Genomic DNA, 288,358 nt, shown 5'->3' on the forward strand with positions numbered 1-288,358 from the left:
AATGATAAAAACACAGAATAACACTTGACAATCTTCACTTATGTCATCCAAATAGTGTCTTACCAACATTTCAAATCCTTAGGCTACTCCAACGACCAACTACCAAATGTTGAGGAAACCCTACATCTACCAAATGATCAAAACGCTTCAAGATCCTGCACTGACAACCTCATTGTAAACTTATCTACTATCTGTTTGTCTTCTGTTTAATTTATAGCTGCTCCTCAGCGTGGTCCTGTGTGCCGCCGTGTCCCATCCCATGACTAATGCCGGCGGCAAACTCACTCGATGACAAATCACGCCAGAAGCCCAGCAGGCGACCTGGCGCCACTCTTCGCTCCCAATAAAACCATTAGTGAAAAATCACACGTGTCCGACTTTTCCGGAAATCAGGATAATAGTTGGGCCGCCTTGTTTTTGTGCGGTTTGGTCCGGAGGTGATTTTAAGCATTGGTTTTCATAATTGGTGTTCTTTTTGAGTGATCTCGAAACCCAGTCTACTCTAGAAAGGTCTTTTAGGAGTAGCTCAAAGTTGAGGAGGCAAATAGATGTAAACGCCCACTTCCTTTGATGTGTGATGTTCATTCTGCTCAAACTCAGTAGATAGGTTTCATCACTCTATTTTCGCAGAAGGTATAAGAGATTATTGAAACCTTTTCCTTTTTTCTCACCTCATGCCATTGACGTTGTCCCTAAACCTCTTGTCTGTTTTTTCTGGATTCTGTAATACATTAAACACTTAAATATTGTTAAAATTGTTCTTAAATATGGTAATTTGAGTGTATTGCACTATGTTTGGGAAGTAAGCTATGATATTTGCACAAGAAGAAAGATATTTTGTAACGTTTGATAAATTTGTTCCTCAAAGTTAGAACTTGAAACAAAAATACTTGTATATATCATATATGTAACCTGAAAGGTACAGTACCCTGATTCAAAACGTTTTAAATGGCCTATTTCATAGCTAAAGATATAATATCTAGCCCTAACCCATAGCCTTGAGGGCTACACATTACAATTTGGCCAAAATGTTTGTTTAACACTTTCGTGTAAGTGTTAAAGTGACAACTCTTCACAGCCGCAAGAATGAGGAGGATTCGTTTGACTGGATTTTAGCTCGAAAATGAACCTAGGTTCAAAATCTTGTTCTCTAGACGAAAAATTGGACTATTGACAGTTCAAAAGGAACAAACCTTTGTATTTGTAAAAAAACGTGATCCACAGGCTAAATTACAAGTGTAAAAAATCAGAGAACATATTTTTCCTCAAGCAAATTCGCAGAGGCAAAATTAAACTTCGAATCCATTTCCTGAAGCCGAAGCTGAAGGTCAACGAGGTCAGCAGAGACACAAATTGAATGTATCAGATCATCAAGGCTCATTGTCTGCTGAAATATCACCACCGAGGACTCTATTGTTCCGCTAAGAACTCAATCTCAGACCGGATCTCGTTGGAATTTTGGCCAATGCTATGCTTATTTGTTTGTCTGCATGCTGAGTTGTCGAGAGCCTCTGCATGTGCAACGCTAAAGAAAATTAGACACATGTGAAACAGTTGATCAGCTTGCTGTTTCAAATATCTCGATGAAAGGTTTGACGAAATATTCGGATCGTCTGCTTCCATCCAATTATCTATCACCTTTAATTCCAGATTTATTAATCGTGTCAGCAAACAGCTCTGGAGAAAAATCTAGAAGAAAATAGCTGCACACAATATACTTGTTATACGTTGTAGCTGAATAATATCTAAAATTTGTGTCGAAATAAAGCTAGTTAGGATGCACTCCTTGCGTTCTTGCTGAAAAGTAACAAAAGAGGTTGAATTAATAATGATTAATTTATGTAACTTTAGCAATTTCAATGTAAAATAAGTCTATTGTTGAAATTCCTACTGAACCGTAATTTTTACAGCATTGGAACGTGTACCATTTTATTGAGAGTCATTTTGAATTTTATTCAAATTGTTTTAGCCGTTATACTAAAAATACGAATTTACATTATTCTATGGGATTTTATGGGAAAATCATAGTTAAAATTGATATTCTAAAAGAAAGAGAAAATACTTGGAGATACCATAGATTAGGGCTCACACCCCACATTTAATCAAAATCGGACACCGGCTGTAGCTCTGTCCACATCAACACTAAAGTCAACTTCGAAAATCATATTTTCGGGTTCATGGGGACCCAAAATCGATATTTCCACCCAAAACTTAAACTTGACAATTTTGACAAAAACAATACTTTCTCCACATACAGGTAAAACTGTTTATAGGAGGATAAAGAAAGAGTTTCAGATTTTTCAAGAGAATCATAAGTATCGAGGCAGTTGGTGGCCGAGTGTTAGATAGTATTTCTCTTAAGATTTGGTCGTTGTAGTGAAAATTCAGGTCATGTACACTAATGTTTGTTATTGGTTGTTTTATAGTTTGTTTCATGTTTAGTTTATTATTAAGATTAATGCAAGAGTTGTTTTGAAAAGTAGGAAATTAATTGTTTGCAATTGTTCATGAAAAATGCTTGCACAATATTTATTTAAAACCAGACGGTTTCTGGTTCGATCTCAATTAAAATCGATTCTGGGTCCATTCGTCATTCTTGAATTATCAATCAATTATGTTATTTTACAAAAGATCAACGCTGCATATTCACAACACCTTGGCTTCGAAGTTTCCCTTTCAAAATACTTTAAAACATCAACGCGTCACACAAAATAATTAGTTCATCTGCAGTGCCAAACGTTTCACCACGTATCCAAATTCCAAATACATTCCAAACTCGTAGTCGTAACTACGTAATCAAGAGGACATTTTAATCAGCACCATGATTAGCTCAAATTCAAATTCAAATTCAAATTCAAATTGTTTATTTGGCCATTAAACATTACATGCTCCACTCAGTGGTGCATTTTCATTGTGCTGTTGAAATTCGATTAAACCTTCTCGATGCAAAGCGTGAGCAATGAATTAAGGAGGGAAATTTATGTCGCCTTAATGGAGATCAATTAGGAATTCTTGGCTTGCACAGACCAATTATTCTATTTGCGTAGAACATGCACGGTGCAATGCGTTGCAACGGGACCAATTTACTAATTATATCTGCAATTTGCTGGTCAACAAAGATGAGATGGAAATGTCTTAATTGTTCAATAGAATCTCAATGTGGTTGAATAGTATGTAGTGGACTTTCGGTTGCAAAGATTTTGTTTTGTCGTGTTTTATGTTGGTCACAAATTGCGCTGGTATCTACAAAATTTGTATCTCAATTCATGGTAAATTTTACGATTTGTGAGTAACTTTTAGTCATAAGCTCTTCGTTCAGCTTTGTTATATTCAGTTGGGATTGTGTTAAATTTGGGGAATTATGAAAAAAAAACCATTAAAATTTTATATATATATATTTGTTTGATTTTATTGGATTACAATAAAACAGGCTGATGTAAACCCCTTACCTTGTTAGCCGTAAAAGCTTTACTTTGAAATTTTCTAAACCTACACTTGAAAAGCGTTTATAATTTTGTATTTATCATGTGATTCTAGTACTTACACTTTTTATCGAATTTCCCCATAGGGAAGTATATTATATTACCGTAAGTAGTACAGTTAATACCTCCCGAGAAAGACTGAACTTTTCATTCTTATGACCCCAGAGGCCAAAAAACACAAACTAATTGTTAAATTGTGTATGCATAACCGTTATTATCAATGCACGAGTAATTGATGAAAAAATTAAGTATTCCCATTTTAATGAAATTCAGTATGAATGAGTAAGCAGGCCGGGAATATGTGAAAGAGTTCGCAATGGAATACTAAACCGTTGTACAATTATTAATCGTTACGGAAATATTATATTTCACTACTAGTTGACTCGCATGTAAAAGACTATCTCGTCCCGAAATGGGACTTTCGTGATGAGATTACTTTTCATTACGATGAAAAAGACTACTTCATCAAACTTAAAAAAGTTAAAAAAACTTCAATTGTAACTTTATTAATGTCAAGAAAAGTATTGTTTGTGTAACGAAAGTAATGTCAGGAAAAGTCAGCTGATCACTATTTGTTGTGGTGTATGGAAATTGACAATTTTCTAAGATCTTAGCTGTATGGAAATGGGCTATTTTCGAATACAGAGTGATTAAAGGTACTTTGAAATATCACATGTTATGGAAAATGTATACATTTTAATTAGAGTTTTCAAATTTATTTATTTCATTCTATACTAAATATTAACACTACATAAAACACTCCTTCCCTGAAGCAGCTGAACGAAGTACTCAACAAACCTTCAATTTTTTTAATAATGAATAAATCCAAATGGTTTTAAGAAAATATTTTTGTAGGCTATAAATACAATTTGACAAATGGAAATTCTTTTACTCTGCAGGTTTGCTGTGGTGGGAGTATTACTTATTCATGACAGGGTTTCTAATCGTATTCTAATAAATTAATATTGCTAAATGCTAAATACACATCGACATCAGACATTATTGTTTCTCATTAAAAAAAGATTTCGGGTATCTTTTTGGAGTAGTGATAATATCTAAATTCATTTCAAAATGTTTTCAAAGACACAAAAAAAAATAGTTAAGCTGTAGAGCTCATCTGAAATTACTCAAGTCGTGAATAAAAAAAATTGAGAAAAGGATTAAAAAAATATATTTGATTTACTTAATAATTAATTCAAAATCTAATTAAAATTATATTTTAACATGGATATTATACAAAGTATATTATTTGTTACAAACTTAAAAAGTATGTTGCATATCGATAACATAAATGCATACCCAATATCTTTATACAAATTAAAATGAAACACCTTACTTTTTTTGTTTCGAAATCACTCAGTCAACAAAACATTGATCCAATTAAGTGCCAGCTTCCAATCATATCGGATCTGGAAAAATAATTGTCGAAATATAAAACAACGATATTTGACCAAATGGAGTGAAAAAATTCAACTGAAATCAAAGAGAGGATTATCCTGGATTTATATTTCATTTTCTGTTTCTAAACCACTGTGCCTGTAGCTGTGTGGTATGGTTAATCTTTCCTTATTTTAAAATTCTAACCAAAATGTTATAGTTATGTTATTTAATGAATCACACAATTTAAGAGAAGTTTAAATGATATTTTGTCGCTCGTAATATGGTAATAAAGTATCCAAATTTTTAGGATACTATATAGTAAAGAACAGGAAAGACTTTTAAATAACAAACCGTGAACCCAATAAAAAAATAAGCCTTTAAAAAAACACACAACCAAATAGAAACATACAATGAAATTCGTATTTGGCTAATCCATAAGAATTACAAATCTCTAGGAAATATTAATGCATAGGTATTAGGAGTGTGTGTTATGATACAATTTAAGGCAATAATCTTTTTACTTGCTTAAGGTGATGAGGTTTTTTAAATAATTATTATTAATGTTTTTTTTTTATATATTCGCCATGCTGTAAAGAAAATGATAGAGTGCATTAAACACTCAAAAACTGAAATCACACAAGTAAAATAATCGTAAAATGCACAAAATGATGTGAGTAGACAATCCAAAAGTGCAATGTTAGCGACACAATTGTCTCATAATAATTCTAAGCAATAAGTAAAAAAAATTACATAGAGGAATCGCGAAAAACAAACCTTATTTTATTTTTAATCCAAATTTTTAAAAAGTTGTTTGACTATTATAGTGGGCTTATTAATCGTTGATGTAAAAATCTCTTAAAAACGAAAACAGAAAAATAATAAATGAAAACTAGTTTTTTTAAGCTGAAATATTTAATATACAAGTGTGTGTTCAAACTTAATTATGAAAGGTAACAAATGGTAGGTAATGGCTAGTCAGCAATTCCATCTCCATGTTAAAGTTGTCGCCTGTTTTTAAGTCTTGGACGTATTTAAAGTGCGATATAGGATCTATTTCTACTATCTCAGTAACTTAAATAAGGTGTAATCGAGTTTTAGAAACTATCGCATTCTGTTTCTGGCTCACAGAACAAAGTAATTTTTTTATAAAGAATTGGTAAAAGCTATTCGACATAGATAATATAAAATATATATAAGGTTACATTACCTTGATCGCCAAGTGATCCATGTAAGTCCGAAAAATAGGATTACGCGCGTTTCGACGTCAAATCGTACAAAAACTTTCTAAACCATATGGTCACGAATAATCCTATTTTTTGGACTTACATGGATCACTTGGCGATCAAGGTAATGTAACCTTATATATATTTTATCATCAGTGATTCATAAAAACAACATACAACATGAAAATAGATAATATGTACACTATAGAACCCAAAAGTCAATGGCAATACTTTAACAATCATTTTTAGTATCAATCATATGGAAAAGAAGAGTTGATTCTTTGAAACAGGGAACAATTAATTATTCTTCTCTTCTAATAGATTTTTGTACGTTTACCAACACACGTCTGAACCACCGATTCATTATGGATGATTTGACGGGATTAGAACCGTAGTTCATAATGTAGTTGTTTTTCTAAACCACGTTAGCTAATCAATAAAAGGTTACAGTACCTGCAGACTGCCTTGTGGGTTTTGTTAATCCAAAACCTTGTATTTAATGTTCGTTTTGTGTATGTGTTCTATTTTAAACTTTGACGTGACCATGTGTGTCGAAAAATCAAGATTTTAACCTTCAAGTTCTGGATCTGATGATGGCAATATATTTGCCGAAACGTACGTAATCCTACTGGATTAACAAAACCCACAAGGCAGTCTGCAGGTACTGTAACCTTTTATTGATTAGAACCGTAGAACCTCATGGATAAAAGCTCTAACCGCGCTCTTATACACAGATTTAGCAGTAAGACGACTCAGTCCGCCTTAGTGAAATAATCAAAAATGTAACCGCTTAAGCACTGATTACACCCGATGTTTTCGATGTCAGTACTGCCAACGGCACACTCAATTATCTGACAGGCTGCCAACTTCTCATTACCACGGTTAAATTATCCCTACTTTGATAACTAGTTCTGGTCTAATTGGGCCTAATCGGATATTACGCTACTAAATTACTCGGACGGTTTATTCTGCTTGATTGAAGACTCTGAGAATAAGCTTTGCTGCAATAGTGAGACTTTTAGTCCTGCCTGTACAATTGTTGGGATTTTAGTTGCTAAAATAATACAAATATCCAATATAATAATTTAGAATTCAGCTGGGTACATGTTTATTGCACTACAGTTAACAGTTTTAACCCTAGTCATTACAGTACAACTTTTCTTGTTAAAACCCATCCATCCTGTATTTATAAAAATTAAAAAAAAACTGCGTATAAGGTTGACTTTGTATCAGTACTTTGACTGCAAAATATATTCATTTTATGTCTGATTTTTTTATCAGGGGCCACCAACTGATCCGAGAGCAATTTCTGAAAATGCGATGTTTGTTTCAAAACCAGCCAGCACGGACGTATTACAGCCCTAATCCTACTTAACACTAACAGATCCGGAAGATCTAAATGCCGTTGACATTGCAAAATCTCTGAAGCTTATTCGATGTATATTTAAAGTTGGTGATGTTTGAGAGCGCTGTTGTGGACTTCTTGAGATAGATCTTGAGATCTAAGTCTTACTCTTTGGTGATAGTGCCAGATGACATGCAATAGTCTAGAAATGGATTATTAAATTTAGCTAAATTAGTTTTGTAATTGTATTAAGTATCAACTAGTAATTACAACGACCAAAACTGTGATTATACTTAAACAGTACTTACTAAAGCCATCAGCTGATCCATAAAGATAAAAAATCAACAATGGATTATATTAATCTACGGCAGCTGTTTCGTCATCTCTCAAAACGCATTGATTTATCCCAATCATTAACTGTCCAAACAAAATTCATTTCTCAATTGACAAAACGACCATCGCGTCCCGTGGCGCGTGCGCCGTGCCCGCCAGTTATGACGTCATGTTCCCGCCAAGACGTCAGGTTCCCGCGGCGCCGGCGCGGCGTCAGCCCAAACAGCTGATTGATCTTCATTGATCAGACATCAGCAGAACGGTCTTCAGCCCACGCGCCTTTGTCAGACGATAGCTCTCATTCATCTAGACTACGCAGCGTCATTCATGCGGCCAAATTAAATCATAAAACCACAATGACTTATCATAAAGCCATAATGACTGTGTCATAAGTCAGTGGAGATAGTGATGAATTGATTGGGCCTCGGATCGTATTTTTAAGCAGCCATTGTACTTGGAGGATATTTTGATAGGTAATTGGATGATGTTGGGGTACAAAATAAAAGTTCGACAGCAAGATTCTCAAGATATAATTACCTAAGTTTTTCTTTTTGAATGAACCTATCGAAGGTTTAATGATCAAGAAGTGATGGCGACCCCAGAAGTTTGACAGTAAGATTCTCAAACTACTGTATAGTTAAATTTTTCATTCTGATAAACCTTGAAGGTTGAGTGATCAATACGTGATGACGAATTCCAGAAGTTCAACGAACCATATTCTCATATTCATATTCTCAAGCTATAATTGAACTTTTCATTCTGAGGAACCTATCGAAGGTTGAATGACCAAGACGTGATGGCGAATTCAAGAAATTTTAGAGCAAGATTCTCAAGTTACAAGTCTTTTTATTCGGATGAACCTATCAAATGTTGAATGATCAAGAAATCATGGCGAATCCCAGAAGTTCAACAGCAAGATTCTCAAGCTATCATTAAGTCGTTTTATTCGGATAAACCTATAGAAGGTTGCATGATCAACTTATTCGTTGCAAATAATGTTCTAAAGTTGGTAAAGGATATAATGATACCGAAACGATTAAAAAATTTAATACGTACTTAATTCCCAAAGAACTCTTCCCAACTGTTTCTTGTTTAAAAGAAAACTAAATCTTAAGATGAAGAATCCCATTTAATGAACTACAAGTTAGTTTGTTTACAAAAACAATATAATAATAATTAACAACCATATGACTTTATAGTCATATGTCACCAACTAAATAATACATTTGTTTCTTCTAAGCTTGAAGAGAACTTTGATTTCTTTAGAGATGGACACAGACTTGTTGAAAGGCATCCTACAAGAATTGTACATAGCGTCTACCTATTAGGTCAAGTAGGTACCTATTAGGATTGTTCAATGACTTGGCTAAGCAAACAATACTGAGTTCGTACTCTTTCAAGTAAACTAATTCATATAATGTACTGTCTAGAATTTACGTTTATTTACAAACTACAACAAAAACTACTTCAAAAAGTTAAAAGTCAAAACTGCAACCAGCAACACCCGAAACCACGTTTGAAGCATTAAAAAATCTGCCCCACTGAAAAGTTAAACGTAGAAGAAGTGATAATCAGGATTATAGCCTCCCCCCAGGGTCGGTTACAAGATAAGCCCCAGTAATCCGCTCGACGCGTGCCTATTGTGCCCGGGTCGAGGGTTGAGGGTTCGAACCCTTCACTGGTATCACCGATCAGCTGATCAGTGATTGGCGATCAGTGACTCACTGCCAATTAAAGCTGCTTTGTTACATGTTGATCCGCGTCTCGCCTGGTGACGCTGAAAATTGGATACTACCAGTTAAAGGCGTTGACGCGTTGTGGATAGTGACAGTTTAGATTAGGGGTTGTGGACACAGTGGATGTTTAGGTTAGGGGTTGTGGACACAGTGGAAGTTTAGGTTAGGTGCGCTTTGATGCTTTTGGATGGTGGCAGTTTAGATCAGGGGTTGTGGACACAGTGGAAGTTTAGGTTAGGTGCGCTTTGATGCTTTTGGATGGTGGCAGTTGAGGTTAGGGGTTGTGGTCACAGTGGAAGTTTAGGTTAGATGCGCTTTGATGCATTTGGAGGGTGGCAGTTAAGGTTATGGGTTGTGGACACAGTGGAAGTTTAGGTTAGGTGCGCTTTGATGCTTTTGGATGGTGGCAGGTAATGTTAGGGTTTGTGGACACAGTGGAAGTTTAGGTTAGATGCGCTTTGATGCATTTGGAGGGTGGCAGTTAAGGTTATGGGTTGTGGACACAGTGGAAGTTTAGGTTAGGTGCGCTTTGATGCTTTTGGATGGTGGCAGGTAATGTTAGGGTTTGTGGACACAGTGGAAGTTTAGGTTAGATGCGCTTTGATGCTTTTGGAGGGTGGCAGTTAAGGTTATGGGTTGTGGACACAGTGGAAGTTTAGGTTAGGTGCGCTTTGATGCTTTTGGATGGTGGCAGTTAAGGTTAGGGGTTGTGGACATAGTAGAAGTTTAGGTTAGGTGCGCTTTGATGCTTTATGGATGGTTGCAGTTAAGGTTAGGGGTTGTGGACATAGTAGAAGTTTAGGTTAGGTGCCCTTTGATGCTTTATGGATGGTTGCAGTTAAGGTTAGGGGTTGTGGACATAGTAGAAGTTTAGGTTAGGTGCCCTTTGATGCTTTATGGATGGTTGCAGTTAAGGTTAGGGGTTGTGTACACAGTGGAAGTTTAGGTTAGGTGCACTTTGATGCTTTTGGATGGTAGCAGTTTAGATCAGGGGTTGTGGACACAGTGGAAGTTTAGGTTAGGTGCGCTTTGATGCTTTTGGGTGGTGGTAGTTTAGATCAGGGGTTGTGGACACAGTGGAAGTTTAGGTTAGGTGCACTTTGATGCTTTTGGATGGTGGCAGTTTAGATCAGGGGTTGTGGACACAGTGGAAGTTTAGGTTAGGTGCGCTTTGATGCTTTTGGATGGTGGCAGTTTAGATCAGGGGTTGTGGACACAGTGGAAGTTTAGGTTAGGTGCGCTTTGATGCTTTTGGGTGGTGGTAGTTTAGATTAGGGGCTGTGGACACAGTGGAAGTTTAGGTTAGGTGCGCTTTGCTGCTTTTGGATGGTGGCAGTTAAGGTTAGGGGCTGTGGACACAGTGGAAGTTTAGGTTAGGTGCGCTTTGATGCTTTTGGATGGTGGCAGTTAAGGTTAGGGGCTGTGGACACAGTGGAAGTTTAGGTTAGGTGCACTTTGATGCTTTTGGGTGGTGGCAGTTAAGGTTAGGGGCTGTGGACACAGTGGAAGTTTAGGTTAGGTGCACTTTGATGCTTTTGGATGGTGGCAGTTAAGGTTAGGGGCTGTGGACACAGTGGAAGTTTAGGTTAGGTGCACTTTAATGCTTTTGGATGGTGGCAGTTAAGGTTAGGGGCTGTGGACACAGTGGAAGTTTAGGTTAGGTGCACTTTGATGCTTTTGGATGGTGGCAGTTAAGGTTAGGGGCTGTGGACACAGTGGAAGTTTAGGTTAGGTGCGCTTTGATGCTTTTGGATGGTGGCAGTTAAGGTTAGGGGCTGTGGACACAGTGGAAGTTTAGGTTAGGTGCACTTTGATGCTTTTGGATGGTGGCAGTTAAGGTTAGGGGCTGTGGACACAGTGGAAGTTTAGGTTAGGTGCACTTTGATGCTTTTGGATGGTGGCAGTTAAGGTTAGGGGCTGTGGACACAGTGGAAGTTTAGGTTAGGTGCACTTTGATGCTTTTGGATGGTGGCAGTTAAGGTTAGGGGCTGTGGACACAGTGGAAGTTTAGGTTAGGTGCACTTTGATGCTTTTGGATGGTGGCAGTTAAGGTTAGGGGCTGTGGACACAGTGGAGGTTTAGGTTAGGTGCGCTTGGATGTTTTTGGATGGTGGCAATTATGGTTAGGGGTTGTGGACATTGGTGGAAGTTTAGGTTAGAACCACCTTAATGCTTTTTGGATGGTGGCAGTTAAATGGGCATATTGTGGACATAGTGGAAGCAAAAACATACTCCCTTGAGGAAGTTTAGGTTAGGGACGCCTTGATGCTTTTTGGATGGTGGCAGACAAGATTAGGGGTTGTGGACACATTGGAAGTTTAGGTTAGGTGCGCTTTGATGCTTTTGGATGGTGGCAGTTCAGGTAAGAGGTTGTTGACATAGTGGAGGTTGGTTATGTGTACTTGGATGCTTTTGGATGGTGGCAGTTCAAGTTAGGGGGGTTGTAGACACAGTGGAAGTTTAGGTTAGCTGCGCTTGGATGCTTTGGGATGGTGGCAGTTCAGGTTAGGGGGGTTGTAGACACAGTGGAAGTTTAGGTTAGGGACGCCTTGATGCTTTTGGAAGGAGGAAATTAAGGTTAGGGGTTATGGACATAGTGGAAGTTTGGGTTAGGGACGCCTTGATGCTTTTGGGAGGAGGCATTTAAGGTTAGGGGTTATGGACATAGTGGAAGTTTAGGTTAGGGACCCCTTATGCTTTTTGGAAGGAGGCAGCCAAGGTTAAGGGTTATGGACATAGTGGAAGTCTAGGTTAGGGACGCTTTACCGTTTTTTGGATGGTGGCAGTTAAATGGGCATATTGTGGACATAGTGGAAGCATAGACATGCCCCCTTGTGGAAGTTTGGTTAGGGATGCCTAGATGCTTTTTGGATGGTGGCAGTTAAGGTTAGGGGTTGTGGACACAGTGTAAGTTTAGGTTGTGTATTATGGTGAAGGTTAAGGTTAAGGATGCTTTATGAGATATTAACACAATGTGGATACTATCAGTTTAGTTTAGATACGAATGTAGTAACAGTTTTACATTAGGAACCCGACATCACACCCAATATTATATTGTTATGATAGCTCCTGTTTTTGAATGACATCGATGCATTGTAAATAGCAGTAGATGATGTAGATTTAAAATCGCATCGATTCTTCGATAATGCCACCGGTTTGATTATGGGTGTATGTGCTGGCGAGCAAGTCAAGACGAAATCGAACAGAACCTAATATTTTAACTTAAAGCTAAAGTTTATCATCCCAAATCAGGATATAGTTTTTGAGACACCATTTACATATTCTTATCCTACATATGATGGGGTATAACCCCAACTCAACACATTCTTTGGCCTCAGCCTACAGCTATTTCGCCAATCTCAACCTTTGTCTTTCTCTCCTTTCCAAATACACTCCATCTCTGGCAGTCATTGTATCTACTACTTTTCTTGTTTTCTACTTCTTGGTTCTAGCTCTCTTTTGTCACAACCACTGCCTCCACGACTCCAACACCATTTGAGAGGGCATATCAGGGTCTGCGTTGTTAACAAGCGTAGCTGAATAAACTGTGTAAATTTCAAAAGTGAAATTTGTTTACAAGAAATAAAAATTATTTATTGACATTATTATTTAATAAAATCCGCGTTTTAAAAATTTCCACTCAATTAACCCGTAGCAACACCATGGCGATAATTAAAGCCGCCTTCTTACAACAATCCACCTTGTTCCAATTAGCAACAATGGAGCTTACAATGGCGGTCTAGTGTGGCGGGAAACCGTCTCCTAGCAACGCGGGAACGCCTCCCATTGGTTGACACGATACAGCTACACTTTATAGAGCCGTCCGCAAACGATCGTATTGTCTATGAAAACACTCCTCGTTATATCTCTTAATCAAGGTTATTTATCCTGCGACTGCCACGTACGTTAGTCTTGACATGGCTGTTGTGAGAAAATTATGTTGTTGCGGACACATAATGCTGTGGCGGAATCATTTTGCGATGCAAACGTAATGTATGTAACGTGTATGTGGTTGACACTAATAGAAGTGTACAATTATACGTTATGAAGAAATAAGATAGGTATGAGGAAATTGTTGGATGATTGGCGTTTTTCTTCAACTGTTTTAACAGCTTTTACAGCACAGCGTTGAAGAAAGGTTCGAGCCAAAGTCAACAATTCTACGTCGCAGCTAGAATTAAACAAATAATAAGTTTGTAAAAAAATGGATATGTGAAATGTGAGACAAGAAGTTTCTCTTGCTCATATAACTATCTTACCTTCCAAGGAAGAGTAGTGAAAACACTTACAGTGGTCCTTCCACTATCTTTGGACAAAAATACCTCCGCATTGCATATATAAGATGTTTAACAATATGTGTATTAATTACCAAGCAATATGGTATGGACAGTTTGAAAATACACTTAACTAATATATTTTGCATACGATTTATTGATGAATCGTTCATTGTCTTGTACTTTACCCCTATTTACAAAAGCACAACTCCCATCAGACCACTTTTGCTCATTTCAAAATATATGTTTTACCTAAAGAGATGGGTACTTTTATAGTACCCCTTGACCATTTGGGTGGTGAACACAAAAAAATCAGGTCTGGCCTAAAAACATATTTATTATATGTCCTCTCTATTCTGTTGACCCCTATTTGCTCCTGCGACCTAATAGTGGGAAATCGTAAATTAAAATGAGTGGAAAGTATAATTGGTTAAAAATATGATTTGGGAAGTCCAGAGAATCATAAATAGGATTTTCTTTAAAATACGCACTCATTAAGCAGGATGCGTAAAATGGGCCATCCTTAATTATCTGGTAAGCAAGTATTTCAAATAATTTTTTTAGTTGTTTTTTTACACCATTGGGAAATTTTACGTTATTTGCAAGGGAACAGTCTAAACCCTTCTTTTATCAATATCGAACCTCCATCTTTTATTAGCCCAATGGCAAAGGGCCTATAATCGTCTTCGCTTGGAATCGAACCAGCGACCTTCTGATTTTAAGACGAACAAACTAAACTCATAATACAAACAACCTCATAGACTAACTTAAAATGGAAAGTATAGTTCAGTCAATGGTTATAGCAATAACCCAATTTCAAAGATTCGCCGCCAAGACATCGCCTAAGTTGTAGGGTGGTTCTAATCGTAAAGGACACCAATCTAGAAGATGAGTCCTTGATAGCACCGGCTACCTGCAGAGTCTCCCAATTTGTAGACGGCGACTGTAAAGAAACCGGTAATTTGGAGGCGGAGTCAAGGAGTTTAGGGCTTTTAGAGAAGTAAATTACTTAAGGAGCCAAGCACCGGGGAATAACAGACTCTTACTGAGAATTGCTTTTAAACAGCAATATCGTTGATATGGCTTTGTTATTGAGATAAAAGTGGCAACGTCGCAGCACCGGCTTACCGTAACGGCTGCACTTCATATAATGGAGCGTCTGCGCAGTGTTTTATAAGTTTGCCTATGTTATCACAATGGCAATAGGCCGGTGCGACGTTGCCACACTTCAACATCGCGGCCTTGCAGAGAAGGTTTTGTAGCTTTATGTAACTTCGTTTAAACTCGATCTTGTTTTCATAGAATGTATGGTCATGGATAATCATGAATATTGAATAGTGTAACTAATATTTTGTTAAATTTGAATCATTTTTATTTGTGTTTTGTGTGAGTCTGAGTACGCTATTGTTTACTAAATGTTCCTCCTTATTTTAGGGTTTCTTTTATTCCTTCGGATATAATATCATAGAACAAGCAGTTATATATATTGTTTTATTATGTCGAAAATGGTTTTAAAACTGGTTAAACAACAAGAAACAAATAGTAAACATCAAAACGTCTACAAACCCGAACAGTTAGGAGCTTATAAATGTTCTTCAGATGATTTATTAGCACTATACAATTAATTAGTAGTACGCCTACGCGCAATAAGTAACCAAAACGAAGTCTTAAACAATTTTAGCTTTGATATTCACCGGAACTGCACCCCCACACCCTTACCACAAACCAATACAGGAATAAACAGTGATTGTAAGGGTGAACTCACCAGAATAATGACAACCGTTGTGTATTGACAGAATATAGACAGCAAACTAATACAACTAGAAACTATTATCAGACTCACTTGCATGATATGGCATAATGGAACAATTTCTCAGATACATGATTATGAGGAAAAGGCCTAAGCAGCGCAATTCCAGTGAGTTTTGTAGAGGTAGACTTTGGCGCAATCCTGGTTACCCGAGTGTCTTTCTACATATTTTTGAAAAATCCTTGCCGTTTCCAGAATATGAAAGTGAAAGTCAAATATCATTTTTTCAAGCCACCACACTATTGCCACCAATCTTAGGCTAAATAAGATTATTCGTCTACCAAAGAATCCTTCTGCTCAAGATCATCGTTTTTAAAACATGTAAAAATGCATCAGCAGAAGATGTCTATGGTAGAAGTATGTTCAAAGCCTGATGGCATTGATTTAGCATCGAAACTAGTTACTAAGTACAATTTAAAAGATTGCCATAGGCAGCTATCGTGATAACACAATTTCCATTGATTATTGGTCCTAATATTGATGTTACAAATTCCACTATCAAGAACTTTTGCCAAGCAAAAGATCCTCACATTTCAACTTTCCAAATACCATAAATTACGTTTCGCAAAGTAAATTGACCTAAACAATCAAGTGCCTCTCTCACCTGAGTGGGCAATTTGGGGCCCAGCGGGGCTCTATTGTGGCCGGAACCGACTGCCCACAGTGGAACGAATTTCCTAAATAAAGTTTGGATTTGAGGGCCGCCCGGCGGCCGAGGCCCGAAGACCATTACTTATCTTGTGTTACCACTCCTAATTGCTTCTTTTGCGAACCCCCGCCGCACGGTAATCAGTCTTGTTATAAATCTAGGTAATTATATATCGATAAATCCCCTTAATTATATAACGATCCATTAGTCGATAATCGATTCGAGCGCTTCTGAGTCAACGGATTAGTTAATTATTTCGGCGTTTTCACTTTCCTGAGAAGAAGTCAAAGTTCAAGGAGTTCCATTATTAGATGTAACAAGATAATAATTTCACTATGGTATTTTTGGATGTGGTTTTAGTGTGTTTCAATTATTAGGGAGTAGGCAAAGTTAGTTATTCGTAATGGGTTAAAGAATAATAGTTGTATCTTGTAATGTTTTGATATGTTTTTTTATATAAGGAAGAAGCCTAAACGCATAGACTGACGCAAACACCTTAGATACCTCAAACAAAAACAACAAAGCTCAATCTAATACACTTTTTCCTACAGTTACCAGAGAAAGTGGGCTTTCTTGTACTGATTGCATCGGGAGTTATTATACATCGATGATTGCATCACGCAAAGTTTCTAATTGCTGCATTTAGGCTACTGTACTTACTTTTGCCGCACTCGTTTTATTTTGCCTTTCAAATAGCTTATGCCGCACTCCAGTAATTCAACCAAAGAACACAAAAAAGTGTTTTTATTAGGCACGTAATACGTGTACGCTTTAAAATAAGTTCGCAAACACAATGAGTTGGTGCAGTGTTTCCCATTTCGTTCAAGAAAGGATTTAACCTAACCTAAAACGTGTTGTTTAATTATTTACGTGTTGTTTTAAAAAGTTGAAAGTCTAATTATTTCTTTGCTTTATAGTAACTGTAGGATAAATATCATGTGTAACACCGGTGCAAAGTAACTTTACTGCACTCGAGAAATCTTCCACTCTCGCCTGAGGCTCGTGCGTAGCTCATGTGTAGCAAAGTGCCACTTCGCACACTAGTTGCCCAAATAACTATTTAACCAATCAAGAAAAAAAGAACCTCTTGTACACTACAGTATCTATTGTATCACATAAAGTGTCACAGCAGGAAAAAAACTAAGGGAAATACAATTTTAGACAGTAGCTAATTTTGTGAGTGACTAATTTAACTATTTAGAATGAAGTATTGTATATAAAATATTTTATTTGGCATCCAAAATTCAATGGTCAAGAATCGAAATCGATCCTTAATATTAATCGCTGGCCTTACGAATATTAGAACAAAAACTTTATAAATCATAAACATAAACAAATTACGTCACTGGCCCGAATTCTATACAACTAACGTACGGTTTGTTATTGTAAAACGTTTTGGTTATGGCCAGTGACATCATTTGTTGTTTGATTCATTGTTTATGTTCTAAATCCTTGGCTGACCTCATTAACTAAGTATTCACGTAATTTTATAATCTTCCCTTATTCGTTGCCGTAGTACAATTCAATAATTCAATCGCTTAAATTCCTATTGACATTCAATCATTCACGGATACGCCGCATGAGCGGGGATGCCCAGCAGTTTTTGTCGCCCGAAGGACGGACCTTCAGCGACAAAGCCTTGAGGACCCGACTCTATTATAAACTCAGAATGGGAGACAAATTTTCCAGACGATAAATTAGTGAAGGTAGTAGAGGAATGTTCTCACGACGATACAGGTGCAAGATGAGACGACAATTGGCTGGAGAAGTCTGGAAACTGGACGTGGCTGGAGTCGACGGTCCTGGAGTCTTCAATGAAATTTTATCGGATTGTTATTGGAGTTTTTGTTGACAAAGGGTGTAAATTATGTGGAGTTGTGTTAACACCTTGATGACTAGACTCGCGATGAGAAGAAAAAACGAATGTGGTCTCTGTATTCTGCAACATGTTTCTCACTTTAGTGCTGTGAATGTGAATCAAATGGCTTTTGAGTTTGCAATCAGATAAGAAGGATTGCTCCAATTCTTGTACACCAAATCTTGGGATAGTTCATGTTTTTCATCTCGTATCTTTTACTTCAATTTTATTTTCTCCCTCTATACATGGTATATGGAGAGAGTATTGTTTTCGTCAACATTTTTGAGTTCCAGTTTTGGGTGGATACATACGTTTTTGGAAGGCAGAAGACCACTCGGCAGGCCAAGACTGCGATGGAGGAGTCAGGTGCTGAAGGATGTGGCTGTTTTGGGCTCTCCTCCTGAGGCAACGGAGAATAGAGAAAAGTGGAGAAGCATCGTATTTCGTTGGCGAGGCCAAAAACCTTCTGAGGTTTCGATGGCCAATGAGGTAAGGTAAGGTATACGTTTTGGGTAACCCTGAACACAAAGAGTGGTTTTCGAGGTTATGTATGTGTGTGTGGATGTGTGCAGAGCTACAGACTACACCTGTGGCCCGATTTTTATAACATTTGGTTTGTAAGTACTTAATAGTAACTCAAGGCTTTTTTCATTTTTGAAAGTTTATTTTAATGGCAATTTTTCCATAAAACCCATCAAATAATGAAAATAATGAATTTTCACAAAGTTAGCTCGAAGGGGTTTTGATTAAAATTTAGTATGGTGGTCCTTTTAACTCTTTACAAAATGACATAACCCCCCCCCCCTCCCAACGCTGTAAGGATTACGGCCCACAAGTTATCTAAAACTCTAACTCTATTGAATTTTTTGTGATTTTCCCTTAAAATATTTTAGTTACCTCTGCCACTTACTCTTTAGAGGGGGTTTGACAAGATAATGGGAGAAAGGATGTGTTAGTTAGCTAATACATTTTTTAGGATCATACTATGTGTGAGATTATCCTATGCTAATTTCTTTCATGTACATAGAATATAACAGAGACCCAACTCCAAACTAAAACCAACCTAAACAAGACATGAACTATGAAAAATAACCCTGCATCGCCCACCTACCGAGTGGCGTCGGAAATCGTTTGGATTGGTTACTTACTCCACGGGATAGTTTAATAGTCTGTCAAAACACACAGTCAATCCTATTGTTCCGTGTTCGGTCGGTAAATAAATGGCTCCTATTTGTCAATTAATTAGCCGAGATATTTGATCGAGAACCCTGAAGCTTTTTCCCAAACAATCGTTTTGAATTAAAACGCGATAATTTCAACCGGTTTGTCGTATTAATTGTTAAGTTACTCGCCGTGTTTCATGCTAATGAGCGAGCAATTATAATGATTTGGTGAAGATGTTTCGTTCTTTTCTTTGTATTGAATATGAATTAATTTCGCGCTCGCACGAAATGCATATTTCCAACGCCTTCATGTTATGATGTAGAACTATAAACCAAACAGCTACTGGTATACAAGTTGGTTTGGAATATTAAGTCGGTAGCCAGATTCATTCATGTAAAAATATTTGGTAAAAGTTTTAACCTATATCACCTAATAATAACCTAATGTATCGTGAACTGTAATCTAAAATAGTATAATAATAGAGTCCTCTTTCTCAATGGTTACTCCATGGCGCTTAAAAATTTTCCCTTCACTTTGTTAATATACTGTACAGCAAAGCTACACTGGGCAATCAAACAACAGGAGACTTCAAAGGGTATGGATTGACTATACAGTGTGTAAATTAAGTATTGAAACAAATCTGTATTTTTAAAACCAAAATAGATAGAAATATTCTGTTTGTGTAAATAATTGTTAACAAAGGTTCCGAAATTTTTCACATCAAAAATATTTTTTCACCCCCCTAACAGGGTAGGTGGTAGGGGGTGACTTATTTTTTTCAAATAGCAACCCCTATTGAGTGACCCCTCATTTTGAAGGGTTTGTCAAAAGAAACACAATGACGCAACTCCGAGGTGAATATCTCACTCCTAGCTAAAATGGCGGCTATTCCAAAATGGGTGCTTTTTTACAAAAATTAAATTTTTTACCACCCGCCATTTAGGCTCGGGGTGAAATATCTACCTCGGGTTTGCGTCATTCTTTTTCTTTTAACCAACCCTTCAAAATCAGGGGTCACTCAATAGGGGTTGTTCTTGAAAAAAATAAGTCACCCCCACCCCCTACCCTGTTAAAGGGGTTGAAAAAATATTGTTAATTAAAAAAATTAAGGAACCTATGTCAACAATCAATTCCACAAACAGAATATTTCTATCTATTTCGGTTTTAAAAATACAGATTTCTTTCCATTATTTGTGAAAATGGTGCTTTTCACGTACAGTAAATCAAATTTTGGAATATCCGCCATTTGGGCTAGGAGAGAGATATTCACCTCGGATTTGCATCATTGTGTTTCTTTTGACAAACCCTTCAAAATGAGGGGTCACTCAATAGGGGTTGCTATTTGAAAAAAAAATAAGTCACCCCCTACCACCTACCCTGTTAGGGGGGTGAAAAAATACTTTTGATGTGAAAAATTTCGGAACCTTTGTTAACAATTATTTACACAAACAGAATATTTCAATCTATTTTGGTTTTAAAAATACAGATTTGTTTCAATACTTAATTTACACACTGTATAAGGCATTATAAGTATATAAGGATTTCAAGGCGCAAGACTTATGTATTGGATTTTTGGGTACAAATCCCACCTATCACAAATTATTTTGACTTACTGTACGTGATAATGTTGACACTATTTGGAAAGAAACGTTTTTATCGCTAGGGAGTAATTTAGATCTAGAATATTTAGGGGATAGTGCAACAATAACTAACATTATAGAACTGACAACAAAGAAAATATAACCATAACTTAGTTGAACGCACTTCATAATATTCCTACTATTGAAGTTTTGTTTCCTTTTTTATAGTTTTAAACAAATAAAAGGTTACAGCAACTTACCATTTGCGTTTTTCGTTGTTAAAAAGTCGGTGTGAAAAGTAACAGTGTTTTAGATCAGTACATTCTGTGAGTGGTTAGATAGAACTATGGTTTATGAAACCTGCATGTAGTGGTCCTTGGTTGCTGTTTTGGAAAACTACAGTAGAACCTTGATAACAAGACTCTCAAGGGGATTATTAAATGAGACTTGTTATCAAGGTTCCTTATTGAGGTTTGCAATTACATGTGATTTGGGGTAAATAAACTCAAGGGGATTTGAAAATGACACTGGTTATCAAGGGTCTTCTTATCGAGGTTCCACTGTATGTTTCGGTTCTTTTGAAACATCATCAGGCCTACGTGTCGGGTAATCACTTCATTAAAAAATTGTTAAATGACGACCTTCAAATGAAGTGATCACCTGACGCCTTAAGACCTGATGATGGTACAGAAGAACCGAAACTAGTTGCCAAAACAAAACTATTTTGTATAATACAGTAATCCTGGGGCTAAACAAAACAACTCTTTCAAACTTCATCCATAGCCAACGATACATTGTAATAGTTTACAAAGTACAATCAATATCAGTTTATAAAAAACATTAAAAAGAACAACATACATGAATCTCACCTCAGACTATGATAACCTGTTTAAAATTCAGGTTTCAAAATTGTCAAATTAATATCTCAACTACCGTAACCGCCTTGTAAGAGATCGACCCGACAACAGAACAGAAACCTGGACAATAAAAACACAAATATCCTTGTAAAGAAGATACGTATCGCGGCTTCTAAATCCGCCAACACGATACACAATTCATAACAATGGCTCTAAATCGGAATAACAAAATCGCAAATCGGCGAGCTAGCGACCCTAGCGCCATGTTGGATTATCTTAGGTTGATATCGCAGTTCGGGTCCTCCGAGATATAATGTACGTCTCAATCGTGGCTACACACACAAACACAAATACACACACACACACATCATACTGCAACAATACATGTGGGGACTGAAGTCGTTCTTGTGCCAGGTTGAGGTTACTGCAACTGGAGTCGATCACAGCTGACAGCCTTCATTAAATTAACTGTCAATTTATTTTAAAAAGTCGAACGTGTCAACAAATGTTATGTAACTGGTCATGTATTGTACTTACTTACTGCTGTTCTTCTCCTCCACAGTCATCAAGATTGGGAGAGGCGTCATCTTTTTCTTTATCTTCTTAGTGTCTAGTGATTATTGTATTGTTGTTATATCTAGGGTATGCAATCTATGGCCCAAAATGTCCAATGTATCGAATGTGTGCCGTGCCTTTAACTCCTTCAAATACAAGTTAGGTAATATTGTTGTTTAGTGTTCTTAATTTTCTTTAAATAGATTATACTTTAATATTCCAAATATACATGTGAAAAAATACAAACATTTTGGTACATGTCTTAGGGATTAAAACGCTAAAATCTTGAAGCAATCATAGATGATCCAATAGTTTTCAACCCACTCGGTAATTTATCACACTGAATTTAAATCTCAGCCCCTAGTTAAGTTATTTTCAAGAATTACCCTAAATTTTCCAAAATTTTAACATATATGTGGACTTATTCATTCAAAATAATTTTCAACTAAGCCCTGAGTAACTTTCACGGGTCTTTTTAGCGTCAACCTTTTAGTTAACACTCACGGTGAACACAAAATCAAATCTCTACACTTTTCGAGGCGTTCCACAAGGCACTCGCTTGGGGCCAATTCTTTTTCTCACCACCTCTACAAGTACGGCTGTACAACACAGCCTAAGATGATACCCATTTGATTCCCTTTGGTTGATTGAGAGGTTCAGCATCTCGGTCCAGTCATGTAAGTTTCCTGCTGAGAGCGAAGGCCAATAAACCACTGCTCCTCCGAGTCGTACCTTACCATTGTCCTCAGCGCCCATTAATATTGGCTAAACGGGTCTGGCCCATGATAACATAATTATCATAATATGTCGGCGCCCGTCAGATTCGAACCCGACCCTGTCGACCAGTTTTGGTTCTGATATTTCATTTCCAAATATTTAACACTGATGTACGAGTGCGAGAGGTATTTTTGAAGAAGGATAAGGGTGTTTGATTACCGGTTTTACGTAAATTTTAAATCCGTTATATTGTCCTTCTCCTTTTAACTCTCAACAAAATGTTATAATAATATTGTAAAAAGGTTAAAATACCTGTTACTGACTCATGATTCCTCTGCTCCTATACTGGACTGGACTACACGCGTTTCAATGCATTATTATTGCAATTGAGTTTTACAGTTTTAAAAATATTACAGTTCATATTAGTTTTTCTGTTATATTTAACCACACATTGTGCAATGTGTATCTCCTTCACCGACACTTCTTACCGATGTTGCGCTAATGTTCCGAGCGCAACCAGTTCCTCGCAGGTTATCAGGATTTCTCCGCTCCGCTCGCCGTTCGCTGCTATGTTAATTCAAATTAGCGAAAGGCCATTAATCAGCCGCTGATGAAGGCCTTACTTCTGACAAATGAGTAACGCCGTGGAGTCAGCGATAAATAAAGGAAATCAGGGGCCGAGCCGCTTCCTGCTATCAGTACTGGTTGAGGAGGCATTGCTAAGTCCCTCTTCGTCATTTCAAAGATGGTTTTAGCAGTTTTTTTAGTATTGTTAAAAGTTTGAGTTGTATTGGTTATACTAGGCCCGAATGTTCACCTAACCTAACTTAACATATACTGACATAACGCTTCCTGCTATCAATACTGGTTGAGGAGGCATTGCTGAGTCCCTCTTCGTCATTTCAAAGTTGATTTCAGCAGTGTTTTATTATTGTTAAACCTGTAAGTTGTAATGGTTGGTCTAGGCCCAAATGTTTTACCTAACCTAACCTAACATATACTGACTTAACGCTTCCTGCTATCAATACTGGTTGAGGAGGCATTGCTGAGTCCCTCTTCATTATTACAAAGTGTTCAGCAGTTTTTGAATATTGTTAAACGTGTAAGTTGTAATGGTTTGACTAGGCCCGAATGTTCACCTAACCTAACCTAACCTGACTGTTCTTCATATGTAGGCTCGAGTTTCTCGAAGCTTGCTTTGAAACTTATTAGTGTGTTAGATCATTGTGTCAACACTGATTGAGTGAAATGTTTTTATCTTCTTGGCAATAGTATCCATCTGAAACTCTAAAACAATTAATTATCTTTTGAGCACTCTGATCTTCTTTGTTCTTATCTATGTTGGCAGGTTTGAAACACCAAAGAAGTAAGAAAATTTCGTCAATTTAAGTAAATTAAATGTTAAGTAAAAAATCCGGCTCGAAGGACCAAAAATTTGTGGGTAACAGTAACAAAAGATGTAATGGATTGATAAAATAGTAAAACTGATTTTAATTAAGGAAACATGTACACATTCTCGAATACTGTTAAATACGCGTAAGTCGTGATGGTTAGGAAAAACCAGAATGGTTCACCAAACCTGACACCACCTCGTACCAACACGTACTGACATAACCTTACCTATCACCTTGACTATTCTAACCGAATCTCACTTAACTCAACCCAATCTAACTTAAATAAATAAAAAATACATCAGCTGTGAACCGAATGGATTAGTGTAACAGCGAATGAAACGTTAGGCAATAGAAACCACCTGAAGTCATAGGAAGATTAAATGAATCCTCACTCTATTACAACTCAACCCGACCTACTAAAGGGTCAAATTTATCAACCAGAAGATTTATAAGGTTTATCAGATGGTAACTTGGCACAGATTCTTCATACTCTTTTTTGCCTATCTCATTTGAAGGTCTTTGGTAAGGTAGATAATATGAGCTATATGTGGACTGGTTTTAGGGCTTCCAGTAAATACGATTTCTTCCTTCGTATCATTTTAGGATTAATTAAAACTAAAAACACGAGGACACCCTTCAAAAATTGCTTCACTACTTTACCAATTATACGGAACATTGTTTAAATTAGCTGACAAATTGATTTGTAACAATCACCTTCCTCAAATAAGTAAATCGATTTAATGAAACCAGTTTGATAAAACTCTAATAGCCTCATCAGCTCGCAATGGTAATCAAATTAGTACATGTAAAATCTACAACAAACCCGTCGCTACAAAACTACTTCCTTTTTTCTGTAGTAAGCTCAGTATAATCTCCTCTAATCTTATTTAACTAGTGAGGGAGTGAGAGAGGTGTCATTAAAACTACATCATTCAAGAGACTCGACGGGGGGTATTAGTGGCGCTGCTGGTCAGCCGGTTGCAAGATACTTCTTTGTTCCGGTTCAAATCCCGCCAATCACCAATTAAGATAAAGTGTAGATTAAGGTTCAGGTGTAAGATAACCCCTTTCAATCTGGCATATCAATCTCTCCCTTATCCTTAATTTTAAAATTGCCAAATATCTCATGGTTTTTTTTTACAATACTCGGTATAATTTAAAATTTTACTTATTTTACCTAGTTTTTATGTGTTTTAACAGATAATAATGCATTATAATAGAATAAAAATAAAAAGAATAAAAAAATACCTTTATCGATCAAGCGTTTCTCAGTACAACTGATTGTCAGAACAGCTATCGTCATATTAACCGAAACAAAAAATAAGATAAGTTATATTATGGTTAGGTTAATTAACTATCGTCTTAATTAAGTAACAATAACAAAACAGAAACAAGAAAATCTAAACAACAACTTATCATAACAGTACAATTCCTTAATTTTGGCTCTAAAAGATGGCAAGGTATATTTTTTAGGCCAGGGGGAGCTCGTTGTACAGCTTTGGGCCGAAGTACGAGAAGCTATGTTATGGACAATAAATGATTTGATTTGAGCTTCTCCTTCCAAACTCAAGCCTCACTCTTGGAAAGTGAAGCTGGAGACCTCCATGGCGGGTACTGCGCTGAGAAACCTCCTCCCGGAAAGAGAGCCTCTCAAGAAGGTGCTCTGGCTCCTGTAGGACAAGAGCCTTGTGCACCATGCAGCACGCCATGATCCAGCAAACTGTGTCTACTGTTGACATCCCCGCTACAGCTCTAAATGGAGAGACATGTTCAAATCTTTTGAGCCCAAAAATGAAATGAATTGCCGAATTGCTGACTATTTCATAATCAGGTTTTTACAATTTTTTGTTTAATGTTTTGGTTAAATCACACACAACCTTTGGCCTAACCAATATTTTCGTACAAATCTTTTTCCTTAGTTTACTATTTTTACTAACTCAACTCATGTTAATAGTTAATAAATAATGCAAAGTAGGCCAACACGTCACACATTCAGACCGTTATACAAATACGCATCGAATACGTCTCTAAGTGTGGAGGTAGCCGCCATTGCCCATTGGATACGAGTCCGGCTTTTATACAAAGTAATAAAATAAAGAAATTACCTTGATTCTGTTTATTCACAGGCAATATTTAAACCGAGTGTCAGCTAGGTTAGGTTAGTGAGCGAGTGGCGCGACGGGTGGTGTGGAGGCGAACTACACCAAACACTAATATCCCAGTCTCCCGCCGGGCGCGCTGACAGCTTCGGTCAGATATTAATCCAGCTGTGTATGTATTAATGCAACTCACCCGCCGACGCGCCACGTATATCAATTAGGAGGGAAACTGGCAAATCATCTCGGGTCACGTCATATTTGGCGATTATTTATGTCTATGTGTAATCGGCTGTTTTGTTGCCGGTCGTGGTGTTTCTGTTCCGTGTGTGTAGATGTCAATACTTTGTAGGTTAAATTGGATGAATAGAAAATAATATTTTCATCGATTAACTAATTATTGTTCACGTTGGTGACACTGAGCTCTAGTGTTGATGCAATTTATTTTATATTATCTTATGGTTATAATTATGATTGAGCATTACTTTTTTGGCACCGGATGGAAACTAACATTCAAACCGTCTCCAGCTCATCTAAAGAATAACAAATCTACTAGTATGTAGCAAAGGGAGTATGTTTAATCTATGATTCTACCTTCACATCAATTCCATCATAAAGTTTACTGACCAAAAATACTGGATGAAGTTGTCAGTTAATTTCAAAGTCGTTTCATGTTTCGTTAAATGTTTGTTTTTGAGAAAATAAATTCATTATTCCTTATTTATGTGTGTACCCAAAACGCAGACTTTTCCCCCACCTCCTCCTCAAACCCTAACTCCAACACCAATTCTAAATTGACCACAGCTTTGATATCCTTAAGGACCTCATCTTCCATTTCCACCTCGTGTTCCTTCACCACCACCTTGGAGCTGGTCTAGTGGCAGAGCGCGGGTCCTTGGTCCCCGAGGTTCGGGTCAAATCCCGCCAATCACCAATGGATAGTGATAATGCCTCGATGCGCTTTGACCAAGCCTGAAGTAATGTAGAAAATAATTCTTTGCAAGAACCTAAAAGGAGTAATAAAACATATACAATTAATACCCACACTCTTACAATAAACTGCTCATCCACATCCACAGCAGCTAAAAAACTCTACCACCATAACCTCGGAATCAAGCTTGTCACTCATCTCGACCTTAACTCTCGGCCACAACTTCGACATCCAACTCTGCTTATACTTTGAATTCCACTTTTACATCCACAACGAACATAACATCCATCTCCACCTCTACTGTCTCAATATCCTCACCATTATAGAACTCCAGCTTCGCACCGTAATCCACGTCCACAGATCTTAAAAAACTGATCTTCCATAACGACCTCAACGTCTTCTACAACTTTGATATCTAACTTAACCTCTACCACTTGGGGAGCGAGCTGGTCAAGTGGTTAGAGCGGGACTACGGTTCCCGAGATCCTGGACACAAATCCCACTAAATCCCCAATGTATCTGAGTGATAATTCCGCAACCCCTAGGTCTAGCCTGAAATGTGGAAAAACAATCCCGGCCTCGTATTTGATATTAGTTTCAACCTCTACTTCAAATATGTCAAGCCTATGATGCTGTCAATACAACTCGAGAATCCAAATACTTCTGCGACCTCAGAAACTTCGTATCCAGCCAGCAAGGTAGCTAGCCACCCTGAACACGTCTTCTGGCTCTTCGCCAACGGGCGCGTGTACTCATTATAATCAATCCACACCAGAACACGGCCCCAACAACAAGCGTTGATTATCACAACTCCTTGATCACTTCATTCTCCACCACTTATTCTCAGTCAAATTAAGCTGGACACGAAACTAATTTCAATAGAAAAATGTGTTTCTAATTTATACAGGAGATCTTGTATTATTTGGCTTTCCATCACTCTTTTCCGATTAGTTTCCTATGTTACGCTTTATTGTCAAAACTAGTCTGAGGGGCCTAGATTCAAAAGAACAAGAGGGAATTTCTACCATTCTGTGGTACTTTTCAGAATCCTTTGAAGAACAGAGCATTTGTCTGTTTAGATTATTTGATAGCTTGATTCTCCCTGGGCAATCTGTATTACAAGTAAATTATATACATTTCTTATTTTCGTTAGCATATTTTCAACAATCACAAAATGTACATCTGTTATGATGGTTTAGTTCACTTATTTTCATTGGTTCGTATTTTAAGGGTCACCACCATTCAAATACTAAAGTAGACATCTTGGCAATATTGATCAAGTTGTAAGTAAACATAAATGAAAATCTATATAAATAAAATTAGAGTTTTGTCTGTACATTGCTTAGAATAATGAACTTTTTGGTTATTTTTACATTTCATAGGTCAGAGAAACCGAATCAAACCTTATCTCAATTTCTGTCTGTCTGTCTGTCTGTCTGTCTGTCTGTCTATCTGTCATTCTCTTGGTAACGCTAAAATACGCACTTTATTACAACTACTCCTCAATAACTATAGCACTGTCCCGCCTGAAACTTATTTTCCAAATACTATACATATATGAGATGGTTTTAGACGTATTTCATCGAATATGAGACAGTTAGATATTTAACAGTAAACCCTTGAAAATCAAGTTTTTGTCGATTTTTGACGTGGAATTTCTGGAAGCCCATGTTAACCTTATGAGAAATGAAATTATTGAATCTTAACAGCTGTTTCAATTAAACAAGTTGGTTCTGTTCTGTGATGTTCAATAGCATTAAAGTTACAAGGATTACCAACAGGGTGCAGCACTAGCACTATTATTTCTTTTACATTTATGACAACAGCTAATTTGCAACCTGGAGGCGAGTGAGCGTAGCGAACGAGCTAACCTGAAGGCAAGTGAGCGTAGCGAACGAGCTAACCTGAAGGAAAGTGAGCGCAGCGAACGAGCTCCAACATACAGGTGAGTGAGCGTAGCGAACGAACTTCAACCAGGACGTGATTGAGCCATGCAAACGAGATCAGATAGTAAAAATAAAAGTAAGCCTACCGTTATAGGATCGACCGGCAGACACAGAGGTAATTTAACCTTTTATTGATTGTCATACCGATCCGGAACAACAAAAAACAACATAAAATGAAGCTATGTATAATAGTTTGGCCAGCATATCTTAAAATATGCAAACCAACTGCTGTTCTTTATATAAGAAGGTTTCAACTGAATATTATAAGATCCCCGTGCGTAGAACGGGTACACAGCTAGTAATAGTTAAAAGGAGGGTATTTCTCGACGATATAGTATTATGTTTTCAGAAAAATTTACTGTTCATAAAATGAAATTAATCGATAAATAATATGATAACAATAATCCCATCGTCCTTGACAATCACCATAATCGTCCTCGACATTTACATCAAGTACGACACTCAACGTCAAACTAGAAATTTACATCGACTTTAAAATCCACAACTAAAAAAAATTGAGCTCTACATAAAAAATCTACACTAACTTAGACATCCACATCGACCACAATATCCTCTTTAAGCTCACTATCCAAACCAAACTGGGCATCCACGTCAAACTAGACACGCGAATCAACACGAAATTCACATTTACCTCGACATCCTCATCGTCACTCAACCTCCACATACTCCCGCAACTCCATTTTTACCTCTAAATCTACATAAACATCCCCATAATCCTTCGCCTAAAACATATCCTCCACCTCTTCACCCTCACCTCCACATAGGCCTCTAAATCTACATCAACATCATCATCGTTGTCCATCTTAAAAGAATTCTCCGACTTCACCCTCACCTTCATATCGATCTCTAACTCTGCATCATCTTCCTCACCATCCTTCGCTTTAAACTCAACCTCCACCTTCATTTAACCTCCATTTTGACCTCTAACTCTACATAAAATTCCTTATCATCTTTCACCTTAAGTTTAACCTCCACCTACATAATGACCTCTAACTCTACCTCGACATCCTCATCGGCCTCTATCTTAAACACAAACTCCACCTTCACCCTCCCCCTCCCCTACATATTGACTGAATATGTAGAAATGAGTACACCATGTGTTTCGTGTTTTTGTAAACGCGTGTCGGTTCTATTTTATCGTGTGTTATATATGTTTAATTTATTGAAATCTGTTAACGAACTTCGAATTAAGTGAATACCTGACAACGCCCTGATGATGGTTCAGAAGGACCGAAACGAGTTGCCTAAACAGCAACAAATGATTACTATGCAGGTAATTTAAACCAATATAAGGACATATTGACCTCTAAATCCACATCCTCAACCCATCTCTTAACTACTCGACTACATGGGTTGTTCAAAATTTGCAAACGTCGACGAGCTTTTAGTGAATACTAATTCAAATAGATTCATAACAATACTTTTAACATGTGGCTATGATTTTATTTTTATGGTACCATGCTCAGATGTGATTATTAAACGAAGAAGAAGATTTTGTACTTTATTGCTCAGGTAACACAGGTTATCAGTAAATACAAACGCTTAAACCACAAGCCTCAAAAACCGTCGGTCAGATTGGCAACTTAATACACACAAACACTTACTCTTGAAAATAATAAAAAGGCTATAGGTAACAAAAATCAAACAATACTATAATTCTTGAGAGATGTAACAAAGAATGACTGGTTACCTCAAATACAGCTCAATTTATTGAATCAAGAAAACAAAATAACAATTTTAGGAAAGAAATTTAACAGAAACGTTATAGGCACTTCAACACAAGAAAATTGTCCAATTCAAAAAATTAATTTCTTCTAGTAGTGCCCATCTGTATTGCCAGGCATCCCCTCTAGCACCCCAACATCCGTCCAAAGGAAATTTACTGTTTGCTCCTACACTAAAATACGTTTTAACCACGTTTGTAAGTTAAATTACCTGTTTGAGCATCTTTGAGACGGTTTTGTTCGGATACTATTTAATATCCGAAAACGGTTTCTCATTGCCAAAAACATGATTTTCAACATCTCTGCAGCACTTCCTGTTTTTCTGCAGAATGTAGGATATTAACGGAACTGACATACCTTCCGTCGTCGTATTTTCACCCCCAATGGGGCGAGGGTGGTTTTATTTCCTACCGAGTAAATGTCGGGAAATTCGTTTGTTATTTATGTTTGTTTTCCATGTTGGTTCGCATACGTGCTTCATCAATGGATGTATCCAAGCATGAAGAAAGGGTTTAAGTAAAAGAATGGTGGTTTACCTTTACCAATGAATACAAACTTTATTCCTTTGTTTCTAAACACTTTTAGCGAATTTCTCATATAGGGAACTAGCTGGCCCGACAGACGTCGTCCTGTCCTAATGTGGTTTTATGTCAAAAGCTCGTTCATTTTCAAGATGAGCTCGTTCGCATGGCTCAATCACGTCCTGGTTGCAGTTCGTTCGCTCACTCACCTTTAGGTTGCAAATTAGCTGTTGTCATAAATTAAAAAAATAATAATAGTGCTGCACCCTATTGGTAAACCTATTAACTTTTTAATGCTATTGAACCACAGGCTCGAATTGTTTAGTTGAACCAGCTGTTAAGATTCTTTAATTCCATTTAAATATGAGTACTCATAAGGTTAACATGGGAAACTCCAGAGCCACTGGGGCGGAGCCCTTATGACGGATCTATACCAAACTTCACACAAACCATCCTTGAATAATGCTTAATAATGCCTGAAAGTTTCATTAAAATCTGTCAAGTGGTTTCGGAGTCCATAAAGGACAAACAAACAAACAAACAAACAAACATACTAACAAACAAACATACATTGGATTTTATATATATAAATAAGCTATTACTGTCGTACTCATGGTAAGACCTGGACCGATTTACTTTTCCGTTTTGAGGTCCCTAGATGCCAAAAACACCATCCGTTCAAATTTATATTGTACAGTACATTATCTTATATGTGTCCGTTAGCACGATAACTCAAGCAAAAATCATCCTATTTTGATTAAATTTTGTATAAACGTGTAAACCTACATTTATTCAAATGAGTTCGCGATCTGTAAGATCAGACTATTAAAACAGGGGTTTATAGGGGTTTATGGGGCAATAATGGGGTTTCCCCATTTTTGACGGTCATAAGGAGTCCCATTATGAAAATTCCAAACCATTCTAAATTTTAAATTCCCATGTTATTCTTATAGAGAATAAGTAAACTGTTGTAGTTTGCTAATTTTTTGGACATATTTTGATCAAATTATTAAAAAATACATTTATTTCATACTTAACAATTAACATTTTACAAAAAAAAAACACTTCTTTACCCACCCTGTTGCAACAAACCTAAGTACTCGTTAAACGAATGATATTTAAATAGGGAATAAATGGGATATTTTAAAGGAGAAAATTCAGTTTAAATCCAATCAGGCAAATGGAAACTCGCTTAGTCTGCAGGTTTGCTGCGGCATGGGTATTTATGAGTTGCAATCGTTTGCTGTCATTTTAGTGAATTTATTAAAGAGGTAATAAACCAAACTCACAAGTACCACCGTAAGTTGAAGAAGTTATCTCTAAAGATATATTCAACACTGAAGAAATAGAGAGAAGCAGATTCTTGCTGACTGATTTGAAAATTCTTATTAAAATTTTACTGTCAAACTTATCTTGTATTGAATCTTCTCATGACTGAGATGTTGTGTACATTAGAATTTGTTGAAGCAACTCTATTAGTCTGCCAAATGTAATGTTAATCAATGACCGAATTGGATAAGTTTACTATAGTTTAATTGTTCAGTAAAGTATTGTGTTTGCAAGTTCTGTTTCTTGAAAGTTATTACGAATTTCACACAAATAACAAAGTTTTTATAATATCAGTTGTTCCGTTAATTCAATTGTTTTAATTATTTTTTTTTTTTTATCGTCCTTAAAGTCACATCTAAGTTCACGTTTAGGAAAAATAATATACATCTGGAACAAGCTTCAATAATAACCTCTGTTTTTTTATTCGTACTAGTGTCTTTTTATATTATTTTATTGTTGTTTTTATTACATTAATTAGTTTGCACTTACTGTCAATTGTTTTAAAACTAGCCCATCACTATTCGAGTTTTTTTTTATTATAGGTAAGTAACGTTTAAAGGGCTCTCAGCTTTATAAGGCAACTTTATACGATTTTTTGAGAAACATACCTTAGAAAAACGCCCTTTTTTTTATAATGTTTACCGTAGGATGTCTCAAAAGTACGACAAATTTTTGAAAACTATTAATAGGTCAGATTATGACCATAATCAATGGTAAAATCGAGAATTGTTTATGTAAGCCATCTTTAGTTTTAATATCTATGACCTATCAAATACAATTCGTATTGTTAATTCTGACTGTATAAACGATTTGATTTGATTTTCCCAAATCGTCTCGTTAGCGATAAATCCACCATTTTGTTTTTCGTAAACAATTAAAGATATATTTATGCAACTTGGTAAGACGATTTTAAAGCGTCATTAACTGTTTTGAGAACAAAAATATGTTGATTAAAAATACTTTTTGTAAAATAATTTGGGATATTTTAATAAATGGCTGATTTATTGAAAAGACATCACGGGTAATTTTATTTAGCATTTACAATTCCCTATCAATATACTCCGATTTTTAAAATCGGATAGTAAACAGTTTTTTGATACATTTTAAATATTTTCATAAGTTTAGACAGATATTTCATCCCATACTATAAACATTATATGGAAACGCTTGTTTCCTTTCCTGTCGCACCAGATCTAAGTACCTACATGTTAAAACTAATGTTATTTAAATAAGGAATAATTTAACAATTTAATTTTTTGACATGTGCACGAACATATTATAGTGAAAATACAATCAGAGAAATCGAAATTCACGTAATCTGCAGGTTTCTGCAGCGGGGGTATTATATTTCACTTTGAGCTTAAAAATCCAAACTATTCAGTATTTTAGAATATTATTCAACGACTGATTGTACAAAAAATACAGAGTGCTTAGCCCAGTACAGAACGTTGTGTTAAACTACTTCGTTCACAATAAAACAAAATTCGTATTAAATTATTTCCATAAAAACAACTTTCATGTCTAAGAATTTTTAAGAACGAAATCAATGATAAAACACATGCCAGGTGAATATTTAGGCTACTCTTAAATCGTTTTTATAATATTTAATAATATTTAATATAAGATATAAAAAATGTATTATACATTTATATCTAAACAAAAGTTATTGATATTTTCCCTTTTTTGAATACTGAAAGCAACGAACGGAAAACAACCGACTAAAACAAAAAATAAATATTGGGTATATGTTTATTCAATAAAATTGAGCATATTGAATATGTTTTTTCCAAAAATTTCAATTACATTATACAGGAAAGCATAGACTAAAGTTAAGTATTAAAATATTATTGAATTACAGTATATTATATTAACTTTTGGACAGAACAACTACAATTAAATATTATAAAAAAAAAACTACTGAAAAACGTTTGTACAGTAGTAGTTTTTTCATAGGCAGTAATAGTAAAGCAGTTTGACAATATGTTTATAATCATTGACTATCGATAGCAGCACTGAACAAGAAACACGCTAGAGACACCTTGCGGAATACGTGGGAAGTTACTGTGAGTAGTTTCATATATAATCGCTAGAATGCGCTTGTGTCGCAATTCATACAAAGATGTATACAATATGTACTTGACTTTGAATATTGTAACTAGTGGAATTAGGATTAGGGACATTTAATGTATTCCAAACTTGTCATTCGTAAATTCAGTATTACCAACTTATTTATCGTAAATAAGAACGATTAATTAATATTTCCCAAAGAAAATCCCTCGAGATTTGTGAAATCAGTTAATAAAAATAAATTCAAGAAATCATAATATAGTTTTGATGTATTAAACAAAAATCCGCTAAATAATATAACCTATAGTAATGAGAACATACAAGAATATTGCCTCAATTACATATTTAGCCTAGTTTTATTAAGAATATTTTGTTTTGGAAACAAACAAATTAATATTTTAATAAACATTCTGTATTCACTGATAACATCTCAAGAGAAACAAACAAAAATTACAACAATGCATGTTTACTTTTGAAAATAGAATATATTCTACTCTTTCAATGTTAGACGAATAATATAATCAGTAAAGACGTAAAAATAATTACAGACAACAATAAAAATATCAGCTGATTGGCGTATATTCCATACTGTGTGTTTTATATGAAGGCTAATGTTTAATAATCAGCTGTTGTTTTATTTATACCATTGGTGCAAATTGAATGTAGACCTCCCAATTTTAAATACTAATAACCATCGTCTTGATGTGTATTTTATGTATTTTTGGTTTCTCTGATATCGACTGAAATTCCTCCTCCATTTTAGATTATTTCAATCATTTTGGAAGTTCGGCTTATGGTTTGATTAAGGTAACTAAGTAGGTCAAGAATTATATTACAAATAATAATTCAAGTTTTTATAAATAGATTTAGCTAGAATATAACAATAAATAAACAGAAATCCTATCCTATAATCTAAAACAAGCGCGTGTACGGACAAACTTTTATTATCGTCCAAGGATTTACAATTCTGTTGTCTATTATGAGGAATATGGCTTGGAGAAATCGATTGGAGTTAGTCACAAAGCTAGGAAAAATCCAGATTCCGCCCTACAGCCCTCTAAAGTACCCATGTTATCGTCAATACCTTTTTGTAGCTGCAGTAAATAAAACAGCTGATACAGGTAGTTTTTATAAAATTCTATGTACTTATAAAGGCGTATTATAATGATTTCTTTGTATCATCTAAAATTTGTTTACATTGATTAATGTACATAATAAATATATTTAATTTAGCTAAACAACTCATCTAATAAATTAAATGTTAATTCAATCCGAGCATAGCTCGGTCTCCTGGTGCTACGAGTATAGAACGTACCATATACAAAAAAGAATGATTTAATCCTTTTTGTCTATGAACGGACCACTGTTACTGTTTATTTGACAAATGCTTACTTTAAACTGTCCAGCTAATTTAAAATTCTGTAAAATCTTTAGAATTCATTTAATTTACAGCTACAGTACACCTCAAGCCATAAAAATAATCAAATGCAGTACATTAATATTTAAAACAATACAAAACAACATAAACATTGTTGCATTAGTAAAGAATGTTTTTGGAACAGGAAATCAATTCCTGTAATAAAAGTCCTCAGGGTTAGCCCCTCAGGCCATCAAAACCCCAAATGAAAAAAAAACAATCGAAATATCTCATGACAAAAATATTGTTGATGTAAAATCGGAGTTTGACAATATCAGCTTGAACAATTTTTATTACAACTTATTTAGGGTACTTTTAACTCAAGTAAAATGGTAAATCCTCCATTCTGGAAAAACTTTGGTTCAAAGGTTATTGCACCTTTTGTGATTTTACTCATTAAATATCATAGTTACTACAACCACTTACTCATTAAGGGTCATCGACAAGTTAATAGGAGAAAGTATGTTTCAATTTGCTGATACTGAAACGGTATTATATTTTTTGTCAATGGTCTGTATTTGGCATATAGGTTAATTTCTAATATTTTATATTGTAACTAATATTTGTAATATTATTAATTTTAATCGGCATCAGAGCCATGCAGTGAGTAAAGTGTAAGTCTTTTAAGTAACAGACTATAGGTAACTAAGTAGTTAGACTATAGGTAGTAGCATTGACTATATTACACTACTGTTATACTATAGTGTTATATAGTCAATGGTAGTAGTAGTAACATAAGAAATTGATTTTTCTAATAATGTAATCAGCTGATAAGTGTATGTAGTTGGAAACGGAAGACCCAGAGTGCAGCACAGAACAGAGTGGCCACTAGCGAGGTCTGGTGGCTAAGCCAAGAACTATCTGCACGCAGTTTCTGTTTTAGTTACTAGAATGTGCGATGTGTCCTTCCGCCAAACCTACATCCAAGTTAATTTCCACATACCCAATAGGATTTCCCCTCAAATTCGTACTAAAAATACCAGATTTATTGCTTATTAAAATTACACTATGTTTAAAGAATGATTAGGTTTTCCAATACTAGAAAGGTAGTGAAACGTGTTTTCAGTGAAATTTTAGTAGTTTAGTGTTAAATAAATAGTTTTTCAAAATATTATCAAAATGTATCCTTATAAGGAAACTACAACGGGCTACCTCCCCTCTATAAGAATAACATGGGGATTTAACTTTTTCCTCCATGAGTGGCGCGATCTTGTAGTCTTGTTAGTGACTAAGGCCGACATATTCCTTAGACACAGCTGTTAATTAATAGCCCATACAGCTAATGGCAACTAAGGAACCTACAGTTTATATAGGAATCCGAACCGCATATATAACTAAAGCGAGTGTAGAATCTCAAAATAGAAATGATAGTTGGTAACGAGACGATCAATGAGTTAACTATGAATAACTTCAAATTGACTATGACCAACTTCTGACTTGGCGGACGCATTCAAACTTTAAACTTCGTACGATTTTTTGCGAGTTTTGTCAATAGGGAAGTAGCTATTACGAGAGGTTGCACGGTAGACCTAGGTCCCGGACCAATTTACTTTTCATTTTGTTGTCGTCAGAGGCAAAAAACACCATATATGGAAAAAGTTAAATATATGTATAATATAAATATTAATTAAGAAAACTGTAGTGATTAGGGCTACTATTTTGATATACAAATGCATTATTAAAAACTAAGTACCCTTTTTTCAAATTCATTTTATTTAACAACGACTAGTTTCGACGATTATGTCATAGTCATGTTGTTTTTATATCTAACAAATACAATAAATATTTTATCTAAATAATAAATACAATCATATGATTTCATAGGTTTTGATGACTTTAGATTTCTTCTGTTTTAAATGGTTTTTATACCATTTAATAGTTTTCTCTCTTAATTTAACTGCAGGATTTTTTCAAATATTGGATTGGATTTGTTGATGTTCATTGTGTTAAGTAAATTTTTTGGGTGTTGTTTATAGTTTTTGTAAATGTAAAAATCTTCAACATGTAATTTTGATTTGTCTTTTTCATATTTTGATTTTTAAATTTTCGTGAATGCTTTTGTATTCATGGTCTGTTTGTATTAAATGTTCTGCAAAATTAGATTTCATTGTTGTGCGGTTCCTTGATCTTAATGCTTGAATGTGTTCTTTGAACCATTCTTCAAAAGTTAGACTTGTTTGCCCAATGTAGGATTTATCACAATTAGAACATTTGATTTCATAAATACCTGATTTTCTTATATTTTCTTGATTTTGGATATTATATTAAATATTATATGTGTTATATATGTGTGTGTCCGTAAACACGATAACTTGATTAATTTCTGTCAGGTTTGAATTTCAAATTTGGTTTGAAGGTGTAAGGCTAGATAAACTTGAATGAGTTTGCTTCGCAAACCACTATTTTCGGACCATGAGAACGATGTTTTAAGGGTGGGCTTATGGTGTTAAAAATTTGAATTTAATTTTCTCATTTTAACACAAAATCTCCATATTTTTCTCTAAACCATCTGAAAGAGCTTATAAACAAATACTTTAGTATATCAAAGTGTTTTTGTACAGTTATAGGTTACGGAAAAAATAAACTAAAAATGCCCATTCTAAGCTAATTGTCGACTTATTGTATGATCTTGTAGTTTAAAAAAATATTTGTTTATCAAACTTGGGAATTTTATTTGATTTAATCCTATGCTATTAATTGTTTACCAAAACAACACACTTTACTAGTTGCACTTGGCACTAGTAGCACTCTGCACTAGCAGCAGCAGCAAGGACAGGTTCAGTAAAGATTTAAAGATTATAATAAGCCAATTGTCGACCTCCAGAAGAGGTGCGACTTTCGGCTTTTCAAAGAATCTAATTAACTAACAATTTTGTAAAATTAAGCGAGATCATACGTTTTCATCGGACCTTATATGTACGAGCTACCCAAAAATCACTGCGAGTACCAAACAGTAAAGTGGCTCATTTATAGTACTACAAAAGTTCGATACCGGAATATTGTGAATTGGTTTAAAATAAATTACTTTTTCATTAGTACGGACAAGGTCAAGTTGGTTTATTGCACCTAATACAATTTTAATTATTAATAATACTTACTAAACTGCGGTGGATTGGGAATTCACATTTAGCGAATCCTAGCGGTGAATAGACGAACTGTTACGACAGTCGATCTATGGGAACGGGTTTTAATTGGTCAATAGACAATAATGTTAACAATTTACAACATAGTTATAGGAACCTGGTTTTGTGGGCTTAAGATTTGGCTTCTTCCATTACGGAAAATAAAATACAACTTTTGTAGTTTGCTTGTTTGGTTACCTATATGTTTTGATAATTTTTTTTATTTGTTTATTTCATAATACACCATAATAATTTATATTATAATACTTTAAAACTTAAAACGGAGCAACAAACCTAAATACTCATTTTTTTAATGCTAAGGAGATTATTGTAAGATCATGTAGTTTATGAATATGTTTTTATCAAACTTGGCAATTTTATTTATTTTATCCTAAGTCATTAATAGTTTACAAAAACACCACACTTTACTAGCATCCCTGTAGCAGAAAATCTAGGTACTGTACTCAGTTGTTTATAAGCCAATTTTCGACCTCCAGAAGAGGTGCGACTCGCTGCTTTTCAAAGAATCTATACAGGGTGATAGTTACGGTTATAGTAGTATGTTTTCTGTGTTGGTAGTCAGTGTGACAAAAATTTTTTTATGTAGTACAAAGTAAATGCAGTGTGATTATGCATATAAAATGTCCCAAGACTAAAAATTAGCTTCCCAAAAAATTATTTTATGTTTTTCAAAAATAGCCATGCTTTTAAACTTAATACATTTCTCAATTACCTGTATATGGATTTGAGTAGATAATGTCATTTTCGTGTTCTACATTAAATTTTGAATAAGAATAACAGAAAATGACGGAGGATCAGTTGTAAAAACACCATTGTAAATAGATTTAAGATAAAAATTAAGAGGTTTGATACAAATTAAAAAAAAAAAAACAATGGTCTATTGCATTTTTCACACCCTGTATACAAGAAAGTCCCATAAAAATAAAGTATGTTAATCGGGAATGTGAGCTGCCAAATTTCAGCCCAATCCGTCCAGTAGTTAATGCGTGATTGAACTTCAAACAAACAAACAAATATACAAATTTTCAAATTTATAATATTAGGTCAATGATATTTGTAAGATGTTCACTAATCTGCGGTGGATTGAGATTTCCACTTGAGTGAATAGACAACACAAATAGACTTGTCAGTGAATAGACAAGTTGGGACAAACTGTTACGAACGATGGTCCATAGGAATGTGGTCTTGTAAGGTAATATGTATTTCCCATTACAGGAAAAATCTGTTGGAGTAATTCAAGTAGTCTACAGTATTTTAGTGAATATCTAGCTTACTTAACGGAAATTCTCTTAGCTTACAGGTGGGGATGGAAGAATCTCGAAATGTCAGGAAATTTTTAATCTCGTTCTACGAGACGAGATTTTTTTGACCGACATCTTTTCAAGACGAGAATTTAATATATATATATATATATATAAACACGCCTGCAGAAAGGCAATGCAATACAGTAGCGTGTTGTAGTTGCGTTTCCTTTGCGAAGGCGTTCTCATTTAATTAGTTCTTTAAATGTAAATAATACTTAAATTGTTTTATCATTTGAGAAGTTTTGTTAAGTGTAAACAGTGTGAGGCATGTTTTAATCATGTAAACATAGCCAGAAAAAGTAAGTATTCTACACAAATTAAGTTTGCATATTGCCTTTATTGTATGATTTATTATATTTTAGGATTAACTCTATCCTAACTGATATCACCATGTTTCTCGAGCGTAAGTGTAATTTTTAATACAATCTCGGCCATCCCTATCTGCAGTGGGGTGTAATTATGATGATAATATTCTGTGATTAGTTACCCAGATTGACCGGTTTATTAAAACACTATAAACTATATTAAATTGGATTACAATCTAACATAAAAAGAGAGAGTGCTTGTATTTGTGTACTTCTCAATAACGTCAGAAGCATTGTTCATACAAGTACCTGGGGACCGAGCTTTGCTCGGGGAAAATCATTCCCCCACTCTGCGATGCCAGCCTTTACTACTTCCTTTACCATTTCCTACGTCATGGACCTGTTTCCTTCCCTTCTCATAGCATTTAAGTATTACAGATACATCAGTTTAAATACAATTTGATATGAAGGTAGATTATACATGCTACTTAGTTACACATAAGCCTATTCATGTTCTTATATTTCCCCTGAGCACGACTGATCCCCCCATGGCCGTCCAAACTTTTAATGTTTACATTTTGGAAGAATGTAAATAGGCGAGTCAAATTTTTAACTAAAGTCAGCTGAAAATACATAATTTTAACAGTTCAGAAGCTAAGAACCTAGGTTCTGCTTCCAAGTTTCTAAAGTTTTATGATTATGAGAATAGTTTTAGCGAATTTCCCTATTGTAGCTATCACCGTAGGTGGCATAGTAAGACCTAGGCCCGGGACCGATTTAATATTTCGTTTTGATGTCCCAAGAGGCCAAAAACACCGTTAGTTCAAATGTTTATATATTTATTGGAATTTTTATTATATATATGTACGTCCGTGAACGCGATAGCTTGAGTAATTTTTGTCCGATTTTGATGAAATTTGGTTTAAAGGTGTAAGGGGGATAAACTTGAATGAGTTTGCGAACCAGCATGATCGGACCATGGGAACGGGGTTTTACGGATGCTTTTATGGGATAAAAATTGGTTTTTCTCATTTTTGACCCTCAAAACACAAAATTTCCCAATTTCTCCATAGACCTTTTTAAAGAGCTTAAAAAATAAATAATTTAATATACCAAAGTGTTTTGGTACGGTTATTGGTAATAGAGAAAATTCAAAAGATGTAAAATTAATATTTCCATGTTATACTTATGGAGAATATTTTAAAATAATGTATTTTGCTTGTTTACTGATATATTTGGATCAAACTTGGCCAATTTATTTATTTTATACTAAGCTATTAATACTTTACTAAAAAACTAGCTTTATTAGTTTCCTTGTTGCAGCAAACCTAAATACTGGATAAACCTAATATTATTTAAATAGTTTTGATTGAAAATCAATTCATACCAATGGAAATTCGCTTAGTCGGTAGGTTTGCTGCAGCGGGGGTATTATTAATATATAGATTCATGGAAATAGAATGGTCATTGCAAAGTACAAATAACTATTTGAATTAATTATTTTTATATGGTAGCGTTTCTGTTTATAAATTTGAACTGATTGCCGATTATCACATGTATGGATTAGGATTTGAAAAAAATATTGTTGTTACCACAATATTTTCTGTCTAAATATAGCTACTATATACGGAGTGAATAAAAAGTCAAGACCCCCCCTCTAATGTTTTTCCAAGTAAAAATACAGAGATATCCTTTTGGTGGTCGTGCAATCTTAGCAGGAAGTTTCATTTTATGCTGATTTTGAAATGTTTGAGTGTCCCCCAAAGGGTGGGATTTGGGGGGACACTCAGATATTTTAAATGTAAACCCTCTACAAGTGACACCTCAGTTTGAAGTGGCTAACAATACATTTATACGGTGTCTACTTCAGTTTACAAAGTATTCAATGGTGTAATATCTACCTATAGGATTTCTACTTGTCCCAATTAAGCGGGAAAATTTTGGGAGATCAGACGCTCGGTGTTTATTTACATTTCGGTTTTATCTAAGGGATAACCACGATAGTAAACAAACAGCCGTAAACTACAGAGTCCTCTAAGTGTTGACATTGACTACAAAGTACCTACAAAGGCACCGGTCGTCGCCATGTTTGTAAACTTTGGCCTGAAGGGGCGCGGGCCCTTGGCGGGGCGATTATGGGGCGCAAAGATGTTGGCCCGTCAAAGGGTGTGACATTGATGACTAAAACAAAGATTAATAAAACGTTAAGTCTCGTACATTGTTGAATGTTTGCTTACAGAACTTCTTCCAAGGTTAACTAATTAGTAATTGCCCAATAGGAAAGTAGATATTGCCAGGATCGATTTTGTTTTTCATTTCGCTATCTCCAGAGACATTGATGAAACACTATATTCGGTCAAATGTTTATATATGAACCTGTAAGATCGGGTGATAGGAAAGTTGTGTAATGGGGTTTCAAAAATTGGGGATTTGTTTAATTTCTTCACTTAAAACATTAAAATGTCCAATTTTTTTTATTGAAACCAAGGTATAGAGCTCAAAATTTTTTTCCGATGTGTTGTTGTAGGATTAAATGTTACAGAGAAAATTGGGAAAATATACAATAAAAATTTCCATGGTATTATTAAAGAAACAAATGCAAATTTTGTAATTTGCTTGTTTATGGCTATATTATGACCAAATTAGGCTAATTTATTATTTCATTCTATACTGTTAAAAATATATTTTAAAACCCCGTTTCCTTCTCCTTAGCAGAAAACTTAAGCACTCAACAAATCTAATGTGGTTTAATAGAAAATAAAAATATGACTTGATTATGGAAGTATTTTAGTAAAAATTCAATCAGAAAAATAAAAATTCGAGTCTGGAGGTTTGCAGGGTGTATTTTTTGCCAGGCTAGGTTAATTCAAGTGCCTTTAAAGCCTTAGTCTAAAATACAGCAGGAACCAAAAACCAATAAAAACATGCACTTTATTCATAGCCTCATAGTGAACCCGGAAAATTTCTTATTACTATGTTATCATAAGCTTTGCGAGCTGGTTAGTGATTAGAACGCGAGAATTCGGTCCCCGAGGCCCCGGGTTCAAATTCCGCCAAATCAACAGTGGATTTTATGTAAGTGATAATGCCGCAGCCCCTAGATCTAACCTGAAGTAATGTGAAAAATAATTCAAGGCTCACAGACAAGTAAGTAAGTGCCCATCGTCCTAGGACAAAAACATTCCGAAACCTAGCCTAATTTATCTTTTTAAGCTATTTATGTAAGCTATTTATTTTTTCGAGCTTAACCTATTTAAGCTAGTATCTTTAATCTGTGCACCGTACTTAATCAAATACTTTGAGGTATAAAATATTCTTTAACTTCTTCCCACGGTGTCAGAAACACCCCCTCAGCTGTTCTATGGAGGGTTGTCTACTCGAGGGTGTTTACAATTCTGTCTGGAGTCCGAGGCAGAGATAACTAATTGCTAACTAATAGAGAAGACCCACTTTAGTTTTTACTTTGTCGTTTAACTTCCCTTATTAGTTGTTGGCACGAAACAACAGAAATTGTATTGATCATAAAAACCAATGACGGTACTACTGGACTCAAAGTAAACATGTTTTTAGCGAATTTCCCTATAGGAAAGTAGATATTACCGTAGGTCTCATGGTAAAACCTAGGCCCGGGACCGATTTACTTTTTCATTTTGATGTCCCCAGAGGCAAAAAAACTCCATTCGTTCAAATTTTTATACATGTTAAATTTACCGGATAAATTGAGTCATTTTTGTCCGATTTTGATAAAATTTTGTTTGAAGGTGTAAGGCGGGATAAACGTGAATGAATTCCCGAACCAGCATGATCGGACCATGGGAACGAGGTTTAACGGGAGGTTTTATGGGGTAAAAATGGGGATTTCTCATTTTTTACCCTTAAAACACATAATTAATCAAGTTTTCTCCAGACCTTTTTAAAGAGCTTAAAAAAACAAATAATTTAGTATATCAAAGTGTTTTGTTATTCTTATGGAGAATCTTGTATAATGTTGTAGTTGGCTTGTTTATGGATATATTTTGATCAAACTTGGCGGATTTATTGATTTCATACTAAGCTATTGATATTTTAATAAAAAAAAAAACACACTTCATTAGTTTCCCTGTAGCAGCTAACCTAGGTACTCGTTAAACATAAATGTTAATTTAATAGATTAATTGAAAATCAATCCAGGCAAATGGAAGTTCGCTTAGTCAGCAGGTTTGCTGCATTTGCTGTATTTATTGTCTGTGATACTGTCAGAAAACTTCCAATTCAGCTGTTACCACTATTAGTTGAACGAAGGTCTTTGAGATTGGACCTTAGACACATTTTGTAATTGAAGCACCCAATAATGTCATTAACCCAACTTTCCAGGGTTATTTCGACAAACAGTGAGCATGTTAGCAAACAAATTTCAATTTGATAATGCCATAGATAAATCATACTCGCCTAGTCTATGATAATGCCTACACAGTTTAATACTAATATAAAACTTTTCAATTTTTAACGTCAGCCATCATAGTTACGAGATAACAATGTAAACAATGTTTTGTAATGTAATGCTCATCAGCTGATAAATAAGAATGACAAATCCACTAGAGTAATCCAAAATAAATACTATGTCGCCTTGTAGTGTTCAAGGTCATGTGACAGTTAATAAAACAGTCGATGATTAAACTCCATTACCCCCCTCCATTTATCCCCCCCCCACCAGAGCACCTGCTTACGTCGGGGTCTGGTCAATTTCAAAGCCTCTACAGCTCTCTCACGCCTCTATGGCGCCCCAACAATTTTGTACCAACCAACAAACGTACATTCATGTTTTTTATCAGGAATTCCTTTTGTGACCCAAAAGGTATGCTGAAAAACACAGAATTGTGTGAAAATATTGCGTTGTGTTTTCTTGTGTAGTACTAGAATCATCACGTTTCGTGAGTTATATGTTCTCTTCTTCATGTGGAGAGGATCGTACAGGCAAAGATTATTGAAAATGGTTTTGCTAGAAAATACTGAGAGCTGGATGTAAACAAGGTTTCAAATTCTTTAAGAAGTCAAAAACATCATTCAAAAAATGGGGGCAATATTAAGCTCTTTTTTATTGCATGAATGCATAATAATATAACTACTGCTATAATTATAGGATGCGGTTAATAGCTGGGGTCCAGTATTCGCATTGTCATAAGAAGTTGTGGTTTTATTCCTGAGGAACTTAGTAACTTTTTTATGGTTCAAATCTGGAAAAAAGAAAACACATACTGAGAACTTGATTTTAGTCAAAACAAGACAAATATTTAAAAACTACAATTTTGTAAAAACAAAATAAAGGGATAAAAATGTCCAAAACAATACCTTTAATCACATAAACTTATCAAAACCAAACATTAACTTTAAACATTACGTACCAAAACTATTTGGTATCAGGCATTAGATCTACTAAGTACGGTAGTCAACTAACTATTACCATACATCCATGTTGTTGTGAAAAATTTATGAAATTTAGTCGACTAGTTTTGACCATACTACCTAATTAACAAACGTAATATCTGTATGTAGTGCTCACCTATATGTAATACGGTTGCTAGTACAAAACTGAGAAAAGTCTGTAAATTTTTTATGGTTCGAATCTATAAAAGTTCAGTATATCTAAAGTTTGTTTTCACTTGAAGACAGGATGAGATTTCACATCCCGAAACGTCGTAATGATCATATTTTTCTGTAAGGGTGATTTTCGCAACTCTTTTCAATAACATAAACATATACATTCACCAACAATGAAATGACAATTGCATTATCACTATGCCCTTAGCAATCTTTTAGTGCCTCTAAACATATGTATGTTCAATGGTATCGCAGACAAAAATAATTAAATATAGACCGTCAGCTGTACTGCGGTTATCATAGGTTCTGGCGCCCACCGCTGGGAGCGCCATGTAGTTACGGCATACGCACTACATATCTACATGGCGCTCCCAGTGGTGTGCGCCAGAACCTATGGTAACCATGGTAACCACAGCACGGCTGACAGTCTATATTTAATTATTTTTGTCTATGATCGTATCAGGGGCACTCCCATGTTAACAATGGTCTTAATACCAAATTACATAATTTAACAGTCAAGTACATTTTTACTTATTTTTATCTGAATGTGAATGCAAATTGCGAACAGAGTGGGTAATTTGTGAAGCATTGTTGCAGACTAAGATCAGCTGTTTATTTAGCAAAAAGAAAATTATTAAATTCAAAGTACAGCTGAGTCCAGTTTCGAACCATCAAATAGGCTCCAATTTTCATCAGATCATGCGATAAGAACCGGCCTTAAAGTTCTTAAAACCTCCTATCTTTTCAGCTACGATAAAGTTTACTTGATTTACCAACCTAACTAGAATCCAAATTGAAAACTCACACGCAACAAATTTACCCATAAACCCTGGGTCCAAAGGTTATCCAAACGTTGGCACGTGCATAGCTAGAGTTTGGTAATGGATCTATTTCAGCCCACACCTACACCTGCTGATAACTAGTATCTAAATGACCACAGCACAATGTGGTATAAATACAACATCCGCCTTCCCATGATAACCTCAGGGTAACCTGCCGTTGCCTAAGTTACACGTCCACACCGGGAATTATTTTAGAAATTTTAACCCAGGTTAGAGACGTTTTAGGTAATTTTAGTGACGAGGTGAAGAAATTGTCATAAAGGGTGTCTTTTAATCGTCCAAGTTACACAGCTGAAATAGAAATTATTTAATTTTATCCTATTTTAGGAGTTTAAATTAATTAACGACTAGAAAAGATTACCTTGGATAGTATTATTAAATTTGTTGGATACTTGAGTAGACATCCAAGAGCTATATGGATCAGCTGTAGATTATTTTAGCGAGTTTCCTTATAGAGAATAGCAATTAGAGGCACGGGACCGATTTACTTTTGATTTGATGTCCCCAGAGGCTAAAACCATCATTATAATGATGAACATCATTATATAGTTCAGATTGTTATATATGGATATTACAGTATATGTGTGGGTTGTCAGTGAACACGATAACTCGAGCAATTTTTTGTCTAATTCTGATAAAAATTGGCATGAATGTGTAGAGTTATAAAATAATAATGTAATTTTACAATTAAGACTTGGCCAATGCCAAATGTTTGTTAGTAAATGACTTCGACTTTACCCTCTACAACACGCCAAATCCCTGACTAGTTCTGAACGGTTCTAGTCTGCAGAATCTAAAGTCAATGATTTGGACAAGTGATAAAGAAGAAGATTATACAAACTCAAGATAGTAGTTTGCTAAATCTTAAGTCTCATTTATCATCAATTGTCCTTTTAGGCATTTAAGCGAAGATTCGTAATGTCAGACTTTCTTGTCTAGTTTACAGTTTCAAAAGTCAACGATTTGAAGAGAAAAGCAGGATTAACCAGTAAAGATAGGACAACACTAAAATCTCAAAATGTTTGATTTCTCATTTTTTACTCTCTAAAGCCGTGGAGGGTCAACTCCCGACTCCAGGACCTAGACTTATCTCCTGCTGATGACCAACACGCAACAGACGCGTGCCATTTTCGCGGGAGTCCACGCGCGAGACACATTTTTGGCGCCAGACATCCCTGCTGGGACACGACGCGCCGGGCATCTGGACCTTGCTGCATAAGTCTCGCCAAGAGTAGCTTTTAACATGACTAACTTGTCTAGACCAGGACAAATGGGGGTGGAGAAAAACGGGATCTTGGAAAGACTTGGAAGATTGATAAGGCTGTTTTTTAAGCCTACTGAAGTGACAGAATGTGAACGTCATAGCCACAATAGACGAAGATACTTTAATACTTTCTTATTAAATGGTGACCATACAATGTAGGTATTTTAAGCCAAGTATGAATGGAGATGAGTGTAGGATGAGTCGATCTAATAATCTTGTTAGTGACTAAGTCCGACATTCCTTAGACACAGCTGTTAATTAATTAATAGCCCATACCGCTAACTAAGGGACCTACAGTTTATAGTGGAATCCGAACCACATTTTTGCCTTGGTATATACGAATTGGTCTAATTTTCAGGATTGTACTGTGGATAGTCGTAGTACTCACTCGTGCGGACGTTAATCCTCACCAGGGAGTATCGCAGCAACAGTGCATCTCTATAAATAACCACAATTAATATTTATGTGAAGATGCAAATATATTACCACAAACCTCGTTTCAGGAATTTGGAATATGATTGCTCAGACAGAAAGAAAAAAGTCCACGATGTTCAAAAATATTATAAATAACGCAGTATATGAGTTGCACTCTGGTTTTGTATGACGCTAGAATTGCTATACTAGACTAAACAGCGTGTCCCGTAAGCAAATAGTCAAAATTGGTTTTATGGGTGAGTATAAAAAAAATCAAGAATAACATTTTTTAATGCCTTTCTAGCAAGATATCCCTCGTATTGAGTTTTAGTATTTTAAAATAAAATCTTTAGGCTGATGCATCACAGGTTTAGTGTTAGAATAAGACCACTTAATTTGGTGTAACCAGCCTTATTTTGCCCAGTTTCTAAAATTCGTGATTCTTCAACTATTTGTCTTTCAGATTTTCGTATTATATTGTACCATGCAACCATCCAGGAGTTTGCCTGTCAACTTGCAGGACACCATGTATAACGTGTGTGGATGTATTTGTTGTCCAAGTTCACAGCTTCTAGTGGCTTCTAGTACGGACGGAGAGACCAGGTAAGACACCTAAAGATGTGACGGCGCAGATAGGCAATCGAGCTACACGCACAAACCTGCAGGACTACACTGACTGCGCAGTCAAATATCATCTATCTTAAATCGGTTATTATTTTTTATTATTACACTCTTCCACCATTAATCCATGATTTTGTTACAGATAAAATAAACCCCCTTAGTAGATCTCCCATCCTTATGGAACAGCTGAAGCCAATTTTATTGTTAGTTCTGTCCGGTGTACTGTAGAGTCATGTTTTGTTTACAATTTGATTATATTATTTTAGGGTTAGTTTCTCATGATTTGTGCCTCACTGTTTGGTTGTATAGCTAGTGGACAAGTTATTTTTTATGATTAGGTTTTAGATTACTGAAATAGCAAGAAACGAATTGAAAAAAATACGACTCTACAGTACACCGGGCAGAACTAACAGTAAAATTGGCTTCAGCTGATCCATAAGGATGGGAAATATTTTTATCTATGGTTATACATATGTCTCCAATTGTATTGTTTTATTAGGTTAAAAAGTTATTTTTATTGCACAGTATTTGTTTTTGTTAACACTTAAAAATTAAGTCAAGTTTTTTATGTTGTAGAAAGCTATATATGGATCAACGTAGTACATAGTTGTTTTTATGATTTAAAAAACATCTTTGAAATTAAGATACAACTCATTTGAAAACATATTTTTGTTCTAAATTCCGATAAAACGTGGGAACAAATTAATCGCAAGAACCGTGGTAAAATACATATAGTTAAAACTACAACAAACCATTCAGATGTTTTGCAATTTTAATCCTTTGATTTTAATTCGGGGAACCAAAATTAAAATAAAATATGATGAAAAGTCAAATATTGAGATGATTTGTAATGTCAAACAATTTACCGCCAAACAAATGGTAGTGAGTTGGAATTCAGGAGGAAACAACTTTTGTAGCTTTCTTTTTCGTAAATCGGAGGCATAATAAAATTGTATTTGGCAGGAATTAGTTTTTTCTATCATTTAAATTCATTGTATCCATCGCGAACTTCAGCAAAAACTTTGGAAATCATTGAAATAAATGAAAATAAAAGAATGCATAGAGACTAAGTCTTACCACGAAGAATGGAGAAATATTTATTCCTCTGTGGGGAAATTGACATATATTTTCTGTTAATTATTTAAACCAGTTAAAAAGGTTCTAACTTCTAACCCCCTCTTTGGTGGAGTATTACAGCTGATTTGTTTGTTTAATCTCCTCGTCTCTCAACGAGCGATGTGAATAAAGGCGGGACCAAGTAAACAGCTGTGTTATAATGTGTAAACTGTTTAAATATTTAGGGTGAAGTGCCGAACCTTTTTCAGCTGGAGGTGATGGGGATGAGTGATGTTATTTTATTTTTATGATAAGAAAAGGTTTGTTTGTAAACTACATCTAACATCCAATCTGATATCCTACTAAAATTATAAGTGTTTTTTCTTATATATATTCTTTTTAATATATACAAGCTTGGATGTATGGATGTGGATGGGTGGATGGATAGATTGATGTATGTATGTATGGATGGATGGATTGATTGATGACTGGATGTTTGTGCCAAGTAAACGTAAAAAATACTAAACTGACAGGGTTGAAATTTGGTATGATGATAGCTCATATTCCCAATTAACATATGGACATACTCTTACCTCAAAAATCATTTCGGGCTCCACCCCAGTGGCTCTGGAGTTTCTCATGTTAAACTTATGAGTATATATATGTATATATAAATAGGATAGCATGTTTCTTTAAAACCTTTTTTCTCAGCTCGTGTACATCGCAGGGAAAATCTACGCATACGGTTAGAAAGATATTTTCCTGTAAATGTGCAGCATCCCTTTACAAATTAAAATAGGCTCGAAAATAAGCACAAAAAATGAATTTGAAATTTAATAAGGTGCAATTGAAAGCACAGTCTATTGAAGGGTTTATACAGACGAAATCTGTGGTGTGATTATTTTGTTTAGGGTTTGTGAAGGATAAATTGTATCTATCGCTTGCCGATCTCATACATAGATGAACGTAAAGCAAAGATAAGGGAAGCCTTTGCAAAAATATCTTATGAAATTTGCCCCAATGTGTATCTAGAGCTGGAAAACTGATTTGACTTTCTTCGAGCCAATAACGAGGAGCATGTAGAAGTTGGGTGGAGAATCCATGGAAAGAAAAACTTAGGAAGTTAAGGAAACGATTGTATACAAATTTAACTTTTTATCTTAAACAATAAAGTGTTTACGCCAGTTTACTTTTGATCCATTCTTTTTGGTACACCTATGTATAGATTTCTTTACAGCTGATCATGACAGCTAATATATTCCGCAGATTAGTCAGACTGTTCTGGGCTCCTGGACGCCGGTAGGTCCAGACCACCCTGGGGTGATGTTGTCCAGACACTGTCCTGGGAACTGTCCTGTCCAGCGACCAACCCTTCCCTGTCTACGTCAATGTAGACGTCGAGACCGTCAGAGGGTGCCAGGGGTCATTGATTAAAGAATTGTTTTGTTGTTTTAAATGTGCAATAGTGTTGTATACTTCGTTCCCAACATTGAGGTGGTTTAAGGGGAAGTTACCCCACCACTTTTTTAGATTTAATGTACGTTAGTTAAGCAGCTGTTAAACTCTAGTGTACCTGTTGCTCGAATTCGAGCAATTGCCAAGTATTCAGGCGTTATTTAAAAACGAATAATAGTCATAACTTCTGATTACTTTAAAAGAGTTGACTCAAAGATTATGGAAATACTCATGATGTTCGATATAATCAATATTTCTTGTAAATATCTTATCATTTTTCAAAACCTGATCTTTTTTTTAGTGTTTTCTACAAATGTTATAGCCGCATCAAGTTGTCCATAATAACGATTATAAATGTTAAAAAAAAACATTATTTCTATTTATTATACTTGGTGATGTTCTATGGCTTTCCTATGTTTCCATAGTTTTCAAATCAGCTCTTTTAATGAGTGCTCAAGAAATGCAGCAGAGTGTTCATTCAGTTTTCTTTTTAATATACCAAATTGTCCAGGCTTTCTTGCTTTTTTCCACTGTAATATTTACGCCAACCCAAATTGAAATTGTAAATATTTCCTTTCAACCAAGTCAGTAGATGTTTGTAGCACACGTTTCCTTAAAATTGCAACTAAAATATCAACAGCAAATAAATTATCCAGCTGATCATAATGTAAACAAATATATGTTGTTCATAAGGATAACATGGGGACTTTAAAAGCACTGGGAAAGAGCCAAAGGTACTTTTTCAAACATGTAACGTCAGTTTGCAAATCTACACACCTAGACGAACATTTTGGTATATACTACGTGAGGTTAAATCTTAAAACAAAAAAAACCCTATTGTTTACAAAGTTTCATGTAACGTATAATATAGATTTTAAATGTAAGGGTCAAGTGGAGGGGATAGATTTCTTCCCCTAAAACCACATAAATATTGTGAACGAAGTATAGTACAATATGTCAGAGAATATTCAGCTTTGTCAAGTAGGCCCTACCAAGAGGACAAATTTAACATAAAATAGAAGAAACTTTTTTAACCATGCTACTTTTTTCGAACAGTTTCTAGTATACAAAACCTATGGTGCTATACATTTTTAATATAATTTTCATCTAGTAATAAAAAGGCTGCCAGTTCAATTCCGAGAAGAGCGAAATTTTGTCAATGTACAACAACTTGATCATCGGGGGTTTTAAATTATTCTTGACAAACGACAACTTGACCTTAGTCTTTAACAAAGCGGTCTTTTAATTCAATTGACAGTTTTCGTTCACTCATATTCCCCTTAAATTTAATATTTCACTAGGTTTAATATATTATTACTAATTCGGTACAATCATAACAACGCTTCATCTCATAAGCAAATAACGACATAAAATGTAATTAAATAAATATTAGTTAAAATTTATAATGAGGGCGTTTTTTTATAGTTTAACTTAAAACCATCAAGAGCTGTATGAAGGTTGTGTAGTTGACTTTTGTAGTGTATGATTCAACTTGGTTAGTTTTTTAAGTTTATTAATTAGGTGTTGAGTAATTTATTTGTTAGAGTTAGATTAATTAATTTCTTTTGCATCTTTTTCAATAACCGAGAATACGTTATTGGTAAATTTTAAAACTGAAAATTCTCTATTTTAATCACATACAACATTAGTAAAAGCAATTTAGTCAAAAGCCATTTACTACTAATCATTATAAGCTTAATGACCCGCCGTATATCTTGTAATTGATTATGCTAACTATTATTGTATAAATGGTGTTACCGTGAATAAATAAATAAATGACATTGTATGTTATTTTGACGTAACCAAAGCATGTAAATATGTCTCTACTCTTTATTTGATAAATGACTTTTTAAATTACTATTGACTTACTGAACTTCTAACAATATATTTCAATTTAAATTCCAAAACCATGTTTCAATTTGACACATTACCCGGTCCATATACATGGTCCAAGATATCGGAACAGACGTGTGTGTTTATCATCCGGATCAGGTTTTAAAAGCTGTGGGTGGGGAGGCTTCAATAATACGATGGATAGCTTACTAAATGGCGCTTAATAGCTTAGGAGGAGGGGATACCAAGAGGGGGGAGGGGGAGGTCCAGAGCTCCGGCGCCGGGACTCGGGATTCGGACAGTGGTTCTGGAAACATCCCGAGGGACGTTGAGGATAAAGTTGTGCAAAATAGACTAGTGCTTCGTACGTAGTGAATTTTTAGACGAATTTCATTTTTTTTACCAACATTTTGATTATTTAATAGTACTGGTTTTGAGAAAACGTGGTAAAAATTTGTAACACCTTCGTGATTATTCCTTCAAAAATCTCAATGTTACGTCAGTAATTTTTAAAGGTGATCTTGACAAAATGTTGTCTAGTTACCCGAACTATTTTTACAACCATCAAAATTCCTGCGAATACTCAAACAACTACTCCGTATCCAGTACGGTCAGTGGAACTCCGTTTTCGGTGAAGGACATTTTGAATTTAGAAGAAAACAACCAATTCACTTACGACAATTCGATTTCGTTCGATGAACAGAATTACCCAATTTACGAACAACCTAGTTCGTCGTTGCCGAATTTGAACGATTTTTTCACACACCAGTACGGGGAGTACAGTGAGTACGAGAGAATCAACCAATGGGAGGAGAGCGCGAGGGTGTCGTCGTCCAATCAGAACGCAGAGCCGGGAGTGACGTCACAGCACGTTCAACAATTGAGTCATCTCTCCCCGCCTTTCCAGGAAGTTTCCGTTTCTTCTTCTGATGACAGTAAGTGATTTATAAACAAGTTTTAGGCATAATTTAAATTGTCAACATGGTATTTGTGTATTTATTGGTCTATTACACAGTAATATTTATTAACACTATTCGTGCGGTCGACATGTTTGAACATAAAAGTTGCATTTATTTCAATGTTAAGCAATTGCGGGAATTCCCGTCATCAGCACCCAACGTGTTAATATTGGTCCACGTTTTCTAAAATCATAAGCTGGGTTAGGTAGATTTAATTTTAATGTTTGTAAAATCGATATGATTTTAGATTGGATTCTTTCTATTGAAATTAATCGCTTTGAATAAATATTCAGTAGGTGTAAGTGTTCATTATGGTTTGTTTATTTGGTCAGAATTTGTAATTGCATCAGGATGCATCCGATTTATATCATGACCATACGAGATGGTGAAGTATATACATTTCATGTAATATGTCCCCGTATAGAAACAATACATGAAGAAGCAGTTTATTAACGTGATGGTATGAGATAAACCTATACTTATACAAGAACCTATAATATACAAGTTGGGGCAGAGGTACAAAATGAACAAAAAATATGTAAGCTAAAGCTAAAAGGTAATTTTAAATAGCATTATTACATTAGTAAATACTTTTGACAATGAATAAACTACAAAAATCAACCTCAAGAAATTAATAAAATAAATAACTAAGCTTCGTTTTTATTAAAATGATGTCAAACAAGAGCCTTATTAACCTGTACCTAAATACAAAAATACATAAATGTACATAAAAATACATTTGATCAACTAAAAAAGAGCGTATTAAAAAAAACTATTATTGCATTCACGATTTATATGTTACGAGAATATAGTTTTTATTTAAATAGTAATATTTGAATGGATATATAATGGATATTATTGCATCAATATTAAAAGAAATTTGTTACCTTATATTTGGAACGGTTTTAATTTTGTTTTGATTTTTGTTTTTATTTAATCAAAATGTACATGAAGATTGCAGAAAAAACTAATTATAGGACTGTACAGTAAACTTGTTTTAAAATATTTATACTTTAAAGTAGACTCAAATATATATTTTAAAATATAGTATCACAAGGCTTCTTTGGGGAACACCTTTGCCCTGCCTCTTGGAACAAGAAACTGCCCCCTGAAAATATAAAATAAGTTAATAAACTATTTTAATAATCAGTATATTATATATATTTTTAGTTTCATAACTGTACATGAAGCGCAGGTTTATCGGATGTGATTAATGCTTCTATATAAAACTAACATCCAATCCACTACTAACTTTGAACTATCCCATAATTATAAATAATGCTATGCAACACATTTTAGGAAATTATATCCTAGCTACATCTTCTACATCTTTTCAAGTAATATTTAAACTTGTACTTTGGAATTCTACATTATATTTGCAAAAATAAACTGTATCAGCAATCTGACACATATTTCCTTCCATTGGCTTGTCAGAAACGTCCTTATAATGGACAAGCAGTGCGAGTAACTATGATATTTTATGGGTAAAATAACGAAAACTATAATTTATTTTGAACCTTAATTATAACAGCATTGTACCATTTTGATCAAAGTTGAAATGGCTTTAAAACATACTGAATTTCAGAATCACACTTCGATACCCACTTTGTTGGTTCAGGGGACAACACTGATATTTCCACCATAAAAAAAACACCACTTTCTCCGTATACTATGTATAGGAGAAATTAAAAATTATCAATAACTATTCACCATAATGACATACATTTACATTACCAATTAAGATGGGGGCGCATATATAAGGGTTTATTTATTATATTACAAGTAATTAAATTGATAGATTGTGTAAACAGCAACAATAAAATATGAGAAGTGTAACAATAAATCAACATTTCAGCTAAGGAATCGGTAAACGACATAAGCAAAATAAATTAACTATTGATCCGTACAGTAAAATAAACAACAATGAAATAATAACAAACATACAAAATGCACACAAAATAGACAAGCAGATAGTTGGTTACTTTAAATTTCTATTACAAGTAATTAATAAAGTTAAATCAGAAAGCGCATAATTTTCAAATTTCGGAATACAAATTACAAATTTGTCACACACAGTAAACGTGCCAAGTCCTACAGCAATGCTCTTCCCGGTCCGTCCCGGTCTTCTGCCGGGCTCGCGCCTAAAATTAAAACTAACAGAACAACATCTTGAACGATTAATAAATACACGAAATAAAATTGTTAATCTTTCCTTAACCTAAACAATATACATATTAAACCATGATTTTGATGTTAACAATTCAAAACACGACCAGTTTGTTTAAATGTATTGGCATATTGTCGATGTTTGTTTAAATGTATGTCGATCTTTTTTATATTTTTTATATTATATAACCTTTTTTATTTATTTCTTTTATTAGTAAAATTTTTGTATTAAAATCTCACCACGACTGTCAAGCGCCGTTAAAAAATGTACGCCAATCCTTGAAATTTTGGTAGCTAATAAAATGAGAAATGATAATATCCAGAAGTTATAATATAAATTAAAATTGGGCATTTAGCGATGAAATGAAATATAGTTACGATTTCCCCCAGACTACAAATTAGAGTATAGTAAATTGCTCAACAAAATTAATCATTTTAAATTATTTTACAGCCTTACTTCATGTAATAAAAATTTTAGTTACTATATTTCAAAAGAGTTTAAATTTCACTGATTTGATACTTTTTTAAATAACACTTGATTTGTAATTCGTATAATCATTCCGGTTTCTCGTCCTAAGAAATTAAAATTGAAACATCTAGGTCATACCATGTCATACTGGTCATACTTTGTAAAATGGTTACTCAATTTAAGTGTTTTAATTTTACCATTATAAAGAAGCAGTTTTGGACAAGCTAAAGATATTACAATGGCGGTCGTTTTTTCAGTCACACAGGACGACGGAAAGACGGAAGACTTAATTCAAGGTTTTAAAAATCCATGTTATAAAAGTACATATCAAAATTACATAAACGAAAAATATTTCAATGATCTATCAACACTCTTAAAGGATTATAAAATTTTAAACCATAACTTGTTGGCATTTGAGTATCAAACATCCTCTTTGAAGCAAAGCTTTTAAAACATAAATTAGAGCCTTATTTTCAACTTTGTGTTTTAAATAACAGACTATTTTGTTTTCAAGTAGTCCCTAATACGTACAATATTTAACCATTGAGCCAATGGTTTGACTGTAAACTAAATAAATCTATTATTACCAGAGTTTATAACCGACCGGGAAACCGAGGAAGGTTACAATGATTTTAATGACAGAAAAATAGCCATTGAAAGGTACAAGAATTTTCTATAGTACCTAGATGTCTAATTTTTTTTATTAACCACTGCTAGAAGTCTGCAGACGAGCATTCATTGCCGACGATTGGTTCTTTTTTTTCGTTGTCGCGTCAAGCTAAAAAACCGCGATCGCGGGAAATCGGAAACATCACCCTGATCGCAACAAATTCTGATATATTTTACCACGATCGCTTTTTAAATGCAATGACAGTTGAATTTCAGTTTGAACACACCACTAATGAAACTAAATAAACACTTATGGCACCCAAAGAAGGATATACGATAGCTTATCCGTCCCTTCTCTTCTCTGCTGATCAAGATGCTGCGAAGCGTAGGCTAAACTCCAATAAACCAGAGCTCTTGGTACCGAAATACTTGAATTTAATTAAAAATCCTTTATTCTTTTTTTTAACACTTATCTGTACAAATAAACATCACAATACTATCATATCCTATACTCTAATACGAGCTATGTCTGTTTGCCTGTCTGTCTGTAATATATATCTGAAAATCCAGAGGAAGGATTTTGACTACAGCTTGAAATTAGGGACTTATAGCTCTAAAAACATGAATGGCAACAGCCACTACCTCAGGAGAGTTCGTATTTCACTACACAACTCATTTGAAAATTTTAAAATTTAACATTCACAGAATACTAACAAATTACAAAATACAGTACATATTAATATAAAAACATCAGTTGTTACTATTCAGCAATAATTACACTGAAGATTACGCGTTGTATGGGAAAAAAGTTATCAAATAGTTATTATATCAAATAAATATTGATAATTTTACTTAGCCCTCTCTCAAAAAACTTAACCCCCGAGGCAATTTATTGTTAGCAAACATTTGGTTTAGCAGTGAAATAAATATTTATACACATATTACATTTATTTTATGTAAACTTGAATCCAAACAAACAACGAGTTATTTTAGCATTGAATTTAATTAAGTACATTAGTGTCAATAAACATCTTCTATTGTTATAAAAAAAAGTGTTAATGAGTGTTTAATTGTGACATTTGAGGGCACTGGCGTCAACTCAATGTTTCACCTTTAATTAAGGGTAGATTTTAAAATTTGCATTCACTCTTTTTATAGTTTACATAATATGGTCAGCTGTATTCATTTTAATTAGTATTAATGTATCACAACAATCTTAATGGTAAACAATATACGCCTGAACCAGAACCACAACCGAGCAAGGCTCGGTCCCCCGGTACTGTTAAAACATTAAAACCCGAGGGATAGTGACATGTTTGGAAAACACATTTAAATGCTTACAAATAAGTAGATATAATACCAGAATATGACCCCACTTTCGGCGTTTTAGAGGCACTTTTAGGGCACTTTTTATAGGGGAAAAATGAGAAAAAAATGGAAGAGCTTTTTTTGGCCACTTTTTTTAAAGACCCAGCTCTCGACCTATACACCCCTATATAAATTTTCTACTTTTGTTAATACTAAAAATCACGTCTGGAAATGGTGAGCTTTTTTTGGCCACTTTTTTAAAGACCTGGATCTCGTCCAATACAAGCCTATATAAATGTTCAAACTCCATTAAAATTTCAAATCCACATCCATTCCCATGTATATTTTCAAAATCATGTGAGGTTTGTGCGCGAACTCGGGCATGCTTATGGCTATGTGTAAACTATGCCTGACTCAAATGAATGACTGTGAGTGTAACCTAATGACCCCAATCAAAACCAATTGTCAACATTCTCTGCCTGTCTGGCGCCAGTCTGTCTGGGGCAGGTTTAGACAATTACCAAATATGTTTGATTGATTGACCTCAATTATTCAATTGTTCAATTTCAGTTTGTTCAATTTCCATTGTTAAGTTCTAAATTAATTTAGACAATTTTGTGGTATATAAGGGGGGCATTCTACGGAATCATCACTAACTCTTCCACCTGGATCTTCTTGTTTTGGTAAGTCTTTGACATCTAAGCTAGACTATTGTAATATGTTGTCGCGTGTCGGGTCATGGGATCAATTGGTGACGTAATTGATGCTTGTACTCATAGGCCTACTCTGTATTTCTTTTAACTTAGGAGTGTAGCTAATTTCCCGAGTCCATTTTTCAAAACTTAGCCGAATTGAGTCACTAAGGAACTTGTAAAAAATGTATATAAGTCTATTTTTAAACACTTAGAGTATTTTGAACAGTCACTAAGGAACTTAAAATGTATATAAGTCTATTTTAAAAAACTTAGCCAAATTCACTCATGACTTTGAGTCAAAAGTTTGCACAAGTTATTATTTAAAAACTTAGCCGAATTATACTCACTATATAATTTTGTCATAGGTAACATAGTCTTCTCTATAACTAACACTCACTCTGTATATATGTAGACTCAGCATTCTGAATTGCTAAAAAGTATTTTTACTTAAGATTTTGGATTTAGTTTTGATTTAAAAAATTGCAATTGTCAAATTTTATTGTATGAAATTGTTTTGAATATTAAAATTTAAAATTCTGATTTAAATTATTATTTTCCATTAATTGAAATTGTCTAAAATGTAATTTCTATCATATAGAAGATGCTAACTTTGTTTTTTAGTTACATGTCAACTGTGTGCTGCTTCTCTATCCAAAAAAATAACTTATTTTGTTATTACTATTTTTAAGTGAGTCAAAATTGTGCACAAGTTATTATTTAAAAACTTAGCCAAACTTCATGCACCGGGGGACTTTGAGTTAAAAGTGTGTACAAGTTATTATTTAAAAACTTAGCCAAATTCACTCACGGGGGGGGGGGACTTTGAGTCAAAAGTGTGCACAAGTTATTATTTAAAAACTTAGCCAAACTTCATGCACCGGGGGACTTTGAGTTAAAAGTGTGTACAAGTTATTATTTAAAAACTTAGCCAAACTTCATGCACCGGGGGACTTTGAGTCAAAAGTGTGCACAAGTTATTATTTAAAAACTTAGCCGAATTATATTCACTATATAATTTTGTCAAGTCTCCTTTAAAATAGGTAACACTCACTCTGTATATATGTAGACTCAGCAATCTGAATTGCTAAAAAGTATTTTTTATTTAAGTTTTTGGATTTAGTTTTGATTTAGAAAATTACAATTGCTAAATCTTATTGTATGAAATTGTTTTGAATATTAAAATATAAAATTCTAATTCAAATTATTATTTCTCATTAATTGAAATTGTCAAAATGTAATTTCTACTATATAGAAGATTCCAACCTATTTTTTAATTACATATATAAAAATGAAGACTACATGTCAACATTGTTTTGCATCGCTCTCCAAAAAAAGCAACCTGATTCGCCACTACAAGGTAATACATAAAATGAAGGTGAAACTGTGCAAAGTTTGTGATATAATCTGTGATAATAACATGGCTCTAAAATCTCATATATTACAAACTCATAAGACTTGTAATTTCTGTAAAAGAAATGTTGTTGGTCATTTTAAAAGACACGTAAATTCTTGTAACAAATGTCCATATACAATGATTAAATTTGTTGGTGAATCGATTAAAACTGAACTTAAAAGTACTCTTCAGTCTTGTCCTCTACCAATAAAATGGACTTTAGTAAGGAGAATCAAATTTATAAAATATACAATAGATCAAAATGGAAAATTAGTTAATGAGAAAGAATGTATTGCAGATTTTAGAAGCCTTACTACCTTAACCATTGAGAAGAGAGATTTAAAGCCTCAAATTGAAAATGCCCTTTTAAAGATTGACGCTTCCATACACAAATATCAAGCCGAAGGCAGTGGATGGATTTATGACCATACTAAATATTGGCAGTTGCACGTTTACAAGTATAAGCCCCTAACTCCAAAGTCATACATTCCCACACCAAAAAGTATTAAATTGACAAAAGCAGTTTTAAATATAAAGAATGTTGATAATAAATGCTTCCTTTGGTCAATTTTAGCAGCTTTACATCCAAGGAATGCTAAACATGCTAATAGAGTCTCTAACTATGCACCCTACGTAGGTAAGTTGAACATGACAAATATAAAATATCCTGTAAAAATATCTGACATAGATCAATTTGAAAGAAAGAATAATATAAGTGTTAATGTATTTGGAGTTGAAGACCAAAAATTTATATATCCATTAAGAAGAACCAAACTGAATAGTAACACTCATATAGATCTATTATTATTACAACAAGGTCGTAAATCACATTACTGTTTAATTCGTGATTTTAATAGGTTAATGCTACGGTCAACAAAAGATAACAGTAAAAAGCATTTTTGCAAGTTTTGTTTACAACATTTTTACACCAAAGATAAATTGGAGTGTCATATAACATATTGTAAAAACTTTGATGTCCAACGAGTGGAAATGTCTAAACAAGATACATTACAATTTAAAAATTATAAATATCAACTTAAAGCCCCATTTGTAATTTATGCTGATTTTGAGTGCTTTATAAACTCTAACAACCATACTCCATCTGGATTTGCATTTGTCGTAGTAAAAGATTCTAAGATTATTTCTGAAGAGTTATATAGTGGCGAAAATGTTATGGATGTGTTTTTCGAAAGGTTGTTTGAGACTTATGACTTCATTAAAAATCAATTGGCAATATATATCCCCCTTGTAATGACTCCTGAGCAAGAGGCATCTTTCCAAAACTCAACACATTGTCATATTTGTGAAAAGCCTCTATATTTTGATAGGGTACGGGAACATTGTCATTCAAATGGCCAATACCGTGGAGCTGCCCACAATGATTGCAATTTAAACTATAAAGTAACAAAGAAAATACCAGTATTCTTTCATAACTTAAAAAATTACGATGGACATTTAATTATGCAACACTTGGGAAAGTTTAATCGTAAATTAAATTGCATAGCCAAAGATATGGAAAAGTACATTTCATTCTCTGTTGATGATTTAGTATTTTTAGATTCCTATAACTTTCTGTCCCTTCCATTATACAAATTAGCTTCCAATTTAAATACATTTAGATTCATAGACAATCCACTACTACAACGCAAAGGCGTATTTCCCTATGAATATATGACAGGACCAGATAAGTTTGCAGAGTCTCTACCTCCAATTGAAAAATTTTACAGTACTTTAACTAAAGAACATATCTCTCCCATCGAATATGAACATGCTAAAAATGTCTGGACCCATTTTAATATACATAATTTACAAGAATATCATGATTTATATCTTAAAACAGATGTATTGCTACTGGCTGATGTGTTTGAGACATTTAGAGACCTGTGTTTAAAGGATTACAAACTTGACCCCGTACATATGTATTCACTTCCAGGACTAACATGGGAAGCTTGTCTTAGAATGACTGGTATAAAATTACAATTATTTCAAGATATTGACATGCATTTGTTCATAGAAAGTGCAATCAGAGGAGGAGTCAGTATGATTTCTACACGTTACGCTAAAGCCAATAATAGATATATGGGCAAACATTATGATCCCAATCAAGAAAGTGTGTATTTAATATATTTAGATTGTAACTCGCTATACTCCACAGCTATGTGTGAGACACTACCCGTGGATGGATTTCGTTGGACGAATGAGATAGACTACAAAAACAATCAAAATGATGAGTTTGGATATATCTTAGAAGTTGATTTAAAATACGATAAAAGCTTACATGATTTACATAATGACTATCCATTAGCACCTGAGAAAATGAATGGCAAATTAATACCTAATTTAAATGACAAAACTAAATATATTTTACATTATAAAGCATTACAAAAATATGAGGAATTAGGTTTGGTTGCTACAAAATACTATAGAATTTTAAAATTTAGACAATCAAAATGGCTTGCACCCTATATTAATTTTAATATTGAAAAACGCAAATGTGCTAAAAATGATTTTGAAAAAGACTTTTACAAATTGTTAAATAATAGTCTCTTTGGTCGAACAATTATGAACCAACGCAAGTTTCGTGATATATATCTCAAGGATGAGTCACTATTAACAAAATATGTCACTAATCCAAGGTTTGACTGTAGCAAAAAGTTCGATAACAATTTACATGCTATACATTTAAATAAATTAGTTGTAAAGTTTAATAAGCCGATATATTTGGGAATGACCATTTTGGATATTAGTAAAGTAATAATGTATGATTTCCACTATAATTATATGTCAAAATTTAAGAACAAAAGATTTCTTATGACTGATACAGATTCTTTAATGTATTCTATAGTTACAGAGGACTTTTACAAGGAAATAGAAAGTGACTTGCGTTATTTTGATACCTCTGGATATAGTAAAGACCATTTCTTATACTCTGATAAAAATAAAAAAGTCACAGGCAAGTTCAAAGACGAATTAGATGGTCATATTATGTATGAATATTGTGGTTTAAGACCAAAGTTATATTCTTATATTCCTCTAAAATGGTTATATGAAGAAGACAAGCAAGCTTTAGAGGTGAAGAAAGCTAAAGGAGCTGATGGTGCTACAGTTAAACATCTCCTTAGACATCAACATTATTTGAACTGTCTTGCAACTGGGCAAGATTACTATGAGAATGTGACAAGAATTAAATCTACAAATCATCATCTTCAAACCTTAACCATGAACAAGAAAGTACTATCATTTGACGATGACAAGAGGTTTATTCTAGAAGATGGCATCAATACGCTTGCGCTTGGTCACTATAAAATTGATCAAACATAAATCTATATTTGCCATTATTCTTTGACCTTTCTTTGTCTATTACAAAAAAGCCATATTTAGTTTTATCCCAGCATTGGTGGCAGAGATTTCTAAATTGGTTAAATGAAAAGTCATTACCAACATGATTGTTATATACATGTTTTAAATTTAAATCATCTTGTTTAAATAATATTAGGAAATTTACATTATCACGTAAATGTTTGTGTACTTTGCTGTAAGATTGACACAAGTAAAAACAGTTAATATTTTTATGTCGACCCATTGAAAAAAATTGTGTAATATTTTGACTATTTATGTCATCAAATACAACAACTGACTGTGATTTTACATCATTTGGTGTGATTTCACAGTCAGTAAACGTGTGTAATTTCACTTCGTCACACAAACTAAATATTTCAATTATTTTTTTATATTTTTCTTGTTCTAAAGATTTAGATATTAAATATAAGTTTGTAAATTTTAATCCTTCCTTTCTTACAATTAAATTGTAAATTACAACCGTCTTCCCACTTCCACTTGGACCACAAATAACACATCGAATATTGGTAGGAAATAGACCCAACTTCTTTGGTATATTTTCCTTAGTATGTACTATTTTAAATTTATGTTTTTGTTGAATAAAAGACATTTTTTATATAATAAAAATGGTGAAAAATGATAATAAGAAAACATGTAAAAAAGGCAAAGGTTTATTCTTAAAGCCTTACAGGGGTCGAGGGCTATTGAATACTCTTATAAATAATCTTCCATTTCCACTTCACATACCATCATATCGGTACTGTGGACCTGGAACGAATATACGTCAAAATCTAGCCAAAAATGTACCTCCAAAAAATAAGTTAGACTCTTATTGTAAAGAGCATGACATATTCTACATGAATAATCCCGATACCGCTGCTCGGAACAAAGCAGACATGAGATTAGCAGACTTAGCTTGGACTAGAGTAACGGCGAATGACGCAAATCTTGCTGAAAGAGCTGCAGCTTATGCGGTGACAAATTTGATGAAGGCAAAAGCAAAAATGGGAATGGGATTAAAATTTAATAAAAAAGATGGACAACTACCAGCTGTTAGAGGCCGCAAAAGACGTGCCTCACTTCCGGGGGGTGTACCTAAAAAACGAGCTAAAAAATCTAACACCAAAAGTAAAAGAGTGCGGAATAGTTAATTTAGACAGTTCATCTGGCACACATTGGACAGCATATCGTAAAAATAAAGATATTGTAATTTATTTTGACCCATTTGGAATCCAACCTCCAAAAGAAGTAATTAAATATTTTGAGGGACATAAAATATTCTATACAACCGATCAAATACAAGATTTAAATAGTTCTATTTGTGGAATTTTATGTTTATCATTCATAAAAAATTTTTGTTTATAAAAATGGATTCATTTACTATAACATTTTCGGGTACAGAGCCAGAGCTAAAGTCAGTGTTCTTTCCTCCCATAGAATTAAATGATGATTATGTAATTGGATTAGTTGATTTTCAAAGTTATAATTCTATATTTAATGTGAAAAAACCTCTAAATACTTTAACATATTACAAAGTAGAGAAAAAAACATTACCAAAGGGAGAGATCTTAGTTGATGATTTAAACCAGTTATTAGATGGTAAACTTAAAGTTATAATACATAAAAATGGAGAAGCATTAATTAATACTAAAGTCAAACTTTTATTCAAAGGGCTTATTCCAAAATTAAATAAACTTAAAGGCAACAAATTAACCATTGGAGAAGGTGATGATGTTTTCTATTATGACCACAAAGCTCCAGTTACAATAGAAATTTCTGAAGGAACATATGAGGTGGTTGAGCTTGCAAAGGAAATTCAAAAGCAAATCCCAGACTTTTCTCTTACAGCTAATAATAAAACTATGAAAGCGACATTACTTTCTAGCCACGTGTTTGATTTTACAAAACCATGTTTAGGGTCTGTTTTATTGGGATTTAAAGGTGTTTCTACTCCTGGTGTACAGTTTGAATCTACAAATAAAATAAACATTAATAATGTAAATGTGATTAGAGTAAAATGTAATATTGCAAACGGGTCCTATTTAAATGGAAACAAATCACACACCATACATAGCTTTTATCCAGAAGCTCCTCCTGGCTACAAAATTATTGAAGTTCCAAGAAATATTATATATTTTCCTGTAAATAAGAGAAGTTTAGATGTTGTCAGTATTACATTTGCCGATCAGCATGACAAGGCAATTGACTTTAATGGAGAAGAAACTACAATTACTTGTCATATAAAAAAGATATGAGAATTTATAAGAATTTATCTATAAGTATACAAAATGCTAGGTTCCTACGATCAATAGGACTAAAGTTAAAATTTTCTATTAATAAAAATGGAAGATTTTCTAGACGTTACAGGGAAATCCCAATTCGACGATAGTGTGGTTAAAATTACAAATCACTCCTATGTTCCCCATAACACTTTAGCAATAAATAATTCTGATGAAATTCGAATATGTATTAATAATCAAGATTTGCTAACTCTCCCATGTAGGAGTTATCTGTATATTAAGGGAGAAATTGAAAATCATGATAAAGGTCATTTTATAAATAATGCATTTGCATTCTTATTTGATGAAATTAGATATGAAGTCGCAGGTAAAGAAATAGACATTGTAAGAAACCCAGGAATTTCTAGTCTTATGAAAATATTGAGCTCTTACAATAAAACAACTAAATTGTCAAATGTGGCATTTGATTCTGACACGAATTTAAAAGAGTTCCATAAAAGTGGCAAGTTTAGTACTTGTTTGCCATTAGAACTGTTAATGGGTGTATTTGAGGATTTTAATAAGGTATTAGTAAATGTCAAACAAGAATTGGTGTTGAAAAGATCCAAAAATGATTTGAATTGTATATTAACAACCACTAGTGCTCCAGCCAGTGGTACTGCTGATGCAATTCCCAAAATTATACTTAACTCAATTCAATGGGTGATGCCACATGTAATACCATCAGATGGGGAGAAGTTACAATTACAAAATATGTTATTGCAAAATAAAAATTTGCAAATTGCATTTAGAAGCTTAGAGTTGCATGAACTTCCATCATATCCCAATACTACAAGACATACATGGTCAGTAAAGACATCTTCAAGTTTGGAGAAGCCTAGGTATATTATATTTGGTTTCCAAACAGCTAGGGATAATAGTGCACGAAAAAGAACTGATGAATTTGATCACTGTAAGTTAAAAAATCTCAAAGTATTTCTAAACTCTGAATATTATCCTTATAGTGATTTAAATCTCGACTTTGAAAATGGAGATGTCTCTAAAGCTTATGAGATGTTTATGAGGTTTAGAGAGACTTACTATAATACTATCCCAGATCCTATGATTAGTAGGGCTGAGTTTATGAAGAAATATCCACTAATTGTAATAGACTGTTCTAGACAGAACGAAACAGTGAAGGAAGGAATTGTTGATATTAAATTAGAGATTGAAACTGCAGAAAATGTACCAGCAAATACATCTGCATATTGTTTAATAATACATGATAAAGTGTTTGAGTACAATCCTTTGTCAAATGAGATAAATAAAATGTAAATAAAAGATGAAAAACATTCAACAAGAATTGGTTGACTCTGCAAATCAAATACGAGAGAAATATAGAGCTTTAAAACGTGGCAAGTTTCTAGAGGCTGAAGAGAGGTTTCAAACATTCCAACCTTTAATAGAGCCATTACAAGAATTAAAAAAAATCGCCAAAACAGAGAGGCCTCGAATGGAGATTCTCCCAATGACTCCATCTAGAATACCAATAATACCAAGATTACAACCATTACAGCAATCCACCCCACAGAAATTAGATTTTGGTCTTTTAGCATCAGACTATTTAGGAAATTACCTCAGTAAAAGTAGTATGACAGACACTACTACATATGGTATTAGACGAGAAGCAAATAAATTTTTTATTGGAAATAAGGAAGTTGACATTGCCAATGATGATGTTACAATTGCAAATAAAACCTACAAGGGGACAAAAGGTTTGTGGCAATTGTTAACTTTAAAAGAACCTGAGGATTATACTCCGGCTGATTTGCAAAATTATAAAGAAATTTTGGAAGCTACAAATGGACATTTAAAGAGTTACAAAGATGGTGCACCAATTTCAAGTAATAGACATACTAAATATCTTAATATAATTAAACCTCTATTTAAGTCTGTTGGTGAAGGTTTGAGACAAGTGACTGGTAATAAAATAGACTATATTTATTGGGATGATCCTAATGAGCTTGTAGATAGGTTAAGACTTCTTTGGCTAAGTCGCCAAGCCGGTAACTCAGGAGTGGATAATGAAATAGATTCCATTATTGAGGAATTGAGAGAAAGTGGAATTATTTACTAAATAAAAATATGTTTATAGATAAATTTTATCGTTTATATAATCCATATAATAAGCCTGCAGAACCCAGGGCTAGTAGTGAACCTACTTTAAATTTACAAGACGATAGTTGGAATGGTTTAAACCGTAAAATTGGTAACGTTAAAGATGGGGAGTTTGTAGATGATGTATCAACTTTGGGACAGACATTAACTAGAAAAGGTGATGTCTTCTTACAAGGTAGAACTAAATATGTGTTTTTAGAATCTAAGAATAAAAATTGGAATGCTAAAAAACAGAAAATTACTAATGTGGAAAAGGGTGAAAGTTTAGATGATGTGCCCACTTTACAACAGACTTTAATACGAACAGATGGTGGTACATTTGTACAAGACAATAATAATTATGAATTTTTAGAATCAGAGAATGGTATTTGGAATGCTAAGAAACGGAAAATTACTAATGTAGAAAAGGGTGAAAGTTTAGATGATGTGCCCACTTTACAACAGACTTTAATACGAAAAGAAGATGGTAAATTTGTACAAGACGATAATAATTATGAATTTTTAGAATCAGAGAATGGTGTTTGGAATGCAAAGAAACAGAAAATTAGTAATTTGATGGAAGGTACAGATAGTAAAGATGCTGTGAATGTTTCACAAGTTCCAAAAATGGAAGCAGGCTATTGGAGTTTTAATAGTAAAAGGTTAGTACATGTTAAACCTGCCATTGATGACACTGACTGTGTTATAAAAGAACAGACTATAACTTTTGATAAAAAAGAAAAATGTTGGGATGCCAAAAAACAATTTATAAGAAATCTACCAGAGGGGGAACATTTGGATGATATTTGTCTAATGTCACAATCTATGCATTACGATGGATCAAAATTTGTATATGGAGAAAAAAATTTTAATTTGATGGAATATAATCCTGATTTATTAGTTGCTGACCCCACATCTTTGAGTGGATTTAAGTATATAGATAATAGACCATATATACCAGAAAACTATGTATTTAAAAGAATGGAAGATAATCTATTGATTGGGGCTAATGGTGATGTATTTAGAGTTACAGGAAAGGATGATGTTATAAAAAATGAATGAAATTGCATACGAGCTTCATAAGCCTGCAAGAAAGAATTTCATTAGAAGGTCTTTTAAAGTATTGGGTATAAACGAAACCATACAAATAGATTTAGTTGATATGCAAAACTATGCTAGAGAAAATTCTGGCAATAAATATATTTTAACTTTAATAGATACATTTTCTAAAAAAGCTTATGCTGCTCCACTAAAGAATAAGACAGGGTTAGTGGTTACAGAAGCCATTAAAACCATTCTACCAAAGGGGGTTAAAAACATTCAATCTGACAATGGAAAAGAATTTTTTAATCAATATTTTAGCAAACTAATGAAAAAATTAAATATTAATCACTATCACACATTTTCTACAACTAAGGCTGCAATTGTGGAGAGGTTTCAGAGAACTTTAAAGAATTGGTTATATAGAGAATTTAGTGCTCAGGGGAGTTATAAATGGTTGGATTTACTTCCAAAGTTAATTCGAAAATATAATAATAAAGTGCATAGATCTATAGGAATGAAGCCTAACCAAGTGAATGTTAAGAATAGTAAATATGTGCATGAGAGGTTGACTTCTAAAGTAGTGCAAGTTAAAAAGCCAAGATATAAGGTAGGTGATAGCGTAAGGATTTCCAAGTATAAACATGTTTTTAGTAAAGGTTATACTCCAAATTGGACAGGGGAACTATTTACAATAGCAGAAGTTAAGAATACAAAGCCTGTGACTTATATCTTGAAAGATGAAAATGGCAATATAATCAGGGGAGGCTTCTATACAGAGGAGTTGTTAAAGACCAAGTATAAGGACATGTATTTGGTAGAGAAGGTAATTAGGAGAAAGGGTGATTCGTTGTATGTCAAATGGCTTGGGTTCCCAAGTAGCCAGAACTCATGGATTTCCACTAAGGATGTCCAAGGGAGCACATCATGAGCCGGGAGCATGCCCGAGTTCACGCACAAACCTCACATGATTTTGAAAATATACATGGGAATGGATGTGGATTTGAAATTTTAATGGAGTTTGAACATTTATATAGGCTTGTATTGGACGAGATCCAGGTCTTTAAAAAAGTGGCCAAAAAAAGCTCACCATTTCCAGACGTGATTTTTAGTATTAACAAAAGTATAAAATTTATATAGGGGTGTATAGGTCGAGAGCTGGGTCTTTAAAAAAAGTGGCCAAAAAAAGCTCTTCCATTTTTTTCTCATTTTTCCCCTATAAAAAGTGCCCTAAAAGTGCCTCTAAAACGCCGAAAGTGGGGTCATATTCTGGTATTATATCTACTCAAATAAAACTCCAAAGAGGATTTCCTGCTACCCCTTAACACAGAAATACAATTTTTACGTCGTTTTTGAGTACCAGTACTTTTCCAAAGAACCAAAACGTAACGAGAAGCGCAGTAAGATCAGACAAGTTACTATCAATTAGTGTATTCCGTTACATCAATGGGCTGACAAAGTCGTTTATTTTGCAGGAGTAGACAGCAAATCGCAATCCCAACAGAAGAAAGCCTCGTGCAAATCAAGAGCGAAAAGAAAACCACGCATCTTGTTCACTCAGGTAAGGTTCCTCGTGGTTTTATTGAGTTGGTATTTTCGAACACATCTGAAAAACTTGTAAGCATATTTTTAGTTTTCTTTGTTCATGCGCACTGTTTATATCAAAATCAATCACGTAAAGGATATCAAATGGGGCCATTAGATTGAAAGTTCTGAGATGTCATCTTGCACTTCCCCAAAACCTCAAAAGATTGTCGTCCTTTCGTCTGCTTTTTGAGTCTAGTCATGGCCTCCTCTAATACAAGCTGGGGTGAGACAAAAGCGGCAACACCACAGCCCCGGCCTACCGAAACAGCTGTTGCACTAATCCATAATGGATCTTATGCGCAATATTTATGTTTACACGTGTGTAATGCTTTTACTGTTTTTACTAACACAGCAACGTTGTCGCAAACTACCATGTCAGGGATAACCATAGATCCACCAGAGTTAAGCTCGAATAGTTCAAGACTCTTCTATGTTGGTTATCCATTGTCTGTGATTAGAAGAGGCTATGACTGCAGCGATTGAAAGTAATCATTGTATACATACTCAAATTTATAACTAGCAAATCCAATTGGATCTTCAAATTCGTTCTCTTCACGTTCACTAGCAACCAAAGTCAATGGTTTTACATGGCCTAACCGATAGTTAGCTTATTGATGTGTATAGTTAATACTTCATCCATTATGGCACAACCTCCTCTTACAAGGCCGCGGCGTTGGTGTCTGGCAACGTCGCACCGGCCTATTGCCATGGTAAACAGTGATAACTTGTGTAAACCTAAACATTACGCAGACGCTCCATTACAAATTAGTGCAACAGCTGTTTTGGTTGGCCTGGGCTGCGGTGTTGCCACTTTTGTCACGTCATGACCTTGTACTGTATGAAGCCATGTTTATGGTCAATGCTATACGTATAATCAATTTATTGGTCAGAAGACCTAATATAGGTGGGGTTTCCAACAAAGTCTAGTTTTACTTTACGTGCATGAGTTTCAGGAACCAAGGAGCTAAAGATCGAGGAAGAGTTCATGAAAGTTGATGCACTTTCTACTCCAAGATCGAAAGTCAATCATTTTCATGAACTCTCAGATAATGGCTCAACAAAGTAGGTACATCTTTCAAACATCTCGTACTTACAATGACAATTTTTCAGGCGCAAGTATACGAGCTGGAGCGAAGGTTCAAGCAACAGCGCTATCTGTCGGCGCCGGAGCGTGAACACATGGCCAACTCCATCAAATTGTCGCCCACCCAAGTGAAGATTTGGTTCCAGAACAGAAGGTACAAGAACAAGAGGTCAAGACCTCCAGAACCGCCAAAACTCCCTTGCTACTCCGACCCTCCATGTAAACCTACCCCCTCCTTTCCTCTTTACCCCCCTCCGCCGGAGTACCCTCTGGACTACCCCCTTCCGTCGTTCGACCACACAGCTTCCTACAAACAGGAGTGGACGTGAGGTGGTCAAAGTTGATTTTGTAATTATTGTATATTATGTTATTACATTACGAGTTAAGCTGTAAAGTGTGCCAAAGCTTTGAAGGACTATAGAAACCACTGTACTAGAAATGCAACTGGAGGTAGGACTGGCATAGCAACTGCTAGAAAATACAGACGCTGGAAAATTGTGTTAGGTACCAACTAGAGGAATCAACCAGCTCGTCGACTTTATTAAAATCCCACAATCCCATATTCCTCGAGCTCCAATATACTAATGTATTTTAACCCTAGTAATAATAGCGGCTAACGTATAACAATTTTCTCAGTGCTTCCTCCAGTTGTATCTGAGCTCAGTGATAGGAACAATACCTGAAATACATTTCTCCATTTTTCTGTTAAATCTAAAACCAAATTGTATTGTACCAAGGTATATCCCAACGGTACCATTTTAGCCAACGTTTTATAAAGATAGAACACAGCTGAATGGTCCACACACAGATTCAACCAGTGCCGAAATTCAATTTTCTCTCTTCGCATCGTATTATGCGTTATGTCTATGATATGAAAGTATGAGTTATGTGTTATTTTTTACGTTTTGATGGGTTATCTTTATAGGTATTAAAAGTATTTTCGTTTTTGTAACATAGTTTGTTTAAATATTAGTGCAATATGGCGAAAAATATAGGTAATTCACTTTAATCTTGAGCTCGCGTCGAAAAGAGTCTTTTTTACGCCCTAGTGATGAAATATGTTATTCTTACAACGTTATGATTTATTTCAACAAACGTGTACTTATTATGGACGTATTACTAATAAGCTATTAATTGTTGTACATTAATATTTCGTTGAACATGCCGAAGCAATAGAGAGATTCTAGGAGTTTTCAAATAATACATATTTTGTTTAATGTATTTAATGTATTTTCCATATTATAATTTTAATTTCAATTCCGTTCCACGTTGGTATTTAGTAAAATATAATCGCTAGTAACGCAATTAGGAGTGACGGAAATTGGGATGTTATTTTTTTCGCAAGCAAATAATTTTTTTTTAAATATGTAATGCTTAGTAATCATTGACCCAACGATCCTAGTAAAATAATTAGTTAAAAGCTTAACTCCATGAAATAAATTACAAGCAAGTTGAAAATATCTCTATTTTAATTTAATTCTCAGATTTGTTTTTCATTAAGTTTTTTTTTTATAGTTTCATTTATATTTTCTTTAGACTCTGTATTGTTTGTATAATATAAGCTATTGTTGTGCCTGTATATGTTGTGCCTGGATACCATTGTATACGTAGTTAAGGGATATGCAAATAAATTTGCAGCCTTTGAAATGTACTTAATAATTTTACATTCGTAATTGTTAATAGTAGGATAATGTTATTTTTTTCAGGCTATCCTAACTATATGCCATTTTAGTGTATCTATTTATGTTTTAATGATGATATAGTTATTAAGTTTTAATGTTTAGTTGTAGATACTTCCTCCCTTTCCAAAGATAAACATAGATGAGTATAATTGTTTCTTTATAAGTGTTCAAATAAAGCTGTGTTCACAAATGTGTGTTTTATTTTGGGGGGTTATATTTTTGCACTGATGAAAGTGAAAATCAATAATGGAACTAAAAATAAATACATAAAACGAATTGTAGGATAGAATATTGAAAATATAAATCAACAACAGCACATTATTACGTTAATGCAAAAAACTACTTTATATATATATATATATATTGTAGAATCTATATTCAATGCTAGTAGACCCGATTGTCCCTGACGTCACAACCGCCACTGCCATCTAGATCGTCGATCACTGCCTGTTTGATGTGTGCTCGCTTAATTGATGGCCGTGGGTTTGAAACTTGATGCCTAATCATTACCCCTGTTTGTCGTCAACATATTTATCATTTACAGATTTATAGACCCTTTTCACAAACATTTAGGGTGTTTGCTATAAACAGTATCAGTGGACCAAGCTTCGATAGAGGAAAATCATTAGTGTACTCAGAGCTAGTCAAAGGTTTTTGCTAAAATAATCTTTTACAATGTGTTTGTCTGATAGGTCCAGAACTATTGTATTGGGCGAAGTATTATCGAAGGTCTACAAATCAGTAATCATCAGTGGTTCTGGTTTAAAAAATTAAGTTAAAATTGTCAATCAGTAAATTAATTTAAGCAACGTTTTTACAATATTTTTTATTTTCAGAATAACAAACTTGCTAACGATGTTAGAGTGTTTACAATGTTTAAAAAATCTAAAACATCTAGCAAACATTGTAGAAATATTTTTATAAATTTTCCGAAATCCAATTTGACAATCTTTTAAACCATTCTTACGAGATAGAGTCATTTGTTTAAATTGTTTAAAACAACAAAAAACAATTGTAACTTCTGAAGTATTAGGGCTTACTGTATGGATTATACTCATTTTATTATTTGATAGTTAAAAAGTCTTTTACCTCATGTTCAAATCTTTTATTCCACGTTATTTTATAAACGAAGATCTTCTTAATAAATATTAAAACTTAGTTATTATAAATATAAACACTTAGATAAAGATAGTGATGCATTTCGACAACACGATACAAGTATAAACTGTTCGCCTACAACGCGCAGTTTTAAATTAGATTGGTGTTGCAAAATTACAAAATGTCACTCTAAGAATAAGTACGGTAATCTTACTAATATTATAAATGTGAAAGTTTGTGTGTTTGTTTGTTTGTTTGTTTGTTTGTTTGTTTGAAGGTCAATCACGCATAAACCACTGGATGGATTTGGCTGAAATTTGGCATGATGATAGCTTACATTCCCGATTAACATATAGGCATATTCTTATCTCAAAAATCCCTTCGGGCTCCGCCCCAGTGGCTCTGTAGTTCCCCATGTTAACCTTATGAGTATTCATATTTAAATGGAATTAAAGAATTTAGTCAGCTGTTTCAACTAAAAAGTTGGTTCTATGATATACAAAAGCATTAAAAAGTTATACGATTTACCAACAGGGTGCAGCACTATATTTTTTTTGCGTTTATAAAAACAGCTAATTTGAACTAAGCAGCAACAAACAACTGTGATACGCAATGAGAACTGTCAAAGTAGGATTGTTTACAGTTAGTTACTTATTAATTTGTAATACTTTTTTTTCTCTATTGTTTAGGTGAAGAGGTAGAACATTATGGCTATGGTAGATGTGTAATACCATAGTATACCGTCAATTTAAAGAAGCAAATTTTATCAAACTTTGTCCTCCCCCATTGCAAACGCAAAGCTTGAGTTTACTGTAACTGCAATATGCAATTTAAACTTATATGCCAACCCCGTACGAAGGACGGGTACTCTGCTAGTATGAAATACTTTAAACTCCCAATAAAAAATAGAAACAGTATGCAAATTTCCTATAATTTGCATTGATGCTTTGACTTGGCAAATACATCTTACTTGAAATAGAGTTATTTTTTGCAATTTGCTTCTTTGTCAAGCATATTTTGAAATTAACTTCATTATAAGCCACTGTATTTACCAGAGAAAATTGTACTTACATTTACCTCTTTTTCATAGCAACATTAGGAAATTACCCAGACTTTTCGGTCACAGAATTTAAGAAATAATAAAACTATGACTGACTCAACAAAATGAAAAATAAATTACAATACGTAGTAAAATTAAGAAACACTGCAGACAAGCATTTTTTAGACATTGAGTGCTTGAATTGTTACGATTAAATTAATTTAATAAAAACTAATACGACGAAAAACTTTCATGAAATGGACATGGTTTGCTGCAACGGGGGTTTAAAGTTTGAGAAATTACAGTCAACCAGAAGATTAAACGACAATTCTTGATTTGATCAACAAAACAAGCCGACATGAAGCCAGCAAGGCGGTGTTTATTGGCGGGAAAGGGACGCCGGTCACACAATCTGGCGGTAAACAGTAATTTATATTGTAAACATAACTGGACGAAAACCAGACATCACGTCTGTCGATCGTACTGACCACCGTACAGTCGTTGACTTTGGATACTACAAGAAGACATCTTGATGTTGTATAATTTTGCCCACGGTTTGCTGTGACGTTTAAATAATAACCACACACATGTAAAGATACTTGAGTGTTTGTGTTATATCTTATCTTATCTTACTAATATTATAAATGTGAAAGTTTGTGTGTTTGTTTGTTTGTTTGAAGTTCAATCACGCATTAACTACTGAACGGATTGGGCTGAAATTTGGCATGATGATAGCTCACATTCCCGATTAACATATAGGCATATTCTTATCTCAAAAATCCTTTCGGGCTCCGCCCCAGTGGCTCTGTAGTTCTCCATGTTAACCTTATGAGTATTCACATTTAAAGGGAATTAAAGAATTTAGTCAGCTGTTTCAACTTAAAAGGTTGGTTCTATGATATGAAAAAGCGTTAAAAATTTATAAGATTTACCAACAGGGTGAAGCACTATTATTTTTATTGCATTTATGAAAACAGCTACTTTGAACTAAGCGGCAAAAAAAAAAAAAAAAAAAAAAAAAAAAAAAACTGTGATACACAATGAGAACTGTCAAAGTAGGATTGTTTACAATTATATGTTTTTAATTTCATAAATAATTTGTAATATTTTTCGAATTAGTTTATTTTTCTCTATTGTTTAGGTGAAGTGGTAGAACATTATGGCTAAACTGTGGCCTCCCCCATTGCAAACGTAAAGCTCGAGTATAACTGCAATAAGCATTTTATACTTATATGCCAACCCCGTACGAAGTACGGGTACTCTGCTAGTAGAACCATAGATAGAACTAATCAGTTACAATTTTTGTGTGTATTTGATCAAACTTATGTTGTGCGGCATGACATAGTCTTGGGTCCGATCTACTTTTACATTTTGATGCCCCCAGAGGCCAATAAATATTGGTAAAAAAGTAGATACGAAAATACAGGACAACTTAACTGTGCCAATATTGGTATCTCTGAACAGAATCTATCACCTGATTTAGAGAAAACGTTAAATTAAACATTAAACTTCACTATTTTCATATACCCAACATAAAAAATGTGAATTTCCATTATTTCAAAAATGTTCACAATTTTACATGGTAGATGGCTTCGAAATTTTTTAAGGGCCACCTTGTATTTTATGATTGTTTTATAGAATGTAAATTTACGGAAAGTAAATAAAAGAAACGTATAACTCTTAAAACATATATTTACGCTTATACTGTTACTCACAAGACGGTAAATATACAAAAAATATGGTAATTGGGTCTGATGATGATTGGAGTGTCCAATAGAAATCGATCACCACTTACAATCTTTTTTGTATATTTACCGTTTGTGAGTAATAGTATAAGCGTAAAGTAAATATATGTTTTAAGTGTTATAAGACGTTTCTTTTATTTACTTTCCATAAATTTAATAACACGTACAAAGCTGATCAAGAAGTTATTTAGAATTTAAATTTAATTTAAAAGGCGTTTATTGCGTTACATTTTTTCTTTTAAGTTTCTTGTTTAGAAGCCACAGCGTGTTCCCTGGTCCAATCATGCTGGTTCGCGAACTAGTCTGAATACACGTAGGTTTACACTTTAAAACCAAATTCATAAAAATCTGATCATTTTTGATAAAACTATCGTGCTAACGGACACACTCACAGATGGTGTTTTTGGCCTCTGGGGACATCAAAATGGAAAAAGTAAATTTGTCAAGGGTCTAGGTCCTACCATGAGTCTTACGGTAATAACGTACTCCCTATATGGGAAGTTTGCTAAAAACAACACAAAGAAAAACTTAATTTGTATTAAACTAGTGTACCTGTTGCTCGAATTCGAGCAATTGCTAAGTATTACCATAGACTAACCAACACAAGTAGACTTCTCATCCCATTGTAAATTTTGAAGCACGTTTTTCGTGTCTAGTTCATGTACGTGACACATGGGCGCTAGTGTCGACGAAACTTTGTTTCTATTATTTTAGGGTTAATTACTTGATTTGTGCTTTACTGTTTGGTTATATATCTAGGGGACAGGTTATTGTTTATGATTAGATCGTATTATTTGGTTAAAAGAGGTTTTAAATGGCTGTAATAACGGGAAACAAATTGTAAACAAAACACGACCTCTACAGAAAACCGTACAGAACTAACAATAAAATTGTCTTCAGCTGTTCCATGAGGATGAGAAATCTACAAAGGGAGTATGTTTTATCTATGGTATTACAGGCATTACCTATTTTAAAACTAATAACAGTGATAATTTCTGATGACTTTAAAATATTTGACTCAAAGATTATGAAAATACTCAAGATGTAGCCTACATAACAGATCGATATAATCAACATTTAATGTAAATAGTGTTTTCTATAAATAGCCTTACTCATAGCCGCATTAGGTTTCCAGACACATTATGTGTCCAAAAGCCTAACAGCACGACTCCCTTCCCCATACCGCCCTGAGCAATAGGGATCATTGAGATTCGCTATAACCTTTCCTCTCCCCTTCATGAGCAAGTTTTCATTCCTTTTCTTTCTTAGTTTTGTTTTTTTTCGAACTTTAACGCCTGTATGTATCCCTGGTTTTTCCTATTTCCCTAGCTACTTTTCTAAACGTCTCAATTGTTTCCTTGTCACTCATCATGTTTTATTTTCTCATCTCTAGACCTATCCAAGGCTTATTCCTGTTCTCTCCTATTTGTTTCCTGAAGTGAACAATTTATAAATACGTGGCTATTAGTTTTTATTTCTTCACATCTACATACTTCCTCTTCCACCATGTGAAATCTTCACAAAATTGCCTTGAAATTTTCTTGAATAATCTTGTTCCAGTCTCTTTCTGATGTTAGGTATACATACGAAAGTTTACCTTTGAAACGTTAACATAAAACACTCTGCTCCCATCGCATTTGCCACTCATCTAATATCTCCTCTCTTCTGTTTCCGATGTAGTCTTACCCGCCTCCTTGTCTTCCAAAATCAACAGCTTATGCAGCGATTATCCAACAGTCCTAAATTGAATGTGAAATTTTCAGGCGGCTGTTGGAGAGCACACTTAAACCCAACACGGAAGGGTGCTTGCTGTATTCGGCTATCAACGACAATAGTATTATTTGTATTTCGTTCTCGTCTACCAGTTATAAAATTTGTTGACCTCCTCCTATTGGCCATCCTGGTCAACGTCTTATAGTCTCCATTAAGTCCAACGTATTTAACTGGAGTCTAAACCTTCGCTAACTCATCACGATGTTGTCCCCTGGCACTGCGGAGTGGGGGAAGCACAGCATTCTATTGGCTGAGGGAACACCATTACCACAACGATACGGTAAGTAGCCATCGGCCTCGGTGGTCTAATGGATTACGTGCCGGGCTGACAATGTAAAGGTACCAGGTTCGAATCCTCTCGGTAACACTAACATTTTGTCTAAGATTTTTGCATGATCAGCAAGTTTGGTTAGGTTATGACAGTTTAATTTGTTATTAGAACTATTTTTTTTTTCTATTAGTAAACCTTCGTTCGATTTTTTCATTATCAGCAAGTTTGGTTGGTTTGGTTAGGTTATGACAGTTTAATTTTATAGTAAATAAATTATAAAATTGAATTTAAGGCATTTATAATTTTATTTTATGAACAGAACTATTTTTTCGATTAGTAAACCTTCATTAGATTTTTATTTTAAATCTTTTTTATATAATCTGCAAGTTTGGTTGGTTAGGTTAGTTTATGACAGTTTAATTTCATAAATATTCATTTTTTAACTTATTGAAAAACTGCAGCATAGATTTATGCATGTAAAACAACGCGGGCTTGTTTGGACGCCATCTAGAGGGGAGGTGGAGGGAGAATCATTTCCCCCACTCCGCAGCGCCAGGGGACAACATCGCGATGAGACAGCGAAGGTTTAGACTCCAGTACGTATTTTTGGTTATATTTTGATTTTGTGCAAAATTTTAGTATAACCAGCTGTTTTAAATATTAGTGTCAATTTGAAAGTATTCATCTGTTCAAATGTAAACAAACATTTTCTCCCTATGAATAACATGGGAACTTTGAAGGCTACTGGGGCAGAGCCCTGATGGAATTCCAAAGTAATTTTGTTTGATGGCAAACCTACATGCCAAGACCTTTCTAACGACACTTTTGGACATGGTGATCGGTAGCACCAGCACCACCACTCCAAAACAATTATGACAAAAATATGCCTAGCGTATTAAATATATAGATTAAACACTAAAACTTAGAAACTATGAAAAGGATAATTATTTATATGAGTAAGTAAAGAAAAAAATCTTACCAGAAGTGAAAAAAAACACAGTACCTAAATTCATGGTACAGGATAATGTGTCAGCTGAGCTATTTGCGCACAAGCCTTTGGATCGCTGGATGTACGTAGTTTTGCTGTCGAATTAATTCAGTGAAAAATTACAGTACATTAGATTAGATGCTTGTCAGTGGCAATCTATCTGATCAAATATGGCAAGCAATTATAAGTAATACCTATCTCATAAATGTATGACATGCACCAATTTTAATTTGACGCAAACCACTCACTATACTGTACTATATCGCCGGATGCATTACAAAATGTATACTGAAAAAATAAACATAATTGTTTTACATGGTTTTATCTTTTTCTCAGAACCCTCTCACGTGTAAAATCAAAGATAATACATTTACATCTTATACATTTTAAAATATTATACACAAGGAAATTTAATTGTGAACATTTGAAAAGTGAAAACAAAATCAAACCCCTTATTTGCAATGATAACGCGCATCATTTTATTTTAATGCAACCAAACCACTCTAGTTATTAAACTGAGAAATACAAGGCGGAGTCATAGCGAACTTCTGTGTTTCATGAAACAAAATTAAGCCACCTCACTAAGACAATAAACAAATTGAAAAAAAAAACTTTGTCAGTCAACAACTGGCAAATGTCAGTGTCACTGTCAATCTCAATTTGTCATTTGCATTTGTCATTTGTCCATATCGAAATTTCTCCTTAGGGAGGAACTGGTTAGTGGTAATTTCTGCTGAAGTTAAACTATATTACTGTGCAAGGTAAACATAATATCCCAGATATAAGGCCTAGCATTTGTGTGTAAGATTTTGTCATTCCCATGTGGAAAAATTAGTGACTTGCTTAGTAAATTAAAACTAAATTATTTGGACTAGGACCAGTCTCTAGTGTAACTAGGCTATATTGAGGTTAGGTTTTCGATGTTCTAACTCTTGTAACTTAAATATTAAACAATTTTAAATAAAGGTTTTAAGCCGTCGTAGGAAAACTTAGCTAAGTTTTATGCCTATATAGTTTTGTTATTGTTAGTAGTGTCATTATACTCATAAATATATCTACAATCCCTAACTTATTACCTGTTATTACAAGATAAGACAAGATAAGACCAGATAAGACAAGGCCCCTTCACAAATTGGCTTAGAATTAATTTTGGTTTGATAAATAACAGAATTTGTTCCTGTTTTGGATATTACCCTAAGAACTTGATATAACTTAGACCTAAATAACTTCCTGGGGTACAGTTTCTTAACTGGGCTGTGCTAATATCGATTCGATTAGTAAACTTTCATGCGATATTTTCACCATCAGCAAGTTTGGTTGGTTAGGTTAGGTTATGATAGTTAAATTTTATAATAGATATATTTAAAAATATTGATTATTAATCAATATTTTCAATTCGATAGTTTCAATCGATATTAGCATAGCCCAGTTAAGAAACTGTACCCACTTCCGGTAGGTATATATTGTGATATTATCGATATCGCATAACTTATCAATATTTTTGTTTCTATATTTCCAATATTGTATCGATATTGGGTTTTTGATATTATCGTGACATCGGAAGAAGTTAATCGATAACGGTTATCGATGTTGAATTTTCTAAGTTTAGGCATAGATTGAACATGGGAGTATGTTTAATCCAGGGTTTAGGTAAAGATTTAACGATATCTACATATCTTCTCATCGAGTTCAGTTATGTAACTTACAAGATAAAATCCCCATTAATATGGGACTAGCTGCTTACCCGTATATTGTTTGTGTGGTAGAAGGATTTTTATTGCTGGAGTCTTATTTCGCTGTAACTTCCACTTGTCCGTTGTCAGAGCTCACATGCCGTAGTCTTTGGTTATAGCCTACAACACAGTCCACCAGTGCTAACTTAACCTTGTTCAATTTATTGTTAATATTATTGATTTTCATTGTGATTATCTTAAAATTTATTTTAATATTTGACTATGTGTTTTAAGGTCTTGTGTAGTGTAGCATTTAATATATTTTTTTAATCAGATTCAGATTCTTTATTGATCAATAAATTTAAAGCCAAGATTTGCAAAAGCACATTACTGTAACAAGCAAAGTAGAAACTAGCCTATGCAGACATTATAAATAGAAAGTAATAACACTCAACAGGTACTAAAGTGTTAAGTATGTGTCAAAAAGATTTCCTGACAGAAGGCCTAATCAAAAATCCTAAGCAAGCTCAAGTAGATTCCTCCAAAGTAATATTGATATTCGATATTAACAATACCTATCAATATAAGGCTAATTTTGCTACGATATTATTGTGATATCGATATTATAGGCTGGAATCGATATCGAATATCGATAGATTGCTGATATCACAACAACTCTAGGTATCTATTAGCAGCTAACAGCTGGTGTATGGAATACACAAATTTCTTTCAAGGAAAGAAAATAGGCTAATAAGTACACCCGTCCTTTAATATTTTCAAACACTAAAAAACTGTTTCTAACATCAAAATGTTTCTGTTCCAAAAGAAGTGTTTGTTGTTTTTTTAGGAACATTAGTTGTAAACACGTGTTCCTAACTCTGGTGTAAACGCAATCATTAACTTAATTTGTTTCTAACTTTTTAGTGACAAAACTATGGCAAGTCTTCAAATAGGCTCTCGTGTTGAAGTAGTCGGAAAAGGAGTCCAAGGTGAAGTAGCTTATCTTGGAACTACTGGGTTTGCTACTGGGAAATGGGTCGGTGTTGTCCTTGATGAAGCTAAAGGCAAGAACAATGGCACAGTTCAAGGAAAAACTTATTTTCAAGTAAGTTCAAAGCTTCTTTCTCAGCTACTCATTTTAAATGTTTTTTTTACCTCACATTGTTTTTTAATTTATTAACTACGCCAAGTTTTTATTTTTAGGAAAAAAAATATTGTAGGCCTAATTATTTCAAAGGTAAAAATATTTATTTAGGCCTACTAAGATTTTTATCGTAAACCTTGTAAACTCAGTAAATATAAAAAATATCCAACAGCACGACTTAGGGAAAAGAACTTAAAAAAATATATCCGTCAATTCCGTTCAATTTTAATATATTTTTTACCTAGTGGGATGGTTTTTGCTTTTACCAGGCTTTTTAAACATGTTGACAAATTATTATGCCTACTAAGTAGACGTCTTAATACTACTATAGTTAGCATTTCAATCTTCAGTGGGAGATTGTAGTTTAATTTTTAACTAGGCCTACATTGATTTCATTGTTTGTTTTCAGTGCCGAGACAACCACGGTACATTTGTACGTCAGACGCAGCTTGCTCTAATAGACGAATTTGGTAACCGAGTTGAAGTTGTGCCGAGTCCGGCGTGTTCTACGGCAACCTCGCCGGGTGACGACATGCCTCGGTCAGGCTTACGATCTCGCCTTTCCAGGTTGGTTATTAGATTATAAATATATTTGTAGTCAGTATATGACTACTGGCTATTGTTGGATATTGTTAGCTGTAGCTATTTTCTCTATACAATTACTTACCTATAATGGATTACATTTTTTAGGTTAAGCTAGGTTAGGCTGTTTAATGTAAAAAAAAAACATGAAATAAAATGCAATCAGGTGACACAACTTTGCCAATTCCGAACAGGTACAATTGGTATGACTGAAAATGATTGTGGCCTGTCGGAAACTAGGTGAGGTGAGGTGATCCACCTCCACTCCACCAAATTACCCTAGGCTAGACTTGGGTGAATCAGTCGCCTAGTGCGGCTTACCCGTGTCTTCTGTTACCAGCTCTCCTGCCAAAGCCGGTATTTGCATGTATGCCCCTGTGTTGCCTTGTCCACCCCTTTGCCGCTGAATTGCCTTCCTCTCCGCTGCCTAAGTTTGACGGAGATGATTCCAGCGACCACCAGAACGGCAGGTTTAGGCTCTGCTCGGTAAGCTTATGCTACCCTAAGTACTGTCTGGTGCTATAGGCTAGGCGCATCCCGTATACTTCCTTTTTGAGCATCTTCCCTAACTTCCGCACTGTAAAAGAGAACGGACTCGACTGTAGACATCAACAGAGCTTTCTTCAATCGGACCAACCCCCATCATAGGCCTTACCAAGGAGGATGCTCCTGTCCTGGGTTTGTCTAATCGGCCGTACAACTGTATCAGTCTGCTCCGGCTTAGCATTGGCCTTGATCATACCCAACATAAATCATTTCCCCCTGAGGGCTTAACAAAGATAGCCTCTGTCCTGAGGATTTTTTGGCACAAATCAGCTCCTCTTCTCAAAAAGGGCCCTCCCAAGGCTCAATAGAACGTGTCGGATGAAAAGAGTAAATTAACCCTCAAAACGAGGTTGAGGGAAGAAGAATTAAAGGAAAAACTAAATATTTCAAGGACCAAGCCAAAGATAAGAAAGAAATTTGGCCTCAGAGAAAGTTGGGAACAGCAGCGACATGGAGAAGGCTTAAATAATTCATTAGTAACTCAACATGATGCATTTTGACGAACTTTACTCAATAAAGTAGTTTTTTGTTTATTTAATATGCTCGTCATAGTCCTCGCCACCCTAACTTGAGGCAGCCCAAGGCCGCACTAGATGTAGGGTTTGCGGCCTTGGGCTGCCTCAAGTTAGGGTGGCGAGGACTATAGTGTAGTCGTTTTTAACATTCCAATCCTTAGTTCTGCTACCACAAATTTTCCATGAATTTTAGTGTATTTATTGTTTGTAAAAACATCTCTTTATCCCCACAGAAGAGCGTTAGGGCTGATAGTGAACCTGTTGAGAGAGTAATATATGTGAGCAATACGAATGTAATTTATAATATTTTGTATTTTAGTGCTGTTTAGTCCATTTTTAGTATCGTATTTAAATAGCAACAGATTTACCTGTAGCAATGACTATTTTTTAAATACCAGCAATTGTTCAATGCAGCGCCAGCCGAAGAAGGACCGAACCCACAACGTAAGCAAAACCGTTTCCTGTTTTAAAAATTTGTAGTTATTTTTAAACATAATATCTTAACCTTAGAATTTTAATAAATTTTAGTCAGGCAACAAATGGTCACCGTAGGCTACATCAAAAGTTTAACATCTACATTTACCTGAGTTAACAATAGGGCCTACTTGTAAAATGTTAGTATGGTGTCATCACTAGACAACTTCTATTCCGAGATCCTAGATGCCGATTTAGAGCATATTTTTGTCATTCAAAATTGGTATAAGTCTTGGAAAAATTATTAAATAACTCACAAGTTTGACATGTTGACAACTAACCACACTTGGAAAAACATTATATAATGTTAAAATTTTCATGTTGAGCTATATATTGCAGCCCATTTTCATTTACTTGAAAATTCAGTGACCCGTTGTTGAACTTTGTCTAATCTGTACAACCATTTCACAGGAGTGTGTAAAAATATGATTTTGCAAAATTAGAATTGTGCAGTAAATTGCTGTTTCAAAATTTAGGGTTTTTTTTAGTTTTTTAAGGGGTGCCCTAGGGTTTTGAGATAGTGCTGGCTTTCTTCATATTGCATTTATTTAGTTTGATTTGGACTTTCATGATTCAAGACTACAGGAGTAGTCTAAGTTTAGATTAGTGATGGTTTACTATATTAAACATGAAATATTTCTTAGGCTCCCAAGAAGAGTCTTCCAACGTTTTAATTTGAGAAAATTAGGTGAATTTATGTCAACCTGGACAAGTTGGCTGTTAAAATAAATCCATACAAAACTGTGTAAAAAATTAAATTACAGAAATATTCATTTATAAGTAGGCCTAGTTAAATTAAAATCTAAACCAATGTTCTTAGTTAAATTACAAATTTTAATTTATGGTCTATTTTAGTTTAACGATTGCATGATGTTTATTTTTTGAATAAAAACCGTCCCCTCTTATATTTTTTCCAACCAAAACTTAAAAACTGTTTACTTTTTTATACATAAAATTAAATCATTTAAAACTTTTTTGGCAGCGTACGAAGGAAAAGTTCGCCAGCAACACAAGCTCCGTCGAGAGCCAGGTAGTTTGTTGAAATTTAGCTTTCTTCTCGCCACGTTTGCTGCACCAGTGTATTTTATGTTATGCATCTATCTTTATGTTCAAAGAAATTTCACATTTATGTACAGCTTAAAATATTGTCTTGTCTTTATCTTTCACTGTGGTTTTAGTGTTTAATTCACCATTGTATGTTCATTGTTATATACAGTTAGGTTTACACTCGGACAAAACTAAATGTTCAGTATAGGTAGATATGTAGATATTATATACCTGCCCTGCTGTTTTGTAAAAGAAATTTTTTTACCAGAAATAGAATTTTTTTACTTTTAAAATGCTAACTGTGTTAATCGACACCATTATCAATTTTTAAGAGTTTTTTCATATAGTCCCATTAATTGATAGCCTACAATAAATGGTATCTTTGTCCGAAATTGATCTCGGTTTGGATTGAACCGGTGAACTTTACATTGCAAGCACCTCAACAAATCGCTGCCGAATATAAAAATTTCTAGAAATATGATAAAACTGTAAGATTTTAGGCAAACTATTTTGAGTTGAAGGTTTTGTGAATTAGTAACAAGGAGCGCCTTCTAATATAACCCAAATTTTTCTATATAAGTTGGTTTACTGGTTACTGTATAGATTCAAAAACATGAACTTGCCAGTTATTGTATTCTTCCTAAACTGTAGAATTGCATTAAACTTTTTTATGTAAGCAAAAAAACAAGCATGCAAAATCACTTTCATTGCATGCTGTTAAAACATCTTTATCTGCTTGCACATTCAATGTTTAGTGCAGATCATGCTAAGAGCCCTTGGAGCTTAGGTGTGCTTACTCATTAAATAATTACAAACCTACAAATATAATTTCTTATCTCATAGCCTAGATATTTTAATTGCGACAGAGATAGAATAAATAAATATACTGTCAAAGGAAGGTTCTGGCGCCCACCGCTAGGAGTGCCGTGTAGTTACGGCGCACACCGCTGCATCGTCAGCTGGTGGCATACGGCTCCTGCGCTCCTCGCCTGCAGAGGTGTGCGCCGTAACAACAAGGCACTCCTAGCGGTGGGCGCCGGAATATATGCTAACCGCAGCACTATATTTACTCTATTTGTCTATGATTGCAATCACGTTGGTATTTGAACAACTATTTTGGAATGGTAAATAAAATAACTCTTCAGTGGCTGTTTGAAATAATCATTGCTCGAAAAGGGGACAAATCCAAGATGGCCGTCAGTCTCCAAGGACATTTAAAAGTGAAAAACCAACAAGTAATATATTAGAATATATTAGGGGGGGGGGAGGCAGCAGTGTAGCAGAACGATCAATACTTTACTGAAAAAATTCTTTCTATGGCTGTTAAAATTAAAGATCTGCAAAACAGCGATTTTGGGATATATCATCGTCGCTTGTAATTGTGGCAAAAAATGTGAATTTTTCACTTATCTAACTCATGGTTTAGGCCTGGTTATAACTTTTGTCAACAACAGTTTTTTTGTGTATTCTTTTTATATAAGTTTTGTAAAAGTTGGTCTATTCCTCCTGTTGCGTAAGATATACACTTTTATCTTTTAAACATTTTAAAAAGCGTTCAATCACATAAATATTTAGTTTGAAAAAATAACAGTTTAGGCCATATTTAAATAATACCCTAATAAAGCAATTTTAGAAAAATCTGTGTTGTGTTATTTGAATATTTCTGAAGAAATTCTTTCACATCTCAAATATTTTTTAGTTGTTAGTTAACAATCATTCAGATATTGTAGGGACGTTGTCTTATAGCGATTTGCTTATTCCTCCTTTTCGATAATATCGTACAGTGTAGTTGAGTTTCCTTCTTCATTCTCAAATTATATTATTGTTTTGTTTTAGTTCTCGTCAGTCGCTTTCCTCAAGAAGCAGCCGAGGAGATTTGCAAAGCCGAGAAGACATTACGGGACTTGCGCCGACTCCGACCCATACCCAACACGCGTCCGAACCTACTTCAAAGAGGGCGTCATTCATTGAGGTATTGTTTGAGTGTTTCTTGCGTTATGGTTACAACTTCAATTTGATCATTCTACACATTGTTTGTGCTTTTAATATTTTTTTTACCTGTTTCAGTAGTTTGAGATTTTTATCTTGTATGCTCTAGTCTTTAGTTTGATTTAATCTAACTCGTTTTTACGTTTTGAAACGTTAAGTGTAAATGAAACTAATGAAACCTTGATGAGTAGAAAAAAAGAGTTACTAAAGTGTTAAGATTTTCTTAAAATTTAGTTGATAATAGAATCGTTCCAATCCTGTTTGTTTTAAAGTTCGTACAAAAATAATGCAAAAAATAATGTACTTTTTACAATTTGTAAGTCAATTTCTAGCTGTTTGTTGCAATATTCCTATTACTATTCAGATTCTATTATGTTTTGGCAGTTGTAACTAAAAACAAGACTTTATTCTCAAATCCTGACATTTTTATCTCATCTTGAGATTCTTTGGATGCAAAATTTGAGATTTGGCTTCAACTTAAAATAAATTTCTTCACTGAAGAAACAACCCAAGAAAAAGGACACAACTTGTGATGTATTTCCTTTACATCTGCCCTAATGCTATTTTTCAGTTGGAGTTTTGCAGTCAAAGTCTGTAGCCAGCTTATCCACTTAACCTTTTTGTGATTGTATATGTGCATCGTCGCTTTTAAAGTAACCACTCAGTACTATTGTGTACTTTTAAGAAAACTTAATTTGAATCTTAATTTACTAATACAAGAAATATTTAAACAACTATTGTGTTTTTATCTGTACAACGTCTGAGTGGTTATTTCGCGATGTTTTGTTTCTGTATTAGTTTTCTGCGTGTTTTGCATCGTGTTACAGAACTCTGCCAAGCGGTCTCGTCTGCCCATGTTAAAATTTAGCCCGGCCACTCCGGCTCAATCAAAGCTTTTTCCAAGGACCTCAATGTCCTTAGAATACAACGCCTCGCCTCAAGTAATTGTCAAAAGAATTGTGACTGCTTCACTAAATAGTTTGTGTCTGGGCTGTCTTGGGATTAATTTCTTAATTTTGGATTGGGTGTTAATAGTTTGGTGTGCGAACTAGCCAAAATCAACCTAAAACTTTAATTCAATTAAATTTTCGCTGCTTTTTTTCTAATTGAATCACAGCTGTTAAAATGTTAATCTTTTAACACTTTTGGCTAGTATTACCTTTGACTTTGGAAAATATTGGATAGCCTTCACTGGTAACCCTTTGAACTCCAATGGCTGATGTATTAGGACGCAAGACTACCATAAACCTAACATAACCTCACTTTTAACATAACCCAACTTTTCTATGGCTCAATTTAATTGTCTTAGTAAGTTGCCCCTTATATCAGGAATTTACAGTCGAACCTCTATAAGACGAACTTGAAGGGGTAGAGGAAAATGTGTATTATCGAGGTGTTCTTAATAAAGAGGTTCGTTATATCGAGGTTTAAGAGCTTTCTCCTCGCTCAGAGATAACCTCTATAAAACGATGGTGATGGGGGGAGGGGGGTTCATGTTGAGACAAGCTTTTGTTGGTTTTGAAAACTATGTACTATGGAGGTTAAGATCATGAGAAATTCGTCTTATAGAGGTCGCATTCACCTTGTAGGGGATTTGTGCTAAGAATATTCGTTGTATAGAGGTTAATCAGTCCTAGCCCATGTCAAAAAAAAATTGTCTTATAGAGGTTTTTAACATAATTACTATGTTGTATAGAGGTGATTTCTGCAATTGACCTTTTAACCTTTATGAAAGTTTCAAGGGGATTAAAAAAATTGTTTTATTGAGGAATTTGTTTTACTAAGGTTCGTACTAACGAGGTTTAACTGTACTTTTTGCCCATTTTTACTGTATTTGTATACTTGTGAAACTCGTTTGAAAATAATTTGAACTTGCATGTTTAAAGAAAACGGAAAAGTGATATAATAGGCTTAATTAAATGACGTAAACAATGGAGTTCAAAGAGTTTAAGTTATAGCCAGTTTTATTATACCATTAATCATCCAAAACCAAAATAGACGATGGGATTTTAACAGTAGTCATGTGAGCGGCTCACTTAACTTTAATGCAAAATTGGCTAAACTTTTACATAGTTGGTATGTCCACAGGGATCCAAAAGTCAATGGTATCGCACACCGTAGAACATTTCCTTTTTTCTCCACAAAAACCTTTTCCAGCCATATACAAGGCTTGCGACTGTTTTAGGAGTTTGTTTTTGCTTTTCTTTCATGTCATATTTTTAGACCGATCTATCATCTATCTCTATATCTCTTTTGTGAATAGCCTATTTCCGTTCAAGTTGATAACGAACTTTATTAAACTTGTGGTTAAACATTTTGCTATAGATTTTTAAATTGGTATTGCATTATTGATTACCGCTTTAGAAATTGGTTCATCAACTATTGAATTCATAAATGTGAGTTTACATTTTTTTAATTACGCGGTATGGTAATAAGAAAATAAATATCAATATTTGTAAAAAAAGACATTTATAAATCACTGTAACTGTTTTACTTTCTTATATATTGCTGTGGAAATTTAATGAAATATTTATTTAGGCTATTGAAAATGATCGTTACCAAAAAATATGAAAAAAAAATATGACACTAAGGCTGAACACAATTACGGAGATCAGGTTGAGTAACTCAATTATTTGAGGTTATTGAGGAGGTAACTCAATAATATTCAGGGAAATGTTCTGCTTAAATCTACACTAAAACATGATCTGTTTGTCAATTTTAAGAAGAAAAATAATCTTAGGCTCTAATTTTAATTAAATAACATGCTTTCCTACTTGATACTACTCAAAATAATTAATATCGCTTGTTACTTAGTGTTATGATATATTGTAAATATTCAGTTCAGTTTTTGGTTTTTCCGTAAAGGTTCAGTTTTATGTTGAATTTGCAGTTTTAGAATCAGTATAAAACTTCAGTAAAAAGTTAAAATTGGGCTTTCTAGAGCACCTTACACAGCAAAAAGCCTGAAGGAAAGATAAATCGACAGAAAGTAAATAAAAGAAAAAAAGAAACATCTTGTAACACTTAAGACGTTAGATAAACTTTATTTACGTTTCTTTTATTTACTTTCCGTAAATTTAATCACACGTACAATGCTGATTAAGAAGTTATTTAGATAAATAGAAAAAGAAGATTTTAATATGTATCACCATTGTCCTAAGTCAAATTTCAACTTTCAAGATGAAAAGCAATGAGATCTGTATAACTATTTCGCGTACGATCTTAACAGCCAATATATATTTTTTTACCTTATCATTTTTTTTTTATTTGGAACAACTTAATTGTTTCAGAGAGATATAAAGCCAAAAGATAAGCAGGAAGAAACTTGTTATACATTATTTTTAAATCAAATAAATAGTAATTATATATAAATATATATTATAAATAATTATATAAGCAATCCAGAGGCTGAAATGATAGATTATTTTTAAACTTAACAATCTGTATTAACTTGTACCAATATACCTGTGAACAAAATTTATTTTCACCAATTTGGACATTATTTAAACTAACATGCGTTACAGGAAAATCTGTAATAATTACGTTTAACAAACATGGATCTTCATGTTTTATAAAATTTATTTTGCTACAAGACCAGTTCTAATGTTTTTTGATCTATTATACGTCACCGAAATTTGTAACAGATCGTTCTAATAATTGTTTTGTGACTAACAGTTCAGATAATGATCAGATTAATCAGGATGTTGGGTATTTTGGTTTAAAAATGTTTAGGTAAATTGGATTATTATGAAAGCTTTATGTATACAAGCTGCTAGATACTGATAGCTTTTACTTTTAAGCATTTAAAGTGATTTTGTTGTTCAGTTTTTGATTGATTTTGATTCAAAACCAGAATTTATTTTTCAATTTTCATTCATTGTCGCTCACTTATCGGAAAGAGCAATAGGTTTTTTTGGTAATTAGAAGTTTTACCTTTCCAGTTTTTACTTAAAGGAAAGCAATATTCTTGGACTACATTTGTTATAAAAGTTTTTAAATTTCACTTTTATAAATTTGGAAAACATAACTTATCACATTTTCCATTTAGATATTAGTTGCTTCATGGCCCTCATTTACCAACTGTTTTGTCAGATTCTTGAATAGAAATGTATGAAATGGAATGTTAGATTTTATTGCTTGTTTTGCTGTCCTATTATAGTGCTCGGCATGTATTCAATGAAGCATTAAATATGTAATACACTCGGTAAGTTATGTTTATTTTATGATTTCACTCTTTGGAATTTAAGACTATTTTTAATGTTTTGTTTGGATTAAATAATTGAATTTTCAAGATTCATAAGATCCTAGGGTCTGTTTTGAACCATGTTGTAAATTAGCTAATTAAAGTAATTCGATAGATTCAAAAATATTTATTAAGTAACAAAACATATTTTTGCAGACATTTTTTAATTACCGTAGGATTTATCGTTAATTTAGTTAGTGATTTTATCAGAAAACTTCTCATTGATGATTAATGAAGATTTGTTGAAAGACCTTGGAACAAAATTGAATTTTTTACACTTCTATTTGTGTTAATCCGCGTTTTCCTAGGTGCAGAAGCGGAGTACGGAGAAGCTATTTTAATGGAAATCCGCTCCGCTTTTAGGAAAACCGTACCATTAAATTACCTAAGACAAGAGGAGAGCAAACTATACTCTTCATGTTCTTGCTCTGCTTTTGCACCTAGGAAAACCCAGCTTACAGTTAAACATATGTATTGTTGTGTTCATATTGTTGTAAAATTGATTTTGTTAGTTTTACTCTTCTCGCCTACATCTCTTTATCATTTATCTCTTCACTTCGTCCACATTAGGGATGTACAACCTCAGCTGAGTTAAAAAATTAATACCTTTTTTCTTACAGTTTTTGGTTTGTTTTGAAGGTGTTGGTAAGTGTAAATAGACCACCATAAAACTGTGTAATAAAACTTTTTGTGTACATAAAGGGGTTTTTAATGTTTTAATTTTTAATAATGTTTAATGTTTACCATTTAGTATTTTTAGGTGATGGAACTTATAGATTAGATTGTTTCATGTATTAATTGAATTGTATAGTCTACTATTTGATTAACTTTAAAATTTAATCTAAACTAATTATTTTAACCTAACTACTTAATGTACTTGTTCTTAGGTCATGTAAAAAAATCAAATAGTAAAAGAGTAATTCTATTTTTCTTTTTTTGCATTACATATTAATGGTTTTGTTATGTTTTCTCTAAGGAAAAACTTAAACTCTATGTTATTGAAGTTACATAATTTAACCAATAGATGTAATCAGTATTCACGGAGTTGATTGAAATTACTCACTATTCATTTTTACCAAATTTTTAATTCAATTTTCATTTATTTTGAAACACTTCTTGTTAAATAAACAACCAAAACTGAAACTCTAGAAACATAAATATTAAATTAATTCCTCTTAAAATATTTAAAACATTTCATTTTGAGATTAATTAACAAAGAAATTGGTTTCTAGCAACAAAGAAAATATCTTGGGCAGTACATTTTTCAGAAAAAAAATTATACCGAGGAAAAAACCTGAAATACTTATAAAGACTTTGGATATTATCTAACTCCAAATTTGTATTTACAGACAGGGTTTGTAGAAACTTTGAAGCCGCAGTTTACGCCGGGGCAAGTATTGGCTTCCCCCTCCAACGCACCTTCTCCCCGGCCCACCCCCGCTGTTCATCCCCCACCTGACTCTGAAGAAATGGAGAACCTGAAAACTCAGATTCAGGATCTTAGCGAAAAACTGGAGACTATTAGAAGTAAGGATTTTGTAAATTTTATTTGAAAAACATACCAAGTTCTTAAGAGGAATTATCTTAGAAAAACAAAGTATTAAGTGTTGATAGCCATTACTATTATTTTTTTTTTTATTGTCTACGCCGTAAGTATTTTTATAGGGGATGAAAGAGAACGCTTTTCGTGAATCAGTCCAAACCCGTATGCCTTATGGGCGTGCTGGGAATCAAACCCATCCCACCCACACTGAAATCTGAGACGCTAACCACTACGCAACACACCCCCATTGATAGGTTTCATTGGAAACGAGTGTACGTCAGCGTACAATGTCCGTTACGTATCACACTTACAGAATCCTACCACGTCTTTGGTTGAGTTGTGAGTGAAAATGTTTATAGGTCAAGGAATTATTAGTTTTATCTAGTATCTAAATTTATATTATGTTTTCCTTAATCTTACTAACACAAAATGTTAAATTCTTATAAAACAAGAGTTAGTGGAGACACTTATAGAATTAATAGGTGAAATGAAGTAAAATGCTTGATTCATGGTTCGATTTGCAAAAAATTCTACCAAATTCCTGTCAATTAGTTCTCACCCTAACTGTCCACTGTTAAATTTTAGGGGGCTTCTCCTAATATCTACAAAATATATATGCTCTTCCACAAGTATTGGTTTGATGAATTTATGACCCTAAATTTAATTTTTGTTGTTTCACAGTAAAATACAAGGAGAAAAGTCATGAAGCAGAACAGCTGAAGATACAGTTGGATCAGGCGCAGGAGTTCAAGATGAAGATCATGGAGGCGCAGGCGGCGCTCAAGCGAGAACTAGAGAGAGCTCGCAAGGAGGCGGAGAAAGCCATCGAGTCCAAGGAAGAAATGTCAGACATTGCCGAGACTCTGGAACTCATCACACTGGACAAAGAAATGGCAGAGGAGAAGGTACATTATTGAATTAATAGGTATATTTTACGGTTTTCACCGAATTGACCTTGGAATTGGACCAGGCTAATGGTTTTTGCTCAAAACTTCTGCCCGAATTCAGGAAATTCCATTTGTAACTCGTTTCAAATTCCGATTGATAGCATAGCCTCAAATTCTAGCCAATCACCAATTTTTTCCAGCTAAGTAATAATGTTGTGATCTAGTGGTTTCAGTTCCTTCTCAATTTGTAGTTCCATTTGCTAGAAAACAAGGATAGGTTTTCCATAAAAACTCTTTAGATCCTGCAAGAGAATTTTTTTTTCTTTTTCATGAGTTAAATTGCTTTAGAAATGCTGCTAGTTTATGCGATCTATTATTTTTTTACATGAGCATGTTCCACACAAATATAACCTTCAAGTAAACACTAACAGTGTAGGAAATTGATTCAATAGTTACATAATGTTTTATGTTCAGGTCGAATCTCTACAAATGGAGCTGGACCAGGCCAAGGAACAGCTGGAAGAGTTGAAACTTGACTATCAGCTGTTGAAAGAAGAGATGTCTGACAAGAGAGGAGACTTGGATGACAATGTGCCTACAAGTTACGAAGTGAAACAGTTGGAGCAGCAAAATGCAAGACTGCGGGACACTCTGGTCAGGTGAGCAGAAGAAGTATTTGGTCTTGGTGAATTAATCGTAAATTTCCTTGGGATGTTCCTTTGCAATTAATGGAATTCCTTACAATGGTAGTTTGCAAAACATTATCACCAATCATACTTTTCTTTGCCAACACTTGGCCTTCAGAATTTCAGCTTGCATGAATGTTTTACTCATCATCGTAGTTTCATCAGATCTCTTTCCAGTTGGTTATGTCAACAACTGTTTACAGACTGTGCTATGTAAAAAAAAAGTGAGCACAAATTGACTGATGTTGAATATTAAGCCCAATAAAAACGTCTTTTGTTGGTAATATATATTTAAATGAACATTTATTTTCAGAATGCGTGATCTTGCAGCACATGAAAAACATGAAATGCTCAAGTTGACTCGCGATTTGGAAGCTAAGAAGTCTGAAAATGCTGATTTGGCAAAGCAAAATGAAAAGCTCGTCGCAAAAACGTCTGAATTGGAAAACCAAGTTACTGATCTTCACGAGCAGGTATCAATTATCCTTGAGCTATGTTTGATCACATGTAAGAGATTTTGTCTGTTTTGGCTTAAGTAAGTCTTAGGATACAAAATACTTTTTGTCAAGAGACTTTGAAAATTCAATTTGTGAACATGATTGTATAGTTTTAAATTTTCAGGTAGATGCAGCCCTTGGGGCCGAAGAGATGGTGGAACAGCTCGGACAGCAGAAGCTTACTCTTGAAGATCGGCTGAAGGAGATGGAAGAGACCATAGCAGATCTGGAAGCTCTTCAAGAAGTGAACGATCAACTCCAGGAGGACAGTCGTGAGCTAGAGCTGGACCTACGAGAGGAGGTGGATTTGGCTCTTGCTGCCACGAGAGAGGTAACTAGACTTGGTACATACTGTGACAGATTTGGAGGTTCTTCAAGAAGTGAACGATAAACCCCAAGAGACAATCATGAGCTAGAGCTGGACCTACGAGAGGAAGTGGACTTGGCTCTTGCTGCCACTAGAGAGGTAACTAGATGTTGTATATAGTCTGGGGGTTTTGGGGGAGAGGCTATGGCAGATTTGGAGGCTCTTCAAAAAGTGAACGATCAACTCCAGGAGGACAGTCGTGAGCTAGAGCTGGACCTACGAGAGGAGGTGGACTTGGCTCTGGCTGCCACCAAAGAGGTCCATAGCCATAGACATGCTAGACATGGTGCACAGCAACATTTGTTGGAGGGAGAGATCATAGCAGATTTGGAGGCCTTTCAAAGAATGTATCTAAAGCGCCTAATGTATCTAATGTACACTGAAGCATTATTGAGTCTTTATCCTCTTACAGTTTACCCTAACTTAAACATTATACTTTTTGTCCCTAACCATCTCATTCCTTGTAGGCTCTAAGGCAGAAAGAGGCCATTCTTGAAAGTCTTGCCGATCGAGAGCTGACCATAGTAAAATTCAGAGAATTGGTCAACAAGTTGCAAGAACAGAACCAGGATCTACGGGTGCAGCTTGAAAAGGAATCCACCAACAAGTCTCAAGTCGCTCACGTTCTACCAGAAATGCTCGATTTCAAGGTACTGTTTAGGAAATGGAATTTTCCTATCAGATTAGTAATGTCAAGAGACATTTTTTAATGTCTTGGATAAAATCTCTTTGTTCTGCATATGTTTAAAACTTAATATTTATTTTTGGAACTTTACACAAGAATTAGAGTAGTGCTAGGTGCTAGGACATTTAAACAGGTATATCCTACATAATTGAAAACCCTGTCTTTGAATCTGGCTGAATCAAATAATTTGATCATTTTAAGGAATAAACAATCACTATGTAAAAGATAGGGTGTCTTAATTGGTTGTGTGGGGATCATAACCTGGTTGCGATCTTTAACAAAGCAACTCCCTGTCACTCCGATAGCCAGCTGTGCCAAAAATTACCAAAGACTCATAAGACCAACAGCAATAGCCAAAAAGGACATGCCACTAATGCTTTTTCTTTTTGTAGAAAATGTTTGCCGAGAGCAAAGCTCACGCCAGAGCCATTGACTTGGAGTTGCGCAGAATGGAGGTCCAGCAGTCTCAACAGCATGTGCAGTATCTGGCTGCCTTCATGCCCGACTCCTTCATGAGTAGAGGAGGTAACGTTGCTCTCACTTGTCTAGTAATCAGACGGTAGAGGATACAGAAAATTCAGTAGCTTTTTGATGTTTCCAAACTGGAACTGGGCTCAGCTATCCTTGATCTTTTGACAAATGGTCTTTGATAAAGAACCGGCTGAAAGATCATGAGCATAAATGGTGATAATAATTTTTATTCTGAATAAGACGTCAGCTCCGAAACTGTCACCAACTGCACAACCTGTCATTCAATACTCATCCTTCATTCATCCACCTTTTGAAATTTGCATCCCAGCATGTTGTAGTTTGTGTATCTGATCTAACTTTTGGCATATAATCTAATCTAAGTTTGGCAACTGCTAGGGATCATTAAATCTTAGTTCACTAGAGCCCCTTACATTCCAAATCCTGCCATTCCAAAGTTCCATAAAAATTGCCTGTTGTGAATTGAATGAGCAAAATGGATTAGGCTAGTTTTAGTTAAGTTGTGATGGGTTGTCTTATGTTAGGTTGAGTTGGGTTTGGCGAGGTACCTAATGTTGGGCTAGGTTAGTATAGGTTAAGTTGGGATAAGCAAGGTTATGTTGGGTTATGTTAGGTTTGATTACGTTAAGTTACGTTGGGTTAGTTTAGGTTAATACTAGGTTGGGTTAGGTTGGCTAGGATTAGGCCATGTTATTTTGAGTTAGGTCAGTATTTGTTACAAACGACCGTGGTATGTTGCAGGAGACAATGACGCCGTGTTGGCTCTACTTTTATTCCCTCGTCTGCTGTGGAAGTGTGAAGTGTTGTTGTCTCAACTCAAAGACAAGTTCCCCGCGGTGACATCAGTCACAACGCAGGCTCTCACCCAAGGCCACTCTGTGCAACAGTACGCATCCCGCTGCTTCCTCGCCATGCATCTCCACTCCCTTCAGGTCTGTGATTACGGACAATCTTTTCAAAAACGTTCATTTCATTACAAAGCCTGGTGTGGAAGGAGGATAGAAAAGATCCTCTAACTTTCAGGATCATATAAATTGTCTGGGTAGCTGAGTGTATGTGCTCGCATTCAAATCTGAAGGTCGCTGGTTTGAATTCAAGACAGATCGATTCTAGACACAGATGCCATTTCTTGACATTGGCCTATGAATCAATGATGGTATCTAACAAAAAGGTTGACGTTAGATAGTAACAAGACCAAGGTTTGGACCTTTTAAAACGTAAAACAATGCCAATGACGTAGAAAACCCCAAAATAAAATAAAATAAATTACCATCAGAAACACTTGTTGATAATTCAAGTGAAATTGGTATTTCATTATTCAATCTACTACTTAATGGATATAGACTGTAAAATAGTTGAATATTAATATGTACATTTAAAAAAAATATTGTATTGAAGTTTTACTTTTTATAGCATATTTGCAACATAAGTAAAATAAAATTCATCCTGCTCTAGTTGGGGCTAGGGTTGAAATATTGAAAAAGAACTTACCATTTAACAATCTACCCTGTTGTAGTTTTGCGAAATATTGGCTAGTTTCTGGTAAAAATTGACAACATTAATTGAATTTCTTTGTTGGCTTCAGAATGTTTCCTCTTCGCCGCCTAAACATCTTTAAAGCACTGAATATTTTTTTAATTAGGAGTTTGCTTTTCTCATTGTGAGGGAAACCCATTATAATTTAAGTATGTTTCTCATGTGACAGTAATTTGTTATGCAAATGGTTAAGAAAGATTTATTTAAATTTACTCCCTTGTGTCACAGGCTATCCTGAGGCAGTTTCTAGACGGGTTGAACACCTGCAGCCCGGAGGTTCTGCTGAAGATTGGAGCCCTTTACCCAGACATGGCTCAGCAAGAGAAGGCACTGGATGGATACATCGATTTGCACAAGAGAGACCAAGTAAGATAATCTATAGTCGTAGTTTTTAATCATTTGAGTTTTAAATGTCAATAATGATTGTGAACTTACTTTTGTGTTATTTGCTCCAAATAAGAAGATTGCATTTCATTGACTTTCTAGAAAGACCATAGTGTCTTTTCTACTGTCCTTCTGGTTAGCTAGCTCCTTTACTCTAAGCCCTTTGCCACCTGACATCGAGGCAAAATCTGAAACTTCTCCTATTGATCTCTGAGATGTCATCATCCTCACCTACGACCATAACCCCAAAATCATAAAAATGTACCACAGACATGTCGACATCATCATTCTGCAATTGTCAAAAACGTGGATTTGACAACATCATCGTCGTCCAAGATCAAAACTGTATATATGTCTTCTTGACATCATCATTTTCTTCCGCAATGACAGAAAAATCTGAATATCTGTAGCTGTCATATACATCATCGCCTTCTGTGATCTCATCTAAATCTGAATGATTTCTGCTATCAAGACATCAACATCATCGCGATCACAGAAAACTTCATTATACCTGTTCAATTGCAGCGGAAGAAAGAAATAATAAAAAAAAGGAAAAAAAACAAAGAAAGCAGTTAAGGAAAGTGAAGTTGTAATTTGGAAATGGGTCAAAAATCTCCAAAAAGAACACACAACCTAATATTTGGTCTATGATTTTTTTCAGTTGGATGAGAATGTGAATACTGACACGCTTGAGAAGTGTGTCGCCTACTTTGTGACTATGCACCCTCTACTGCTAGCAGAGGTGGGACCTCATCACAACCATCTAGTCACTGACCTTGGCAAGGCTCTACAGGCAGCTTGTGACAGTATCCATACAGACACCTCTACTGTACAGGCTCTCATCAAGGTAAGTGTGTCGCCTACTTTGTGACTATGCACCCTCTACTGCTAGCAGAGGTGGGACCTCATCACAACCATCTAGTCACTGACCTAGGCAAGGCTCTACAGGCAGCTTGTGACAGTATCCATACAGACACCTCTACTGTACAGGCTCTCATCAAGGTAAGTGTGTCGCCTACTTTGTGCCTATGCACCCTCTACTGCTAGCAGAGGTGGGACCTCATCACAACCATCTAGTCACTGACCTAGGCAAGGCTCTACAGGCAGCTTGTGACAGTATCCATACAGACACCTCTACTGTACAGGCTCTCATCAAGGTAAGTGTGTCGCCTACTTTGTGCCTATGCACCCTCTACTGCTAGCAGAGGTGGGACCTCATCACAACCATCTAGTCACTGACCTAGGCAAGGCTCTACAGGCAGCCTGTGACAGTATCCACACAGACACCTCCACTGTACAGGCTCTCATCAAGGTAAGTTACTTTGTGACTATGCACCCTCTACTGCTAGCAGAGGTGGGACCTCATCACAACCATCTAGTCACTGACCTAGGCAAGGCTCTACAGGCAGCTTGTGACAGTATCCATACAGACACCTCTACTGTACAGGCTCTCATCAAGGTAAGTGTGTCGCCTACTTTGTGACTATGCACCCTCTACTGCTAGCAGAGGTGGGACCTCATCACAACCATCTAGTCACTGACCTAGGCAAGGCTCTACAGGCAGCCTGTGACAGTATCCACACAGACACCTCCACTGTACAGGCTCTCATCAAGGTAAGTGTGTCGCCTACTTTGTGACTATGCACCCTCTACTGCTAGCGGAGGTGGGACCTCATCCCAACCATCTAGTCACTGACCTAGGCAAGGCTCTACAGGCAGCTTGTGACAGTATCCACACAGACACCTCCACTGTACAGGCTCTCATCAAGGTAAGTTACTTTGTGACTATGCACCCTCTACTGCTAGCAGAGGTGGGGCCACATCACAACCATCTAGTCACTGACCTAGGCAAGGCTCTACAGGCAGCCTGTGACAGTATCCACACAGACACCTCCACTGTACAGGCTCTCATCAAGGTAAGTTACTTTGTGACTATGCACCCTCTACTGCTAGCGGAGGTGGTACCTCATCACAACCATCTAGTCACTGACCTAGGCAAGGCTCTACAGGCAGCCTGTGACAGTATCCACACAGACACCTCCACTGTACAGGCTCTCATCAAGGTAAGTGTGTCTGTATATTCTTGCACAGTCATTATTTTGTCTGTGCACTAAGAAGCTCATAAACGTGATTAATAATAAGGCGGTGTAAAATAGACCAATGCAGATCTAAAAAATTGAGTTTGAGTCTACTGAACACTTGTGGCATAATTGTCAAGCTAGTTTACATAAGATTTGAATTTGCAGGAAAATTTAATATAAGTGGCTGTCCTACATCTGTTTGCAAAGAGTCTAAATCTTGTGGACTGAGTCAAGAACTAACAAGGAGTAGCTAACTCCCATCACCCCCTCCACAAAAATACTAAGAGACTAACAGGTAGTTTCTGATTTACCAGAAAGTTTTGGATAAGCAAGCAGGTTTTGAATTAAAAAAAAAAAATACTCTGCAGTATAATAAACGTTCCGCTATCAATTTTTGAATTTTTCCAAACTCAAACAAAACGTTTGTTTATGCCAGGTGGGCCCAGAGCCGACAGACATGGTGTTGCTGTGTCAGCACCTCGCTGCCGTCACCGAGGTGGTCACTCAGCACCTGAAGCAAGTGAGACGCAGGGTGGCTCTGTTTGATTCCGACCTGCCTGCGTCGTCTGCTACCTCGGACCTTCCTCTCAGCTGTGGTCTGATGGCTCGGGTCGCCAAACTGCTCAGAGAACTGGCCAGGTCTGCTCTGTCGCAGCTGGGTAACAACACAGGTAAAATGCTTATACAGTATTGTTGTTTCTCCTACATTCACATCCGCTAGGTTCTAGCCCGGAACTGTTAAATTACTTCAGGCTAGTACTAACGATCGCGGCATTATCACACTGATGAAATCCATTGGTGATTGGCAGGATTCGAACCTGGGACCTCAGGCTCTGTAGCCACAAGCTTTACCTGACCAGCCATAAATTGATAAAGTTTCTGTGTTGTGAAAGCTTTACAAGGCTGTTTGTTTTCAACGAATGTTTTATCGCCAATCACCTTAGCAAAATTGTATTCCTGTAACTCAGTTGGTAAGAGCTCACATTTAACTGCAGGCTTGATCATTTACTTAACTAATACTTACTAACAAAATCTTCTACTCTTCCAGACAGTGAAGCGGGAATGGATGTACCAAAGTTGATGGAGACTTTGACCGTATCTTGGGAGAGAATATTTGAGAATGACCACAGCAGTGGACCAATAGCCTCTATCAAGGCTGCTGCGGCCACTGTAGCCTCGAACATCGCTCAAGTAGCACAATTACTGGTGGACACTGACCCTGCAGCACAAACCAACAAGGAGGAAAAGGTAAGATAGCATTGGATTTTACAACACATAAAATTTGGCATTTAAAGATGTATTAAAGTTAAATTATATTTAAAAATAAATGTAGGAGGTTATAATAAAAAATATATCAAAGTTGTCATTATACTAGGCTGCAAAGTGATTTTAGACCAAAAATGGCGTACTGAAGAGAAATTTGCCAGTTAATGGTACAAGGGGTTTTTTAAAGTAAGGATCGTTCAGGCTTAAAGATCCCTAGTTCGCCGCAACAAGGCAGCTTGCTGCTTACTGGCATTGTTAGTGAACAGAATCATACTATTTGAAGCTCTGTAGCTGTCGTGTACACTTCCCTGTGTGTCTAAAATATTTTTAAGTTATTACTCCTGCCCGCCCGGATCGAGATAAGGTCAGTGATACGTTTTTTTACTGCAAGAAACATATCCGATGCAGACATTCATGGCCAAATGACCTAATCCAATGAGTGAGGGTAATGTGTGAAAGTAGGTTAGGTTAGGTTAGGTTAGGGAAGAAATCGTGTTTTCAACGGGTACCCAGACTTCTCACTTAATACGATAAATGTCCTTTATGGACGGCCTTTATGGTACGATTTAGTTGTAGGTTGACCTAAAACTCAAATCGAGAGAATTTATCTATTCTAATTTGATGATGCAATTATAAATTTAATCAACACTAGCACCAACACTTGTGCGAAACAGCAAAAGGTAAACTGAGGTTTGGTTATGCGCAATTTGGGAAACAACGACTGCAGCAAATTTTGGCAAGCGCTAAGAAAATCCTACCTTGAGGTTAAACTAGGCATCCCATGTAATGTACACAGTCTCTAGTATATTTCACCTCTAGCTATTTAACTTTATTTTTGTTTTACAATCTGTTCAGTACAACTGTGAACAATTAGTAAAAGACATAATATAAGTAAGTGACTTGACCAAGAATCTCCCCAGTGAAAGATCTTGGAAAAATAAATTGAATCAAAATTATCACTTCAACTTGACAAAAATGAAATTTAAATACTAAGAATATTTATTCTCAAATTGAAATAAACAGTGACCCATATTATCCTTTCAGCCGGTACCTCCGATCGTTCTGAGGGCTCGGCAAGTGAAGAGTGAACTGGAAGAGACGAAAGCACTGAGAGCTCGGCTGGAGACGAGGGAGGCTGATATCAGAGAACTCAAGATGTTACTGAGGACTAAACAGGAAGAAGTGGGAGAACTGCAGGTGAGAAAGGACCTGGCGGAGAAGAGGCTCGCAAACCAGACGAGAGAAGACAAGATGACCATCGAGAAACTTGAGGTGAGAAACGGAATGTGTGGTAACTTTATGTAAAAAGTAAAGGAGAATCTTGAGAAGAACGATGACTGAATTTATTAGTTTATTGCTTAAAAGGAGTCTTGGAGTTTAATTTTCTATTTATCAACTTCTTGTTTAGGACCATCTTTTATTTCTATTTCCGGAAGCTGAGGATTACTTTATCAGCTGACTTTTACTAACCTATGCGTAAAGTTTAGGTATTATTTTGAATTTTATCATATATTTTGGTTTCTAATTCTTTGCCCCATAAGTCTAATTGAGTCATTGTGAACTTGCAAATTACGAAAATATTTACTTTAGTTTACAATATTAATCTAATTAACATTTAGTTATATATTAATACAAGTATAGTATGCCTACTCTTTCTACTTGCTATACAGTTGCAATTTGTAAAAAAAATTTTACCCTCTCAATAGCGAAAATTGGAAGAAGCACAAAAACAGATGTTAAGAAAAGAAAAGGAGTTTGAAGAAACAATGGACCATCTTCAAGCAGACATCGACTCTTTGGAAAGTGAAAGAGGAGAATTGAAGGACAAATTGAAGAATTACTCCAAGAAAGTATTCATCGAAGGAGTTAAGTCGTCAGTTGGTAAGTAAAGTAAGCTTATTTCATAAAATAAAATGATTATCTTATCCATCCACAGTTGTATGCAATCGCAATCACATCATAAATGTATACATTGTGGTATGTCAATGGATTATTTAAAAGACTGTCACAATCACAATAGTTAAAACTTGTCATGTTGATAAAATAGTTAAAATGGAATAAAAATTGATAAAACTGACTAAACCTGTACAGACTGGCCCAGCACTGTCTCATCACTGCCACTGACTGAATACAAATGACTGAATCATGATGTTTCTTCTTCTTCCCAGTGCCACCTGTATTTCAGTTTGTTTTGTTCTTCTTATTTTATACTTCTTTGATTAGTAACTATGTCAATATATGTATCTATTGACTGAAAAGAAGTCTGATTATTTAAAAAGTTACATGGGTCGAGTTTATTAGCTTTGAAGATGACCTTTCTTTAACATCAAGCATAAAACTTTTTTGTGATACTTCAACTATTTCCATGTTCTTATCAATAGATGTGTAGTTGTATGATTCCGATATTAAATGTTTGGTGTAACTGGATTGCTGATGTTGTGATCTTTAAGGCATGTTCTTTAAATCTTTGTTTGAAAGATCTTCCAGTTTGTCCGGTCAAGCTCATCATAACATAACAAGATAACACATCCTCATTCTATATCAGATTATAGACTTTTCATACAATCTATTTCTCATTGTAGTGAGTGGTACGTTAAGTGCGACACCTGGAAACGTAGCTGTGAAAGAATCTCCATTGCTGCTCAACGAGATCAGATATCTACGTCAGACGTTGCGCAACGAGCAGGCGGAGAAGTTCAAACTCCAGGTGGACCACATGAAAAAGCAGCTAGCCCAGCTTAAACCCCTGAATGTAAGAGATAAGATAAGAGAATCATTAGTTAGGTGTGTAACCTTTAACTGAATATAGATTATTGTCAAGTAGTCAATCTCTAGATTAAGTCGTCTCTTTGTAATTTAATTTTTGTGTTTAAATGTTTAGTCACTGATGTGTAAGAAAGAGCCATTATTCAAAATTTTGCCTGTTAACATAAAAAATCTGTAATTCAATTTTTTTCATTTCTTTTCAAAAGCTTTCATTGCAGACATATACACATATTTAACCTCATAATTAATTTTAGGTGCCTAAAAAGAGATCTACGGAAGAACTAGATCAGCTCACTGCCAAAGCACAAAATCTTTTAACGGTAAGTAGACAATTAAAAATTACTGAATGATAAAAGAACTGATCCGTCAATCAAGTTTTGTAAAAGCCCATCTCTTTTATTTTCAATATTAGTAATATGGAAATCTCTATTTGAAAAGGGTTTGCAACATTGAAGAGCGATATATAAACAAATGAACTTGTCTTGTTTTACACAAGGTTTCTTAAAGATACGGACAAATTAAGAATTGTTCTTGAGGGTATGACTTGTAGTCTTTTCAAATGTAAAGGTACTATTGGATTAAAATAAAAAGTAGAATAGTTGTACTGTTTTTTAAACACAATATTGTCTGTTGCATGATTGTCTATGGGAAGATGGGAATAGAAAAGGATGGTTATTAGCAGTCAAAACTCAGTAGGTCTCAGTTCTACTACCTCAATCTTTTATACAAGCACTGTTTATATATAAATGTATATGTATTGTACAGGATGTCCGTAAGCATATGCTGCCCACAGTGATAGACATAAGCAAACGACGGCCAGGCGAACGGAGTATGGAGCCTGCCAATCACATTCTGCGACGAATGCAGCAAGAACAAAGTCTGCAGGACAGACTAAACCACCTACAGGTATGGTAACTAAGTGTTTAGGATAGGTTAAATAACTTAAAGGGATGTAAACAAAGTCTATACGATAGGTTAACTAGAATCACAGAGAAATAAGAAACAGAGGATACATTCAATCAATGGTACACCTAAGTATGGTAATTTTTTCATTTAATTAAAATTTTCATTTAACGCAATCAATATGGCTGGGCAACGATGAAGAACCGGTAACGGTAACTAAGTCTTTAGGATAGGCTAAACAACCTACAAGTATGGTAACTAAGTCTTTAGGATAGGCTAAACAACCTACAGGTACGGTAACTAAGTCTTTAGGATAGGCTAAACAAACTACAGGTATGGTAACTAAGTCTTTAGGATAGGCTAAACAACCTACAGATATGGTAACTAAGTCTTTAGGATAGGCTAAACAACCTACAGATATGGTAACTAAGTCTTTAGGATAGGCTAAACAAACTACAGGTATGGTAACTAAGTCTTTAGGATAGGCTAAACAACCTACAGGTATGGTAACTAAGTCTTTAGGATAGGTTAAACAACCTACAGGTATTTTAACTAAGTCTTTAGGATAGGAATAACTGAAAGGTATGTAAACAAAGTCTGCACGATTGGTTAACTAGAATCACAGAGAAATAAGAAACAGGGGATACATTCAATGGTACACTTAAGTGGTGTCTAGCACCAGTCGCTGGTGTCTATAGAAAATTATATTCGTTGTCCCATTCAACTCACCTTTCTGTTCACGCTTATCCTTGTTTGATACCAGTACATTTCTACCCCAACATACCACAGCTAAAAGCGCATGGTTGTCCCATAAGCTTATTTCCTCTGTATAGAAGATTATCTTTCTTGAATTACACAATTTTTGTTTTAGATAGGGACACTTGGATGACAGGAGTATTTATCACATTAATCTTTGTTGCAGAATGAAGTACTAAACCAAAAAGTGAAGCGGAAACGAGGAGGCAAGGTGGAAACAGATCTCGCTGTATTTCCCACTCCGGAAATGTCCAAGGTAAGTCGAGGCAAGTGGATTATACGACAACCTCTGGCTTTGTGGAGAAAAGATTACTATGATTTTGATTCAGTGTTCATCCCACTCCTTTACTTGTAGTTATAGACAAAGGTTATTTTATATGTCCATTTATGGATTTGGGAGCCCTAAAAGTTAATAAAATAACATGAAAAACATTATATTAAATCAGTTTAGTTGTATAAAATGCTGCACTTATCATGATTTGATGGTAGATCTGTCAGGTGCATGCGAATGTCAACTTCATACTTGTAGCTATGTTAAGGGATGCACTGAGGAGCCATTTCACTTCCGAGGACAAAAATTAAAACCGGTTCCGATAACCAAAATCATCCAATAGTGATCCTTTGAAAGAGACACCTTAGGTATATACAAGACCAGAATGTCCAAACTTAGTAACATTTTGTACATAATATTTGCCTCTCTCCTTGCAAAATGGGGGATTAAAAGTTCAGATAAAATTCACTATGATTGATGAATGCAAAAATAGTTATTTCTGTAAAATATAAGATATCCGACTCCCATTTTAAGAACTTTGTTCTTCAGGCTCTGGCAGAACAAGAACCAGTGCTGATTGGGGAGTTAACGTTACCCAGAACGGACAACGACACTCCGAGCATCGTGCCTATATATCTAGACTCAATCGCAGATCTTAGACAGCTTCAAGAGAAGATTCTCGCATTGGCCGCTGGATCATAAGCTTCCCTGCTATAGTATATGCTTTTGCTCATTAATTTGTTCTAAAATACTTCAGTTGCAGCTGTGATTTTATTTTTTCAAACCGTGGGCAATTTATAATAGTTGAAGTCAGTGGTGGTCCCAGGGGTAATGGATCCCTTCCCTATAATATCAAGGTGGACCTTATATATTAGCCGGTTTTTAGGCTTTAAATTTTCCCGGAGAGAAAGGTGGAACCTCCTGTCTCTGGTTTTACGGTTATTTTGTCTTATTAAATCTTGAAAGCTTGAAGCTATGTTACTATTACTTGAAGAATAATCTGGTTTAAATCCAAGCTTAGTAAAGCCTAAAAACCATGATAGTATTTTTATATTTTTTAAATATTTTTACTGTCTTCTTCACTTATTTTTGTAATCTACTAAATATTTTCCTAACAAAGTTGGGGTTGTGTTGATTTAAATTGAGTGTTTCCAATCTGTGATTTAATTTTAGTTGTAAGCCTTAACTTTCTAAATAATTAATTTAAATAAGTTTCTTCATTAAGTTATTAAAATAATTTAAGTGGTATTAAATCAATTGATTTAGATCGCCTTCAACAAACACGAATAATAATTTATTAGGAATGTAAAACTGATAAATATTAATATAAAAAAAGTTTCAATGTAACCTTCAATTTTATTTATATCTCTGATTTTATATTCAAGTATCAAAATTTTAATTGGTAACTTTTTGTGCAATATAATGATGCGTATACTTTTGTGATATGAAGCTGCATCGTATAAAAGTAACTTTGTTCTGTATCCAAACTTGTGTTATTTAAGTTGTTACATATCAAAAGATGTTACTCGGGCACACAATTTGTAATGATAATTTATTTATTCACTTTTATTATTGTGTATTCCCTGTATATTTTCATGCATAATTTAAAATGCTGTGTTAACTTGAAATATATATTGTTTCTTAAATAGTTTAATCATTCAAAACCTGAAAGAAACCTTTTGGAAAAAGTTTAAAAAGTTGGAAGAATTCTGTCTGTTTCCTGGAGGAGGATTTTATTCAATCCATAACATTTTCCTAGAGTGTGAAAAAAGTTAAATAACAAAAACTTTTAAGAGGTTGGCAGCCTCTTTTACCTTGCGTTTGCCTGTCCACATGGGCCTCAGAGGCCTGTGCATGGAACATATCCAGCAAAGCTAGGGGTGAGCGGGTATAGTACAAAGGTGAACTGTACTGATAAAAGTAGCGGCAGGAACCAGGATACAAACCCACGACTTCCTTGGGCCCGAGGTCCGTGGTGCTACTGACTCACCAGATGACAAGAATGAATAGTACACTCAATTTTTTCTGTAAATAAATTAATAACCAGCTTTTAATCTACTGAAGAGAACATTTTAATCGGTGGAGTGGGATAAGTAAAAAACTGACTCGCCGATAAAATTTGAATAGACTTTACTCCGTCGAAACAGGAGTTCTTTGGAACAACCCCAACCCTCGTGTGTAAAATGGTTTGAAATGGTTTGTATCTCTTTTTCTTCTCACCATAAAAAACACTGGGTTATATCAGCTCATTGCACATTGATAATTTACATAACTAACTAGGATTACGTTAGGCCTATCCGAGTGATTTTGAACTAAGTTTCAACCTCTTGGGCTTAGTTTTCCTACAAACATGACTAGAATTAGTAATTTTGGCAAATTCCCTTGGTAAGAAGCTATTATCATAAGCAACTTGAGTAATTTTGGTCTGATTTTGGGGAAATTGGGCATTTATTTGTAGGGCTGGATACACTTCAATGAGTTTGCAAACCAACAAGATCAAGTCATAGAGGAACGTTATGGTGTTTTTAAATTTGTTATCCTTAAAACCCAAAAAAATTACCAATTTAATTGAAACCATCGTGTAGAGCTTAATAGTATATTTCGTACCTAGGGCCGAAAATGAGGTTTTGCCGGCTCGAGATAGTTTTTAAGTTCGAGACGAAGTCGAGAACTTAAATCGATCGAGAGCCGCAAAACCATTTCGGTCCGTGGTACGAACGCTATTTTTCACCACACTATACCCTATTACCACTATTCACCACAATAATAATGCACACTGATAGTCAACACAACTACAACTTTAAGGTTATGTGAAGAAATAATTTGAGGAATCAGCAAAAATAAAAATATATAGTTGCTAGGCAACGGTGACAATAACACAATTCTATTGAAATGCTATGGATTTTGATTATGTATTTAAAATGCATTCATGTTTTAAGTAAGTAAGCGGACAGCTGATTTTGCGGCCCCGGCCTGTAAAAACCTGCTCGGTCCCCAAATTATGGACAGCTGGCATCGCCAGCAAAACGTAACTTTCGGCCACCAATTAACGTATGTAATACAGCCAAAAACATGATAGTGTGGTGAAAATAAAATAACAAATAATTTAGTACATTGAAGCGTTGTTGTACCTCTAATAGTTATGGATAAAATTTAAAAAAACTGTAAACTTAAAATTTCCATGTAAATCTTATGGAGAATTTAAACTGTTGCAGTTTGCTTGTTTATGGATATATTTTGTAAAAATTTGCTAAATTTATTTCAAGTTATTAAAACATTTTTTGCGGCAAACCTAAGCGCTCACTAAACCTAATGTTATGTAAACTGTGAAGTACCAACACTGGAAAAGCAACTAGTTATTTCATCTTATAATTCCAAACACATGTAAACAAACATTACGAGCTAATGGCACTCCAACTTGACTCCGGTTATAAATTTTACCTCAAATTATAGAGATGAGCTCTAAACACTATTGTTTGCTCAAATAAAACCATGGTTGATCCTGGTGTTTTTGTCTCTATTGTTTGCATTGTTCATTGTCATGGCCATGGGATGTCCATTGTTCAAGGTTATAGGACATGCAGTTCATGTAAACTAGTGAGCAGTCCGGTTCATGTGAGTATTCAATTATAGAATTAATTAGTTGGCTATTTGTTTTGTTAATGAATTAATAGCGTGAAATAATCACTTTTTTGCATGATCTATAATATTCATTTGTGTGTAGATATTTTTTCATGCTCTGAACAAAAGTGTGAGTGCTTTCAGGAAAAGGATAAGTTCTCCCAAAAGAATGCAAGGTTTCAAATCCTTAAGCTTTGATATGTTGGACAGCTCAATCGGTCCAAAATAAGTTTTAGTAGTAATTAACTTGTCAGTGTTGTAGTCGTAAATGTTTAGTAAATGAATGAACTATCCAAAAAAACTACCAACGCACTTGGATTAAAATAGGATTCTGCAAAAAAAGCAGAGTGGGAAAGCCTCCTACGTTTTCACCACACCGCTGCTTGTAATCACAATTAACTATAAATAATACATCACCAGAGTTAACTTCTGTAACTCATAAGGAATCTATAAATGTTAAATGTGTATATGTAAATATGTTTGAAACATAATAATAATAATGCATCATATTTTTTGCCGAATTGGAAGCTAACATAACGCATTAATGTATCTTAAAATTTAAAAGCCTATGTTCCTATAATCAGTACCGGTACATAGATCACATATTTTAGCAACTAAAAATGAGCTTAAAGAGAATTCATGATTTAATTTCCAATGTATAAGTACTATAAAGTGTTTTTATCAATATTTTTATTGGAGATCAACACTTTAAAAATCAGTGTTTGTTATATACATACACATATAGTTTTAATGAATCGAGTTCATTGGTCTTTGGTTCTTGAATGATTGGATTATTTACTATAGGATTACTTATGTAGAATCAATACTAAACACTCACTCCATACGTTACACAGTAAGTTTTCATTGCTTAAAAAACTCTTTGTAGCATTAATTTTATTGAAATATTTATTTAATATTTTTATAAAATAAATTTACTATCTTAACCTTTTTACTTGTGGAAATTATAATTGTTGAATTAAACTGTAAAGTAAAATATTCGTTTTGCTTGGATAGTTTATGTCTTAATGGTTGTGAACATTTAGTGGTAAACCTTATTTATATTTTTCTTTCAGCAAAATGTTTCTCATAAGATTTTTCATTGTTGACTGGCTTCTTGCTGCTTCTTTTGTAACTTCGATCCAATTTACACTTCGAAGTCAACTTGGTAAGAAAATAATTTAATTTTGTTACATTTTAAAAACAATTATTGTTTTGTCACTTAAAGCCTCAAATGAGTTTCATGTTTAATGTCAGAGTCTAGGTTGAAATAAATGATTTAGAGATGAAAAAATATTTTTTTCCTCTATGATGTAAACTTTTTCATACTGCGCTATTCTTTTACCCTTGATCTGGCGTACTGATTTTGAAACTTCCTGTAAAAATGGTTTTACCCCTCTTCTAAGATATAATTTTGACAAAATGTGTCATCAAACTCAAAAAAAAAGAATTCATAACCTGGAGTCAGTAATTAAATCTATTACATATTACATTTTTCAGAATCCAACTTGCTAGAAGCCTTGGATTCCACTGAAAAGGAACTTTCCACTGAGCTTTCAAAAGTAAGTTGTCATTGTGTAAAATAAAGTACACCTATTAATCTATTGCATAATTTTTCTCGAAGCTGATGTTACTGAAGTATTCCTGGCTAGAACTAGGCTCAGGCATTTTTTGGGGGTTCTTAGCGAGGTTTTTCAACTTTTGTAATTTTTTTACTTATAATTGAAATTGTTCTAATCAATTAAAAAAAGGAATATGCATAAATACCCAGTAATCGATATTACATGAAATGTAAAGTATTAACATTTGTGTGTCCTATGATGTTTTGTCTAGACCTATGATGTATACCAGAGGCAGCGTTTAGGGGGGGCCAGGCCCCCCCCAATTTCACAAGGAATATTTATCAAAATAAAAAAATAGAATTATGTCAACAATAAATCTAGATTTCGACCCCCACCTCTCAAGCCCAATCGCCGCCACTGATGTATACAAGTGAATTATATTTTTAAATTTTACACTTCCATTTTCTGATTCAGATAAAAGATGTGACAAAACTCAAATCAGTATCTCCGAAGAATCTGAAGTCTCTGTACTTCCACATAGAAGATTTATCTGTGTAAGTACCATCGGCTCCTACAATTTGGCAAAGTTTAATAATTTATTCGATAAAAAAAATAATAGACATCAATAACTTTTTGAAGGTTTGAAACTAAAACTGGGCCTATCTTTGTCCTTGATCTTCTTTGGGTACGTAGTAAATTGTCATGACTAAATAATCAGCTGATTGGATTACATTTTTGAGATTATATTTCAATGATGCCAACACACCAAGGTTGTGATTTTTTAAGTAATATGAGCACAGACAAATAGAATTAAATATTGACCATCAGCAGTGCTGTGGTTAGCATAAGTTCTGGCGTCCACTGCTGGGAGCGCCATGTAGTTGTGGTGCATGAGATACGGAACTATGCGGCGCTCGCAGCGGTGGCTACCAGAACTTATGCTTACCGCAGCACTGCTGATGGTCTATATTTAATTCTATTTGTCTATGATATGAGTGAAGGTTAAATTGGTATGGCTTTATTGCCAACTAAGATCAGCTAGTTTTGTAGCCAAATCAAGGACAGCTAGTCCACTTTTGAACCACTAAAAAGCTTCTGTATTTTCTCAGGATTGAATTGGCGACTTCTAGTTGTAGTTACAAATGTGCATTTTCATTCAATACGTATATTTGCGTTAAAATACTCAGGCGTTTCTATGTTACGAATCTAATCTTATCTGTTTGGTCAGTCAGGTGACAGATATGCAGTTGACCAGCAGTGAGCCAATCCTGGAGCAGACCAACATGGACGTCCTTGGTCACAGGATGGTACCCGTGGTGACCTTCCACTGGGCAGAGATCAAGGGGAAGCTCAAGGCAGGGGTCGGCAATAAGGAACCCCACAAGTTTGACTTTAGGTAAACCTTATACATATAATTTGTTTGTCGTTGAATTGTCAAAAGTATGTAACTTTAGAACTGTCTGTCCACATAGGTCAAGAGCCTGTGCATCCCATCCAGCAAAGTAAGCGGTGACCCGGTACAGTACAACAGTGAACTATACCGATCAAATTCAGGGCCACATTAGTAAATGGACCCGGTGAGCCCTGGCCAAGGGGCACAAAAAGGTTCTACTCGCATTAGCATCTTGTCCAAAGAAGGCAATTAGAATTTTTGCTGCATGTTTTAAAGATATCTGTTGGCCATTTTTATTTTAAATAAACGGTATCAGCAAACATACAGTTACCTTGTCTGTCAAAACCCCTTTGTATGGGTAACTTTGGTATTTATTTTATGAGTAAAATCATAAAAAAGTGCAATTACTTTTGAACTGCATTCACAACAGCATTGTGGGTTGTACCATTTTGTTTAGAGTTAAAGGGACCATATCATTTTGCCAAAAAATAATAGGTTGTTTGAATAAATATAAACATTTTTTAAAAATATCTGTTCAATTTAGGCCAGGCGCACACAGGCGATTTTGAGTCTAGCAACAGTTGCCCGACTAACATGTTCACCATTGTTTTAAATTGGAGTGTGCACACCAAGGAAACAGTCTAGGGACAGTCGCACAACTGTTGCAACTGATGTTCCCGGACCCAATTTGCCAGAGACAGCTCTGCGACTCAATTGTCGCAGGACTGTCGCTCCAGGTTTGGTATCCATTGAAACAAGTGTAGACGCGCACACATGCAACTAAATTGTCGCTGTGTTGCTCAGCCTTACCCCAGGAATTCAGCTACTCGTGGCCAGAACAGTCACTAGTGTTTGCTCTCTTTTTGTTGTGTGTAATTTTTAGAAAATGATTTTATGAGTATCCGTGATGAGGATGTCAAACAATTAATTGATGAAGTTGAGAAAAGGCCGCATTTATAATTAAAGTCATTGAAAGACAATTTTCGAATATTAATTTGAAGAAGAAGTCGTGAGATGAAGTGTCCTTGGCAGTTACCTACTAAAGATTTGGAACAACCTAACACAAGAGGATAAAATCAAAGATTACAACTTCAACAACAAAGCACATACTACGGCTGTATCATTGAAATCTATTCGGTACTGTTAACGCTGTTAATGAATGTAATGCCCAACTTACGTTAGATTCACGACTAAAAAGTTGCCTGTGTGCGCACTCTAGCTCAACTGTCGCTAGACTTCAGAGTCTCCAAGTGGGTTGGGCAACTGTTGCTAGACTCAAAATCGCCTGTGTGCGCCTGGCCTTAATAGGCATGAAAAATTAAAATGGGTTGAAGTATATAGCTAAACAGGGCTGTAACAATTTACCCTAAACAAACACATAGACCTACAGAATGACGTTTGTTTCATAAAGGCCTGATGAAACATGCCCATAAAAAATGGAAAATTGAAGAAAAAAATTCAAAATCTCAATATTTAAGTATTATTTTATTACACACAATATATGATTACCAGTAGAAAAACAATCAGAAATTGAGTACGGTATATAATAGTTAGACTAACAATAAACATTAAATTTAATATCACTGGTGCCAAGAGTTGTTTTTACATTTGGTATTCTTTTAACAAATATTAATAAAATTTGGAACAGAAATCGACAAATCATAATAACACAAGTAAAGTATCAAACAATTATCAAGATAATGTGTGTGTATCACACCAAATATCATAAGACATACAACTTTTGTTGGTCAAAGATGGAGATATCAAGTATTCACAGCATCAAATCCTAAATATTAAGTATTAAATGCACATACAATACTGCAGACTCCCTATACTTGGTGAAAACATTGAAATTATTACAAGGGTACAGTTTCCAAACCACTTAAAATCATCAGCACAACTAATTGTTTACAAACACACAGATTTAAATATTGTCTATGAATTAAATAATTATGAAAATTGCAAGTTGGACTCTTGTTATATATTTATTACTAAAATACAGGCCAATAATAATTACAAAAAATATTTAATCAATCATAACAACTTTTTTAAATAGAGTAAAAAAGATTTGACAAACTAACTGAGATAATAAACTTAAAAATATTTTGTAAACACATCTGTCAAAAACCAGGATTTGTCAACGTTACATACTTGCATAGGCCTACTTAATTGCAATAATTTACTACAGAAATGCATCTTTGATACAGAATTTTAGCCTCTGCTCCTGCTGTTATCGTTAAAGTATTGAAACAATTTACTTTTTTAAACACGGTTACATACATTTATGGAAGTATAAACCACAATATAATGTTTACCATTATTTTATTACTTCTCCTGATAGTGTGGCTTAGCCTAACCAAAGGTAATTATATTAGTTGTGACTAAGCTAAACAGATAAGCAATGAAGTTAGATTTATAGTCTCCAAGTTTTAAAGGATTGGAACAAAAATTACATTTTCAGGTATGACTCCTAAAAACTGTTATATCAACTGTAGCCCTACAGTATCTGAGTATAAGTGGTCCATTTGACAAATCCCTATATTTATTCTTTTGTTATACACTCTTCGATGGCATAAATTGTCGTTACACTAACATTATAAATCTCCTGAATCCATAGAGTTAAACTTAAGATTTTATAATGAAGAATGAAGGTAAATTTTAAGCTGTCACAATAAAAAATATAGTTTTTATTTTTCTTAATAGTGTTATGCGTAATTTTTAAGGTCGAGTAACTTTAACACTTGTAAAGAGAATAATATTTTACCAGACACATATCTTTAAATGGTCAAACCTTGTTGTATAGATTGAACTGTAATAATTTTAAATTATAAATTATCTTAAAATCTTAAAATAGCCCTAATGTATGCTACTTTGAATTTTGTACAGATTTTTTTTATACATTCACCCAATATGAACTGTAGCTTCTGTTAAAAATTTAAGAAAAACACAATATGGAGAATTTTTGTTAGTAGGCCTGTCTAATCTAACTCACAAATTAGTACAAGTAGTATGTTTTAAGATTTGGAATCAGGAATCTGACCCCATTTTCAGGTTTAGCGGGATCCAAAACCGCAGAATAATGGCAATTCTTTATTATGTGCTAGAACTTTAACATACCGGTAATTAAAATCTAAATTGGGACTTTCTAGCATTATGGGGCTGTCAACATATTACATAACATAAGAGATTAGACCTACTCCTTTGGTAGATTTGTCATCCATGGATCAGCTAAAGACAATTTCATTTTTAGTTCCGTCCGGTGCCGCTAGGATCGTGTTTTTGTTTACAATTTGTTTCTTGTTATTTCAGATATTTAAAACCATGTTTAGCCAAATAAAATGATCTAATGATAAACAATAACTCGTCCTCTAGTTATACAACCAAAGATTAAAGTACAATGATGTTATCCCTTAAATAATAGGCCTAACAAAAATACATCAACACTAACACCCATATGAACTAGACACACTAAAAATAAGCTTAAAATGTTACAGTGGGATGAGAAGTCTGCTTTTGTTGGTTAGTCTATGGTAATGCTCAAGGAGGGTGGGAGGGATTTGGCTTAGCCTTATGAGGAGGGGAAGGGGGTTTCTAAGATTGTTAAGGTACCGTAACACACTATTTTTTCTAAAGTAGGGCTACTGAAATAATAAAATTATTGTATAAAAAATTGTTGTTCAAAATTATCTTAGTATTCAGTTTAATTTTTATTGTTTATTTTTGGTCTGGAACCGATATTTTAGTTCCCAAACGTCTTCCCAACCCTAGCTCTAACCCCATCCCAAAATTCATTGTTTTTCATTGTCAAAAAACGAATATATTTTAAAAGGTCAAAAATGCACTGCCGTAGAACGTTTCCATCCTCTGAACCAGTTTTGAATTTGGCCCATTTCAAAACTGCATGCCAGAGTTCAATTTCTTCTACTGAAATAAAGTGCAATTGTAGTTTCCAATTTAATTATTCCACTGTCAATGACCTCCAAAAATCTTTCATCACTTACTAATCTTTCTAGATTGTGAATCACAATTGAAGTAATTTTGTTCTTGAGACTTGGTGTTGTTACATGACAGACTGGGTGGGAAAGAGCAACAAATATGTTCTCAAATGAAAGCGTGTCTTCCATATCTTTAATCAATTCATTCTTCAAGTCATCTACCAAGTACTTTTCATAAACATAGAGAAGTTTCGCCTTTTCCTCAAAAGTAAGCTTGGGTATTAATAGATGACTTGCTCCATAAATACATTTGAGAAAGTTTCTGAATGTATCTGGTTCCACATCATTTACTCGGATATCGCCTTTTTCTGCCATTTTGCCATCCCCTAACATGGATCTGAAAGGCTCACTATCACCCATTAGAAGGGTTTTCATGGCACCAACCCTTTCAATAGGGCCACTTTCAAGGCCAACAACAAAGAAACAGTCATGCTTTGCTTCAGTGAGCCAGTATTTTACACGATTTGGAATATTTAAATCTTCCATTTTAGAATGATAGTTTTGAACAATTTGGTCAGTTTAAGTTGATATTATACACTTATATTTTCTTCCAAAATAAATCAACCTATTTACACAATTAGTGACAAAACAGTTTAAATGAGTAATAAATCACTGTTTGATCAACTTTAAAGTCGCTTACGGTTGATGATTGATGTACCAACGCTGATGGTGATGGCCGCCTGACTGATACTGAACTGACAACTGGAACTGAGTGATAATCGCCGCTGTGCTGACTGACGACTCGACGACTGGAGACTGGACTCAGGGCTATAGATGTAGCCCTGGACTGGACTGACTCATACCTCATAAGTAAACGAGAAACGAGACGTTTTGAGTTTGACACTGACTGACATAACCACAACAATATGTCGCGAACGCCGAACACAGCCGTTTCCAAACACGAAGCTGATTGGTGTGGGATGCGCCGATGCATCGAATTGAATACAAATTTCGATTCAGCATGCATCAAAATCCCGATGCGGATGCATCGATTATTTGGTCCCGATGCATCGGAAAAACCGATGCTACGATTACGTCCCGAAAACTAATTTAGGAGTCCAAAATGAGTTTTAGATAGGGAAGTGTCGATTATCTATACCACCGATACTTGGACATCGGTATCGGTATCAAGAATCGATACCGACACCCGACATGGACAGTTAACGTTTATTTATTTGATAGCTATTAATTAGTTTCGCAATCAGTAGGCCTAATCACGGCTAACGAATGTAGCCAACTAAGAACACTTGACATTGCATGCAGCGCTTGCTCCTCTGATTTAGACAGCGTTTGAGTCGGAGCTGGTTGCCTGCCTAGTGACCTTGTAGGCAGCGCTTGCTCCTCTGGTTAGACTTGATTAGACAAGACAGCGTCGGAGAGTTGGAGTTGTTGTCTGCCTATAGTTTTAATTGTCTGCCGCTCAAGCGCACTGCATCACTATGCAAGATGTAAACAAACATTGAGATAAATAGATTATTACAGCTAAGCTCAGTGGTTGCAAAATGCCAAGGGCGATTTTTATTTTCTGCTACTGTAGTTACTCACTGAACTGAAGTTAGTTGAAGTTGAGGTTATTTTATTGTTATTATTTTTATTTTGTGTTGGTGAGGAATTGAATAACTTTCAGTCAGTTATTCCGATTTATTCCTGTACAAAAAGATTACCTAAATCTAAAAGTAACTTATCAGTGAAATTAAATAAGTTAATCAAATCAATTATATATAAATAATATTTTCCTAATATTTTTCACATAGCTATTCATCTCACAAATTTTTTCTTGTAACTCCATTTACATCATATTTTCACCTCACCATATCTCCTGTCATTTATTTATTTATTGCATTTGATAAATAATGTTATGTTTGGACGCAACTACAGTCGACGCACAGGCTCGCTGCCCATGTCGGCTTATTCCTTATTATTAACATGTACGCTTTTTTAAACATAGATGTAATGTAAAGGTTAATTTTATTTTATTCTTTTAAATTCACTTATGTTTTTTTCTTCCTTTAAATATTTGTGTACATGTTCTGTAAATAATTTGTTGGAATAAAGAGATCATTCATTTCATTCTTTAACTTATCAGCGTTTTTTGGCAAATCACGATAGGTAGATAAGTAATTTCTAGAACCAATTTAGTTACGCCTTGCTAACTTGGTATCAACAAAACAATTAATTTTCTATAGTTAAAATATTTATTATATATTATTATTATATATTTGTTAATATAAAAAAAAAATATATTTATATTTAGGGGGTTCTAACTTGCATGTTGTTTTCTTATTGATAGTTTTCTTACCACCATTGATAAGTACAGGGATGTATTTAACCATTGACTTAATTGAAATATGTTAAATTTAAAAAAAAATCTGGAAAAATAATTAAACGTACCAAGTTATTTAACTGAGTTGCCCAGGTGAAACTAATGAAGTGTTTAACCAACTAAGTTAGTCTGTTGATATATGTTGATCAAACCATACCAATTTCTTTATTTTATACTAAGCTATAATATTTTAATTAAAAACACACTTTATTACACCCCCACCTCCGTAGCAGCAAACCCATGTATTCGTTAAACCTAATGTTATTTAAATAGACAGGGCCGGACTTACCTATGGGCGAAGGGGGCGAACGGGGGCCCCGACAGGGGCCCCCTTTGTACAGTAGTTTTTATCATTAACTTCGAAAATTGATCAGACACTTACCAAATGGCCTTCTTTTGTAACAAACTTTATTTTCATTTTCGCTATCCTATGTTCAAGGCTATTGTTAGGTGCATTTTAAGGCATTACTAGGAATGAAATTCTTGACCCTAAGGGACTTTTTCTCAGAGTTGCACTGGCCCCACGCTTAGGCCTGGTTTACACAAGCATATGTGCTAGGCTGTGACGGACAAGTTTCAGTTCAATGAAGCCGCTCGCCCGAACGTACGGCCGCGGCGAATGAGTTGAAGGGGGTCCCGCGCTTGGGGCAAAAATACAATAAATATGAAAACTCTTGTCCCAACGTAGAACGTAACTTGTAAAATTGTGTTGTTTTAAATGGAGATTCACTGGTGTTCAAATACTTTAAAAAATAAAAATATTGCTCCGTTTATGTTTTATTAAATGTTTTTCTTTTCTTTTACCTCTAAGTATATACCAATCAGGATTTTAAGGGGTAGAAGTATATTATCCGTCCAATTTAAAGGTTTTGTAAAATAGTAATTAATTAAGTTATGCGTCAAAATTTTGATCTCCAATTTAGTCTTTGGAGTCAAATTCAAAATAAGCGAATAAGCAGAAGCAGCTGCAACAGTAAATGATAATGAGCTGATAAGGGATCCTGTCTAGTCCTCTCTGTCTCACGCACGCGCATACACACACATAAAATGCCTTATCGCCTATCCAAAACAATTTAAATCACTTTACTCCCATAGTTTGTCCTTTGAGACTAGAGGTCACGTCAAGTTGGTTGAAATTGTCTTACGTTGATTCAATGCTATGTTTGTGTTGTATTAATCGATATTGGATCCATTTAAACATCTTTCAGTTTCTCATATAAATAGTTAGCTTGTGAGTGTTTATTAGACATTGCAAGATTTTGCTCGTCAATAAAAAACTCAACCTTGAAAGTCCTCAATGGTAATTTTCATGCTAGGACTTTAACATATTATAAAAACGAGAATGCTATAGGTACCAAAAACATTATGCAAAATAAAATAATCACACCTATATTGTAGTAATATTGAAAAACCATACAAATCGTTGGCAATAATCGATAATTTAAATACGTAATAAACAAAAATATATCAATACTTCTAATCCAAATATATTATGGTAGCCTACCATGCTACCATACCAAATATGCCGTCACTGGTACTACAAAGCAATACATTTTTATTTTTGTGTATAAAATTAAAATATGTAAAAATAGTTATATTTTAGGAACAATTTTTTATATAGAACTTATTGCTTATTTGGCCTTAAATTGCTCTATTTGAAGCCTAAATTTAGAAATTTTCCCGGGGGGACCCCCCAATCTCACTGGAGGACCCCCCCCCCCCCCGAACTGAAATCCTAGGGCCCCATTGGAAAATTTGCCCGGGGCCCCTGTAGTCCTGAGTCCGGCCCTGTAAATAGATTTAAGTGAGAGCACAGAAAACATACTACTACTATGTTTTCTGTAGTGAGAGTCAAATCAGGAAATTCACTTTAGTTTGCAGGTTTGCTGAGAAAGGTATTCTTTTGTTATATCTTTTGTTGTATTGTTGATGGATCTAAATACAAAAAAATTGATGAAGTTTGAATTAATTTTGAACTACAAATTTTCACAGCAAATCCAAATGTAAAAAAAAAGATTATACAGGGTGGGGGAGCTAGTTTAACTTCCTTTTTTCATGCTTAATAAAATGCATCGTATGAGTCAGACAAACTTTATTTGGTTTTCACAATGCAAGTTCCTTAAGTTTTTTTTACATAGTTTTGAAGAGTAAATCATGCAGGTGACGTCCCCCATTCCATACATTGAGTATACCGATTTTGGTGATTTGGTGTTTGTCATTACCCTTTCAAGCATAGCAGGTGTATATGTTGGCGCGAATTTCTTCCTGGATCTTGTTTCTTATATCTTGAAGGGTCCTTGAACGGTTTACATACCCCAAACGTGGCACTTCAAAAAACCTCATAGCAAAAAAGGGGACAAATCGGGAGATTGAGCCGGCCATTGAAAATCGCCCCTGATTGAAATAATCAGGGGAAATAATCGCCCCTGTTTTGACAGTTTCCTGCACAATCGCCATCTTGTATGGATGGAAATGTAGGTCATCATGGAAAATTCTCGTTACAGAATGATTGGAAAGTCCAAGCCCAGACTCATGTTTGAACGCTGCTGGACGCCTTGGTAATTGCAACATTGAAGCTCTCACTGCCTCAATGTTCTCAGGTGATCTATAAATGGGACTCCAGTTTTTCGCGTATTACGAGCATATTGAGTAATTCGTTTTTCGTTGAATCGTCAAAAGTAGTTATGTAACTTTAGAACTGTCTGTCCACATAGGTCTCAAGCCTGTGCATGGAACGTATCCCATCCAGCAAAGTAAGCGGTGACCCGGTACAGTACAAGAGCAAACTATAACAATCAAATTCAGGGCCACATTAGTAAATGGACCCGGTGAGCCCTGGCCAAGGGGCACAAAAGGTTCTACTCGCATTAGCATCTTGTCCAAAGAAGGCAATTAGGATTTTTGCTGCATGTTTTAAAGATAACTTTTGGCCATTTTTATTTAAACGGTATCAGCAAACATACAGTTACCTAGTGTCAAAACCCCTGTGTATGGATGACTATGATATTTTATGAGTAAAATCATCAAAAATGCAATTATACCTTTGAACTACAATCATAACAGTATTGTGGGTTTTGCCATTTTAGAGTTAAAGGGTCAAATGGACCATATAATTTTGCAAAAAAATATATATTTTTTTTTAAGGGAGAGGAGGGAAAATGCTTTTACGCACACAGTGTGAGACTCCTGAATCTATCACAGACTACTCATTAAAAAACCCCCTCTACTACCGTTTTTGGCATTTAGATACTTTATGACCTACACCGCATCCCGGTCAAGGTCGAGCTTCTTGGCGCGGAGAATGATGATTGGATGTAATGTGACACACAGGTCCAATTAATGTTCTCACCCTCCGTCATCATCGGTATGACCGTGTCCACCGACAGCAGTCCTACTAACTGTTGAGCCTCCAGGCGAGGCCATTCCCAACGCTGGCAGTGGATAAAGGTATGTCCCAAGTCATCGGGAATTCCTGGGCAGTATATGCAATCGGGTGACACGGCTTTGCCCATCCTGAACAGGTATGACCGGAAAAAGCCGTGACTCGTCAGAAATTGGGTGAGGTAGAAGTCCACCTCTCCGTACCGCCGATTAACCCAAGGTTGGACTTGCTGTCAGTCACCTCAGCTCATCAGTTGCCTGGTCCAACGTCCCTGAGTCTCCTGTTCCCAGCTCTCTTGCCACAGCTGGTAGGTGCGGGTGCGTTCCTCTGTTCTCGCCTGGTCCTCCCCACGGCGCTGATAAATTGTCTTTCTCTCCGCCGCCAAAAGTTTGACGGGGATGACTCCAGCAACCACCAGGACAGCGGGGTTCGGACACTGTTCGGTAGGCGGATGCAACTCTTAGTGCTGCCTGACGCTGCACTCGGGCGAGCCGCATCCTATATACCTCCTTATTGAGAGCGTCTACCCACACCTCAGCACCGTACAAGAGTACGGACTGCACAGAAGACATTAACAGCCTTCTACGGCTGGACCGAGGTCCTCTGACATTGGCCATCAACCGGTTAAGAGAGGAGACCACCCTAGCGGCCTTGTCCGCTGTACGGAAAATCTGGTCCCGCCAACTAAGCTTGCTGTCCACCATAACCCCAAGGTACTTGGCAGAACAAACGGTCTGGACTGCAAAAAAATAATAGGTTTGGTTTGAATAAATATAAACACTAGTGGAACCCCGTCGAAATCGACGGTTAATCTTGAGGTTTTATGTAAATTCAGCTAACTGCGTTGGATAGAGTGAAGTCATTAAAATCTTAGTTATATGAAGGGAGGATAAGCAATAATAAGTATGACGATTGTGTTCCCTAAAAAACGCGATTGATGAATTCGTTTAACACAATATTTCCTACCTTTCTTTTTATCGGCTTTAGGTTGCCCAAAAGGTTTTTTAGGAGTCTTATAATTGTTTGTTCATGAGATTGTTTCATACCAAAGCCACTTTCACTATATGGGAGCATGAGTTCATATAATTAGTCTATCATGTTACGGAAAGAGTCAACATTTATTACTAACCACTAATTCCATCTGCTTTAGGAAAATCATTCAGATTGTATCCGGATTTATAAATAAATCTTCATCTTTTTTTATAAAAATATCTGATTCTCCAGAAAGCAGTAACATTCTTACTTCGATCTCAGCAATTTTAAATCCTTCTCTTGCCACATCGACCCATGTATGTAATCATGTTCTTACTTGATAATTCATTAACTTATGTGGTAGTTTTGCCTTGGCCATATAGATCATATAAAGCTGTGCATGTATTTTGTGGATTGGAATGAACCATAATTGTAGGAAATTTTATCACAAATCTTGAACATTTGCGGAACCAAATCCATAACCTAGTCCAGCATTGGTAACAAATTATGCAAATGCGATGAGATGTGATGACACTGTTGTGTTTACGAATGTTTTGTATGTAGTGAGGTTTAGATGCGTTGTTCAACCTAGCTACATGTGTACATCAAAGTAAAAGCTGTGTACACATTTTTTTAAATACCTGAATTGACATTAGTTCACCTACTTTACCAAAACCAAAGACTCCGTAGTTAGTCTATTCCAAAACTTGAACACAGGTCTCATCCTCAACGTACTCATCTATGACACAATTTTCAACCCGATTATCAAAAACTGTTATACCAATAAATGAATCTCAGGTGTTCTTTCTTGAATTTAAAAATAAATGGTGATTGAAAGTAGAAAAAAAAGCAAGTGCCAACCTTAAAATGTATAATTAAATTAAATTAAATTAATTTAATTATATTTAAATTAATTAAATATGTATAAGCTAACCCGATAAGGAATAGTTATATGTTCCTTTGAAATTGATAAGTCACACTTATTTTATAATTTAAAATTTACTAAGAGCAATAAAGTATAGATTTTTGAACAAAACATTTCAAACGTATCATAAATTCATCATTTTGTTGAAACTATAAAAAACTTGCCATGCAGTGGAGAATCCATTTAAAATCATAAATAATAATGTAAACATTTAATTTTGACAGTTTCAGTAGACCTTTGAATACAATTTTAATATTAACAGCTGGTTCATTAAAAGTAGTGTAAAATTATCCATATGGTCGAAATGTAAACAAAATTGCAGAGTGAACTTTAAAGGCCTCTGGGGCAGAGCCCCAAGGAAATTTACATCGTTTCTCTTTTGAGGGCTCACCTACAGACCAATACCTTTCTTTAGACACCCCTACCAAGTTTCTACGCCCAGCCGTTCTCTCAAATTAGCTGTGACAAAAACCTTGTTTTCCTCCATAAGAATAACATGGGATGGGAATTTAAAGGCCACTGGGGCAGAGCCCCGAGGGAATTCTCCATGTTTCTCTTTTGATGGCTCATCTACAGACCAAGACCTCTCTTTAGACACCTCTACCGAGTTTCTACGCCCAGCCGTTCTCTCAAAATAGCTGTCACAAAGAAAAACAGTTTCAAATTAATATATAGATTTTTAAAAATAGTATCTGGTCAATTTAAAAGTTAAAAAATTAAAAATTAAAATGGGTTTAAGTATATAGCTAAACAGGGCTGTAACAATTTACCCTAAACAAACACATAGACCTACAGAATGACGTTTGTTTCATAAAGGCCTGATGAAACATGCCCATAAAAAATGGAAAATTGAAGAAAAAAATTCAAAATCTCAATATTTAAGTATTATTTTATTACACACAATATATGATTACCAGTAGAAAAACAATCAGAAATTGAGTACGGTATATAATAGTTAGACTAACAATAAACATTAAATTTAATATCACTGGTGCCAAGAGTTGTTTTTACATTTGGTATTCTTTTAACAAATATTAATAAAATTTGGAACAGAAATCGACAAATCATAATAACACAAGTAAAGTATCAAACAATTATCAAGGTAATGTGTGTGTATCACACCAAATATCATAAGACATACAACTTTTGTTGGTCAAAGATGAAGATAAGTATTCAAAGCATCAAATCCTAAATATTAAGTATTAAATGCACATACAATACTGCAGACTCCCTATACTTGGTGAAAACATTGAAATTGTTACAGGGGTACAGTTCCCAAACCACTTAAAATCATCAGTACAACTAATTGTTTACAAACACACAGATTAAAATATTGTCTATGAATTAAATAATTATGAAAATTGCAAGTTTGACTCTTGTTATATATTTATTACTAAAATACAGGTCAATAATAATTACAACAAATATTTAATCAATCATAACAACTTTTTAAAATAGAGTACCGGTAAAAAAGATTTGACAAACTAATTGATATAATAAACTTTGACATATTTTTAAACACAACTTTAAAAAACCAGGATTTGTCAACGTTACATACTTGCATACTTAATTGCAATAATTTGCTACAGAAATGCATCTTTAATATAACATTTTAGTGTCTGCTGTTAGGTATCTTTAAAGTGTTGAAATAATTTACTTTCTAAAACACTGTTACATACATTTAAGTTTTAACCACGATATAATGATTTCCTTGTGTTGTGACTAATCTAAACAGATAAGCATTGAAGTAGGATTTAATCTACAAGTGTTAAAAGATAAGAACACAAATTACATTTTCAGGTATGACTTCTAAAAACTGTTATAACAACTATACAATATCTGAATATAAGCGATCTGTTTGACAAATCTTTCCTATATAAAGTTAAATTGTACATTAACATAGTAAATTTCCTGAAGCAATATACTTAAAAGTTAAGATCGTATACAGTAATGAAGGTAAATTTGAGGCAAATAATCAAGAAGATTGAATAAAGAAAATCTCTCTCTCTCTCCCCCCCCCTCTCTCTCGCTCCTTCCCCCCCTCTCTCTCTCCCAGTTCATTCTTAGTCTCACTCATTCTCACTCAATCAGCTGATTTGGCCATACACTCACGATAGTCTACCTAGCGGCTGCCGCTGGAACTATCCAAAATTAAAATATTCCCAGACTAAATTTTTAACGGAGGCATTGCACTTCTTATAAGTTTGCATTCATTAACAATGATCAGCATCTTCTGGTTTTCTTAAAGACACCTAGGTTGTTGACAAAAAAAAAATTGTAGATTCTTATTAAATGGAATGGTATAAAATCAGGAAAGATAATATAGAGTTAAGGGAATAAATGTTAATTGACTTTCATTAACATGTCTCAATTGTCCAGCTAAAATCCACAAAAAAGCTTAGGCCTACTCAATGTTGTATTTTAACAACTACAATGACACTGTTATCTTTTACAAATCCATTATCCCTATTGACTAGAGCATCCCACACATAAAACTCGGGATACCCCAACTCTCTTGATGAGGGACTAAACGTAGCAGTAAACTTACGGGTTACATCTGCAGATTTTCCACACTGATTGATGAGACTCATCTCACCATCAACTTTACAGTTAAAATATTCAGTTTTCCCGTAGCATCCAAGATGTAATGATAAGAAGTGGTCATCACGCCTGGCAAGAAGGTACCAAAAATGCACACCCCAGGGATGACTTTGAGAGTATTGATTTTTCTTTGTGTCCAAATTTTCCAAAAGAACATAGGAGTGAAAATGTGCAAAATGAGGCTTGTTAAGATATTTCGGATATTCATATAGACAGCTTTTTATACATTAAGCCACAGGATGTCTATAACATCGATTCACTGTTGTTACACTCAAGTATTCAATGTCATGGGGTTTACCCGATACAAACGATCTGCAAATGGCACTTACTTCTTCTTTGTTGAGAATTTCTTTAGAAACAACCCCATCCCAAAATTCATTGTTTTTCATTGTCAAAAAACGAATATCTTTTAAAAGGTAAAAAATGCACTGCCGGAGAACGTTTCCATCCACTGAATCTGTTTTGGATTTGGCCCATTTCAAAACTGCATTCCAGAGCTCAATTTCTTCGACTGGAATAAAGTCCAATTGTAGTATCCACTTTATTCCACCATTATTGACCTCCAAAAATCTTGCATCACTTACTAATCTTTCTAGATTGTAGATCACAATTGAAGTCATTTTGCTCTTGAGACTTGGTGATACATGACAGACTGGGTGGGAAAGAGCAACAAATATGTTCTCAAATGAAAGTGAGACTTCGATATGTCTAATAAATTCATTCTTCAAATCATCTACCAAGTACTTTTCATAAACATAGAGAAGTTTTGCCTTTTCCTCAAAAGTAAGCTTATGTATTATTAGATCCCTTACTCCATAAATACATTTTAGAAAGTTTCTGAATGTATCTGGTTCCACATCATTTACTCGGATATCGCCTTTTTCAGCCATTTCACCATCTCCTAACATAGATCTCAAAGGTTCACTATAACCCATTAGAAGGGTTTTCATGGCACCAACCCTTTCAATGGGGCCACTTTCAGGGCCAACAACAAAAAAACAGTCATGCTTTGCTTCAGTAAGCCAGTATTTTACATGATTTGGAAAATTTAAATCTTCCATTTTTTAATAATGGTTTTGAACAATTCTACCAGTTTAAGTTGACATTGTTTCCTAGTTTGTATGCTTACACAATTAGTGACAAAACAATTTATGAGTAATAATAAACTATCGTTTGAACAGCTTAAAAGTCCTTACGGTTGATGGTTGATGTATACCAACGCTGATGGTGATGGCCTCCTACTGACTGATAAGTAGAAGCTGATAACATAAGTAAGTTTTGATAGTGGGGAGGAAACCATTAGATAATAACAAAACAAAGTTTATCTAGTTGTTGAGAGCCAACTGACTCATACATTGGTGACATAAATATATATATATACAGAGTGTCCCAAAACTCTCTACCCAATATTTTATAGCATTTTTCCTGAGTAAGAAACATGTCTAAATATCATATTTAAATTGTTGGGATGTCAATTTAATTTTTTTAAATCAACGGTTTTTGAATTATTTAAGATTTTAAATAGCCGCTATTTTGTTTTGTGAATTTGAAAAATTTTCTTATTGTAGCTTTGTCTAGTTCTGTTGTCATAAATGTTTGTGCAAAGTTTCCATTTCATATTTATAACAATTTTTTTTATTAATAAGTACAAAAAAACAAAATGGTGGCTGTTTGAGTGACAAGGACTTCTGGACAATTTAAATGATATTTAGATATGTTTCTTACTCAGGAACAATGTCCTAAATTAAATATTGGTAGAGAGTGCCAGAACATCCTGTGATAGATAAATAAATAAAATAAAAGTGTGAAATAAACAAAATTAGACAAATATCCAAGCAAGCAAATCACAATAGTTTATTTATTCCACGATCACCTAATTCAATTAATTCAAATTGAATAAAATCAAAATAATTCAATATATGGATAATCCACAAAAGTCAAAGTGTTAACAAAATCTAAAATAGTTTTTCTTTGTTATATATATATCAATGGATTTTTTAATTACTGTAAATACAAAAAAAAAATGAAGAAGTAGGCCTAGTTTAAGTGAATGGCCATACATTAATTTGGAACTAAACATTTTCACAGCAAACCCAAATGAAAAAGATTACAGTAGAGTGTTCTTATTACTTTTTTCAGTTTAGTGCAAGAAAAACTAAAAGGAAAAGGGGTTGTGAGCTTAACAGCTGATTTGATCAATGTGACTTGGTCTTACATCTACTTCAGACCTAACTCCACTTCGTGTGAAATCAAGGTAAACTGTTGAGCTATAGTCTGACTGATGGAACATGTCTCCTGACCCTTTGTCTACCTGGGACTGGCCTGGGCTTTAAACCATTGGCCAGGCCCTAGGTAGAAGAAGGGTCATGGGACAGGTTCCATCATACATACTATATTAGATTAGTTTAGGTAAACGTCAATACAACAGAGTGTGTATTTTAAAAAGAGGTTGAATTAAGAACGAGTATTGCATGAATGAAATGATAGCTTTGTTGTCTATGATCATATGGTTCTTCTGGTTTTCTAAAGAATTAAAGAACTAACTTCTGATTACTGGGTGAGCATCCTAGAAAATAATGTTTCTGTAAGGAGTTTCTTAGTATTGTTGACTTCATTTAGCAAGTAGAAAAATGTTTGTTAGCTACTATTTGTTCTCTGGTATCATAACCAAAACATTAAGTTCTCACAGTCATTTACCCTAAGACAAAAGGTAAACATCAACGCATATTCATGTGTTACAACCATGAATCATACCAAAACATCACATTTTACAATGATTTGAAATCTACTTGCGCCATCCAAAATCAATGATCAAACCAAAACACTGGTTGTACAACTGGTTTATGTAAATGGAGTATACATCTCTGTACAGTATATGTATTAAATATTTTTTTTTAGTTTAATCAATTTAGTTTTATAGCCTACTGTTTACTTTGAAACTCTTTTTATCTTTTAGGGTCTTAATGATTCAGCTGATCCGATTCTGTCCAAAGTATTGAAGTCTTCTAATTTCAGTAAGTATTGAAGCATGTTTGTTGATATCTTACTTAAAGAAAAATATATATAATCTTTGAAACACTTCCAGTGAAATACTAACACCATCAAACCTTTTTTTTACACATGCAGTAGATGAATTTGCAAAATTCATCTAATTATTTTCAACTGGTTTACAAATTGGAGTTTATTTATCTTTTCAAAATAGTCATAGTTAAATAGACATATGGAAAATAATTCAATAATCTAAATACATATGCAATTTTACTTTTTAGGTGAACTATTAAGCACCAAATTGCAAAGAGATATTAGCTACCAGTTGACTGAAACAATTACGAAAACTATCAACGAAAATTTGTGGCGTTCTTCAAAGTTAAAAGATCTTCAACCTTATGCTGATGAAATAAGGTTAGTTTCAGTTACTACTTAATTCAATTCTTTGTTACGTTTGCTATATTCAAAACATCCGACAACAATGAAAGTTCAACAGCTGATTAACGTTAATTTGTATTTATTGTGGTCAACTACGGGTTTCTCTTGGACACAAAACCTTACCTACCTTTTTGAAATCAGCTGTTTTATAATTATTCTTTGTATTGCTTTCAATTCATACTGTATTCTTTTCCAGTGCAATTGGAATAAACAATACTGAAAATGCTAACTTGTTCATCGATAATATACTGAAAGTGGGAGGAACCTTGATAAGACAAAAGTTTGGTGACCGAATTAAAATTCCAGATATTGAAGAAGGATTTGCAACAAAAGTAAGTGCAATCTATGAACTAATGAAGTAGTGCAGATAGATAAGCAAGCTTTCCTTTTCACCATTTTTGACGACTATGTAAGACTAATCGTTCCATGGGAGTTGAAACTGACTAGAGTATGTGTGGTGAAGTAAGGAACACAACGCTGGTTTCAAATTTGAGCTAGCTTGTTGCGACATATTCTCGATGGAGACCTTTAATTTACAAAAGCTCTCGTATATATAGATTTTAAATTTATGAACAAGTCTATTAAACTACTTTTAGTTTTGAAAGTTGTGACGCTGTATGCGGATGTCTAGGTCCTTGTGACATTCAAGGGGAGTTTCCGAGCGACGGATGGAGTTGCTGTCGGAACTTCGTCAGTTTCGCGAATCGGAGATGTTATCTTCGGCTACAACAACGAGTCGCTGTTGCACTTCTACGGAGCTCTTGGTTTTCAAGACCTTCATGTAAGAATTTTCAATATCAACGTTTGTTATATTTTAACTTAAATAATTGAATACTATAAACTTCTCGACTACTCTAAAACCTAAAAAAAATATCAAAAATATAGTAGAAAAAAGTCCTAAACAAATATCTAATTTTTTTTTATTTATTATTGTCTTCTTTTATAATTTCTGTGTCTCCATAACTATTTTTATTTACTGCTGTATTAGAACGCTTGAAAACTGTCTGAACTGATTTGAACTTATAGTTTATAGCTTTCACTCTGTCTACTTTGTGATTTTAGCTGTCTTGTTCCAGCTGCACTATGGCTACTACAAGGCAGAGATGTGGGGAATGGGACCGTCTGGCTCTTTGGACACTTCTTTGGCTCCCCTCAGAGTACTGGCTCATGTGTTTTTGAATACTACGTCCAAAATGATCACATTGAGCAAGTTGAAAATCATAAGTGTCGGGTAAGTGTTGGAAATATACACCTAGTGCCAACAAGTAGTGTCTTGATGTAGTTGTGCAGCAAGATTTCTTGACACTTGGGCGAATATTTGGTATCTCTTGGCTTGGATCTATCATGCGTTTTGTATCTTTTTAACTGACTAAGATCAGATGTTTATTTAGCAAATACAATCCATTTATCAATTTCTAACTAAAAAACGTTATTAATGTCATTGGTATAGATAGACTAACAAACTTACCTTTTAAAATGGAAAGATGCTTATTTCTGTTACCTTTGGCATTTGCAGCGCTGTTCTTACCCAGACCAATTTCAGTCATGAGCAACTATATTATATGTTGTTTTAAGTAAGGCTACATCTTTTAATAGGATACGCATATTCGTAACGGAAAACTCTGACTAATCTTCCTGAAGGTAACTTTAAGGCTAGAATCGTAGTATTCATGGAAGTGCTTTGAATTTGTTTTCTAAATTCATATGTTATTTTGCGGGGCATTGAGCCGCACAGGTTCACTAGTCCATTTATAAATTTCTAACTAAAAAACGTTATTAAGAGTCTTCCTTAGTGGTAGCCATGTTGGATTTCTTCCCCATAAGAACAATGTTAAACATTACATCATTTGTGGACACGTAACGGCGTTATTTGTTAAGATATAGCTTTGAAATTTATAATTTGTATTTTTAACATAATAGACTCGTGACTGAGGTTTTTGAATTTCAAAAATCCATTTTCATTTCTTTTCAATAATTAGCTTAATTTTAAGCTAATTAATAATCAATTATTCATTATAAAAATTAAAAATTGTGAAATAAAAAACGTCAATCTCTAGAGGACCGCAATTCCTTAAATTTAACTCCTTATCCATAATTATATGACAATTTGCTGATGAGATATTTGGACCCAAAGTTAACATTGTTCTTATGGGGAAGAAATCCAACATGGCTTCCACTAAGGAAGACTCTTAATGTCATTCGTATAGATAGACTAGACACAATAAAAATCAAAAGAATGCGTGAACTTTTGAAAAAAAATACAGGTCACACCAACATGAACTGCTTAAAACCTTGACAACAAAACCTTACTTGGATCCAAATTGCCCTTTAAGATCACAATCCCTTTCTAAAGGGGAATTTGTATACATTGTGTTAAAAAATTAAAGGACTGTATTCAATTATTTTAATAGCAGTCTTTGTGGTTAAATAATCTTTTTTTGTTGCCTGCATTCTTGAGTAGTGTTTTTATATACTACTCAACAACAGAACGTAAAACTATATTAATGTAATCTAAGTTCTTAAACCTGGGTCCTAGATAACAGATAAATATTAAACAATGCTAGGCAACTTGATGCATTTCCAACTGACCCGAACAGAATCTGATTCCAATTCCTACTTTAGGTACGATACGACACTCCTGTTGGTAGCAAAACACTTATGCATTCCCAAATTTTAAATAAATGGAATTTAGAACTTGCCATAACCCAAATAAATATGTATATTCACACTGAGCATGTTTTGCGTAGGGATCTAACCGTGACCCTCACAGGCCTCGGAGGAATGATGGACTGGTTAATATCCAGAGTAACCACATGGGTCGTAGGCATGTACAGAGATCAAGTACTTCAACTACTTGAGTCACAATACGAACAATACCTCAAGGACGTCTTCAGCTCCTACACATTGGAAGAACTTCTGAATGGAGGGAAGAATGAAAACTTTGTCATGAAATAAAATTTTATAAAGTTTTCTCATTGTGTTAAAAGGTTATTTTTTGAAAGGTATTCCCCAAAAGTAGTTTTAGGATTTTTCATAGGTAGGTAGCCATCGTTAAAAGTATACGATTGAGATGGGCAGGACATGTCCAAAAAAGAGGATAAAAGTATACTTAAGAGGACTACTAATGGGCAACCACATGCCACTCGTCCGCTGGGAAGACCAAAGTTATGGTGGAATGACCGAGTCCTTATGGACCTACGGAGAATTGGGGGCAACTCTAGACCTAGCTGATAGGCTGCAGTAGAGGCATCTGGTTGGCAAGGCTAAAAACCTTCAGTTTGAATGGCCAAGGAGGTAGGTAAGTAGCTATTGGTGGTCTTCATCGTATTTAGGTCCAGGACTGTAGTACATTTTTGTTTCAGAGTTATTCCCAGAAGCAAAAGACAAACATTTGTCCAAATTTTGTACATGTACAGTAGAACACCTCATATCCGACCTCAGAATAACCGACTCCCATAGTGACCACCATCTCTTGTTTCCTATCTGGAGCGATAACACCAGGTGAGATCGGTTAACCAAAACGCTCACCGTGTTGCCTTGGTTGCGGGAGATGATTACCGAAGTCAGAGAGACTGAAAATTACGCTCACGGGTGTTACCGCCGTCGTGGGAGATGATTACTGAAGCCGTGGAGACTGCAAGTTATGCTCCTACCAATATCCAACCTTTTTGCTGTTACGACCAAGGCCCGGTCCCGTCATGGTTGGATATGAGGGGTTCTACTGTATACAAGTATAAATTTACTGGGTTTGGTATAGTTTTACTAATTTATAGTAATTAGTATAAAAATAATAACCCTTGTTTAGGCATGCGTGTTACGTGTTTTAAATGTTTTTATGTTTTGTAAATATTGTGAACTTTGACGACCTTCGGAAGAAGTGACAATGTCCTTGGGAAAACCTGAAGAAGGCTCCAATTGTGAGCCAAAACTAGTTGTTTCACAACCGATTGGATTATCAACATTACAGGTATTCAAACCACTTTAACCTTGATTAGTTTACCTCGTATTAGTGTTTATTACAACTCAACATAATCCCACAGTTAATAAAATGGACATGGTCCAATATTAGGGGTAGAAAAGTTTTAGGTTTGTTGTAGGCGCAAAGGAAGGACGGAGGGGGCAAAATTATCTCTTGGTCCCGTCTCATAGCACATCACGAGCCTACAATCCCAGTGACAAAGAGAATTCCCAACAGCTTGGTATTTAACTTGAAAAGAAACCTCTATTTTTTAAAAAAATAGTGGTTGTCCAGCCAAAAACAATAGTATTATTAGAGAGTAATACATAATATTTCATCAGATGGACGCTTAACATGATTGAACTAATATTTTTCAAAATTAAAACTTTTATGATTAAAAAATTGATTGTAAAAAAGTTCAAATTCAGCATGTAAATCAGATAATATGACTACCCATAACTTATTTTTATTGTGGTTAAATAAAAATAGTAAGCTACACTATTGATAAATCAGTGAAAATTTACTGGAATCACAGTTTTAAGCAGTAAAATATTTCATTCTCAATAAGAGCACAAATATATTATCAGACTAATCTGTTATCAACATTGTTATCAGTAAATGATCTTTGACAAGTGTCCATTTGCTAATGTAATTCCAGGTAGAGACTTAACATGAATAAGTTTGTGGTTTTTACATTGTACTTTGGAATTACCTCCATCGCCTTTACAGAAAGTCTCTTCATATACAAGTAAGTCAAAGCATTAATTTAGGATAGTGAAGTAAACATTCTAATGGACGAGCTCTTTACTCCAAGAGTTCCAGACAAAGGAGCTTTTTACAAGTGTGTTACTATTTTCAATTTTTTTAGTCTTTCATTGTGGACATAAAAGACTTTATATTTTACAATAAGTTGCATTTTCAGTTTCGGATGGTTATGAAATTAGTGTAATAAGAACAAAATAGTATTTTACAACAGCAAAGTATCTTGGTGAATTTATTTACTAAATTTTTAAATTCTAAAACTGGGTAATTGCTTAGTCTATGGTAATAGTCTTAAGCAGTTTTTTGTTAGTTAACATTTTATATTAGTTTTAATAATTTAATTTAGCATTTATTTTTATTTTTTTTAATGTTTTTCTTTTGTTGTAAAAGTTAATGATACAAATTTAATTTTTTTAACTTTTGCCGCATTCAAGCTTTAGTGACACTGGTTCCATTCAGCTGATAGTGGCTGAATCGACTAGTGTTAGTACGAGTATAGCCCTGAGGTTGGTATACTTTGAATCCCATGTGTCCAATCTATATTCAGCCAACCAAAGTGTGGTTTTAGCTAGTGGGAGGGCCAAACTTAAATAAACTATGTCGGTTGAAAGTTGACGGAATTAGTGAGTTTAATGAGGATTGCACGCAAAACCTTTTTTTTCTTTTTACACTAGTATAGAGGAGGAAGACACCAATTTTTCTTTTTGCAAATATTTTGATTAAACATTGTGTGTTTAAATACATATGTGATAAAAGACACAAAAAGAAGTAACTTAACCTAAAAAAAATACATTAAGGAATTCTTAGAAAACATCTTGTGTCAATGCGGTAAAACACAGAGAGTGGAGAGAGAGGTAAGGTACAGGGGAAACTTTTCAATTGTACGCTTAAGTGGTAACTAGCATTAGTCGCTGGTGTCTACGGCAAAGTCTGACCCTGACCCCCTAGCCCTCTTGTACTACAACGCCCACGGTGGAGGAAGAACCTGTGCCATGTACGATAGGGATTTCCACCCAGATCTCGCTGCTCATGCTCTTCCTTGCTCATCTCAAGTATATTTCCAACACAACATGCTAGAGCTGAAAGCACACTGTCGTACCCTACCCTACCAAGTTTCATCTGTACCCTACTTCTCTATAAACTATGTAACTTTCTGTCTTGTGTATAAAACAGATTAAACTACAGAGTAACACCTGAGCCGACAATATCTGCGCCGGATTATGATGGCATTGTCTTCGTATCAAGTCAGCAGCCAATTAATGATTCGGTGATACCAGAAGCAATCAGCAATGCCATCTCTAAGGCTGCCAAGGTAATACATTTTCAACCTTTTTAATTCATCCTTATATAGTTATAATATGTAATTTAGATTCAACTATGATCATTGCAATTTTAAAGGTGTAATAGCTTTAACATGGGGGTAGAATGTCTAGATATATTAATAGTCAAAGCTAGAATGTAACCATTGCAACAGTCTCAATGTCTAGGTGAACGGAGCTCTATACAAAGAGGGCGGAGTGGTAGAAGTTGACGGGATACCAGCCGGGCGACTTGTGTACGCTCCTGTAGGACCTCTCACTGACTACCATGACGTCAGGAGCTACGGGGAAGCCGCTAAGAAAGCCATAGAAAAGTAAGTATTTGTGGAATTATGAAAAGTTTTTTACAGGGTATTGTTTTTGTCATACATAACATTTTCGAGTTTGAGTTTTGGGTGGTTCTATCTTTTTTGGTCCCTGAACCCAAAAAAGTCGTGTCTGTTTGTGTAGATCTGAAGAGAGCTACAGACTACACCTGAAGTCAGAGTTTGATGAAATTTGGTACATGGTATCTCCAGGCGTATTTTTTTTTTAATTTAAATTTTTAATGGCAATTTTACCATAAAATAACAGGAAATTAGGATTTTTTACAAAAAACATACAGTACTAGAGTATTTATTTAAAATGCTATGGTGCTCTAAATTACAAAGAAAATGTTACAACCCCCAATGCTATAAAACTTTTTGTTCAAAAGTTATTGCAATTTTTATGATTTTTCCTTGGACATTTTATAGTTCCTCCCACCACTTGCAATAAGGCTTGTTGACAAGCTAATGCGAGAAAGTTTGTGTCAGATTGCATATGCCGTTTTTTATCAGTTTAGTGATGGTGTTTCTTGCTTCAATAATGTTGAACGCTACTAACCGACCATCCGATCGTGATGAAACTTTAGGGAAGTAAATAAGTTCAATACAAAATGAACAGTTTTATTAGCCACTTTGAATAATATTTTATGGTTTTGGGTTCCATTTCCCAGTTGTCAAAGACAATATTAACAGTTGACACAAACATTTTTGGTTTAGTTTTTTGTTTTCAAAAAGTCTCAATTATAGATAACGTTATCCCTGGTTTTAATATGGTATACAGTGCGTGCATTGTAGAGGCTAAGAAATAAGCCAAATGTGTGTATTGAATACTGGCTTGGAAATATAGTGTGATCAACTTTATTCAAGTAATAATAATCAGCTTTTATAGCTTCCAATGCTTATGGAGAACATGTTACGTTGTATCTTAATTTCGGTTAACATTTTGGGAATTCCAATATTTTTCCCGCCGTCACGGCAAGAGACCTTTAATTTAAGCCTTCTACCGTTGTTTTACCACATCCCAGTCGCCCACAATTTCGACGCAAAATAGCTATTAATGCTTCTAAAAGTTTAAATAGGCCTATTTGTATTATGGTTTTATATTTTACAGGGCTCTCAAAGCAAACATCAAAGCCCCGCTGCTGATATTACATCCCAATTCAAATCCAAAATTTCCACATGCTGAACTAGTCACCTTATTGGGGGCTTTAGAAGCTTTATATGTCGTAAGTATTTGAATTTAATTATGTGTCTTATCAACTAAAACCAAATTGCTTGGAAATCAACAAAATTACTTATGTTTTTGTTGATAGATATTTTTTGTGGTGGTAAGTGTATGTTTTTTATTAGAGGGATTCCTGTAGACAATCCACATAAAAATTTGATCAAAATAAGTTTTCACAATGTTTTGAGATTTGTTAAGATTTACTTTCTACCCTAAGTAGGATATCAAATTTCATACCACAAAATGGCATAAAAACTGGATTTTACCAACAGTCTCAAATATTTGTGTTACCAATACCATGAAAATTATGAATGTTTATTTCCAATACATGTAGAGCGTGATGATGTTTACAATATATTTCTTACTATTTCACAAATTTAAAAACTTAAATAATAAAAAAAACTATTTACCTGTAAACTATTGCTTATCTTATTCTATCATAAAAAAGGCAAACACAAAAGACGTCAAAAAGCCAAAAACTCCCTCTTTATTACATCCTAGGACGCTAGTTTGGGCCCGGAACTGTTTAATACATTACTTCAGGCTAGTTCTAGAGGGTTTCGGCATTGTGATAAACAAATCCATTGGTAATTGGTGGGATTTGAACCCAGGACCTCGGGATCCGAAGCACCATGCTCTACTACTAGACCAGCTCGTTCCAGTAACAAACACCCTCTATGCATACTGGATTTTAAGCTTAAAGCATAAAAGACACTTAAGATTTTACAAGTCAATGTTAATTCTCATTAACAACTTTTACAGTTAAACTGTTATTTATGGAGTTTACTTTTTACTAGCCACTGCCTGTGATTTTAGAACATTCAATACCGAGAAGATTGTCCAGACAAATGCCCGAAGGTGAAGAACCTCGGAGTTTGGGGTCCGGAGTACACAACTACAGTGGACATTGTAAACATGGCTGCAAACCTCGAGGACGGAAGGTAAATTAATAATAAATAAAGGTTAGGTTTAGTGTGTCGTTAAATTGTTTTGATTTGAAGTATATGAAGGGAAGTATATTTCATTACCAGTACCGAAAGTAGCATTTTCCAGTGCACGCTCAAGTTTCATGTGGGAGGCAACACCGAATACAGGAACACCAAATTTCACGTCCAAATAATTGTCCAAAAATAGTTGAAACTAGATTGTAAAAATAACTGTACTGTACAAAGTTCAGGAAAATCACTTTTGGTTCAAGTTCTAAACGATACGGTGTGGTCTCGATAGAAGAGTAGTGAGGCAAGTGAAAAACATAGTGTTAGTGTCAGATTTGAACCAGCTCCTTTGGCTGCAACTGAAGCTCATTAGGAGACCTTAATTTACAGACAGCATTTCAACCAAAGATTGATGAACGCCTCTGAATTCGTAAAGCAATATTCTCAAATTTAAATTCAAACATGTACAATTTGTTGGCAGGATCGTAGCCCGAGACATCACAGACGCAGACCCGGAGCGCATGTCTCCACTCCGGGTGGAAGAATACATCCGGGAAGTGTTCCCTCCAGAGAGTGGAGTCAACATCTCCGTTATCTCCGACCCGGAGCAGCTCAAGAAGGAGTTCCCTCTGTTTGCCGCCGTCAATAGAGCAGCAAGTAGTCAGTAATAACCATTGTTCGAATATACGAAAGTGTACTTAAATAAAAATAAGGAGTTGTGAATGCTAGGAGTAAAGTAGGGCAACAATTTTCTACTAGGGAAATGAATAATAGTTTTAGATGTTATATATAAGTTTGGTGGTGGTAGAAAAATATACAAAACTAAATATCTGAGTGCATGGTTTAGATATTGTCTAGTACTATGTAAGTATTTAACATGAGAGTTTAAACTGAGAGGATTTTACAGTTAACGAGAGAAGGTTAAACAGAGTATTATCTAACGCTTTTTGGGAAAACGGTTCAAAACTATGTGTTTGGTGGATATCCCGGGAATTGAACCCATCCCTCCCTCGCCAAAATCTGAGACAATAAACATTAGGCTAACAACACACTTACATCATTTTTTTGTAATGTTATCTGATAGGCCCGAGCTGGTCTAGTGGTACAGCGCATGACTTTGGTCCCTGAACTTCCGGGTTCAAATCTCGCCGAATCACCAATGGATTTTTTAAGTGATTATGCAGCCTCTAGGTCTAGCCTGAACTAATATGAAAAAAATGCCAGGAAACTACCTAAATGCCTAGCGTACTAGAACAAAAATGTTATTTAATATTTTTCACAGCGGTGGAGAGGCACGCAGGACGCATCATATTCCTGACGTACGAAAGCAACACTCCCGTGGTGGACACCGTATTGTTGGTAGGCAAGGGAGTGACTTACGACACTGGCGGAGCGGACATCAAAACTCAGGGCTACATGGCGAGCATGTCCAGGGACAAGGGAGGAGCCGCAGCTGTGGCAGGCTTCATGAAGGTGACTATCAAAGTCAGGTCAAGTTTGATTGTCAAGGTTGTTTGACTATCAAGTCAAACTAAGCCATCAAGGCTTAGTTAATTATTTCGAGAACTATGAGTGTTGGGTAGAAAGTTTAATTCAGATTTCCTTAAGCTTACTTTGAGGTCAAATTTTTTTCCCCATTTTTCGCTAAGTATAGTTTGCCATTAGAGCAGTCGGGAAAATGGCGCCCGGTGACCTATACTTCCCATTCGACAGCAAAAATAAATTTTTTTTATTTTTAATTTTTTTATTAATTTTTTTTGTTAGTCTAGGTCGCCATTTTCAAGCAGTCGGGAAAATGGCGGGCAGCGACCTATACTCGCCATTTGACCGCAAAGGGTTAAACCTAAACCTATTTAGGTCAAGATTGTTTTTAATTTGAAACCATAAAACTTTGTAAGTCAATAACTTGTTTTCACAGAACGTTATACAAACCAGCAGAGCTGGGAAACAGGTGGAATAGTAATAAACAATTAAAGTACATAACTAAAAATACAAAAATATAATTTAATAAAAGTTTTGATACAACAACTAACAAATTCACCTGCCATTTAAAATTCTTGCTAGGTAATTTAATTTTGTTTATCACTGTAAACTGGTTCATGCTGTGAATAGCCTAAATTAATTGAATTGTAAAAAAATATCAAACCAAATAAAATTATTACTTCTGTTGTACAAAATCTCAAAATCAATTCGCAAAACCTGAAATTACAAATTTCAACCAAAAGTCTTCTGAAGTGCCATTTTTGAGGAGGTGGGGGGAGTTGATTAACTGTGTAAGTTGTGCAGCGTCCAAAACAATCAGAAAGTTAAAGCATTGACTATGTCAAAGGTTAGTGTGCAAGTGCCTAAAGTCCTCGACACAAAATATCTTCTGAGTACATTAGGAGGGAAAATATTACCTCGACGTACCCACTATAGTTACCCCACTTCAATCAATCAATCAATCAATAAATCTTTATTCAATACATACAACAAGTGTACATGAATGTGTCATCAACCTAAAACTACTTCACATGATTTCACCTACTTCCCTACTTGCTTAGTCATACAGTTTTTTTGTTACAGTGTTCAAAACTTTCTAAACTATAAAATTCGCTATCTCAATTAAAAACCCCTTAAGTTTATTTTTGAATTTATTTACGCTACTTTCGTTTCTAATACTGCTGGGGAGGGAATGCATGAATTTGATTCCAATATAGTTAGGACTTTCCTTAAATTTTTCTTTTTTATGTTTTTTAGTTATGAAGTTTAGTTTGTTTCTAGTGTTACTTGGAAAAAGCATACAATTTCTTGCAAGGCCGGCTTTGATAAATTTGCCCGGATCCAAGGGTGAAAGAGGTTTTAGGTTTGTTTGGGAGCAAGGACGAGAAATATTCCCCTACGTAAGTGAAGAGGGGCGCAATTATCTCTCGGGCCCTTAACGCATCATATGCAAACCGCAGGTTTAATCTCTTGGTACTAAATTTTTCACAAGGGCCAAATAACACAGAAGGTCGGATGAGATTCTACTGTACATGAGGCAAACAGGTTGAGATCCTAAAGCAAAGTTACAACAAACAAAAACTTTGCATCCTATAAGGTAGACAGTTTTCAATGCTGACATACTAAGGTGCATCTTTCATGTAGAAGAGTGAAAAATGAGTAAATGAGACGACAGCTCAGTAACTAAGATCAGCTGTTTTTTTCAGAATCATTTAGCAAGTCGAATGTTCAAGGACAGCTGGGTCGAGTTTCAAACCATCAAAGAGATTTTGACTTTTCACAGGATCGAACTAGCGACCTTCTGATTCCTAATTTTGTGTTTGCCACAGGTTCTAGCGGAGACCAGGGTGGGAGGTTTGAAGGTTGTGGCAGCACTGTGTCTGACTCGTAACAGCGTCGGGGAGAACAGCTTCGTAGCTGACGAAGTCATCACGGCTCGCTCCGGCAAGAGAGTCAGGGTCGTAAACACTGATGCCGAGGGCAGGATGGTTATGGCCGATCTGCTTTGTTATGTAAGTGGAAATTATTTGTTGTGAATATTTTATTCAAAACATGTGTTTAGATGAAATTCTCTTAGAGTTTTCGCTTTTTGAAATAGTAGTTATAGCGACAGTAAAAAGAACCTCTATTGTACCTCTGGTGTATTGTTTGAGAATATTAATTTTAAGGGATTACCAATTTTATGGCATTATTAATTTAAATAGCAGTCAAATGACCTATTTATGTTTTAGGGTTTTTAGAAAATAATGTGAAAAATTAACAGAATATACAACCTCTCTTATCCTTTAGCCCTCTCTTAAAATTTTGGCCTTTTAAAGTGGCAGTTATAGTGGTAGTCAGAAGAACCTCTATTGTACCTTTGGTGTGTATTGGGAATAATGGAATACAAATTTTTAAGGGAATATTAATTCAAGTAGCAGTTACAATCTTGATGCTCTTGATACTCTACGGTCTTGACCTTTTTTATGCGTTTGGGTATTTTGGAAAATAATTTAAAAGCTAACAGACTAAAGAACCTCTTATTATTTTGGTCTTTTGTGGCAGTTAAACACTACAATCAAGAAAATCTATCTTATTCTTTAGGTTTTTTAAGACAGAGTTTAAGATAACCTGTAGCTGAATATCTCTTTTAGTTTTGTTATTTTGAAGAGACAGTGAAAATAGTTTTAACTTTAGTTTACAATGGGCTATGACAAACCATTGTATTTATTCTTTGAATATGAGTATTTTGAAGTAGCTGTAACTTGCTGTCAATAAAAACCTCTCTTCTACTTTGGGTCTTCTATCTTAAAACTATGTACACTAAAGAAAATTTACATCTAAGACCTAGAGAGCAAAGCTAATAAAGAATTAATAATACAACAAGAAAATTGTTTTGTCCTTGAGAAACTTCCTTATGACTAATTTTTACCAATATATCGAGCTTACGGAATGTTAAAATTTGATCATTTCTAGATGAAAGAGCTTGTGGAGAAGGGAAATGTAGAAAACCCTCACATAATATCAGTAGCCACGCTGACAGGCCATGCATTGTCCAGTGTGGGGCCAGGGTACAGTGTGAGTATAAACAATTTTTTTACTATCGACTTTGAATACTGAAGAATGTATTATTTTTGAAAAAAGTTTATCAGCCGGTTAAATAGCTTAGTTTTTGTCTTTGAAAGTGATAGCGGTCAGTTAGCTTACATGTGAAATGGAGTATAGGTCACGGAAAAAAATAGCCATATTTGATTTTGTTATGGTATAGGATTTCTTATTAGATTTTTAAATTAGACCTTTGACTTTTAAAGTTTTGATAAAACTAAATGTTCCATCCCCTTGTTAAAGTCGTCACCAGTTTTATAATCAAAATGGACGTAGTTGAAGTGAATCACCAGCAATTGCAATGATTTAAATTACAAATTTCTTTCATATATGCAGACTTTTTAACCGAATAAAACTGATTACCTATTTCTTTTTTCTACCGGGTTAACTTCCTCATTGACTTTGCTATACTGTTTGACATTATATTTCCTCTTTAGTTGTGGCGTTCAACAAGTTTGTATACAATTTTGATATTTCATTAAAAATCTCTTCATCTTTTACTATTACTTTTCACAACAGATTGTCATGAACAATGGACCAGCAGCAAAGAGTGCAGAAGGGAAGATTTTCAAAGAGTATGGTGAAAAGATTGGGGAGCCACTGGAAGTTAGCACTCTGAGAAAAGAGGACTTTGATGTTTACAAAGGTAATTGTGTATACTGGTTTACTGTAATATTATCATGATAACTTAGAATAAACTTCAACTACCTCTGAACTTTTTTGTCATATCCTACCTTTTTCAGGGACGGCTCAAGGAGATGATTTGGTAAATTCAAACAAAAACTCAAGAGAGACAGGGAGAGGTCATCAAGGGCCTGCAGCCTTCTTAATAATGGCATCTGGTCTGGACAAGGTAAAGAAGAAGAACTGTAATATACTAAACTGAATAGATGACAGTTAATTATCTTAGTACTTGGTTGATGACTTAGAGTGAGATAGATGTTTCTAATAAGTCCAACAATCAAGGATAACTGGCCCAGTTTTATACTATCAAAAATGCTTTCCTCAGGATTTAATGTTGAATAGACAACCTTTTGATTGCTAGGCTTTCCACTTCAACCCTAACTTAACACGTTTGCTGCAGCCCATTAATGGCAGGCGTAGCCCCGGTGTGGCGCTGCTTCTAACGGACCCGATTGCCAGGCGATTGGCTTTTAGATTTTGTTCTGACGAATAGCAAATAGCATGCGGTAATGTACTGCGTTATGACGAGAGTTGACGTAGTTCGCTAAAATACCCACAGATAGAGCACTGCTTGGAACGTATCCGGTCCCATTGTATTGCCAATTTTGGGAGAAAGACGGGACAAGTTGATTTCTAAGCTTGCCAGACGGTGATTTTACAGGGAAATTTACTACCTACAAGGTAACAAAAAGCAAGTCACACACAACGCGAGATTTAAGTGTACAAGGTACGAGCAACGCTGACAGAGAAACAAAGATATACGAAAGGCATTGCCGAGTGTTCTCGATCGGGTATGGTAGCACCCAACGGGCGCCGAGCACCGTACCCTATTGGGAACGGCCGCATACAACGTGTTAAGGCCCGCAGTTTGCATGTCATACGCAATGGGCCTAAAGATAATTGCGCCCCTCTCCACCTCCCTTGTGAGGATATCTTTCTCCTCCCTGCACCCCCAACTAACCTAAAATCTCTTGTGTCTGCAGCCTAATTCATAAAAATGTGTAATATGTTTCAGCATGAGTTAGACTCGGCGGTTCCCATCAAGTTCTCCCACTGGGACATTGCGGGGTCTGTGGGAGACCTGCCTGGCCCCGCTACGGGGGCTCCGGTCCTGGCACTGGCCAACCGGTTCATCATGAGACTAGAGGACCCTGCAGAGGAAGGCTTTCACTAAACGGTAAAAACTCAGAGAACTGGAGCAAATAATTAAAATGGATAGAGCAAATAAACTGATCAAATGAAGCCAAACTGGAATAAATAACCAAAAATAGGAAGAAAATAGATTGAGCAAATAACTAGAAAACAATAACCAGAAATAATGAATCAAATAACCAGAATTAACAGGTAAAAAAAACAAGTAAATAGTCAGAATTAACGGAGAAAATGACTGGAATAAATAACCAGAGTATATTAACAATGTAAATAATTAGGGAAGAGAAGTTTAAAAGATGGTCAGACAAACCGAAGAAAATGACAAAGCAAGTAGCGAGTTAATCAGTGTAAATAACTGGAACAAAACAAGAGCAAATAAAAAATCAAATAAACCTAAAACTGCTAATTTTATTCAAACAGCTCACTCATGCTCATATGTCTTTTATTTTATGTTGTTCATGCTGCTTCTTGTTTTACAATGCTTGTAAAAATGTTTGTAAATATTGAAAGTTAAAGAAATACAGATTTGTTGAATGTTACCGAAACTTGAATCTGTTTCTTTCTTAATTGACCTAAAAATAACTTTACACATAAGTACACAGAAAATCAGTGGCATACATTTTGGGAAATGTCATTAGTTGCAGAAAACACCATTTATTTATAGGAGAGAAAGTGCTGATCTTGTTGAAACTTTTTATTGTTTAACACCACTTAAACACTGCCTCCATTTTGATAATTTACACCTTCCTGTCTTCTAAACCAATCTTTGCTAGTTTGATTATGTATTGCCAGGGCTGTACCCAGCTTTGGCAGTCCCCGGTAAAAATATTAAACCAGGCCCCCCCTTTCCTTGAAGTATATTTTTCGGTAAAATTGTCCGGAAAAACCGGTTTGAGTACGGCCCTGTGTATTGCTTTATCTTCAGTAAATTTGTTTCTACTTTCTTGCTGTTATGTTTTGAAAACTAAAACTTGTTGTGAAATAGGTTAAAAACAAGGTTTTGGGGTTTAAGTGCTTATCACACATATTGTAGATACTAACAGTTTTTAATCTTGTCGCAACCTATTTAAGCTATAAAATCGTGAGTCTATTCTATTTTGTTCTTCCACTGTAAAACCTTGAACACTTAAATGGGGAACAAATGACAATATATAAATTTTTATTTTATCACAGTTCACAAATATTTTATTTACCATTACACAATGTCTTGTTATTTAGCACCCTTTTTGTTTAAAACTCATCTCTAACGGCTTCCCCTCTAAGCGGTAGAGTTTGCCAAAACTGAATTCTTTCTTTCAGAAGGTTACTTTGTAACCTAAAGCCTTCAGCTGATATCTCCAAATATTCCTCTTTTGAGCCGTTCTTTGACTTCCAGAAATCTTCTGATGTATAAAGAAATGGAATCCTAAAAGGAGGGGGATGTTAGAAATGTACATAACAATAAAAAACTTCTTGTTCCCCAATATACACTTGTATAATGATAAATACTGTGCAGTATCATGTTTTCAGTCGAGTATAATCAATTTTTTCACAATAAAATTATACCGTAGGACCTCAATAACAAGACCCTTGATAACAAGTCTCATTTCCAAATACCTTGATTCTCTATACCTCTCATTACATGTATTATTGTAAACCTTGATAAGAAGTCAACCTCGACACAAAGTTTCATTAGATAATCTTTTGAGTGACTTGTTATCAAGGTTCTACTGTATTACTAAACCATGAATAAAAGTCAAGAAACTAGTTTCCTTTGGTCATTTAAAGCTTAATAACATTTGAGCTAACAAGCACAAAAAACCTCAACTTAATATTTCTATAAGTGTAAACAATATTGGCTAAACACTATGACTTACTCTCACCTCTTTTCCGCAAAGTTGGTCCACAGCTGAATCATCTTTGTTGACATTTGATAGTCAGGATTGTCAATTATTAGCTTGGGAGCGTGGCTGTCCATCGGGAATAAGTACAAAAGTTCATCGAAATGGCAGACACCTGTTAAAAATTAGGAAATTTAAACCAACTATATCAATTAGTATATCCTCATTTATTACTTAAGTTTGTGTGGTACTTCATGTGAAATGGAATATAATCTATTCTACTCATGGATACATTAGTATATTTTGAATAAATTTCAAGGTAACTTAGTGATCAGGATGAATCATTTTACAAAACACCTTAATATAAGATGGTTCAGAATATATATCATTTACATTTGAACGTATTCTATCCTACAATTTATTGTTAGAATATAAAAGAAAAATACTCCCGTTGCAGCAAACATGCAGAATAAGTGAATTTCCATGTCTGAATTTTAACACAAACTGTTCCGTAAACATGTCAGATTTATTCCCTATATTTACAATTGTAAATGTTTACAAATTTTGACGAGTGGTGTTTTTGGCCTCTGGGAACATCAAAACGAAAAAGTAAATCGGTCCCAGGTCTAGGTCTTACTGTGCCAACTACTAATAGTTCATTAGCTACATAGGAAATTCACAACCAATCCTGGAAAGACTTTATGACAGATCCTAGCAGTTTATTATATTTTAATTGTTTGTATTATCCTCCGATTAATATATTCGGCCAATATTTTCATACTAACCCATAAAATGAGGGTTGCCGAAGTAGTGGTTACAAAGTGAAAATGATTCTGAATTGTTGTAGGTAAAGTAGTAGAAGAACACCGGTCCATCATGCATTCTAGAAGCCTCAGAAACTCCATGACTGAACCAGCTGTCTGTGTATAACTGGAAAAAACAATTGGGTTGTTAAACAATTCTAATTGCCAAAATGAAAATTTGCTGATAACAAAATCTGAATTAATTGAGCAAGATTTCTTACAACTAACTGTTAAACTTTTAAAATGGTTTAAAATATTCAACACATAAAAAAATTTACCGTAGTTCATCGATAGTAGGTACGGTTTACTACTTTTGTATGGTCGCCAATTCAAAGTAAAGTATCAAAAGTAAAGTATTACCTTAATTTTTGACACATAAGACGCTTCTAAACAAAAAGTCAATACATTATTGTGAATTATATTACAAAAAATAACCTGAATCAATGGTAATCCGATAACAGTTTGCTCCCGAAAAGCTCAGAATAGTAGCGGTCTACCATGTACACATCATTATTTGATTAGCTTTGTTTGTTTAGCTCAATTAACATTGTAAGTTACAAGTGAATAATTTCAGAAAACACAGTTATATACCAGAATGGTCACGTTTATGATAGTGAGTTATTCACAAATTCAACAACCTCCAAGTTCTGCCAACCTCTATCTTTAAAAATCTCAATTTCACAAAATACAACGTTTGCAACGTTGTTTGCTGAAGATGTTAATTTGAGTTTGTACAAAATGTGAAATTCAAACACAATTTCATGATGGGTAGCCTCTGGACCATACAGCAACAATAATAATGGTTTAATTTACCTCTGTCAATATGGTCCTTGCGTAGTTTGACCTTCACCTGAAGATGTGCTCCACGAGCACGAAACTGCAGTAGTGACAAACTACGCAAGGACCATATTGACAGAGGTAAATTAAACCATTATTATTAAAACACAATTTATACCTTAACTAATTCAGGAACATGAGCCAATGTTATTCGTTCAGTTTTCCCGAAGTAAAATTGTCTGATGGCTTTAGTCACTTTCTTGGTATTTCCTGACGTGTGTTGATACAGCAATGACAATGGCAGGACTTGGTCAAAATCTTCATTTAGTTTTTTGAACTTTTCCGGTACATTTCCTTGAGTTAAACCTGGAAAAAATTTTTGCTTGGAAAAATAGGTTGAGTTTTCGCTATTTACTTTTCCTTACTTAGTCTTAACTTACTTTAACTATACAGGAAATTTTTTTCCTAGTGTACACTTAATTCCTTGAATTTAACATACACTGTAGTTACAATATTTTTTTTTCAAAATAATAATTGTTTTATGCTTGATGAATTTAAATTATTCTGTCTTAAGTTTATTGTTTGCTTTGCTTATACATGTTCTATGAACTATACAACTAGATTTTAAATACATGGTGTTAATTAAGCTGAATTATTGATTTATATTGTTAGCTAACTAATATATTACATATCCCAAATTACAGAGTGTTTCAAAAGGACTTTACAACTTTGAAAATGTATATACATTTTATGAAACAAGGTACAGAGCTGGTTTTGGTGTTCTTTTAAAGGAAAACACTTCCAAGTTTTTTTACCTTTAACTGAAGATTTTTTGTGGTCGTACACTTTCCTCTTGCTCAACGCACAAAAAACTTTCACTTTAAGGCTATCGTGAATATGTTGCAATGTTTCATGTGGATTTTTACTCTGTCTCAAAGTTGAACCGTCAGAAAAGATTATGTTGTCCAAGAAATGTCCATCATTATCCACTCGATTTAACATATCCACACAGAAGTTCTTAGAGGCAACCTTGTCAGTGTCTTTAATTGATTGTAAAGGTGAATATCAGTACGGTTTCAAATGCAAATGTTTTCCTAACACACACCAAACAATAAAGATGACTTTGACTTTGACTTTGACAACACTAAATCGAGCTCTGTAATTTTATGGAATAATTTTATATGAATTTTCAAAGTTGTAAAGTCCTTTTTGAAACTCCTGTATATGGATGAGCGATGAGTTAAATGTCTTGTGTAGCTTTACTTTACTAACTATGATCAGCTGTTTGTTTTCTTGGTTCAGTTATTAATAGTCCAATGGTCAACAGCTAGGTATAGTTTTGAATCGTCAAAACGCTACTGACTATTTCCCAGGATCATAGTAACATCTTTTTACCCCATAAGCACATTTAAACTAAACAAATTAATGTTTTGATAATACAAATATTTATTTTATTAAACTGGTTCTTTGTGTAGCTAAAGTTAATAATAATCTTACAAATAAACACATAATTATTTAGCAGAATATGGTTTACTTTACCTTGCCTAAAATGATCCTGTTTAGTCGTCAAACACAACAGCTGTTTCGTGCTACAATGAGCACATCTTCAAAGTGAAGAAACACAAAATCAACACATTTCGCCCGCGGTTGAGCACATCAAAAACACATAAAGTACATGAAGTTCACACAAACACAACATATTAAAACACTTGGCCAAGTACCGCGAACACGCGACGCGGCGCCGGTAATGTGTAGGTGATTTGTCATTCAAATCAAATATTATTTATAACACCGCCATCCGCATCATGAACTCGACCAATCAGCGTAAGGGTCCTGATAAACAACAGGTGATGGGGAGGGAAGTGAACGTCTCCGATACCACTGTGACCACGCGCCAGTCATGACCTACACATTACCGGCGCCACGTCACGTGTTCGCGGTACTTGGCCAAGTGTTTTAATATGTTGTGTTTGTGTGAACTTCATGTACTTTATGTGTTTTTGACGTGCTCAACCGCGGGCGAAATGTGTTGATTTTGTGTTTCTTCACTTTGAAGATGTGCTCATTGTAGCACGAAACAGCTGTCGTGTTTGACGACTAAACAGGATCATTTTAGGCAAGGTAAAGTAAACCATATTCTGCTAATTTTAATGATCCAGAGGCTATCCATCATGAAACATAATTAATTACATGTCGGTGATTACAGTCACATTGATAAACTCAGTTACTGAAAGTCTTAACCCAATCGTGTACCTGCAAGTTTGAGTGCTCCTTCGTTTTCGTTAAAGCCGACCATCCAAGGAACTTGGGAAGTGAGAGTCCAAGGATTGCTTGTGAGGAACGCATCTTCTACTTCTTCAGGTTCAACAGCTGGGTTGAACAAAACTACGGGATCCATATCCCAAACCTAAACATTTTAACAATCAACCCTATGAGTACCAGGAAATTAATGTTTTCCCCTCATCTCATGTTTACTTACAAAAATACAAATTCTTATAACAAGTTTTGTAATTTTTACCAATGCATTTTCAATAATATAGTACAACCCTTCCGGCCTACGTTGGACCGAGCCCCTGACCAGATAAACACTATCATTAAAACAATAATTTGTATCTAATAACTTGTGATTGGTTAAAATAATTTTTCTCTTTCGTGAATCTACTAGCTCAACTGAGTGGTGGGTGAACCCGCTAAAAATGTATATGAACAGGAAACAGATAAACTCTGAGACCGCTCAAATCATGGAGGCTACGTGTACAGCCTTGAGAAATATTTTTGGTATCGATTCCGGGAAGTGACAGGATAAACCGAGGACTGGAAATTGTAAGTTGAAAGTAACAAAGTTCCTTTTTAAAGGTGTAATTTAAAAAAAGCCTAACCTGTCGACACACTACTTAGGATCAGAAAAGTGAAAGACGATTTTTAACAGATTTTTACCAATTTAAAACCATTGCCTTTTGGAGTATATAGACTAGACACTCATCCTACACTAATTTGTATTCATACCTGGCTTAAAATACCTGCCTTCGTATGGTCGTTAAAAAAATGGTCTATCATTCAAAGGTAAGACTTACGATGAAATGCTTGAGTGTTCCAACAATATCTTGAGCAGGTAGAGCGCGCAGACAGTCCACTAGTTCTTGTGAAGAGGTGAAAGAACATCCTGTAAGTTGTGCCAACTGTGCAGCTAACTCTCTATGTCTTGCTGCGGTAGAGATTGCCCAGGGACAGAGAGCTGTGCCACTCTGTGAAATTGCTTTGTGGAACAACCCTGCAACAATGTGTGCATAAAGTTGTTAGAACCTAAACCCACAATCACTTTGGTATTTTAAAATATTTTAAGATGGTAAATAAATCTTCAGCTGTTTGAAATTAACATTGCTCTTGTGGACAAATCTAAGATGGCCGTTAGCCTTCAAGGAGACTCTCTTGGTAAACAATTACAAAACCAGAAAGATAATCTGTTGAGAAGAAGGGTAGGACTAATCAACACCGTGATCAAGTAAAATTGTAACAGAAAATATGTAAGTACCTTGACTTTTAGGCGAAAGCATGTGGAAATGAACACTCGCTCCTCCAGCACTCTCTCCGAAGATTGTCACAGAATCTTTGTCACCTCCAAAGTGGTGGATGTTTTTTTGTACCCATTTAAGAGCACTCAGCTGATCCTTAAGTCCAAGGTTTCCTGGTAACACTGAATCTCCAGTGGATAGAAATCCTGGAACATTTATGAGTCATATAATGCCAAGGCTACGCAAACTGTGATATTCGGATTCCCCAAACAAATACATGAGACCAATGTAAACTTTTTAAGGTACTATATCAACATTGATATACATTTTTCAAATTTGCTTGGAAGAAAATTTGACAAATCTCTCATTGTAGAATTCCACTGTCAAAATAGTAGTAGTTATTACCACTCTTTTTTTACTTCTTTCAGTTGAAAGTTGTCTTGACAATATTGAGAAAACACTAACAATATTCTTAACAACACTAAAAAAATTATACTTCCCAAGAGGGGTCCTAGTCAGTAATTTATGGTGACTTAGACCACACCCTTATCTAGTGGTAGCTCAGGACCATACTCTCTGAAGGATCACCAGAACCTCCTGCATATCCTCCACCATGGATGTAGACCATTACAACAACTTCTCTGACTGCCACCAACAAGTAGACTTACCAAGAGGTCCTAGTCTGTAGTTGATGGTGACTAAGACAATATCCTGGTCCAGTAGCAGATCAGGACCATACTCTGAAGGATCACCAGAACCTCCTGCATATCCTCCACCATGGATGTAGACCATTACAACAACTTCTCTGACTGCCACCAACAAGTAGACTTACCAAGAGGTCCTAGTCTGTAGTTGATGGTGACTAAGACAATATCCTGGTCCAGTAGCAGATCAGGACCATACTCTGAAGGATCACCAGAACCTCCTGCATATCCTCCACAATGGATGTAGAACATTACAACAACTTCTCTGACTGCCACCTACAAGTAGACATACCGAGAGGTCCTAGTCTGTAGTTTATGGTGACTAAGACTACATCCTGGTCCAGTAGCAGCTCAGGACCATACTCTGATGGATCACCAGAACCTCCTGCATATCCTCCACCATGGATGTAGAACATTACAACAACTTCTCTGACTGCCACCTACAAGTAGACTTACCAAGAGCTCCTAGTCTGTAGTTGATGGTGACTAAGACCACATCCTGGTCTTGTAGCAGCTCAGGACCATCCTCTGAAGGATCACCAGAACCTCCTGCATATCCTCCACCATGGATGTAGAACATTACAACAACTTCTCTGACTGCCACCTACAAGTAGACTCACCGAGAGGTCCTAGTCTGTAGTTGATGGTGACTAAATCCACATCCTGGTCTAGTAGTAGCTCAGAACCATATTCTGAAGGATCACCAGAACCTCCTGCATATCCTCCACCATGGATGTAGAACATTACAACAACTTCTCTGACTGCCACCTACAAGTAGACTCACCGAGAGGTCCTAGTCTGTAGTTGATGGTGACTAAATCCACATCCTGGTCTTGTAGTAGCTCAGAACCATATTCTGAAGGATCACCAGAACCTCCTGCATATCCTCCACCATGGATGTAGAACATTACAACAACTTCTCTGACTGCCACCTACAAGTAGACTTACCGAGAGGTCCTAGTCTGTAGTTGATGGTGACTAAGACCACATCCTGGTCTAGTAGTAGCTCAGGACCATACTCTGAAGGATCACCAGAACCTCCTGCATATCCTCCACCATGGATGTAGAACATCACTGGCAACTTCTCTGCCTGTGTCACCTACAAGTAGACTTACCAATAGGACCTAGTCTGTAGTTGAAGGTGACTAAGACCACGTCCTGGTCTTGTAGCAGCTCAGGACCATACTCAGAGGGATCACCAGAACCTCCTGCATATCCTCCACCATGGATGTAGAACATTACAAGAACTTCTCTGACTGCCACCTACAAGTAGACTCACCGAGAGGTCCTAGTCTGTAGTTGATGGTGACTAAGACCACGTCCTGGTCCAGTAGCAGCTCAGGACCATACTCTGAAGGATCACCAGAACCTCCTGCATATCCTCCACCATGGATGTAGAACATCACTGGCAATTTCTCTGCCTGCGCCGACAAATAGACTTACCGAGAGGTCCTAGTCTGTAGTTGATGGTGACTAAAACCACATCCTGGTCCAGTAGCAGCTCAGGACCATACTCTGAAGGATCACCAGAACCTCCTGCATATCCTCCACCATGGATGTAGAACATCATTGGCAGCTTCTCTACCTGTGTCACCTACAAGTAGACTTACCAAGAGGTCCTAGTCTGTAGTTGATGGTGACTAAGACCACATCCAGGTCCAGTAGCAGCTCAGGACCATATTCTGAAGAATCACCAGAACCTCCTGCATATCCTCCACCATGGATGTAGAACATCACTGGCAATTTCTCTGCCTGCGCCAACAAATGCACTTACCAAGAGGTCCTTGTCTGTAGTTGATGGTGACTAAGACCACATCCTGGTCTAGTAGTAGCTCAGGACCATACTCTGAAGGATCACCAGAACCTCCTATCTGCATATCCTCCACCATGGATGTAGAACATTACAACAACTTCTCTGACTACCACCTACAAGTAGACTTACCAAGAGGTCCTAGTCTGTAGTTGATGGTGACTAAAACCACATCCTGGTCTAGTAGTAGCTCAGGACCATACTCTGAAGGATCACCAGAACCTCCTGCATATCCTCCACCATGGATGTAGAACATCACTGGCAACTTCTCTGTCACCTATAAGTCACAATTTCATTTTTTACGGAGTGAAGCTAATATAACTTACAAATATTCCTGTCTCACCTCAATTTTATCTTTGTGAAGTGGTGAAGCTTACCACAAATACTTTAAAATTTTAAATTTTAGTCTTTAGGTTTTGAGTGTAGCGGCCCCTTTTGACCTATTTTTGCTTGTGTACTTATGCTTTAAAAGCCTACACAATGAACGTATCAAGAAAACCGAAGAGTGAGCATGTACAGTACAGGAATAAATTGTTGCTGAAAAACAATATTTGGCCAAACCAATACCAAACCGTAAACATAGGCATGGTTCCTTCTTTTCTCTCCGTTCACTGATTCACCAAATAAATCTTTGACCAAAAAATGTTCACAACCATACATCTTAGCTTTTTGTATCTGAACAATTTGCATGTAATAGTTAGTTTTTTTGCACAGATTCTTAGAGTTTGTAACTCTTGTAATGGACAACTGAATGCTCTTTGTCAACTGTGAAAAAATTAAGAAAGAAAAACAACAAAACTATATGGATTCGAGACAATTTGGTTAGGAGTTTGAGAAGCTCCGAAAAAAATAAAGAGAACCGGAAAGGGGTGAGATTGATGCGAAGACGTGGGCTAGTGTAACAAACTTAAACTTCATGGCCTATCAGCAGTCTTTCAAAAATACATTTTCGATACTTACTTGAGGAGTGTAAACGTTGAGGAAGAGACAATCTTCCAAGCCAATGACAATGTTGCGTAGTTTCTCTATCAGCACAAACTGTTGGATGCAGGCGCTTCCTGGGCGAGACGCGTCTCTGAGACCAGGCCATGTTGGCGGATCTTGAGGACTCTGAAAACAGTATTTTATTGGATGAAGTACTTGCATAGAGAAATTTATACTTGCCTGGTTCCATTAGGGAACCAGAATAGTCTTTTGATATTGAGCTTAACCTTGCAAAATGTTATTGTGCACCACTAGGTTAAGACATAAAACACACTAGCAATGAAATATATCTACACTTATATACTACTAGCTGAACCCGGCAGACGTTGTCTTGTCTTTGACTATTTATAATTTAAGTACCGTTACGTTTAATTTTCAAGGTTGGAGCTCGTTCGCTGCGCTCACTTGCCTGTTAGCTCGTTCGCTACGCTCACTTGCCTTCAGGTTAGCTCGTTCGCTACGCTAACTCGCCTCCAGGTTGAAGTTCGTTCGCTACGCTCACTCACCTTTAGGTTGGAGCTCGTTCGCTACGCTCACTCACCTTTAGGTTGGAGCTCGTTCGCTACGCTCACTCACCTTTTGGTTGCAAATTAGCTGTTGTCATAAATGTAAAAGAAATAATATAGTGCTGCACCCTGTTGGTAATCCTTGTAACTTTAATGCTATTCAACATCATAGAACAGAACCAACTTGTTTAATTGAAACAGCTGTTAAGATTCATTAATTCCATTTCTCATAAGGTTAACATGGGAAACTCCAGAGCCACTGGGGCGGAGCCCTTTTGACGGATCAGCACCAAACTTCACACAAACCTTCCATGAACAATGCTTAATAATGCCTGAAAGTTTCATTACAATCTGTCGAGCGGTGTCCGAGTTTATCCCTGCCAAACAAACAAACAAACAAATATATATACAAACATCCTCTTTTATACTTATAGATAAGATTTTATTCTGTAACATCCCCATTTCAGCTGCCCTACAAAACCGTTTTCACAATTAATGTGTCGTTTTAAAGCATCCAGCGCACCTGCAAATGTCGACGAAAAAGATCATTTCTTTAAGGGCTTTGTCCCCCTTGCATTTCAATTATTTCTAGAGTTCACTTTCAAAGATCCAGTGTTGATGATGAACTTTTTTTAAGGGTTTATATGAATGTTAATCTAACAGCTGATCCTTTTGTTGAATGTTTAACCAGGGTGTCCACCAGGCCAACCAGAAAAAATTCATGAGTAATTCATGAGTTTAAAAAAATCCAGGTAGTTCAGTTTGTACTTTTTATACTAAAATTTCCAACGTGTTTTGCGCCAATTCTCGCAATGCTTTTTTAGCGCTAACACAGCTCGCTATTTTAGTTATCGGAAAGAGCATTCTCAGTAATGAAACAAAATTTTTAATTACTGTAATATTGCCTGACACAAGTATTCAATTTTTATATATTACTGATTAAATAATCCGAAAATTAAAAACTAACCCTTAAACCTGCAATTTATCAATAACTTCTTTAAAATAGTGATATGTCGATGACAAAATTTTTTGAATCTCTGTTAACCAACATCAGATTGTAAACAAGAAACGAAACAGTTTATGGAAATGGATTTTAAATAGGCTACTTTTTTGATAATTGCAATGATTGAGGTATTTAAATCACTCTTCAGTCTTTATGGTGTGGATCTAGATCTTTGAAAAGTAAAGGTTATTGTGCTATTTATTAATTTTACCTTGGATTAACTTTTGAACCCTATTAAAATGCAGAGTTTGTGCATGGGTCTTCTTCATAAGGAATGCAGTATAGACTAAAAAAATATATATATATATATATAAAACACTTACCTGAAATCTGAGATGGCCAGTTGGGGGAGCTGCATAAGGGATGCCCAAGAAACCAAAGATTTCTCTGCCTCCCCTAGTCGTAAATGTAGTTCCTACCAAAGATCCTTGACTAATTGTAACTTGTGGGGAATCAAATGTAAACACAGCACCAATAAATGTAAAAAGCACCAGAATTTCCATTGCTGACAATCCAAAACTGCCCCGTTGGTTAACTAGTTATCAGGCTTCCTTTTAGATAAACAATAGATAACTTTCTTTCTCTGATATGGAAGTATGAGGGTCAGAGTTCATTTGAATGAGTTATTGACCTTGATAACCAGTTTAAAAAAGAAAACTAATTAACTTTATGAAATGCGAAAAGCTTTATTTTAATGCGAAACATTTTTTGGGTTTTAATTTTTTACGTAAAATTTATAGTTTTTACCACAGCAGCTTATGTATATAGCTTTAAGTACAGTTGGTTTAAAATATAAAAGATTTTGGTTCATATTGATTTTTGTTTGAGGTAGATCATTTTAATTTTCAAGAAAATAGTTTGGAAACCTTCAAAAAACCATTCAGTGGAAAGAAATGTAATGTTAGAAAATTCACCCCAAAATGAACCCAAGGAGAAATATTTCAGTACCGTAGCTCTGATCGGAGAATTATAATTAATTAAATTGAAGAAACAAAGTTATGAAAAACAGACATATGTTTAGTTTACTAAGTTTTCACTTCACAGTTTTCGATTGATTCTAAAATAATTACGTTTATCTGGAGAAATATTCGAAAATTGTTATGGTCTTTAAAGATCTTGTTTAAAAACTGTTTCTCATTGTTGCTTCGTAATTAAATGCTGTATACTTACACTTAAATATAAAGGAAAATTGACTAGCAATAATACAAAAACATTTGTACTTTATTGACAATTTTCATATTGACAAAGGTAAACTGAGTTTTAAAACATTCATTTGCGTAAGCAAATTACATTTTAAGTTAAAGAAATAGAATGTTTCCACTCGTAAATAGAATATGAAAAAATACTAAAACAATTATTTACAAACAAAACGTTTTATTATAATCGCCAAAGAGTAACTTTAACTATGATAATTGATACATGAATAATTTGACAATAATTATAATTTATTTTATACCTAAGCACAGACATCTAAATAATGAAAAAATACTACCCAAATGGAAACACCCAAGATTTGTTAATAATAAATGGTTTTATAATACTGTACTATATAGTATATAGATAGTTAATATTCTGCAGTGAAAATAATTTTAAAGCAGTTTAAAAAAATGTTCTGTAATAATTTTCAAAATAACAATTTTTTTATTGCACAAAATTGAACCATTCAATTTGTTAGACCTAAAAACCATTTCCAATCTATTTTTTAGCTTTAATGAATATTATCCGAATATGTTGCACAAATACTGTTTCTAATAATCTACAAGTCAGTTTTAGATTTTTAAGATTACAATATAAGTATTATCTCAATAAAATAATTTGATTCACAGATAACACAATAACTCACAAATAATACATTAACAATAACTACAATAATATTAAAAAAATTATAGAATAGAGAGAAATTATTTCAAATTATTTATATATACACTAATATTAGCTATATTATTACAAATGTTCCCTTTTTACAACCTCAAAGAATATTTTGCTATTTTCATATCACGAAACTGCTCTTTACGTAAAATTTATGACAAGGTATACTTAGGTTTTGGTTTAAACTAGTTCTACGCACTTAAAAAATTAATAAATAATTTATTAAATCACTAACACTAAGAATTGTATATTTACTAACTTCTAATAATAATATTCACTACTTGTATAAGGGTAGGCCTAAATAAGTTTGGTCAAAATACAATCGACTAATTGCACATGCTAAAAATAGTCTTAGCCACAAAATACCTTTTATTTACAACGTAAATTGCAATTAAACATTGCTTTAACCTAATACATGTTTATTATGCAACGGTAGGATTATTGTGATGCAAAAGAAGCGTATAAAGTCAAATTTTGTTCGATGATTTGGGTAGATCTAAATAACAAAATGAAAAGATGATTATTTTATTTATAATCGGTGGCGTTAAGGTAGCTTTAGAACATTGAATTAAAGTAAATTTATTTTACTTAATTTCCCTCAGACTTTTTAATGTTGTAATTTGTTATTTATTGCATTATAGAAAATCACTATTTTATCACAATAAATAAATAAAAAACTATAAGAAATTTGAACAGAATAGCCTCCTCTAATACAATGCCGCGGTAAGACAACAGTGGCATTGCTGCAGTCCATGCGTACTGAAACAGCTGTTGCACTAATTTATAAAGGAGCACCTAGTAGTGTTTATGATTACACGTTTGTAATAACGATGGCCGTTGCGACAATTCCACCGCCTTTTATCAGAGGAGGCTTTAACAATTTTTATCATGTATTAGTATTATTTTAAATGTTTTTACCTACAGCTGTTTTTTAAAGTTGTTGTTTCAGTTCAGTTCTTAGAATTGAAAAGATTCAATTAACAGAATTGTTTTTTTTTATTTTTTTTTACAACACGGGTAACGGACCAATGAGGTTCAAGGATTGAGAGAGGAGTAAAATTGTATGCTTCGAACGTCAACTAATCAGTTGTTAACGCCAATTTAATTGTTGAGTGGTGCTATTAGTGTTTGGAACAATGATTTGTTGCATCACCGTCAGAGAGGTTATAGGCACTGAGAGTTTATAAACGAAGCCATAACCTCTCTTAGAAGTTATCGGTAGTGATTGTTAGTTATAAAAAAAAAAAAAAAAAACTGTAGTAGGTCGGTAAAGTAGTGAACTAGACTCGTGTAAATAGTCTTAACAACACTCGTAGAAGTTTTTAAAGCACTCGCCAAGGCTCGTACCTTAAATTTTTACTCGTGTTGTTATATTATCTAGTAGATATTTTTTTTTAGAAACTAAGAAAATCATATCGCAGTTGAACCCCGAAGAACAGTTGGCCTATAATTTGAAAAAGTTTAGTTTCATTTGAAACATAAGGTTGCACTCTTAAAAATATACAAAAACAACATATAGATACAAATACGATGAAAAATGTACGTCTTACATCATGGGGGATTGTCTCCGATTAGGACAAAGACTAAAGTCAGTCGTTGTCATTACGATGTTTTGATGTTTAGGCTACATTATTGTGTCACGTATAGCTCAGGACTAACAAAAAATAATTGTTTTATGCTTTTATACTAGAAAGAAGATTTTTTTTATTTAGCACCAACATGTAAAGTACCATAAGTTATTTAACAACATAAATTAAAAATAAATATACCTTAAACTACAAACAACAGAAAAACACTATGACTACTGCATATTTCGTTTGTTGACTTAATTTAGCCTAAAACCTATCGGTGGGAAACATGCCAAATTTAGCTAATCCAAAATAAGATGGTGAAAATTAGGTAACTCATATTAAAACAGAGAGATGGGGTTTTTTTTTTTAACCTAACATTTTATGGATACCCACGTTATTTGGTATAACATTTTCAAAACACAATTAAACAATGGGGGTAAAGTATCCTCTTGGAATTTGTTTAGTTTGGAATTGGGGTAGTTATTACGGTCACTTCTGTATGACTCACACGTTTGTAAAAATACTTTAAATAATCAACTAAACGAATAAGTCCAGCAAAGCCTGTTTGCTTAACAATATTTGGTAAACTTAGCTTACAAACAATATGTTATTATCATTTTACTTTATTCCGAGGCTGGTGGCATCTTTTAGCCTCGCTGCTCATCCCAGCAGGCGTGTATCGTTGCCAATTTTTGTTTAAAAATGTTTACGTGTTCAAGTCGTGTACGTGTTTTTGTGTTAAATGAACCATGACAAAGTCATTTGGTGGGAAGTTTTTTACTAGTGCTTGGCTGAAGATGACACAGTAGGCCTACTGTCGAAACACGTACCTATTGAAATTCACCATCCAGAATTTTGAGCTAATGACGTTAAAGTAATAATTCTTACAATAATTATCCCTAGCTCAGTGGCATAACAATGAATTTAAAACTTCTAATCTTGTTCCAACTTGAATAATACATATGTTATAGAGTTTTCACCAAGTTTATTTGAGGAAATAATAGGAAATATATTTTTCTGTACCATTTAGGCAATACCAGTTACCACTACCAGGCAACCTAATTTGGCCCAATAGTTATTGCTACAGTAGAAATGCAAACAACAACAAAAATACTTAAAGATAAAAATGGGATTTTAAAACTTCTTGATACTATGAAACAAATTTGTAAATGTAAACGATTTCAGTTTCAGTAAAGAGATACTTGGGATAAGAAAACTGAAGTATTATTTAAATAAAGTTTTCACATAGACTAATTTAGATTAGCCTAATTTTACAGGTAAATACATTCTTAAAGGTAACTTAAATATTATAACCAAAGGGAGGCTATTTTGATTTGGTAAGTCATGATAAGTTAGTTTACAGTTTGTGTAAACTTACATTTCGTGTAAGCCAGTCTTTTGTGTTTACTCACAGTTCAAGTTGACTTAACGTTCTATCACCAATATGTTGGCAAACATTTTGTGTTCATCCAAAGTTTGTGTTGGCTTAAAAATTTTTTTCACCGACAATTTTAGGTTGGGAATCAATTTGTTTCACCAACATTTCTTGTTTGGAAAAATGTTGTGTTCATCCACAGTTTGTTTTTGTCACATTTTGTGTTGGCAAAATTGTCTTGTCGACAACATTTGTGTTGTACATTTCGCGTTCACACAAAATATATTTTGACTAACATTTGGTGTTCACTCACAGTTTGTGTAGATCTACAGTTAATGTATCTCCAGCGGTCTTCTCGGCCACACTGTGTGTGATAACAGTTTCTCCCTCACGTCCCACATAGCTTGCAATCTCTGGTTCACCGGTGTGATGTAAGTGTAGATCCACTCTTTGATGGTCTCCGGATCAAACACATCGGTCATTCCTTTCCTCAGGTTCTGCTCCAGGTATTGCAGCTCCATCTTGAACCTATCCACTTCATTTGTAGCCCCCTCTACCTGTAATGAATTAGGAAGTTTCAAATTTTCTATTTATACCGCTCTAAGTGAAGTTTAATGCTGACAAGAATATGACAGACAAGAAAAATTTTTTGTCCAAATTTTTGGGTGGCTTAGAGGTTTGTTTTTAACCTCATTGTTATGTTGGCTAACAAGGGGAAATTAATTAAGATTTATTACTAAGCACTTATTAAGATTTTCTTCTCTAAAGTAGGAATTTTTTGGAATGAAAAAATTCAAGCAAATGTATCCCTGTTTTTGCGGTTTTTAATAATTTTGCTATTTTTTCCAACTGGATTTAAGATATAAAGCGATAGTATAAGCCATATGTAAATTTTGTAGGATTGAAAATTCATGATCGGTAGCAACTGATCATTACGTCACTACGATAGCGGTAGATGATAGCAATTTCACTGTGAACGCAAGAGATTCTGGAACCAATAGTGAATTTTAACCAGTCACAGAATTTGATAATCCTCAATATCATTAGTATCAACATTTTTTATGAAACTAGAATCGGAATCGGCTCATACCTTTTTTTGAGAGATAGCTGCAAAATTTACGGCTCCAAATTTTTCCATGGTTGACAAAATTCACAGCTTTTTAACAGCTTTGAGTTTTTTACAGTTGAGTAGGTACTAAAAGTGTCATGGTTGAATTAGCTGTGTTGGTGCTTGGCAGGATGTTTGGGCAACCAGAGTTCTCACACTTTAACACCTAAATCAGCCTTTCATTTCTATCATTCGGTTGGATGTAAATGAACTTAATTCCAGCACTAAACTTAAACTTACATGTGCAGGATTGGAGAACCCCGTGCGTTTATTATACTGAGATAACCATCCTTTGGCTTCACTGGACTCCTCCATTTGCGTGATTTGGTCCATGATATTTTCCAACTGATGAGCCTTCTCGTAGATAATAGAGCCGGGAAAGCTGCAGTGAGCTCCCATTTTAGGATGTAAAAGTCCAGGGCCGCATTTAAGGATTTCTTGAACTGCAGACGGCGGAGTACGCAACTCTGTGAAAAAAGTTAGAAATCGATAATTTCAATTTCCTACATAAATTGCAAACAGATTTATCTTTTGGGAAGTATAGTTGTTCTTGAAAATCCAAATGATGTTTCCAAAAGGGTTTGTGTGTAAATAAATACAAAAGTTTTAAAATGTGTGTAAATCTTTTTGTGTTGTCTCTGTTCTGTTTATTTGTCATCTGTTGTGTCCAAACACTTATGATAACATTTCACTTTGAGGGACTACATAGCTCTGATGTATTTGGAACTGAAGATTTTAATTTTAATTGGTAAGCATGTTATAGTTTGCTCATCATTACATTACAGCCATCGTGTAGAGCTCAAAAACAAATAATTTAATATCCTTAAGAGTTTTTTGTGCGTTTTAAGGGTTAACAGAAAATTCCCAAAAACTGTAAGTTACATATCAAAGTCCTATTTTATTTTTTTTTTAAAGTAAACTGTAGTTTTTGTTTAAATACTTTAACACTAAATTTCAAAAATGTATTCATGTCATACTATGGGATATTTACATTTGATCAAAGAATCTGTTTTCTCTTTCCTGTAGTAGCAAACCTAAGAACTCATTAAATATAATTTTATTTAAATGGTGAATACATCTGACATGTTTAAGGAAGAATCATTTTAGTAAAAATCCTCAGACTTCGGAATTTTGCTTAGTCTGCAGGTTTACTGCAGCGGCAATTATATTTCAAAGTTTCCTTTAAAAAAATTAATTTTGGGAGCATAGGTGTCCTGTGGCCAACATTTTTTGGGGGGGGGGGGCATACACAACATATCAACACTATAAACTATGAAAATGAGCTAAAATTTTATTTTTAGACATTCCCAAAAGTTGGGACGCCTATGTTTGGAAGATACTGACCGATTTCACTCTGTGCCAAGTAGCCCAAGTTGACGGCTAGTGACGGTAACCCAACAGGCAACAGCTCACAGAGAACGGCAAAGTGATCATAGCGTTGCCATCCGGTCATCATGATGCCTTTGAATTTGAGACGATCTTTGTGCATCGCCACAAGCTTCATCCACGACCGATGATTCTCCAGGTGATATTCTTAAAATGTTTTACACTAGATTAACTTGAGTTTCATTAATATTATACAATATTTAGTTAAGAAGTGTATTTGTTCGGTAAAGAAATACAGGGTGTTTAAAAAGAATGCCGGAATTTTAAACGGTCATTGCTTGGGGTCTATTTAAGATAATTAAACCATTTAGATGTCAAATTGAGGGGAAAAGAACAAAGTTTTTTTCTCATTCTTAGATATGATTCGGAATGATTTAATACAATTCAGATTTTCATCAATCTTATATGAGCATACAACTGGCAAAGTCTGTACGCTTAGGGGGATCGGCAGGTTTATCTGATGTCTTAACTGAATCTTTTTAGTTTTTAGGCACAACGACTTTTACAGATAACATCATAAACACTGACCAATTTAGGTTTGTTTAACTGAAGACTTGGTCAGGCAATCGATTTTTTCGGGCTTCTGATGCAGAATTGTCGGATTTCTTAGACTATTTCATCGCTTGTTTTTAGCCAGCCAGATGAATGTCTTTTCAAAACACTATGGTGCCTTTCAAAACTCATTAAACCAGCTTCAAATCTCTTCATTATCAAGTACATTTGAATTTAGTTTGATTTAACAATGAATATAAACTCATCTGTGAATGACAGATTACAATCTGTGCCTTCTGTTGTGCTGTAAATGTCGTACTGGCGACTGGCGTAAAGCATATGCGTCACAATAGCGGCCTACCACCGTGCATCTGTTTTGCACATGCCAAGGTCAAAGTTTCCTCCCTTGCTACACAGGAAACAAAACTTGGTTATTTTAGCTTCAATTTGACGTAAAAAACATTTAGTTACCTTGAATAGTACCCAAGCAATTATCATTTTAAATCCCGGTATTCTTTTAAAAACACCCTGTATTTCAATATAGGCTATTTGAAATGTAGGAAAAAAGGAATAATGGGAAAAATTAGAGACAGGGCTGAGTAAAAACTACTTTAAAACAGTACTCAGTATAATTAAATATAGTATTTTTGTGTTCCTTGAGCCAGGTAGGACTTTTTGTTTATAATTAGATTATTCCCATGTCTTGGGGCAGGTCAATCATGGTAAAATAAAAAGTGAAATTTCAATAAAAGCTGTTTTGTCCATTCCAATTGAGCTGCTCTAAATTTCAATCAAAATGTTACTCAAAATGTATGAATCTGATTTTCAGGGAAGGAAAACATAATATGATAGTAAATTTTTAATATTAGTTTTGATAAAGTGTGTGAAATTTGGTTTATTCAAAAGTGGTAAAATATGTTAAGAATGTAAAATGGTTTGTCAAAGCTGACATAATGAAATGCATTTGACTGTATTATATCCATTGAAGAAGGTGATAATTATCGTGACTCTAATTTGTGTATTCCCCTTTTATTTAGGTAGTGTTAGAATGATTAGGCCTAGGCTATATTGTTTTATTTTCAGTGGAGGCAATTCTTCAATACAGAGAAAATTCTCAAAGCCTTAAGACATAAGCTTGAAATGGGCTTGAATCAACTAGGTATTCACAATTAAAACCTCACTGGTCTTTGGCAGGATTTGTACCCACTTCTTCACTACAAAGACCCACGCTCCAAACACTTCATCCCAGACCTGACAAACATCACTAACCTATATCAGTGATGATCTTGTCGGGGCCAGTTGCTCCTTTGAACGCTGAAGCGATCCACACGGAGCCGAACACACTAGCGTACTTGTCCCACACAGCCTCCTCAAGGTAGGTATCGATGGTGGGGGTATACTTCCATACCACAGGCTCTACCAGCGAACCGAGATCAAACGCTGTTATCTCCGCGACGCTGAGCTTACGGAACTCGTCGTCCCAAACTAGCGGCTTGACGCCGGGATATTTTTCCTTCACGTATCTGAAATCAAATCTTGAATTATCCGGGGGGAATTATCTTTGGTGCATAGGAAAATCTATATGGAATAGGCCCCTTATTAGTTTTTTGACTGTGGGGGTTCTGTAGCTTCGATGAGGAGAAGCCCATGTGGAACCCCTATCGGGTGGGTATCTCACAATTTTAAAATAATCAGGACATACAAATTTGGACAAAACATGATTTTCCACACTAAAAGTGACAAAAGTACTTGGGAAACGCATATACAATTATTTGAAGTCAGTTGGTAATATTTTTCAGGTTTCTTTCCTACTTCCAGGATTTCCAGGACACTAGTAAACCGTGTTTACTGAACAATTAATTGCTCTCTACATCCATTGCTACCTAATGATTAGCTCAACTCTTCAAATCAGACGAAGCCTCACTAAATTTGATAGGAGATCTGAATTTGGCCTTAGTAAGGATATAACTAATGTTTCTACAAATATTTTGTAGCTTGAAGTTTTTTTTTATTTAGAATTTACTTGGGTTACAAAAACCTTAGTGCTCCCCTGCTTGAGGATGAAATTTTAAGTTTGAAATAAAACCATAGTTGATTTACGGAAAAACAGCACTTCCTACACTCATCTCCATTCATTCTTGGCTTAACATACCTACATTCGCATAGTCCCCATTTCAGAATAAAGTTAAGTACCGGTAAGTTTACCGTACTTGACAATACAATACATCAGGAATGTTTAAACAAATAGGCCTAACTTATTTGTTAAAACGTGATATGGAAGCTAAACAGTTTCAATCTGAAAAACTTCCACCAAAAGGTAATCTAATGTATACCTAAAATTATTTTTTTAACAAAACAAATTAGATGTTCAGCAAGAAAAACCATGCAACTAATAGGGCTACAGTGCTTAGAATTTTAAATAAAAACGACCAACCTCGCAACTTTGTTAACGTGACTCAGAAACAGCTGTTGTTTGCTCCAGTTGTTCTTCACCAAGACGTCGAGACATCTATTACACTCGGCTAAGTTGTAGACTTCATCGCAGCCTATATGTAGGTATTTGACATCCGGATGCAAAGACATCACATCGTCAATCATACCCTTCAGTAGAGGCATTGTGCCGTTGTGGCTTGGGCATATCACCTGAACAGTTTTACCGTTAATGAATATATTTAGACATTTTGTCAGCATTAAAACTAACGATCCATATTATAGCCCTTGTGAGAGAAATTAGGCTATTCTCACTTCTATTTGTATACAAAAATGTCTTCAACAACCATAGTGCAGACTAGTTTCCTTGGAAGTGTAACATTGTCAAAGCGAGTTAAACGTAGAAAAATCAAAATAAATGTATGTATAAAACACGACACAGACATGACATAGAACGAACAAAGATTACACTAGGCCTATCATCGTTCGTTCTGTGTTATGTCCGTGTCTAATACTTATTTAGGCTTTTTAATTTTTGTACAATATTACGCTTGCAACAAAACTAGTCAGCACCAATAGTTGTGAAGAAACTTTAAACTACAGACAGAGGTTAGCAAAATTTGTCAGTATTAATTCATCGTCAATAAGTTAGAGTTAAAATATGTCATAGTCAAGCAATAACACAAAACACTAGGCCTACCGGTAATGAAAGAACAAACCATAAGACCTTACATTTACCAGGCAATATTTTTTAAAACCACATCCTTTAAAAAATACAACTTTCACAATCGTCTACCTAAATATTCCTAATCTTGACTAAAAAACAAATTCATTAAAAATTCTGAAAAACGGGATTAAAGATTGTTTCAACTTTTTACTCTTATCCTTATCTCAACCTGTACTTTAAGGAAATAAATTTACCTTAAACATTTACACTAAAAAATTACCTGTGGATAACGAGGCACTTCTCTAAGATGTTCATATTGTTGAAGCTTCAAAACAAATTCCAAATGGCCAAATGTTTGGACTAGAGGTATAATTTCTAGATTATTTTCTTTGGCTTTATTCAATATATGTTTGATCTCACTCCTCGAGTAACTGTTTGAAGCTGATACGTCAACTGAAGTGTAAGGAAACATATCTTCATATTCTATCAATAGACCTGTTGCTCCAAGTTTCTTAATCAAAGGGAAAAATTCATCAAAATATGAAACTTTTGGTGGTGCACCTTTAAGGTCCAAATGGACAATTTTATCTCCGTTGAACAAGGATGGTGCCCCCTTTCTTGAAAGTTTACCTGGAAAACCCATCAAATTAGCAACATGTAACGTAATTTTTAAAAGAGGTATTAGGTCACATTTCCCTACAGGACAGAAACTTGGGACTCAGGGCATAAAATAACATGCTAACTGGACGACACAATTGTCGCCCAGTGCTGAGATTTTGTCGCCCAGTGACTATGGCAATATATAATCGTTGTACAAGCAAATATAATTGAAAAATTCAATAAAAAGACACACAGAAATGTGTGATTTTCACTTACTTAAAATTAAGCAAAAATTTCTGATGGGGGGAACTCTCGGACCCCCCCACGCAAGTCCGACGCCACTGTCGCCCAGTGAAAATCCCTTTAAATATGCTTTGAGAGGTTAATCAAAAACATCATTGCAAAGCAAACATTAAGTTACTAAATATTACAACTAACTTAGTTAAGTTAGTGGTATGATAAATTTATGAGGTATTTGTTTTCATCTTACTACACACAGTAAGTAGCTGATTTCTGTAGGCCTACTCTTCAGGTCCACAGAAAACCAGCACTCGGCAAGCCTCATGCTTGCACCGTAAACACCTAGACTTTCGGCCCTTGTAGCGTAATATTTTGTTACAATTGTTTCCTGGGTGTTTAATATAAAGTGTAACAGGGAGGGGCATTTTATTTCAAAGAATATGCCAACAGTACGAGGTATACAGATTAGAATGGTTATCGGTTATGCACTTAAGGTAAAAATACAAAGAAGGGAACTTACTGTTTCCAGAAGCTGGCCACAGATGACCTGAAGCTGACCAATGGTTTTGTGATAATTGACCAGTCAAAGTATTTTTATAATTTGCCAAAATGTCATTAGGCATTGCCTCAACATCTAAGGACTTTCCATACTCATTTGCAAGATGATTATCTTTAGGACTAACATTGAGTGATTCACTGAATGAAAGTTGATAGATTACGAATAAGACTGTAAGGCTAAGAATAACTAACATTATTTTTCTCATGTGAAATTGAAACATAATGAAGGGCCTAGGCTTAGGCCTTTTGTCTCTTACAAAATTGAAGTCATCTAATATTTTTAAATTAGTATGATAGTCCATCCAAATAAACCCTTTTCAACTGCAAGCCTTATGTGTACATAACTAAAACATCAATAATTTTCATTACTAAAATTTTGAGGACCTAAATGTGAATCGATTATTGAATTGAAAAATATAAAAATTGCTAATCAAAATACATTACGATTTTGAAGTGTTGTTCCATTAATAATTATAAATTTAGATGAATGCTTAGACACAACAACAACATAACCAACCGCTGCGCTGATAGCTTTGACATGACAAATAGTGATGGGAGAATCGAATACAGAATCGAATAGTATTCGAATACAGCCCGAGTATTCGTAGATTCGAATACTTCAGATTCGTACGAATACTTTTTTGTGAATACTCTTGACCTCAGAATTTGCAGGATTTCTATTCGGGGGATTCAAAAATGTATTCAACACTTTTTCAACTACTGAATTCCCTTTTGAATATCTTACGTTACGAATCCGTAGCATTCGTAAGAGTATTTAATGTTTTTACTGCAGCATTTGTTTTCATCTATTCGTTATAATTTTACCATTAGCCCTATAATTTACATAAGATTATTATTAATCGTTAACATTTAGAATATATTGGATACCTATTTAAAATATTAGGTTACTACTGGTAGAGGGCAATTGAATAGAATTTATTATAACTACAACCGATTTATATAGTTACATGGCAAAATAACATGCATATCTGATGTAAATTATCCATACAAATGAATAAGACATATTATTAAAGATATTAATTAGTTAATATAATAGAAAATAATACATTAATAAGACTGTAACTGACCATGAAATAATTATAAGTCAAAATAAATGTACCTTTTAAAAATCATATAATTTAAAATTACATTGAATAAATTATATTAATGAATTAATTACTGTAAAACGAAATAACAGTGGCCAAAAGAACCGTTGCATTATGAAAAAAGAATTACACACTCATTTTCCATGCTTTGCAGACTCAAAGGTGTTTGAATACAAGTATTCGTAAAAGTATTCGAATACAGGGGAGGCTACGAATTCACTGTATTCGATTCTTTAAAGTATTCGATTCTCCCATCACTAATGACAAATTGACATCATAATAATCTTATCACATCTGAGCAGATTCGCCTTGATTTCGTTAAAAAAAAGCTCCCTACAACATAGAGTAATTAGTACAAGCCAAATTACTAAAGCATGGTAGACCATTGAGTTTGTATCATTATTGATGATATAGCTAAATGAATAAAATTGTTTTTACTGTAGATTAAGTTAGTACACTCTGCATTATTGACTATACTCACTATTATTGTTGCACTTTTTAAGTAAGTGAACTTTTCTACTAACGTAAAATTCTTCTTAAATGCTCTTATAAACAAGAGTGGCACAATTATTGCTAAACTACCATCAGGGGCCCATTTCATAATAAAGTACAAATTAATATTATAAGTAAATCAGCTGATCGCCCAATGCAAATCTAATGGAAATTACAATTTACAAGTTGTAACTTGTAGTTTATTATGAAATGGGCCCCTGCTGTTACCTTTTACAAAGTTTCACCGTTTCACACATTCCATCCGTATTCCACCCCAATTGTTTATTTGCCCTGATTCGTATGATTCAAAATGAAATTAAATAAATGATTTATTGTCGTTAAAACTACAAAGTTCATGACAATCGTCACAAGAAAAACAAAACAATAAGATGACTCGCTGCTCTGGCTCTGGCAAACTCTGACCCTGACCTCAGAAAACACACAGTAACGTGTTGCCTCTTACAGCATTTCAGGGATAAAATTGGTTACATTTTTACTGTTAGGTTATAAAATAATAGGGTGGCTAGTCTAGACTAGACTAGGGTGTATTCCTGAAAAAGCCGGGACACCTTCAGTTGCCCACATCCCGTTTTGGGCTGCTGCCACTCAGCTTTAACTATGCCCTGGTGGTAAAATAATAGTCTATACTTCCATAACACTTTTTATAGGCTTTCATAAATTTGTTTAGGCCTATTGTATACTACTGGGATGTTTTTGGGCAATACTGAACGTATACTACTTGTTTCAAGGACATTTTTAGTGCATTGTATGTTATAGCAAAAACCCGGGACAATCCGACAATCGTGGTTTACAAGTTTGGTCATCCTATTATGTTATCCTAGTCATCCTCTATGCGCTGTGAACCAGTTTTCATCGAATCGAAGTATTCATCTTGATATTGTATAATATTCATAGATTCATCGTTATCCGGAATATTAGAGCAACACTCCTATGACGTCATCAGTCTCGTGCTCTGCGCTATTTTATGGCTAGACAAAATCTATGTCCTGTCCGTCCTGTCCAACCTCACTCAAAATCAAATCAAACCAATGGGCGTCTGCTCTGCGCGTCCGTCTCCGTCGTCTGTCGTGTTGTGTTGTGTTGACTGTTGACGTTTGCGTTGATTGATTGAGCTAGGTTCGGGAATTAGAAATTTGTTTATCGTTCGTTTCAGGTTTCAGTCCAGTGGCACTGTCAGTGGGCCTTTGGCTGAAAAGAAAGTGTGACTTATAATTGAAGTAGATGGTCAATTAGTCTCGTTTAAGTGTTAACTTTCAGGCGTAGCCCACTGTTATTCAAATCTATGGTTTTAAACTTAGGGTAGGTTAGAAAAGTAAACATTCACAGTTAAGTTTAATTGAAGTAGTGCGTTTTTTAAACAAATATTATAAGGAATCTAAGATAATGCCAGGAAATATATATGGAGGGATCGAGGGGTAAGTTTTAATTATAAAATAATGTTTACCATCTAGCTATTCTGGTTTTCTAACAACGGAGTGTTCAAGAAATGGATTCAATAAGTTAGGCCTATTCTAAGCGAAAGCTCAGTTAGATTCAAATCTAAAATCTAGGTAACAATGATCTAAAAACATAGAAATCTGGTTTTGATATTTTATACCTACTACAATATTTGTTTGGTAGCCTAATTTTGAAACAAAAGATGCCTTTATTTACTGGACTTAAGTTAATGGATAATGAATCGCCTAAGAGTACCTAACAAAAGCTGCATAAATATCGGTTTCCATTGTGAACTTATCTCACTCGCTATTTCCCGTTCACACACTTAAGTTTTAACAGTTAGGCTAAGTTAGTTAAGTTAGGTACCTAACAGTGAACTCCATTAAAGAACAAACATTGAACAAATCTTCAAACCGGCTACCTGTATTTAAAATTATGTAAGGATTTCAATCCACAGGCTTAACTTATGTGTGTCCAAAATGTATGTATAGCAAAACTAGTTTATGATTAAAGCTTAACAAAGACAAACCTTTTGTGACCATACCACCTTAATATTGTTGATCTATTTTGGCAACCGCATGACTCATTTCCTTTGATCTAAAGAAAACTTAGGGCGGCAAACATTTTACATAGGATTAACTTGGCTGCACTTTAGTTTTTACACTTTAGTTGCACTTTAGGCCTAGTTAGTACATTTACTCACATAGGCTACTGCAGTTTGGTTAAGGTTAGGTTTACTTTAGAACAGTTTCATTTTATAATCAGCTGATAATTAATGTATAATGAATAATTGTAACTTTTCCTAATTTCCTGTACTCCCGATTTATGACCATCCATCTCTCTTTTTCACTCCTCCTCAGCACTTCCTTTTCTTTACATTTTTTATCAATCACTCAATATACTCTATGAAGTTTTCTCTTTTCCTCCCTGCCTCGCCTGTTGCTGTCTTTATAGTGTTTATGCTTGACCAAAATAAAAAAATCTGTATTTATTGTCACATTCTAAGAAGTAATTGTTTGATTTAGCCTTTATTAAAAAATGAAATGTCTAGCTATTTGTGAATTCTAATCCACTTATTAAATAAATTGGAGGCAACACGGACCATTAACTCCAGCAGACTCAAGTCAAAAGACATAAAAATATAGATAAAATCTGGCAGAACATTAAATTAATGTAGGAACATGGAATACCTAACTTATTAATGAATAATGGATTAGTCAGGATATTAAAACAAAATTTGACGTAAAAAGTTTCTTTAGTAGGCTAACTCAAAGTATTGTTGGATTCTACAAAAAGATTGCATACACAATTACATGTCTGTTGCTCAATTCACAAAAAAAAAACCATCCCCTCATCTTCCATCTAAGCAGTGTAGGCCTACCATTATTTTAAGCTTCCTCCAAATAATATGGTGAACCCCTAACACACCAGAACTATGACAACTAAAGCCTTGTTCTCACAACATGTGGGGTTAAACCTCAGAACTCCTTGATATGTCAACGGATCAGAGAATATGCGAACCTGACTGTTCTCACGGCGCGTGGCGGCTTGTATATGAGGATTCAAGATTACAGGTTCCTGTTCATAAGTAAAAAAAAAAAACTTATCTCATGCTCTTTACAAAACTTTTCAATACACCACTCCATTTTTATTCCCATACACTACAACCACACAATTGATCAAATTCGCTCCTAGTGCTTGGCTTGATGGTTTAAGAACAAGAACCACCTTGACGAGGCTAAGGTGCTGTCTCCAGTGAGACAACACTAGGATGCCCAACCTTCAGTTATCAAGCTCAGACGCATAAACCACACTTTGATCTGGTTATAAATATATGAAAAATCTACAAATTAAATTAGATAAATTGAACATTGGAGTAAGACATAAGACATTTATTGATCTTTAGGCAATTACATGCAATCGATCTTGTCATGGAAGCTTGAAATGCACAAGTCAGTCATAAGTACAACAGTAAAACATGCTACACTAAAGCAAAATAAGTGTTCATTCTACAAAACTAAATAAGAGTAGTAGGTATTTTTGAAAAACATCATGCAAAATTAATAGAGCTAATTTTGAAGAGGAATGCTTTAATAGAGGAGAGTAAAACCATAGATAAAAGGAGTCAAAACTATACAGTCAGAAGGTTATTAGCACAAAACATACATATTTATTTTTATAATGCTTAAGTTTGTTGGTGTATCACTATAATAATAATTATCTGTACCTTTCTGTAAGCTGAAAGAAAATTGTTTTGGACCAAAACCATTTGAAGGAATAGGCCTATATTTTACCTGAATTAAATTATATATGTTATCGTTGAATACGGTAACTAACTACGGTTATGTTCTTTATAAAATTAAAAAATTAAATGCTGGAATGGAAACATACTCAGAGTACGGCAATAAATTTATCGTATGAATATTTTTAAATTATAAAATCATAATATATGGGGTTAGTGGTTATCAAAATTAATTAAGCTAGGCCTAGGTTAAATAAGCCTGAATAAAAAGTGTGTCACTAGATTGCCATTGAAACCAAAGTTTAAATGAATTGGACCAAAATTGATAGAGCGTTAGAATAAGCATTATCTAGGCCTACATTTCTTAACACAACCACCCATGATTGAAAAGTGATATGTAATCTATTATGACCCAAAAATGAATATCAATTAGGCCTAGTCAATTAATTTGTTTTCAAGGAAAAGAAAATCATTAGGTTGGTTTTGGCCCAAATATTCCTAAAGAGTAAATTTCCTAATATCTATAAATTTGAAATAACAACTTCACCAATATTTTCAGAGTTTTTAATTTCATGTGGCCTTTCGCCAGCTATGATCATCATCAGACTCATCACAATGCTGGCAAAAGGCCTCATGAAATTAAAAATTCTGAAAATATTGGTGAAGTTTTTATTTCAAATTTATATTCATTCCGATATTACAAGTTCTTGAAGATTCCTAATAACTACCTGTGTTAATAAAATCAAAAGCTTAAATCTTTATCTAGAATGACAAAAATAGCTATTTACATTACAAGTGTAGTAAGAGCGTTTTTACATCACGCAGGTGAATGTTGTGCAACGAGCGGAAGCGAGTTGCATAATTCACCTAAGAGATGTAAACACGCTCTTGCGCAACGTGTAACGTACAAGATTTTACCTGACCCGACAATATACATGGGTTTACGTACAATATTTTTCATTATCCATTTCACTCATCGTCTAACAGTAACGTTCTTTTACAAACAAAAGCTAGGTTAGGAAAATACTTTTAAAGCATAACAATAACATTCAAGCGCACAGCTGATTTCTAGCGTTGAACGTCGATGCCTCCATAGAGGTATATTTTTTTAAGTTAAGCACTCAATGTTATTTAAATGGGTTTCATTACATCACCGAGTGAGTTTTTTCCAACTTTACATCACTCGAGAAGTAAGGAAGTTGTATACATCACGCTTGGGATAGGGAAGTTTAACATGGCGGGTTAGGTAAAAAATATTTTTGTCTGTGTATGTATTAGAAGCTGACTGTGTGCTGATGTTACTGATTTCTGCAAACTTTTAAATCAAGTTAAACTTATTGGACAACTTATTATAAGCTATAGAATATTTTATTTCACATAAATTATTTCATTAGCAGAAACTATTTAAGGGACAAAATATAATTTTTAACTGTAGGTAGCACAAAGTGAGTTGATTCAAAAAAATGACCTTCTATCCAAGTTTTCGTCTCCGTAGTGTTTAAGGACATTTTAACCGAAAGTTTATAAAGCTTGTCAATTGGAATTATGTCATTGTGTTTGTTAGGCTATAATGTCAACTGTTGATTTCAGAGGTGCCAGTGGATCTTGTGCAGTTTTATACAATGAAAAGGGTGAAGAACTAGCCATGGTGCGAGGACCCCACACAAACCACTGGGTAAGCAATACTTTTTTTTTTTTAAGAAATCTTTATTGTTTTTTCCATATACAACACAAAATACATTTACACATGAAAAAAAGAAAAAAAAAACAATAACCACCTTAGGTTAAAAACCTATGTTGGTGGATTTATACACTATCTTATGTTCTAAAAATCGAAGAGGCGGTTTTGTCCGGAGAATTGTTGAAAAACATTTTCCGTTACATTTCATTAAACATAGTACGGAGTGTCCCCAAACTCTACGAACCTTTTAATAATTTCTGGACCAAAGATAAACTAAAAGTTCACGTAACAAATCAAATGTTGAAAAAGGGGGTCAGTGGCCTTAAAATATTCAGTTTTCCTTTTTTGCTGTTTTTGTGAAGTTGGATGCCTACAATTTTTAAAATAAGCCTGCTTACTATGTTCTTTGTCTCTAAATTCTCAAGTTATAAGCCATTTCTAATCAAAACTTAATTTCAAATTGATACGCTCTTGATAAGTTCTAAAGTTTGCGCTGGACCAAATATCAGCAAATAGGTTTTGATTGCAGTCTTCAAGTACAGTTAAAGCAAATCATGATTATCGAGATGTGCTTATCAGTCAAGTAGTTCACTGCTTGAGTTTTCTACATTCAACCTGACCTTCCACAGTTTATTACTCGTTGCTTATTGGATTACGTAAACTCAAAGTAATCCTTTCTGATAATAGCTCAAGATGTATTTTATAACCTTACAAATTGTTTTTTATGAGAGACTAGCAGAGTACCTGTCCTAAAACATGCGTTGACGTAGATTTGTTTTGTCCTTATTGCTGTTACACCCGTGTTTTGCGACTAGTAAAGGACATGGAAAGGGACATTTTTTTAAATATACCCTAACCTCAATAGTTGGAAAACATCTAAAAAATCCCACAAAATAACATTCCTTAAATCATTTTCTGTCCTAAATCACAGCCACTCAATTCAATAGCTAAAATACAAAAGATTTACTAACACCACAATTAGCAATTGGCTAGACACCTTTCTTAACATAATCTTATCTAGTTGTTAATCGGTAATCTTCAAAACTATTAACAAAATTTAAAACACAAAACCAACTCGCAACATTGTAAATTTTCAAAAACAATTTTCATTGTTGAAATATAGATTTTTTCACCCCATCAGAAACCCAACTGCCAGAAGAGAACAGAATACAGGAACACCAATTGTCTCATGCTCAGCCTTGCCTCACTCGTTACATTTGGTGTTCCAATGTTCGGTTTGCCTCTTAAATGAAACTTGAGAACATAAAAATACTATTTAAGTTTTTGCCACTGGGAAAATAAGTAAATAGAGATAATATAGTCATGACTATTCCTTATTTTTAATTAAGCATTTTCATATTTTCAGCTCTTGGGGTTGGAAGGGTGTCATCAAAGACTTCAAGATTTAGTAGTCACTGCTCTTAAAGAGGCCAAGGTACCTCCCAGCACAAAACTGAATACATTAGTAAGTAAATTTTTCCTATTTCAAGCTGAAAATTATTAGTCATAAAATGTAGTTTATTATTTCAGTATTTTCATACCGTAGGCCTATTCTTATTTATATCAACCATAAAAAACCAAGAAGACATTCAAAATCATTTTTATACAACTTGGACTATTTGTTCATAATATGAATACAATATTTTGGAACTAGAAATAGTTCAGTCACTTAATAATTTTGTTAAAAAAGGGTAGAGATATCTTTAGGTTAATGTTAGAGTATTTCTTTTTCTTGTTGAAAGGTTTTTAGGAAAATAATACTTATATTCCTTCACACATATAGGCTAAACTGTGAAACGGTCACTTGTAGCGTGTCAGATTCAAATTTCACGAACAATCGAGGTTTCACACTCTACCGTATCAGCTGTCTGGTGAAAGCATGACGATTTCTACACTGTTGCATGTGCTGTTTGCGTTTACATTTCTCGAGTATGTTATGAAAACACCGGCAAACCTCAAGTGTCAAGTGTCTCGGTGTGTATGTGTGATTTTAATCTTTAAAAATAGTGTCACTTTGCTCAATAGTAGCACAAACAACTATTGCAACTTGTCTGATTGCAACTTAACCCTGCATCTGGCAAATGACTATTGACTAGTGGCTTTAAAACTATTTCCTCCACTGGCAAACGACTAGTCAATAGTCGTTTGAGCATCAATTTTTTAACCGCTTAGTTTCAACAGAAAACATCACTGTATTAGATATTGCATTATTATCATTTACACAGGAGATTCCAAAGTTTATTTTGACATAGGGTGGTCCAAAAAGAACTGACACATTTAAGCATACATTTTTATTTACAAAATTTCAACTAGATGGTTACATTTACATATGTACACTGTACAGATAAAAAAACTCATAAAGTTTGTGGTGATATTCAACAAATCTCAATATGGCCACTTTTTAAGGCTTTGCCGGCGTTAAATCAAAATTTAGCACATAGCACACATTTGCTGCATTTCTCGGGGATGGAATTAACATCGCATAGGCAACGCCGGCAGAGCCTTAAACGGTGGCCATACTGAGATTTATTGAATATCACCAAACACTTTTTAAGTTTTTCTATCTATAAATATGTAAATGTTTCCATCTAGTTAAAATTTCGTTAATAAAAATGTATGTTAAAATGTGTCTGTTTTTTTGGGCCACCCTTTAAATAGTTTGTTTAGTAACCATGATTTAACAATATTTTGAAAGCTAAGAATAAAAACATATAATGTCTCAACTGCGTGTTTAGCGCGGTGTGAGGTAAAATTCAATCTTATATTTTTACATACAAATAATATTAAATATGACTTTATTACTTTTTCCATATAAAGAACCTTTTTCTAAAAGTGTTGTCTATATCTTAGACTTTTAATAAAAAATCTTTTGTATTTTTCCCTGTCTCTAATTTTGAAAAAGTTTACATGCCCTTTTATTTGTTTTTGTTCTTACAAGTAAACAGTTTTACACATTCTTTTTTTGGTATCTGTCAATGGTTTAAATTTGTTCCTTGTAATGTCCTGAAAAAGAAAATATATAATAGTATGTACTTTTGTATGGTAGAACACAATTTATACAGCTCTCTAAAATAACTTGACTGGGACGGGTGGCGTCGTTCTGTAATCCAGCTACTAGGAGGTCACGAATTGTGGATATTTATAGGCATGCAATGTGGATGCGATACTCCCCAGTGTGGATTAACGTCCGCACAGGTGAGTACTACGACTATCCCCAGTACTATCCTGATAATTAGACCAATTCGTAATTACCAAGGGAAAAATGTGGTTCGGATTCCACTATAAACTGTAGGTCCCTTAGTTTCAATTAGCTGTATGGGCTATTAATTAACAGCTGTGTCTAAGGAATGTCGGCCTTAGTCACTAACAAGACTACAAGATCGCGCCACTCATCCTACACTCATCTCCATTCATACTTGGCTTAAAACACCTACTTTGTATGGTCGCCATTTCATAGAACAGTATTATTAACAGAACAGTATTATTAACAGAACAGTATTATTAACCTCTGTACATAGTAAAAAATGGCCTGACAGTAGAGAGATTTGTAGTTGCCAGATGCAGGGTTAACAACTTATCTCATTGCAGGGGCTGAGCCTGAGTGGATGTGAAGGGGATGACAGTTGTGAAGAGATGAAGCAGGGGATGGCTGAGAAATACCCAAACCTGAGTGAACATTACGTGGTCTGGAGTGACACTGTCGCTCCCGTCATTGTGGCTCATGAGGAAGGTCCGTGAAATTGAACGATTTAACACCTCAAAAGTTTATTTCAGATTACATTAATTGTTGCCAAAAATACAAAATGATTCTAAAGGTATTTTTTCTCCTTTGAGGTCGCCTGAGCTACGTGTGTTTGTTATCGAGTAGTTTAAAAAGAGTAATGATTCAGTCTTTCCAATTTAGCGGCAGTTCTGTGTTCTTTCAATTAGGTCTACATGGAGAGGTTCCTTCGCGATCATATTCAGGACAATCGACAAAATTAACCAGATTAATTCAAATTAATTTGTAGGGATGAAAATTAAGGTATCAAAATTTGTGTAACCGATAGTCAGACATGTTGAAAGCAGCCAATTGTTTTCAGGTGGGCCTACAAGGCCTGTTTCTCACAGCAGCACGAACTCTATCGAATGTTACTAGTCCCACACTAGGTTAGTAACCTACGGCATGGTTGTGCTACGGTCGGAACTTATCCATGTCACCCTTATTGAATGAATGTAAGGAACTGCTGCTGAGTTGCAATGACTGAATCATTACTTTGTAAAAATGACTCGATAACAAACACATGTTCCTCAGGCGACCACTGCTCTATGACTGCAGATAATGGCAGTTTGTAGGCTTTTCAATGAGCCTAACCCTACCACCCTCAGATGGACTGTCGACGAACAGTGCTCAGTAGAAAATATATGGTTTTTTTACCGCACCCTGTATAAGTAGCTACTTTCATTATTTTACCTTAAAAGTTTTTCTTACAGGTTTTCATCCTTACAAGCAACCTCTTGAGGTTTTAATTTGTGGTAGTTGCTCTTAGAGGTTTTTATCATGTTAACTTTCTAAAGGGTTTTACCTAATATTTCCTTAAATAGTTTTTTATTCTTACAAGCGGACCATATTTAAGAATTTTACTGAGAGATTTTTTTGATATGAGTAACTCCTTTGGTTTTCCATTCTTGCAAGATGTCTCTTTTAAGGTTTTTGTGAGTTCTTTGTAAGTTGCTTCTAGGAGGTTTTAATCCATCCCATTTCAAAGGTTTTAATTTCTATAAGTTTGTCTCTGTTTACAGGTGGTGTAGTGTTGATATCAGGAACGGGAACTAACGCACTCCTCATCAACCCCGATGGTAGCCAGAGTCGTTGCGGAGGTTGGGGCTTCCTGTTAGGCGATGAGGGGGGAGGTGGGTACAGCTCGTGACATCTAAGCTGGCACTTGGCGGATCACTACTAGTATTTAGTTCAAAAACATTATGTCCCGTCATGCGGGCTGCATCAACTGTCCTCGCGACCCATATGAAGGCGCTCATGTACATAATACAAGGAAAGGCAACCCCGTGAGGCAGCGGAAATGTTTGCAGTCCGGTCTTTTCCCTACCTCCACCCTCCTCCCGCCTACACTGCCCGCGCTAGGCCAAGTGCCAGCTTAGGTGTCACGAGCTGTACCTTTGACTAATAATTATAGAACTATACATTCCCTCCCCATGGTAAAGCTGTCTCCAGTTTATGAATCAAAATGGAAGTTGAGTTGAGCCAACGACAGATTGTATAACCTGATAGTATGACTTACTGTAATTGTTAGTGTCTTTTATGACATATAAATAATCTCAGTACAGTAATAAAAACATAAGAGGAAAAATAAAATTTGAGACTTTAGTGCAATCTGTAAGTGGCTCATTCAACCGTGTGCTTTTTTTAGTCAAAAATAGGCTGCATATTTTTTATATAAAGGGTGGCCGAAAAGTCTATTTACACTAAAGGTAAATTCAATTGGTGTTGATTAAAACCATGAATAAATTATTTTATTCAGAAATTTACCGTGAACTACACCAAGTGAGCATAATTTTGAGTCCAAAACATCGGAATGCATTCCTCCATTGTCTCGGCAAAGCTTGACTCCAAGTTCGTTGGCTCATTTGTTTCAGCATTTCTGGGGTGACTTGTGCAAAGGCTGCCCTAACTCTATACTGGGTGTTGCCGCGAACTAGGGCTGTGGCGGTGGTTGGGAAGGGAGAGTGAGGCTGCGTTCTCTCCCCCCACTGTTCCCTCACTACTCACTTACGAATATTTGATAATCAGTGGTGTTTAGTGTAATACGTAGGCCCTACTGCAATATTATGTAAAGGGAATTTTCGGCCACCACGTAGATGGGATGTCTACTTCAGTGTCCAAAACCAAAAGTTAAAAAATGGTACTATACAGGCCCTCTGTAGTGCGCTATGGGCCTAAAGATAATTGCGTCCTTCTCCACCTTCATTGTGCAGGAATTTTATTCTTCCTTGCACCCCCAACACCTAAAACCTCTTGCACCCCTGGGGGCATAAAAAGGGTATTTTTTATTTGACCAAACTATTGTTGTTGTAGCTTTTTGGATAGCACACAAACTGATTAAAGTCTACATAGATGAACAAGACAAGCTGGAAAAACCTCCAAAAAACTACAGCACCCAAAAAGCATGGGAGTGTGTTCAAAAGACCCTTATGGTAAAAGACAGGTAAGGAAATTAGTAATTTTTGCATCATGTTAAGGTTAGTGTGACTTTTTCTACGAGTTCAAATTTAACTATATTAGGTGTAGAGAATGTGAGGAATAGAAGTGTGAGGTGATAAATGGTGGTGGAAGAAAATATTATGTCTAGTTTATGGTCAGAGTCGGGAAGAAGCATCGATATGTATGTAATGTAAGATATTTTAAATAAATAGCACGAATAAGGACAGTTTAATTATAAATGCTAACAAATTTGTTCATGTTTATGTAGGTTTGACCTGCTGCCTCACTTTTATCGCAACTTTGAAAAGTCAGAGATAGCTGGACTGACAAAAGAGTTTGCGGACGTAGCTCGCCAAGGCGACCCACTTTGCCAGTGGGCATTTAGTGAGGCGGGACGAGCCTTGGCCAAACATTTGCTAGCCATCAGTCCAGATGCCGACAAGGTAACCCTGTAAATGTAATGAGTAAAAAATACAAATTATATTTACTTGTTGGATTTATAAGTAGGCTTAGCTCTTATTGATAATTTACGAGGGATATTTAGAAATTAAGGAACATTTTGGAATTTAATAAACATTTTATTAGAAAAAAGTTACTACAGTTGTACTACTCTTTTACATACTCACCAAAGAAACACCCAATTGGAGCACCTCGTTGTCATTAAAACGCTTATGTGTTCATTTTGCAAACTAATAAAATTCACTCGGAGCAAAGTTTGGACTGTAGGGTGGTTAAGGGGAAATCTATAATTTAAATGAATGGAATACACTGTTTCTTGTGTTGTGTGTTGTTTGTTGTTGTGTGTGTTTACACTGTTTCTTGTTATTGTTACTTTTTTTTCACAATGTTGTAACTGTTGCAATTCACTCAAACTGTCCACCACCACCACCCAACTTCTTACTCATTTATTGATGTTTTCTATTGTATTATCTTGTTGCATGTAAATCTTGTCTAATGTATTATTTTGTAAAATGGCGATTGCCGTCGGAATGAATAAATAAATAAATATTGCATGCAATTTGCCGTGGGAAATCGGGTATATTTGGGACATCAACTTTAAGTTTGACCATTTTAAAACTGAATGCACGATTTCCGGAAGAACATCCATTTATTGCTTTGTTTTCGAACATTTCTCACACCTTATGATAGATTTCCATACTTTTAAGTTTATGGCCAGCAAAAACCTTTTAACAAACCCCACCTCACAACTAGCGGGATTTTTAATCGCAGCATACTTATGTAATGTTGTGACAACGAGCAGCCCAACTATTTTTCCACTATGATGGCTGAACAGTATTGAGGAGGCGAACTTGTCTGTATTAAAAAGTGTGCCAACAATGTCAGCCTTCTTTTTTTTCTGAACAGCTCTTGTATTTGTCTGTTAGTCGATACAGTAGACTCCCTCTTATCCGGACATCTTTTAACCAGACATCGGTTTAACCGGACTACACTCTGCGGAAATGACATCTCTTTAACCAAACAATTTTTATCAGCACATCGGTTTAACCGGACTAGATAGGTAGGAAGTGGGCGGTACTGAAACGTCTGTTCTCGTGGGAGAGATTTGAGACCAGTGATCACGTGTCTAAGTACAGTGCTCTCCTAAATTTAAATCAAATATTTGCGTTACTTAACAAGTTTTTGGGGACATCGGTTTAACCGGAAAACCCGTTATCTGGACTGGCATCGGTCCTGAGGAGTCTGGATAAGAGGGAGTCTAGAAATTTTGTTTCAAAGAGATTTACAAGCGTTACTTTAGTTTATATAATGTTTTTAATGCATAATTTTGTTTTAATGTGTATGCCTTATAATTTACCTGCCTGAACTGTAGCACCCATATGTACAGTTACGATAATGCAGAACTTATCAGCATGCTTATGTTACTTAGTTTACTGTTGGGCGTTAGCTGCCAAACATTAACTGTTGTCCTATAGCTGCATTGGGTCTGGATTAATGATGGGTTTCTCTATTTATATACTCTGGAGTATTTTCTCAGGTAAGCCATCCTATTTCTATCCCGTTTCAATTGATCTTAAAAAATAAATATCAATAAAATGTAACATGTGTATAACATAAAATATTGATTGCAGAGTCTATTAGAATGTGAGGGCGGTCTACCAGTTGTATGCGTCGGTTCCGTTTGGAGAAGCTGGGATCTTTTAAAACCAGGATTTCTGGACCAATTGAACTCGGCTGACGAGAAGAACTGCTTAAAAGAAGCATCACTAATACATCTCAAAACATCAGTGGCGTCTGGCGCCACATACCTCGCGGCAAAAACGCACGGCTACCATTTCCCTAGAAACCACTCCGACACTTATGAGGTATTCTTCCACTACGTTCGGGAATAGTCGACAAAGAAACAAATTGACTTAGAATGTAAACTGTGATAGTACTACATTTAAAATCTCATAATCGAATGCTCAAAGTGGCTGTTAAATTGTACGGTAATTTTAGAGTGAAATAATCTAATATATAAAATTCTCGTGTCACAGTGTTTGTCTGCAAACTCCTCCGGAACGACTTCACCGATCGTTATGAAATTTGGTGTGTAAATTCTGTAGGTATGCGAATCGGACGTAAACTATTTCCCGTTTCGAAATTCTTAAAAGGGCTCCGCCCCAGTGGCTCTGGAGTTTCCCATGTTAACCTTATGAGAAATGGAATTAATGAATCTTAACAGCTGTTTCAATTAAACAAGTTGGTTCTGTTCTATGATGTTCAATAGCATTTAAGTTACAAGGATTACCAACAGGGTGCAGCACTATTATTTCTTTTACATTTATGACAACAGCTAATTTGCAACCAAAAGGTGAGTGAGCGTAGCGAACGAACTTCAACCTGGAGGCGAGTGAGCGTAGCGAACGAGCTAACCTGAAGGCAAGTGAGCGCAGCGAACGAGCTCCAACCCAAAGGTGAGTGAGCGTAGCGAACGAGCTCCAACCCAAAGGTGAGTGAGCGTAGCGAAGGAACTTCAACCAGGACGTGATTGAGCGATGCGAACGAGATCATCTTGAAAATTAAACGTAACGGTACTTTCTTTCCATCGGTCTGTCTTAGGGGAAACCTATAACTTAGGCGATACGAAGTTCGCCGGGTCAGCTAGTTTAAGTATAAAATTTTGATTGAGTGATTCCGACTATCGAACAAAATGTTTGATGAAATATAATGTCTTCATATGAAATAATCTAAAGTTGATTTGTCAAAATCAACATGTGAACTGAGACATAACCATTTTCAGGTCCGAAAAAGGAGAAGAACTATAGGCTGGGTTAGGCTACTCTTGTTTAGTTTTCAATAAATAATTAACATTAGCCTATTCTCAAAATATCTGAAAATGCTGTAGCTAATCAAATTTATTTCAAAACACTACCTTTTGACAGAGCCACGATGTAAAAACTTTTTAAACTTATAAAAAAAAAATTAGGTATCCAAGTTTATGATATACATCAACTATTATTGTCTCCCAATTTTAAGTTTTTTTTTTGTTATCCGTGTATTTTTAACTTTTTAAATGTTTAAAAGTTTAAGTTTTCGTAAAGATATACATGTACATATTTGTATTAAGGTTTTCCTAGAAAACTTGTGTATATTTTAGAATATAATACATGTCTTTACTACATTCCATTATTATAATAGTTTTTAAGTTTTAGATGTTAATCAAGAAGCCCCAGCAAAGCTGGTTTTCAGTGCTTCTTTTACTGAAATATTGTACAGTCGGAAATAAGAGATCTTTAAGTTCTGGTAAGGTAAAACATATTGCCTATACATACACTCATATAGGGTGCTGAACTGTGTTCAAAAAGTTACTGGGACTAGTCATGCTTATGTGAAGGTATTTCATTCATACCACAATAATTATCCTTCACCAAAATACAAATCTTGGTATGCCAGTAGCTATTTTAAATGCAAATAAGTAATAAAAACTGGCAAAGATTTTGTTAGATGAATACATATGCATACATGTCATCAGGTTTATGGTAGAATATAATGTGTTTTACAATAGTTGTTACCCTTTTGTAAAGTATGTCTTGAATACCTTGTACAGGGTTAATAATGATAATCAATTGACTAAATGATCAACAACAATAACGGTTTTCGATTTTTCTTGTTAATTTATAATAAAGAAATACCATTTTGTTACAATTGTGGTTTTATTTGTTCAAACTTTTTGTTACCTATTTATTTACCATACTACCTATGACATTATCATTTTCAACCCTTTGAGTATAGGTTTCTATTTTTGATCGTTTGGGAAAATGGCGTGCGGCGACCTATACTCCTCGCCATTCGGTTACGTTTGGAGGCGCTGAATATTTTATAGTTTAAATAAATGAATAAGGGGAATTACGGTTTACATTGATTCAATGAGGGTGGTTTAATTATTAAGGATATTAGAACTGATAATGGAATGGATAATAAACATAGACAATTAATTACGTCACTAGCTTTACTAGCGTGTTTTACGCATAATAGAGATCGATGGTTTTACGTTTTAAATTCCTTCAACATGTGACCAGTTATTTTGTTCAAATGAATATTATTTTATTTTTGACTCAGCTGTTTACCAAAACAAACTTTATGTTGATGCTTTTACTTTTCTTTGTTTACACTTATTTATTTAGCAATTGATGCAGTGAAATTGATATATAGGATATTTGTGGACGATTCGTTTAATGATGTCAGGACACCAACGTTATAATTATGTGTACTGTGAATTTTGTTGGATGTTTTAGTTTTATTTTAGGGGTTTTCTATTCGGCCTACTGGAAATTGTGTATAGTATGAGTAGTTGTATTGTGTTGATATTGATTATGGAAGAGGCATGTATACGATGGAATTGGAAGGTGATATCGTTGACTAGGCCTGTACACTTTCTCAATTGATAATTACTCTTTCTACTGTAGGATGCTATAAAATTTGTCTTTATACGTGTAAGATAGCTGTTCTGATTTATACACAGTTTTAACTGACTACTCCAGTACGTAGGACGGGCTCAAGTAACACCTCGTTTTTATATAAAAATATTTCACCTTATAACACTATGAAAAGACCAACTAAATTATAAAGTGACTATCTGCATACCAACTGTTTAAGGAAATAAATTATTTGTGAGAAACTAAATCATACGATAATTTAGTAAAGGGTGGTTCAGCAGATAATGCAAGATTCATAATGAAAAATATAACTAATTTATTATAAATAACTAATTATAAATCAAGTTCTTCTTCTGTAGGCAAAAAGAGTTTTTCGACCATTTCATCGCTGACATCTTCTAGCTTTTCTGGATTCCATTTTGGAACTCGTTTCTGCTTTAAAGCTGTGGTGCCTGTTGAAAGAAAAATTAATAGTAAATATAATTTATATTCCATAAGAATTTTTACAAGGCGCTCTGGGTTTGAGTAATCTATGTAGTATGTTTTGAGTTTTATTGATATTCGGATTTGACAAAACAAGCTAAATTCATTAAAGATATAGCGTTAAGAAAAAATTATATTTTTCATTAAATTTAATTTTCAGAGGAGTAAAAAGTTGTCATATTGCTACTTAGTTTGCTGTATATAGAAAATCAAGTCTTTATAGCTTCAAAACGAAAAGTAATATCACAAGCCGGTAATATTAAGCTAATGTTTTAGTATACATTTTGATGGGACGGCCCATAGGGAGTAAAATGATCATATAGGTAAGCACAAGTTGATATGTACATCAAATTAAAGGTCTTGTTGAACCAAAAACAATGCCGCAAATCGGATCTCAGACGGATAACTGAGTCAAAAATGGCAGCCGTTCAAAGATTTCTTGAATCTGCCATTTTAAATCTTTACACGGCTGCCATATTTTTAACTCAGATGTTCTTTTCAGCTCAAATTTGAGGCATTGTATTATTAATAAAGACCTTTAATTTGATGTGCCTTTTGATACCTAATTTAATATCAACCTACGTTTGCGTTTATGATTTTCTTCCCTCTTCTAACTGAGGAGATAGCGTATACAACAGTAATAGCAAGTTCAATGAATCTTTGAATCTCTTCTAATATATAGACAAAATTACAGTAAATACAGTTAATATTGATAGCTAATTCACAAAAAAAGTTTGTTCCTTTAAATAGCATTGGATCTTAAAGTGAAAAAAATGTATTGAAATATTTGTTAAATAACGATGGTTGAAAATAGTTTTGTTTGAAACAATCGGATATAGATTGAATGAATGAATAAAATTAATGAAACTGTAAATGGGTTTTAAAGTGTTGAGCATTTAAAAGGTAGCAAAGGTTGAAGAAACATCTGAACTTATAACATAAGCGTAATCCACACCAATCTACTAACCTTCATAAAAATCACAGGAAGAGATGGCTCTAAATGCAGCCTTCGCCAGTCTATGATCCATTTGTAAGCATTCTTTCATACTCATACCGGAAGCTTTCTCTAACTGCGTTTTCACCGTTTTCAGCGCAATTGGTGACATCTTGTTCAGTTGATTCAAAGTCACTTTACTAAATTCAGACCCTTCAGAACGCAGCCTTTCCATAATCTCCTTGACACTTTGAGCGGAAAATACTCTATCAATCAATTGTAAGTGAGGTGTTAGACTCAGAACATGGTCAGAAATATCCTCTGAATAGTTCTCAATCACATTTTCTAAATCGTTACCCTCGTTCTTCAAAATGTCGTCAATAAGAGCAGAAAGGTTTTTACTCTCTACAAAATGGGACGCATAACCGATCTTCACTGCGTCCTTTCCATGTAGTTTGTGCCCAGTTAGAGCTAAATATAAACCCAAATTTCCCAATCTTGAGAAGAAATAACTCGTTCCCACATCCGGGAAAAAACCAATCGATGTTTCGGGCATTGCGAAAACGGATTTTTCTGATGCGATGCAGTATTTTCCTGAATGTGACAAACCTACTCCGCCTCCCATAGCAATTCCATCGACTAAAGAGATGTATGGGATCTTGTATTTGTTTATGGTGTACACTATTGTATAAGCGTTGTTGGTATTCTCGATCCCATACTGAGGATTTGATGGACCACCAGCTGCCATTGCAAATACATCACCACCAGCACAAAATGCTTTATCGCAAGCAGACTTTACAACAACTAGATCCATTTCATTTTCCCATTTTTTTAATGTAGATAAAATAGTCGTTGTCATTGGTAAATTAAGAGCATTTAAAGATCTTGGCCTGTTTAAGGTAATCACTCCTTTATTCTTGTTACAAACTTCGACCAAAATTTCTTGGCTGGTGTTTTTAGCGGGATCATTCTTCTCCATGATGTAGAAAATCCCAATAGATTGTAGCAATGAATCTAAACAGCTGGTTGTGTTATACAGGGTGTTTTTCTAACGCAACCTAAGTAGACACTGTTTAAGGAAAAAACACCTCATAATTTGGTATCCTTGTTTTCTATTATGCACTGTTGTCTATAAGGCTTAGTGTTATTGTTGCATATTTAATGGGCAAGTCAAAATGAATGAGTTTTGTTCATCAGTGTGAAATAATCTTAAATATTTTAATTGGCAATAACACAATTAAACTAGCTGGTGCGCAGATTGGTTTATACTTCAGTATTTGTTGTTTAAATTTTGAAATTTGTTTATCTTATTAAGCTTAGATTTAAACCACAGTTTCCATTACTTACCAGAAGACACTCAACATAGATGGTTTGCTAGACCAACTCATCGTGATAGTATACAAAGGCAAACAAACTATATCAGCGTGGCAGTGTAGTTTTTATCACTATTCTGATTACAGATAGTCAATGTTTAATTTTCTATCACAAAATGTAATATACACTTTTCTCACATCCTTAAAAATTCAATTAGATTTTAGGAAATTTTAGGAAGTGTAGTTTGGTTTAATTACAACTCTAAATTATCGTTTAGTGTTTTGTAAATATGCACAAACAGCTGTGATGTAGTGATACAATTTGAGTTGAGACAACAGCACAATTTGTTGAGATAAAACACATTATACGAAGAATCCGAAATTGAAAGGGACTTGTATTTATGTTTAGTTGCATAGTGACAATACTGGTACAAAAAATACAGCTACAGCCACGGTTCCACAGAACAATAATCACAGCTTCTGCATGCAAATTCATCTCAGCTCCTTAACATTATATAGTGTAAAATTATATAGATCTGTTAATGAAACTTCTAATTATTTTGTGTTTCAAATCAACCTGCCCTCTGCTTGAACTAAAAAATTCAGGGTGTATAAAGATGGCACACGGTAATAAAATACCCTTGGTTGATAAATTATCATTATCAATTCGGGAGCACCATCTATGTGCGTATATTAACCCAAAAAGTGAAGGATGAGTGTAGAATGGAGTGAGATGATCTGCATAGCTTTGTTACGGATTAAGATCAGCTGTTTCATTAGCAAGGATAATTTATTTAAAGCCCAATGATCGAGGACAGCTGGGTACAGTTTTGAACCATCAAAAAGCTACTGACTTTTCTCAGGATCGATCCAGCAACCTTTTGATTGTTGGGCGAGCTACTCAGCTACCTAACCAGTCAAGGATCTGATGATGAAATGATCCTGACTAATGAAACAGCTGATCTGAGTAACAACGCTACAGATCATCTCACTACATTCATGTTCAGCTTAAAATAGAGACCAAGTGTGCATTGCTGTCTTAAAGAATTGATAATAGATAAAGTAGTGATTAAATATTAAGTAGGCCTAAAGGTCTCAAAACCAAACAAACTCATGTTGAATGTTTTTATAAACGTATAATATAAAAATATATCCTCCAAAAAAATAACAAAAAATATAAAATATAGACACCACATCCTGACCAAGTTTCTGTAACATCTTCGATTGATTTTACCTAACATCAAACACTACTCCAATTACATTCTCCACTTAACTGAATATTCCAAAAACTATTGATTACTTTTAACAGATCAACTTCATTGAGTTTTTTTTTTCATTTCTTCACCCAATAAAAAAAAACATTCAGTGAGGTTAAATTTTAAAGGTTGAATATTTAATTAGTTAAAAGTTAGCTAGATTAAATAAATCTACTTTAATTACACTATTGTGGTGTTTAATCACCAGAAACTGATGCTGATGTTTTAGTCTGTTATCTTACAGATCAGTTTCTGATCTCAACTAAAGTAGTATGGAGGATTACTAGACTCCTTGGATAACCATTACAGATCTTAACATGTCCACAAGATCGTAACATTAGCACGCTAAGTCGGTGTTGTTGCCGGTTTCACAAAAAAAATACCACAATCGTGTTATTCAAGACTGTGGATGCCTTACTAGTAGGGTAAATTTATTTTAACTTTGAAATGAGGAATATATGCCATTTCACAGGGATCTCTATGGCAGATTTTCATCACAATCATCCTTTTAAGACACTAGCAGGAGTCCAAGTAATTTACTAAAGCTCATATTCTCAAAGCATTGTTGTAGACACCTCAGATTGTTTTCCAATATCCTAAAGTCGACTCTCCCGGTTTGAAGATAGCTTAAGCTCTTCTTCAGGTGAGATCGGTAAAAACACTTTATTCACCATATCATCAGTAACTTCTTGGAGACTGGATGGGTTCCACTTTGGATTTTGATCCTTGTCTTTTAATAAGGCTCTCACTCCTGTAATAAAAATAAGATTTGTAGGTACACAGTTCTGCGAGTTTATCAAGAAATCTTACAATAACTTAACTGACTGATTATAAGTTATCGTGTAAAATATTAAAAGCTTTTGTCCTAGAAGAAAGATTTTCAGTTAAGATGCAAAAAACTTCCCTGGATGTTTAATAGGACTCTCAGGACAGTAAAGGTTCTTAGTGGATTAAAATGACAAGACATGTGGAAAAATCCAGTCAAAATTGATCAGTATTTTATACTTAGTACACCTGGAAGTACCCTGAACCCTCTTATAGAAAAGTTAGCGCAAGGATAAATAGAGTAAGGGAAATCAGTTGATAATTTTTTTCTTGCTTTAGACTACAACTTGGGAAATTATTATATACAGTACACCTTCAATAGTTTGACACCGGCTGAGGCTATCTAAACATTAGCGATCGATATTTTGTTTTTTGTACGCTGGTCAACGACCGGGACCAGTACTTTCTAGTTATCAGAGAGAAAAACAATGGAAGATCACAAAATATTTAACGTAGGGATATTTAATGATTACTATTTATGATGTAAGTTGACTTAAACATTAGTTTGTCATTTATTGTTGACTTGAGACTAATGATTGAACAGTGAAATTGTTAGCTTTTTAGCATTTAATAAATTTGGGTGATTTCTATATAAAACTTCTATTTTTACTATCCTGCATATTTAACTCCATTTACTCCCTATAGTTCAACACCCTTAAGTCCACAAAGTGTCGGAACTATCGAGGTTCTCCTGTACCACCAGATGTTATCAGAAATGGCTACACAGCTTTAAAAAGTTTAAATGAAACAGGAAAAAACAAATATATAGGCCTATTTATTTATAAATTCAATACAAAGTCCCTCAAACTTGGTTTAAAGAATTAAGAAATTAAAATTACACTGAAAGCAGCAATACAGGATAAGTCAGGAGCAACATGTACACTAGTTCAAAACTAATTATCTCGGCTTAAATATGATTAAATGTTGGGGTTTGATCAAAAGTTTAGTTATTTCCTGTTCCATTTTAAATGTACCTACCGGTACAGGATTTTTCATGTTAAAGGACAAGTCGGTAACAAAATGGACTGCGATATTGTGGTAGTCATGGGCTTGCGTCCCAGTACTATCACTAATCTTTCTTGGCTTACCCAGCTTCCTGTCCTTGATAAAATCCATGCATATGGCTGAGGCTCACGTGGACAATAAATGAAAAATCAAAGAAGCCGACATCTTAAAAAAATGATAGTTTCCGTTCCACTTCTTGTGGACTACAAAAGATTTCTCCATATTATAATAAGTTTAACTAAAACTACTTAAGAGCTTATAACATAAGCTACCTTCATAAAAATCTGGAGAAGACGTAGCCTCTAAAGCAGACTTGGCAAGTCGAAACTCCATTTGAAGACACTCCTTGAGAGACATTTTGGCTCCTTTTTCCAATTCTACTTTGGAAATTTTCATAGAAATTGGAGACATTTTATTTAAAAGTTTCAAAGTGTCTTGACTAAATTGAGAACCATCTTTTTCTAGCCTTGTAAAAATCTCTTCTACAGTCGAACCAGAAAATGCTTCATTTATAAGCCCCATGTTTTGAGCCAGGCTAAAAGTGTGATCAGAAACATCAACTGAGTGTTTCTTAATTGTACTTTCAACGTCACCGTCACCTTTCAATATAGCTTCGTATAGCGTAGGAATATTTTTACTCTCAATATAATGAGTACCGAATCCAATTTTCACAACGTCTTTCCCTTTCAGTCTTTGTCCAGTAAGTGCCAAGTAGAGCCCGAGTTTTCCCTCTAATCTAGAGAGAAAATAACTCGCTCCAACATCTGGGAAAAGACCGATCGCTGTTTCAGGCATTGCGAACAACGTTTTTTCAGTTGCGATTCTGTATTTTCCATTAACAGAAATACCAACTCCACCACCCATTGTGATGCCATCGATTAAAGCTATGTATGGTTTCTTGTATTGACTAATGATGTAGTCCATAGTATACTCCTTGCGGAAGAAGTTTTTGCCATGGTTACAGTTTGTAAGACTTCCGGAAGTTACAGCGACAACATCGCCTCCAGCACAAAATGCTTTCTCTCCGGCACCTCTTACCACAACGCAATCGACTTTGTGTTCCCAGTCTTTTAACTTCTCAAGAATTATAGTCACCATAGCTTCATTTAAAGAATTTAAGGCTCGGGGCCGATTCAATGTCAATACACCTTTGTTATTGATTATCTCAGACAGCACTACTTCATCGTTGCCTGGTTGGGTTGACATGTTTCTTGAAAAACGTAAAGGTTTAGACAAACTTGAGCGAGTCAAAAAATTTACTGTGTTTAGTAAAGAGCTTGTCCCCCAGCGTACCTGTAAAACAACAAGCCATATTAATTATTTGAAGTAAAGATAAGAAAGGAGAGTCATGATTTGAAAGTGGTATTGAATTTGAGGAAAATGTACTAAGATTTAATTAGGCTTATTCTGAAAAAAGTGGGATGTAAGAAGCATAGTGTAACTTAGTTTATGAGTAAAATTTGAAGATTATGGCTATATAATAAGTTTACCTATATTCAATTCAATTTGTTTATTCACGGCAGAAGCCATTGTACAATAATACCATCACATACGGGAGATAACAAGCAATAATAAAAATAATACAATAGGTGAACACAAGATGCATATAGGCCTAAAAAAATCTATGATATCAAAGAATTTATCCAATGGAATCGAACAAGTAAGTTAGCCTACATCACAGTTCTGCCAAGTACAACCTAGGTGAAGAATGTTTACAGGCAAAAACCATCCTCGATCCTAGCTCATTTAGAGAATGATGCCCGATTTAACATACTTCATTGAGGGAGGTTTATTTCTCATTGTCTAACTTTCATCTTAGGCATTTACTTAAAGACTGATGTATCAGAGTTACCATACACAAACGCTTTTAGGGCGAGCGGTCCAAGCTCATATGTTTAGTCGGTGGACCAGAAAAAAACTCTTCCCTCTCGCATTTGAAGTCAGAGGCACAAACCATTAAACTATACATAAGTTAGGTCTACTCAAAGGTTTGACAGAGGAATAACATTAAGTAGATTGCTTTCCTTGAGCTCACAGCAGCCTACGGCATTGTTTGTAGGAAGGCTCTTGTAAACTCATCAACTTTTTCTCTTGCCAGTAACTTACTTACTTCTGACCTACCATGAGAATGTTTACCGTACAGTCCTCGTCGGACGTAACTTAACATTGAAGTTCTAAGAAATTAAAAGTTTAAACTTAGGATGTGTTAAGTTATTAAGTTAATGCAGAGATTAGGCCTAAGTGATTCGTAGCTCACTTAACACGTTCACTGCGGGCGTATCCGATCGGATACGGGCCGAGCGCTGTTCAGGTGCTGCCGTAACCGTTCGGATACGCTCGGCAATGCCTTACATATATCCTCGTTTTAGCTCTAGCGTCGGTAGAAGGCGGACCTTTACCACGTTAGCGTGTAGTGGGTGACTTGCTTTTTGTTGTGTTGTAGGTTGGTAGTAAAATTTCCCCATAAAATCCCTGTCTGGCAAACTTAAAAATCAACTTGTTGTCCCGTCTTTCTCCCTCCAATTGGCAATACAATATGGGACCGGCTACGTTCCAAGCAGTGCTGCTGTCTGTGAGTGTTTAGCGAACTACGTCGACTCTTGTTATAAAGCAGGACATCACCGCACGTTATTTGCTATTCGTCATACCGAAATATGAGTGTCAATCACCCGGCAATCGGGTTTGTTCGAAGCTGCGGGCTGCGCCGCACTGGGGCTACGCCTGCCATTTGATGGCCCGCAGCGAACGTGTTAAGCTGTCAGTTTATCCAGCCCATAGGCCTAGGGAAAAATATGTAAGCCTATTTCCTATATCCCAGATATTCCTTTGCAAAACTCCACAGAAGCCTAGTAGCCTATTTTCAGTGCAAAAAACAACAAAAACATTTTTCGTCAATCAGGACAAAATAAAAGGCTTACCATCATGCAGATTCCTTGAAGTTAGTAATACAAATTGAATGAAAACTCTTCTGCTTGCTATAAATGATGAAAACCATAAGAAACCGGTATTCAGAATCTAAAATCCCTCAGTCACTCTCAGGAGGAGGAAAGTAACGAAGAGCGCTCTTATTGTTTGTAGGAGAATATTAAGGAGTCGCAGTAACTTAAATCAGTTAAGCAGCTCAGAAAAATAATGTTATTTATAATAGTGAATGGGGTCTTTCGTACATAACCTAAAATTGATAGTGATAGGTTATCTTTGGATATATTTATCCTATTCGGGTTCGGTTTGAACAGCTGGCACGGTGCAACCATGCAGCTGTCTTATTCCATTTTTCTTTTTAGCAGTTGTGATTGTGATTATGAATAAACTTCATGTAGTTTTACAAACTCATCTGCTGGAGCTAAACAACGATTATGTTTTCATAGCACCCCACCTCCAGTTTTACAGTAAGTAGCATTAATACGAATGTTTGGTGGCGTCATTGAACATTAAAATGAAATTATATGGTATGTTGTCTCACGATTGGCTGTTTTTATGTTTCCAATAAACTGTTATTGTATGCATCTTAGGTGAGAGCCCCAACAAAGCTCTAACAACATGTACTAATTTTTATATAAGTTCACACAAATTACTACAAATTACTGCAGTACTGTTCGCACTGGGTGGTGTATAACTTCCGTGAAGTTGGCATCCCCACAATCTTTCTTCTATAACTTAAACCACTGGAAACTAACGATGGTGTTTAGAGCATTAACCAGCACTAACACTGGGTACTATTTTTTTAGTGCTCTATTGGGGAGGGGGAACTTCATGGACCAGCCTGCTTCTCCAATGTCACTTTCTTGAAAATTCAGATCTGTTTACATATGGTTTTGTAAAGATCCGTTAGACTTTTTCGTGTTTCTGTTGAGAAAATAGGGTATAGTTCGGCCGCTTAGAAAACGACCTGCGCGCTAATGCTAAACCAATGCTGGAGGAGGTCGTTTTCTAAGCGGCCGAACTATAGTGTAATTGTTATGATGGTGTGTGTTAAGCATGTGTTCTAAGCGAGCTTTACCACATTACCTTTTTTCTCGGAAATGCTATAATCATAATGCTACTGCTTGACATACAAAGCGTTTTTGAAAAGTTAACTTTGAATAAAGCAAAGTTAATTCAGGGAAGTGCGTAGTAAAGCAAAAGTTTGTGTAGCAAACTTGCAGAGTTCTGTTGAGTGCGTCAGTTGAAAGTCTACATGAAACTAACATTATGTGTTCTACTGTCAAAGTTGAAAACAACTAGAATAAATAATATAAACCTGTTTGTTATTATGATGCTAGATTTTGTGGTCAAAAGTTTAGGAAATTGACTGTATATATTTGTGTTGATTGAAGGACACATGTCACAAAAGATGTTTTAACTTGAGACAATTACAGTAATTTAATCTGACTTTCATATTAAATTTTTCTCTATCAACTAAATCATGCACATTGCGATTGCACACAGTGGATATCAAACAACCCCAAAACAGTTGTTTTTCTGATGGTATTACATTATGAAGGATGCGATGAAAGTTTTTTTTACCAAAGACGCCATAGGCACGAGCCCAGGATTGTTTTTCATATTACTTCAAGTTAGACCTTAGGGGTTGCAGCATTAAAACTTAGATAGAATCCATCTGTGGTGAAACATTGCCTTAACCATTAAATTTAAATAACGTAAACTTTTAAAAATTTAAAAAAGTAAGGTAAATAACTCCTTCGCGTTGACTATAGATAACTAAGTATTCCGTGAAATTACCATAGAATAAATAAACGTATCACTCCGTCTAACAAAATAGGTAGTATATTTTGTTGAAAAATTAAATGTTATTTTGGACAGTTTCAAACAATTGCGTTCCAGGAGCATAAGAGGTAAAACATTTAAGCATGTACTGTGGGTGTTTTTATTATTTGCCTTGTAAACCAATAAATTTTTATTAAAAAAGCTTAAATTCAGATTATTATTTTAGGTTAAAGTCTTACGAAATATATAATCATAGCTAAGAAACATTTCAGTACATGATTGTCAATATTGTCTTTAAAACAAAATTCATTGTCTATGACGATGGTAATTTTTTTAGCTTCCATTCCATCCATGCTGTTGGATTTGTAATAGAATATTTTTCAAATATGTATAATGTCAATCCATAATAAATTAAACATTTAATTTACGTTTGGCTTAAAATTTATCGTAACTTTTAAAATGTATACGTTAGTTATTTTATCTACTTTAAACATTAATATATTAGATTTAAAATCGCTCTTGAGTTATTCTCGCACATAAAAATTGAAACATGGAACATTTTGATTAAATCTGTTAATTTTAATGTGGTAATCATGAAAGAGCTTGTCAAATGAAGAGACAGATAATGTTTAAGATAAACTAACGAAATGCGTGACGGATTTTGTAAAGAGCATTAATCCGCCCAAAGAAGCTCAGCAGAGCGGAAAGCTTACGGTCCAAAACCTTTCCTGAATGAAAATTCTAAGAAAATACCGTCATTTTGCTTATAGAAATATCCATTGAACGAAAAATAGTTTTGGCATAATTACTTTCTTTAGGTAACGGATTATTTCTTCTATGGCTTCAGAGAGACTTGAATTTTCCTGTAATTCTTTTAATACCAACTTGACAGTTTTTAATATTGGAATGTTAGAAAACAAATGTAGGCCAACTAAGCTAAATACAACACATTTCTTTAGGATTCAGAAAAAAATATATTTAAAGTATTTTTTTTTTTACCAGGGATTTCCGTAATTAACAATAGTCCTATATAAATTTATTACCCTTCTTCATTAACTTTTATACAACGTTAAGGTAAGTTACTGTTGTGTGGACGTTTTTATGAAAAAAAATCAATTTGATCAAATTTAAACATAATTTTACGAAATTAAATATCAATTCATAAACTATTCATAGAACTCATGTACCCCCAAAATAAATAACTATTCGTAAAATCTACATTTTTCACTCCACTGCGTTCAAACGACCAACATGAAGTACACAATTGTATAATCAAATTAGATCACTATCAGATCGATTCTTTAAGAAATCATTTATAATCATATTATTACACAGTAAATAATCATAAATAATGTTAAAACAGCTAATAATTTCCGTAGTAGCACTCAACATTGTGTTAGATCTAGAAAATAATCAGTAAAGTCCAATTTATTCGCTACAAAACCCTTTCAACGGAGTGGTTTAATCTTCTGTCTGCTAGCTTCAAGCCAATATAAATGTTAAGTAGAGGTTCACCTATTTGTTAATAGTGGGTATTTTATATGCTAAGGTTTTAAAACTGCTAACATTTAAGTGGGACCTGGTTATAAATATTATTTTAAAATACCAATGAATAGTTGTTTTAATAATATCCTAAATTGCATAAACTTAAAATAACTAAAATTGAATTTTGAACAACGAGTAGTAAAAAATATTGCTAATGAGTTTGAGTTCAAATAAATTAATTTAATCCTGTAAGAAGTCCATAAAATGATCAGCCTAAAATGAATTCCCACTTCACTAATCCCTATATCAAGCGTCCAGACACGAAATGTTTGTCCTCAATCTGAATCTGGGGTTGTGAATGGTTGGTACTAAAAATATTGTATGGTTATGAATAAGCACTGTATTCAGCACCTCGCCAGCAATCCTACCATAATAACCTGCCATCTGCCATCTTTTATACAGTAAATATACAAATAAGTAATTATTTATTCAAACATATTTGAAAATATAATTAATAGTCTTTAAGTATAGTTTAGTCCTTGCCGTTACATATAGTAAACTTCTCAAGTCCAAGAATGTAATTAAATGTAATGTAAATGTCAAGTAAATGTAATAATTAAGGGGAATAACGAACGTCAGTAGTCCACTATTTAAATACAGTTTGAGTAGCATTGTTTGATTTGACTTCGTCTTGTAAATTATGACAAAGTAAACGTTCTGTTCCATGAAATATTTCAACCAAATTACACTTGTTATTTGGGAAATAATTAGAAATCTAACCAAGACCAACCAATTCTCTTGCAAACTTTTCTTAACAAAAGCTCACTAGATGCTGTAGGGATAAACTTTACAATCACAATGAAAACTTTATGTATTACTTTGTTGTTTATTCACATTTCTCTTTCTTTGAGACATGCAAGAGAATATTCAATGGATCAGAGTGTTTGGAACAACAGTGCTAAGGTAATACACAATTACTTTCACTACAATCATACAATAGGGGTGTTTATATCCAATGATGATATGTTAGACTCAATCGTAAACTATTTGAATTTGCCTACGATTATATATGATCAAGAGTTTATAATTACAAAGTGTTCAACATCTGATTTAGATTTTGATGGGTATATAATCACCATAAAGAACATCTCATCGGATTTGTATCAAATCAACCAGTTGTTGAATTGTTTTAACAAAACTACACTGAAAGTTAATACTAAAAAAATAGTTGTCATCACATTGACAAGTCTGGACCCTCAAGAAGAAGAATCAATTGTTTTGGAATATTTCCATTCGGTTTGGATGAGCGCGAAGGTTATCAACATGATCTTCGTGGAGCAGAAAGAATCGGAAACGATTGTGTTGGCTTACAATCCTTTTTTGGCCGATCATCCAGTTAAACCAGGAGTTTTGATGAAACTTGATGCAAATGAAGACCTAAACCTTCAACTGCAGAAGAGGTTTCGCAATTTACACGGATACCCAATCAGAACTTCCATGTTTCCTTTCATGTTAGGTGTTCATCCATTGCTGATGAACAGTCCTGGGAGTATTAGAGGAGGTGCGGATCTCACTCTTCGTTGGATGATAGAGGAGTACTTCAACACAAGTCTTGTGGTACAAAAGCCCACGACCGATCAGCTACACGGCTTTTTCAGAAACGGAGTGGCCTACGGTGCTTTGAAAGAGGTTCTTGAAAATTACGTAGAATTCGCTGTCAACTCCAAGTTTGTTGAGTGGTACGGGACTCCGATGGTGCAGTTTGTGTTTCCCAGGAAGGAATCCAAGATGGTCATCATCACTAGGAAAAGAGGAAGAGTAAAAGGTTGGAATCTTCTTTTACACATGTTCCAACCAGATGTCGTGGTGTGGTTCACATTGTCTTTCTTAGTCTGTTGTATATTCTCTCTTTACATAATGAAGATCAGTAATAAGTTCAAGGCAAATAGGAACAAAGATTTATATTGGTTTACAATTGTATTAAAATCGATATTTTCAGTTCCATTTTCAAGATCTCCCACGAATAATTCATACAGATTATTCATATCGAGTTGTCTTTGTTTTGGAGTCGTCATAATCAACATCTTCGTTGCCCAGCTCATGAATTTAACTAGAGAGAGTCCCTTTATTCGGAACATAAATACTCTTGAAGAGTTGTTCAAGGCTAAAATTCCGGTTTACGCCCCTTTCAAAGGGTATTTGCACGCGTTCGACAATTTAGACAAAGATGTGTACAAAGACCTCGTATACAGACCTACTTATCGTAGATGGAATACGTCTACTTCCTACCCAAAGAAACTGAGTAAACATTTTGCCTTTCTTATCCATACTTCATCCTTAAATTCTTACATAATGACCGATTTAGTTGAGAAGGATAAACTTCACATCCTAGATGATACCATTGCCAGAGTGTACGTTGGAAACATAATGAATGCTAGGAGCGTTTTCTATGACTCATTTGAAAAATTTGTTGGCAGGATTTTTGAATTCGGATTCATCAAAAAGTGGGATGACGAATACAGTTCGTTTCTTCACGAACAAAGGCTGAACACCTCAGAAAATTTCAGAAGGCCGGTTTTTAATCGCGTTAAAGTTCTCAGCATCAATGATTTTAGGCTTACCTTTTATATTTTAACAATAGGCTCTGTTATGTCGTTTGTAACTTGTATACTAGAAATATTATGGAAGAGATACTGGTGCCAGGGATTGCATCGTTAGACAAGCTGCTTTAAAAGTTCCAGAAAAAAGTGTTTGTGTAAAAGTAAAAAATTAATTGTTCATATATAGGTACCGGGTGTCCACGAAGTCTTGGTCTAATAAAGAAACCGCATGGTATGAAAACGAGTGATAGTAGGATAAAGATTTATTTACAGATATAACAGACAACTTCTTAAGATTTTATAACTATGTACAAACGTAACACAACTCTACGTGTGCGCCTACAGTGGCCTTGAGATATTCTATCCGTCTTTTCAGACTGTCCCAGGTTTTAGCCATCATATCCTGGGTTACAGACGCCACAGAACTCTAGAATTTCTCCCGCAAGTGTGCGCAAATTGTGAACCGGGGAAGAATAGATATTGTCCTTGACAAATACCCACAAAAAGAAACCCATGGGGGTTATGGGGGCACCAGGGGAACGAGGTGGTCATTTGTTCGGGCAATCACGCCCATTCCAGTGACCTGGGAAGTGAAGATTTAAAAAATCCCTCATCCCAATTAGGCGGAGTGCCGCTGTCTTGCTATAAATTATTATAAGTTGCAGTTCTTATAATTGAGGGATTATATACAACTCCAACATAACCAAGTAAACAACCGCATTTATTTAGATTTTCTTCCGCAAAGAAAAATTATCCGATGATTCCATCATGCATTACACCGCACCAAAGATTTAGTTTTAGACTGTCCCTTTCATTTTTAATCACGATGTCCTGAGATTTAAACTCCCCAAAATTCTACAATTATTGTGTCTGTTAACCTTCCCACTCAAATGGATAGTCGTTGAACTGCTATAAGGGATTGGGTTTCGTGAAACAACAAGACAAACTGTAATTTTTCTTGTAAACTCACCATTTTTGATTTGTTATTATATTAAATCATAACTTGTATTGTTGTCAATCAGCTATGTTAGGGTATTAATAATATCATTAAATAAAACTTGAATAAATTCCCTTCAAAACAAGACATACAAGTTAAGTGTGGCTCTAATGATTTTCGTACAGCAAAGCTATTAAATCAGACCAAGACTTTGTGGACACCCGGTACCTAGATATAACGCTTTAAGTATTGGCAATTGATTCGAAAGTAGACATGTCAAGGGACCTGCTGTATAGGTTTCCTCCATTCAATTTTTCATCAAAGTGTGTCCGTATATCCAAACGGTATTTTACTGCAGTACTTCTCAATTTAACAAATCCTTCTTTTTGATTCTATTAAAATTTTTATTTCAACATGGAAACATAGTTTATAATATAAGTAGTGTCAGTGATCATAGTCGCTAGTTAGTTATCCTATGTTTAGTATTGATAAATGTTATTATAATATAAAATTGATTCATCAGAAAAAAATTCTGTAGTTAACTTGCTTGATTTTTTAATCATCATAACAATATGTGTGCTATATGGAAAGTAGTAGTCAATAAAGTTATTTCAACTTTTTTCTGAATATCAATTCCCCCCCCCCCTCCTTGAATAGCGTTTATTATTTAGCTATACGAACAATATTCCTCCGTATTCCTTATTACTCCTTCATGAAAGATTAATTATTTAACAGTGTATAGCTTACCGTATTCTATGTCGTAGTATAAATATTTGTTTACATAAACAGATAATTTGCATTTATAAAAACGATTGACCTATTATGAGTAGGAATATTGGGTTAGGATAGGTTAGGTTGGGTTGAACTTTTATCAGTAGGAAGATTTGGTTAGGTTAGGTTTGGTTGTTGGCCTATTATGAGTAGAAAGATTGGGTTAGGTTAGGTTAGGTTAACTATTATAAGTAGGAAGATTGGGTTAGGTTAGGTTAAACCTATTCTGAGTAGGAAGATTGGGTTGTGGTCAGTTTGTATAGGTCTGTTAAATCTTCAACTGCAAGATTCGTCATGAAGTGGCAATTAAAAATTAATTGTGCCTATCACTCACTATATTTGCTACACGAATAATAATTGAGATGATATTAAAATGAATAGCAAATACAAGAAATTCGCACAATTATTTTTCCCTAAGGTTAATTAAATATCGATAAATAAATACATAGAATATAAAAAATAGAAAATACGAAATATTTTCTGCAATTCATTGGCTTTGGAAACTGCATGTGGACCTTCCAAAGATTTGATTGTAAAATATAATTCTTGTTTATATGATGCGTTGGCGTGAGTGTACCGAAATCTACTGCTTAAAATGTTTTCCCATTATTTTAGGAAAATATTCACGGTGTGTTCCTTCACCCTACTTTATAACAAATATATAGGGCTATAAACAGTGTATAAAAATCTGAACACTTTCAATTAGGTAAAAAAAAAAAAAAAAACAGATATTAACAATGTACAACAAACAAACCAAGAAGCCAGCGAATCTATAAATTGAAACATTTTAAATAGCCTATGTGTCATATTTTGGTATTTATTATTTGGTTGAGTTCTTAGTACGTTTACTTTTTAACCTCTTATCATCTATCAAGGTTATAAAAGGTCAGTTAGTTGGGGGCCAGTCATAAGTCCTTTATTTCCTTTTTGCGTAAAAAATTGATTTTCCTAAAACTATATTTAAAATTTAAGTACGCATATTCTAGTCAAAAACAGTAACTTTCAATGGAGCATCCTTAGAGGCACTAATCACAGGAAACTCATAAACAAACGCGAATATTAAGACTGATGTTTATTTATTCAGTGAAAATCTTAACAAAGACATCTTTGTGCATCAGCAATCTCTTGTTTCTAATTTTCTTATTGTTCCAAAACTTGCATTCCATTATTTAATAAAGTTCTCCTGTTTCTTGTTTTGGTTTATTATGTATGTCATTCATCAGGTTTTAATTACACACATATACATATAATGTATAAATAAATATATGTCATTTAATTTTGGTCCCACGACACTGTGACTCACACGTTGTTAAAGAGAGTTTTTTAAAGTTTTTTTATCATATGTTCCTAGTTCATTGTTACCCTTTTTGTTTACTTTTTTTTTAAATGCCTATCATTGAAAAAAGAACATTCAGTGTCTTAGGGTCCAGCGTGAGTTACTGTATTAAGACCCGAGTTCCTCATACCTTAAAGATGCAGGCAGGGAAAAACTGGAGGGAAGTGAAATGAAATGAAATGTCTTTATTTGCTTTTAACATGAAAAACATGCACTGCAATCGTCAATGTTACAGTCACTTATCATACAAAGCAAACCATGCAAAAATACAGATTTGAGTACAAAACCATGCGTTCTACTCTACAAAGTTCTACTCACACAATAGGCTAGGCATACCTTTTTTTTAAATCGAAATCCTCAAGTCTGGCTGGACATTTATTAATTAGCCAAATTTTCAAAAAACTTTTGAATTTTTTACCTTTCAGTTCTTTTATTGACTTTGGCAATTTATTAAAAAATATTGCTCCCTTGACATAAGGGCTATTTTCTGTTCTCTGGAAATTTCTCCTCACTCTGAAAAAATCATTACCCTGTCTAGTGTCATGGTCATGCATTTGTCCTACATTAAAAACTAAATTATCAGAACAACTGCTAAATTTAACCAAACATACAACCTGGTATACATACATAGCGTACAAAGTCATAATACTATGTGAAACAAAAATAACTTTACTTTGAGTCCTCTGGCTAACTTTTGCAACTAAACGTAGAGCTCTCTTCTGTAAAACAAAAATCCTTTTGGTATATGAATGGAAAGAACCTCCCCACAAGACAAGTCCATAAGCTAAATATGGATATACCACTCTAAAATAAACAGCCCTTAAAGTTTCACTGTCCAAGTAGTCTGACAGCCTTCTTAACAGAGAAATTCCACTCAAAACCTTAGAAGCAACATGATCAATGTGTTTGTCCCAAGTAAAATGCTTGTCAAAAATATAACAAGAAAGAAGAAGTGAGAGCCTTGGCTGCCAACCGAGTCCAATGGCGTTGTTTCGTGGAGGCCCTATGCTCCGTGCAGGAGTGAAAGGAGATAAGTCAAGTCGTCTTACCTTACTGCATGCGATTTCTGAATGGACTTTTTATGATTATTAAATTTCCTTCCATCATGTTTATATTATGGTAGAGTACTTTCTATTTAATTTTATTTATGTTTTAGAGGTTGAGTGGTAGAGAGGACGTTCAAGCTATAACTTCGCCTCTTAAATGAAGACATTTTTAATTTCATTTTCTTTGTTATTTCTTTCTCTGGGGCTAAGTGACGGACAGGACATACATCCCGTCATTTGCTAAAACTCCTCCGAGAAGGGATTAGTGTTGCAGTAACAACAAAAAGCAACAATATGCTAACCAATATTTGGAAGAAAGTTGCAACATAGCTGGAAACATGTTTCGCTGCAAATGGGAAACATATTGAGCAACCTTTATATGAAAAAAACAAAAAAAAACTAGAGGGCTTTCTCTTTCAATACAAGCAATTTTTAGTAGCATTCATGTATAAGTCCAATAAGTTTAAACCCCGATGAATACTTTATCGACACCTGGTACAATAATGTATTTGCGGGATATAATCAAACGTATTAATTTTAACAAATATTGTTTGTAAAATATTTCGCTGTGTAAATAGTTTGTGCACAACACAATCAAACATTCCCGATCAAACGAAGAGTAAATTCTGTTTCGAAACTAATTACTCGATATTATCAAACAAACAAAAATAAACATGACCATGAGCCTCTGAACAAATATACGAGTTGGTCTGATCACATTGTTTGAACTTTACCATTGATTACAACTATTTGTATGTTATCGAAGTGATGAGGCTGTATAAACAATACTATAGCCCGCAGACCTTTAAGTTCTACCATATTGTTTGGTATAAATATGGCTAATTAGTAATTAGTCGTTTGTTTTCATATAAAAACCAATAACAATTTGTTAAACTTTCCCAACTTATACTATAAAAACTTGCCTTCCCCAGAGAGAGGTTAAGATCGTGGACATAATTTTGGGGTTTTAAAATAAAGCGTATAGCATCAATTTATACATAAATGATTCAATGCTCTATTACTTTATTTTATTAGGTTAAAACAGCACTGGTCATTTAGTTAAAATGTAGGATTTTAGTCTTGAAGGTCTATAGGTTTAAATCCCTCTAATCACCTATTTCACATTCTTCCTCAAGCTACACATGACAAGGCAAAAAACAGGATTAAATTTTATGAGTTAAGTAGAAATGTCTTTGTATAGGAGCCTAATCAACATTTAGCAACACTTAATCCATGCCAAGTTACACAATTTACGGTTAGGGTAAATTATAATTGGTTAACCACACATTCATGTTTTTAATTTATAGGCTTTATGGTTGACTAATAAAAATATAATTATGAAATTAAACTAAAACAAAGTTAGAACAATGAAACTGCTGTAATGTGTTAAAAATTATAATTTTCAACTTACGTATTGCACGATTATAAAGACATTAAAATACAAAACTTTATACGGTATAAACAGTTTTTAAATAACACATAAGTTAACTATCTATAGCTGTTTTCAAAATCTTAACATAATTTAACTGAACGAAATTTTCACGAGCTTTAAAACACCTAGTTAGTGAGTATATAACAATAAGTGCTTTTCGTAATATGTGGATAATCTTCAGAAAAAAGGTTGAACATATAAAACATTGACCCTACACCTTATTGGGGACGAAAAGGGTTGAAATAAAGGCCAAAATGGCGGGAATGTTATTGCGTAGCTTTAGTGGATTCCCTTGTTCAACGCCTTGAATTCAGTTTTCTTGTTTTTCTGGATGACCTGAGATATTTTGTTGCTTTGTTCGTTTTCTTTCTCTGTTTTGAGACAGTTTTAATTTGCAAATATGACTTGGTACAAATTTATCGTGAACATAAAATGAATTTTTAAGTCATATGTGAATATAAGTGTGAAATGTATCTTTCTGAGAAATTTTAAATTAAAGGGGTTAGAAACTATTACAGCTTTGAGTTACATTTCAACCCATATTTTTTAATGTATGTAAACTACTTTTACTTCTTTAGTAGGCGCAAGGGTAATGGGTTTAATAATTGCCAATTAAAAAAGAAAAGAATTCGTAGTGCCTGATAGAAATAAAAATTGAAAAATCTTCTTTATTGAGGCGAGCTTAGGACTTTATAGTCCTTTCTTACTGTTACCCTCTCATTTAAAATTGTTATCCCTTATTAAAATGCCTTTGATATAGGTAAAACTCACACAACAGGTGTACATTGTACACAAATGCACATCTTTAATTTAAATAAATATAACATGTTTCTTTGCATCAAGATATTGTATAATTTTTAGAACCTATAGACTCAAGTAAAATATAGTTCTAAATTTGAGTAGATTAATACATTTACATGTATAACACATTCCAGTGACTATTTTATATCCTTTTCAAAAACATATTCATATTTGGTTATTAAAATACGTTTTCTACTTGTAATAGCTAGTTCCCTAGGTAATATAGTAAGTCAATAGTACAGTATTAATCCCTTCCATAAAATATACATGAGATTGGTAAAATCAAAGTCACGTTCTCTATTATTCTCACACTCGTAGCAGACTTTGCATACAGAACAGTTTTGAATCCAAATTACAATGGATGGCTGTTTCTTTTGTCGTGATTATATTCATCACAGTAGCATATTTCATTACCTCTTGAATGTCTCCTTTTCTCCATTTTATTGAAAGACAATTATATTTTAGATTTATTTTTATTTTAAAGTTTCTTAAAACTTAATGTCAGAGACGTTAGAATAAAATGAAAATGCCGAGTAAAGAAAATGAAAGAGGGTAAAAAATTATCTTTTAGCTCGTGTGGTAACCTATTTCTTGCCTTCCTACGTCATTATTTTATAACGATGTAAATCACAAAAGTAACATCTTGTATGAACTTAAGAAGATTCTCCACAGCCAAGTTTAAATATAAGTGAGTCCAGATTGGTTGTTAAGTTGACTAGCTGTTACCCACGGGCTTCACCCCGTTTGACTACAAAGTAATAACAAAATTATGAAATAATGGATAGTGTTGCCCAAGGTGTCTCGTCATGACGAACATTTTAAGTATGGTTTATGGGGGTGTGACTTGTAGTTTTCTCAAAAGTTCATGGGTACTTTGGGATTTATATATGGATAATATAAATTTAAATAGAAGTGGCTAGATAAATAGGTACAAAATAGTGCGTTTTGTATTTCTCACCTTAAGGATCTGCTAAAAACTATTCTAGAATAGTTTTTAGCAGATCCTTAAGGTGACAAACCTACAATAAATTATTCTTAATCAATGGTACAATTTAAAAATCTTTACAAACATAAAAATGAAAAATTGCAAATGAAAAATGATGACTCAAAACTGTATTTAAAATTTTTTTAATAAAGTAAATCAGCTTCAATTAACTTGACTAAGCATCTTACACTACGCCTGAGGTGATAACAGTTAGGGACTTACGATCCAACTTATAAGACCTTCCTGTCAAACATGTCGACGAGGAAGGTTATTGAATCATTAACTTGGACTTTAATACGGTCTTAGTAGATTTTGTGAAGTCAGCTTAAACAAGTACATTATTATAGATTAATTGTAGATTTAAAAATTAAGCTTTAAGGAAGTAAACGCCATAAGATTGTTATTTAAACAATATTCTATGAGTAAACTATATTTAACATAGCATTCAATGGCATCAATAAAATTGTATGGCTTGTATAAAACATTAAACCGTTGTTATAGCTAAAATGGGTAGTTAAGTTACGACACTTCTAAATAGAAAGTTTACTATAAAAATACATCGTCCATACTCTATAATAATGATACTCTATAGTCACAAAATTTTAAAATGGTGTTTAATTTCAGTTTTTCATTGCCTTTGAAATAAATCACTAATAGATTAATAAACAAGACATAAAAAACAATTATCTTTTCATAATCCAGGGCGAATATTTGACATATTTAGTCCAGTTTAAACAATGCTGTCGTTCACATAATTAAGGCCAGAGCATTAGCCTAATCTTCATTTGAGGTTTGACCATTTAAGTCCCAAAATTTGAAAGTGTCATTGACTGTAATAAATTATAACATCGATAAGTAGTTAGGTAGTGTTCCTCGTTGAAAAGAAAACTTAAATTGTATTTACACATAACTGCACCTAAAACGTCACACAAATGATAAATATTAAACTAAACGTCAGCAAAGAAAATTAATTATTCCTAGGGTTGAGTTTTTTTTATATAGTTTACCTTTCTATAAATGAAGAAAAAATTTGAAATTGAAAATACTTGTGGGTTCTGCAATATCAATACACATAAAGTGTCTTATCACTTTGGTTGGTTTTGTTGTATCTTTCGTTTTCCTTGAACCCTTTTAATTTATTCAAACAAAACTAAGAATACATTCATTCCAGATAAACGTTAAGTTTGATAAATCTCTAAGTAAGACTACCTTATTATACATTCTTATTAATAAGTATGAAATGACAGTTAGCCAATAATTTACCTAATAACGTAAGAAAATATTTTTAGTGCAGCTTTTCTACGAATTAAGTTTTTTAATCACTTTCACTAAGGAATGATTTTATATTTTATTTTAATTCACCAAATATAAGGTGACTTTGGCTGGCAATTATACAATTAGGTCATGATCTATATATTATAAAATTCGCTTTTTACATAAATTGAAAACAAGTTTTACTTAGAGAAGAAGTTACATTACTATCCAAACTAATGAGACTGGGGAAACAAAAAAAAAAATGAAACTAAAAGCTTCAGCAAGGTAAAAGGTCCCTTAAGAAATATATAAGGTTTGTGGGCGACAGAAAGTCGATAGGTCGTTTCTAAAGTCATCACACTGTGGTCAATTACTGTCAAAAACCAACGTTTCAAACAACATGATTTGAGAAATAAGACAATAATTGACAGTGTTAAATTTTGTAAAAAAAGGGACATTAATGTAAAATTTATTTTGAAACTGAACCTTGCCATTATTTAACTACCAAAGTAGTGATATTTTATAATTTTGTATATATTATAGTGTATATTCCATAGGCTATGAATAGTATATAAATATAACTAGTGATGTTTTTAGAAAAGGGAATACCGTCAAAAGTACCTTGTCTCTGTATTTTCGGGGATCATTCACCCACCCTCCCTAGAAAGTCTAAAGTCGCTTCAGTAAAATACCATCATTCTAATTATGTTTGTTCATCTTAACTTCCTAAAACTAACTAAAACCTAATAACCAGCAGAAGCATTGATGTACGAAAATCAACATAAAATTCCGATAAAATATCGTTGCATATTTAACTGTACACTATTGTAATGTACATATAAAATAATTACACTAAAATGAGGGAAAATTGAATAAAAGTGCTGGAGGTGACAGAAAGGCAATTGGACGTTTTGAAATTACATTTTCACACCAATTACCGTTAAAAGGCTGAATTATCTTAAATGAAATTATTTCTGTCATATACATTTAAGTGTTAAACGTGCGATTTTTCATTTTTTGTAAACTTTAGTATTAAAATATAATATTTTGGAAATATTAATTTACTGCGTGAAAAAATTGTCCAATAAATACAATACTTGCTGTATTTTACATATGATTATATATGTCATATCCTAGTGGCATGTAATAAAATCTGAACTTACTATATTTTATAAATGTAAATGTCTTCGTTGCGATTTTTCTTAACCTAAATTTACCGTTTTATGTGTATCTGTATTTTTATGATTGAATTTTATGTTATGTATCTAATGTATCTGTAGCACCTTAGGACGTTCCTTCTTTTAGATTGACAGTACTAAACAAAAATTAGCACAGTTAGGCTATATTTTATTCCAACTTACATTAAAACATAAACTCTTTAAGTTTACCTTTACCTATTTGAAGACTAGATCATGCTTAATTTATAGTCGTGATAAAAAAAAAATACTATGAAAATACACGGTATCTTTAAAAATTATATTCCTGTGTTAAACTATAAAAAACACACCTAAAATACGTTTTTCCCGGATTTTATAACAAAAGTTATAAATTTAAGGGGTTGCAATATACATAGATTTCAGTGAGCTTTTTCAACGTCATATACGTGATATTCAAGAACCTCAAATCTACAATTTATATGCGCTGGCATACATAAAGATAGAAACTTGTAGCGCATGAGTGGGCTGCTGACGACGTGGAATAGATAAGCAGATATATCACCGATGTCTGCCATATTAATCCATTAATTAATTTTATTTTAATTTCCTGGGCAAACAGCCAATTATTTTGTAGGTCCAAACATTTTTGATACATTCATAAAGGCAGTACCGTATATAACCAATGGAGTTTAAATTTGGAAACGTAATTTTCCTAAATATAAATAGAGATGAGTTATGGAGTATTTGTTTCGGCAATAAATTTGTATTTTGCATTGATGATTTGAATGACATGATGTTTTATAGTAACTTATTAAAGTACCATAATTGACTAACCAGATGTAAAAATGTACGAACATCAACGAATTAATATTTTTACGAACAAAAGGTTTTCCAGGAATAAATATTTGAGTGAATTGTTCTTAGAATTGTATCGGAGTTAAAAAAAAAGTTAATAGCTTAGAAAATCAGGAACTTTTAGATCCAACCGGCTAAGCCGGATTTAAAAGATAACGCGGCTTGGAACAAAGACCAGAATGGTTGGGACGTTATTAGGTTCCCTTTGTGTATTGTTTCCATTGAAATTAATCAAACAAATATAGTTTTTTCTAGATTTTTGGTTCTGAATGGAAAAAAAAATTAGAGCAGCTCTCTCTCTCTATCTTATAGTTGTAGATTGTTTTGGAATTGTATACGAAATTTTGTCTTATTAAATCAAACTAAAGCGCATATTTTAGAATAAATTTCGTTAGAAATACATATAGAATGAATTTAAATAAAATCAGAAAACTACCATAGTATTAAATATTACACACTAGGCCTATAATTAGTTTTCTATCATGTTTATTGACATACACGACTGCTTTTTTTTTTTTTTTTTTTTTTGAGGTTGGCGGCTTTTTTAACCTTGCATTTGCCCGTACACATAGACTACAGATCTGTGCGTGGAACGTATCCAGCTAAGCAAGGGGTGAGCCGGTACAGTACCAGTAAAGGTTTAGGGATCCAAGTTGTAATAGTCTACGCGATTTTTATAAAACTCTCCATGAGAAAATCTAATTATTTAGTGAGCGAGGGCTTTCTTCTTTTATTCGAATTAATTTGCGAGGGCCTTTTAAGTTATTGGCTGCGTTTTAAAGTAAAATAAGAGAGTATTTCAAAACAACTACTTTATTATTATTTTTATGCTATGCTATGTTACCAATAAAAACTGTATTTCATTTGTCAACTTTGTGTTTATCTAAACTAAATAAATGACTTCGGATTATTTATATAAATCTATAAATCATGTAAAAAATAGTATAACTAATGAGCAAAAAAATCCAGACAATATATTGAAATATTTTTTATAAAGAATTATATAGGCCTATAATTGTGATTTAAATTAAAATATAATTTAATATTTGATGTAAAATTGAAATTCATATTTGTGATGTTTATATTTACATAGGTGTTATCTAAATGATAAAGGAACATGTAATTTAAAATAACATTACATATTTTAAATATTTTAGAAACACTTTTATCATTCTATTAAGTCATACAAATCTTAACAAAATTATACTGTAAAAAAATACAAAATAGCCAAAAATACAATACAAAATTTCTTATTAAAGACTGTGTATTTTCTGAAAAATATTTCTACTTTCTCCATCTCAGGTAAGTTAAGTGAAAGTAAAAGTTACGACAAAAATATTTAAGAACATGGTAAAGTAATCCATCGCCTGCTGCGAGGTTTGTTTATTACTAGAAGTCGTAATTTCTTAAGTGAACATTTTATGTACTCTTAAAGAGAGTATCTTTCTTTATAATACACAATTCTTAACGTACTGCATTTTATAACTAGTTATTTGTGTAACTAGTGGGCAAAGACAATTTGCACTACTGATACACATTATATTTTTTCCTATAGTTATTATAATGCATAGAAATAATAAATCATTCAAACTAAACAACACGTTTTAGGTTATGTTAAATCCAAATGGGAAACAGTGCAACAGCTGATCGTAGTCGTAGTATCTTTATGTGTTGCCAACCTATTTTCAAGCGTACACGGATTACGTGTATAATGAAAGCACGCCGGTTTGTGTTGTTTGGTTGGAATACTGGTGTGCGACAAAGTAAGAACTGTGTGACAAAGTAAAAAGTGTGCGGCAAAGTAAGTAAATGCAGCAATTAGCAGCTTCCTGTACTATAATTAGTGCAAGGAAGCCCACTTTGTCGGGTGACTGTAAAAAATGGATTTTAACGTGTTCGACGCGGTCTTTCTTAACATAAATTGATCGTCAGGAATATTATGAACTACTTATGTCACATGTTTAAATGCATGTATAGGGCTGATGAAACATATTGTTAAGTTTTATTGGGTTTCTCCATAGTATCTAACCCCTTTCCTCCACTCCCAAAAATCTAAATCCTAAATGCTTGTCAAGGACACAGCATTACAGTTAATGAACCTTTCAACTATTGGGACTTAAATTGTCTAACCTCAAATGAAGATTAGGCTAATGCTGTGGCCTTAATTATGTGAACGACAGCATTGTTTAAACTGGACTAAATATGTAAATATTCGCGCTGGATTATGAAAAGGTAATTGAGTATATTTTACTGTGTAGGAAACAGGATAGTTGGACTGATTTGTAATAATATTGGTATTTATTTTCTTACTCATATTCAAATAACAATAGTTAAAATTTTACAGTTTGAATTGTCTTTTGTTAACTGTATTACAGTAAAAATAAAAAGTCATTAATAATACACATTCAAATTACGATGCGTATGACATTTTGTTCCTTTTCTGGTTGTTATTAGAATTAAAAATCAACTACAATATGAAAACAGTATTTTTATGTACAAAAATAATTAGTAAAGCTAACATCTTACAATAATACCGTCTATATTATAACATTAACGCAAGGAACTGAACGACATTCTACATATACTTTTAGTGGTCGGAATCAAATAAAATTTACACAAAGATTATGTGAAAGTCACAAGTCTTAAAAAAATCTTTGGACGTGAAGAGTTTCGTATTATTTAAACTATAATCATAGATAAAATGAGTAGAGACATACTCTGTTGATCTTTCTGTCTATACTCCTTTTATCTATGCTATAAGTCAACTATTGAGGTATAATTTATCAACAATACTAATTAAATAGCTGTTGAGTAATATTTTTATTTTATATTATTAAGTTCTCTTGGACAAATGTGTGTCAGTGTTTTAGTAAAACAAACGAAATTTATGATAAAGTCACTCAGTTAACTGTACTTCGTCATAGGAAACGATTTCTACAAAATAAAACAAAAAGGGTAAAAGGAAACTATCCATTTACAAACCGTAATTAAAAGCGGTTTGCTTTTGATTTATTTTCAAGAGCAATTGTGTCGTTAACTCAAAGAGCTTACTCTTGTGATCTTTTGTACTTTTGTCACATTATCTTCAAGTAATTAAGTAATTATCAAGTTTTTCCGACTCCATTGTGTGGGTTTCCTGTATCCAAGCTACAAAACCCGAAGACTTTGTTCTGAAATCCAATAAGACACATTTGTTGTTTCAGTGAAGGTTGAGCTTTTGTAATTAAGTTTTTCTCAAAAAGGATAACTTAAAAAGTTGATATACCACTGTTAATCTTAGTTAACCTAAATTTAAATAAAACATTATTTAGCCAGTTTCCGTTCATTGAAACAATTTTTTTTGGAATTCCGTTAATCCGTTACCACTTAGATTGGGTCTGCTACGGTCTTGGATACATTACATTTTTTAGGCTAGTTAAATGTTTCACATAAATGAAAAATGTAAAACGTACACTAATAACTCAACATAAACAGTGTTTTGCCATTGTTAGAAAGTAAATTCGTAAATTTGTGTTACTTATTTAGCAAAAAGATGTTGTCATTCAGTACCTAAGTTGAAATTAAAATTTCATTGTTACCGGAAGTGTGAAAAATGAAGGTTTGGTCTCTCAAATGTTCGGTGAATTGAATATTGTTATTGTTAATTTTGAGGAATTGATGAGCAACTTCTCAATAGTCAATACTACATTTAATATTGTTATTTTATTGTTTCATAAGATTACTTCATGGTGGAAGGAAAATACATAAGGTGTGCTATACCTGTCATATTCTGACGTCACTCAGATTGCAAAAAACGATCACCTGATTGTAACTGTCAAATTAGTATTTGTTTTGATTTGGTTGTTATTACTTTTATAATGAACACATTCAACTATTTTGAAAACATTTTAAAAACAATAACAATCAAATCAAAACAAATACATACTAATTTGACAGTTACAATCAGGTGATCTTTTGTTTGCAATCTAAATGACGTCAGAATATGACAGAATAGCACACCTTATGTATTTTCCTTCCACCATGAGATTACTTCGTTATAAATTTACTTAAACACATAAACTTGTTCTTATTATGTTTCAATAGCAATAAGGAATAACGTTTTTTAGACAAACTAGTTTTAATACTATAGGCCTACAACTGTTTTTTTGTCCTAGGACGCTAGGCACGAGCCTGGGCCGTTACATTACTTGAGGCTAGACTTTGGGGTTGCGGCATTATCACTTCGATAAAATCCATTGGTGACTTGGTGGGGATCGAACCCGGGACCTCAGGGACTGAAGTCCCGCGCTCTAACCACTACACCATCTCGCTCTTCTATACAAATATAAGCACTTTTTTAACTATAGGAATTTTCTTACGAATTGTCCAAATATCCACTACTGTGTAGCCATTAAATTTCTATTTCAAGCCTAATTTTAATAATGATTGCATGGTCCTTGATAACTAGATATGACAGCATTTTAGTAAAATCTTCCTGGTAGGCATTGTAATTTACATGATTGTGAGGACAATTTTCCTGTAGAGTTAAATTGGATTTATTTACGTCATGACTTAAAATAGAATATGTGTTTAACTCCACAGGTTTATAATTATAATCCTCTTAACGTCCTTTAAAGTTTCATTTAACATTTAAATAAATATTTTCCCTTATTACCTTACTCTTCTGTGAAGTTTTTTATATTCAAAATAATACTAAAGGTTTTCAACTAAAATACGTAAAAGATATACACAAATACAAATTACATGTAGTGTATGCAAATCATATAAACTTTTGTTGTAGTAGTTTTTGTTATTTCATATAAGGCAGTATATATGAAAGAATGTAATATAATACACATCGACAAAAGAATTTATTTATCAATGAAAGGAGATGTGAGTTTTATTCTGTAACGAACAAGAACGTTCTTTAACAAATCATGCATCTTGACATATATCATAAGCCTTTTTGTCGAAAACTACATTTCTTACTAGCAAATAATACTGTTAACTTTCAAATATAAACAATGGATTCCTCATTTTTAAAAGCATTACCCTTTCAGTAGGCAAACTCTTACCTTTTTCTAAACTGCGTACTGAGCATTTACAGAGTGTAATTGAAATTCGACCGATCTTTAAAGTTTCATTACAGGACCAACGACAAAATAAATGATCGTATTACATATTTTAAAAACTCAAAAGTAACCTGCCCCGTTTTTTTAACAAACCTATTTTTATTAGTTATTTGCTGTTTGCAGTCAATTAAAATTTATCAATTGAATTATAAACACAAGGACCAATTGAGATCAAATTAAACATAAACACAAAAACTACTTAAGTAAACAAAATTGCAGTGGTGATTAATTTTTACAACAACATTACAATTACAACGATAAAAATCTTTTTAAATCGGTTTACAAAACACCGAGAAAAATCATTTGTAAAATAGTGTATACTATCATATTTGCGCTCATTGGATAACTGCTGAAAATGGCGGTCGTATGGGTTACTTTTAAGTTATTGCAATTTTTAACACGTTATTATAGTTTGTCGTTTTTCTAGTACCTAATGCGTAATTATAAGGCCAGTAGTGAGTTCGGGAACACCCTGTATAATGATTCAATGTTATAAGAGAATGCCATCACACCTGTCTAATATAATTGTACAGTATTAGATGTCTAGCGCCTAAGACGCATTCAGTTCATCAGTTACATAACACAATAGGTTGTCAGTAATTTGAAACCTCTAATAACAATAGCTGTCTTACTGCAAATATGTCACCATCGTATGAAGGGAACCAACATTTGGAGCATTATGTACATTATTAGTACAATATACATGTACAGTTAGAGCTCCACTGTATTATTAGTACGAAATAAAGCAATAGGGCTTGTGTTGTGTAATTTCATTGGTTAGAGAGTGAGCCTTTGGTTCTAGCGCCACAGGTTCAAATCTCTCTAATTACCAAATGCTTCTAGTTGTCTAAGGTTTGGATCCTTTACCTCAATTTAAGCTGTAATAGAGTTCAAGTCTGAAAAAAAAGATATTGGGTATGGGTTTTTCGAGCGTGGGAACTATCTTTGCGTTATAGAACTCCCTTTACTCAAATACTTACAATTAGGAAATATCTGGAAAAGTATTAAACGCTGTTTTAGATTTCAACACGATTTTCATTTTGGTGAAAGATTTTCCAGTATTTTAACTAGCATATGCTTGGTACCAATCTTATTGAGAGCAAAAGATATTCTATTGGTGAAGAGAGGGAATTTGGTTCCTGAGGTTCCGGGTTCAAATCCCGCCAATCACCAATGGAGTAACTGCAACCCTGTCTAGACTTAGCCTGAAGTAATGTAAAAACCTTTCTTGATTGAAACCTACAGGAGTAAAAAAAAATAGTACTTGTTTGGTTATAAATATATCATATGTTCATTTCTCAATTCATTTACTAACTTACACATTAATCTTTGCTCACAAAATCTTGAAAAATATGCTAACCTTAAAAGTATATTACAACACAAAAGTAAGGATAGACGCAGCTAGATCAAAGTTCTATTTAGTAATGCTATTACTATATTTGTATCTAAATTCATACTATTTAAGATGAACGGCTTAACTGCTTAGCTGAAGATTCAATACGCTCTACTGAACAACTGGAACTGTTCCAAAATACTTGTTTCCTAAATACTAAGCTGATTAAGAAGTTACTAAATTAAATAAACACAACTAGGATAAATTTTATTTTGTGATGTTGTATTTTTACTATCAAATTATGTGGAAAACACTTCAAGGCCTGTTGGGATTCAATATTGGTGCCCAATCGATTCAATAAATAGAATGTACAGATACATTCGTGAAAGTTTGAACGTTTTAATTGAAATTTGGCGCCGGAAGCTCTTGTCTGTCAGACTTGTTGGGCAAAGCTATGTATTTAATTTAACTTTATTTGATTAAATTACATTAATTAAACCGATTTTGATAAAAAATAAATAAATTAAACTAGTTTAGTGGCAATAGTTTATTGTGTCTAGATGTGAAAAGGGGGGTTGATTTAATTTAAAAGCGTAGCGAAGAAAACAAATTTACTCGTCTGAAATTTTTTTTGCAAATTATAACTTTTTGTAATTAATGTGGTTAATTGTGAATTGGTTTATACCTCAACAAAGTGAATTGCTAAAGAAATATAAATTGAATTATACATTTTCTGGAAAACTGTACTTGTTTGTAGGGTATGAAAATTATGTTTTATTTGTTGTAACTTGGACTTCTGCGAAGTTGTATTTCGTAAGTGGCTTTATGTTTTAATAAATAAAAAACCGAATAAAAGAGGTTGTTCTCTAGAATTCCCACCGTAAATTCCAGTCCCAATTAACCTCATTTTAAACAAAGGTCAGTAATTAATTTAACCACAACAGCAACCAACAGCCACTGGTCAAATTATCTCGGTTTTAGGTTTGATAAACTGTAATTAATGTACTACATAGAACTATTCCTAGATATAATCCAATGTTTATTTAAGTTTTACAGTGATAGGAACACAAATGGTGTTATCCCTTAAAATATAAATAAAATATTTATTTTACCATACAAATAAAGTATTTAATCACCTTTAAATCATTTAACGTTGAACTAATCAAAAGCTAAACTAGATTAATGGTTCTTTATAGAAATAAGGAATTTCACGAAATATATAAATAGTAATGACTGTACTTGATGCAACTTCCCCTCATATTTTCTTTGTTCATTTTTACCTGACCCAGATGGCCATATGGTCGCTTCTTCTGAAATCCCCTTCACAGGGTTTTTCTCTCTCCTATTCCTTAATCACAATTTTTCCCCTATGTTTCGTCTTCCCGGCGTTTAATTTCACTCTAATACCTTGTTACCACCTTTTAACATCCTTCAAAAAGGTTTGTTTCAACAGCCTCCTTAAATTTTTCATTTTTATTTCAATTAGCCACCTTTTTGTACTCAGAGATATTATTTGTAATTCAAAATTATTGTATATTATATTCGCAATTATTTGAGTACGTTGAAAGATTATTCTGTCACTATTATTTCAATAAATCATTAAGATATATTTCTAGGTAAGTAAGGTTATATCAATTGAATGTCGGGAGCTTCCCAATGCTCTTACACAGAGAATCACATTAATGGGTTCAATTCCAGCAAAGACCCAGATTACATTGTTTTGTGTCTGACAATGTATTTGCATGAGTCCTAAGCTGTATTGTTGTTAATGATTTTCGGGGCAGTGCCTGACCATGCAAATCGTTTCGGAGTATTGATTTCGCAGCAATGCCTCGCACCACCCTAAATAGAGATACTAGTACAGATTTAATCAGGTGGAGTATGGTTTTGGAAATATTCCATCGAAGAGTGTTACACAATTCTCCTTTTTAGAATGGCTGACAAAATCTTTTTTTAATGCATTCAATTTCATTGAATTATTGTGGCTGGTGAAATTAAATTTACTGTTTTAATTGCGTGCCATGGTTTTGTTAAATAGTATATTTACATTTGAGTGTTACTATCTGTCTCTATAAAAAAGAGCCAGTTTTACACGAAGGCCAGTAAGGTTTCAACATGCGAATTAATTACACGGCTGAGGGATTTACAAACAAAGATCTGCCCTCTGTATTTACTGAGCGCCTCCACACTGGTTGTGTTACAGTCTGACAATTGAAATGTTTACGAAAATACAAAGTGGGTCATGCAAATGTGTATTTGAAATAAATATTGAAGCATTGTAAAAGTAATAAATCTGACTATCCAGGATCGACTAGTTAAGCATGACTCATGAAAGTTTCATTCCTTTGACTAAATGTTTGTTTCTATTTTTTTAATAATAGTTTTGGAACTTCATTGATCCATTTTCAAATCTGATCCTTGGACTGCACGTCATTACACATACAATAAAAGAAGGACTAAGAAAATTCCCAAAAGAAATTAAAAAGAAGAATTTTTTAAATAAAAATAATTAATTATAGGCATATACTATTCTCATTTATTTACTTTACAAGTTGTTGCTAAAATTAAATGCTTTAAAACTGAGGATTTTTTTTAATTTCTGAGATTATGAGAAACTAAAAGGAATTGGTGAACCGGTAGCTAAGTCGATAGCGTCACGGACTTCGTGCCAAAGGCAGTGATGTCGTAGGTTCGGATCCTAGTATCTGCCACTACTTTTTATCAGTACAGTCCACCTTTTGAAAACGTACCAGCTGGACACGTTTCACGAACCGTTCCGTAGTTTAAGCCTATGTTGATGGGAAAATGCAGGGTCAAAAGGTGAATCGAACCTCTTGAAAAAAAGTTTTAAAGGTTACAATTAAGGAACAGGCTCTCTAAGTACAATTTTGTTAATATCACATTCTAAACAATTAGTATTCTAATGGAATATAAATGCTGTGAGACGAAACAATTAAATGATTTTTTGTTTGTTTAAAATTATTTTAAACAAAGTCAGTGTTGTTCATCGTGTACATCTGTTTGGAATGATAACGGGAGTTGATGCTATAACTAAGCAGCATATGTTACAGCTGTCAGAATGTCCAGTTTGTTATCATCACGAAAATGGTACATTCCACAGATGTACCTGTCTGTTGTATGACAATGTATCTGTCGTGTAAACCATCCTGTCCTCTCTCTCACACTAACATGTGACACAGATGACAGAATGTCCAGTTTGTTATCATCACACAAATGGTACATTCCACAGATGTACCTGTCTGTTGTATGACAATGTATCTAATGTGTAAACCATCCTGTCCTCTCTCTCACACTAACATGTGTCACAGATGACAGAATGTCCAGTTTGCTATCATCACACAAATGGTACATTCCACAGATGTACCTGTCTGTTGTATGACAATGTATCTGTCGTGTAAACCATCCTGTCCTCTCTCTCACACTAACATGTGTCACAGATGACAGAATGTCCAGTTTGTTATCATCACACAAATGGTACATTCTACAGATGTACCTGTCTGTTGTATGACAATGTATCTGTTGTGTAAACCATCCTGTCCTCTCTCTCACACTAACATATGTCACAGATGACAGAATGTCCAGTTTGTTATCATCACACAAATGGTACATTACACAGATGTACCTGTCTGTTGTATGACAATGTATCTGTCGTGTAAACCATCCTGTCCTCTCTCTCACACTAACATGTGTCACAGATGTCAGAATGTCCAGTTTGTTATCATCACACAAATGGTACATTACACAGATGTACCTGTCTGTTGTATGACAATGTATCTGTCGTGTAAACCATCCTGTCCTCTCTCTCACACTAACATGTGTCACAGATGTCAGAATGTCCAGTTTGTTTTCATCACACAAATGGTACATTACACAGATGTACCTGTCTGTTGTATGACAATGTATCTGTTGTGTAAACCATCCTGTCCTCTCTCTCACACTAACATGTGTCACAGATGACAGAATGTCCAGTTTGTTATCATCACACAAATGGTACATTACCCAGATGTACCTGTCTGTTGTATGACAATGTAACTGTCGTGTAAACCATTCTGTCCTCTCTCTCACACTAACATGTGTCACAGATGACAGAATGTCCAGTTTGTTATCATCACACAAATGGTACATTCCACAGATGTACCTGTGTGTTGTATGACAATGTATCTGTTGTGTAAACCATCCTGTCCTCTCTCTCACACTAACATGTGTCACAGATGACAGAATGTCCAGTTTGTTATCATCACACAAATGGTACATTACCCAGATGTACCTGTCTGTTGTATGACAATGTAACTGTCGTGTAAACCATTCTGTCCTCTCTCTCACACTAACATGTGTCACAGATGACAGAATGTCCAGTTTGTTATCATCACACAAATGGTACATTCCACAGATGTACCTGTGTGTTGTATGACAATGTATCTGTTGTGTAAACCATCCTGTCCTCTCTCTCACACTAACATGTGTCACAGATGACAGAATGTCCAGTTTGTTATCATCACACAAATGGTACATTACACAGATGTACCTGTCTGTTGTATGACAATGTATCTGTTGTGTAAACCATCCTGTCCTCTCTCTCACACTAACATGTGTCACAGATGACAGAATGTCCAGTTTGTTATCATCACACAAATGGTACATTACACAGATGTACCTGTCTGTTGTATGACAATGTATCTGTTGTGTAAACCATCCTGTCCTCTCTCACACACTAACATGTGTCACAGATGTCAGAATGTCCAGTTTGTTATCATCACACAAATGGTACATTCCACAGATGTACCTGTCTGTTGTATGACAATGTATCTGTCGTGTAAACCATCCTGTCCTCTCTCTCACACTAACATGTGTCACAGATGACAGAATGTCCAGTTTGTTATCATCACACAAATGGTACATTCCACAGATGTACCTGTCTGTTGTATGACAATGTATCTGTTGTGTAAACCATCCTGTCCTCTCTCTCACACTAACATGTGTCACAGATGACAGAATGTCCAGTTTGTTATCATCACACAAATGGTACATTCCATAGATGTACCTGTCTGTTGTATGACAATGTAACTGTCGTGTAAACCATCCTGTCCTCTCTCTCACACTAACATGTGTCACAGATGACAGAATGTCCAGTTTGTTATCATCACACAAATGGTACATTCCACAGATGTACCTGTCTGTTGTATGACAATGTATCTGTCGTGTAAACCATCCTGTCCTCTCTCTCACACTAACATGTGTCACATATGATAGAATGTCCAGTTTGTTATCATCACACAAATGGTACATTCCACAGATGTACCTGTCTGTTGTATGACAATGTATCTGTTGTGTAAACCATCCTGTCCTCTCTCTCACACTAACATGTGTCACAGATGACAGAATGTCCAGTTTGTTATCATCACACAAATGGTACATTACACAGATGTACCTGTCTGTTGTATGACAATGTATCTGTTGTGTAAACCATCCTGTCCTCTCTCTCACACTAACATGTGTCACAGATGACAGAATGTCCAGTTTGTTATCATCACACAAATGGTACATTCCACAGATGTACCTGTCTGTTGTATGACAATGTATCTGTCGTGTAAACCATCCCTCTCATCCTAAAACACTGATAAAGTGATGGTTTGCGACAGTGCAGGTTTGTTATAGCAAATTGTAAATTTGTTGTATACATTTTGTTGGCTCCGTAATTTTATTTTTTACTTATATGTAGTTAAGAGGTAGAAACTTAGTAGCTTGGTAAACTGAAAATATATACATCATGGCTGAAATAATATCGTTTGAATCTGGTGATAAAATTTCCATTATAATGGAATCAGGTTGATTACTATAATTTTGTGTTTAAATAAGCTTATCAGTTAAGAATAGTAAATAAATAATTTGTTCTAAAAATATTTATAATTGTCATTCAACTGTATTGCGTTACAAATGATTTTAAAATAATGTTATAAGAAAATCTTAAACTTATGACTACTCTAGAAAACACATTGCACTATAGTACTATAGCAACAAAAACCTACCTTTTGTCTGATACAGTAATTTAATCTGTAATATTACCTAAAAAACTAAAGAAATAAATAATGGCTATAAAAGTGTAATGTTTGTTTTAATTTTAGATGCAGACAAAAACTGTTATTATGTATGGGTTTTAACTGTCATTAAATTCGTATATTATGTTTAATCATGCTATACTGTAAAAAAACATATTGTTACAGATTGTGTCATAAAAAGGAATTATTATGAATTTAACAAGCAACTAATAATGAATTCATTTCAAAAAAACTTTAAATGTAGGCCATCCTTATTATTATAACGATTTCTTCACCACAGTTATTAATAGAAAAACACAGAAGGTAGTTATTAATAGTTATTTAAATTTTTTTACCTCCCGATTTAAACAAACCCAATGGAAAACTAAGCTACCAAAATGTTGACCTAATTGTGTTAGAATAATCTGTAAATAGTTGAGGGTAATATTTTATGCTCTACAATTTATTCATCTCTATTGATCTTTTGTAAGATTCTGATCTCGTTCGTCAGGGCTGGTTTTATTATTATTAGTCACGCGGTAAACAACTTGATAAGCGTAGGAGGCTGAAACTTTGGGGTTGTTTTGATAAAGTTACGCAACACTCCGCGTAGATTCAATTGTTGAAGTAAGGATTCTGTTTTTAAGTAAAATCAAGTGCGCTTTTGAGAGATATTGCTTCACAATAATTAGTTCAATTATTTTAACGCATCAACCATAATGTAACCTTGATGTAATCCATGACTTTTAAGGCAGCTGCTTATTTCATAGCCTATTTTAAACACTTACTAATAAATAAATAGTTATTTCATTCGAAAAACTTATAAAGTTTTCATTTAATTTCAATATTACACAGTTATCTTTTATGAAATGTATTATTCATATTTTTGTCACAAGTATTTATGAGCTTTGTGCTGTCAGACTCTTGCGATGTTCATGGATCTGTTACAATAAGCAATTATATAGCTATTTATAATAATACGTTGTAAAGATAAATTCCACGGAATACGGTTACCGTGTGTATATTTTTTAATTAGCAGTTTTTACTGATTCCTCAAACACTTATCTCCAATTGAAACAACAGCAACAGCTAAGTTATTTAAATTTGATTCTTATTTAGTGAAAGAATAATATATTCAAATTTCAAATCCAAGCCATATCACAATATGTTAAATGCATAATGAATTATATTCAATGTTGATCGAATTCGTGAAGCATGTTGAGGTATAAATTCACAATGAAGGCTTGTAGACACATTGTATTTGCAAGACCAGTCCCTAGTGTATTCATTCATCTGTTTGCCTAACCGGATTATTCCATTAGTCTAGACACTTAGTTTACAGCTTTTGGCTATGAGTGAAACTGGTAAATCTTTGGAACCAAGTTTAGGACGTAATATTATGAAAAAAAAATTTAAATTTTATAATTTTTAGATTTAGTCGTATTTACTTAAATTATGGTATGGATATTTTCAACTTACGCACATAATATTCACTGTAGTTTTGCTCGTATTTAAATTGAATTTCCTAACAACAGATTGAAGTAAAAGGGTAAACAAAACTAAGGGTTTGCTGTGTGTTAATAACATCCCCGCTAGCATTAAATTTACACAAATAAAGCAACAGTTTTTCCGTTTACATTGCAGGCTGGTATTATAATTGATACTCGAGGTCGTCCAGTGGTCAAAAACTCGACCAAAGTATCCAATATACAGACTTCTCTATTTTCACCCTACACCGTAAATAAAACATTTGTTTGAATTTTTTTCATTTTGTTTAGATTTTATTTTTATATTTCGTTGTTATACCGTCACCAGCATGGCAGCCCATATTTGTTAAATTCATCAATTCCTAGAGGATAATATCTTTCTAACAGTATGCATAGATTTTCCCTACGATGCACACGAGCTGAGAAAAAAGGTTTTAAAGAAACATGCTTACCTATTAATATATAGATTATTGTAATAATGTTTTATTCGGCCTTTTACATTTACATTTACTATTTTATTCTTCAAGGATGTGTTTTCGTTATGAATAATGATGGTTATTTATAGAAGATGGTCACTGGTTAATCAGTATAAGATATTTTAATAATATTTACCAAAATACAAATGAAAAAAAATATTAAATCATAAATTTAAATTGTTAAAACCATATACTTGCTACTCTGTTAGTACTAACTATGAATTAATAAATAGCAAAAATAGTTTTTGAAAGTTAAAAACTTCAAAATCGAAGAAAATTGAGGGCTTACATATAAAAAAAATATTTTCACATTTTATATTATAGTTTAAAATAATAAAACTAAATAAACAATCGATACGCACGTAAAAACATGTAATAGTTTTACTACACCTATTTTCCATTTAACATGCAATAAACAATATGATAAACTAAACAATTTTACATTAAAGAATGAATAGGTGATTGATGGATACATTCTTTAATTCATACAACTTTTATTCTTGTATTGTTACGGCGTCACTATATAAATCACGCTTTGATAGTTAACGAGCAAAATGATTGATTGTGGATGAGTTGAGATACCATAACAATCTTTTGTTTGATCTATTGCACAAAAGGCAATGTATTAAATAATAGCTATGTACTTTTTCAAATTCATTTTACTTATTCCTATTATAATTTTGTAAATTGTAAGGTTTCAAATTATAATTTTTTTAATGAAAAGATATACAATATTTTTATAGATCAATTATAAGTTTTATTTGGACAAAGTTCAATATTATTTTCTTTTATGCCTGAAGATCAAAGTACATATTAACAACATTAATTAATTAATTAATTGGTACTAGTTGGTGTCCAATTGTATTTTTTATCACGTCAGGAATATTCGCCATATTGTTAGTATTGCAATTATAAACCGAAGTTACATTTAAATGGCAATTAGTACGATTGGGCCAGTAACAAGGTTCACACGCAAACTTGTAAAACGGTTGGTAATATCCCATGGTCCAATGCTGTTTCCTTATTATTTTATTGCATATTTCTGTGTCTGGAATATTTAATCCTATATTACTTCTTTATTTAAGTTTATAGCTCCAATGATAAGTAAGGTACTCTCAAAAAAGCTAATATTGAATATTTTCTTAAAATAAATGTTGTAGATTGTACCTCACTTATTGATTACAATGGTACAATGCATAGATTTAAAAGAGATGGTAAATAGTTTTAAATCTAAAAGCTGGTCAGTTGCGAGAAACAAATCAATACATTAAAACCTCTCTTGATGAACCTTATTGAATAATCACTTTAAATGATCTTCAGCATAATAATATTAATACGTCTATGAGAGAGTATGAATTATTAATAGTTTTAGTTAGCGTTGTACAAACCTAACGTTCTTAATCATTCCCAAATATAATAATTATTATTTTTAATGCATCACATCCTGCACTTTTTAATATTTTAGCTGATTTTGCATTCTTAAAGTGGCAAAATATATGGGTAAAAATAGATGAATTACTCGATGAAATAATTGACTTAATAACTAAAATATTGTATAAAACTTATTTGGATCTTTGGATTAAATTTCCTTGATGACGTTGGGTATTGGAATAAACAGTGGATAAACAAGGTTTTAACTTTATTAAAACTTCTCCAATCTCTCGAATTTAACTTATGAAATATATCTTATGAATATGTTAACTGAAGTAGTTTAAATATTTCTTACTCTCTGCAGTTGAATGTCTTCAGATTTAAATGTACTTATAAAGAACAACCTTGATTAGTTACTACATATGTTTTTGTTTTTTATACATGACTAGTTTCCATTAATTAGTTTTTCATTGTTTTACAAAACTATGTATACAAATAACCTTCTCACAGCTGTCAATCAAAAACCTTTATAACCGAAAACATAACATAGTCTCTCACTCTAGTCAAATTTTCAGAGTATTAAATATATAATAGTATCGTTTCTCTGCATATTAAATGTAATATTCAAGATTAACATTTTAATAATTTTTCTCAATTCAAATCCGGTGTGAATGGATTGTGGAAGCAGTGTTTTACATCGTTGGGCTATTATAGTCTGTATGATCTAAGATGTCCCTCAGTTTACCTAGGAATAGCTCGGACCTTTTTAGACAGGTAGACGAAGAGTCATGAGACAGATTCGATCACACAGACTATAATAATGACGTAGGACAGAATCAATGGACAACAACCACTACTTCAGACAAGCACAACCTTTCCGTAGATAATCAAATGAATGTCCATGTAACCTAATTTAAAAGTACAAGCTTTACAGTAAAATCAATACCAACGGAATTCCAGTAAGATTAATTTTTATCTACATCAATCATATCCATTGAATCATGATGTCATTGGTATACACGGAAACTTCACATAAAACTTAATGTACCAAGGAGATCCTCGTGTTTCGTGTTCCAGAGACGGGTTTACATAAAGCACGGCCACCACAAAAGGCCTGTTTACTTCCTGTGCCCAAATTAAATACAAGAGCCAACAATAACACAAACTCACTCCCACCCCTTTACATCTGATGATATTAACTTGGGTGTCACAATCACCAGTTAAGTTGTTTTCTTGTCTACATTTCTGAAATTTGACTAATTCAATAATATATTTAGTTGACTCGACTGTATATAGGAATAACTGTTTTTCCTATTAAGGAATTGGCATGCATATGTTTGCACGCAAATATTATACACTCTATTAAGTTAGCTTCTGGGGTTTATTATTCGGTACTTATGGATATCACAAATGTTTTATTAAAACGTTAACTTATTGAATTAGTACAAACACAATAAAGTACTCATAAACTTATAAATTATAGATTACAAAAAAACAAATGTTATAAAATGAGACAGTTACATATACAAAGATCACACGTAACACAATAAATATCTACAAACAATATTAAAATTTTTTAAAACAACCGAATTTTCGAAACTGTCTTTCAGTTTAATATAGCATACATATAATTTGTAAGAAAAGAAATAAAATTGACACTAGTCAAAATTAATCCAAATATATATTATTTATTTAATAGAATTATTATTGTATTTGTTATCAGGTTCTTAAAATAGTTTCGCCATCAATGTACCAAAATAATCTTGAAAACAAAATTATATTGCAAAAGGGAACAATTTTCATCATGTCTTAAAAACAATTCAAAAGTATTTCTGATCACGATAATTTTGTACAGTTAGTATTAAAACAATATATAAATTCTGAAATGATAAAATAGTATGTTTCCTAACAGCTTTTATATATTTAGATTGTATAACAATGATATAACTAAACCAATGAATAGTCGAAATTACATATATTCCAAAATTTAACTGGAAACAACAAAATAATTTCCAACGAAGTTTCGACACGCCCTAATTATCGTGACAGCTAATTATTTCTGCTGAATTCAATGCAAATTATATTTGTAAAAATTGATTGGACATATTTCAATCTGGATTGATAATTGAATGAATAACAAAACACTGACTGCATTGTACATTTGTAATACTTCGAAATAATATATTGTGGTATTAGCGAACATCAATAGGTTTGATGAGTGCCTATTGAGTTTGCTATTCACTATTGAAATGCATTTCCGTAACGAAGAAATATTCGCGTATTTTATAAAACTATATTATTCAAATATTGTGTTGAGATGAATGGGTGTAAAATCACAATTATGAAATGTTGTCAAGTTTTATCTATGTATTTTAGGTTGTAATAAAAAAATATGTAACATTTATATCTCTTGAAACAAATTAATTTGAAGAGTCAAAAATTTAAAGAACGAAGACATAAAAACGAGAAAATTTCCTAAAGAATGTAAAAGGGATTAAAAATCATAACAGGTTTTAATGGTATGTGTTTTCTTTCTTTTTGAATGACATTGTTCGTTATCGAGCATTATATATACATGTTTAATAATTATTGTAAATAATTAAAGCAGAATAATCTTTCACATAGCTTTTGACAATGATGCAGCTAAGAAAATTCAGAAATTATATCGCAGATGAGATACAGATTAAGGACTAGTTATATACTAGAATTATTAAATTAATTTATTGTTTAAACGTTAAGATCTGTCTTTCAATGAGAAAATTAACTGCCGAAACATATGAAATTACTTCATATATCACAAACTTGTTCAACTTTTATTTGTAAAAAATATATCGCCAAGAATTTAATCTAAGAAAAACTATATACATTCTTTAACAATTATTTCAACTTTCCTTCAACTATATCGCTGGTAAATTGTACACGTGTAAATAACCTTCCCATTCAAATATGGTGGTTGGTGGTTCGACCCTTTGAGGGATCGAAACAATAACAGATGGCAATTAATTGTTAACGGGCTATTAATTAACGAAGCTGTGTAACAAACGTTCGACGTTATAAAGTAATAATATTTTAGTTATTACCATTTTTAGTATGGACCCAAGGTAAAGCAATAGCATTAAACGACATACGAGAAATAATTTAATTAAATAATTTAATCTAAGTTCGATAATGCTATCGAATCGGCTTCATCTCTAAGGATTAAGCGATACACCATTGTAGTTTAAATACATTTTGGGATAGGATCTAAAATAGCCGACCTCAAACCGAGATTAGGCTACAAGCCGCTCTGTGTTAAATGGTCTGTATAATTACAGTACTGACTCCATTGTTTTGTCTTTGGATAACTACATCTACTATTCAACTTAAATCAAATAGGATACCGATTAAATAGAGATTTTGAATGATCATTTTTCAATATAGAAGTGTCTGTGTTTCTTACTTTATTGGATCAACAATAAATAGACAAACCAATCTTATTCTCTTACCTAGAATGCATTTGGTCATCACTTTTACAGACTGTTTTTATAAGTAAAAAATATTTATAAACAATCGTACATATAATTTTTCCTTTCCGTCAAAGGAGTCAAGTCATCATTATGCTACAAGTTTGTTTTCTGTATACTTTTTATTGATCAAAATAACATTTCACACTTAAGATTAAACAACCAAATTTATTTACTGCTAAAGTTATTGTTAAGCTTAAAATAGAATTAACTTATTACATTGAAACTGAATGGAATCTCTGATCTTGCTTATAAAGTAAATTAGCTTGAGTAATCTTTCAGTAAGAAAAAAACTTTTAAGCTGAAACAGAGCTAAAACGCAATTATTTAACAAGTAGTAATATTGTATAGTGTTAAGTTTTTAATTGTAATTAAAATCCTTGTTGGCCTTAAACCGGATCCAAAACTATTGGAAACTGTTGTAACTTTCCCTAAGTGTACGAAGTATAATATACATTTTTTATCTGAACCGAAGGTATTACTTAAAGCATACAACTTCTACGCTGGAACTACCAAACAAATGTTTGTTGAGTGAGTCCCATGTAGAAAACTAATTGTAGATAGTTTCATGGATTCCACCAAAATAATCTACATACAAAAACTGAAACTGTCGTGTTTGTAGCTAAAGTTAGAGTTACAAACTCAAAGATACGGTGACTGAAATGCTTAAAAGCCTTACAAAAGCGTAAGAAGAGTGCCTCAAAAGCATCTTACAAAATTAAAGCTTTTCACAAGCTTGACAAATTAAGTCACAGTTCAAAAACCTTTCACAGAGGTAAATTGGGGAGGTTGGTAAGACAAGTTATTTACCAGTCTGACACCAAGGTTAGGTGAAGATTTCACAACCCTAACACAAAGGCAAGGTGTTTCAAAAGCCTAAAACAAAAACAAGAGAAATGTTTTCAAAATGTTGCCCTGTGGTTTGATGTTAAATCTAATCAGTGGTGTATGTCTGGAATCAGAATCAGACGCCTTTGGCTACTTCTGTGTAGCTGTGTACATGGACCAAAGGCTATACAAAGAACCTTTTAGTTCTAAGTATATTCACTTAGATTTTGATATTTATTGCACCAAATAAGAAGTATTTCGTTCTATATTCATTGAATAAAATTCTAAACTCAATATGAAATGGAAGTTTAAATTTATATTTTAGGTATTAAACAAATCTCTATTTTTTTTCTTCTCGAAGTACAATGTTGAGCCTTTAAGGCGAAAAGTTTTGGTTCCATGATGAAAATGTCCCTCACCTAAAAACAATATGAAATATTTAAGACTCATGTTACTATTTTAGAATATTATCATATTTCCACTACCTTTTTCAAATATCTGAGCATGTTTGTTTTATATTTTAAACAGAAGGATATCGTGAAACAAAAACGTTTCTCTACTTAGTAAAGTTGTAACTTTATGTCAGAACCAATACACACAATTTCCAATTACCCTTAACAAGTTTCCAAGTAACGAGTTATTAACTAATATTGATCAAGTTAATGAGGTCGACAAACTTCCTTGTAACATGTGACAACATCAGGCAACCTAATTATCAATGAGGAAATTAAGCAAGTACTTGTAAACATCCTTCAGAATAAATAACAATGAAAATTACGTTGGGTTCTTGGAATCAACCAATAATAACCCATCATTAGTAATTTCAATCAGTATTTAAAAATAATAAGTTGCATGGACAATTTAGATTTATATTCTGTGGCTTAATATGAAATAACACATACTGTTACGGTTTCAAAGCAATTTATTTTGTTGTTACACAAATGTATTTCTGAAAACTCAGTGTTATATTATAAACGTTTTCCTCCTCCTTTACTTTACACTCAGTTATTGTATAAATTTACTTAACAGCTTTTATATTTTTGAAGCCCACATGTTTAATTGTAAAATAGGTTCATTTGTTCAAGTTTGAATTATTTTAACATGTTTAGCCCCTATTAAAAGTGTTTAACGAATGATAAGGTTAATTACCTGTTGCACTGTTTTTAGCGAATTTCCCATATAGGGAATAAGCTATTACCGTAGTACTCATGGTAAGACCTGGACCCGAGACCGATCTAATTTTTCATTTTGAGGTCCCTAGAGGCCAAAAACACCATCCGTTCAAATTCATATATATATATATATATATGTGTCCGTTAGCGCGATAACTCGAGCAAAAATGATCCGATTTTGATGAAATTTGGTACAAACGTGTAAACCTACGTTTATTCGAACGAGTTCGCGATCCAGCATAATCGGACCATGGGAACGGGGGATTATGGTGGGTTTTATGGGGTGAAAATGGGTTTTTCCCATTTTTGAACCTAAAAACAAAAAAATTTGTGATTTCTTTCTAAAACGTTTTGTAGAGCTTAAAAAAAGAAATAATTTAGTATATTGAAGCGCTGTTGTATGCCTAACGGTCACGGAGAAAATTCAAAAATAGTGTAATTAAAAATTCCCATGTTATTCTTATGGAGAAAATGAAAATTGTTGTAGTTTACTTGTTTATGGGTATATATTGATAAAATTTGGCAAATTTATTTATTTCATCCTATACTATTGATGTATGGTCAAAAAACACTTTTTACCTTCCCCGTAGCAGCAAACCTAAGCACTTGTTAAATCTAATGTTATTTAAATAGGGAATAATATGTCTTATTTATGGAAATATTTTAGTATAAATGTAATCAGACAAGTTGAAATTCGCTTAGTCTGCAGGTTTGCTGCGGCGGGGGTATTTCATCTAGCGACCTAGCCATCGTCTATCAAGAATAAAGGTTCATTTTCAAGCTGAAGTCCATCAAGAGGATGAAAACATCTTCTTAATCCCTGGGAGAATCGTCATATATAATTGAGTATGTAATCATTTTAAAATAATATGACCCGAAAGCCTTAACACAGCCTCACAGGCAGCCTTAACAGGCTGAACACTTACTTACTTACATTATGCATTTTCTTCGACGCGATTACCTTTTAGTATTACAATTCAGCCAAATTTGTGTCGAATGTTATGTGTTAATTATCTACCTACTTTTAGCTATAAAAATCAAGAAAAAAACCAATCTTGTATAAACTTAAAATCCAAGCTATATTTTCCACCCAGTATGTCCTATTTTCTCGCGCGATGTAAGTATATATAGTGATACTTTTTTCATAAAACAATACATCACTTGTGACTTAGTTATGGATCACAAGAGAGAGAATGTGAGAGTTTACTTATGGAAGACTTGGGATTTATTATAAGATGAGAATGGAAAATCCTTGCTTTCGTCAGACGTATGTGATGTCCTTATTCTTTTATCTCACTTTTATCTGGTGACTATTTGTGCAAAATAAAATTCCATATCTAGAAAAAATATGGATATCATCCAATTTTTTTAAATATAAGCAATTTAAACATTAGGATTACATTGTTTAAGTTGTTACTGTTTGTGGAAATACAATATATAAGTTCTATATTGGGTGTGCTGTAAGGTAAGTCAAAAAAATAAATAAATTGAAATTAATTTAAAATTGAAATTAAAATTTATTAAAATTTTAATGTAATTTTAAGTTAAATTGAAGTGTTGACTTATCAGGTATACCATAGATATAAAATCACCTCAAATCATGTATAAAGGCTTAAATTATTCGTTATAAGGTGTTAGCCCCAAAAACGTTGCTCGTCTCGAAATTTCGTCACAACAATCTTTAAAAAATCAGAAGTTTTTGATCGAGAACAAAATGATTTACTGAAAGAGAATATACGATTTCGTTCTCTAGTTTTATGTATGTACTCCTACTAAGATAAACATATTTAGGCTTTCCATACTCTTAGGAATGTGTCATTAAAGCATTTCAGTAAGTATCATTATTGCTTAATAATTTGTTTATATTTTTAGCAGTAGTATTCTCAATATTGTCATAATAGAGGAATGAGATACAAGTATGATGTATAAGCAAAAGGAAAGTTATTTAAAATGATATTTGAAAACATTTTCAAAAATATAAAAACTCAAGTATTTTTAAGTATCTTAACTAAAATTCTTGGATATCGTATTTTTTTATAAATCTTAGACTTATTAGTATAACTAAATCTTCATTAATAACACAAATAGTTAAATAACATTCTGTTCTGAACTCACAAACACGTTCACAAAAGAAAATGTAACGTACATAATTGTTATCAATTATCAATCAATTATCAATTATCAATTATTATATGTGCGTATTTTAACCCAAATATGAGTGAAAGATGAGTGTAGGATGAGTGGCGCGATCTTTTAGTCTTGTTAGTGACTAAGGCCGACATGTTCCTTAGACACTGCTGTTAATTAATAGCCCATACAGCCAATGACAACTAAGGGACCTACCTATCTTATTTTAAACGTAAGTTTACCATTCTAACATATTGAACCATGACTAATATAATGCTCTACGATTCAGAAAGACCACCCCACACAAGTTCAAGTGATTCTGTCGTTAACAAGGGATTGGTGGTGGAATGGAATCAAGTAGCATCAGGGAACATCAAAGACATAGCTGAGCCCTTCTACATCTACACCCCAGGACTGGTTAGTAATCCAATTTACAATCCTAACTATTCCTACAGAAGTTTTTAACATAATAGAAAAACGCAATCAGGAGGATAAATAAGAATTTCGATTGGAATTCGGTCCTAGACAATAAAATTTCAACACATGAAGTGTTTTTTGAGTAACATGTTACTAGCCGAAGCAAATATATTTAAATTAGTGCTTAAGTTTATAGTATTAATAACTTTTCAAATTTAAATTTACCTACATTTTTCATAAACAATTTATGTATGCCTCTAGATCTTTGTATTCTATTTTTTGAAAATTTTGTATTTTGTGTACTCTTCACAATTATAAATGTGTTTTAATTAGATTTTTTAATGGTTACAGTTTTTTTTATTAAACATAATATTAGTCAAATAGTAATGCACGGAATGGTTAAATCTTTATCATTTATTCCCTACCAACAATTTAATGCGATTAATTTTAACAGACGTTTATTTTCATCTGATCCATAAATACCTAGGAGTAAATTTTCATGTAATGCCCTCCTCTTATACAATAATTTAACAAATATATTGAAATCAGTGGCTCCTACTAAAGGACCAAATTTATTTGAAAATCGTTTTTCAAGATTAAGATTACCCAATTAACTAGTAGTTATGTAATATGTTCGAAATAAAATACTTATTAGCTTAAAACACCAATACTTTGTACAATAGTTGATAAAGAGTTAATCAAATAACTCCAAATTGACTTTTGGCCAACTAGTATAATTTACCTCATAAACTCTCATTACTACTAATGATATGGCTTAAATACATGTGACGTAATTTTCCTGGCGGACGACAAGAGGTAAATTACGCCACCGGTAAGAAAACGAGATCCCAGGATTCGCCCTAGTCTGGTCGCGGGGAGTTTCCCAGGAGTCGATAGTGATTCGGATAGCCTAACTTTGATAGCCCTGGTTGTCAGAGCTCGAGACGAACGTTGCGGGTTACTAAACACCCTACTCGAAATCACCACTCTAGCCTAGGGCTTGTGGGGAAATAAATAATTTTGACTTGACTCTGTGGGCAAATATCTAAATGACACACTACTAGCTAACTTAACAAATCAACAAGTAAGCTAAGTAGGCACTCCGCTTACCTACGGAGTTACGTCGTCACCCTGAAACAAACAAGGTTAGTACAAGATAGGCCTAACCTAGCCTAACTCCCACAGAGTCTGAATTTACTAAAATGATAAGAAAACAAGTTAGCCTAAGTGGTCCAGGTGAGGAACGAACAAAAAAAACGAAACTAAAAAGGTGAAACTGCTCCTTGAGCCAAAAAACGAAAAACTAAAACTTTAACTTCCTCACGTGTTCAACTTAGACCAACTTCGACAGAACTTGTCCAGCAGAAACCTGTCTGCTGGAACAGACTTTGGTACGTCTGGGGAACTTTAAAAAAGGGGTTTTCAGAATTAAAAAAGAAAGTCCCAAGACGGATTATGAAACGTAATTGAAAATATATTTCACCAACTGCAGTACTTTACTCAAATTGTTGGTTAAGGCGTATGACTAGGTCTGCGAATCAGGCCTAGCCTTCAAGTTCAACCAAGTTTCGTACACGAAAACTGGTCAAATAATATACAATAATCTGTAAGTTAGTTACAAAACTTACCCGATGACGAAATTATATCAAAATATTCACTACGAAACAATACGTACGAACTTAAGCTTTCAGAGCTTGCGATACGGACTTAAACTTGCACGAATTTTCGAGAGCGAACCAAAAACGAAACAAACTTACGAAAAGCCGGGATTACGAATGACAATTCTCCTCCACAATTCTTCTTCTTCCCTCACCTTCGTCTCAGAATCGAGACGAAAGTTAAAACGCTTCCTGATTGGTCAGCACAAACAGAGTCAGCTGAGCCCCGTGTCAGCAAAGGCAGGCGTATGACAGCTGTAACCTGCTTTATAGCTGCCTCGCTCACAAGGTGGATCAGCTGCTCTTATTCTCTCCCGTAGCCCGCCCTCAGACGCAGTCGAACAACCAAACAACCAAACTGACACCAACGTCGTCTGCTGTCTTGGAATTGGAGGTTAGGTGCGATGTCAGTTTAGCGTCGCGACTAGGGCACAACAACAGCTTACATTCAGCTGTTTAAGTTTCGTGGTTTAGCCGTTATTTTACCCCCTACACATTTGACCCGTTACACCCCCTCCACACTTCGGAACGAAAAAAGAAAAACGAGAAAAAGAAAAAAAGCTGTTGAGCTTTCCTGCAGGTGACACATTAGTAGGATCGTGGGCAAGAAAAGTTGACAGAAGCTGATGCCGGACCCCGTTAGTCCGGCTGCTCCAGGGTGTTGAAGACGAAAATCGAACGAAGCCGGGTTGCCTCAGAGGTCTAAACGAAAACGACTCGGGGCGAAGGAAAACCGAAGATGGTGGGGTTGACGAAGGTAGGGTAGCACGGCAGGCTCGGAGTCTCGGACGCGCGGTTAAGAGCTGCTCACGATGATACGTCACCCCCCAGACGAGGGTTATCTATGGCTGCTTGTCGGCAGCTTGACGTGGCCGAAAGGACTGATGAACAAACGGATCGCCATACGTTGCTGCGGTTGCGGGATCCTTGCATATTAGTCACGTGCACAGAAAGGTTTTAAGTCTTTCACGTGCACGACGTGTACCGCAGCAGAATCCTCGTCTCGTACCTCGTAGAGATTAGCACCTCGACGACCGACCACAATGCAGGGGCCATGATATTTTGGTGCTAATTTCCCTACGAAGGCGTCCGCAGCGGAAGACAGGATGTGAAGTCTTCTCATCACCTGCGCGCCAACTTCGTGAGTCACCTCCCTACGACGGAGGTTATAATATGTCGATTGCCTCTTGTAGGCAGCCTTGAGGTTCTTGTGTGTCTGCACGATCAGACGCTGAAACTCATCCAGTCGTTTGCGATGGGTCTCACTTAACGAGGGACCTTGGGGAGTTTCAGACACCTCAAGCGAAAGGCCACGGACGGCACAGGGAGGCTTCAGTTCGCGTCCAAAACACAGCATCGCAGGAGTGAATCCAGTAGAGTCGTGGACAGCTGTGTTGAGGGCGTACTGAAATTCCACCAGGTGGTTGTCCCAAGACCTATGGTTGCCTTTTACGAACTGCGCAATCATAGTCTTCACCACCCGGTTTTGCCTCTCGACTGGGTTGGACTGTGGGCTGTAGGGGGCCGTCGTCTGTAGCGTGATGCCCCACTCAGCAGCCAACTCTCGAACCAGTTTACCGACGAACTGCGTGCCGTTGTCCGTAATCAGCACATCCGGAGCTCCATGTCGAAGTAGGATAGCCTTCAGCTTCGTCACCACATTCTTTGCGGTTGCAGACGCAATGGAGGCGAGTTCCGTCCATTTGCTGAAGGTATCCTGCACCACGAGCAGAAATCGCTGACCCCGTTGCGATCTAGGCAATGGGCCTACTAGGTCAGCAGACACTGCGTACCACGGTCCTTGGGGTTGTCGGAAGTACATTTTCCCAGCTGGTTTTGTTTGGGGTACTTTATAGGCCTGGCATTGGGCGCAAGACCGTACATAGGCCTTCACCTCACGACGCCAGTTAGGCCAGTAGTACTCCCCACCAACTCGGGCTAACGTCTTCTTCACCCCAAGATGTCCTGCCGTAGCCGTGTCGTGGTTTTCGTGCAGCACCACGGATACTTGGTCACTTGGCACACACACCCTCCATGTCGTAGGTCGATCCTTCCTCGAGACAGCACGATACAGCTTACCGTCGCGAAGCTGGTATCTCGAGTATCGCCCAGGGTGTTTGCTGACCAGATTGCGAAGGCGGTCATACCAAGCACCGTGGCTGCCCGGCGGGTTACCATCGTTGTCCACGTCGGAAGATGGGTCGTCAGTCTCCTGCTGCGTCGGACCAGGAGCTTCGTGATCGATAACGTCACCCGCCGGATCATCACCGAGCGAAGGTTCGTCACCTTCAGCATCGGTTAGGCGTCGTAACTGCAACTGTTCCCTAGCACCGCGTCTGGTTAAAACTCCGACCTCAAACGTAGGTTGATCGGGTTCACCAGACGAGCTGGGCACTTCAGGGACCGGCTGACGGGACAGGGCGTCTGCCACTCTGTTCGCTGTCCCCTTGCGGTACCTTATCTCGAAGTCGAATTGCTGCAACTCCATAACCCACCGAGCCAGGCGCCCACTAGGCTCACTGAGCTTAAGCAGCCATTTTAGGGCGACATGGTCGGTTATCGCAATGAAGTGGTAGCCTTCGAGATAAGCCTTGAATTTCCGAACAGCCCACACGAGAGCGAGACACTCCTTCTCGGTAGTCGTGTAGTTCTGTTCGGCCTCAGAGAGTAGCCTACTGGCATACGCAACGACCACTTCTCGGTCGTTTACACTCTGAGTTAGCGCCGCTCCCAGGCCATAATTCGAGGCGTCGACCTGGAGCACGAAGGGTTGGCTGAAGTCGGGACAGGCGAGAATCGGGGCCGTCACCAAGGCGTGCTTCAGAGCTTCGAATGCCTTAGTTTGTTCGGGTCCCCAGAGCCACTTGGCGTTCTTCTTCAGCAAACCTCGAAGTGGTATGGTTACCGAAGCGAACTTCTCGACGAACCGCCGATACCACGACGCAAGGCCTAGGAAACTGCGAAGTCCCTTGACGTTCGTGGGTGCGGGGAAATCCTGAATGGCGCGGACCTTCTCAGGATCCGTGGCGATTCCATCTTGGCTCACGATGTGTCCCAGATACTTCAGCTCCCTACGGGCGAAGTGACACTTCTCGGGGTTTAAACGAAGGCCCGCCTCGCGTAGGCGGCGAAATACAACCCCCAGAAGTTCTAGATGCTCCTCGAAAGACGTCGACACTACCACAAGGTCATCAAGGTACGCGAAGACCTTCGGCTCCAGCTCGGGCCCGATGACTCTATCCAGAAGGCGCTGGAAGGTGGCACCGGCAGAGTGTAGGCCAAACGGCATGACCTTGAACTGAAAAAGGCCTAGGCCTGGCACAGTGAAGGCGGTCACGGGGCGACTGTCGACGGCCAGTGGCACTTGCCAGTAGCCTTGCTTCAGGTCTAAGGTACTGATGAACTTGGCCTGCCTGAGCTTCTCAAGGATGGCGTTAATCCTAGGCAGAGGATAGGCGTCTTTGATCGAGGAGTCGTTCACCCTGCGCATGTCGATGCAAAAGCGGTATTTCCCAGTCGACTTCCGGATCAACACGATCGGAGAGCTCCATGGACTCTCGGATGGTTCGATTACATCATCCTTCAGCATGGCAGCTACTTCATCGTTGATGACCGCTTGCATTGCAGGGTTACGAGGGTAGTGGCGCTGTTTGATCGGGACAGCGTTTGGTTTGAGCCGGATGACATGCTCAGTCAACGCCGTGGGTCCCACAACAGCATCGAAGAGAGGAAGTTCTTTCTCAAGAAAATTCTGGAGATGTCGTTCTTCCTTTGACGTCAGCGGTTCCAGTGTGCCCGTCGCACAAGGAAGAGTCGTGGTCGTGTCGAAAGTGCCATCGTGGTTGACGTTTATTCGTATGAGGTTAAGGTTTCGAATACACCTCATACCCAATACGACGTCCGTGGTGAGCCCAGGCACAAAATAGGCTCCGAGTATGAGGTTTTCACCTAAGATCTGGGCCGGGATGTGGTACTTCGTCTCAATCCGACAACGTGTACCATCAGCCATCCTCAGGTCCGCCGAAGATATCTCAGGTTTTACCCCACACTCGTCGAAGTGACGAACAACCTCATCCCCGACGAGGTTTACAACTGCTCCGGTATCCAACAGAGCGTGAAATCTCTTTCCCAGGAGCAAGGTGTCGATAAAAGGTCGGATGTCGGTTGACTCAGATGATTTTCCAGCCGACACGTACGAGGTGCTCACGTAATTGAGCTCGGTAGAGGTCGTAGGCGGCTGCGCTGCGGGCTCACGTGACCTCACTATGCCCGAACCCGATTCAGTGAAGGCCGTTATGTACTGGAGCCATGAGCTCCATTCTTCGGAGGTAGTGCAGCCACGGGACGTGGGCTCAGGCGACCTCCGGCGGCCTGAGTCCGTCTGGCGTTTCCCGCGCGACAACCGCAGCTCGTAGTGGCCACTCCTACTTGTTTGCAGTAGTAACACCGCAACACCTTCGGCTGAGTACAATCCCGGAAGACATGTCCGCGTGCATCACAATTCCAGCAGATCGGAGGGTTGCGGTTACTCGGTGATCGAGGTGGGCTCGTAGACGGTAGGCCCCGGTTTCTATTGTTAGGAACGCTGGCTGTCGTATGCTTTGGCTGGTTACCCCCGCTCCTCGCAGGGTTATCACCAGTGCGGCCGGTCTTTGGCGAGGTAGGTTGCGGTTTACGGTCGGGCTCAGAATAGTCCATCACCGCAACATCGGCAAAACGGTCCGTTCGACGTCTGGGCGTGTAGGCAGTCTCAGGTACCAATGCTTGAGCGACTGGAGGGGGAGGGCGGAACAGCTTGCGCTCCCGTAGCAGCTCCTCGTATTCGTCGGCTCGCTCGATAAGGTCAGGTAGCGTGACAAAGTCATGACGCCGTATCATGAACTTGTATTCCGGCCTCATGTTCAAGTACACCAGGTCGATGGTTTCCTGGTTAGAGAACGTGCCGCTCCGTCGGATCAGGGTTGTCAGAGCAATCACAAAATCTTTAAATGACTCTGTTTCACCCTGAGTGCGCTTCCGTATCTCGTCATCTAAGTGGCGATGATAGCCGGCAGGGAAGAACTGGACCTCGAATGCCCGCCTAAAATCGTGAAAGGAACGCCACATCATTTTGTTGTTCCTGTACCAGAGGAGAGCTTGGCCATGTAGAAGTGAAGGCAGCGCCTTTAAAACGTCTTCTGGCGACAAAGAGTAGGCCTCCCGCAGCTCCTCTAGACGCTCCAGGAATGACACTGCGTCCCGCCTGCCGTCAAAGCGCAGGTTCCACTTCCGCACCTTGTCGCAGAGGGCGGACGACGTTTTAGCAACGTCCTCATGTAGGTCATGACTCCGCAGGACGTGAGAAGACCGGACACCTCCATACGCATCGTTTGTCCAAGACGGGACGGCGTACCGAGAGGTTAGCCGGTCCATCTCGTTAGCTGGCGGCTCAGCGTATTCAGCATCATGTGTTCGTGGGCCCCGCCGTTCGAGGTTCAACACCTCGGCTAACGTTTGCTCCATGCTGCGCAGGTCGGCATTGGGCGATAGGCCTAGCATTTGGCGTATGCGGTCCAAACTTCGATGTATTGGGTCCTCGAAGGGGTATTCCTGAGGCAGAGACCCTTGAGCCGAGTCGAAGGTATGCTGGGCATCAGTATCGTCCTCTTGTCCAGCGAAGGACAGTTCGTGCGATGCCGAGGTGACCGCAGCAGGTGGGCTCTGACGCTGGAACGTAGCCCTGGGTAGGCCTACGAGTCCATAGGTACCGGGTGGCCTCCACGCAGTAGGATGATGAATGGACCCCGTTCGGTAGTCGAAAGGCGATGGGCGTGGAGTAGTATCATGCATCGAAGTCCGGGCCTGGTTATGTAACACCTGGCCAGTCATAAGCACCTCCTCCTGGGAGGTTGCGGGGGTCTGAGCACCAGCGTTGATCCGCCAGTATAGGCAAAGGCGCCTGCGAAGTTCCTCTACCGTGCCATGGGTGGGTAGGTCGAGTCGCTCCACCTCAGCGATCAACTGTAGTTTAGACAACCGGTAGATCCATCCAACGCGAGGATCTTCCGTTGGGGCGAGCGGAGCGGAGTAGCCGGTCGAGGTCATCGGTCGTGTGTACACCGTCGATGCTGTGGTAACCGTCGATGCGCAAGAGCAGGTGGGGATAACCGATGACGTAGTCACCACGGCACCAGCCGTGGTTAGAACTCCTGGCGTCGTACAAACTTCAGGGAGTGAGTCAGGCATAGCTGCAAAGTATTAGTGCACAACAAAACAAACAAATGGCAACAACAATTTAAAAGGCTGAAATTGCTTAACAATTATGAAAAATCCACAATAGGCCTATTTAAATTCAAGCCTACCGTTGTACAGAACTTTCTAAGTCCAAACCAGACAACTAAAAAAAAATTTTTTTTTTTTTTTTTCACAGCCTAAGTCCCAACTAGGTACTCAAAACCCAGAAAATTTGTTAAAATAGGACCAAGTCCAAACTGCTCCAAAATCCAATAATAAAAGGCTAAAATGCAATAGGCTACTATAAAGTAAACGTTTTACCTAAAATAAATAGGCTATCACACAAATAGGCTAAAATATTTAACGCTAAACACCAATAGGCCTAGGCTAGCAATAGGCTACAATGACGAAACCAGAAAATATGTAGGCCTAAGCTACCTAATAAACTAGAAATGCTAGGCTAGAACGTTAACGTAGAATAAAAAATAACAGTAGGCCTAGGCGAATACTTGATAGGCTAGAGCGGTTAACGTAGGCTAAAATCTCAACTCGACGTCAGCTGCTACAGCGATCTTAGCTTGAGCTCACCAAGTACTATCAGACTATCCAATCACTGGTCCAACTGCTTCGGGCGCCATTTATGTGACGTAATTTTCCTGGCGGACGACAAGAGGTAAATTACGCCACCGGTAAGAAAACGAGATCCCAGGATTCGCCCTAGTCTGGTCGCGGGGAGTTTCCCAGGAGTCGATAGTGATTCGGATAGCCTAACTTTGATAGCCCTGGTTGTCAGAGCTCGAGACGAACGTTGCGGGTTACTAAACACCCTACTCGAAATCACCACTCTAGCCTAGGGCTTGTGGGGAAATAAATAATTTTGACTTGACTCTGTGGGCAAATATCTAAATGACACACTACTAGCTAACTTAACAAATCAACAAGTAAGCTAAGTAGGCACTCCGCTTACCTACGGAGTTACGTCGTCACCCTGAAACAAACAAGGTTAGTACAAGATAGGCCTAACCTAGCCTAACTCCCACAGAGTCTGAATTTACTAAAATGATAAGAAAACAAGTTAGCCTAAGTGGTCCAGGTGAGGAACGAACAAAAAAAACGAAACTAAAAAGGTGAAACTGCTCCTTGAGCCAAAAAACGAAAAACTAAAACTTTAACTTCCTCACGTGTTCAACTTAGACCAACTTCGACAGAACTTGTCCAGCAGAAACCTGTCTGCTGGAACAGACTTTGGTACGTCTGGGGAACTTTAAAAAAGGGGTTTTCAGAATTAAAAAAGAAAGTCCCAAGACGGATTATGAAACGTAATTGAAAATATATTTCACCAACTGCAGTACTTTACTCAAATTGTTGGTTAAGGCGTATGACTAGGTCTGCGAATCAGGCCTAGCCTTCAAGTTCAACCAAGTTTCGTACACGAAAACTGGTCAAATAATATACAATAATCTGTAAGTTAGTTACAAAACTTACCCGATGACGAAATTATATCAAAATATTCACTACGAAACAATACGTACGAACTTAAGCTTTCAGAGCTTGCGATACGGACTTAAACTTGCACGAATTTTCGAGAGCGAACCAAAAACGAAACAAACTTACGAAAAGCCGGGATTACGAATGACAATTCTCCTCCACAATTCTTCTTCTTCCCTCACCTTCGTCTCAGAATCGAGACGAAAGTTAAAACGCTTCCTGATTGGTCAGCACAAACAGAGTCAGCTGAGCCCCGTGTCAGCAAAGGCAGGCGTATGACAGCTGTAACCTGCTTTATAGCTGCCTCGCTCAGGTTAGGGTTCACTTACTCTACGAATCATTGACACAATGAGCCTCCAAATATGTAATTCTTAAAACACATGGCTCACTTACTCTACAAATCATAGTCTATACGAGCTTCGTAAATAATATTGAAGGTTCACTTGCACTACAGGCTCGTATACTATACGAGCCGATCAAAAATATCAAATAAATTAAGAGGGTTCACTTACTCTACAGATCATAGTGCCTATGAGCCAAGCGTATAAATTCTTGAATAATTCAGGAATAAGCTCGTATAGTATACGAGCCAAAATACTGAATTTAAATAAATTACAGGAGTAGGCTCGTATACTATACGAGCCTATTTCATGATAACTATTACACAAATAGAAGACGGCTCACTTACTCTACAGTTCATTGGCACAATGATCTGTAGAGTAAGTGAACCCTCTACAAATATTAGAAGGCTCACTTACTCTACGGTTCATTTAGCTACTCGTCGCGCGGTTTGCAGCGCATCGTTGCAGGCGTGTATGGTAAACCAATACCGCAGTTCTGCCGTTCTGCCTTACTTCTGCCGTTTACTAGTCTTGCAGCGTGAAAGAGAGCTTGTTATGTTAATGCATTGTTGAATTTTTAACTTGTGTACTCGTTGCTAGAAAGAAATCAAGCAATTATCAAGTACCGGTATTACAGGAGCTATTTTAAGAGTTATTACAGACTTAATTTTCAATTAATTAAAAAGACTCACGTAAAAGCTTATGCAACTAATGGAATTACTTACTGTGTTATGAACATTTCTATATAATTAAAGTTGTAAATATTTTAAAATTGTTTAGAAGATTGCCTTTTTAGTGTTTTCTACAAACGTGTCTCAACTTATACACATAGACTGGTGGAGTGGTAATTTATATTTCTAATCATTTAACTTTAAATTATGAACGCTTTCAGTCACGTGAAGTTGAATTAATTAAACTGACATTAGTTTTTACCATAAATGATAAACCTTTTGAAATTGACTTAATAGCTTTGTATAGAAACTATAAATATGATTTTTATTTTTCCGCAATGATTTGCAACGTATTTTGAGTAATTGTAAAAACACAGCTATTATGTTAGGAGATATAAATTTATGCATTTTAGAACAAAATAACAGTGTCATTGATTATTTAAGTATAATGAACTCATTTGGTTTTGAGTCGTTTATAAATAAGCCAACTTGGGGGAGAGAAAATTGGGTAAAGTGTTTAGACCATGTATTCATCAGAAGTAAGACTAATTTAATTTTTCATAGTAATTTAGAAAACTATGACTTTACTGATCATGCTGGAGTTAATGTAAATTGCGTAACAAGTTGTGATAGTGCTTTGAAAGAGGAGTTTGTCAAGGCTGTAGATCATTCAATTTTAAAAAGAAGGTTGGCTGGAGCTGGATGCCAGTGTTTGATTGTGAGGATGTTGATAAATCTCTAACAGTTTTTTACGATATTTATAATAAATGTATTGAGCAATCAAGTTTTTTAAGGCCTATTAACAGTAAAAATAGGCATCGAACTCCATGGATATCGGACACACTAATTAAAAAGATAGATGAAAAAAACAGACTTCACTCTCGATTGAAAAAGCACTATGACATACATTTGTTTAATAGATATAAAGAACTCTCTAGAGAATGTTCTAATTTGAAAAGACGGGAAAAAATTAATTATTACTCATCTAAAATTGAAGCAGTAAAGGGCTGCATCAAAGTCTTATTGGAATATATGCAAATCTATTATGAGAAAGTCAAAAAATGAACTAACATCGATTAATATAGATGATAAAATTGTACAGGTTGAGGGTAATGAAAAAATAGTTGCTGACTTATTCAATAACTACTAGAGAACCCGTGCGGCTCAATGAGCCGCATAGTATGAAACATAATCCCAAGGAAAACGTTATGTTATGCTTAAATTAGAGTAATTCTAGATAAATCTTAGAGTTGTTTAAACACTTGTTAGAAACTAATTTTAAATATCTATATTTGCGTCGTCAAGGTTCACCTACATTATTTCTGCTCTTAGTTTTAACTGATAAATAACTTCTAATTAATACTAAACGATCTCCTTCAATTTGAGTTAACATGATGCGAAAGTTTTTCCAGCATTGTGAATTGAAGAAAACTGTTGCCTTACTGATAACCTGTGTTAAGTAATTTAAGTTGGGTTATTTTATTTCTTTGATTTGAGACATCCTCCTAATAAAACAAATTTTCTCCTTAGAGAATCCTAAAAAGTTGGGTGATACAGAATCAACCATTTCATGTGCTCCATTTTTTACTTACAAACTCTGGGTTACCAACTGGACAGCCATAATCTGCTATGAATAGGCTAAAGGTATTTGAGGTATTTTCTGTTCTTCCAACAAAACTGATTAACTGTTTACTTGGCCTTAACCTCCTGAATATTACAAACATTAATATTTACTCCCAAAAAGCTAATGAGTTTCTTTTTATAAACAGCTGTTTTTTGTTTTAAAATTTGTTCCATGTATTTCTTATGGGGAAAATCCGACTTTTGGGAAGGTCTCACGCCCTTAGGAGTGGTAATTTCAAATATTCTAAAACCTTATTGCAAAACTACATATTGAGACGAATATTTTGACACCTTAAACGTTAAAATTTGTCCGTTAACAAAAAACGGCTTCACGTATTATATATATAGGATATATATATATAGATATATATATATATCTGCTATGAATAGGCTAAAGTAGCAACACCATTGAAAGTTGGTTAACTATTTTTTAACCAAGTGAATGTGTATCTGGATAGGTATCTGTTAGACCAGGCCGCCTCTCTATTTCCACTCTCTTCATATGCATAAGATATCTTATTATTAATTGTCTCATTCTCCCGTTTTAAATATTTCTTCTTTGAACTTGAGGTATTTTCTGTTCTTCCAACAAAACTGATTAACTGTTTACTTGGCCTTAACACGTTCGCTGCTACGGACGTTCCGGAACGTCAGCCGGGCCACGGCGCCAGGAGCTAAGAACGTTCCAGAACGTCACCGTTCATTGTTGTTTAACGTTGCTATGGATAAGCCAGCATGTCACAAGCGTTCTATATTTCTTTGCAGCTCGTGGGGACGTACTTTTCTGACAATAAAAAATATAGTTTCCCAAATCACCACCAGGGTTGTTTGGAACAGGGCTTTGTTTTACCTCTTTCCTGCTAGATAGCGACACTACTTTACCGACTGTAACCTGGGTAGTGCTGCTATCTATCAGAATCACTTAGTACTATATCCAATGCCAGTATTATTGCAGAAAATTGCCATCCAGTATAACTACTGTTGTTTTTACTGTAATTCAGTGTATCGGTGGCAATGTCACGCAGCGGCCGAGCGTTAGTTCAGCAACTGGCGCCGTCCCGGCATCTAGCGCTCAGCAGCGAACGTGTTAACCTCCTGAATATTACAAACATTAATATTTACTCCCAAAAAGCTAATGAGTTTCTTTTTATAAACAGCTGTTTTTTGTTTTAAAATTTGTTCCATGTATTTCTTATGGGGAAAATCCGACCTTTGGGAAGGTCTCACGCCCTTAGGAGTGGGAATTTCAAAATTCTAAAACCTTATTGCAAAACTACATATCGAGACGAATCTTTTGACACCTTAAACGTTAAAATTTGTCCACAAATAAGGGAGGAGTTGCGTTAACAAAAAACGGCTTCACGTATTATATATATAGATTTTTTTTTGTATGCCGGATAAGCTGATTAGAGAATTGTATGGGCCGGGATTCCCTGCCATGCCGGATATCGGTCTAGCGTGCAGCTCAAGGTTACGTTTTACTGAGGTAGAAGGTAGAATTAGAAATTTTAATCTTAAGCAAACCAAATAAACAGTCTGTTGGCTTTGATGGTATTTCCATAAATACTATAAAAGAAAATGTTAAGATTTTTGTCCCAATATTACGTCACATTTTTAATTTATGTATAAGGCTAGGTTACTTTCCTTCTAGTCTAAAAACAGCACTCATTGTTCCAGTATACAGGGTGAATAAAAAGTCAAGACCCCCCCCTCTAATATTTTCACTTGAAGGGGGTTTAAGTTTAAGATTTTTGACTGTCCCCCAAAGGGGGGGATTCGGGAGACAACCAAAAATGTTTCAATAGAAACCCCTATCAAGTGACACCTCTTTTTGAAGTTTTTAAACAAACTTAAAGAATGGTGAAAACCAGAGCTCGCTATCTCTTCTCTATCCAAAATGGCAGCCAATATTAACAATTTTACCGTTGATTTTCCACAACATTTGACGGGCTACCATTTTGGATAGAGAAGAGATAGCGACCTCTAGTTTTCACCATTCTTTAAGTTTTTGTAAACACTTCAAAATGAGGTGTCACTTGAAGGGGGTTTACATTTAAAATATTTGAGTTGCCCCCCAAATCCCCCCTTTTGGGGGGACACTCAAAGATTTCAAAATGATAAAATGAAACTTCCTGCTAAGATTGCTCGACCACCAAAAGGATATCTCTGTATATTTATTTGGGAAAATATTAGAGGGGGGGTCTTGACTTTTTATTCACCCTGTATAAGGCAGCTGATCCATTGCAAATGAATAATTACCGACCGATTTCACTTTTAAATACCTTTGCTAAGCTGTTAGAAACTTGTGTGAAAAGCCAATTAGTTAAATATTTTTCAGATAACAATTTATTTTCAAATAATCAATTTGGGTTCATGAAAGGTAAAAATACTGACCTAGCAGTTGAAAGACATAAGCGAGATAGTTAATCATGTTGATGAGCGTAAACCAACAATAGGAGTTTATCTTGACTTTACTAAGGCATTTCACTTAGTTAATCAAGACATATTATTACATAAACTAAAGTTATATGGAATTCAGGGAAATAGTTTTAAGTGGTTTGAGACTTTTTTAAATGAAAGAAAACGGATGGTTAAAATAAAAAACGTTTACTCAGATGTATGTTCTCAAAGGCTTGGCGTCCCTTAAGGGGGAGTGCTTGGACCAATTTTATTCACAATTTATATTAATGACATGTTATCAATGGATTTAAAATCGAAGATATATGCTTTTGCTGATGATACATCTTTAGTATGCAGTGCTAACAATTATGATTTACTGAGGATGAAAATTAATAATGATTTGGACGTAATATCAAATTGGGTGATAAGAAACAAATTAATCGTCAATACTTCTAAATCTAATGCAATGATATTTACTTACAAACCTCATTTGACAGAGTCGTTGAAAGAAGAGATCGATCTACGTTGTCATTTAGTTACTTGTTTTCGTGATTGTTGCTGTACAAAAATTAATTTTGTTGATTCGGTCAAGTATCTTGGCATTCATATAGATTCAGATTTAAAATGGCATACACATGTTAATCAACTATGTAAAAAACGTAGAAAAATTAACTATAATTTCTTTCATTTGAGACAGTTTATTACTCCTAAACTTCTTAGAACGCTATATTTATCCTGGTTTGAATCTACTCTTAAGTATGGTTTAATTCATTGGGGAGGGACGTTTTCAACAATACTTAAACCAATTGTAATAATGCAAAAACTTACATTAAAAACTATTTGTGGTGTAAAGAAATTTGACTCAGCTGCACCACTGTTTCAGTACTTAGACGTAATGCAGCTAGAGAAGATATATTTATATTCAAATAGCTGTAACCCGCGGGCTTTGTCCCGTTTAACTTCTTAATTTTCAAGATTATCTCGTTCGCATGGCTCAATCACGTCCTGGTTGAAGTTTGTTCGCTACGCTCACTCACCTTTAGATTGGAGCTCGTTCGCTACGCTCACTCACCTTTAGGTTGGAGCTCGTTCGCTGCGCTCACTTGCCTTCAGGTTAGCTCGTTCGCTACGCTAACTCGCCTCCAGGTTGAAGTTCGTTCGCTACGCTCACTCACCTTTTGGTTGCAAATTAGCTGTTGTCATAAATGTAAAAGAAATAATAGTGCTGCACCCTGTTGGTAATTTTTGTAACTTTAATGCTATTGAACATCACAGAACAGAACCAACTTGTTTAATTGAAACAGCTGTTAAGATTCAATAATTTCATTTCTCATAAGGTTAACATGGGAAACTCCAGAGCCACTGGGGCGGAGCCCGAAAGGATTTTTGAAATAAGAATATGCCTATATGTTAATCGGGAATGTGAGCTATCATCATGCCAAATTTCAGCCCAATCCGACCATTATTTTTCGCGTTCACTTGTCACAAATATACATCCATACATCCATACATCCATCCATACATCCATACATCCAAACTTTCTCATTTATAATATTAGTAGGATAAAAAGTTTACTAGTTTATTTCAAACAGTTGTTATTAATAGGAGTACGAGAAACTATACTGAGGGTATGCTTATGATACCACCTGTTATGAAAGACACAAGCAGGTTACAGTGTTACCATAAAGTAGTAAAATGTTTTAACTTTAATTTTAGAGTACTCAAAAATATGCAGGATTTGAAAATTGAATTATAAAAAAATAAATTAAAGGAATTGATAAAGAATAACTCAATCAAACAAAGTGAAATAATTAATTATCGAATGTTGCATATACCGTTAAACGATTTGTAAATATAAAATAGTATGTAAGAGTGAATAGCCAGTGAAGGGATGAACCATAAGTGTTTGAGAAAAATCTAATTAGATATAAGGTATCAGTGACAGTGAATTTAAAGTTAAACAGAAAAAAAGACAGTTAAAATAATATGAACCTACTCAAGACAGTGTTTATAGAATATAAGTATAGTTTTAAGTTTTTCAACCACACGTGTTTTACAACACATGGTTGTATATTTGTATAAAAAATGTTTTTATGTGAATAAAGATTTTTGTACTGAACTGAACATAGCCACATTAATGTTAATGTGCATGTGCATTTTCGCCAATGATAATGTACCAATGTCGACCGTACCAATGTCTAAACTTTACTTTCAAATGAATTTGTTGTTAAATTTTTTTTATATTTATACATCATACAGAATTTAAAAGTTTTTACGTGACAAAAATAACGAAATATAACAAGCTACATTACATACAATATAATTTAGGCTTGAGCTAATGAAAAACTGTAGTTTTCGCATACTTGTCTTAACTTACAGAGTCAATTACATCCTTTGTTTACCAAACAAGATATTTACATTTATTGAAAAAATAACACTTAGACAGATCAATAATTGTAAATTACGATGACAACTGCATTTACATAACAATCCTTATACATGTTTTTGTGACAAAGACCGGCCTTTTACAGTAATATGGTTTACAGTACTTATTAATTGCGCGGTTGTTAAATGCCCTTATAAACATATGGAAATTAAAAAAATTTAAATTATTAAATCATTTTCTTTACAAACTCATGAACAATACAAAACGTTCGCTGACCCCTCATAGGAATGAAAAGTAAAGATGATCGCAAGATCTCAAGTTCAAGTCACGTTCTCATGGGCAAAGACCTGGCTGAGAACAAGCCAGGCATAGATTGAATTTCGATCTGGAATGCATCGTAGAAGAAATTGTAACCGATGGGAACAATCGACGAGAAACAATATTGTTCCCATCGATTCCGAGAAATTTTACATGCATAAAGAAATAATTTTACTTACGGTCAGCACCACGCCATCTGGAGGCTGGTCATGAGGGGAGAAGCCAATGAGGACGATGATCGAAGATATTCCACCGATGATTGGAGGGTAGGCGTTTCCCGAAGACATCGGGGGGAAGAACCGATAATCCAGGAGGGGAAAGGAGGTCTTGGGGAAGAAAAGTGTTAATCAGTCTTGGAGAGGTCTCAAGAAGTAGCACTTCAAAGAAGAAACCGTCGGGAGTCCCGGATCGAGTAGGGACAGTGACTTAACAGGGTAGTTTGAAGCACCTATTAAGATCCCGACCAGACTCAAGATCACGAGGACACAACCACGGCTATTCTTCAAGACCAAAGGCACCACTACACTACCACGCTACCAAGGACCAAAGCAACCCGAAGAGGACGGCCCATAGGACGAGCGACCGACGACGAGAGGAAGGACTACGCTTGGATCAACCCTTGAGTCTCGAGCGAACAACCCCGGAGTCTACGCCCGCACCAAAGGAACGCCCCGGGGAACCTTCCAATCGTTGCCCAACTGCCTCGTCTTGTGGTATGTCCAAATATCTTCACTCAATTGGTAGCGTGCACAACTTAAATGTTAAGGAGAAACTCCATAAGATATAACAAAATCTATATATAAATGAAATAAATAAACTATAAGAAAGATAAAGTAAATATATAAAAATAGGGCAGACGAAGTAGAGTTACTTTAAAATTCATATAAACTTCAACCCTCAATTAAACTAAAAGGGGTCAACCTAAACAAGAGCAATTTTGAAGTTTGAATAAAACAGGATTCAAAACGAATCCAAATAAATAAACCTGTTAGTTAGACTATTAATATAGACGTGTATATAATAATAGAGGCAATTTCAAATATGAGTAAATAATTGAAAATTAGTGTGTTAACCACGTAAGCACGTATTTTAAATGTATGTTTAGTTAATATATATTATCAGAGGGATGAACTAACTTGTATGTAAATATTGGGTTTAATTTAGCTTAGAATGTTTTAAGTGTTTAAGATTCATATAACTAATAACATTTAAGTGTCAAGGGAAATATTTTATTTCTTATCATTTTGTATAAAGAAATTTTAAATACAATTTAAGTGTTAAGGGAAATTTTCTTTAAATATCCTTATACAAGAAACAGAGTATAAAAACAAAATAGGCTGTAAATAGTCATTTATATTATTTCAATTTTATTTGTAATTTTTCTATTCTGAATAATAATAATATCACTGTATAACAATTATCTTCATTTTATGTACTTATTTTATGTGTGCACATTTAGTTATTTTTATTAAATCATAATTATTATACTGGAACTGGTGTTCACTTATTCCACGATCCTAGAGGTCCTCCACCTAGTGAGTACTCTACCCTAGTTACATTCCCCCCTTTGAAGTAAATTCTGTTTGGTCAAGGTTTTCGTAAGTTTCTTTTACCTCTACAGAGGAGTAGAGGCTAGAGAGTTTTACACCCTCAAGAACTAACTGTGTAAATTTCTTTAGTGTGTTACGTTATATGAAAGATCCATGGTTTAAAAAGATCAAAATCACTCATAGAGAGGCTTACTGATGTGATGAGGTGAGGGAATTTACTTAGCTAAATATATAGTAATCCTGGTAATTATATCTCAGTACAATTATATCTATTGTACCAACACGTACAATAGATATAAGATAATTCGATAAGAAATTATTTTAAGAGTTATTGTAGTATTCAGATTTTCCAAAGATTTCGTAATTGATCGTTATATTGCAAAACATCAGATGATGCAGAACAAAATATCATCATCATCATCTATATATACTAGGTGTGCAATGCAGTTGCATGCTTGCAATATTGAGCGGAGCAAGTATATTAATCATTTTTTAAGTCAATGCTACGTCTGTTATATGTAAATGGAATGTCTACTTGCTGTATCCAAAGTCAATGCTAAATCTAGTTCACGTAATTGAGACATCTCCTGGTTGAATCCTCTTATTCAGTGGTACGTTTGGTTCACATAAACAATGGAATGTCTACTTGCAGAACCCAAAGGTAATGCTACATTTGTTATACGTAAATGGGAAGTATACTTACAGTATCCAAAGTCAATGCTCCTTTTGGTTAACGTAAATGAGATGTCTCTTTGCAGTATCCAGTGTCAATGGTGCATTTATATCACGTAAACGGGATGTCTAGTCTACTTGCAGTATCCCAAGTCAATGGTACAATTGGTTCACGTTAATGAGATGTATACTTGCAGTACCTATCTAAATCCAATGGTCTTTCTGTTTTTATAAATTAAATGTCTATTGATGTATCCAATACAAATGGCACAGGCACATTTTGGTTCAAGTAAATGGAATGTCTACTTGCAGTATCCAAAGTCAATGGTACATTTGGTTCACGTAATGAGATGTCTCCTTAACGAATCCTAAGTCAATGGTACGTATGATTCACATAAATAATGGAATGTCTACTTGCAGAACCCAAATGTGTTATATGTAAAGGGGATGTCTTCTTACAGTATCCGAAGTCAATGGTCTATCCAGTTCTAATAAATTAAATGTCTACTTGAAGTATCTAATGTCAATGGCACATTTGGTTCACGCAAATGAAATGTCTACTTGCAGTATTTAAAGTCGATGGTTCATCTGGTTCTCATAAATTACATGTCTACTTGCAGTATCTAAAGTCAATGGCACGTCTGGTTCAAGTTAATGGAATGTCTACTTGCAGTACCTATCCAAAGTTAATGATACATTTGGTTCACGTAAATCGGATGTTTACTTGTAGTATCAAAGTCAATGTCTCTGTTTCTTGTAAATGGGATATCTATACTTCCAGTATAATGCAGTCAATAATGCATCTGGTTCACGTTAATGTAATGTCTAATTGCTGTATCCAAAGTTAATGATATATTTGGTTCACATAATTTGGAATCCCTATGTGCAGTATTCAAAGTAAATTGTACGTCTGGTTCACGTAAATGAAAAATGTCTACTTGTAACATCAAAAGCCAATGGTGCATAATCCTTATTGGTTATTCATTTTGTAGCAAATAATGCTCAACGGTATCAATCCGATTGTTCTTCCCTTTTGTTCTCTATTTTGCAATGTGAATCTTAGATGATTTATTTGTAAACACATGTTACAACTTTTGTTTACCTTTTTGAACGGAGCGAAGCGAAGCGAGCGAAGCTCTTATACTACACTCCTGCTTTAGTTTTACAAATACTCCTCATGAACGGCTGAAGCGATCCGCATGAAATTTAGCACAGTCATAGTACCCAACCACGGGAAGGTATAAATCTGAAATGGAACAAATCGGACCACGGGGGTTTTCCCTATGTGAATTTAAACTTTTAGAAATTTAACATGGGCCTTATGGGTTAAGTGGATGCCATGACAGTATTTGCAAGATAACAATAAAAAGGTATTATTCCCCTAAAAAGAAAGTCTCCTGCACAACTTCACGTTACGCTCTTTCCAATGAGACCAAAAACATGTCAATCGGTTCAGTAGTTTCGGAGGAGTAATTGTCACAAAAATCCTGCTTGCGTATTAAATAAGTACTAGTGTCCCTCTTGCTCGAATTCGAGCAATTGCTAAGTATTATAGGCGTTATTTTAAAACGAATAACATTAATAATTTCTGATGACTTTAAAAGATTCGACTCAAAGATTATGGAAATACTCAATATGTACATAACAGGTCGATATAATCAACATTTCTTGTAAATATCTTATCATTTTTCAAAAGATGATCTTGTTTTTTAGAGTTGTCTACAAATAGACTTACTCATAGCCGCATTAGGTTGTCTGTAATAACGATTATAAACGAAAAAAAATTATTTCTATTTCTACTCCTTGGTGGTGTTTTACGACTTTCCTATGTTTACATAGTTTGCAAATCGACTCTAGATATTTCATTTCAACAAAGTCAGTAAATGTTTGTAGTAAACTGTTAAATTAGCAAACTTATTGACTGTTTTCAATTCACATATTTTCTTTTTCTCACTTTTAATTTCTGACAACAGTTGGAGTTGCATAACAATGTCAACAAAACACACCCTACATGAGCATGGTGGTTTTTTTGTGTTTATTACCATGTTAATCTTATGGAGAAATACGAAACTTTAAAGGGCTCCAGGGCCTCACTCTCTAATTATTTCCCTAAAAAGAAAGTTTCCTGCACAACTTCACGTTACGGTCTTTCCAATGACACCAAAAACATGTCAATCGGTTCAGTAGTTTCTGAGGAGTAATTGTCACAAAAAACCTGCTTGCGTATTAAATAAGTATAGATATATGGATTTGCTTATGTTAAATTTATTATTTTAAGAGCAACCATCACTTAATTTGAAGACGATAATTAAATAATAAATAATAATTAGTTGATTTGGAATTGGTAGCTGGTGCCCATTCTACGTACGGGAATCTTAGTAGAAATTTCTTAAATTCAGAACAGGAGTTGGTTTCCATATTTAGTGTGCACTTTTCCAGATATGCTGGGAAAACTATTACTGTATAGGAATACATATAAACCTTCGCAAATACAATATCTGACAGTTTCAAGCCAAAACGAATGCTTCGCAATTAAATGTTACCCAATCTTGTTAGTCCATATTTTATATCTAATGAAGGAAGCAAAGGAACTGCTTTATAGATCTACTAGCAACAGTGCCCGTTATGGTTAAACACAACGGTCTCTAGTAAAATAATGGTTATGAAATCCATACACCACTTTACTCACTAATATTAATGGTACAGTTTAAGCACATAACATTAGAATGTTTAGAATGTAGAAAATTTAATCAAAGAAAAATTAATTAGATAACAATAAGCTGTTGAATTATTAACACATGTTTCGTATGATTAGATTATACATACTGGTAAACCAATTATTACCATCTATAAAAATAATTGGTTTTTCATTTCCGAGTCGGGTTAGCTCTTCTACCCGACCGATTTTCATAATTTTGGCCAACTAAGGACGTACCGCAGATTTATTTGAGCTACTGTATTGTTTATTGAGATCGGACTACCTAAAGCACACTGCTGAATCACGAATCAACGATAATTACCTATCTGCAATCAATGATACGTAACTCTATTTTTATTTAAGTTATTTTATATGTCTTAAAATACTTCAAAAGCTTTCACTTGAGATATTGATAGTTTTAATCAATTAAGTTCAAGATACTGTATCGCTCAATCATAAAGTATAAATTGCATTATATCTTGGATATGGAATTTAGTTTTAATTATATTTAATTAATTCTAACTACGTTATTCTATTTGTTTTGACCTAAGAACCTTCATTGAAATACCACTCCCATTTCATTAAAGCACACAGCTAAATCACGACCAACACAAATTGTTCAAAAAATTGAGTTCTTTATCATCGATTTATATCCAAACGATCTTGCTTGCAACCTCAACAGTACTTTCATAATTATTTGCAAATACAGTGTATTCATAAATTAGGCTATCCAATGACCTATTAATTAATAAAATCGGTTCAGTAGAACTGTAGATTTAATTGTACAAAGCTTAAGAACAACATCTTTAATTCAGTATTTTCTCACTACTATACATTTGGAGGTTGCTTAACGTTTTTGCAAATAACTTTGAAATGGCGAGGAAATCGACCAAAGTGGAGCGTGATATTCTGAAAGAGAATAACATTTCCTACAAATTACCATTATGTATTTCTTGAAATTACAAGAAATACATACTGTTTCATTAAAAAGTAGTGTAAAATTATACATATTGTCATATTTGATAGATAGATTGGCATTAATTTGGCTAGTTACGTATACAGACAAATTAATATTTACGTAACAAACAATTTACAGTATTTATTTTGCTTTTTGGAAATGCCACATTGCTATTTTATTTGCATCATTTGTTGCAAAAGAAGCCACATGACCATATAAACGAGTAAGCCCCTAACATTACGTAGAGAGATTAATTGACAACTTTATGTAGCCTATGTATAAGGCTGAGACAACTAACTGACATCCCCCATGTCAATGAATTTTAGCTTTAACAGTAACCCCACAACCAATTTCTCAAAACTATGATAGAGGGTTATTCATTTGCACAGAAGTACATATGTACGATATGAACTGACGCGACAAGACGAAGGAAAAATCAAAAACGGATATACATCCCTTTGAAGTTAGAACGTGCCTTCTCAACAAACAGATATTTTTTCTTATATAAAATCATAGATTAATCTGCTTTACACTGGTAAAATAGCGGACATATAGAAATCACTACTAAAAAATTATAAAAATTTAGCATTTTTTTTAAACCAGAGCAGGTAAAGTGTTTAACTGCAAAAGATCCACCAATACGATTTCAATAAACCCTGCTATAGTAGTGTGCTGCTCCTAGTATATCGAGCTCTAAATATTTGCGTTACCAACGGAAGCGCAAACAATGGCATTGTTTCCTTTGTACAAGCCTTCGAGCGCCCGGTTGAAGGTTTTTTGCTGTGTCTGTCTACTCACTACTGCTTGATTTCATCGCAGAGGCGCAGTGTGCGTGATGTTAAAGACGGTGACACACTATCGATCTTTTCCCCGAACAAGACCCCGAACCGAGCAGGGAGAAGGGAGAAGGGAGGTCGAAGGGAGGATGTTCGATAGTGTGTCACGAGTCCGTACACCGATCAAGACGCCGAACAAGACATCAGGCCGAGCAGGGAGACGAGCGCTCTGGAGGCGGTTTTTTGGCGAAAGATCAAAGAAAAGATCGGTCCGATGTACGGTCCGATGTACGATAGTGTGTCACGGTACATTTTTGCCCCGTACATCGTCGCGAGCGCCGCACCGAGCGGCCGCCTGCGCTAGCATTGATAGTTCCGCGCTCTCACTCGCACACACTCTCTATCTCTCTCCAAACTTCCTTCTGCCGCGCTCGGTAGAATTCGTCTGGTCTTGGTCATGTTCGGGGAAATGTTCGGAGTAAAATTTTGCTGATATTTATCTCCCTTCTCCCTTCTCCCTGCTCGGTTCGGGGTCTTGATCGGGGAAAAAATCGATAGTGTGTCACCGCCTTAAGCGTCACAAAAATGCAAATACCCCATTTATATTATTGAGCGAAGCACTTATAATTTTGTGCTTATTTTTGTATTTTAATTTATAAAGGCATTCTGCACATCCACAGGAAACTATCTTTCTAACAGTATGCGTAGATTTTCCCTGCGATGCACATAAGCTGAGAAAAAAGGTTTTAAAGCATACTAGCTTACCCACGGGCTTCACCCACCCCGTTTTAATTCATAAGTATTAATAAAATTATTGATTGGTTAAGTTAAACTTGAATAAACAAAACAGAATACAGAAATACAAACAAATAATTACACCTGATTTTAATAAGGAAATACGTTGAAAGAATAACATACAAATAAGGACAGCTGAGGTTTTTTTAACATTATGTATAAGGAAAGTTCCCTTTGGAAAGAAATTACGACCTTAAAGGGTGATTTATGAAATAATGGATAGTTTTGCGCAAGGTTTTTCTCGTCATGACGAACATTTTAAGTTTATGGTTTATGGGGGTGTGACTTGTAGTTTTCTCAAAAGTTCATGGGTACTTTTGGCTTTATATATAGATTTCTGCTTGCCTATTAATATATAGATTCACTTAGATCAAGCATCTGCAGTTGTTCGCATTTAACGGATTGTGGCCCATTCTGTAAGTAACAGCTGTGTTTACGTCGTATACATAAAGTTGGGCATACTTTGGTTCAATGTTAGAGGGTATTAACGGTCCAATCAGATAGTAGTATGTTTTCTGTGCCGATGGTAAAAGGAGTCCGAGTACTTAAAGTTATATAGACTAACTGAATGATGTCGATTCATTTTGACACATCGTTTTTTAAAATCCATCCATTATTAACGGAGGAGTGGTGTTTCGTAGAAATCACCTTCACGTATTATACAGTATATAAGGAGTACCATAAGATATTTTTATTAACATTTGATATTATTACACACCAAGTTTAACATGGAGGATTCGAAATGTTTAATGTCAAACTTTGTCTCAACTAACTTGAGAGAACGGCTTGATAAATAAAGGCATGTTTATTTATTATTTGTTTTATTAATTAGTTTGAAATAAATAGAAGTAGGGAAACTTCTTTTTTTTTAGCAGTAGCAAAGCTCTGCCAAAACAATTACCTACATAAAAAAACCGATGTTCATAGTTTGGTTTACTGATATCAATATTTAAATGAAGTATGATAGCATTACTAAGTGACAAATTATCAGTTCACTGAGAGATTATGTGAACACGAGACATCTTCTATATAAATAAAATTAGAGTTTTGTCTGTACATTATTTCTTAGTACGATCTAGGACTTGCCTGAAATATTGTGTTCAACTGTTACGGGCTAGAACTAGCGTAAGATGTGTTGGTGGGATAGAAAAAAGGTAGAAAAATTACAGGGTCACGTGACTTTCTCTCAGTAACACTCTTAAATTGTATTTTAGCTTTTATTATGGTTTAAAACGCAATACCATAGATCCAAAATGTTATAACACACACATTTTTCCTTTGTTCAGTTGAATTAGTGATTAGGGTAGAGGCAGCGTAAAGAAAATGAGCAAAATACAGGGCAGATAGTGGCGTACACAGGGTAGTATTTAAAGGCTAAAAATAGATCGTTTAAGGAGTTTTCTTATCGAATAAATTCCTACTGTGTGTATTGATGTCATTAGCATTGTTTTTCAAACGTGCTATTATCTCACGTCAAAAATGTGCTAGTATAATTAACGACTAGTGTACATGTTGCTCTAAATCAAGCAATTGCAAAGAAGTAAAGTAGTTATTTAAAAACAATTATTAACTTATTTAAAAACTAATAAAAGTAATAATTTCCGATGAGTTTAAAAGACTAAACTCATATATGGAACGTACCTAACATTTCCATTGAATAGCCTAAACATTTCTTGTAAATATTTTACCATTTTTCAAAAGCTGATCTGGTTTTTAGTGTATTCTACAAATATTTCCCACTTATAGCCACATTAGGTAGTCCATGTTGATCTTCGTCAATGATAACGTAGTCAGCATGGTACTACCCATTGTCACCAGTACAAATTTCAGTAATTTTTTTATAGAGATACAATTTTGTTTACAATAGGTACTTAAGAACTGCCTGATTTTCTGCATAACCTCTCTGTCACAATTTTATTTGCCTCAATTGGCATTAATTTGGCTAGTTACTGTTACAACGTAAGTTATATTTACCTGAAAATATGCAGAATTGTAAGGCCTACTGTTGTTCAGATGGGTTTTTGTTTCCCTTGAATGTGAATAATGCGAATCCTTCAATGCAAGTTTTAATAAGGTTTCTTGGATGTAGTCATATTATTTTAAAATCACTTGACTTTTATGAAAACATATATAATGTCCTTGCCGTACCAGTTTAATTCAGCCTTAGAGGGGTTCCCTTTGCAAATCATCATAAAGTTAAGTCCGTGTTTCCTACAAAATAGTAGCACTTCCGATAACATCCTTGTTCATTGTTTGTGGGAATCTTCATATTGTAGGTGTTCTTCTTTTATATAGGATGATAACGATAATATTTTTAAAAAATCTCGATTTCTGCTACTTGGTGGCGTTCTATGACTTTCCTATGTTTCCTTGGAAAGCAATTACGACCTTTAAGGGCAGTTTATGAAATAATTAATGGATAGTTTTGCGCTAGTTTTCTCGTCATGACGAACATTTTAAGTATATGGTTTATGGGGGTATGACTTGTAGTTTTCACAAAAGTTCATGTGTACTTTGGGCTTTATATTGATAAACTAGTGGCTTGTAGGGACATAAGTCCCTAAAAAGCTCAAATGTAAAACAAACTATTGTAATATTTAAACAAACTCAGAATAAAATTATCTATGTGTCAGAATCGATACAGTGCTACAATACTACATGTACTCATATTAGTACCCTGGCCCAGTTATTATTTCTAATATTATAGCTCTACTCCTTTTGTAAAGGCACAACTGAATTAGTGTAAAGGCTGCTTTATAAGTTATAGTTGATTATAGTTTCGTTTCTGATCAACATAAAATATAAACTACTCTCTGTGTCAGCTTATGTGGTGGTATTCCTCCTAAAGCTGTGGTTGATTTTATACACTCTTTAAAATAGGCCAATTTAAACGTTCAATGGGTTCATAGTTTGTTAAGACCATAGTAAAGTATTTATTTGCTAATCCGTTATAATTTTTAAGTTAATAACACAGCGCTGTCTGATGTTATGATGCAATGTACAGATAGCCGACAGCTAAGCCATATCAGCTATAGTCATGTTAATAGTATATTATTTTTCATTCAATGGATGTAAATTTTGTTTGAAAACATTTTACCGTTTATATTATTTATTTAGCCTACAGTTAAAAAAGCGAATCATCGACTGATTACTTGCCATTGGTTAGGGTTCCATTATCATGTTAATGAAACCAATCAAGAAAACAAATTCATCAGCATTGATATAGGTACATATTTTTGGTTAGTGAAACATAAAGAATCGGAAACTACCTCCAGGGTTTACTGTTATAGATTCTATCTTTACTATCTATTTAGATTGTATATATATACAATGCATGTTGGGCTATATTATTTTAACCTTTTTTCCTTGGAGCAACAGACAGTAGATACCTGGTTAAAATCTACTCCAAACAATTTTATTTTTCCGCCCATTGGAATTTGTTATAGTAATTAATGAAAGGAATATATGTATTGCCTGTACAAACCTATTTCAAATTTTATTCCCAGGTTATTCTCTAGAGTAACTGTTAAGGTTATTCCACTCGATAAAATCATAGATTAAACACTACAATTACGTGTCAAATTAAATGTTATGAAATTTAAAACAAAAGTTTTGAATAAATTTTCAACATATGTTTTGAAATAAAAACAAAACAGAAGTTTTCTAACTAATCTTGCATCGTTGATTATTTAGTCAATGGGGCTATTTCATGTTAAACATTCCTTCAGCACAACAATAACCTACTAATGTGAAGAAATGTAATCAAAGTAAAATAATTTTGTAAACTTCGTGAACATATGTTTAAAGAAACCAAATCTTAAATGTTTCAGCCATTCTACTTCCATTTACTTTGATTTTAACCATCTCCCACGATTCTACTAAATTTCATGCGCTTGGCTAATTTACATACAAATACACAAATTTGCAAATTGCACAGTAAAATTAATTTCAACATTCTAAGACATAACGACAAAAGTCTCAATTGTAGGTAACGTCATCCCTGGTTTTATATAGTATACAGTACATTGCAGAATTTACTGGCAAATGAGTTAAATCCAAATGTAATATTGCTTACTGGCTTACTGGATGGATCACGATCAGCTGTATTGAGGTAAACAAAAATCAACAGACAAATGGCTTCTAATGCTATTCTTATGGAGAACATTTTACGTTATATTATTGACTAAGTCAAAGGTTTTATCTAATTTTGTGTTAAAATTTGGGGAATTTCACTATTTTTCCGGGATCGAGACCTTTAATTTGAACCCTCTCCCGTCGTTCTACGACTACCCAGTCGCCCACAATTTTGACGCAAAGAATCGGCTTTCGTAATTAATATATAGATAGATATTTAATTTCCACAAAATCAGTTAATGTAACCAATGCGTTTCGTTGAATTGAAAAACAAAGAACACAATTAAATTAAACAGCTGATGTAAACAATATTATGTTCTTCGAAAGGATAACATGGGAACTTAAAAAGCCACTGTGGCAGAGGCCAAGGGACTTTTTCAAAAAAATTAGGCCAGTTTGCAAATCTACGCAACACGCTCTTTCCAATGAGACGTCAGTGGATAAAATCGGTTAAGAAATGGTGGAGGATTCAACCGACAAACTTCGTGTTCGCGTATTAATTATATAGATTTCATATGTGCATGAAATGTTGGTGTGAAACCAACTTGTATAACTTTAAGCTAAATGGTTTAAGTTACCTGGCTTCGTCAAGTGATCCTTCTTCAGTATTACACTACTATAGTTTCGGACTTGAAAATAAGTCCATCTTCAGAAAACGTCAATAGGTCATCTAACCAAATTGGTTAGATGACCTATTGACGTTTTTGTTAACCTGAAGATGGACTTCCAGAGGCTACCTCACCATGTATACCTTTGAAGTAGAGGCTATATTTATTCCCAAAAGGTATCAAACGCCAGATCCTGATCAAATCTTTTCTATCACTTTAAAGTTTGTTTCGTGTTTTTAGTCTTCACGTACAGAGACTTAAATCTTTGTATTAAATTGTTAGCAATCATAAATCGTGGACAGAATCTTCCACAAAAGATAAATACAATATAGTTCAACACCCTAGAACTCCTTAAAAAAAATATGTTTTGTTAAGGCTTCGTCATAATGTTAAAAATACTCAATACAACAAATTCATTAATTTTACATATGTAAACGTTGATAGTTGTGTGCGTATTTTAATATATCTTCTGTATACATCTAGTCCTTTATATTTTCTGTGTACACAAATGCTTCTGTATACACTTTTTTTGCAACTCACAGTAACTGAGAAATATTCTAAACTGGTGAACTGTTTTTATAAATTTTTGCCATTATTTCTCAACCCGTGCTTAAAAAATTTGTGACTCGTGGATAAATTCAGATACAAAATTTAATCTAAATCGGATCACAGGTTTTATCTGTAGCTCTGTATCTGGATCATACAAGTGTGTATTATATAACCTGATATTAGTCAAAATATGTTTTATTCTATAACGTTTAATTTAATTAAACATAAAAGTCATGCTCCCTCCATTTTTAAAGTATTCAGTCCAAAAATGTAATAAATTTACTTGTGCATACATATTTATTTTGTTTTAATAAATAATTGAGGTGATGCAATACACTTATGTAGGCAGTCGCAGCAGTCGAATCCGGGCATAGCGCCTAAAGTTTCACGAACGCAAACCGCGCAACGAGTAGCTAAATGAGCCGTAGAGTAAGTGAGCCATCTAATATTTTGAAGAGGGTTCACTTACTCTACGGATCATAGTGCCAATGAACTGTAGAGTAAGTGAGCCATCTAATATTTTTCTGCAGGCTCGTATAGTATACGAGCCTATTCCTATAATTTATATTATTCATTATTTTGGCTCGTATACTATACGAGCCGATTCCTAAATTATCAAATAATTCGTAAGCTTGGCTCATAGTCACTATGATCTGTAGAGTAAGCGAACCTTCCTACTGTATTTTTAAATATAATACACGAGGCTCATAGGCACAATGATTCGTAGAGTAAGTGAACCCTCTTCATTTATTTTTTATTTCCGATAGGCTCGTATAGTATACGAGCCTGTAGTGCAAGTGAACCTTCAATATTATTTAAAAAGCTCGTATAGTCTATGATCTGTAGAGTAAATGAGCTGTCCCCCTCGCTCACAAGGTGGATCAGCTGCTCTTATTCTCTCCCGTAGCCCGCCCTCAGACGCAGTCGAACAACCAAACAACCAAACTGACACCAACGTCGTCTGCTGTCTTGGAATTGGAGGTTAGGTGCGATGTCAGTTTAGCGTCGCGACTAGGGCACAACAACAGCTTACATTCAGCTGTTTAAGTTTCGTGGTTTAGCCGTTATTTTACCCCCTACACATTTGACCCGTTACATACATTTTAATTATTAACTAGCTTATATTAATTGTAATCTACCCTCTTTACATGATGATTTAAATGGAAATATGAAAAAATAGAGTTTTAAACGTTTGTATCCACTGTCTGAAAAGGTAACTCATGGTTTTAATATTAAACAACTAAATGATCCTCCAGTTTTCTAATCTAAACAAAGTTATAGATTTTTATATATTTGTTCGACTGTTTATTTATACATTGCAGTAAATCGCAAGCTAATTATTTGCTAAGTACACAACGTAAAAACTGTAGTTTATTTAAAAAACAATCCAATAATATAGGGTTAGCGTAACTTATTTGGTATAAAAAAGTTTAATTACATTTAAAAATATCCTGAGCAGTTTAAACTTTTAAATTATATGAAACTACTTACAAAAATATAAACAAATAATCAAATATATTATACAATCTAAAGTGCAATGAAAAAAACATAAAAAATATTATTCACTTAACAAACAGAAAGACTGATATTTTGTGGTGGTAACGCTGCGTTTCACAAAAAGCTTCATCAATCATTCCGCGAAACATATTTTAAAACCCGTTTATAAACCATTACCAAAACAGTCATCTGAGATTGCAGTTTTTCTCAGGAATTTCGATATAAAAACACCAGTTCCATAAAAAATGTAATAAATGTTCTATTGAAAATTGCAATGCTTTGCATGTTCATACATTGTGATGACCTACCATAAATCAGTATCAACATATACAATTTGATCAAAATACCATTTTTTTAGTTTAAGAGGAGGCAAAAACTCTAACTGGAATATATTGACAAAACAATACTTTTGTGTACCATGGGGAGAAAGTAATACGAGTTGTATACAAAGTATAGGTGGCGTTTGTTGTCCCAAGTTTCGACTGCAATATCCGTTGACGTGAAAAGCCTGAAGGTGACAAGTATAACTTTCTGTCACATAGTGTTTATGTCATAGAAGACGAAATAATACAATAATTTAGGTCTACATTTATCGTGTGTTATAATATGTATTTTGAGTTATTATCATACTAATATTATAAATGTGAAAGTTTGTGTGTTTGTTTGTTTGTTTGAAGTTCAATCACGCATTAACTTGGTCGGATTGGGTTGAAAGTTGATATGATGATGGCTCACATACCCGATTAACATATAGCCATATTCTTATCCCTAAAATTCTTTCAGGCTCCGCCCCAGTGGCTCTAGAGTTCCCATGTGAGTATTCATATTTAAAATTAAAGAATTTTGCCAGCTGTTTCAACTACACAATTTGTTTCTATGATATTCAATAGAATTAAAAAGTTATAAGTTTACCAACAGGGTGCAGCACTATTAATTCTTTTTGAAATTTATGACAACAGCTAATTTGAACCAAACAGCAACAAAAAGCTGTGAGAACTTTACTTTTTCCTATTAATTAGGTGAAGTGGTAAAACATTATGGCTATGGTAGCTATAGTATACCGTAAATTATTGTAAATTAAATCTTCTAGCAAACGCAAAGCACGACTACAACTGCAATAAGCATTTTATACTTATACGCCAACCCCGTACGATGGACGGATACTCGGCTAGTACTATATATTATCAAAGTTTGCTTTAGTAATATGATTTTTAAAGCTTTAATAAACCCATTTAATGACAAATACTAGTTAATTTGTACTCACTTCATGTTCTTAGAAGAAATAAATTCCATGAGCATATCTTACAGACCATCACGTAACATTTGGACCTAAATATAGTTGGGTTAAATGATCCTTAATAGCCAAACCCAAATGCAGATTAGGCTAACAGCCCAGACCAAGTGGTCAGTTTAATTACCAGTGGTGGTGATTTTATTAGAATCTAACCCTACTATCAGCCAAAACCTTCTACATAACAATACTACATATACAATTGTCACCGTGAAAATAAATATATTCAAAATACCTATAATCGTATATTTCACACTGAAATTATTAATTTTGAGTTAACTATGAAAGCGTGAGTTTGGCTTTAAAAGAGATTCCTTATGAAGTCTTACTTGCCAAAATAAGTAGTTTTTCAGCCGTGATAGTTTATAAAATTCGCAATAATAAAGGACAACTCAATCCAGTTTTAATTATGAAAGTTCAATTAAAATTCTTAAAATCAATTAAACAGCTGCCATTTTTACTCAGTTGTTCTTTTGAGCTCAAATTTGTGGCATGGTATTATACGTAAGACCTTTAATTTGATGTGCATATTGACCTAACTATACATTTATGGTTTTAACACATAATTCAGTAATGCGGTACCTCCTCAGGAGTAGGCCACTAGAAGTCGGAGGAAATGTTTTTAGAAAATCACATTTTTTAGTTTTTTGGAAAATTAACCATTAGAAATAAATATTTAAAAACAAATTAAAGTGCCTGGAGATATATAAATTAGTACCCATATACTAAATTTAATCAAAATGCCATTATATGTTCAAGGGGGCTAAAAAAACGTTTCCAACCAAAATTCAAACTAAAACAATACTTTCTCTATGTACGGTATAAAGGGAGAAAGATATTATATACAAAGTATGGATGTCGGTTGTTGTCGCAACTTTCGACTGTAATATCCGTTGACGTGAAAAGCCTGAAGGTGACAAGTATAACTTTCTGTCACATAGTGTTTATGTCATATAAGACGAAACCATTGCACAATAATTTAAGTCAACATTTATCGTGTGTTACTGTATATTTTATGAGTAGTATATGAAATTTAGTACTAAATGTATATTGCCAAGTAATAGGGTAAATACATAATTGGAGTCTCCTTGAAACTAATCATCAAAATGTGTTCCAACTTTTGAACTTAAGCTCGTGAAAAACTAAATAACTAAATAAACTAAATAAATATTGTGAAAAGTTTACAAACACAGTGAGTTTGTATAGTCTTATATAAAATAAACAGCCTTTTTTAATAACATTAATAAATACCTAAATACATGACGGTTTGAATTAACAATATGTATAATTTCTTAAGACCCTCAAACGTCGAGCTCTTAGCAAGAAGGCTACGGTATCTAGCTTTTAAATGGAGGAGTGAAAAAGATTATAAAAAAAATCGAACTTTATAAATTCTTCTTTAATACAGTTGTTATATATATATTAAGTTAAATTTTCCCCATTTAAACTGAACTCTGATTTTAACATTCTTGGGATGGAATACTAAATGTATAGTTATTATTTTTAACTTTATTCATAACTAACCATATAACAAAAAACACCTAAGATATTAATGAGATTTGTTGATAAATATATGAAGTTAAAGTACTCTATATTGCTATGCTTTTAAAGATTAAGTAAAAGTAAGATAAACTACTAATTTTATCATTTGCCAAAAATTCCAGAAGCGTATCTTACAGACTGTAACATTTGGACTTAAATATTATTTGGGTTAAATTATCCTTAATAGCCAAACCGAAAATGCAGATTAGGCTTAAATGCCCAGGCCAAGTGGTCAGTTTAATTATCAGAGGTGGTGTTTTTGTTAGAATCCCCGGAATCGGCCGAAACATTCTACATAACGATATTTTGTAAAGCAAAAATGAATATATTTAATATTCTATCATTGTATTATTCAATAAACACCAGAATTATAAATTTTAAGCTAACTATGAATAAAGGGTTATATTAGATTTAAAGGAAATTCCTTGTGAAGTTTTGATACTGGCTAAAATAGTATTTTTCAGCCGTGATCATTTTCTTAAATGCCCAATTGTCAAGGCCAACTGAGCCCAGTTTTTGAACAATGAAAGTTACCAATTGAAAAATGCTTTTTAACAGCAGGTCGACGTTTGGACAGTAAGAAGACCAGGCTTTTGACAGTTCCCTACAAACCAAGTGGCAACTATAAACGCAACAAACACAATATAGGAATAAAGAGATACTGAGTTTTCTTCAAACTGAACAGTGTTTTTCTTCAATTAGCCTAACAGTTAAGGATTCAGCAGCACTTATCGAATATAGGTATCATAATAATAAATTATTTAATTTAAACTATTCAAGTTTCATAATATTTCATTATATTTGACAAAAAATATACTTGTCATAAAGTAGACAGCTAAGAATATTAGTAAATAACACTCTCAAATGCATTCAAATAAAAATTGAACTAATAAGGCACTTTGTTTGTTTTATATTTCAATTTTTGAAACGTGAAGGTATTATTGAATTTAAGATTTGTCAAATTGCTTTTGTGTACCACTTATTTACCATAAATCTTTTTTTCAGCTTAAGTTTTTTATTTAGACATTTAACATTTACTGTGTTTAATCATTCCCGCGTAAGGATTTGATTCAAAGTAATACCAACTCATTTGAGTGTAAAACAAACTGGAAGTGTTTAACTTGATCTTGTCCCACAGTAATTTAACTCAACGACTCTACATACGGAAACCAAACTGTCAAATTAAACCGCGTTTTTTATTAAAGTAAAATGTTTATTACATTTTTTTTAATACTTGTAACGGTCATAAAGGGCCAAGAGCATAACGTTTTTTTCATATTTATCTGACAATTTGAAAACTTCCACATCTCATCAAGCCAATTGTATTACCCTAAATACTATATTGTGTTTCCCTCAAATTATTCCATTACATGGACAAATTAACATCAATAGAGGTGCTTAATTTTGACTTATCCTTTTCCTTTCCTTACAAACAAATAAAAAAATACAACAACAACGTCGTTTTATCATTCAATTGAAAAAGGTAGTTTCATGGTTTAATATTACAACCTTAGCCTTATTACCTTACTTTTAAGTTGGTTTATTATTACCTGACTCATTACTGTATAACTTTATGTGGTTTATCTGGTAGTACGTATCTTAGTATGTTCAAATAATTTCAACCCTTAATAGTAGTCATAACTGTGAATTTTGTTGTACTCTTTGGACTATTTTTTTGCCACTAAAATCTTGCTGGATGTACAAAAAGTAATATAAATAATATAACAATTACAGCATAACCCATAGTGGCTTATGAACTGTTTTATTCTGATTCATACCCTTAACAATGTTAATACGTAAAAAAATAATTTAATGTGTTGTATAGGCTGTAAAAAAACAATAATAAAGGTCGCGCTGCTTTAAAAATAAGGTGAAATGATATAATAGCAGTATTCTTGAATAAAATGTATATAAGGACCGATTTGGCAAAAGACACACCTTATTATGTAGGCCGTAGGAGGTATATTAATTAGTATCGATCTACTTAATCAAACCACCAAACTTCCTCATACGCGATACACAAACACACAAACTAATTAATTGAGAGGATATTAAGATCTGACTAAAATATAACCAACCACGGAGTTCAATAACCTTAATAAAGTTTGTACACTAAACACACTTAGCCATATGTATGTACCGTAGTTAAACAGTATTCTAGAATTTGTAAAATTCTCTGTGTGATTTTCTTAAATATTAATTTAAAATGTTACCCAATATAGGAGTGACCTGGCCTAGTGGTAGAGGGCCAGGCTTCGGAGCCCAAGGCCCCAGGTACAAATCCATCAAATCACCAAAGGATTTTATATATGTGAGAATGCCACGACCCTGTACGACTAGTCTGATGTAATGGGTAAACAGTTCAGGGCTAGAACCTAAGGATCATTTTACACAAGTGCGAAATCCTTGACGTTTTTTTTTCGTTAAAACAGTTTTGTTCACCAAATTGAATTAATAATCGCAATTTTATACTATTTGTTAAAAAAAATAATAAAATTGATTGGATTAAAATGATTCTCAAGGAAAACAAGAATAATGTATAAGTTAATAATTGATACATAGATAAATGGTTATATTTTACTAAAGTCATAAAAAAATTTCAAAATAAACAGTATGAAACAACTTGTATTTTATAAACACTAATTGATGATGTTAGTTTGTCTGAAAAGCGTTGTCATTCTATTGGGGAGCGAGCTGGTCTAGTGGTTAGAGCGCGGGACAGTTCCTGGGGTCCCAGGTCCAAATCCTGCCAAAACACCAATGGATTTTATCTAAGTGATAATGCCACAACCCCCAGGTATAGCCTGAAGTAATGTGAAAAACGACCCCAGGCTCGTGCCTAGCGTCCTAGGACAAAAAATGGTAATTCTATTTGTGAAAAAAAAACACCGATCTCAGTGAGGATTTCAAAGTTTTATACAGTTTTTTGAAACCAAGTGTTAGCTGTGTCTCTGTATTGGCAATGCCGCTCATATAATTCCATCAATCAATAATAGCCTACTTTGGAATGTAGAAATGTTTAACTAAAACTGACTCCACGTAAAAAACAAGCTACCCTTCAATATAATAAAACAGTTAAGATATTTCAGAACAAACTTTTATACTAATCACATCCTAAATGGTTAAATTCATTGATAGATGTTTGACGTGTGCATAGGGCAAAGCATTTATTCAACCAGCGATTGGGATTTAATTTAATTCTGCATAATGTTCGAGTTAATCTGGACACAATTACTACAGCGTAACGAATAAAAAAAAAATATAACAAATTGAATGACATGTTGCGTAGTCATGTACCCAATTAGTCTGACAGACTCTAGCTTCTGGCGTCGAATTCAAATTAAAACGTTCAAACGTAGACGAACGTGTTTGTTCATATGTTTATTAAAATGTAGAAGCTTATAGCAATCAATGCCAAACATTATTTCTAACATTAGTTCAGCTAAATATATATTTTTTTTATTAATTAGGAAAACAATCGTTTAGAATTTATATTTATTTTAGCGCAATTACCAAACAGGAAATAAGCTATTGCCGTAGGTCTCATGGTAAGATCTATTTCCGGGACCACTTTTTATATTTTCGTTATGATGTCCAAAAACTACCTCCGTTTAAAGTCATAGGATGTGTGTGTTCGTTAGCACGATAACTCGAGTAAAAATCACCCGACCTTTTATGAAATTCTGTAAAAGTGTGTAAATTCATGTTGTAAATTTCATCTTTCACGAACCGACATGACCGGACGACTATGACAGTGAGTTTTAGGTATATAAAATTGGGATTTGGAAATCACCTAAAAATGTAGGCAAAATGTTTGAAATATTTTTTAAAGTCCATACATGACACTTGACTAACTAAAAGTCTATCAACAAATGTTTAGGATTATAAATTGAATACTTCATTCTCCATTACAAAACCACTTACATATTTCCATATCGGCTACCTTAACCGAATACCAATGTCCCTAAAAGAATGAAAACATTTAATTCCCGAACAAAACGGTTTTATTATTTCCATAATAAGTATCTCAATCGTGGTCCATGTTCTTCTACTATCAACTTTTTCGACAAAATATATTCTACAACAGTTTGTCATGATGTATCGAATACATTTTACTCTCCGGACAAAATTTTTTGCTACCTTAGGATTGTCCCATACAGCAGGTAGTAAATATGCTATTGCCGTAGGTCTCCAAGACTCCCTTGATCATTGGACCCATGTTCCCTTACAAGTCACTTAAAAAATCTCCTATCATGGTTTAGGATTATGTCTTACATATATTTCATGCTCCGACCAAAATGTCTTGGCTACTTCCACAGTGACTCCATTAATCGTGGACCCAAGTTTCCTCCTGTCTACCTTTTACAAAAGGATAATCTATGATGGTTTCCTTATGATGTATTGCATACAATTCATGCTCCGGACAAAATGCCTTTACTACTTCCATAGTGACTCCATTAATCGTGGACCCAAGTTTCCTCCTGTCTACCTTTTACAAAAGGATAATCTATGATGGTTTCCTTATGATGTCTTGCATACAATTTATGCTCCGGACAAAATGCCTTTACTACTTCCACAGTGACTCCATTAATCGTGGAACCAAGTTCCTTCTGTCCACCTTTTGCAAAAATATTATCCATTATGTTCTGCTAACGATGCCTTGCATACATTTCATGCTCCGGACAAAATGCCTTTACTACTTCCACAGTGACTCCATTAATCGTGGACCCAAGTTCCCTCCTGTCCACCTTTTGCAAAAATATTATCCATTATGTTTTGCTAACGATGCCTTGCATACTACTTCCACAGTGACTCCAATAATCGCTGGTCTAGTGGTAGAGCGCGGAGCTTCGGTGACCGAGGTCCCGGGTTCAAATCTCGCCAATGAACAACGGATTGTATGTATGAGATAACGCCGCAACTCTAGAATGAAGTAATGTGTAAGCCAGTTCTAGGCTAGAGCTTTAGCGTCCTAACTTAAATAACAAGAAACAAAGTTTAAACAAAGGCACGACCCTAGCTATGGTAAACATAACCCTTTTATTAAATAACGCTCAATCTTCCTAAATATAAACAAACATCAGCCAACATTATCTATCAGCTGTTTTATAATACTATTATAACTCTAATATGGTGTATTCGTAAGAATTACAAGGTTGTAAGCCAGTGGGGCGATCCCCCTTTGAGAGCTTTAAAATAAATAATTTATAAATAAAAAAGCTTTTTTAAAACAAAACGTTTTTAAACGCACTAAAAGTAGAAAATAATTTAGAAATATGTTGAGAGTATAAATACTTGTAAGATTTAAAACGAAAAACGTGGGGTGCATGCAATAGATAATTTACAATTACCTTCACGTATTGAACTAATGTATTATTATCAATTAATTGCATGCACCCAACGTTTTTCGTTTTAAATCTTACAAGTATTTATACTCTCAACATAAATTATGTTCTACTTTTTAGTGCGTTTAAAAACGTTTTGTTTTAAAAAAGTTTTTTATTTATAAATTATTTTCAACTTTTTAGTCTTCAATGTGTAAATATGTTAAATATATTTTATATGGCCTGTATATAGTCTTTGACTATTAATACAACAAACCAAAACCTTATTATCTCTAATCATAATATGTTTTATCTTTGAATCTTTGGATCATGGGAAATATGAAAATTAAATGATATAATATTGCATTGTCATCCATTTGTGAGCTATGTTTCAAGTTTCAAGTCTCTAGCTCATCGGGAAGTATCCAAATTTGCAAGAAAGCGAGTTAATAAAAATAAGCCCATGGGGCGTAGCCCAAGGGAAATATGAAAATTAAATTATATAATATTGCATTGCCATCCATTTGTGAGCTATGTTTCAAGTTTCAAGTCTCTAGCTCATCGGGAAGTATCCAAATTTGCAAGAAAGCGAGTTAATAAAAATAAGCCCATGGGGCGTAGCCCAGGGGAAATATGAAAATTAAATGATATAATATTGCATTGCCATCCATTTGTGAGCTATGTTTCAAGTTTCAAGTCTCTAGCTCATCGGGAAGTATCCAAATTTGCAAGAAAGCGAGTTAATAAAAATAAGCCCATGGGGCGTAGCCCAAGAGAAATATGAAAATTAAATGATATAATATTGCATTGTCATCCATTTGTGAGCTATGTTACAAGTTTCACGTCTCTGGCTCATCGGGAAGTATCCAAATTTGCAAGAAAGCGAGTTAATAAAAATAAGCCCATGGGGCGTAGCCCAGGGGAAATATGAAAATTAAATGATATAATATTGCATTGCCATCCATTTGTGAGCTATGTTTCAAGTTTCAAGTCTCTAGCTCATCGGGAAGTATCCAAATTTGCAAGAAAGCGAGTTAATAAAAATAAGCCCATGGGGCGTAGCCCAAGAGAAATATGAAAATTAAATGATATAATATTGCATTGTCATCCATTTGTGAGCTATGTTTCAAGTTTCAAGTCTCTAGCTCATCGGGAAGTATCCAAATTTGCAAGAAAGCGAGTTAATAAAAATAAGCCCATGGGGCGTAGCCCAAGGGAAATATGAAAATTAAATGATATAATATTGCATTGTCATCCATTTGTGAGCTATGTTTCAAGTTTCAAGTCTCTAGCTCATCGGGAAGTATCCAAATTTGCAAGAAAGCGAGTTAATAAATGTGATCGGCGGAATTTGAACCCGGGATCTCGGTCACCGAAGTTCCGCGCTCTACCACTAGATCAGCTTGATTCCCAGTCTATGGTAAACATAAACCTTTTGTTAAATAACGCTCAAATGTCCTCAATATAAACAAACATTATCAATCAGCTGTTTTACAATACTATAATAACTCTAATATTAGGTGTATTCATAATAATTACAACGTAACTTTATAAGCCAGTGGGGCAGAACCCTATGTGAGGTTCAAAATAAAAATAAGTTCATGTCTATCGCTGGATTTTCCTGCAAAATTTCAGCTCAATTGGTCCAGCGATTTTCACAAACATCCATACTTCCACATTTAATATAATATTAAATATAATATAATATAATATAATATAATATAGTATAAAGTAGTAAGTAGTAATTGGTAAGTGATAAGTAGTAAGTACTGTAGTAAGTAAGATCAAATAAGATCAGATAACTTCCCGTGTTCATTGTAAAATCATTACGATAATTTTAATTTCGTATATACGAAATAATAATTATTTAATTTACAGCTGTAATTACTTTGAATGACAGTTAAGTTCAACAATACTTGCAATGCAATATTAGTATTCACGCAATTAGAAATTCTGTAAAAAAATACATTGAATTAATAAAAACAGTACTATTTACAATATAAGATTATTTCTGAAATTGCGGAATAACTAAAATCTATTTTCATAATAATTTATTTAGTTATCTACAAATATTTATGTTATAATGGTTAATTTAGTATATAAATACAACTATTAAATAATTGTATAAAGTATGTTGTAGCGTATGCAAATGCTGGCTGGCATACTAACCAAAAACCCAAACAGCTGATCAGCAAGTCATCTACTCGCATGACGCGCTGTCTTCTCATTGGTCCATTGTTGTCCTGTACGTATAGTGAACGTTACAATGTATTTTCACGTTATTACGGGTTAGTTGTGGTCGTGTGTTCGTGTAGTGAGTGTTCGTTATTCGTGATATATTGTACCTGTGTCGAGAAGTGTTCGTGAAAGTGTTTTAGTAGAAATTTACTTAGTGTTAGTGTCAAGTGACTTATTTGGTGCTTTCCAGTGACAACATGCATCTTTGTTCTGAAGATTCACTGCAGTATTATGGTTAGTATTTTCAATAACTATGGTTGCTAACATTAATTGAGCTTATTATTTTTGCAGAAACTAATCAAAACTATAGTAGATTACGCATTGCTCTATGTATTACTATTTGATAATGTACAGAGTGTCCCATTAGGAGGTTTTGGCGTTTGTTTCTCATATTTTATATTACTATCCAATTATGTGCAGACAGTTTTGGAAATGTACACCGTTAATGAGGTACAATATTTGGTAAAAAATGTTAATTTAAATATCGAAACGGGCACAGTTTCTTAACTGGATTACGCTAATAATGGTTGAAACTATCTATCGAAACTATTGATTAAAATTGCTTAGTAGGCCAGTAAAATTAGATCAAAATAATACATTTTGAGGAATTAATTCCCAGCAAGCTGGAAATCGTTTTAATACCTTCATTTGGTCCTAAATAAGTGTAATCTAAGTTTGCACCGTTCTATGAGGTGAGCTTACATTATGGCAGCCTAAAATAAATTAAATTTCAGTACTTTTTTCAGTTTTTTCCGAGGAGCTCAAAAACAGTGTGTCGGACGCAAATAACGTCCTTTTAATATCAAAGAGGATCAAATTCTGCGTAATTTGAGTATATACATATCCAAATTCGGTTAAGTAGTATAGGCAAAATCTTAAGTTTTATATATATATATTTTTCGTTTCATTGCATTTTACATTCTGCGACTTTCCAGAACCCCATACTATCTTTGAATGAGAAACACACCCGTGACTATTTCCTTCTTTACACGAAGTAAGAGTGGGGAAAACAGCTGATCAAGTATTCCCAGCTGTTTGCAGTTGTATAGTACAACAATATCATTTCTAAGTGGCTGCCATCAGTTACTTTGGAAGTGATGTTGTGTATACGACGCATCTTATTGCAAACGACAACGACATCATATTACTGACATCCATTAGAAAAAATGTATATAATGAAGGTTGTAGAGTATAATATAACACGTTAAAAAGGTATTTCAATTGAAAATTTCATGTATTTTTAACCGACTTCCCCACTACCAACAAAAGGAGGAGGTTCTCAATTTGTTTGTGGCGATGTTTTTTTTTTCTATGTATGTTCACCAATTTCTCTGTGATTCTTTTACCGATCAGTGTGGTTCCACCACCAAAATAACCAGGAGAGTTTCTATTTGGTATTTTTTTTACAAAAATAAATTATGAAAGACTTAATTTTGCATAAACCCAATTTCTCTTGGCTGCACATCCTCCGAAAATGTGAGGATTTATCTCAAGCTGCGGTGGATTGTCAAAGAGATTGTCCTCACCTGGTTCTGCTTCTACGGTGTTCGGTATGTGGGACACACCCTCATCTTGAAACTGCTGAATTTAAGCATGACTGACCATGGCAGCTAAGGCAAATTGTTGAGCATTCCATGTCTACTTTACGGCAGCTGCACTTTCCTGTACACCCTTTTGTACATCTGCATGACACTACTTAAGGATTTAAATTTGAGCTGGATTCTTTGTGTTTATGTTTGGGAGTAAGCGACGTTCCGTCATCATCCAACCCCAGTTGAGCAGATCCACTGGTCTATCATACCAGCTCTGTATTTGGTGGCAAACTCGTAGAATGTGTTGGGCGGCGGCTGCATTTGTTAGTGGTAGAGAATCTATATATTGAAAGTTAACTTTGAAATAGATTTTGAGAATATATCATAACGAATATTGTCCAGTGAGATGTTATTGGCTTTAGATAAACAAACAGTTGACCTGCTAAAATTAGGCCCTCCGGATGAGCATCTGTATGGTGGAAACCCTTAACAGCCCCCTGCAACGTGTTCTTCTCAAGGAGTTTTATGATCTTCACCTTCCCTTGGCGATAGAATGCAGATGGTATTTCACCCACTGATTGCATATAGGAACGGAAGGTTCTCTTTGACATGAGAAGAGAAGTTGAAATGCCTGGGAGAGCAGAACATGTTTTAAGAGGTAAGAGGTTATGGTAAGAGGTCTCTTTCCAGATTTCCTGAGGTAAAGGTTTGAGGAATTTGGTGCTTTGGTGGTTAATAGGACCAATAGATCTTTGTCCTGTCCAATTATTATGGCTTTCGCAAAGTTCTAAGCCACTTGAATGGCCACTTGTTATGCTGTTGACTATAAGAATATCAGCATCCTCAAGAGCTTGTCTGACATCAAGCCCCTGGTCCACTAATTTCTCACTCAGCATTGAGCTAAGCCGTCCTTTGTTGTTGTAGTTAGAGAGAAATTGTTCTTTCAGCATGGTTGCAGTCATCATTTTAGTGAAAATTACGTTTTCCAAGGATTGCTTGCTTATTATTATTCCTTGTAGTTTCACAGAAGTTGAGGCCTCAACATGTAACGGTCTATCACAGATTAAATACTCAGGATCGTTCATGCCTGAACATGTTAAACACATCTTAACACACACACATCTTAATATCATAAAGATAACAGATCACTTCGTTGGAACACTTGTTTGAACGAATACAAATATTGGTAAACGCCCCCAATTATTTTTTAACAACGTCGTATTCACAACATCACTTCCAAAGTAACTGATGACAGCCCTGTTGTACTATACAACTGCAAACAGCTGGGAATACTTGATCAGCTGTTTTCCCCACTCTTACTTCGTGTAAAGAAGGAAATAGTCACGGGTGTGTTTCTCATTCAAAGATAGTATGGGGTTCTGGAAAGTCACAGAATGTAAAATGCAATGACACGAAAAAAAATATATATTTAAAACTTAAGATTTTGGCTATCACTTATCCGAATTTGGATATTTATATACTCATTTTACGCATAATTTAATCCTCTTTGATATTAAAAGGACATTTTTTGCGTCCGACACACTGTTTTTGAGCTACTCGGAAAAAACTGAAAAAAGTACTGAAATTTAATTTATTTTAGGCTGCCATAATGTAAGCTCACCTCATAGAACGGTGCAAACTCAGATTACACTTATTTGGGACCAAATGAAGGTATTAAAACGATTTCCAGCTTGCTGGGAATTAATTCCTAGAAAAACTCTTATTTGACTGGCCTATAGTTGAATTAAATTTTTAACTGTTTAAATTATGAAATGAACCCATCAAAACCTAACCTAACTAACCAAACTTGCTGATGATGAAATAATCGATTGAAAGTTTACTAATCGAATCGATATTTTCAATCGATATTAGCGAGTACTTTACCAATTTGATAGCTCAATAAATTGTTTCATAATTTATTGTCTAATTTGATTACTGCGTTGCAGTTTTGACACTTATTGTTGATCAGCTGTTTATTTAGGAATATTGCTTGAACCATAATAAGGTTAACTTGGTCTTCTCATGTGCTGTTTAATTATACTATGGTTAGAGAAATGACTTAAAATGCTAAACATAAAGGGGAATAGTTATGCGTAGTATATTGCTTTTGGCAACGCTTAGACAATTTGTCTAAATCACTACAGCACTAGCTTCAAAAAGCAGGTTTGCCAACTTGTTTATTGTTGGGTTATTAGTTTAATTCCTGCATAACCAACCTGAAATCGTCTGCTTTAATAACGTTAGGCCTAAAAAGAATAATATAATTTTTAATATGACATCCTTCTGAATCTTAGAAAGCTGTGATTGAACATTTTTTCGCAAAATACTGTCAAAACCTACTTTAAAAATTCTGTAAAAACTTAAATACAAAATTATGATTGTATTTTGTGTTATATTTGAAATTATTATACCTAAATTATACCTTTGGTGAAACTATGGCTGTATACGTCAGAAGTTTTAATTAACAATTTAATGACCAACTTTCGTAAGATTTATGAATGTAAAAACACATTTGAAGGGCTCGTATAAAAATTGCGTTCAAGCTGTGAAAAAACCTCAAGTATTTTGAATTTATTAATTAACATCAACACATTAAATCAAACCAAATGAAGATACTTGTAAGAAATCAAGGTATTCGATATCTTATCACCTATTTTTAAGTTTGCTCTGTTTAATTTGTTTGTTGGGGGAAAATATGAATACTAAAGCTTTAAGAACTTTAATTTGCCTTAGTTTTGTGGAATCCTGATACTACAAATAAACTTTACATTATATCCGCACTATATCGCCGTAGGTCCCTAACTCAAATCTAAAAAAGGAATTTAGAGCAGGCAATAGGTTTGTGGAAGTACATCTTATTGCAACATATTGCAGAAATTTTATTCTGGACTGTTTATTGTTTAATTTGAAGTTTAGATTTATTATCTGAATACGAAATATAAGTTGTAGCTTTAAAAAAAAAACATAAATAACAAAAACAATTTTGTTCGCAGGTTTGTGGTTGCAGTCGTACCAAAGGTAAGACTTTGTGTGTGTGCATGCCTTGTAGATTTGTACCTTCGCATCTTTGGGCTTGGAAAGGAAGAAGATTAGCGCATAAATTCAACCTAAGTAAGATACTAGTTAGGGCTTATAGGACAATTTATTATTAGGTGACTGCACTTAGCTAGTAGTCAGTATCATTTCTATTATTTTTGACTCCACTAATTTCAAAGATAAATTAACATTGGTATTACAGACTTTTGGTTTAGCATGTTTTTAGGTGGAAAATGAGATATTTTTCTTATAGGGTGTTTAAAAATTAAGCTTATGAGTGCTAATAAAGCAAGTAGTTACAGATTTAGGAAACTTTTCATCACGTAATGATTTAATATTTCAACTGGATAAAACTAAGAAACCCATTTTCAGCAGACCTGGATATTTTTATACATAGTTACACAGTAAAATTGTCATACTTTGTTGCTATAATTAGATCAACATTTTACTAAATAATGTATTATTTTGTGCTATAATAGACTGACCTTGACGTGCTCTTGTTCAAACACTCATGTCAGCTGACGAAGCAAGATGCTGAGACAGTTGCGGCCGGACTGTCACAGCTGATTGTTACGTCAGACTGATTGTAGGTCCCTTAGTTGCAATTAGCTGTATGGGCTATTAATTAACAGATGTGTCTATGGAATATGTCGGCCTTAGTCACTAACAAGACTACAAGATCGCGCCACTCATCATACACTCATCTCCATTCATACTTGGCTTAAAATACCTACTTTGTATGGTCGCAATTTCATCAAAAAGTATTAAAAGTATTAAGACTAGATACTAGGCGGGCTGCATATGTTTAAATAAGCCTATGAGCATGATTTAGATTTTTCTTTGGAAATAAATAACTCATCGTAAGTAAACTAAATTGAGCCTAGGAGGATTAAATTATGTTGTAAAACTTAGAAATTAAATAGGTTTTTAAAATTTTAAATAAAATGTTATATTAACAGTAGATTTTTAAAAAATACCACTTTTAATCCAGGCCTGCTGTAAAAGGGTGTCAAGTTTCTCAATAATGGTAACTGAAAGTAAAAATACATAAGTTAAATTAGTTAACTTTAACTGTATTTTGAGGGCTTTCTCAAACGCATATCCAATCAGAAATTGAATTTAGAAGATTGAATTTATAGGTTAGTGTTAGTCAGGCTTGTTTCAAAATCAAGACTACACCTTGAAAACACGAATGTTCTCGCCCGAAGATGCATGCTTTGAGGTTTAGTACATGGTGTTTAGCTCTTAAGTCAATCCTTGTATCCAGGCTTCGGGTAGGTTTTAAATACGAACACTTTCCGGAGACTAAAGTAGCTTATGCTAAGTCAAATTTGCTACTATTTCAACCAATGGAAAAGTTTTAAAAGTTGCCGTTGTTGGCCAGTTAACCAAAGATACAACTGGAAGAAGACCATCGGCAAACGCGTTTTGTGTACATTTTTCAATGGCACGCCGAAATATTTTAACCGTCGACATACTGTTTTAATCAACGACGTTTTTAAGAGTTGAGTTTAAATATTAGAAGTCGAACATTTGTGTATACGTTGTTTTTACCGTGTTCTCTTGTAATGTATAGCCCTATAAGGATGATCTATGTTTTTAATGAATTTTGGCATATTGATAGTTTTGTTTCTATCTTTATGTATTGTTTGTTAATGAAAGTCTAATATGGTGTGAACATCATGTACATAGCCCACACATTATTATCTTGGGGCTATTTTCTGATTAGCCATCACCTTAGGTTTGTTGTTTGTTCTATCGCATAAATTTATAAGTGAAGAAATTAAGATGATGGTACGAGGGTGACCAAAAAGATGAAGTTGTAATAATTACCGAGACAGTGAAACCCGCAATTTCTGTAAAAGTTTGAAAACAAATTTCCTACATTACTTTGAAAAAAAAGAAAAAAAAAAGATTAGGTTAGCTTCTAGCTTTTGTAAATCGTAAAATGATATTGAATTGACGTAATCATTATAGGAGTAATATGAAAAAAGGGTAATTTCTTGCATATGTGGAAACAAAGAAACACTGTTGTATTTACGGGTTAATTTTAGTGTATACCACAATTTATGTTTGGGGTTGCAAGTAATATATATGTGAAGATTAGTTTCAGCTAGTTAGATTAGTATATGATTCAAAAGAAACGTTTGTGGAATTCATCAATCTAAAAGCATTTGTTCACATCATATCGGACGAATTTTCAGCTGAAGCCAACCAAAGGTAGGAAGTACTCAATTTTGTTCATCTTTGACTTGATACTGTATAATTTAGCCTGGATACAAGGAAATACATCCGCCAACATATATTTTATAAATTATGTTTACTAATTAAAACTTCCTCAACACTTGCAAAATCCTTTGAAATTGACTTGAAACCAAATTTAAATTATATATGTTGTGCAGATATCGTAATGTTTTACATGTTATCCTAAAAATGGTGAAAAGTTGTT

General features: G+C 34.5%; 9 protein-coding genes across 11 annotated transcripts; 5 read left to right on the forward strand and 4 right to left on the reverse strand.

Annotated features, from left to right (window-relative positions):
• The first annotated feature begins 54,436 nt into the window (after nucleotides 1–54,436).
• On the forward strand, nucleotides 54,437–73,578 carry LOC129003660 (homeobox protein Nkx-2.5-like). Its single transcript, XM_054431962.1, has 4 exons — nucleotides 54,437–54,565; nucleotides 54,993–55,158; nucleotides 72,054–72,139; nucleotides 73,276–73,578. The coding sequence occupies exons 1-4, from the start codon at nucleotides 54,437–54,439 to the stop codon at nucleotides 73,576–73,578; spliced, it is 684 nt and encodes a 227-aa protein (XP_054287937.1).
• An 8,954-nt stretch (nucleotides 73,579–82,532) lies between these two features.
• Nucleotides 82,533–110,821, forward strand: LOC129003671 (dynactin subunit 1). The gene is made up of 29 exons (XM_054431973.1): nucleotides 82,533–82,606; nucleotides 84,443–84,623; nucleotides 85,072–85,229; nucleotides 86,720–86,749; nucleotides 87,762–87,809; nucleotides 89,663–89,798; nucleotides 90,643–90,756; nucleotides 95,408–95,585; nucleotides 96,283–96,506; nucleotides 96,963–97,147; nucleotides 97,488–97,647; nucleotides 97,796–98,002; nucleotides 98,506–98,688; nucleotides 99,116–99,248; nucleotides 99,954–100,144; nucleotides 100,977–101,114; nucleotides 101,794–101,979; nucleotides 102,095–102,289; nucleotides 102,391–102,591; nucleotides 102,707–103,195; nucleotides 103,650–103,884; nucleotides 104,262–104,461; nucleotides 105,524–105,751; nucleotides 106,186–106,360; nucleotides 107,062–107,231; nucleotides 107,500–107,565; nucleotides 108,011–108,151; nucleotides 109,071–109,160; nucleotides 109,725–110,821. The coding sequence occupies exons 2-29, from the start codon at nucleotides 84,453–84,455 to the stop codon at nucleotides 109,875–109,877; spliced, it is 4,785 nt and encodes a 1,594-aa protein (XP_054287948.1). The 5' UTR covers nucleotides 82,533–82,606; nucleotides 84,443–84,452; the 3' UTR covers nucleotides 109,878–110,821.
• Nucleotides 110,822–112,922: 2,101 nt separating this feature from the next.
• Nucleotides 112,923–136,327, forward strand: LOC129003680 (uncharacterized). Its single transcript, XM_054431980.1, has 12 exons — nucleotides 112,923–112,972; nucleotides 113,870–113,961; nucleotides 114,294–114,355; nucleotides 114,830–114,909; nucleotides 115,584–115,751; nucleotides 132,086–132,200; nucleotides 132,903–132,960; nucleotides 133,216–133,348; nucleotides 133,569–133,704; nucleotides 134,004–134,153; nucleotides 134,449–134,603; nucleotides 136,120–136,327. The coding sequence occupies exons 2-12, from the start codon at nucleotides 113,874–113,876 to the stop codon at nucleotides 136,325–136,327; spliced, it is 1,353 nt and encodes a 450-aa protein (XP_054287955.1). The 5' UTR covers nucleotides 112,923–112,972; nucleotides 113,870–113,873.
• A 1,632-nt stretch (nucleotides 136,328–137,959) lies between these two features.
• Nucleotides 137,960–148,618, forward strand: LOC128983444 (putative aminopeptidase W07G4.4). The gene is made up of 12 exons (XM_054402737.1): nucleotides 137,960–138,078; nucleotides 139,266–139,404; nucleotides 139,580–139,725; nucleotides 140,828–140,942; nucleotides 141,758–141,882; nucleotides 142,358–142,536; nucleotides 143,159–143,349; nucleotides 145,188–145,370; nucleotides 146,314–146,415; nucleotides 146,962–147,088; nucleotides 147,186–147,295; nucleotides 148,142–148,618. The coding sequence occupies exons 1-12, from the start codon at nucleotides 138,002–138,004 to the stop codon at nucleotides 148,298–148,300; spliced, it is 1,653 nt and encodes a 550-aa protein (XP_054258712.1). The 5' UTR covers nucleotides 137,960–138,001; the 3' UTR covers nucleotides 148,301–148,618.
• An 813-nt stretch (nucleotides 148,619–149,431) lies between these two features.
• Nucleotides 149,432–160,727, reverse strand: LOC128993290 (esterase FE4-like). Of its 2 annotated transcripts, none has more exons than XM_054417096.1 (10): nucleotides 160,521–160,727; nucleotides 158,663–158,814; nucleotides 156,843–156,985; nucleotides 155,211–155,396; nucleotides 154,753–154,949; nucleotides 153,932–154,085; nucleotides 151,857–152,044; nucleotides 150,884–151,028; nucleotides 150,141–150,273; nucleotides 149,432–149,683 (listed from the first exon to the last, which is right to left on the reverse strand). In XM_054417096.1, exons 1-10 carry the CDS (start codon nucleotides 160,698–160,700, stop codon nucleotides 149,509–149,511), a joined length of 1,653 nt encoding a protein of 550 aa, XP_054273071.1. In that variant the 5' UTR covers nucleotides 160,701–160,727; the 3' UTR covers nucleotides 149,432–149,508. The 2 variants fall into 2 exon arrangements, with proteins under 2 accessions (XP_054273071.1, XP_054273063.1); XM_054417088.1 differs by lacking the exon at nucleotides 156,843–156,985 and adding an exon at nucleotides 157,837–157,981 and having other exon boundaries at nucleotides 149,433–149,683; nucleotides 158,665–158,814.
• A 4,045-nt stretch (nucleotides 160,728–164,772) lies between these two features.
• Nucleotides 164,773–173,023, reverse strand: LOC128993300 (hexosaminidase D-like). The gene is made up of 7 exons (XM_054417111.1): nucleotides 172,456–173,023; nucleotides 171,376–171,725; nucleotides 170,433–170,641; nucleotides 169,268–169,521; nucleotides 167,465–167,653; nucleotides 166,361–166,587; nucleotides 164,773–165,569 (listed from the first exon to the last, which is right to left on the reverse strand). Exons 1-7 carry the CDS (start codon nucleotides 172,793–172,795, stop codon nucleotides 165,345–165,347), a joined length of 1,794 nt encoding a protein of 597 aa, XP_054273086.1. The 5' UTR covers nucleotides 172,796–173,023; the 3' UTR covers nucleotides 164,773–165,344.
• Nucleotides 173,024–175,174: 2,151 nt separating this feature from the next.
• LOC128983445 (N-acetyl-D-glucosamine kinase) lies at nucleotides 175,175–188,201 on the forward strand. 2 transcript variants are annotated; one of them, XM_054402738.1, is made up of 8 exons: nucleotides 175,175–175,527; nucleotides 179,382–179,466; nucleotides 180,839–180,937; nucleotides 183,061–183,202; nucleotides 184,255–184,365; nucleotides 185,546–185,675; nucleotides 185,940–186,114; nucleotides 187,762–188,201. In XM_054402738.1, exons 1-8 carry the CDS (start codon nucleotides 175,496–175,498, stop codon nucleotides 188,020–188,022), a joined length of 1,035 nt encoding a protein of 344 aa, XP_054258713.1. In that variant the 5' UTR covers nucleotides 175,175–175,495; the 3' UTR covers nucleotides 188,023–188,201. The 2 variants fall into 2 exon arrangements, with proteins under 2 accessions (XP_054258713.1, XP_054258714.1); XM_054402739.1 differs by having other exon boundaries at nucleotides 175,175–175,411.
• Nucleotides 188,202–190,881: 2,680 nt separating this feature from the next.
• Nucleotides 190,882–193,353, reverse strand: LOC129003687 (3-hydroxyisobutyryl-CoA hydrolase, mitochondrial-like). The gene is made up of 2 exons (XM_054431989.1): nucleotides 191,999–193,353; nucleotides 190,882–191,000 (listed from the first exon to the last, which is right to left on the reverse strand). The coding sequence occupies exons 1-2, from the start codon at nucleotides 192,942–192,944 to the stop codon at nucleotides 190,882–190,884; spliced, it is 1,065 nt and encodes a 354-aa protein (XP_054287964.1). The 5' UTR covers nucleotides 192,945–193,353.
• A 1,041-nt stretch (nucleotides 193,354–194,394) lies between these two features.
• Nucleotides 194,395–199,522, reverse strand: LOC128993309 (3-hydroxyisobutyryl-CoA hydrolase, mitochondrial-like). Its single transcript, XM_054417123.1, has 3 exons — nucleotides 199,283–199,522; nucleotides 196,637–197,657; nucleotides 194,395–195,285 (listed from the first exon to the last, which is right to left on the reverse strand). Exons 1-3 carry the CDS (start codon nucleotides 199,286–199,288, stop codon nucleotides 195,131–195,133), a joined length of 1,182 nt encoding a protein of 393 aa, XP_054273098.1. The 5' UTR covers nucleotides 199,289–199,522; the 3' UTR covers nucleotides 194,395–195,130.
• Nucleotides 199,523–288,358: the final 88,836 nt, after the last annotated feature.

The sequence above is a fragment of the Macrosteles quadrilineatus genome, unplaced genomic scaffold (assembly GCF_028750875.1).
Source record: "Macrosteles quadrilineatus isolate MER2022 unplaced genomic scaffold, UCM_ALF_1.0 Scaffold_1__1_contigs__length_201487025, whole genome shotgun sequence".
NCBI lineage: Eukaryota > Metazoa > Arthropoda > Insecta > Hemiptera > Cicadellidae > Macrosteles > Macrosteles quadrilineatus.

Bases quoted from the DNA above. Each gene is read 5' to 3' on its own strand.
- LOC128983445 (XM_054402738.1), top strand. From the start codon at position 175,496: ATGCCAGGAAATATATATGGAGGGATCGAGGG. The intron at 175,528-179,381 runs GTAAGTTTTAAT...TGTTGATTTCAG, and splicing joins ATATATGGAGGGATCGAGGG to AGGTGCCAGTGGATCTTGTG. The intron at 183,203-184,254 runs GTCCGTGAAATT...CTCTGTTTACAG, and splicing joins CATTGTGGCTCATGAGGAAG to GTGGTGTAGTGTTGATATCA.
- LOC129003660 (XM_054431962.1), top strand. From the start codon at position 54,437: ATGGCGCTTAATAGCTTAGGAGGAGGGGATACCAAGAGGGGGGAGGGG. The intron at 55,159-72,053 runs GTAAGTGATTTA...TTTATTTTGCAG, and splicing joins CGTTTCTTCTTCTGATGACA to GAGTAGACAGCAAATCGCAA. The intron at 72,140-73,275 runs GTAAGGTTCCTC...ACAATTTTTCAG, and splicing joins CACGCATCTTGTTCACTCAG to GCGCAAGTATACGAGCTGGA.
- LOC128993300 (XM_054417111.1), bottom strand. From the start codon at position 172,795: ATGGACTATCATACTAATTTAAAAATATTAGATGACTTCAATTTTGTA. The intron at 169,522-170,432 runs GTTGGTCGTTTT...ATTTGATTTCAG, and splicing joins CACGTTAACAAAGTTGCGAG to ATACGTGAAGGAAAAATATC. The intron at 167,654-169,267 runs GTTAGTGATGTT...AAACATTTTAAG, and splicing joins CAAGATCATCACTGATATAG to AATATCACCTGGAGAATCAT.
- LOC129003687 (XM_054431989.1), bottom strand. From the start codon at position 192,944: ATGGAGAAGAATGATCCCGCTAAAAACACCAGCCAAGAAATTTTGGTC. The intron at 191,001-191,998 runs GTTAGTAGATTG...TTCTTTCAACAG, and splicing joins TTCCTGTGATTTTTATGAAG to GCACCACAGCTTTAAAGCAG.
- LOC128993290 (XM_054417096.1), bottom strand. From the start codon at position 160,700: ATGGAAATTCTGGTGCTTTTTACATTTATTGGTGCTGTGTTTACATTT. The intron at 155,397-156,842 runs GTAAGTCTACTT...TAAATGTTCCAG, and splicing joins CTACAGACTAGGACCTCTCG to GATTTCTATCCACTGGAGAT. The intron at 154,950-155,210 runs GTACTTACATAT...ACATTGTTGCAG, and splicing joins GCTTTCGCCTAAAAGTCAAG to GGTTGTTCCACAAAGCAATT.
- LOC129003680 (XM_054431980.1), top strand. From the start codon at position 113,874: ATGTTTCTCATAAGATTTTTCATTGTTGACTGGCTTCTTGCTGCTTCT. The intron at 133,705-134,003 runs GTAAGTGCAATC...GCGGATGTCTAG, and splicing joins AAGAAGGATTTGCAACAAAA to GTCCTTGTGACATTCAAGGG. The intron at 134,604-136,119 runs GTAAGTGTTGGA...TGTTTTGCGTAG, and splicing joins TTGAAAATCATAAGTGTCGG to GGATCTAACCGTGACCCTCA.
- LOC128993309 (XM_054417123.1), bottom strand. The intron at 195,286-196,636 runs GTAGCTTATGTT...TTTTTATTACAG, and splicing joins TTCTCCAGATTTTTATGAAG to GAGTGAGAGCCTTATTAAAA.
- LOC129003671 (XM_054431973.1), top strand. From the start codon at position 84,453: ATGGCAAGTCTTCAAATAGGCTCTCGTGTTGAAGTAGTCGGAAAAGGA. The intron at 87,810-89,662 runs GTAGTTTGTTGA...GTTTTGTTTTAG, and splicing joins CAAGCTCCGTCGAGAGCCAG to TTCTCGTCAGTCGCTTTCCT. The intron at 104,462-105,523 runs GTAAGATAGCAT...TTATCCTTTCAG, and splicing joins AAACCAACAAGGAGGAAAAG to CCGGTACCTCCGATCGTTCT.
- LOC128983444 (XM_054402737.1), top strand. From the start codon at position 138,002: ATGAATAAGTTTGTGGTTTTTACATTGTACTTTGGAATTACCTCCATC. The intron at 145,371-146,313 runs GTAAGTGGAAAT...GATCATTTCTAG, and splicing joins TGGCCGATCTGCTTTGTTAT to ATGAAAGAGCTTGTGGAGAA. The intron at 146,416-146,961 runs GTGAGTATAAAC...TTTTCACAACAG, and splicing joins GTGTGGGGCCAGGGTACAGT to ATTGTCATGAACAATGGACC.